Source organism: Pelophylax lessonae, assembly GCF_965119305.1.
Source record: "Pelophylax lessonae genome assembly, chromosome: 13".
In the NCBI taxonomy this organism is placed as follows: domain Eukaryota; kingdom Metazoa; phylum Chordata; class Amphibia; order Anura; family Ranidae; genus Pelophylax; species Pelophylax lessonae.
The window spans coordinates 192254474-192542831 of NC_138780.1; the positions used below are offsets into that span (position 1 = coordinate 192254474).

The 288358-nt window shown below is 44.9% G+C and overlaps 2 protein-coding genes across 3 annotated transcripts; both read right to left on the reverse strand.

The window, feature by feature from the left end:
• Positions 1-30213: 30213 nt before the first annotated feature.
• TC2N (tandem C2 domains, nuclear) lies at positions 30214-166670 on the reverse strand. 2 transcript variants are annotated; one of them, XM_082275442.1, is made up of 13 exons: positions 166559-166670; positions 148335-148382; positions 114823-114941; positions 105490-105720; positions 96803-96973; positions 78620-78699; positions 76313-76388; positions 73647-73747; positions 58880-58996; positions 48476-48667; positions 43832-43946; positions 40725-40924; positions 30214-30402 (listed from the first exon to the last, which is right to left on the reverse strand). In XM_082275442.1, exons 3-13 carry the CDS (start codon positions 114881-114883, stop codon positions 30289-30291), a joined length of 1458 nt encoding a protein of 485 aa, XP_082131568.1. In that variant the 5' UTR covers positions 114884-114941; positions 148335-148382; positions 166559-166670; the 3' UTR covers positions 30214-30288. The 2 variants fall into 2 exon arrangements, with proteins under 2 accessions (XP_082131568.1, XP_082131569.1); XM_082275443.1 differs by lacking the exon at positions 148335-148382 and having other exon boundaries at positions 166559-166664.
• Positions 166671-202078: 35408 nt separating this feature from the next.
• Positions 202079-280615, reverse strand: FBLN5 (fibulin 5). The gene is made up of 11 exons (XM_082275444.1): positions 280294-280615; positions 262844-262898; positions 255810-255861; positions 247394-247633; positions 231992-232114; positions 222333-222449; positions 221085-221204; positions 220749-220871; positions 216159-216285; positions 213919-214114; positions 202079-202316 (listed from the first exon to the last, which is right to left on the reverse strand). Exons 1-11 carry the CDS (start codon positions 280305-280307, stop codon positions 202155-202157), a joined length of 1329 nt encoding a protein of 442 aa, XP_082131570.1. The 5' UTR covers positions 280308-280615; the 3' UTR covers positions 202079-202154.
• Between the last annotated feature and the right edge of the window lie 7743 nt (positions 280616-288358).

The window sequence follows — 288358 nt, forward strand, 5'->3', positions numbered from 1 at the left end:
TTAGGGAGATTCCTCTACCTACGTTGTCCCAGAAGGTGGCCTTCTTGGTGGCTATTACTTCTGCTCGCAGGGTGTCAGAACTGGCCGCATTATCTTGTCGTTCACCATATCTGGTGGTTCATAGAGATAAGGTGGTTCTTCGTCCGAATCCATCCTTCCTACCAAAAGTGGTTTCAGAATTTCATCTGAATGAAGAAATTGTGTTACCTTCCCTGTGTCCTAAGCCCAGTCATCCTCGGGAGTTTGCTTTACACTCCTTGGATGTGGTCCGGGCGATCAGGGTATACTTGAAAACGACAGACTCGTTTCGCAAGACGGATTCACTTTTTGTGATCCCGGATGGACCCAAAAAGGGGTTGCCTGCATCTGCCGCGACCATTTCCAGATGGATCAGACAGACGGTAGTACAGGCTTATTCTATTAAGGGTCGGGAGCCCCCGTTCCCTGTTAAGGCGCACTCCACTCGGGCGCTTAGTGCGTCATGGGCCTTTCGCCATCAGGCGTCAGTGGTCCAGGTGTGCAAGGCGGCTACCTGGTCGTCGGTGCATACCTTTACAAAACATTATAAAGTTGATGTAATGGCATCGTCTGATGCCTCGTTTGGCCGCAAGGTTTTGCAGACCGCAATTTGAGGAGACCAGTGGTCTAACTTGAGGGTTTTTTCCGTTGGAAATTTTTCTTTTAGTCTCATTCTTTGTTTATAATGAGCCTTTAAAACTTCTAGTTTGGCACCGGTTGGGCCTTCTAGATTGGATTTGATTTTGTCAATCCCACCCCTCATTTGTGGCACTGCTTCTGGATGTCCCAGCTCTTGAGAATCAAGAAGACTACGTCTGTCAATGAGCGATAGAGAAAAATGGATTTTTGTAAGATCTTACCGTAAAATCCTTTTCTCTTAAGCTCATTGACAGACGTAGTACCCGCCCCTCTATCATTGAGTTGGGTTTGGTTAAATTCTCTGTTACTGCTTTAGAACAGAACTGATTCCCTGTAGCAGAGAGAGGGAGGATATCCCCTCAGGGACTGCCCCTAAGGTGGAGCCAGAACGTTTTGTCTTTCTGCCTAGTCCTACTCCTGCGGAGACAACATAACCCAGCTCTTGAGAATCAAGAAGACTACGTCTGTCAATGAGCTTAAGAGAAAAGGATTTTACGGTAAGATCTTACAAAAATCCATTTTTGCTCTTCTTCCTACTTGAATGACCCTGCTGTTGGGGGGGTAGAAGAAAAGTAGCAGGGCTTAGAACTGTGTATCGTACAGGGTACAAGGTTGAGAAATGCATATAGCACAGGGCTCAGGAATGCATGTTACATCAGGCTCAGGAGTGTGTATCGCACAGGGTGCAGGGCTCCGGGCTGTGTGTCGCGCAGGGCTCCGGGCTGTGTGTCGCGCAGGGCTCCGGGCTGTGTGTCGTGCAGGGCTCTGGGCTGTGTGTCGCGCAGGGCTCCGGGCTGTGTGTTGCGCAGGGCTCTGGGCTGTGTGTCGCGCAGGGCTCTGGGCTGTGTGTCGCGCAGGGCTCTGGGCTGTGTGTCGCGCAGGGCTCCGGGCTGTGTGTCGCGCAGGGTTCAAGTCTCAGAAATGTGTGTATTGCACAGGGTGCAGGGCTCGGGAGCACATCTCTCACAGGGCTCAGGAATGCATATTATGCAGGCCTGCAGGACTCAGAAGTGGGCATCGCACAGGGTGCAGGACTCAGGAGTGCGTACCATGCTGGGCTCAGGAATGTGTAGAGGTGTGTTTTGTGCAGGGCACAGTGGTGTGCATCACACAGGGCACAGGACTGGGTAACACACAGATCAGTGTACAACCCCCTTTCAAATAGAGAGTTCACCTCGAATCTCCTCAGCACAGAGCTCTTACCCCAATTTTACCACAACCAGCAAATTCCCCTTCCTAATACAAAGCAGCAGAGAGAAGGGTTGCTATGAGGCGCTATCAGCTATTTACCTAGCCATCAGTAGTCCTCAGGGCAGGAGGAACCGCTGCGGGCTTATTGAATGTCATGCAGAACAAAGCCTTTTCAACATTTGCTCCAGCTTGCCCTTTTTAAAGCCATTTCAGAAAAGGCAGCCGCTATATTTCTAACATGACTGCTACACTTTGAAGTGTATGTACTGTATAGTCAAAACTTTTTTTTTTTTTTCTATTTTTGTGTATGGAAGGGTTAAAATCCCTGCCAATCAATGTTTTCGCTTCTTTCCTTTCTCTACCATATGCTAATTTTCCCATCCTTCCTGTCCAAGAGAAGCAATTAGAAGTTAGAGGAAATTTCCCAAAGGGAAGAGAATTTCCCTCTTTTAACAATTGTCCCCGAAACAGCCGTGCCCATTGGAAGATTTCACTATTCCTTTTGTTCTGGAGACAACACTTTCTCTTCACTTTCTCTGCAACAATGGTTATCCAGTGTAAATCTCCACCATGGGGACACAGACAGAAATAAAAGCTTCACAGAGGGTCTAACTCTTCCTTACTCTGTCCAAAACTATAACAAAATAAAGTTTTTGTCTAGGGAGATTCATTTTTAAGTTCCAGCAGCTCATTGTGCGGTGTTCTTTCCAGTAGGCATGCATGCGGTGTTTACTTGCAGTGTTGACATTGCCAGGGAAGTGCCCTCAGGCAAACCTTGCTGTTGTCTCATTCAGTCACACTGAGCCCAGCGGGATCAAGGCTGGTGCTTTAAAGGCCATTGGAAGCCCATGGTCGGAATCCTGGCATAAAGTCACCTGGTATTCGTTACAGTGCAGGTAACCAAACTCCGCTGGCATTCAGCGACATGACGTCACAGAGCAGGAACTCCTGGGTACAGAAACTGGCTTCTGACAGCGCCAGGAAAAGTTGGGGAGGAATCTACGTCTTGCCAGCTGCACAGTGCTACCTAAGGTTTCTTTGTTACTTTTATATATATATATATATATATATATATATATATATATAATAGGATCGACCGATTGTCGGCAAAGCCGATATATTGAGGGCCAATATGCACTTTCCCCGATATATCGGAATTGGCCCCTGAGGTTACCGATCTTTCGGGAAAGTGCTGTACCGGAGTGATGTCTGCAGCTAGAGGCATCACCCCGGTACCGGCGTCCAAAGCCGACGGTCGGCTGTCTTGTAATGACAACCGATGCAGCTGAGAAGCTACTCGGCTGTCATTACAAGGAGCCGGAGGGGACAAACCTGGAAGTGATGTCATGACTGGCGCCAGATTTAAAAAAATGACCGCATTCAATGGGTGATGGGAGATCTGTAGACCGTCCTGCCGTCACCAGGAAGACCCAAGGAACCAAGCAGGGAACACCTGAGAGACACACTACTACAGTTTATGGATGGATTTATTGATGGATGATCTGCCTATGGGAATTTAAAGTGGCGATACCTGTATAGAAGACACCTGGGAGCCAGTAATCTTGCTGATTGATAGGAGATCAAATATTTTTTTTCACTCCTTAAAATGCATATCAATTTATAACTTTACAACGCTAAACAAGCGTTTTTCTGAACTTTTTTGTTCTGTCTCTCACTGGTAAAATAAACCTACCATTAAAATTATAGAATGATCATTTCTTTGTCAGTGGTCAAACGTACAAAATCAGCAGGAGTTCATATACTTTCTTCCCTCACTGTATAAATGAGGACTAAAGTGGGCTAACCAAAGTGGAAACCTGGATGTACTTTAGGAGACCTGTGCAGCATATCACAGCAGATAAGCAGAGGCGTAACTAGATTTCTCAGGGCCCCGGTGCAAGAAATCATGAAGGCCCCCCCCCCCCCGAAAAAGCATGTTTTTGACCCTTTTTTTTTTATTTTTTATTTTTTTGCAATATAACAAAGTAAAACATTTCGGTTTCTGGTGAGGGGTGAGGGATCAGGGCAGTAATGGTGGTGAGGGGTGTGGGATCAGGGGCGGTAATGGTGGTGAGGGGTGTGAGATCAGGGGCGGTAATGGTGGTGAGGGGTGTGGGATCAGGGGCGGTAATGGTGGTGAGGGGTGTGGGATCAGGGGCGGTAATGGTGGTGAGGGGTGTGGGATCAGGGGCAGTAATGGTGGTGAGGGGTGTGGGATCAGGGGCGGTAATGGTGGTGAGGGGTGTGGGATCAGGGGCGGTAATGGTGGTGAGGGGTGTGGGATCAGGGGCGGTAATGGTGGTGAGGGGTGTGGGATCAGGGGCGGTAATGGTGGGGAGGGGTGTGGGATCAGGGGCAGTAATGGTGGTGGGGAGGGGTGTGGGATCAGGGGCAGTAATGGTGGTGGGGAGGGGTGTGGGATCAGGGGCAGTAATGGTGGTGGGGAGGGGTGTGGGATCAGGGGCAGTAATGGTGGTGGGGAGGGGTGTGGGATCAGGGGCAGTAATGGTGGTGGTGAGGGGTGTGGGATCAGGGGCAGTAATGGTGGTGGTGAGGGGTGTGGGATCAGGGGCAGTAATGGTGGTGAGGGGTGTGGGATCAGGGGCAGTAATGGTGGTGAGGGGTGTGGGATCAGGGGCGGTAATGGTGGTGAGGAGTGTGGGATCAGGGGCGGTAATGGTGGTGAGGGGTGTGAGATCAGGGGCGGTAATGGTGGTGAGGGGTGTGAGATCAGGGGCGGTAATGGTGGTGAGGGGTGTGGGATCAGGGGCAGTAATGGTGGTGGGGAGGGGTGTGGGATCAGGGGTGGTGAGGGGTGTGGGATCAGGGGCGGTAATGGTGGTGAGGGGTGTGGGATCAGGGGCGGTAATGGTGGTGAGGGGTGTGGGATCAGGGGCGGCGGTGGTGGGGAGGGGGAGTGAGATTAGTGGCGGCGATGGTGAGGGGGGTGGGTGGATGGTGGGGTGGGATCAATGGCGGTGATGAGAGGGGGTGATGGATTGGAGGGGGGTGGGATCAATGGCAGTGGTGAAGGGGTGATGGTGGAGAGGGATCAGTGGGAGCGATGGTGGGGGGGGGGGGTGAAGGAGGGGTTGGATGTGGTGTCACCACTACCTCTGTCTTACTGATCCCATCCCCCTACCACCGCAGATCTCATCCCTACACCCCCAAAAGTTCTGTTGTAGAGGATGAGATCTGTTCTGTGCCAGGCATGGGATGGGATCATTAAGAGGCAGCATTCCAGTAAGCCAGCAAGGGTGGAGTTTGGGAAGGAAGGCAAGTTGAAGTTCACTTACTTTTAGCAGTCAGTCGAGTCAAGACGATTTCCCCCTCACTCAGGCTCAGGCAACTCCAGCCAGGCAGACACAGCATGGAGTCTCTTCACACTCGTCTGGCAGAGGGGAGAACTCCTCCTCCCCCTGCACTCTATTGGTGTCAGCTGGTCAGCTGACTTTCAGTGACTGACCACCCCTGCTGCCTCACTGCATCAGCCCTCTCTCGGATTGGAGGATCGGCAGGGCTGAGGGCGGTGCAGGCAGCACAGCAGCAGAATGCAGGTACTCGTAGATTGCTTTACACTGACTGCACACATGTCATGCCTGTACCTCTCCTCCCTGCCCCCCCCCCCCGCACAACGATCGGGGAAGGCGGCATCCAGCCTAGTTTCTCACTCACTCAGCTCAGCCACCACTAGCGTACTGTCATCAGGCGGACGGACGGGCCCCCTCACGCCGCGGCCGCTGTAAGAAAACGGGGCTGGCGGGCCCCCCCTCAGGTAGCGGAACTCCAGGGCCCGGTCGCAACCGCGACCGCTGCGACCCTGATAGTTCCGCTACTGCAGATAAGCGAACTGACGCGTTTCAAGGGATGTATCCTCGCCCTCGGAGCTCAAGTCCATAGCATATATTAGTGATCGACCGATATCGTTTTTTTATTGCCGATACCGATATTTTGGTCATCACGTTTCAGCCGATATTTTCGTACATTTAAAAAAAATTATATTTATTTATTTATTTTTTACTTTACAGGTACTCTTGTGGAGGGATCTGGGGGTCTAAAAGACCCCAAACCCCTCCTCTGCACTTAAAAGCATTCAAAACGCCAAGTTTGGCTGTTTTGAATGCTGTAAGTTTTTTTTTTCAATCTGGCGCTGAGTACCCGGAACTTCCAGAAGTGATGTCATGACATCACTTCCGAGTTTTGGCATGGAGACTCGATCACAGCCGAATGCGGCTTTGATCGGGTCTTCGGCGGCCGTGCAGGCTGGTTGCCCGGGTCTCCCGGTGGGATGGGAGACCCGGGCGAGCCGCAGAAGACGGCGGAAGGTGGATGGGAGGGGGACTTCTCAGCCGCATCGGTTTTTATTACAAGACAGCCGACGATCGGCTATGGACGCCGGTACCGGGTGATGCCTCTAGCTGCAGGCATCACTCCGGTACAAGCACTTTCCCGAAATATCGGTAACCTCTGGGGCCGATCAGGGCCAGATTAACATAGGGGCTATTGGAGCTGCAGCTCCAGGCCCCTACCTTAATATAGGCCCCGGGTTGGCCATATTCACTGTTACCGCTCTTCTGTCACTTGTAAACACAGAAGTCTGGCTTCTATGCTCGCTTCCCCAGGCAGCTCCCTCAGAACCTCCCCACACAGCACGAAGGCCGGACAAGGAGGGACAGTTGCCGAGGCATGGATGTGTTTATGGGCTTCAGAGACAGCATCCCATGTTGAATTAGGCATGCATGGCTGCACCCTTCCTTCTCTGGGTGCATGCCAAGGCACGGCCCTTAAGGCCCTTCAAAATCCTCAGCACCAAGCCCATGATGCTCTTAATCCGGCCCTGGGGCCGATCACATATATTGGGGAAAGCGCATATAGGCCCTCGATATATCGGCTTTGCCGATAATCGGTCGATCCCTAGCATATCTAAAAACAAGGACCACAGTTGTTGGGCTAAACAAAGTGGAAATCTGGATGCACTATATGAGACCTTGGCAGCATATCACAGCGAATGGAGGATGGGTGAATGATTGATAGGTCTGCCCCCTATATTGGCAGATTGTGTTTCATTCATAGAAGCTGTAGTAACAGCTTATTGGAATGAAGCAGCTAGACAGAACGGGTGGGCATATGTTGAGAGCATGTCACAGCCCCTTAACCCTTTTTAACACCCACCTACCGGAAAATTACAGGGGCATTGGTGGGAGGCATCAGAGAAAGAAGATTGTCAAAAGGAGCACGCCGAAACACAGGGGATACTGAAGGCAAGTAATGTCCCTTGTGCTGATTTTTTTATTTTAAAGGAAATCTACTGTCACAGCATACACTCTCTCATTTTATAACATCGGCATTGTAATAATACAAACAATAGTTATTTTTGACAATCCAATATAAGCTTCTTAAAAAAAAAAAAAAAAAAAACTCCTTTAATGTTGTGAGTGCTGCCTGTCTGCTGACCATCTCTTTCCACAACTTTCTTGGTTCCCTGCTTCTCCTCTGCTGTTACTTTCCAATTCTAAGGACTACATATCCCACAGTACCTTGCTGCCTGCATGCAGTGATTCTGCCTCCTGAAACTCCTCCTCTCAGCTCCGCTGTAGTTTAGGAGGCATGCTCTGTGAAATGTGTGTCTACCTGATGGGCATTGCAAATACGTGTCACAGAATTCAAGGGAAGTTAATGTGTGTGGATCTGTGCAAGTAAGTATACAAAAGTCAAGATCATTCATAGGAGTACACAAGAAATCATAGAATTACAATGTGGAAAAAAATAGAATGATTTTACATTTTGACCATAGATACACTTAACCTCTTCCAGCCTGCCCTGGCGTCCCCTTTAAAACTTCCTAACGCCCAGGAGGGCAGGAAGGATTGGCAATGGTTTGACAGCTGTGATTGGCTGTCGCAGTGATCACATGGAAATAAGCTGGTCTTGCTGACTACCAATGTTTTTATTTGAGACCAAGAGCCCTTTTTGCAAGCTCTGTCTTTGTGCTGGGAGCGTGTGGACATTAACAACTTCCCGACCACACTATAGCCGAATGACTGCTGCAGCATGATCGACCAGTTTTAAGAGGGTGTCCTATGATGTCCTCCCGTGATTCTGCCCACTGCGCACCTGCTGCAACGCGCTCTGTGATCGCTGTGTCCTTAGGACACAGCTGATCACAGATCAGGGTAAAGGGCCAATCACAGCAGCTCTTTACCATGTGATCATCTGTGTCCAATCACAATGTAAACGCAAGCTGGTTTTCAGCCTTTTCTTTCCTTACGCTGACAAAGTGAGGAGAGGAGAGCTGGTAACCGGCTTGGTTGAAAGGCACATCTACACTGATAATCAGGGCACTGATTATCAGTGCCCATCAGTGCTGCCAATCAGTGCCCATTAGTGCAATTATATTACCTGTTTGCTAAATTTATAACAAAATATGAAAAACTTTTTTTTTTTTCAAAATTTTCTGTCTTTTTTTTCATTTATTTAGAAAAAAATAAATAACCCAGTGGTGATTTAATACCACCAAAAGAAAGCTCTGTGTTTAAAAAAAATTATAATTTCATACGAGCACAGTGTAGCATGACCGCGCAATTGTCATTCAAAATGCGACAGCGATGAAAGCTGAAAATTGGCCTGGGCAGGAAGGGGGTATAAGTGCACAGTAGGCAAGTGGTAAAGCCCAGATTTTTTGCCACCGCAGTTATGGGTTACTGCGACATAAAGGGGTTAAATGAGTGCAGCAGCATTTTATATATCTTTGCAGTTTCTTCAAACCGTTTTTTTATCCTGTTTACTGAACAATAATGCAAGTGTAAAAAAAGTGATGGCTTCTAGAATAAGGAACACAAAGGCTCTCATACACAACACCCCTTATTTTGCGGTTAAATTATTTTTCCCGTCCGTAATAGTTTGGCAAATTGTTAAAGCTCAGAGCCAGGTAATGATTAACCACTTTACCCCCGCTCACTGTGCCTCTACTGCGGCACAGTGGCTCGTTCCCGTCCAGCGACTCTTTCCCTTGTGGGCGGCACGCGCGCCGCCGGAGGCTCGCTCCCGCTGTATTCAGTCACAGCGGGAGTCGGGCCAGGGGAGGAGCGGCGGTGATCACCGCCGCTCTTCCCAGATCGTCGGGGAATCGAGTCTGGAGATCCGCCCGCTTGTGTAAACAAAGCGGGCGGATCTCCTAAGTGACAGACAGGGTCAGATTGCAGGGTTCAGCATAGCTGAACATGCTACCTGTCCCTGTGTCACTCAGTCACCTCCCCCCACACATGTCAGTAAGCACCAGGCATACATTAACCCCTCCCTCTCCAATAAAATTAACCCCTTCCCTGCCAGTGTCATTTTTACAGTAACAGTGCATATTTATAGCACTGATTACTGTAGAAATGTCACTGGTACCCCCAAAAGTGTCAAAAATGTCAGTCAAGGGTCCGATCTGTCTGCCACAATGTCGCAGTCCCGCAAAAAAAATCGCAGATCGCCGCCATTACTCGTTAAAAAAATAAAACACCAAAAATGACAGAAATCTTTCCCTTAGTTAGTGAACGCAATAACTTTTGCGCAAACCAATCAAAATACGCTTATTGTGATTTTTTTTTTACCAAACATAGGTAGCAGAAAACAAATTGGCCAAAAATTAAAAAAAATTTTGATTTTTACATTTTTGGGGGGGGGGGGAAATTTCATATAAAAAAATTTGAAAAATATTGTTATTTTTTCAAAATTTACGCTATTTTTTTGTTTATAGCGCAAAAAGTCAAAATCGCACAGGTGATCAAATACCACCAAAAGAAAGCTCTGTTTGTGGGAAAAAAAGGACGTAAATTTAGTTTGGGTACGGCGTCGCATGACCGCGCAATTGTCAGTTAAAGTCGCACAGTGCCGAATCGCAAAAAGTGGCCTGGTCGTAAGACAGCAAAATCCTCCGGTGGTAAAGTGGTTAATTTCTAATATACAACATGTGTACATCTTACATTTCTCATCCTAATGTATGTTCGAGATTTACTTGGGTCGGTCTTAGGAGACCCGTGAGCATTAACAATATCTGCATTTCGCTCTTTGGCGTGTTGATGTAGTTTAAAATGTATCTTCAAATATTTTCATTTATTCATATGTTGATTTTGTATGTGGTTGCCGTACTATTTGAGGAGAATTCATACTTTCATTCCTTCGGTCGCTTTGTGCATGTACATGCGTAACACTTTCTGCAAAGGAAGAAACCTTTTTCCATAAAAAATTGGAACATCTTTTTGGGAGGGTCTATTACATTTTTTATAACTTTATCCCTAATGGTAGGAGCCCTCCTATACACAAATTTCGGATGATCTGGTAGCACACCTTGGAGTTGATTGTCTGCCTTTAAAATATGCCAGTGATTTGTATAATTTCTTTCTATCTGTCTGTACTGTACTGTATGTTATAATCTAGGATCATGGGAATACGATTCACTTGTGATTTTTTTTTTTTTTTTAGCTCTTTATCCTTCATTAATGTTGATCTATTGATCTATCTATTTTTTCCATTTCTTTGGTCGTTTTACCCATCAGTTCTCGATTGTACCCTTTACTGATGAATCTGTGTCCAGTATCTTCTGCCTGTTCACATAATCGTTTACCTGTGTGCTGTTCCGTCTACCTCTCATGATTTGTCCCTTAGGTATATTACAGAGCCAATTTTTGTGGTGGCAACACTCTAGGGCAGGGGTGTCAAACTCAGTTTATTCGAGGGCCGCACCAGCAATATGATTGCCCTCAAAAGGGCCGATTGTATCTGTAAGACTAGATGTCCAGAGCATCCCCTACCCTTACATAAGACGTCAGGAGCCTCTCCACCATCAGAAGTGGAGTCCCCCACCCTCCCTTACATTACAGTGCACCACCTTTAACTTGTGCTCCTACTGGGAAGAAGCTAGAGGCAGTGTTGGAAATCAGAAAGTACAGGGTCTGGAGGAGAGCTTCTGCAGCTGCAGGAGAGGTGCAAGGGCCACATGAAATGGCCCGGAGGGCCGGATTCGGCCCGCAGGCTTTGTGTTTGACACATGTGCTCTAAGGGTAGATAACTTTTACGGTCTACAATTTTGAAATGTGCTTTTGTGACCAATATTTGGTTATCTTGTATAATTTCCAACTCTGAGTATGTCATCATTTTCTTACTCCTCTTCCATGTGGTTTGGATGCTCCGATCATTCTGATTTAACCCTTCTAGGAAATCAATAAGCTTAGTCTAATTTCCTTTTCACAATAAAATGATATCAACAATACATCAAAATGATATCATCAATAAAACTGCAATTCCATAGGGGTATTGGTGTAAACCGACTCTTCCTTCCATTGGGCCATAAAGAGACCCGCAACACTGGGTGCAAATTTGGCTCCCATAGCTACTCCAGTCTTCTGTTGGTAATAGGTTTGTTGGTACCAAAATAGCTTTTCTTCAGACAAAAATCAAGACATTTGACAATGTATTTAGAAATGTATTTACCTAGAAAAATGGTGATGTGTACAGTATCTGACAAAAGTGAGTACACCCCTCACATTTTTGTAAATATTTTATTCTATCTTTTCATGTGACAACACTGAAGAAATGACACTTTGCTACAATGTAAAGTAGTGAGTGTACAGCTTGTATAACAGCATAAAGTTACAATTGTTATAATTGGTAACAATACAGTATTAGAAAAAGGGGGTCTGTTCTCAGTATCTGTTCTTCCCTAACTCAGTGCAACTTCTTAGGGTCCTTTCACATGGGGCGGACCGTTTTTTGATCCGCTTCAGCACTTTTTTTTATTTATTTTTTTACAGACACGGAAGACACTTGTGTCATCTGGTCTGTATGTCCGTTTATCATCCCATCCATTTGCGGATGATAAACGGAGATAATGTATGTCAATGGGATTGCGGATGTCAGCGGATGACACCGATGACATCTGTTTTTGCGTCCGTTCCGTTTTTTTTAAACGGAATTAAAATAGGGTTCTCTTCCGTTCAAAAAAACTGAACTGATCGGAGAGGATGCAAATCCGATGTCAGCGGATGGTCGCGCGCTGACATCCGCAATCCCATTGACATGTATTATGTCCGTGTTTCATCCGCAAAAAAATGGGATGAAATACGGACATACGGAGCGCCCGTGTGAAAGGACCCTTACTGTTTACATTGAGGAAAACACTCTGCAACTGTTTATATTCTGTACACATGGACACTATAAATGAAATAAAGTTTTCTCTAGCGCTCATTGACAGACGTAGTCCTCGGTGATACACCACCTTCGGGTTATGTTGCCTCCACAGGAGCAGGACTAGACAGGAAATTAAAAAGCTCTGGCCACACCCCAGGGGCAGTCCCAGAGGGTATATCCTCTCTCTCTCTGCCTCAGCAAATCAGTTATTTTCTGTCTAGTTAGGAGTAAGGACCTAGACACCTTGCTGGGATCTTAGGTCCTGGCAAGAATTTTTTCCTAAAGGATTTTTTTAGACAGCTTTTTTCTCCAGTGTTCCTGTGAGATCTTCAAGCAAGAAAGCTGAACTGGGCGACGGGCTGGATGTTGAGATCCGGTGGTCACCCCAGTTCAGCCTACGAGCACGTGCAGGCCATAGCTCCGCGCTGGGTCGGCCGCGACAAAGTCCCATTAAAGGACTGTCCACGCGAGTTAAACGTCTCGCTGAAACGCCAAAGACCATGAGTCACGGCGTCCGTATCGGTCGACAGCCCTCCCGCCCCGGTGGAGAGGGGTACTGTCAGGAGTTGGTGCCCGCCTGGTTCCGGTATGGTGAGTAGTATGTTCCCCCCTTCCCCCTGACGGGTTTTGTGGTGAACGCGGGCCCCTCTCTGTATGGTAAGATAGAGTCCCTTTCTATCCTACAACATGACACAGATCCTCCTACTTTGAGTGTGATTTTATGTGTGCAAAAAGCCAGGAGGCTTGGTTTGGGAGCTAACAATCTAATTGTATACATGTTTTAAAGATGTAATCTGTGGCATTCTGGGAATCTTATGGGTTAAGAATAAGCTACCTACCAGTCAGAAGCCACGGACATGTAGACTGCCTTCCTAATCAGATCTCCAGCTATTAGCAGGCCTCCCGAACGGCCATGCGGTCCGCCAGGGCCGGTACCGCCAACCACGCCATATCCCCATGCAGTGAGAGTGTTGTGTGCCCTGCAGCACACCGCTATTCAGTACGGGCCGCCGCCATTTTTTTTGCTGGATCGCACGAGCCGCCATTTTGGCGTAGCCTCGTGTCTCCAGCGTGGGGGCGGCCATGTTTGAGGTGATCCAAACACCTCGTGGAGCTTGGGGGAGGCGCCGGAAGGCGTACAGAGGGGCGGAGCCGCCTCCTTTCTTCCTGGGCAGCCAGCCAAAAGACTTCCTGTTTGTTAAGACAGCGCTGTAACCTGTTGCAGTTAAACTCTGAGCATCAAGTGGTGAGCCTGGGGGTCTATCTCTCTCTCTCTCGATCGATAGGGATCCCTAGCAGGTAACACTAAGGGGCTTTTGTGGCGCTGGGGGTCGAAAAAAAAAAAAAAAAAGAAAAGTTTTATTTTTGAATTATATTATCCAGGAAGTAACTGGAGTTATCATGGACCCTGCCACACATATTCCCCCACCTGTTTCCCTCGAGGGGGCCACGGGACCCGCCGGTGCACAGAGTATAGAGTCATTTACAGCAATTTTGGAGTCTATGGTGGCTCGGGTGGAGGCGGCCTGTCAGGGACGGGGGTCAAGGAAGCGACCCCCGCCTACCCCTATACCATCTGACACCTCTGACTCAGATTCAGAGGTGGTCACGGCAGTTGCAGGTTCCTCTGCAAGGGCTGTTATCCCAGGTAAAGCCCCCTCAGACAGTGAGGAGGACGCTTCTTCTCCTGCTATTATTCAGGAAGAAGCATTGGTGGACGCACTAGTTGTGGCAGTGCAGGAAACCTTAAAACTTGAGGCTTTACCGGCAGAGGCAACTGAAACAGAGATTCCTTTTGGTACTAATAAGCCCATCAAGACGATGAAGGCTTTTCCTGTACCTAAATGTTTCGGTAATCAGATTAAAGGAGAATGGGAGCATTCTAAACGTACCTTTACTATTTCCAAGCGTATTGCTAGACGCTATCCGTTTGAGGAATCCATCATTAAGAAATGGACGGTACCACCAGTCGTGGATCCGCCTATTTCCAGGCTGAATAAAGCCACGGTTATTCCAGTGGAGGACACTTCGTCCTTTAAGGATCCGGTGGATCGAAAGATGGAAGCAGAGTCTCGCACCATCTTCTCTCTGATAGGGTCAGCTTTTAGACCAGTAATTGTTATTGGTCTAGTTTCCCAGACACTTACGGAATGGGCGAAAATGGTACGCCAAGATCTTAGGGGAAAAGATATTCCCCAGGAGACATCTGATTTGATGGAACAGATTATACAAGGGCTACAGTTTATCTGTGACGCAGCCTTGGACACTACTCCCTTATTAGGGCATGCATCTAAGACAGCGGTGATCCTCAGACGTGTGCTATGGTTAAAATGCTGGTCAGCTGACCTAGGTTCCAAGAAGACCTTGACAAATCTCCCCTTTCAGGGGAATCGTCTATTTGGGGCCAACCTAGATGAAATCATTAAGGATGCCACTGGGGGCAAGAGCACTTTTTTGCCACAGGCTGCTAAAGCTAAGGGACCTCGCAACAAGCGAGGACCTTTCTTTACCGCCCATAAAGGGCGCCCGGCTGGTACTAGCGGGAAAGGTAGGACTACTCCAGGAGGGTTCAAGAAGGGCTGGTCGGACAAGCAAAGGACCAACCCAGCCAAACCCGAAGCAAAGGAGTACACAGCCTGAAGGTGCGCCCCCACCCGGTTTCAGGGTGGGGGGACGTTTTCACCGGTATTCAGGACATTAGATCGAGCATCAACCACTACTACCGGTGCGATTCTTCCCTTCCAACATTTAAGTACTACAGGAAGCGGTAATTACCGTTCCCTGAATAGATCTTTTCCTTTACCTTTTCCTAAGATTAGTCCCGATACCTCACAGGAATCGGATCTGGTTGACCAGATAGGCCAAGTAGCCTCTAGTCGGGTGACTTCGGTCCCTGAGGTTCAACCAGAAAAGATCACCTTTCCTGATAACTATCAGGTATCTGATAAATATGTGGGAACAGAAAACGACCAGACTTTCTCGGATGGTCGGGGCCAGATACCTCTAGGGACGCCTGGTTCAGATCCAATCAGCGCCAGTGGTCCTAGAAATTCTAGGCTGGCCTCCTCAAGCCGGCCTGGCCGACTTGGACATGTTAGTCGTAGACGTTCCGTGGGAACTTCGTCTCAGGGAGTGTCTGTGGTCTCAAGGACCAATTTACCATCATGCTTTACAGTCGCTGGGTTTAATGGCCTGGCCATTGAGACCCAAGTACTGAAGGACAGAGGTTTGTCAGCTTCAGTCATTCCTACCCTTATTAAAGCAAGGAAAGTGACTTCCAGCAAAGTCTATTATCACACATGGAAAACTTATATTGCGTGGTGCGAATCTTTAGGATTTCCTCCACGTACCTATTCGGTGTCTCGAATATTGGCCTTTTTGCAACAGGGGGTTGAGCAGAAGCTAGCCTTGAGCACCATCAAGGGTCAAGTTTCAGCATTAGCAATCTTCTTTCAGAAGCCTTTAGCTACCAAATCCTTGGTGCGGAATTTCATCCAGGGGGTGCGGCACCTGGCTCCTCCAGTCCGCGCGCCCTTACCGCCTTGGGATCTTAATTTGGTTTTGTCGGTTCTACAGAAACCTCCCTTTGAAAACATCAGGGAGATTCCCTTGCTTACTTTATCCCAGAAGGTGGCCTTCTTGGTGGCTATTACTTCTGCTCGCAGGGTGTCAGAACTGGCTGCATTATCATGCCAGTCCCCATACCTAGTGATTCATAGGGATAAGGTAGTACTTCATCCTAAGCCATCTTTTCTTCCCAAGGTGGTTTCAGATTTTCATCTGAATGAAGATATTGTACTACCTTCCTTGTGTCCTCAGCCCAAGCATCATCGGGAACATGCGTTGCATTCCTTGGATGTGGTTCGGGCAATCAGGGTATACCTGAAAGCTACGGAATCATTCCGTAAGACGGATTCACTTTTTGTGATCACGGATGGCCCCAGAAAGGGTTTGCCTGCATCTGCCGCGACCATTGCCAAATGGATTAGACAAACGGTGGTACAGGCTTATTCTATTAAGGGTCAGAGTCCTCCGTTCCCTGTTAGGGCGCACTCCACTCGAGCGCTCAGTACTTCCTGGGCCTTTCGCCATCAGGCGTCAGTGGTCCAGGTATGTAAGGCGGCCACCTGGTCGTCAGTACATACCTTTACAAAATTCTATAAAATTGATGTGACGGCATCGGCGGATGCCTCATTTGGCCGCAAGGTTTTGCAGGCCGCAATTTGAGGAGACCGGTGGTCTACCTCGAGGGTTTTTTTCTGTTTGAAAAAAAAAAAAAAAAAAAATTGTTTTCTCTTTTTTTGTTGAGTCTCATCATTAAGGATGAGCATTGTAAACTTCTAGTTGGCACCGGTTGGGCCTTCTAGATTGGGATTTGATTTCCATTTTCCCACCCCTCAGTTGTGATACTGCTCTGGGACGTCCCGAAGGTGGTGTATCACCGAGGACTACGTCTGTCAATGAGCGCTAGAGAAAAATGGATTTTTGTAAAATCTTACCGTAAAATCCTTTTCTCTTAGCTCATTGACAGACGTAGTCCCCGCCCCTCTGTTTTTTTGAGTTGGGTTAAAATCTCTAAAGACTGCTTTTTCACATAACTGATTTGCTGAGGCAGAGAGAGAGAGGATATACCCTCTGGGACTGCCCCTGGGGTGTGGCCAGAGCTTTTTAATTTCCTGTCTAGTCCTGCTCCTGTGGAGGCAACATAACCCGAAGGTGGTGTATCACCGAGGACTACGTCTGTCAATGAGCTAAGAGAAAAGGATTTTACGGTAAGATTTTACAAAAATCCATTTATAACCCTCCCTTACTCTATTGAAAGTAGGAAAAAAAAAAGTTTTGCCCAGAGTTCTACTTTAAGCCCAGAAAAGGGCAAAACGCATCTGAGGAGTTCTGTACAGGTGGAGAACAGGAGCTGAAGTCATTTTTTACTCGCATTCAAGCAACAGGGAGTCGATGTCTATGTGCAGACAGTAACCATTTTGTTGAGGTCTACTGGACCCTGACAAGCCTATCCTGTCTGTCTTGCACTAGTTTGTCCCTATGCTGATCCGACTGATACTAATTTCGGGGGCATTTGAGCGGTACTATTTCCATTATTCTGGGCTACATATGGAGCCTTTTATCATTTAGAGTTACTGTGATGTCTCTTCAGTGTATGAGCAGTGGAGTGCGGTGCTCATGGCCCAGGTTACTATAACCTTGCTCTTATATTGTTTCTGTGTAAGGCACAGCTAGTACAGACCTGCCGGTGATCTGTGCCAGCAAAGTCCACGTAATTTCAGACATGACATAAAAGGAACATTCACACCCAAGCTTGCCATGGAAAAATAGTGTGCATCCAGGGCATCGCTTTTATTTCTAAAGAGGCTTACTTGCCTATAAAAACACCCATGAGTGTTTTTTTGGGGGTTATGAGGGACAGAGTAGACTGAATAAACAGTTCTATTTTAGGTGTCCGTACAAAAAGGAGGTAATGTTTGTTTTAAAGGTCAACATCCACCAAGTTGAATTCCTATTGGGTAGACTTAGTCTTTACTGCGGCTGGGGCCATGATAAATAAAATCTGGTGCAACTATGTGATGCTGTACCTTTTTTAAAGAGGACTTAAACCTAAAAATGCAGGTATTCGCTTAGCTTCATTGACAAGGGAAAAAATAAGCAGTGCAATGTTGTTTAAAAAAAAAAAAGAAAAAAAAAAAGCATACCTTGCAAGGTGCACTACGAAAATTTTGCTGAAAACCAACACAGTAGTGCGAGTGTGCCAAATTATATACAATCCATGTACTAATACAAAATTATATTTGCATTAACATATTGTATAGTCCATATTCCATAAGACATAAATAATCAAGAAAAGTCCCATACACCAACATTATCTTTATAGTGTGCTTGTGCAACTACCAAGATGACTTTAATAATATAAATCAAGTCCTCCTTGTGCTCATGCCAGTAAGCGACTAACCATCCAGTGCACCAAAAAGTTATGGTAAGTTAACACCCCCTTTACACCATGAACTTACCAGAAATATATGACCCCGCAATTTAGGGTCCGATATTGCTTTAATAGACCATCTCTGTCCCGATATTCCACCGGCTCTGGCCCCCTAGCTCCACTCCAAGTGTCTCATCCCCAGATGGATCAGTTATATGTTTAAAAAGGAACTCATTGTGTTTCATCTTTATTACTTTATAAAATCCCTTTGACACATTAAACTCCCCCCCGCTTAAATGTACACTTTCACATCAACGTGTGCCCACCGAGTACTCAGGGTTCCCAGCAGTGTGGTTGTGATTAAGAACAAAAATGCTGCTGTTCGGATAGCACAACCTGGCAGTGACGTCACTGGATGGGAGGTCAGCGTCCTCGTTCCGCCTCAACGTGTTTCACCCAATTGGGCGTCCTTAGGAAGCTGAGAATATTCATTGATTACTTTATTAGGTTCAGGCTTCCTCTGGTCTCACTTCAGCTGCAATAGTACAATCACCGAGCCAAAGAAAGGAGCAGGATCTTTGTGCAGGATCTGGCAGGGATCCTGCATGAGGAGCCAGTCACTACCTCTTCCTCTACATAGAAAAACATGCTCCAATGGAAGGAGTGCCAGGCCAAATGATAGGAGTCCAAATTTACTAGCCAGTGGCTTTCAAGCCCTACTGTGAATGTAGCGCACCCCCTAAGGAGGCACAAGTAGAATGGGATTGTCACCCTACGGCCAAGCACACTGAATTTCCACAGGCACACTTGAGTCAGGAAACAGTCCAGCACTTTGGTTTTTTGGATTATATTGAGAGATTAGAACTTGAATGGGGATAGGGGTATTATGGGATGACCACTTGACTTTAAAAAACTCTTCAGGGACAACACTTCCTATATACAGCTATACACAGTCTCTATGTACACTCCTCTTCTTCCTCCAGTACTCGCTTGCAAAAACAGACTCAGCTGGGACACTTTTTTTGTGAAATTGGCAAAGCACTCCGCCAGATCAAAGCAAAAGCCCTTTACAGGCAGGGACCCTGGCCTCTTTGGTTGTGTAGCAAAGTCCAGTGCCCAGCTTACATTCTTGTGGCTATTGATACCAGCAGCACCTCTTCAGGCACTGCCAGCCCGCCTGGCTGCAGCTTCCCCTTTTTCTCGCCCTCCTGGCTACTTCTCCACAGTCCTCCCATACTGCTCACTCACCAGCCCACTCAGCTGACTCCTCAGGAGATCTCCTGGATGTGCTTACTTGCTCCTGCTGTCCTCTCCTTGCTCCCGTGCCTCCAGGAAGGATTTCCTCCATGTGTTGTAGAGGATCCCCCCAGCACCTGAGCCACAGGTCACCCCCCCCCCCCTTCCAAACTAGGGGGCACCCTTAAGGGCCACCCACAGCCTCCTCAGCACTCAATCTCCATCTTCCACCCAACTGCCCCTGCTGGCATGACTCATGAGTATTTAAGAGGTGCCAGCCCACTTTGCTGGGGATTGGATTGGGGCCCTCATCAATACTCCAAGCAGCTCCTCCTAGACTCCACACTTCTGGAAGCTTCTCCAAGGTTCCAGAGAGCAGGGGAAGTTACCAGAGGTGCTGCTTCCTGAGTCATCCAGCCTCCCTGAGTCATCCAGCCCTGACCCAGATTCAACCCAGCTAGGCCAATTTACCTACTCTAACAACTATATACACTAGCACCTAGCTAGAGCGTGCTACATAAGGCCATTCAAAGTTCTGATTTTAATCAAAGCCCTGATAAATTGGTTGATGCAAATTGCTACCCAATAGAACATGGGTAGCACAAAATAAATATACAAGGATTTTAATCCTTCCTTTGGACCAATTATAATTTATACACTTTAACCACTTTATGCCCAGCCCTATAATTCATTTAACTCAGTCTTTAAGCCAGGGAGGGGGGGCAGAAAGTACTGCTCGAGCATGTGACTATTGTGAATGGCTGTCACGGTGGTCGCATGATCAGGAGCTGTCTCTAAAAGTGCGCTCCCCGTGCTGGGAGCACTCAGTGACCAGGACAGCAACCTTGGCCATCCATGGGCCCATATTTTGCAGTGTGTGTGTTAAAGCCCACCATCTTTAGTGCGACGTATAGTGCTATGTGGGTGGCAAGAGGTTAAGGAGCATGGGGGGGGGGGAGTGCAAATGGCTATACATGATCTTCAGGTTTAAGTCTGTTAGGGCATGGATCCCTCTGCATGGGCAAAGCACAGGTTCACTTTACGAAAGGAGTTATAGAGTAATCTTTATATGTAAGCTGGCTCTTTGTGTGCAGATTAGAGCGAGTTGTGATGGGTGCTGTATAGATTTTCTTTTGGAATTAAATTGTATGGAAAGCCAAAACTTTTTTTTTTTTTTTGATAGCGATTGCTTTTCGGGTAAAAAGAAAAAAAACTCCTTGGTTTGCAATCAAAATGGTGTCCTTCCATGGGGCTTCTGCTGTACAGAGGATGGCATCCACACACAGCACACTAGATATGTTCCTGCAGGCTCATGCTTCTATAATCAGTCCCTTTTAACAGCTGAGTAAATCTCTCACACGTATACCAGGAAGCAGTCAGCGTTTAATGCAGGATATTATATCATCAGTGTTATTCCAGTCAGTCGAGGACAGTCCTGCCAACACAAACATAAGTGGTAAGAATGCAAGTGAAAGCTGAAATTAGGAAGGGTGTCAGCTTGTGTTGCCACCATGTTTCTGCATGTCACCTGCAGTTCTGTATTCCTGTTGGCCTCTTTTACCCATACTGCCTTCATGTAGCTGTGGAGTTATTTCTAAAATTGAAGGGTATCTACAGTGCTTAGTATAAATAAGTACACCCCTTTTTAAAAGTAAGGTTTTAATCAATATCTCAACACAAGAACAATTTCCAAAATTTGGACAAAACTTTTTTTTTTATAGAACATTTGTTTTGCTCAATACATGAAAGTAAGGTTAATAATATAACTTGGATGTCAAAGTCTTCAGTTTTACTTAAATTGGTTGACGCAAAAATGAATACACCCCACAATAAAAACTACTCCATCTAGTATTTTGTATGACCTACATGATTTGCAAGGATACCGCCAAGTCTTCTAGGCATGGAATGAACAAGTTGGCGACATATTGCAACATCAATCTTTTTCCATTCTTCAAAAACGACCTCTTTTAGTCCCGGTTCACATACAGTGCATTGCAAAAGTATTCGGCCCCCTTGAACTTTTCCACCTTTTGCCACATTTTGCAAAATCCGGCTTTAAACTTCTCCACAACAGTATCTCGAACCTGTCTGGTGTGTTCCTTGTTCTTCATGATGCTCTCTGTGCTTTAAACGGACCTCTGAGACTATCACAGTGCAGGTGCATTTATACGGAGACTTGATTACACACAGGTGGATTCTATTTATCATCATTAGTCATTTAGGTCAACAATGGATCATTCAGAGATCCTCACTGAACTTCTGGAGAGAGTTTGCTGCACTGAAAGTAAAGGGGCTGAATAATTTTGCACGCCCAATTTTTCAGTTTTTTATTTGTTAAAGTTTGAAATATCCAATAAATTTTGTTCCACTTCATGATTGTGTCCCACTTGTTGATTCTTCAAAAAAAATTAGTTTTATATCTTTATGTTTAAAGCCTGAAATGTGTCAAAAGGTCAAAAAGTTCAAGGGGACCGAATACTTTCGCAATGCACTGTATATGCGATGCAGGAACCCTGAGAATCCATTGCAAATTCCCGCATCGCATTCAACTCGCAGGCAGTTCACACTTCCATATGCAAATCGCCGGAGGTGTCAATACAAAGTTAACGACGCCCCCAGATCAGTTTGCATATCGCAATGCGAACTGTCAGTTCGGACATGAATCGGATCACATAGGTGTGAACATCTATGCGATCTGATTCTGGTGCGGACCCAAAAAATGGTCCTGTGCGAGTTGAGTCCGAATTGCACAGACATCGCATGTGATTTGCAGAGCAGTGCGCTCCGAATCACATGCGATGTCTGTCATTGCATATATGTGAACCGGCTCTTAGAGCCAGGGTGCTTGATGGAGAGTGATGCTCATCTCTTCAGAATTCCCCATAGGTGTTCCCAGATTGGGTTCAGTTCAGGAGACATACTTGGCCACTGAACCACTTTCACCAGATTCTTCTTCAAAAATGTAACCGTGGCCTTAGACCTGTGTTTTTGATAATTGTCATGTTGGAAAAGTGCGCAATGACCAAGGGCACGGAGTGATGGTAGTGTCTGGTGCAATCACAGACATCGCATGTGATTGGCTACGCGTTGCTGTGCACATCACATGCGCGATGTCTGTGCAATGAAAATTCAGCCATACCGTTTAAATGGCTAAATTTTCAACGCATTCGGACCAAAACAGTGCTGGACCCTTTTTTTTAGTCCACACTGGTGCACACCCATGCGATCTGATTCCGATTTCAAAGTTCGTACTTCAATCTGCAAACCAATTTGGTGGTGTCATTAACTTTACATTGACACCCGCAGCGGTTTGCAGATGTCAGTGTGAATTGCCTGCGTGTGAGAAGCGATGCGGGAACCCGCACTGGAATCGCACTGGTTCCCACATAGCACAAGTTTTAACCAGAGCCTTAAAGTAGGAACTTGAAAATCGCGATAAAGAAAATGTCACACTTCAGTCTGCACAAAGGATAACTCAGGTTAATGTTTATTGAAATGCTTTGTATTGACATTGTTAATAAATAGGTAAATACAGATGCTATATCCTGTATCCTTATTTCTGGAGGAAATAAAATAAAATTTTTACTATATTTTAGCAAATACTACTAAATGTTATTACATACTTTTCCATTTAATTTCTGTAGCTTTTTCCTATAACTGCCTATTTTCTTTATAAAGGTGATTAAAGCGGAGTTCCACCCGTTTTTGTGTTTATTAAAAGACAGCAGCTATAAAAAGTGTATCTGCTGACTTCAATAAACACACACTCACCTGTCCCACGATCCAGCGATGCGGCCAGTGGGAAGCTTAGTCCTCTCCCTCTTCTCCCTGCGGCGCTGGCATCTCTATTGTGGGTACCCGGCTGTGACAGCTTGGGGCTTTACAGCTGGGTGCTCAATGCGCATGCGCGAGACGCGCTGCATGTCCTGAGCGGACGGGCAATCTTCTGGGACCTGTGACATGTCCAAGAAGATTGCAGGGAGGGAGAGGGAGAGGAGAGGTGGCCCGAGCGGATGTGGGTGTGGGTACCTGGTAAATCTAGGTACCTGCTTCCCCTCCCCAAAAAAATGACATGCCATCTGTGGCATGTCAGGGGGTCAGGAGGCCTTAAAGCGGAAGTTCCATTTTTGGGCGGAACTTTACTTTAATATTCTAGATAACCCAATGACCTGAAGTTGGTGGAAATAGTAACCCAGTCAGTGGATATATCAAATCACCTGTATCATGTGTCATGAGCGCCACTGGATTATTTTCTGTGTTATACATTTTTAAAGTGTATGTCTGGGTAAAAATCGAAATATATTCAGCACATCTCTGCACTACATTAAAGTGGTTGTAAACCTCAAACATAATACAGTATCTCACAAAAGTGAGTACACCCCTCACATTTTTGTAAATATTTTATTCTATCTTTTCATGTGACAACACTGAAGAAATGACCCTTTGCTACAATGTAAAGTAGTGAGTGTACAGCTTGTATAACAGTGTAAATTTACTGTCCTCTCAAAATAACTCAACACACAGCCATTAATGTCTAAACTGCTGGCAACAAAAGTAAGTACACCCCAAGCTGTAGAGCCGGTTCACACCAAGACGACTCAGTCGCCCGTGCAGCACGACTTAATCGCGGGTTGCAAACGACTTCTCATAATAGAAGTTAATGCAAGTCGCTCCGACTTCACCCAGAAGTAGTGCAGGAACCTTTTTCTAAGTCGGAGCGACTTGAGTCGCTTTGATTAGAACGGTTCAATTGCACAGAATGGAGCGCTACTTGTCAGGCGCCCAAGTCGTCTGACAAGTCGGAGTAGTGTGAACCGGCTCGTACACTCACTACTTTACATTGTAGCAAAGTGTAATTTCCTCAGTGTTGTCACATGAAAAGATAGAATAAAATATTTACAAAAATGTGAGGGGTGTACTCACTTTTGTGAGATACTGTATATGAGCAAAGTCTATAGTGTGTGCTTGTCTCAATCCAGAGCACTAAGTGTAATTTCTGTCTGCTGTTTCCTTCCTCTGCTATCAGAGTCACTTCTGATAAGTCTTCCTGACACCAAGAGGAAAAAAAGGCGATGGGATCTCCATCACACAGCCTGTGATTGACAGCCTCAGCTCTGTTGCTTTATGAAAGGGGGGGGGGTGTTCTTTGAGGGATGCATTGTTGCTGGAGGGGTCTATTGTTGGCTTCAGGGGATCTAATTTACTAATTTTCATGCTATTAAACAAGAACATATTCCTCCCCTCCAATCTGCTCTCAATGAGCTCTGCGAGTGTGATTTCAGCGCTCTGCCCCCTGATTTCTGAAAGCTCAGACAAGCTGTATAAATTCTGGAGTTTGAATAGCTGTAGAGAAGAGAACTGCAGATAAACAGGTTCAACCTATGTAGGAGGATTTGTTTCATCTTTGTGTATCACCTGAGGCCGGTCACTTCACTGGGAATATGGAAGGGTTTACAACCACTTTAAAGCCCAACCCCGTGCAAATAAAAAAAAAAAAAAAAAACAAGCATTTGCCTGGAGTTGGGCCTTAACATGTCCTCCATGGTTTCTCTTTTAAAAACAATGTAAATACAAAAAAAAAAAAAAAAAAATGTTTTGTTGATCTGTCCGAAATCCAGTGCATTCCTAAATTCTAGTTTAAAGTGCAAGTTCACCTTTACAGAAAACCTGTAAGGTGAACTTAACACTGGACCCCCTTTCTCGTCACACCCCCCCCCCCCCAAGTCTACACTGGACCCCTAGTCCCGCTGTGAGACATCAAGTCGCCACTTTACCGGTCTGAGGATTTGAAATCCTTGCAGCTTTCTTCTCTCTCAGTGCTGACAGGGTGGGCTAGGTGGTTCCGATTGGTCAGCCGCGTCCATATGACAACACTGACCAATTAGAATGCCTCCTATCCATACATGCAGAGAGCTACGTTTAGGAGATTAAGCCGTGGGCATTTCAAATCCCTGAAAGCGGCAACCCGATGTCTCATAGAGGGGGATCGTGAGACTCAGCAGGGCCAGGGTGGTGGGGGGGGGGGGGGGTGAGAAAGGGGGTCCAGTGTTAACCTTGAAGTTTTTCTGTAAAGGTGAACTTACCCTTTAAGCTGAAAATCGCTGCCTCTGCTGCACTGAAATGCCCAAGCAGTGCTGTAAGCCTTGCCTGAGTTCTTCCCTGCTGTACTACAGAACACCTCAGCCTCTCTCCATCTCCATAAGGCCCCTTTCACACTGATACGTGTTTGCTGCGCTTTTACTCTGCTAAAAGCGCAACAAAAATATTTCCCCATAAATCCTATGGAACTCTTCACACCAGTGCGCCGCGGGGGCGGTGCCTAAAAAGTCCTGCATGCTGCGTCTTTGGTGCCTTGTTTAACAACTTCAGCTCCGGAAGGTTTAACCCCCCTTCTTAACCAGGCCATGTTTTACGATCCGGCACTGCGTTGTTTTAACTGACAGTTGCGCGGTCGTGCGATGCTGTACCCAAATAAAATTAATGTTTTTTTTTTTTTCACAAATGGAGCTTCATTTTGGTGGTATTCGATCACCTCTGCCGATTTTTTTTTTTTTTTTTTTTGCAGTATAAACAAAAAAAGAACCACAGTTTTGAAAAAAAAACTATTTTTTACTTTCTGCTATAAAAACACATCCAATAAATTTTTTTTTCTAAAAATCACATTTTTTCATCAATTGAGGCCAATATGTATTCTGCTGATCCCCCGCTGAGCAGGCGGATGACGGGTCCGTCTCCACAGAGACAGACCTGTCAGAGTCCCACTCTCCTCTATGAGGAGATGGGATGAAAACTGACCGCCTGTCTGTTTTCATCCTATCCGATCCTCCAGACGGATGGAAAATATGGTCACCCTCCATCTGTATTTGGCGGACAGGATTGGATAGCAGCAGGTGTCAGCGGGCATGTCACTGCTGACATACGCCGCTCTATAGGGGTGAATGGAGAGTCCGATCAGGTCCTCCTAAAAAAAAAATGACAGACGGACCTAAAAGCAAAAGCCCATGTGAAACTCTATCCAAAATAGTTCTAAAACAATGACAAAAAAAAAAAAAAAAAAAGTAGGCCTTTAGGCTCGGTTCGAAGCCACATATGTTGGTGACGTAACGCGTAGAGGTTGAACCTGGCGGTGGGAGTTTTCACTGGATCACGTGAGAAGCTGGATTTATTATATGCTTGTTTTTTACCTAATAGATGTGAGTGCATTTTATGAAGTGGGTTCTGTGCGGTGTGTTGAGCTTAATAACACAGGTACTACACTATTGGAGGCTTTTTTTTACTGTTTTTTGCCGATGACCTAGGTGTGAGCGGTGTGGAGCCATCTTGGAGAGGGAATTCCATTGTTCCTAAAGGAACCTGAACACCAGAGTTTGGCCCATCAGATTGATTTGCTCAAGGCTTAAACTTTAAAAGCAAAACGGCAACTGTTTTTTATTCTAAAAAAAAAAAAAAAGATTTACATAAATACTAATCACTGTAAACACCCCTGTCAGTGGTAAATGGTTTGTCTCATTCCTGTATGTAATACATTTGCAGGAGACCCTGAAAAACAGACTTACTGACTGGATCACCAGATGAAAGTAGAAGAAAGCCTAAAAAAGAAAACTAATGCAGACATCACATCAAAGAATAGGTAAGCTGCAATAAAATAAATAAATGTTTGCTTTTGGGTTTAATACTGCTTTAATTATACAGGTATTGGAATGATATCTAACCTGCAGAAGGAAAAGGGTAGTACTGTGCATATGACGGCATGATATAAACACACTAATGTTACAGGGCATGGGAAAGGGTGCTGTGCATTTACCATACCTGGGGCCAATCAGAGGTTATCTGACGGATGTGATAACCACTTGCCGACCAGCCACCGTAGTTATACATCTATATATATATATATATATATATATATATATATATATATATATATATATATATATATATATGTGCGGCAGGTGGGCTTCGTTACGCAAAATGACGTACCTGTGCGTCGTTTCATGTTGCCATTAGTGGGGGCGCACACGCCAATTGACTAGAGTGGGAGACAATCAGCGGGTTCGGCGGACTCGATTTCCGCTGGGCACCCGCGGTCGCTCGCCCTGGAGACAGAACTGTGACCCTGTGTGGGGTATAGGGTGCATGTGATTTCAGCTTGGGGGGTGGACAGCCTCTACATCTCCTCCAGCCCTGTGAGCACCTCCAGCGGCCGTGATTTGCTAAGTCTCGGGACCCCGTGGGTATAGGGTGGAAGCGATGTCAGCTTGGGGGGTGGACAGCCTCTACATCTCCTCCAGCTCTGTGAGCACCTCCAGTGGCCGTGATTTGTTAGGTTCTGAGACCCCGTGGGTATAGAGCGCAAGTGATGTCAGCTTGGGGGGCTCACCGCCTCTACATCTCCTCCAGCACTTTTAAGCACCTCTAGCAGCCATGATTTGCTATCATCAGCAGGATGTCAGTGATGAACACAGGGATCCTGTAATCCTCCTATTTAGGAACACAGGTCTCTGTGTTCATTCAGTGAGCCCATCCCCCACACAGTTAGAAAGCATCCCCTAGGCACACATTTTACCCTTTGATCACCCGTGGTGCTAACCACTTCCCTGACAGTGTCATTAGTACAGTAACCGTGCATATTTTTAGCACTGATTACTGTAGTAATGTCATTGGTCCCCCCAAATGTGTCAAAAATGTCAGTTAGGGGTTCCGATCTGTCCGCCGCAATGTCACAGTCCCGCTAAAGATTGCTGATCACTGCCATTACTAGTAAAAAAAAAAAAAAGAAAAATCTTTCCCCTAGCTTGTAGATAACTTAGATATGTGATACCGTTTGCGCAAATCAATCAATATACGCTTATTGGGATTATTTTTTACCAAAAATATGTCAGAATACATATTGGTCTAAATTGATGAGAACATTTTTTATTTTTTGGGAATGCTTTATGGCAGAAAGTAAAAAAATATTGTAACACCAATTGAAAGATCCAGTAGGGGAACGTTCCTCATTGAAAGATCCAGTAGGGGAACGTTCCTCTTTGAAAGAGCGTTCCTCATTGAAAGATCCAGTAGGAGAACGTTCCTCTTTGAAAGATCCAATAGGGGGAACGTTCCTCTGACCATCTCCTCTCCTGTCAGAATTGGTTGTTGCCTCCACTGGTTTTAACAGGGAATCCTTCCAACACCCAGTAATGCAGGAGCAGTGTGTGCGGCCAGCGGAGGAGGTGGCTGGAGGAACCTACACTTACCGGGCATTTTATTAGGTACACCTGTTCAATTGCTTGGTAACCCAAATTGCCAATTAGCCAATCACATGGCAGCAAATCGATGCATTTAGGCATGTAGATGCGGTGAAGACGACTTGCTTAAGTTGAAACCGAGCATCAGAATGGGGAAGAAAGGGGATTTAAGTGACTTTGAGCATGGCATGGTTGTTGGTGCCAGACGGGCTGGTCTGAGTGTTTCTGGGATTTTCACACACAACCATCTCTCGGGTTTGCTGAGAATGGTGGGAAAAAGAGAAAATATCCAGTGAGCGGCAGTTGTGTGGAGGTAAATGCCTTGTTGAGGTCAGAGGAAAATGGGCAAACTGGTTCCAGATGATAGAAAGGCAACAGTAACTCAAATAATAATACCATCTCTGAGAGCACAACAGATTAAACCTTGATGCAGATGGGTTACAGCCGCAGAAGGCCACACCTTTGGGTGCCACTCCTGTCCGCTAAGAACAGGAGACTGAAGCTACAATCCGCACAGGATCACCAAAATTGGACAATAGAAGATTAGAAAATTGTTGCCTGGTCTGATGGGTCTCAATTTCCGCTGCGACATTCAGGTGGTAGGGTCAGAATTTGGCGTAAACCACATGAAAGCATGGATCCATCCTGCCTTGTATCACCGGTTTAGGGTGGTGGTGGGGTAATGGTGTTTCTTGGCACACTTTGGGCCCCTTAGTACCAAAATTGAGCATCGTTTAAACACCACGGCCTACCTGAGTATTGTTGCTGACCATGTCCATCCCTTTATGACTACAGAGTGCCCATCTTCTGATGGCTCCTTCCAGCAGGATAATGCACCATGTCACAAAGCTCCAGCGCAGTTCTGAAGGTAAAAGAGGGTTCAACTTGGTACTAGCAAGGTGTACCTAATAAAGTGGCCAGTGAGTTTATATCACTGGAAGTTTTCATGAGAGCTGTAAGGCTTCGTTTACAATGGTGTAGCACTCTGAAGTGCATTCCACGTTAGGATCGCTCTTCAATGAGCATTTGAAAGGCAGTGAGGAGGCATTCTATTGCCTCCTTACTGCCTGCTTTAACACCCTAAATGCCAGACATCTGCTTTGAAACCCGGTGCATTGCGGCACTTGAATGCGCCACAGTAGTGTCCACTCAAGTCGACTGGGTATAATGCTGCAAAGCACTGTGACCCAGGGGCAGACTGACAACTCATGGGGCCCCCGGGCAAAAGGGGATCATGGTGCCCCTTGTCCCCGTACATGTGTCCCAGGCCCACACTCAAGCAGCTTATCAGTGCCCATCAAATGCTGCCTTATTAGTGTGACCGCGGTTTCTCTCGTAGGCCTTTCCAGCTAAAAAAAAAAAAGGGGAAGTGGTTAAGGGGCAGCAAAAAAGCATCTCTACTGCAGGGTTTTTAAAACCACCCCCCCCCCCTTTCCCCAACCGCTTGTATGAACGAACCCTGAAGGTGTTTTTGATTTTGTAGCCTGTCTCTGCTTGCTCGAAACCAAAAAATATAGATATCATTTTGTAGGGAGTTTTCTTTTATAGGTCAATGAACTGAAATAAAAATAAAAAAAAAGTGAAATGAAGAATTTACACTAAATTGCCCATTTACAAAACATCTTGTTGCAAGTTGAGATAATCCACAACCTTGACTTGCCGCTGTCTTGACATAAATCCATAGGAAAAGGCGCATTCAATGTGTCCCAGACCAAGATGAATAATCCCTCTGCAAAAACATCTGACACAGTGGGGTCCACACTGGCACTCCTATATCCAGTCTGACACCTGGCCTGGGGGGGCCGTGGCCTTTATTTACAGTCCCTGGAGGGGCAAGCGGTCCATTACAAAAGTCATGACTTGTCCCATTCCCTAAGTTGAGAAGTTGAGTTTATGCCATATAGTGACCACCTTCTCTGGGTGGCTGATTGTGTCATTCCATTGATTTGCCGCTTCACTGCTGTTACTGTCACTGCTGATCCACACCTGAGGAGACAAAGAATTGGTTAGGATATCAACTCTCCAATATAGGCCACTGATGTCATCAGTACATCACTTAGAATGCTGCATAGATATCAATACAGACAGTCTCTGGGTTACAAACAAGATAGGGTCTGTAGGTTTGTTCTTTAAGTTGAATTTGTATGTAAGTCAGAACAGGTACAAAATTTAAGTGTAGCTCTAGCCAAAAAAATAATTTTCAAGTTTTTTTTTGGATAGCATAGGGAAGGGTCAACACCCCTGTAACATCAGAACGTGTGCCTCATGCGGCCTCTGTGATGTGGAGCGTAGGAGGCTGCAGCCATGACAGTTCTGTGTGTAACTGATTTTAGTGTTCAGTTACACAGAGATCACATAGAGTGCAACCATCCCCACACAGTACACAAACACCATCTGTCCCTGTCCAAGTGTCCCATAAACATCTGTACCAGTGCACAAAATATCTGTTAGTGTACCAGTATCCCATCAACATCTGTCAGTGTACCAGTGTCCCATCAACATCTGTCACAGTGTACCAGTGTCCCATCAACATCTGTCACAGTGTACCAGTGTCCCGTCAACATCTGTCACAGTGTACAAGTGTCCCGTCAACATCTGTCACAGTGTACCAGTGTCCAATCAACATTAGTCAGTGGACCAGTGTCCCATCAACATTTGTCACAGTGTACCAGTGTCCAATCAACATTAGTCAGTGTACCAGTGTCCCGTCAACATCTGTCACAGTGTACCAGCGTCCCGTAAACATCTGTCACAGTGTACCAGCGTCCCGTCAACATCTGTCTCAGTGTACCAGCGTCCCGTCAACATCTTTTACAGTGTACCAGTGTCCCGTCAACATCTGTCTCAGTGTACCAGTGTCCCGTCAACATCTGTCACAGTGTACCAGTGTCCCATCAACATTCAACATCTGTCAGTGTACCAATGCACAATGTACCAGTGTCCCATCAACATCTGTCAGTGTATCAGTGCACAAAAACATCTGTCATAGTGTACCAGTGTCCCACCAATAAATAAATACAATTTTTAAAGCGCCCCCATGCAAAGCCGAACCCAACCAATGGCTGGTAATGAGGGCTTGATCAGAGTATATTTCAGAAAGAAGGTTGCAAGGAAGTGCAGATGGATAAGTATACTTTGCTGGATGGATGGTCTATGAAGAAGCACCATCACTTTGCCCTGATTGAGCAAGTGCTGCACCTTAATGTACCTCTAGTTGGGCAGATTCGTGGATCAGGTGGGAGTGGAGACCAAGCCAAGTACTCCTTTTATCGCAGATGCCTCTTATTGTCTCTTTGCAATTACTGATGTGCATGATCAAATAAAATACATGCAATATCCCATGCAGATATGACATATTTCAGGTATAGATGTTTAAAGTGTCATTAAACCCACATAATAAAAAAACAATAAATGGTGTATTAAGGGCTGTTCATAATCACTCAGTAGCTATGAGATTCATTTTTTGTATTCTGTAAAAAACCTTGTCTATCCTACTGCTCTCTACTTCCCGTTTTGTTCATTTCCCCAATTCAGCCAGGGATTTTGCAGCTGTGGCAGCAGCTCTGCACCTACTCAGTGAGTTTCTATGCTTAGCATTTCCTGCCTAAAACATCTGAGCAGCCCATGTAACTAGAGAGTCACACGTGGGCGTATACACAGTGGTAAATGACAGCCCACTCCCTCCCTCTTCCTCCTCCATGCCCACTAACCAGCTAAACACAATGGGGGTGGGATAATACATGTAGATTAATGGGGGCTTCACTTCCCTGTTCTAAAGCAAAGGCTGAACGGGTGTGACACAGCCTGCGACTGGCAGAAATCACCCACACTATTATTTCCACAAAATAATAAATATTTGATTTTACATAATTACATAGTAGTTGTGGTTGAATAAAGACAAAAGTCCATCCAGTTCAACCTGTACAGGTGTGTGTGTGTGTGTCAGTGGCCTGATCATTTCCCATAACCCTGAATGTTATGATCTGTGAGATGCACGTCCAAGAGTCTTTTAAAAGTAGCCATACTCCCCGCAGCTACCACCAATTGTGGAAGAGAGTTCCACATTCTCACCGCCCTTACAGTGAGGAACCCCTTACGCAGCATAAGATTAAACCGCCTCTCCTCTAATCTCATTGTGTGGCCATGTGTCCTCTTGCACTCCTTGAGACTAAATAGTTTTTTTTTCCTATGCTGGGATCACCATTGTGGTATTTGCAAATCGCTATCAAATATTTCAAATATATATATATATGTATGCATGCCAATTTAAAACAGTTTGATTTTATTTATTTTTACTCTGTATTCCAAAGGCTATTTTTTTTTTCTTTTTGTTGACCATGTGACTAGCAGCAGAGGACTAGAAGCTCCTCCTTCCTATGTTTCCCTGCAGACAGGCTGGTAGAGGTGGGTCATGTGACAGCTGGATATCAATTAGAAAAAAAGGTACTTAGATGTGCAGCCTGGGAATTAGTCAAGTCAAGTCTGCTGAAGTAAGTATTATGCTATAGAAATCTTTCTCTTTGAGTTCATACTACAATCTTGCTGACAGCCCTTCAATCGAAGGAGAGGAAAGGAGCCATATCTGCATACTTTGACTGAGGATCAGTGGCGGCTGGTGCATTGGGGGCGCATGGGTGCCGCCCCCCCTATCCATGCGTCCGGCCCCCTAGTCTTACACGCAGGGCGTTGGACGCATGGATTCAAATGGGTTTTTTTTTTTTTTTTGAAGCGTGTGATTAGAGCCAGAGGCTCTAAAAGGCTTCAAAAAAGGGTGGGTACGGGGCGCAGAGCACTGCGCCCTGAGCCCACCCAGTTGTGTGACAGCAGCGAATAAATATTCGCTATTATCACACGGATCCTCCTCCCAGCCAATCAGGAAGCGGGTCCTGAGACCAGTTTCCCAATTAGCCGAAAGGAGAGGCCATGCTATTGGCCAAGGAGGAGGAGGGAGGAGATGCAGGGGAAGCCACCGCCGCCTGCTCTCCACTTCAGTCCAGGGTGAGTGAACCGGCAACGGGGGGAGTGGTATGCTGTGCGGGCGAGCTGGTGTGGTGGGGGAGTATGGTGTGGTCCGTCTGCTGCCCCCCCGCCCCATGGAGCACCAGCCGCCACTGCTGAGGATATATTCTATGCCTGATTGAATCATACTGTTGGTGAGTGGGGATTTCAGGAGGGGAGCACGGAGTGTCACCTTGGATTTTACTAGAAGAATTCATCCAAACTGGCACAGGAAGTTGAAGAATCTGAATGACGGTGTCACCTTTGGGCTATTTAGTATGGTGGGCGGGGGGGAAGGATGTATAAATAATTTGAGTGATAAAAATAATGATCGTGCAACAGTCCCCATATCTATTTCAGCTAGTTTTGCTGTTTTTGGTTGTAAGCTTGGCCTAACTTCTACTTGGAGATTTTTGCCTCCCAAGATGAGCTCACATGTGCAGTTCCCAAGTTATAGTATATAATTAATAAACAGCAGGATGTAGGTGGAATTCCTAAATGATGGGCTCATAAAGGGGTTCTCCGCAGATGTTTACACCACAGGCGCACCTGCATGTCTCCCTCCATCCTGTGTCAATGAACTTCCCCTGAATTCTGCAGAGAATCTGGCTGCCTCTCAAGACAAGGGGAGAGAGCGTAAGCACACCAGCCTTGTCTGCTGTATTGAATTCGTTACACAGAGGACCCAGTGTTTGGGATGCTGAAAAGCAGCTCTGTTACAAAGCCCAAAACACAAGATTACCCCTCTCATATTGTCTTCTCCTCGTCTCTGTATTCCAAATTACAAACTGTCCTTCACTGGATCCAGTCCCAGAGACTCAAGTTACACTAATATGTGAATTCCCAGCAGCAGATGTATATCAATAATCTGCCTTGAGTAAGCCAATCTAGAGAGGATTTTCTGTAGAGGCTAAAAGCTGGTACAAGTTTTTGACCAACACATAACAAGGAGCTTTGTACATATGGAGGTGGTCAGTTTGATAGCCCATCTTCCAGCAAATTTTGAAGTACGCCCCCCGAAACATGTTGACTTGTTATCTTCTATCAAAAAGAAATTCTTTTCAGACTTCAAAACCATCAGTATGGTGCTTTGTTTAGCTGTACATTCAGGTCCCAATTTTCCCTTGTCTAGCCCACAAACAAAATGAGAGAATCTTCCTCCATCCACAGTGTGAAAGGGCTGTGCCTTGTCATGGTGTCCAGTAAAGGTATATGTCACACAGGGTTAGTAATGATGCAGGTTGAGGGGCTCCAGGATGTCTATTCAGAGTGGAGTAAAATGGTTTTGCAGTTTTCTCCAGGATTGGTAACTGTTGGATCGGGTTTCTGGAGTCCTGAGGCTTTGAAGTCTTGGACGGGATGAAGCATGTAACCCTGTGTCCACATCACACATCTATCAACAAATACATATTTTCAGACTTCCAAACCTTGTCATGGTGTCTGTAAAGGTATATGACACACAGGGCTATCACTGATGTAGGTTGAGGGGCTCTAGGAGGCCTATTCGGAGTGAAGAAAATTGGTTTTGCACTTTTCTCCAGGATTGATAACTCCTGTGTAGCAAGGTTTCCAGGCCTGTGGCCTGATGTGGGTCTGCCATTAGTACCAGAATCCTCTCCAGCCCATGTGAGCTGTGACCCTGGGTGTGACAACTGAAGTAGCGACAAGTCCGGCATCTTTGTTTGTCGTTTTATTGAAATAAAGGGGAAGGGAATAAGTGGGATACTCCTTGAGGCTTAAACTAGTTACAATTGGGACTTTTCTCCAAAAATGCCCGTTGGCGCTTCCTTGACGCCAGCCGGCGCCAGCCAATGCTCACTGACTCTGAGAACCCTCTGTATAACAAAAGAAGACTTAAATCCCCGACATATAGTCCAGTAGATCCAAGACTGAGAACTGTAGAACTCCTGACACTGTTGTACTGTGAAAGTCACTGAATACTTTCCCCCGCCTGGCACAGCTTGAGGTAGTATATTGCAGAACTCTGTGTAACTGTAACTGTCACACTCTGTACACTTCAGGGCCCAGACAGCCGGTGCCCCCATTTTGACCTTGAACTCTTAAGGGTCCACCAACTATGTACCCCTTTGCAACTTCAAGGTCATCAACCTAGGTACCCTCTTTAACAGCTAGCTGACACTGGATCCCAGAACCTCTCTCGGAGTGGTCCCCTCTGACTCTAGGCAGACCCCCAGGGGCAATCCGCGGTACTCAAGACCTGTGTAGGCTTTCCTGGGACTGGACCCCTCTCTCTCTCTCTCCGCAGGTTCTCGGCACACCGGATCCCCTCAGCTCAACTCAGCACTTTCTGGACTCTCAGGCGACACCCTGAGACATCCGCCTCCCTCAGACAAGAGGAGAGACAGACGCACTCTTCTTTCTGGGACTCTGCTCCCGCCAAAGACACCATGCAATGCACTTCCCCCCAAACTTATACCAACTCCCAGAATCCTTTGCAGCCTAATCTGCCTTCCGGGGTAGTTACAAGCTGGGATGTGTCCCCTGATTTGGCTTTTTTTTTTTTTTTAGCTTTGAAATAAAAGTGGGCCAAAAGCCCTGAAATGTACTTTTCTGGCTAGACTGGAATTGTTGAAAAGCACTACCTTTGAGTGAAACCCCTACAATGGGCACAGCTAGCTCGACTTCCGGCTATGATATTTAAACAGCCACGGCAGCCCCCGAACCAGATGCAATTACTGTGTAGGCTGCAGAGGCTCAGGTGATAGGTACCCCATAGGGAAGGCATGGCATACACAGTAGTTGGGTTTCCAGGAAATCTTTTGTCAAACACGTTCCAGTGTACAGTCAAGTCAAAGCAGCAGCTCAGACTGGCAGCAACACTCGCCAAAGGTAACCGTACTCACAGGGAGCTATGCAAAGAACGGTATCACCTGTGGCCTACCACTAGTAGCAGAAAAAAGGTTCCCCCAGTAGCTCTAGCTACAGTCCCTATTCCATAGCTCCCAACTGTCCCTGATTTCGAGGGACTGTCCCTGATTTGGAACAATGTCCCTCTTTTCTCCTCATTTGTCCATCATTTTGATCTGATCTACAATATCTCACTAAAGTGAGTACACCCCTCACATTTTTGTAAATATTTTATATCTTTTCATGTGACAACACTGAAGAAATGACACTTTGCTACAATGTAAAGTAGTGAGTGTACAGCTTGTATAACAGTGTAAATTTGCTGTCCCCTCAAAATAACTCAACACACAGTTATTAATGTCTAAACCGCTGGCAACAAAAGTGAGTACACCCCTAAGTGACAATGTCCAAATTGGACCCAAAGTGTCAATATTTTGTGTGGCCACCATTGTTTTCTAGCACTGCCTTAACCCTCTTGGGCATGGAGTTCACCAGAGCTTCACAGGTTGCCACTGGAGTCCTCTTCCATTCCTCCATGACGACATCACGTAAATGGCAGGTGTTAAAGACCTTGCGCTTCCTTCACCTTCCCTTTGAGGATGCCCCACAGATACTCGATAGGGTTAAGGTCTGGAGACATGCTTGGCCAGTCCATCACCTTTACCTTCAGCTTCTTTAGAAAAGCAGTGGTCGTCTTGGAAGTGTGTTTGGGGTCGTTATCATGTTGGAATACTGCCCTGCAGCCCAGTCTTCAAAGGGAGGGGGATCATGCTCTGCTTCAGTATGTCACAGTACATGTTGGCATTCATGGTTCCCTCAATGAACTGTAGTTCCCCAGTGCCGGCAGCACTCATGCAGCCCCAGACCATGACACTCCCACCACCATGCTTGACTGTAGGCAAGACACACTTATCTTTGTACTCCTCACCTGGTTTCACATACACTTGACACCATCTGAACCAAATAAGTTTATCTTGGTCTCATCAGACCACAGGACATGGTTCCAGTAATCCATGTCCTTAGTCTGCTTGTCTTCAGCAAACTGTTTGAGGGTTTTTTTGTGCATCATTTTTAGAAGAGGTTTCCTTCTGGGATGACAGCCATGCAGAACGTTTCGATGCAGTGTGCGGTGTATGGTCTGAGCACTGACAGGCTGACCCCCCCCCCCCACCCCATCAACCTCTGCAGAAATGCTAGCAGCACTCATACATCTATTTCCCAAAGACAACCTCTGGATATGACGCTGAGTACGTGCAGCCAACTTCTTTGGTCGACCATGGCGAGGCCTGTTCTGAGTGGAACTTGTCCTGGTAAACCACTGTATGGTCTTGGCCACCGTGCTGTAGCTCAGTTTCAGGGTCTTGGCAATCTTCTTATAGCCTAGGCCATCTTTATGTAGAGCAACAATTCTTTTTTTCAGATCCTCAGAGAGTTCTTTGCCATGAGGTGCCACGTTGAACTTCCAGTGACCAGTATGAAAGAGTAAGAGCGATCACACCAAATTTAACACATCTGCTCCCCATTCACACATGAGATCTTGTAACTAACGAGTCACATGACACCGGGGAGGGAAAATGGCTATTTGGGCCAAATTTGGACATTTTCACTTAGGGGTGTACTCACTTTTGTTGCCATCGGTTTAGAAATTAATGGCTGTGTGTTGAAGTATTTTGAGGGAGTACCACATCCAATTGGTGAGTCAGCAAGTACGTTTATTCCTCAGATTGAGTGTTTTTTCACCCAGTATACGCTCTTTTTGATATATCCTGTCACCACCTTCAGGAGAAACAGGACAGGAGGTGTAAGGGAAAGCCCTCCCGTCAGCTCGGCCTCAACCAGGTACATTACAATTATAAAAGATCAGAGAGAAAAAAAAAACACGTAAGAAGAGAAATTGACAGAAAAGAAAGTGTAAAAAAAAACAAAACCAGCAGAAGCCAGTCTAGTGAATCACTAGTTTTCAAATTAGCTATCAATTTGGTTTTCAATTTTGAATTGTGTAAACTTTCTGGACTCCTAAACCCAAATTTCTGTAGATTTCAAAACTGAACACCAGTTGCCACATAATCTATATATACGTTGTTGCTTGCACAGAGTCACTTCCACTCAGTATCCTTCGCATTCCCTTACAATGCCTCAGTTTCTCCCCATGTGAGATCCTGTTTCATGTTATTGTCAGCAGTGTAAACTAATCCTCACTGTTACACCGATCATTTAACCTTAAGGTGTATTTAAGTAGCACAATGAATGAATGGGTTACATTTAAGAGAGTGAAAGCTGCATCTGCCCCTTCTGTAATGTATACAAGTGACATTTCCTTCTGGAAAATCCTTTCTTTTTTTAAGGAGAAATGTAAAATAATCGTCCTGGTTCGATAGCTGAGCGCTTTGTGCATACCCCATCAAAGAAAGTTTTGTTGCTGGAGAGGAACGAGAGTAAATGACTTTTCTTTTTCTACTAAATGCAAAGCAAATAACCACCTTGCCAGAATTTATGACGCACATGGGTTATTTTTTGCTAGTAGGATTACTCAACTAAAATCAATGGGCATCGCCTGTGATTAATCACTGCCAATCAAAATGCATTCGGTTGTATGTGGTTTCAAATGATTGCACAAAAATTTGGAGCATTGCGCTGCTTTTAGTAATTAAATAAATCTGCTCTCGTATCTGTACACCCCCTATGGAGCAGAACAATTTTTAAATTCCTGTTGCTATTACTTAAAGTGGAGCTCCAGCCCCCCCCCCCAGCAAAAAAATTAGGTCAGCACCTACAAATACTGTAGCTGCTGACGTTTTATTAAGACCCTTACCTGTCCAGGGATCCCACGATGTCGGCACCGCAGCCGATTTTTTAATCGCTACTCGGGTGCTGCCGCCGTCATTCCTTGTAAGGGAAACTGGCAGTGAAACCTTGCTGCTTCATAGCCAGTTTCCTACTGCACTGCGCTTTGGGAATGGCCTGGTGGCGGCAGAAGGAGGAAGGGGGCCGAACTTCCGGGAGTGGAGATGGTACCTGTCAAAAACAGGTGCCCACTCCCTTCCGTAAGGTACCTAATGTGACAGCGGAGGGGGGGAGGAAGCAAACAAGTGGAGCTTCCTCTTTTGGGTGCAGCTGCGCTTTAAAATAGAATTCTAGCTTTACCCTAACTAGTCTTTAAAATATCTCATCCCCCCTCCTAACACCTACGCTGTCTAACCTGTGTAAAATAAAAAATGTATACAGTAAAACCTTGGATTGAGAGTAACTTGGTTTGAGAGCGTTTTGCAAGACGAGCACAATTTTTTATTAATTTTGATTTGATAAACAAGCAATGTCTTGATATATGAGTAGCGTCACAACTGAGTATAAAAGAGAAGAGAGGCGCCTCTAAGTGTAGCAATATGGTTACATTTATTGAAGGCACAACATTTAGCCACTCACATGGTTGATGATTAAAACAGGCACATCTAAGTATGCAGACATCCAGGGTAAAGCTGTCCACATAGACCATCGCCTGCTTCGCCATTGACATCATCCCTTCCACACTGCGCTCCACGCCTCGCTTTCAGATTGCTCTACTGCAGGGTAGTCTTCCAGGTCATGACTGCAGACTGACAGCAATGAGAGCCATCGGTGCAGAGGACGGTCTATGTGGACAGCTTTACCCCGGATGCCTGCTTTCTTAGGTGTGCCTATTTTTTTCATTAACCATGTGAGTTGCTAAATGTTGAACCTTCATTAAATGTAACCATATTGCTACACTTAGAAGGCGCCTCTCTTCTCTTTTATAGACGGTATTTTGCTTCTAATCCCCTTGTGGAGGCGCCATTTGTGGATGGACATTTTATGGTTACACAACCAGTCACATTGCTATCATCTTTTTATATGGACTATAAACTGAAGGAATAAATGGTTGTGGAACAAATCATCTGAGTTTCCATTATTTCTTATGGGGAAATTTGCTTTAATATGAGTGCTTTGGATTACAAGCATTTTCAGAATGATTTATACTTGCAATCCAAGGTTTTACTGTATACTTGCCTATTTTCAGCCTGCTCTGGTCATATGATCCCATATGAGCGGCTGCAGGGGAGAGGAGAAGGCACTCAACAATGGCTGGGAATACTTGGTTTCGGCAATGTTACCAATAGGATTCCATGCCCCAGCCATTGTTGGTGCTCCCTTCTCTCCCCTCCAGCCACTGCTTACTGACACGGGGGAGCCAGATCACATGACTGAATCTTTGGACGCAGGCAGTCTGCTAATCGCGTGAACCCCCGCTGGAGTTCTTACATATAATCTCAGGCAGGGTGCATTCCCAAGTTTCAATGCACCCTTAGATATTTATCTGGTCAGCTGATGATGAACAATCCTCCATAGACTTCCCTCCAGCTTTATCTGCAGGACATATAACCATTCCAATTCTCTATGAAATGCAATGTTGATAAATTGCCCATTACCTGGCCAATGAAATGTTTCCTTCTGACGGAACTCCGGCTGTACAGTTTGATAAGAAAGTTAATTCCTTCTTCTTTCTGCGTCAATGGGAACAGCATGGTCTCCCCCCAGTTCACCTGTCCATTCGATTGCTTTAATGATCGCGTTTTCTTCTTGTACAGGAGCCCCTCTATACTGAACATTTCAGCCTTGACGTAGAAACCTGAAGGAACAGCAGATAAAGCAGTGGAGGTTACCAGTGTGTGCTGGAGGGCTCCCCTTTCTGCTACTATAACTTTTATCCTAGGCTTAAATTCCCTGTGTGTTGTGTCATTAGTGTTACTGTGTCACTAGTGTTAGTGTAGTGGCAAAAACTACCTTCTGGTTAAGATGACTCCAGACCTAAATGTAGTGAAAATAAATTATAGTTTCCACCTAACAGGAACCTGTGGTCAGCCAATGTAGAATCAAATATTTACATATTCTTAACAAGCACTAAGGCTAAGTTCACACTTGTTCTTTCTCTGAAAAGTGATCCTCAGTGGATAACAGCCACTTGTGTTGAACAGAAATTTTCACTGGACATATGCAGCATGGCATCTTTGACTTGAATGGACAAGTTTAACAAACTTGCTGCCTGTCAATTTGGAACTGACCCTACGATTAAGCCGCGTTCAGGCTGAAGCTGATCTTGATTCTCATGGTATGGTGGCTGGTTGAGAGAGTGGCCTCTTCCTCATTTGCTGTATGTATTGTTCTCGAGGGACATTTTGGAAGCCTGCACCCCTCTTCTTGTGGATCTTGGGAATGGAATTGCCAGACTGGAGTGGCCTTCAAGGTCTAGTCTACGGTCGCAAGCAGTAAGACTTAAATACTAGGCTAAAATTCCCTGTGTGTTGTGTCGTTAGTGTTACTTTGTCACTAGTGTTAGTGAAGTGGCAAAAACGACCTTCCAGTTAAGATGACTCATTATCTAAATCTAGTAAAAATAAATTATAGTTTCCACCTAACAGGAACCTGTGGTCAGGCAGTGTAGAATCAATTATTTACATATTCTTAACAAGCAGTAAGGCTAAGTTCACACTTGCTCTTTCTCTGAAAAGTGATCCACAGTGGATAACAGCCAATGTTGAACAGCAATTTTCACTGGACATATGCAGCATGGCATCTTTGACTTGAATGGACAAGTTTAACAGACAGTGCTGCCTGTCAATTTGGAACTGACCCTACCATTAAGCTCTGGTGGGCAGGGCGAAATGTGTCAGGGGGGGCATGACCTTTTGGCAGATCCATGTAGGCTGAAGCATATTCTCATGGTAAGGTGGCCGGTTGGGAGAGCGGCCGTTTCCTCATTTGATGTATGTATCATTCTCAAGGGGCATTTTGGTAGCCTGCACCCCTCTTCTTGTGGATCTTGGGAATGGAATTGCCAGACCGGAGTGGCGTTCAAGGTCTAGTCTAAGGTCGCAAGCAGTAAGACTAAGACTTTCTCTGAAAAGTGATCCACAGTGGATAACAGCCACTTGTGTTAAACAGCAATTTTCACCTGGCTTAAGCAGCATGGCATCTTTGACTTGCATGAACAAGTTTGACAGGCAGTGCTGCCTGTCAGCTCGGAATTGACCCTACGATTAGGCCCCTGTGGGCTGGGCTAAATGTGTCGGGGGGAGTGGCATTTTGGCAGACACATGCAGGCTGAAGCCGATCTTGATTGGCTGGTTGGGAGAGCGGGGTCTTCCTAATTTGATGTATGTATTGCTCTGGATGGGCATTTTTGGTAGCCTGCACCCCTCTTCTTGTGGATCTTGGGAATAGAATTCCTGAACTGGAGTGGCGTTCAAAGTCTAGTTCAAGGTCACAAGCAGTAAGACTAAGTTCACACTTGTTTTCTCTGAAAACTGATACATGATGGATAACGGCCGCTTGTGTTGAACAGCAATTTTATCCAGACTAATGCAGCATGGCATCTTTGACTTGAATGGGCAAGTTTGATCGGCAGTGCTGCCAGTCAACTCCTAATTCCCCATTAAATTTGCTGCAACACAAAGCACTGCAGCTATGGCATGTGACTAGCCCCCCTGGCTGTATGGTGTGCTTTGGGTGGTTGGGGTGCAGTGCATCTTCCTGTTTTTACCAGCCCCCCAGACGCCTGTGTGAAAGGGGTCTGAATGAATGTTAAAACAAGCCCTCACTGACCTCTCTAGCTGCAGGTTGTGCGGAACAATTCATCATGTGGTCAAGTCTGAACAGTCTGCTCCCCCCTTTTCCTGTATGCCTGCTCTTTGTTTACAATAAATATTAAAAGCCAGGCAACCAAGTCAGGGCTGGGAAGAGGAAGTGAAAATGTTTCTGGTGTAATTTTAAGGACCTGCAGCTATAAAGATAAAGTTATTTTTGTTCACCTACCAAACATTTCCTAAATGATGTAGCTGATCCAATGTATCAAACAATGAATAAAAGGGTCTCTAAATTTTCTAAACAAAGGGCCAATTTATAGTCCTTCAGACTTTTGGGGGGTCCGGGCTGTTGCTATTGGGAGAGGAAAAGGTCCCAACATCAGTGGCCCCATCTTTGGTGTCAGTGGGATGAATTGTGCCCTATCATTGGTGTCTTTGGGCCCAATTGTTGGTGTCTTTGGGAGGAAGTATGCACCATCATTGGTATCATTAAAGGAAACGTAATCCCTCAGTGGGGGGGTTCTCATTGTTGGTATTAGTGGATGAAATGGTCCCCCAAGGGCTGGATAAAAGCAAGGGAAGGGCCCCATCTGGCCCCTGGGCCGCATTCTGGAGACCACTGGTTTAGTATATATGTAAGCGGTTTGAGGTAGTTTAGCATGGGAACCAAACATTATTTGCAGGATTCAGGCTATGACTAGCTGTTCAATAGGAATGGAGAAACATACCACACCAACATCTGACAGACTCCAGACAGTGGATGTTCTCCTCTATCCTAGATCCATGTGAATCCAGTCCAGCTAACTTCATAAAGAGCTCATTGACTTTAAATTTAAAAAGTGTGTGTGTGTGTGTGTGTGTGTGTGTGTGTGTGTGTGTGTGTGTGTGTGTGTGTGTGTGGGGTTCAAAGGATAGAGATTGGAGAAAACAGAGGATGTGTAAAACGTACGTACTTATAGACAGCGGTGTTAGTGAGCTGGGCAGGTTCTGAGCTTTGAGAATTTGGAGCTGGATGCGATTGTTTATGGCCTGGAAACATGTCCCAACCTGGAGCTCTGCATGGCAAGACTGTGGAGAGAACAACCGTACAGGGAATTAAATTATGACAATTCTCAACTGCAATAACAGTGCAATTAATATGCAAACTAGGAGCTTTCTGTTACCTGTCTACCTTTTAAGAGTCTTCACCCAACCCACCAAATACATTGTATTGTCTGAGAGCACCATTCAACACAGGGGAATAAGGAAAGGTTACATTGCATTGTTGGTGCACAGCTATGGTAGACCTGTTCATCTCGGTCTACGAGGGTAGCCAACCATGGCACTCCAGCAGTTGTGGAACTACAAGTTCTATAAGACATTGCAAGACCAACAAACACAGGCTTGACACCCAGAAGCAGAGGCATGATGGCATTTGTAGTTTCACCATAGCTGGATTGCTAAGGTTGCCTATCTTGTATGCTGAGAAGCAGTGGCAACACGGCAACTCTCCACAAGAGCTGCAGTTTTGGAGTTGCTCTGACCCAGCCATCTAGCCATTACAATTCGATCCTTGTCAAAGTCCCTCAAATTCTTAAGCTTGCCCAGACCTTGTGCAGATCATATGCAATATCTGTGCGATGCAAATTCAGCCATACAAACTATATCGCTGAATTTTCATCGCATTCGGACCAAACTCGTGCAGGATCCTTTTTTTGTCCACACCGGAATCCGATCGCATGGCTGTTCACACCCATGCGATCCGATTCTGCAGATCGTGCTGCGTTTTGCAAACTGATTGCGAGGTGTCCTTAACTTGATATACACCCCGCAATCAGTTTGCATGCACAGGTTGTGATTTTGATGCAGTAAGAATATGCACCGCAACTTGCACTGTTCCACAGACACACAGCTCGGAAGCGTGTAGAAACGGTGTGCCTCCATAGCAAATAACTTGCTATGAGGGGACATCCGACGAAGAGGAGGAGCCAGAAGCACCACCAAGGGACCAGAGAAGAGGAGGATTGGGCCGCTCTGTGCAATACAACTGCACAGAGCAGGTGAATATAACCGGTTTGTTTTAATTACAATTTTTTGGGAATATATTGTAATCCAATTATATATTGTTCTGCGTTAAGTTTATTCTATATCTGTATAGGGGATAGCAATATCTGTATATGGACAATGGTCAGACTTTTGAGAAAAATATTTTCATGCAGGCAAATGTTACAAAGTTTCCAATGTGTACAGTATGCTATGGTTTTGGAATCGTAGCCCCGAGATTGGCTCCACAGCTGCTGTGTTTACATTTACTAAGTGCGGGAGATAAGGTGAGTGTCTGTAAAAGGTCATACAGAACAATAAAAAGAGCAAACAATTATATATCCATTAGCTTAGTTATGTTATTGTAAAATTCCAGCATGGAACTGCGTGTTCCCTGAAGTGCCATAAAAGACGCAGAGTCGTGCAAACACCTGCCACGTCTAAAACTTCACATCTACCCTGAGAATAAAACTGTGTACACACAGCCCCAAAACTTCAAAGATTCCTCTTCTGGAAGATGGAATGTCTTCTACTGACGTCACTCCATAGAGACGGAGAGTAGTAATATGTTCCAGGTATATCACACCTGAAAGGATAAACACGGATCCTTCACAGATGTCTATAGATCGGCATATGTTTCAGGAATGCATCAGCGAGACTTTCATAGGAAAGTGCTTAGACACATTCCAGTGAAAGTCCTCCTGTCCTTGCCGTAAACTAAACTAGCAATTATGGGCAACTGTTTTTAAGCCCCCGTTTACATCGGTGTGAATTGACAGGTCAAGTCGCATGTCAAATTGCAACCTATTGCCGGCAATGGCACCGTCCCAATCGGTGGGACATCTATTTTGTGGCACCGCACCAATTTCCAGTCTTCTAGTTTTTGCACTACTTTTGGCGACTTCAATAGACAAATGTGCATAAACCCACACAGATGTCTTTCAAGTCGCCCCCAAAGTCTGACTAACATGTGGCTTTGAAATCGTGCGAGTTCAAATGAAGTTGCACGATTTTGAAGGCCTGTTTATTGTGAACGAGGGCTTAACCTAACCTCCGGCCTTTCCTTCAATCTTGCACAGTTGTACCGGCTCCTCTCCTGTACTGAAATGGCTTACTCTGATTTCACTGCACACAGTGAGCTTCTCACAATGTGTATTAGAAGCTGCGGCAAGACCCATCTTATTTGCTGGCAGGAGAACCCACAGCACCATCTAGCCCCCCCCCCCTCCCACCACCAGCCTATTTATCCCTGGCCCACCCTTTTCAGCATAAACATAAATTGCTGGCGCAAAGGTAAAACCAAATTGTGAACTGTATGAAAAAGAGTAAAAAAAAAATACAATAAAATCCATGAATAGTCCAAAGAGTCAATTGGTTAGGCTGTAGATAGTCAATACATAATCCACACCAGGGCTAAACATCTCCTCCGGGGTGAAGCCAATTCAAGGATACGTATAAGAAGAAAGAAACAGAGCGCCTCTGAGTGAAATATTAAATAAGTAATGTCCAAATAGTACAAAATAGCATGGCATGGTGTCCCTGGAAGGAGATGGACAAGTTCCGGATCAGTGGCCCGCACAGCTGAGATCCGGAACTTGTCCATCTCATTCCAGAGACACCACGCCGAAGAAAGGCTCTCCATGACACAGCTTGGACGCCTGGTTCTCTCCGCTGCTGAAGCACTCTCGTTACTTACCACATACCACCCTGCATCTATTTTTTGCCCCTTTGCTTCATTCTGCCCAGGGCAACTTTCCATCCTGCCCACCCCCTTGTCCTGATCCTGCTTTTCATTCATTGTTTTTCAGTTTTTTTAATCTCAGCATCTCATGTGGGTGTTCCCTAGGGTGGTCTGCATGTACAGCACCCAGCTGGTCCCTCCCACCAGCCATTATCTCCATGCATTTATTTTAGACTAGCACAGAGTCCCAGTGACCAGTGACAACATCATTGGGTATGAAAGAAGGTATGTAATGAAAACAGGTTTTATTTAAAAATGTAATGTCATGCTAATGGGGGGTGGGGGGGGGAGACAAGGGAAGACAAAATATAAGCAGATTAAAGGATAAGTTCACCTCTCGTACATGCACAAAACTGACCTCTGACTAAGCCCCATGGGCAGGACGAAACGTGTCAGAGAAGGGCATGGCCTGGGGTTAGGCAGGCTGAAGATGAATCTTACCCTTTCTTCATTATAATCTTTCTGGAGTGGAGCCTCCTATTTGTCTGTTTTGTGTAAGCCAGCCAGAGCCGGAATGAAAAGCCGACACCCATATGCTGTGGGCTCCGCCCCCACACAGCTGAGTCATTCCTTCACAGGAATCTGTGATTTCAAAAACTACAAGTCCTGTCTTCCACTGTGGCAGATGGCTTGTAGTTCTCAATCAACTACCAGAGCGCTGGCCGGAGCCCTGGTAGTTCACTGACAGTAACTATCTGCCCGTATGGAGATACAAGCAGAGAGCTCTCAGCACTGTCTGCAGGAGCCTGACTATGCACCAGCAATCCACTGATCTAAAAAAATATAAAAATAATAAATGCACAATTTTGTTACCTGCAAAATCCTGTGTACTTAGCCTTTAAACGTCAAGTGTTACTAAACCCAGGAGCCTGCATTCGCTCACTAGATCTGGTCTACCACAGTACAAAGAACATGGAAATGGAATTATTTTAGTAAATATAAACTGCTAAATACCTTTTCTCATCAGCGATATATAGCAGTCTTGTTACTTATATCAGTGTCTGGCCGAACACTGGTTAAAGCCTCATCCCCCAAGACTGTTCTCTTAGGCTGCATGACCCCTGACCCTCTGTCTGGACAGTGCTGATTGACCCTTTGCTGATCACATGCACACTACCAAGAGGAAAAAAAAAAGCTCTCTAGCAATACACACCAAACTGAGCATGTGCAGAATGCCCCCAAGACTCTGTACTATCAGGAGATGGATTGGGGGCCGTGGAAGGGGATGATCAGAGAAGACAGGATCAAACAGCCTTTTTACACAGTGCAGAGGATAACCCCTTAGGTTCCACAGCGAGTATAACAAGCATGCTTTACTGCATATACACACTGATTTTACTGTTGTGGGTTTAGTAACCCTTTTAGCTTTAACACTATAGGCACATTTACCGCTTGAGCATTCATTTCAGTGGCCAGGATAAATTAAGATTCTGGCCAATGGAATGAACGAACGCCCAAATGATTGATGCGCATGAATGCGTTTGAAAAACAGGGCCTTAGGCACCTTTTTTAGGCTGTCAGGCGAAAAAGGTGTTCAGAGAAGCCGGGCGTCCAATGTGCATGAGGCCTAAAGCAGATCTCAATCCTTGTAAACGCCATCATTATGTATGCTGTTCACTGAACAGGCACGTTCCTGAGGATCCCTTTTTATTCCTCTATCCATCATGGTAGAAATATTTCATAGAAAAAGTTTGCTAAATAAAACAGTTTGTGATTTCATGCCATCTTCCCCACGCTTTTATAAAACCTTCAAACCGATATTTTTTTAGAAAAGTCATTGGAGATAACAGAATGATGACCCAGCCTAGACTGGCGCTGTCTACGTTTTGCTCACCGACACTTTGGAAGAAGGGACAACATCCAGCCAGTGGTCAGTCTCCTTCTCGCTGAGGTCCCGCAGCGATATCGAACACTTGCTGATCGTTCTCTTTCGTGGCGTCAAGCTGAGGACTTTGAAGACCAGCCTCACTTTCTGTAAGGTTTGTAACTTAATGGCGAACACAAATGTCTCCATGAACTCCATGTCCTGCTAGAAAAGATAGTAAATTCATGCAAAGAAAAAAAATTGTTGGCTAAATCAATTTGGTGTTAAGCCCCATTTGGCAGTTGTGGCATTTACTATATATAGTTGGCTAGTGTGAACTCCTGGCTGCTTATTCTCATTAAACCCAATTGAACTGTATGTCAGAGAAAAAAAATATTCTGTACATCTTTGCAATACATTTCCTCATGCTGTATCCCTAGGGTTGCAAGTACAGAATACTGGCTGATTAGCAAGAAATTCAATTAATTCCTTTAAGTGCTGACAACACAGTGCCTTTTCTACAATGAAATGCCAAGCAGCATTGTCATCCCTGTCTACTAAATTACCTATTTCATCTATACCTGTCCCTCATAAAAATATTTAAAAAAAAAGGCTCTGCATTGACTCCCAAGAGCCTGCCCACACACACTTTAAAAGCACCTACTAAACCCTAAAACAAGCACCTTACCAAAAGACTGCCCATGCAGGTAAGGGGTGTAACGGAGTATATCCGTTCTAAGTCTCCCAACTCCCAAGTAAATAAGTGATCAGAGCCCTTGGTTACCCAGACATCAGCCAAGACTTGATGAAGGGTACAACAGGAATGACTGTTTATTGAACAAACTCATTCAGAATATATACCCCACCAGGACAGGTGAGCCTGATTACATTATCATATGCAGACTAAGTTATATACAGAAACTTAATTAAACTGAGCTAATTAACTAGCCATCTGGACAGAAACAATAGGTGAATGGGACTCCACATCTAGACCATGTAATATTTAGCATGCTAATTAACTCAGCACTGCAACAAGGCAACAAAGTACATTACACATTATCCTAAGTATAAAAACAGAACACCTTATTAAACAGACAATAGAAGGAGACCCCATTAGCAGACTGTCCGTCTCCTACTTTGAAGTACATGAAATCCACATCTAAGCAATGCTTTGAGCTTTGATTATTTGGAGGTCACAGACTTCATGGCAACGGTCTACAATAGCAAAGCTCATACAATGTTCTATCATTCTTATATATTGTAATTAATGTATCATAGATTTCTCGAGGGATATTGCGGATAAATATTACTGTCCCATTTGATGTAATCCAAACAATATTCTCAGTGTCCATTAGGTAGCTGTCCATCATGTTCTCAGTCACCCTGTGCCTCTAATACACATGTAAAACATTGACAAAAATGGCGCTGCAAGCTTGTGGTCCGCGCCAAACAAATCAGGCCATCCATCCGATATCTTCCCCCCCCTAGGAATAGACAGACCTGTAACCAGACCCACGACGGGCCTGCAACAAGTCGGTTGGACCCCCTGAGTCTACAGTCCAAGTCCTTTGGGGTCCAATGTGACTAGACAAGTGGGTAGCCACATGTAGGTTTGGCACTCAGTGACAGAGTTTCGTCACAAGGGGTGTTACTGAAATTCTCACAGGGGCAGGTGCTGGGAGGCCAGTTCCTATAGAGGTGATGTGGGCACTCCCCCTAGAACTACAACTCCCAAGAGCCCTTTCCCTTTAAAGGCACCATTCACCTTTTACCAAAAAACTGCCTAAGCAGGTAAGGGGTGCCTGTAGATAGAAATTAACTGTTCAGCTTTGACCAAAGTTAAATAAGGCCCTTGCTATAGGTGCAGGCTGTTTTATGTACCTCCTGAAGCCTGACTGAAAAATTCCCAGTGATGGCATCATCCTGTTTTGCCTTGTTGCTAGGATGTTGTTAAGACACTCCCAGCTGTTACTGTTTACATTCACTCTTTATCTGAATCAAACCCCCTTACATGTGCTTTCTCTCCCCTGATGAATTAGCTCTGAACTCAGTGTTTGAGATCTCTCTACTGTGACGTGGAGGTGACCAGTAAGAGCTAGGAGTCTCCTAGCAACGTCCTAGCTACAAGGCAGGATGGGATGATGCCATCTGTAGGAATTTTTCAGCCAGGCTTCAGGAGTTGCATAGGTTGCAACCTTACTTTCTTCAGTGGAGAATGCATAATGTAGAATATAACAAAAAAAAGAAAAAATTGGGACTGTAGCTGCAATATATTAATTTTGTATAAGGGGGCAGAGACTCAACCTGCTGCCTATAAATTTCACGGAAAATGATATACCGTAAGAAGTCAATAGGTCTGTAGGATTTTTTTAGCCAGGCTTCAGGAGTTACATAGGTTGCAACCTTACTTTCTTCAGTGGAGGACGCATAATGTAGAATATTAAAAAAATTTGGGACTGTAGCTGTAATATATTAATTTTGTCTAAGGGGGCAGAGACTCAACCTGCTACCCATAAATCCCACGAAAAATGATATACCATAAGAAGTATTCTGCCCACATGTGCTCATCCGCAACTGACTGGAGCCATGCATTACTGCACATCGCTATGCTTAAAGCAACAGCTGATGAGAGATCACAACCAATGTTTTTTCATGGTTTTTGTGTATAATTGCTGCTAATTACAAAAAAACATTAATTGGTCACGTGTCTAGGTACTGGAGAGGTGTCAGGTTTAGCTTCTTACATGAAAATGTGAATTGCTATAGCTGCTATTTATATTATGCAGAGCAACTGGTTCTCTAAATATACATCTTGGGGTTTGAGAGCCTTAAGGTCAACTTTTGCATGGAATCAGTTTGTCACTGTTGAGTTTGGAGTGCTCTTCAAATCAGTGCGCCCCTGGAGCAGTCACAGTCACTTAATTCTGTTAGGGATGGAGTGAGATCACCAGGTCATGTTTGATGTGATAGTGTGTCAATAATGAGGTTGAAGTAGCAGTGATGACATCATTACATCAGGTGTGTAATAATGTATTCAGTAATAAAGTAAGTGCTCTTATAATTCAGACTTGTTGGGACAAATTGAAAAATTCCACGAAGGGTAATTTTAGGATCCAGTCCAGGTGCAAAGCTTGGAGGTTACATCTCTGCACACTTCAACTAACATTTGCAACAGAAATGAAAAAATAAACTACTCGCGCCAAAAAAATGTGAAAGCGTGAAATATTTTTAAAATTATTAATAATATGTGTTAAGGGGCAGCTGCTGTGGACAAAGAGCTAGAAGGATAATAAGAATAGCATGCCTAATGCACGCTTCCAACAGCGCTTGCAGAACAACTAATTGGTAAAATAACAGTGTGTATGTATATATATATATATATATATATATATATATATAATTCCTAGAGGACACAAAATGTTAATCCCCATGCATATCCATATGCCAAATCAACATAGCAAACATTGCCTGTGTCCCCAACGATCGGCGGGTCCCGGCAGACAGAGTCCATCGAACCCACTGATTGGCTCCGGCTGTGTCTAATCACACAGGATTGGGTTGCCAGCGGCGCGTGTATGCGCCTAGATTTGGAAGTGCAGGATTATGTGCAGTAAAGCCGCCTTGCCGTTGTATATGTACAGTATACAGTCAGCAAACGGTTAAGGTGACTCACCCTCTCTGTTTGTCCTGTTTTCCATTTAGTTTTAAAAGTGAAAGTAAAAGAAAATCTCACTTTTTTTTTTTCTCCTCAGAAAAGTAATAGAGGGGAAATCTTCCAATGGGGACACTAGTTCTGGTGTCCCCAAGGAATTCCCTTAATTTTCAGGAATTTCCTCTCACTTTCTGTTTGGCTATGGGACAGGAAATAAAGGGAAATCTCTGCAATGGGACACAGATGGCGAAATAAAATTTGACAGGGGTTATAACCAATGTTCCCTCTAATTTTTTACTGTGCTGAGCAAATAAAAAAAATTTCTGAGCGCAAACCTTTAGATTAAGCAATGGGGGGGACGTCAATGCAGAGTGACCAGCTTGCCCCAATCAACTGCAGAGTGCCACAGCATTGCCCCCAATAAACTGCAGAGTGCCACAGCAATGCCCCCAATAAATTGCAGAGTGCCACAGCAATGCCCCCAATAAACTGCAGAGTGCCACAGCATTGCCCCCAATAAACTGCAGAGTGCCACAGCATTGCCCCCAATAAACTGCAGAGTGCCACAGCAATGCCCCCAATAAACTGCAGAGTGCCACAGCAATGCTCCCAATAAACTGCAGAGTGCCACAGCATTGCCCCCAATAAACTGCAGAGTGCCACAGCAATGCCCCCAATAAATTGCAGAGTGTCACAGCAATGCCCCCAATAAATTGCAGAGTGTCACAGCAATGCCCCCAATAAACTGCAGAGTGCCACAGCAATGCCCCCAATAAACTGCAGAGTGCCACAGCATTGCCCCCAATAAACTGCAGAGTGCCACAGCAATGCCCCCAATAAACTGCAGAGTGCCACAGCATTGCCCCCAATAAACTGCAGAGTGCCACAGCAATGCCCCCAATAAATTGCAGAGTGCCACAGCAATGCCCCCAATAAACTGCAGAGTGCCACAGCAATGCCCCCAATAAACTGCAGAGTGCCACAGCAATACCCCCAATAAATTGCAGAGTGTCACAGCAATGCCCCCAATAAACTGCAGAGTGCCACAGCATTGCCCCCAATAAACTGCAGAGTGCCACAGCAATGCCCCCAATAAACTGCAGAGTGCCACAGCATTGCCCCCAATAAACTGCAGAGTGCCACAGCAATGCCCCCAATAAACTGCAGAGTGCCACAGCATTGCCCCCAATAAACTGCAGAGTGCCACAGCAATGCCCCCAATAAACTGCAGAGTGCCACAGCAATGCCCCCAATAAACTGCAGAGTGCCACAGCATTGCCCCCAATAAACTGCAGAGTGCCACAGCAATGCCCCCAATAAATTGCAGAGTGTCACAGCAATGCCCCCAATAAACTGCAAAGTGCCACAGCATTGCCCCCAATAAACTGCAGAGTGCCACAGCAATGCCCCCAATAAAATGCAGAGTGCCACAGCAATGCCCCCAATAAACTGCAGATTGCCACAGCAATGCCCCCAATAAACTGCAGAGTGCCACAGCAATGCCCCCAATAAACTGCAGATTGCCACAGCAATGCCCCCAATAAACTGCAGAGTGCCACAGCAATGCCCCCAATAAACTGCAGAGTGCCACAGCAATGCCCCCAATAAACTGCAGAGTGCCACAGCATTGCCCCCAATAAACTGCAGAGTGCCACAGCAATGCCCCCAATAAACTGCAGAGTGCCACAGCAATGCCCCCAATAAACTGCAGAGTGCCACAGCATTGCCCCCAATAAACTGCAGAGTGCCACAGCAATGCCCCCAATAAATTGCAGAGTGCCACAGCAATGCCCCCAATAAACTGCAGAGTGCCACAGCAATGCCCCCAATAAACTGCAGAGTGCCACAGCAATGCCCCCAATAAATTGCAGAGTGTCACAGCAATGCCCCCAATAAACTGCAGAGTGCCACAGCATTGCCCCCAATAAACTGCAGAGTGCCACAGCAATGCCCCCAATAAACTGCAGAGTGCCACAGCATTGCCCCCAATAAACTGCAGAGTGCCACAGCAATGCCCCCAATAAATTGCAGAGTGTCACAGCAATGCCCCCAATAAACTGCAAAGTGCCACAGCATTGCCCCCAATAAACTGCAGAGTGCCACAGCAATGCCCCCAATAAAATGCAGAGTGCCACAGCAATGCCCCCAATAAACTGCAGATTGCCACAGCAATGCCCCCAATAAACTGCAGAGTGCCACAGCAATGCCCCCAATAAACTGCAGATTGCCACAGCAATGCCCCCAATAAACTGCAGAGTGCCACAGCAATGCCCCCAATAAACTGCAGAGTGCCACAGCAATGCCCCCAATAAACTGCAGAGTGCCACAGCATTGCCCCCAATAAACTGCAGAGTGCCACAGCAATGCCCCCAATAAACTGCAGAGTGCCACAGCAATGCCCCCAATAAACTGCAGAGTGCCACAGCATTGCCCCCAATAAACTGCAGAGTGCCACAGCAATGCCCCCAATAAATTGCAGAGTGCCACAGCAATGCCCCCAATAAACTGCAGAGTGCCACAGCATTGCCCCCAATAAACTGCAGGGTGCCACAGCAATGCCCCCAATAAACTGCAGAGTGCCACAGCATTGCCCCCAATAAACTGCAGAATGCCACAGCAATGCCCCCAATAAACTGCAGAGTGCCACAGCATTGCCCCCAATAAACTGCAGAGTGCCACAGCAATGCCCCCAATAAACTGCAGAGTGCCACAGCAATGCCCCCAATAAACTGCAGAGTGCCACAGCATTGCCCCCAATAAACTGCAGAGTGCCACAGCAATGCCCCCAATAAATTGCAGAGTGTCACAGCAATGCCCCCAATAAACTGCAAAGTGCCACAGCATTGCCCCCAATAAACTGCAGAGTGCCACAGCAATGCCCCCAATAAAATGCAGAGTGCCACAGCAATGCCCCCAATAAACTGCAGATTGCCACAGCAATGCCCCCAATAAACTGCAGAGTGCCACAGCAATGCCCCCAATAAACTGCAGATTGCCACAGCAATGCCCCCAATAAACTGCAGAGTGCCACAGCAATGCCCCCAATAAACTGCAGAGTGCCACAGCAATGCCCCCAATAAATTGCAGAGTGTCGCAGCAATGCCCCCAATAAACTGCAGAGTGCCGCAGCAATGCCCCCAATACATTGCAGAGTGCCACAGCAATGCCCCCAATAAACTGCAGAGTGCCACAGCAATGCCCCCAATAAACTGCAGAGTGCCACAGCAATGCCCCCAATAAATTGCAGAGTGCCACAGCAATGCCCCCAATCAACTGCAGAGTGCCACAGCAATGCCCCCAATAAATTGCAGAGTGCCACAGCATTGCCCCCAATAAACTGCAGAGTGCCACAGCAATGCCCCCAATAAACTGCAGAGTGCCACAGCATTGCCCCCAATAAACTGCAGAGTGCCACAGCAATGCCCCCAATAAATTGCAGAGTGTCGCAGCAATGCCCCCAATAAACTGCAGAGTGCCGCAGCAATGCCCCCAATACATTGCAGAGTGCCACAGCAATGCCCCCAATAAACTGCAGAGTGCCACAGCAATGCCCCCAATAAACTGCAGAGTGCCACAGCAATACCCCCAATAAATTGCAGAGTGTCACAGCAATGCCCCCAATAAACTGCAGAGTGCCACAGCAATGCCCCCAATAAATTGCAGAGTGCCACAGCATTGCCCCCAATAAACTGCAGAGTGCCACAGCAATGCCCCCAATAAATTGCAGAGTGTCACAGCAATGCCCCCAATAAACTGCAGAGTGCCACAGCATTGCCCCCAATAAACTGCAGAGTGCCACAGCAATGCCCCCAATAAACTGCAGAGTGCCACAGCATTGCCCCCAATAAACTGTAGAGTGCCACAGCAATGCCCCCAATAAACTGCAGAGTGCCACAGCATTGCCCCCAATAAACTGCAGAGTGTCACAGCAATGCCCCCAATAAACTGCAGAGTGCCACAGCAATGCCCCCAATAAATTGCAGAGTGTCACAGCAATGCCCCCAATAAACTGCAGAGTGCCACAGCAATGCCCCCAATAAACTGCAGAGTGCCACAGCAATGCCCCCAATACATTGCAGAGTGCCACAGCAATGCCCCCAATAAACTGCAGAGTGCCACAGCAATGCCCCCAATAAATTGCAGAGTGCCCACAGCATTGCCCCCAATAAATTGCAGAGTGCCACAGCATTGCCCCCAATAAACTGCAGAGTGCCACAGCAATGCCCCCAATAAAATGCAGAGTGCCACAGCAATGCCCCCAATAAACTGCAGAGTGCCACAGCAATGCCCCCAATAAACTGCAGAGTGCCGCAGCAATGCCCCCAATAAATTGCAGAGTGCCACAGCAATGCCCCCAATAAACTGCAGAGTGCCATAGCAATGCCCCCAATAAACTGCAGAGTGCCACAGCAATGCCCCCAATCAACTGCAGAGTGCCACAGCAATGCCCCCAATCAACTGCAGAGTGCCACAGCAATGCCCCCAATAAACTGCAGAGTGCCACAGCATTGCCCCCAATAAACTGCAGAGTGCCACAGCATTGCCCCCAATAAACTGCAGAGTGCCACAGCAATGCCCCCAATCAACTGCAGAGTGCCACAGCATTGCCCCCAATAAACTGCAGAGTGCCACAGCATTGCCCCCAATCAACTGCAGAGTGCCACAGCAATGCCCCCAATCAACTGCAGAGTGCCACAGCATTGCCCCCAATAAATTGCAGAGTGCCACAGAAATGCCCCCAATAAACTGCAGAGTGCCACAGCAATGCCCCCAATAAATGCAGAGATGCCAGCTTCTCTCCTGCGTTAACATGCTGGTGGAGCAGGAAGTCGGCATTGCGGCTCGGGTAAGGGATGTGCTGCATTCTGAGCAAATGAACAGCTTCTGACCTCCTGAGTGGATCTTCTGGTGTTTGACCAGCCGTGGCGTGGCCCCCCCGCGACCCTGTGCACTTACCTCACGGACGGTCACGGTACTCTGTCTTCAGTCCCCGGCTTCCAGCTTCCCGCGTCTCCATCCTCCCGAGTCCCGGCGCCTCCTCCTCGGCCAATGGCATGAAGTTGGCCTTTCAGCCAATCAGGAAGCGGGAGGACCCGCTCCCTGATTGGCCAGGAGGAGGATCCGTATGACAATAGCGAATTTTCATTCGCTATTGTCACACGATGGGCGTGCTCTCGGGGCGCATGCTCTGCTCCCTGGCCACCCTGTCTGCGGCTGCGCCGTCTAACTAGGTGCTTGCGCGGGACGTAATTTCCACTGCGCGTCCGCGCACGCGCGCACCTTAAAGGGAACACTGGTTATAACCCTCTCTTGCGCTATCCAAAATTTGCCTATAGTTCTACTTTAGATTACAGTTATCATTTTTGTTTCGTTGTTTTCGTTATGTTAGAATGATTCTTTTTTCGGAATTTGTTTTGTATATTTGGAATTTTTTATTGAATATTTGGAATTAGTTTTTTTATATTTGGAATTTGTTTTGTATATTTAGAATTTGTTTCGTATATTCAGGATTTGTTTTGTATATTTGGAATTTGTTTCGTATATTCAAAATTTGTTTCGTATATTCAAAATTTGTTTCGTATATTTGGAGTTTTTGTATATTTGGAGTTTTTGTATATTTGGAGTTTGTTTTGGAGGTTGTTTTGTATATTTGGAGTTTGTTTTGTATATTTGGAGTTTGTTTTGTATATTTGGAGTTTGTTTCGTATTTTCAAAATTTGTTTAGTATATTTGGAATTTTTCGTATGTTTGTAATTTGTTTCATATATTCGAAATTTGTTTTTTATATTTGGAATTTGTTCCGTCTATTCGGATTCGTTTATATTATTATTTATTTATTGTTCCAAATATATTTATTGTTCCAAATTGATTTTTATTTTTGAAAGCTATGTCGGAAGATTGGCTATATTTAGTTTTAAAATGTTGTTGCTTTGGGAGATTACTTATGCACGCTGTTTGGGTTGGATGGAGGTGGATCCTTTAAAATCTCCAAAATATAACGAAACAAATGTAACAAAATGAATTTCGGATTCATTTGTAATGTTATGTTTTGGAGATTCTAATGGATCCACCTTCATCCAACCCAAACACAATGGAGAAGAATTATCACCCCCTTTTACTGTTATACCTTACAGTATTTATTGTAATATTTCTCCATTTCCTATGTAGTGATTTTGTTTATAATAATGAAAAATGTTGATGCAACATAAAAACAAAATGGATGCGAATCAATTCAGATCCTTCGTTATGTTACGTTATTTCTGATGCTTTAAACATTAACAATAGGACCAAACTATTGCATCCTGCCATCGGAATAAAACAAATAAATATTAATTAATTTGTTGTTTTGTTATAATTTATTCGGTTTATTTTAAATTTGAATAAATTATATCACTATTGTGATTCGAATACAACCAAATCTCTGAATAAGGAAAAATTTTGTCCGAAATCCAGTTCATAATGAAACAAATCACACATGTCTACTGACCACTATGGCTGATACTTTTGCATTATATTCCATAGTCCACCATTGTTGGGAACATGGAGCTTATTCAGCTCTTGCAGGGAGACGAAGCTGCTGAAATATTGCAGCTTCTCCTTTTGCTTTCCTTCCTATTATCCCTTGTTGCAATCATAGGTCAGCCTCCTAGAAGCAGCCATGGTAAACGGACCTGATCACAGATAAATAGATCTAATTACACAAGCAATTATCCTGCATGTCAGCAGTAAGTAAATCCTTAAACGTGGCCAGTTCCTAATGACACCCTTCACTGTGTACTCACCAGAGCGGCTTCCTTCGCAGAGGATTTGAAGTGGACGGCTTTAGGGAGGGTAATGGTGCCTTTAATGAAGATATTAGGAGAATCCCCGCAGCTTGCCGGCCAATACAGGTCTTTCAGCTAAAAAAAAAAAAAAAGGGACAGAAAGAGTTGGCTTCAATCTTCCAACATGTAAACTGACCAGATTTTGCATCTCAAAGTAATCACATATTTGACTATATGAAATCCCCATGAGAGTGAATTAAAGCAGTATTACCCACAACTAGGGTCAGGGCCGCTGATAGGGGGGGGACCACAAATCCTCCTGCAGGGGGCACGGGCACACAGGGGGGCCCAACAGCACTGGGAATCGGTGCGGTCGGTCGGGCTCAGGGGCCATTATAGAAGAAAGCCCTGTGTGGCTCTCTGCAGCAGCTGAAATCCAGTAACTCCTCCTCCTGCCAGCTTTCGGCTGCTGCGGGGAGAGAAACAGACACAGGGCATCGTTCCTGTATTTGCTTCTCCAACACCAGTCCCCCTCCCTGTGTGCCCCCCTTTCACTGTGCTGCACCATTCCTGCAGTGCTGCAGGCTTCCCAGTTCTGTTAAAAAAAAATAACAGATTGTAAAAAAAATAATAATATTTAAACATTGTAATAAATAAAAAAAAAACGTTTTTCAAAATGTTTAAAAAAATTGTAAAATAAAATAATTGTAAACATTTTTGAACATTTTTTAAAAAAATATATAATTTTTCTCTTTTAAAATGTAAAAAACAGTTAAAATATGGCTAATTCACACAGGTCCTCTGTTACGTTTGTGTCCACTAATTATGATTTTAGTGTATTTTTAGTGAAAATATTGCCTTGATGTAATGGGGGGGCTAGGTAGGCTGTAATTCAATGGGATATTCGCGCTCAAGCGAATAGCAACTAAAAAGTGAATGGTCAGTTAGCAGCCAGCATAAATTTCGTTGATGACAATACATAAAAAGCATGAAAAATCCACATGCAGTGCTTAACTAAAGCGAGGTGTATAAAGTAGTAATCGACCGATATGGTTTTTTTAGTGCCGATACCGATATTTCGGTCATCGGATATCGGTATTGGCTGATTTCAGACGATATTTTCGGACATTTAAAAAAAAATGTTTTTTTTATTTTTCACAGGTACTCTGGTGGAGGGATCTGGTGGTCTAAAAGACCCCAAACCCCTCCTCTGCACTTAAAAGCATTCAAAACGCCAATTTAGGCTGTTTTGAATGCTCGCATTTTTTTTAATTTGCTGTCGAGTACCCAGAAGCGGTCATGACATCACTTCCGGGTTTTTTACATGGAGACCCGATGAGAGCCGAATGTAGCTTTGTTCAGGTCTTCTCTTCGGCGGCCGTGCAGTTAGGATGCCCGGCTCTCCCGGTGGCCGCAGAGGGCGGTGGGACGTTCCCTTCCCGCTTCTTGTAATGACAGCCGAGCGGTTTCTCAGCCACATCGGTTGTCATTACAAGACATCCGACCGTCGGCTATGGACGCCGGTATCGGGGTGATGACTCTGGCTGCAGGCATCACTCCGGTACAAACACTTTCCCGAAATGTCGGTAATATCGGTAACCTCAGGGGCCGATTCCGATATATCGGGGAAAGTGCATATTGGCCCCCGATATATCGGCATTGCCTAGTATAAAGTCCCAAATCTAGAGAAGAAATTCCTCCACCAACCTCAGTGTGAAAAGAGGCACACCACACTACCGTGAGGTAATAACTCCTTGGTAGGAAAAACATAGGCAGAATGTCATGGGTCTCCCAATAGTCAACACCAGAAGGACGATACAACACTCTAGCCGGCCAGTGAATGAACCACACTGGATCAGAGGTAGGAAAGGAACGGATCCAGGATAGATGACCGTTACCAATCCTCCATTTGATTGAATTCATCAATCACAAGGAACATAACCACATAATAAATGGAAAGCTCATACGTTTATTAAAAATGTACTTACGTCGACAATAAAAAGGAGCATAAACGATAACCAATGCCACAGCTCTAGCATGCTTGTGTCTCATAGAAACCGGCTGATGCGTTTCAGCCAATAGGCCTTCGTCAAGAGTTCCTTCACGGGACTTTCTAGTCTTATCATCCTCTGTATTCAGCTTTTACTTTCCCATCTGGGCTTCATTAATATTATTATTATTTTTACTTGCCATGTCTCAATATATTTATTTCCTCATATATATATTCTTTTTATGTTTCTACTATCTCTGATGGAGCTCTTTCGAGATCATACGCCATTTATATTTACTTCACCTTGCACTTTTTACGTGCATACACTCCTTTACCTGTCTACCTAAGACTTGGCGTTTGCTCAGCCATTTATGCATCTACGTTTTTCCACACTCTATACTTTTTTTCATTATTTCATACATTTTTTTCATCTGTCTCTTTTCAGTTCTTGCAATTCTTTGTGCCCTGCCTGTCTGCATTCCACGTGCCCCCTCAGCTCCGGGGAGAGATGTGCACTTCCGGCTATACCCCGCAATTTATACAAGCACACTAGTAGATCTGAGCTGCATTGTAAGTTGACTAGGTTTGATGTTTCTCTCTCTTCCTTTTCAATATTACACATATTTTTGGTATTTTTGTACTTTATTACACATATATATCTTTCACAGATATACTACATTATTTGACCCTGATGAAGTGGATCAGTACCCACAGAAACGCGTCGGGCTTACTTTGATGCTATTTAGTGATATGTATTGACTACTATACCATACCACTGCCTGTGCATATGTGCGAATCTTCATCTACACATTCCAGCTCATATCTACAATGCATTTTATCTAACAACTTTCTTTTGATTTCTGTTACATGCAATGTTTTTATTATTGTAATAAATATTATTCATTATGCTATTGGCAGGTTTATGCGTCTTATTTAAAGTCTCAACCTCCCCCCTTGTTACTTATGATGACGTCAATTCCGATTTCTGAGGTTAAAAAGGTGTGCTTGTGTCAGTAGGCCCATTGACTGAAATGCATCAGGCAGTTCCTACGAGGCATTGGTTATCGTTTTTGCTCCTTTTTATTGTTAACATTGTAAGTACATTTTTAATAAACGTCTTTTGATCAAACATACTTCACTATGAGCTTCCCATTTGTTATGTGGTTATACTCCTTGTGATCGGTAAATTCAATCGAGTGGAGGATTGGTAACAGTGGCGGCTGGTGCTCAAAATTTTTTTTTTGGGGGGGGGGGGCACAAACAGGAAAATGTAATAGGCATTGCTTTGCGGCAAAAAACGCTGTAAAAAAATTGCGTGACTTTGAGGTCACAAAAGTGTGAAAGGGGCCTTCAGTAATTAAGGTATAGTGTGCCCCCTTTCAATGCACAGAGACCAGTGTGCCCCCTTTCAATGCACAGAGACCAGTGTGCCCCCTTTCAATTCACAGAGACCAGCGTGCCCCCTTTCAATGTACACAGACCAGCGTACATGCCCCCTTCAATGCACAGAGACCAGCGTACATGCCCCCTTCAATGCACAGAGACCACCGTGCCCCCTTCAATGCACAGAGACCAGCATACATGACCCCTTCAATGCACAGAGACCAGCGTACATACCCCCTTCAATGCACAGTGACCAGCGTACATGCCCCCTTCAATGCACAGAGACCACCGTGCCCCCTTCAATGCACAGAGACCAGCATACATGCCCCCTTCAATGCACAGAGACCAGTGTACATGCCCCCTTCAATGCACAGTGACCAGCGTACATGCCCCCTTCAATGCACAGAGACCAGCGTACATGCCCCCTTCAATGCACAGAGACCACCGTGCCCCCTTCAATACACAGAGACCAGCATACATGCCCCCTTCAATGCTCATTGACCAGCGTACATGCCCCCTTCAATGCACAAAGACCAGCGTACATGCCCCCTTCAATGCACAGTGACCAGCGTACATGCCCCCTTCTATGCACAGTGACCAGGGTACATGCCCCCTCATTTTACTCGATATATGATATATAAAGCCCCCCGATGTGCCCCCACACTGATCGGTTACCTCTGTCGGGCTTCATCTTCTCGGTGTGTCCGGTAGAAGAAGCAGTGGCGGCGGGTCTCATGGGCTCCGGTGTCTGATCGGCCGATCAGTCAGGATGAGCCCCCACACGAAGTCCTGCCTCCTCATGGGCCCTCCTCCTGTCCTCAGCTGCCTCCGGTCTATTTATAGAGGAAGGCCGCTCTGTCCATGGTGAAGGTGAGTCACCCGGATCTGCCATAGACACACACAGCTGATGCCGGTCCTCCCTCCCCCTCCCCGGTCACAGCTGACTCTCAATCAGCGGCGGCTCGCGGCTTCTCCGGCGTCTCCTCCCCAGCCAATGGCATGGGGTTTGCTTTTCGGCCAATCAGGAAGCGCGTATCGGACACGCTTCCTGATTGGCCAGGAGGAGGATCCGTGTGACAATAGCGAATTTTCATTTGCTATTGTCACACAATGGGTGGGCTAAGGACGCACTGCTCTGCGCCCCGGGTCCACCCTTTTCTTCAGCCTATTAGAGCCTCTGGCTCTAATCAGGTGATGCAAAAAAAAAAAAATCCCCATTGGACTCCATGCGTCCGGTGCCCCTGCATGTAGATTAGGGGGCCGGACGCATGGATAGGGGGGCGGCGCCCCTGCGCCCCCAACGCACTGGCCGCCACTGATTGCTAACGGTTATCTATCCTGGATCCGCTCCTTTCCTACCTCTGATCCAGTGTGGTTCATTCATACACTGGCCGGCTAGAGTGTTAAATCGTCCTTCTGGTGTTGACTATTGAGAGACCCATGACATGATTATATTTGCATTGTATTGTTGATCATTCAGTAAATTATACTTCTGGACTCTATCACCTTCGGTATGGCGCCCTTGCTACGTTTTACATATTTGAAGAAGCTTACGGAGACTGCAGTGCTGGAATAAAAGGAAGGTTAGAGAGCATACATATTGCCCTGAACAAAGTTTTGATAGCATCTTCTATAGAACAGAATAATGAAAAAAGGATTTTTTTTTCCATGGCCAACAGACCCTTTGCATTCCTCCAGATTTTTTATTTATTTTTTTCATCTTAAAGCAGTATTAGGCTCCTTTTACACTTGTACGATTCCAAAGTTGCGCCAACTTAGGAGTGCAACTTTAACTGCTTATGGACCGCCCCGCGCAGATATACTGCCGGTGTTCCGTGAAAAAACCATGCCCGTGAGAAAACCATACCCTCGTCACTTCCGGTGCACCTACGGAGGGTATGGATTTCTCACAGTAGTGTGTGTAATGTTACACTTTTTTTGTTGAAAATGTAATCTTTATTTTGAATAAAAGATATACAAAAAACAATACTTTTGTCGGGGTACATTCTCCCCTGTACTGCGACGCAGCGCATAAATACACTACATTACAATACATTTCCGGTCATACTAATAAATACATTCAATCACATACATTCATTCTGCGGTATGATGCCTGATGTGTTGTGCGGAGTAAGGATACCCCGTGCCATCACATCATGCATGACGCCGCAATACCCCTAAAGCATGAAACTGAAAAATACGTTGTCTATACGTTGCATTCCTTAAACGATATCAAATAATAAACATTTCAAAAAAACAACAGGTGTGATGGGGGGTGGGAGAGAGGGGTAAGGGGAGGGGAATGAAATCACAGGCCCGAAGCTTTATTGAATGGACAAAGACACACAAGGGAGAGTGGGGGAAGGGGAAATCTTCAGACCTCCTCTTCCTCCATGAGATCCATCAGGTTATAGTCTCTGAGCAGACTGTGAACCAGTCTGCGACAGTCCTCAATGGACATCCTCTCCCGCTGGTGGATAAGGCGCTTTCTGGCGCACCATAAAGCGTCCTTAAAGCAACACAACACCCGCCAGGCGTTGTCAATGTCCTCCTGGGAAAAAGTTCCATGAAAAAGTCCATTCAGCACAGCAAAATGTGTGATGGCAGTCTGTGGAACAAAGTCTCTCAGTTCAGGTTCCAAGGCCCTCAACAGGCTCTGTGCAAATGAGCACTCCCAGAAAACGTGAAAAGACGTTTCCTCATGGATGATACAAAAGGGGCAGTGCCTGTATCTGCACAAGTTTCTGGCATGCATAAATGTCCTGAGTGGCAAACCCCCCTGGACAGCCATCCACACCAGATCTTTATGCCTGTTGGTGAGTCCCTTTGAAGAAACATTCCTCCAGACCACTTTGCAAGTGGCTGAAGGGAGGCCTGGAACCGTCTCAGCAATGTCCGATGCTCTGATCAACTTGTAGATAGTTTTTGGCTTCCACAAGTCGGGCTTAACTCCATGCAGCCCCAGCTCCTTGATGAACTTGAAAGTGTCCAAGTAGTACCAAGGAGTGTCCCAGTTGTAGGGGATGGAGCTGTCCCATTTGTCCCATCCAAGGGACCTCCAGAGAGGCAGGAGGAAAAAACGGGACATGGAGTTGCCTCCAGAGTCCGAAGTTTTGTCAATCAAAGTTCTGCGGATGCAGTTGCAGGCAAAGAACACCCCCAGTAACGTTGCGATGTCGGGCACGCCCTTACCGCCCTTGAGGGGTTCCTTGAACATGACTGCTCGCTTCACTCTGTCCATCTTGGAGCCCCAGATGAAGTGGAACACCGCCCTGGTGATGGCCTTGCAGGTGTTGACCCGGGGGGGCCAGGCCTGGGCGAGGTACTGCAACACAGGGAGGATCTCGCTGCGGAGTACCAGTGTTTTCCCTTCGATGGTGAGTTCTCTGAGGCTCCATAGTCCAAACTTTTGTCTCATCTTGGACAGTCTCTCCTCCCAAGACTTCAGGGCTGCGCCCTCAGCTCCAAACCAAACTCCAAGAATTTTGATGAAGTCCGCCTTGATGCTGAAAGGGATTGATGCAGAAGAAGGCAGGAACCACTTTCCGAAGAGCATGATCTCTGACTTCCCTCAGTTGACTTTTGCCCCTGAAGCTTTGTGTAATGTTACACTTGCCGCGGTTACATTAAAACAGCTCCTCTGCAACATGAGTCATCTCCGCTCCTACCAGTCTCACTTCCCTGATCTCGGCTAATATAAAAGCGGATCACGGAGCCGAGATCTCCGTCATTTACATTTCATACACCCGCCGCTGCTTTTATATTTATTAGCCGACATCAGGAAAGTGACAGGGATTGGAGCGGAGAAGACTCATTTTGCAGCTGACCTGTTTTATGTAACCGCCGCAAGTGTAACATTACTTACACTACCGTGATAATTTCATTCCCTCCGAGCATGCGCACTTGTCAACTTCTCTGCTGTTCAATGATGTTTACGGGGCTCTGAGCATGCGCACTCCGACGCTGCTCAGCTGTTTTGGACAGGAAGGGACGAGGGTATGGAATTCTAACGAGGTATGGTTTTCGAACGTTACACCGGCGACCCGCTCCCGCTGTGATTTGACACTGATCACCACCATTACTAGTAAATAAAAATTTAAAAAATAAAATTCCATAAATCTGTTCAATAGTTTGAAGATGTAATTCGATTTTTTACATTTTTTATTGATTATATTTTATAGCAAAAAGTAAAAAAATGTTTTTTTTTTTTTTCTTTTTTCAAAATTATCGGTCTTTTTTTTTTTATTTATAGCACAAAAATTAAAAAACTCAGTGGTGATCAAATACCACCAAAAGAAAGCTCTATTTGTGGGGAAAAAGGACATCAATTTTATTTGGGTACAGCGCAGCACAACTGGGAAATTGTCAGTTAAAATAACGCAGTGCCGTTTCGCAAAAAATGGCCTGGTCATGAAGGGGGTAAATCTTCCCAGGGCTGAAGTGGTTGATGCAATTTTGGATGGGTGCAGCTTGGATACGATTTTGGCTTTGGCCAGTGATAATGAACAACTCTTGCATTGTATAACATTCAGGTACGACTTTCAAGCAACATTTGAAGATTAACATTGAAGTCTACGGCCCTCAGGTTGCATGGAAGTCGGACCAAAGTAGTGTTTGAACTACTCTGAAGTTGCTGCAACTTCAAGTCGCACATATATGAACATTTATCATTGGAAAACAACTTGTCATGCGACATTGATGTTCCAAATTGCATGACAAGGTGCACAAGTGTGAATGAAGCATAAAATCCAAAAGCAAACGTTCTATTACATTATATTTCAGCTTGCCATTTATTAGATGTGATGGCCGCATTTGTTTTCTTTTTCTCCTATTTTTTAGTGATCTGGCCAGTAAGTATGTTGAATTTCAAAAGAACAAGCTCTCCAGCAGAATGTATCAGTTGAAGGGATGAGACAAGCCATTTACCACTGACAGGGGCAGGGCCGCTGATAGGGGGGACCACCAGTCCTCTTGTAGGGGGCCTGAGCACACAGGGGGGCCCACACAGGGAGGGGGGATTAGTGATAGACTACATTTATAGACATCTTCCTCTAGCAACTGAAAGCTGATCTGTTCCCCTCTCCCTGCTGCCAGCTTTTATCTGCTAAGAAAGAGAGTTGAGCCTCACTAATCCCTCTCCCTGAGTGCCCCCCCCCCCTCCCTCCCTCCCAGCCCTGGCTCTAATCTTAGCTCTGCTCCTGAGTTTATCTCTGTAACTTTGTTTCTCTCCCTGCAGTTCTTCCTATACTCTTTGTCCCACCCTGTATAGTTTTTTTCATCTCTCTCCCTCTTTGCTATGTCTTCCTGACAGTCACAGCTTATCAGATGCATTCCCATAGGATGAAGAATTTACTGTTACCAGGGCTGCTGAAAAGGGGGGACCACCGGTCCTCTTGTAGGGGGCCTAAGCACACAGGGGGCCCACACAGGGAGGGAGATTGGTGATGAACGACATTTACAGAAATCTTCCTCCAGCAGCTGAAAGCTGATCTCTTTCCCTCTCCCTGCTGCCAGCTTATATCTGCTGAGAAAGACAGTTGTCCCTCACTCGGCGAAGTGAGCCGGAAATTCAGTCCCTTCCTCCTTCCCCCCAGCCCATTGAGAGAGCGCAGTTCGATTTGTGCATGCGCAGTAGGAAATCGTCTGTGAAGCAGCATAGCAAGATGGCGGCAGCAGGACTGGAGAGCTGATTCAAGAATCAGCCCAGGTGAGGACACCGCTGGGTGACCTAATAGTAAAAGTCAGCAGCTACAGTATTTGTAGCTGCTGACCTTTAACTTTTTTTTTTTTTGGGGGGGGGGGGGGGGTGGTGGGCATTAGGGACTTCTCTTTTGAATAAATTCTATGCATTAGGGTAAAAAACGTTCTGGGTGCAGCCCAGTACTTACCTAAGCTCTATCGCGATCCAGCGATGTACATGAGAGCAGTGGCTCTCCCCGGCTCACACAGTAGCAGCTCACACAATCACGCCCACTGTGACATTGAGGAGAGAGCGGGGGGTGGGGGCAAGCTGTGCTCGGTTTGTGAATGGACACACACAGCGTGGCTTGGGAGTGAGCATGCTTGAGTGCCCTCATAGCAAAAGGCCTGCTATTGGTTGCACTCAGCAGCAAGGAGGAGCCAGAACCACCTGCAGGGGGACATAAAAAGTAGAGGATTGGGGTTGCACTATGCAAAATCATTAAACAGAGCAGGTAAGTATAACATGTTTGTTTTTATTGTTAACTCTTTCCTTTAGAATCACTTAAAGTGAAGCAGGCACACTATCCTATTTCAAGTGAACCAGGCTTGCCAGATGGGTGTAGTAGTGTATATCTCTGCCAGCCGCCGTGTACGGGAGAACTCTGGAGACAAGCCAGTTGCTTCTTGTTCTTAGGGGACCAAACAAACATCCAGATCAGTCATATGATTCCAGGCAGTAAGCGCTTGCTCGCTGATTCTGCGTCATTCGGTGTATTCGGTGACACTGTCATATTTTCCTCTGTGCCAAAAAAGCTTTCAGTAATCACAAACCTATCCAAGAAGTTTTAGGTGAACCGACGCCAGTACACCGAGGATTTTTCTGTCTGTTGCACAGTGAAGGTAACCCAGACCTGTCTTGTCAATTCTATTATTCATCAATCATGTTAAGGCAAGCTATGATGTTGTAGAGTAAGTTTGGCATTTTCTAAGAGCTCAGTCCATTGTGTTCATTTTAGGGCTCCATCTTGCATATGACCATCTCCAGCATATCACCAGCAATGACTTTAAAAACCAACCGCTTAATATTGAGTAGGTCCCTCTTTTACCACCAAAACAGTCCTGGCCCAGAGGAGGACTGCGCAGGGGGGCAATTGCCCCCTGGGCCTCTCTAATGCCCCATAAAAAGGCTTCACTACTTCTGCCACAGACATGCCTAAAGGATTCCTGGTGAAGAGAAGTAAAAAGACCCCACTGCTGACCTACTGAGTGCGGGATGAAGACAAGGACAGAGCACAGACCTTCCCCCAGCATGCATTATGTAAAGTAAATTGTGTCTGAGCAGAGGCCAATTTAATGCCCCACTGGAGACTCTCCTCCGCCGGCCAGCCCCAACCAAGCTGTCCCAGCTCCCCCCAACAGCCCCCTGCTGGCCAGGTCGGAAACCCAGATTCAGCCGGTGAGTGGAGAATACTTGGAGCGGAGCTTCAGCCTAGAATGGGGGTCAGGAGGAGGACAGGAAGAGTGGGAGTGGGGCCGCTCCACCATGGGCCTCTGGTTTGTACTTGCCCCCTGGGCGGAAAGTTGCCAGTCTGCCCCTGTCCTGACCCATCGTGGCATGGACTCCACTAGACCTCAGAAGGTATGCTGTGGTCTCTGGCACCAAGATGTCAGTAGCAGATCCTTTAAGTCCTGTTAAGTTGTGGGGTGGGGCCTCCATGGAGTGTACTGGTTTTTCCAGCATATCCCACAGATGCTCGATTGGATTGGGATCTGGGGAATTTGGAGGTCAAGTCAAAACCTTGTTGTGTTCCTCAAGCCATTCTTGAACCCTTTTTGCTGTGTGGCAGGGCACATTATCCTGCTGAAAGAGGCCACTGCCCTCAGGGAATACCGTTTTCATTAAAGTGTTTACTTGGTCAGCACCAATGTTTAGGTAGGTGGTACGTGTCAAGTAACATCCACATGAACGATAGGAGCCAAGGCTTCCCAGTAGAACATTTCCCAAAGCATCACACTGCCTCCGCCGGATTGCCTTCTTCCCATACTGCATCCTGGTGCCATCTCTTCCCCAGGTAAGTGACGCATACACACCCGGCCATCCACATGATGTTAAAGAAAACCTCCTCCATCAGACCAGGTCACCGTCTTCCATTGCTCTGTGCTCCAGTTCTGATGCTCAAGTGCCCATTGTAGGTGTTTTGGCGGTGGACACGGGTCAGCATGGGCACCCTGACCCATCTGCAGCTACACAGCCCCATACACAACAAACTGTGATGCTGATTTTTTCTGCTTTCAACACATCAACTTCAAAGACAATCGGTTTACTTGCTGCCTTATTATCCCACTCACTTTCAGATGCCAATATAATGAGAAAATGTTTTTCACTTAACCGGTCAGTGATCATAAAGTTACGACTGTGGTGAAGTGGTGTACTTACCTGTCCATACGTCCCTAACAGGTAGCAGAATCTCCTTCAGATCTTCACAACACGAGACAGTGATCAATGTGCAGGAAATCCTTCTCTTATTCTGGACCGGAAGGTTTGACCCTCTTAAAGACCAGGCCATTTTTTGCGATACGGCACTGCGTTACTTTAACTGACAATTGCGCGGCCGTGCGACGCTGTACCCAAATAAAATTGATATTCTTTTTATCTCACAAATAGAGCTTTCTTTTGGTGGTATTTTATCACCTGTGCAATTTTTTTTTTTTTTTTCTGAGCTATAAACAAAAACAGAGCGACAATTCTGGAAAAACACAATATTTTTATTTTCTGCTATACTGTAAAACATTCCCAAAAAAAAAAATTAAAAATCAGATGTTTTCATCATTTTAGGCCAATATGGATTCTGCTACATACTGTATTTTTGGTAATAAAAAATCCCAATAAGTGTATATTGATTGGTTTGCGCAAAAGTTATTTTTGTAATTTCTGTCATTATTTACTTTTATTTTTTTACTAGTAATGGCAGCGATCATCAATTTTTACCGGGACTGCGACATTGCGGCAGACAGATCGGACACCTAACTGACACTGGGGGGACCAGTGACATTACTACAGTAATCAGTGCTAAAAAATATGCACTGTCACTGTAATAATGACACTGGCAGAGAAGGTTAACACCAGGGGGTGATCAAAGGGTTAAATGTGTCTCTAGAGGTGCTTTCTAACTGTGTGGGGGATGGGTTTGCTGAATGAACACAGAGACCTGTTTACCTAAATAGGAGGAGCACATGATCCCTGTGTCCTTTACTGACAGAACAGCCGTTCTGTCTCCACGGGGAGCAATTGTGGGTGCCTGGCAGACATTGCAGCCGCCTGACCCGCTGATTGGGTCCCACTAGCGGTCCCGCAAAACGATGTACGTCATTTCGTGGGATAGAGCCGACCTGCCGCAGTATAAGTACGGCGGCTGGTCGGCAAGCGGTTAAAATATGATGCCATACCTAGGACTGCGTTAAGCCAGGGGCATAGAACAGACAAAACATGATGGGGAAGGGCACACAAATAAATAAATAAATATATTTACCCACGGGCCTTGTGTTTGCCCACTGCCAGTAGGGCAGTGGATGGTGTCAGTAGGGGAGGGGGGGGGGGGTTATATTTTTTACATAATTTTTTTCTATAAGGTTTACAATTTTTTTTAGGAGCCCCGTTGGGTGGCTTTGGTGAACTATCAAGGGCCTAAATCACTTTTGAGACAGAGAAAGGGACTGAGGACAGAGCTTCCCCATCATGCTTTCTCTGCAGCCTCAGCTGCACTGGACAGTGAAGGAATGGGAAGTGCTCTGTGCTAAGCAGCATCGTTTACTATGCTTCATTTAAAAATGAACACAGGAGGGATCGGTACAGAACACTTGCTGTAATCTTTTAGAAAAGAAAAGGGGCTGGTAAATTAAATATTTACCCCTACCCCCGCTCTCAATCCTAAAACAACCCCTACAGCAGCCAAGTGGAGAGGAGGGAAGCTGACAGCACTGCAGGGGGGAGACGGGGTGCCAGGAAGCAAGGGGAATCGGTACTCCACAGAATGATTAGGGAGTGCCACACCCAGCACATCCTGTGCTCACACCTATGAGATATAGATAGATATATACAGTATATACACACACTATATACTATATGGTGTGTGTGTGTATATATATATATAATGATTCTATGTCATCTGTAATCATTTCATTACTGTGGCCACAGGTTGTGAGCTTGCTGATCCTCCACCTCCTGACACATGCCTGAACTCTTTGGGCTGTGTAACCCATCTATCCCCAGTGCCTAAAACCTTGGGTGCAAATTTTAACTTGTGTCCTAAAGCTGAAGCTTGGGTATGGCCGCTTTTACACACAGTAGTTACATTGGTCCATCTTGGTATGTGCCATGGGATCCCTGTGGAAACTGCAAATCACTGTAGTAAGGACTGCTACTACAGCAATTGCTGCCAGCTTACAGGTCCCGTGTCTGATTGGACGTCATCACCTTGCCTCCCCACCTCGTCCAATCAGAGAACACATTTCATTTCCTGAAAAAATGAAATGTTTTCCCTGTATGGCACCCATGCGCCCTCCCATACACCCCCCCTTGCCACTCGACCCCCTGCAGCAGGCCGCTCAATATGAGACTCGGAAGTAAGTGGAAATCACTGCAGTAGCGGTGTTACTACAGTGATTTCCAGCTGCCCTGGATGGATCAATGTGACTGTAAGGCTCCATGTACACGGGACTTTGTTAAAAGTCCCTTTGAATGCTGGAATTTTTAGGACGTTTGAAACATCCGTTCGGTCGCGTTTGTACCTGCGTTTAGCGGGCGTTTAGCGGCGTTTGTGGGCGTTTGCGTTTAGAAGCGTTCCTAGAGGTCAAAAAAATTATTCCCCTTTAAAATGGAAAAACGCGAACGCTAAACGCGGGTCATCGTGTTCAGACGCGTTCGGACGCGTTTGTGCGTTTGAAACGCCGGGAAACACAGGTTCGAACGCAAATAATTGCGTTCTAAAAAAAGTCCCTGAACGCAACTGCCTGCAAATGACTGTAAAGCCCCGTACACACGTACCGATCGTCGTCATACAAACGTTCGTCTTTTCTCCCCGGGATGTCGATGTCTGTTGAAAAGTGCAAAGACAGCACAAGAATGTTGTCCGCCGACTTCAGCTGACTGCAGAAGTGATGTCATGTAATGGTTAACTTTCCCTGTGTTTTTTCTTTTCTGAGCATGCCCAGTCTTGCAAATCTGCGGTCTGTCGGCAGAATTCTGTACTGACTGGCGAACAATCGTCCGTTCTGGTGTCGGCATACAAAAATTTTCATGTTTGCAAGAAAGACTCTTGTCCGCAGAATGTGCGCAGACAGCTGTCGGAGGCACCATACTAACAAGCGTACAATCAGCAGATCTTTTGTCCGCCGACGTTTGTATGACGACGATCCGTACGTGTGTACGGGGCTTTAACGACCTGGTGTACATGGACAGATAAGATAACATGGAGCTGCGTTCAGGGGCTTCGGAAAAAAACGCCCAAATGCTCCTAAACGTCCATTTCCAGCGTCCCGTGTACATGGACCCTAAAAATTGTCATGCCTAAACTTCAGCTTTAAATTTTAGCTGGTGTGCAGGAGATAATGGGTATTTAATACAAATACAAAGATTGCAGGTGATTTCATATGTCACAGTTTCAAAAATAAAAATTATTTGATTTTTTCCTGCAAACCTCTCACAGCAAAATTCCAGCACTACATTCTTACTTGTAATACGGTGATCCAGATTTGTTCCACGTCAGTGACGTATCGCAGTCTGAAATTCAGCCTTCCAAATTCCCGTTCATCTCCAGACAGTGTTATTGTATCTGCAGCAAAAAAAATCTGTTCATATAGATTGAGAATAGGAAAGGGGGGGGGGGGGGTGTTGGGACTTTAAATGAGACATATCACCCACAGCTTGGAAAATTATATAGACATAATTGTTGATATGGACATAAGGCATGACATATTGCAATTTGTACATACGAAGATGTTGTTTTTTTCATATATATATATATATATATACACACACACACACAAAGATAACCTAAAAGCAATTCATGTATTTACACCTAGATCATACTGAGTACATTATTGTAACCGGTAATGTAAGCGGATAATAATGTATGGTCAAGTATAGCATAACAGCCAGTAGAAAAAAAAAAGTATAAATAATAGACTATATTAAAAGCATGGCTGCATCCAATAAGCTCGATGCGTTTCGTGGATGAGTTCCACTTCCTCAGGAGCGGATGCAGACCATATATAGCAGTTACAGGTAAAAACATGTGGTACTACAAACACAGGGCTGCTAGGAACGTCTGTCCCAGGAGCTGAGGTGATGGAAACCCATGGAGAGCCGGGTGCAGAAACACACCCCCAGGGGAAAGGAGGTTTCCATATTGAAACCAATAATGGTGCAGAAAAGTACATCCGAATATACCTTATGTTCCCACATGAAACCATGCACCAGAGTGCAATGTGCGGTGTGCCCAAATGTGCAATGAGAAACACCTAAAACCAAGGGGGGCTCCTAAAATAGCCCAGCATGACCATGGGCTCCTCCCATCGTCAGGCTAGGCATAGTAAGTAAGGAATTGCATCCCCGCCAGAGCGGAAAACCGCTACTGACGTCCGGGTGCCTCCCTAGTGAACCAGCCAAAATGGGGAGTCCATCGGCGCCTGCTGTGATGTCAGGCGCACAGTGCGGGGTGTGGCGCTGATGCACGTCGGGTAACATACCCCCCCCCCCCCGATTCCTCAAGCCAAGGCAAGGAAGAAGGGGAGGGCGCCCGGTGTGCATCGCAGCTCCCAGGATAACTGCCAACCAGCTTGCACTTTGAGTGACAATTGCGCGGTTGCTACACTGTACCCATATGACATTTTTAATCATTTTTTTCAGACAAATTGAGCTTTCTATTGGTGGTATTTGATCACTACTGGGTTTTTTAGTTTTTTGCTAAGTGAAAAAAGACTGCAAATTTTGAAAAAAAAAAAAAAAAACTTTCATAATTTGTTATAAAATTTTACAAACAGGAAATTTTCTCTTTCACTGATGAGGCTGCACTGAGTACTATAGTTTTGAGGGGGCGTCCTCGTCCATAGACATACCACCAAAAGAAAGCTTTATTAGGCTCAAAAAAATGATAAACATTTCATAGTATACAGTACAGTGTAGCATGACCGTGCAATTGTCATTCAAAGTGTAACAGCGCTGAAAGCTGAAAATTGGCCTGGGTAGGAAGGGCGTAAAAGTGCCCCATAGGCAAGTGGTTAAAAAAGAAAAATGACTTTGTCACTAAGGTTTCACAATAACTGGAATTTTTTAAACCATATATTGTGTTGGTTGGATCTCCTATGGCCCTCGTGACCAGCCTGCAGCCCGAGGGCCGAATGCGGCCCTTTGGTATGGGATGTGCAGTCCTCGGACCTCGGCACAGTCTGTAGTGGGAACATTAATTAGGGTAATAGCATTGACCTCTACTAGCCTCATGTAACATGTTCCCAGTTTCATATTGTCATCTGAAGCATATCCCCAGCCAACAGTAACCCAGCCCTCACATAACCCCCCCCCCCACAGCCGTGTCCTCTGCCCCTCTCACATCACTTCCCTCACCACAGCAGTGCCCTCTGCCCCTCTCACATCACCTCCCCACAGCAGTGTCCTCTGCCCCTCTTACATCACCCCCCCCCCCCACAGCAGTATCCTCTGCCCCTTTTACATCACCCTCCCCCCCTGCCAGCAGTGTCCTCTTCCCCTCTCACATCACCCCCCAAAGTTGTGTCCTCTGCCCTCCTCAGTAGTGTTCTCTGCCCCTTCACATCACTCTCTCCTTTACATTACTCCCCTCAACAGCAGTGCCCCTGCCCCCTACAGCTGTGCTCTCTGCCCCTTTAAATCATGCCCCCCCCCAAAGTAGGGCTCTCTGTCCCTTCACATCACCCCCCCTCCCACAATAGTTTTCTGCCCCCCCCCCTTTACATCCCCTCCACACACAGTAGTGTCCCCTACCCCTTTACATCACCCCCCCACAATAGTTCTTTCTGCCCCCCCCCCCCCCAAAGTAGTCCTTTCTGCCCCCTGAGTCCAGATGGGACAGTGACTCTGTCCGGATCCGGACCACGGTCCACCATTTAGTTATGCCTGCTCTATTAGGTCTGCAGTGTCTGACAGTCCTCTCCAGCATTACATATATTGAACATTATGTGCGGCCCTTAGGTGATCACAGGGGCCACATTTGAGGCCTCCTTTAGCTCATAAGTGACAACCACTGCGTTACGGGATGATACATTTCTAGGCGGTGCACATCAGTTTCAGGGAGGCATCCTAGTATATTTATTTCTTTAGCGACAGGCCAAATTGTGGAAATCCAGCAGATTTCTGGTCTTACCGAGACTGCGATTACTCCCTTGTGAATCTTTCCTGGAGGAATTGCTGCTGCGGATGCTGGAAACAGAATCGTATCTCTGAAAAATAACATAACCTCTATTAATGGGTGACAACGGCAACACATACACAGCAACTATTTAAACCAGAGTATGTATTATATACATACAGTATCTCACAAAAGTAAGTACACACCTCACATTTTTGTAAAATATTTTATTCTATCTTTTCATGTGACAACACTGAAGAAATGACACGTTGCTACAATGTAAAGTAGTGAGTGTACAGCTTGTATAACAGTGTAAATTTGCTGTCCCGTTCTTTTTTTGGGCGTCAGGTGTCCCACGATTCTGTTTGCGCGGTTTTACCGCGATTCGTCGGACGACAATCGCAGCAAAATTGCGCCGTGTTTTGGTGCCATTGCAAGTCACGGGAATCCCTCGAGCATCCTGCGACTTGCAATGGTTCCGAATCACGGGCAGAATCGCGGCGATTCTGCCCGCGATCTGAAACGCCTATATGTGAACGGAGCCTAAAGGCACCCCCCTGTGCTCCTTCATCCAAAGCGTGATGAGACAAACCATTTACTACTGGCAGGGGTGCTTACAATGATCAGCTTTTATTTATTTAGGCAAAACTTTTATCCCACAAGGAAAAACTTCTGTAACTGCTTATAAAGTATTTGCTTGAGTTTGGCTGCAATTTGTTAGTCTATTTAAACCTGCTACTACATCTAACACTCCCCGACCCCCCCCCCCCAGACTGACCATGCAGCTGTCCAAAGGTGCCCCCTATGCTCCTTCCTCCAGTGGGGACACTCTAATCAGGGCCGCTGATGGAGGGAACACCAGTCCTCCTGTAGGGGGACCGGGCACACAGGGGAGCTCCGACAGCACGGTGAATTGATGTGGTCGGGCGGAGGGGCAATTACAGAAGGAAGCCCTGTGCGGCTCTCTACAGGCAGCAGCTGAAAGTCCGTTTCTCCCCCCTCCTACCAGCTTTCAGCTGCTGCAGGGACGGACACAGGGCATCCTTCTTACAATTGCTTCTCTGACACCAGTCCTCCCTCTCCCTATTCTGCCTGCCTCTGATTCCCCCCCCCCCTCCCCGTGTGCCCCCTTTCACTGTGCTTTAGGCTTCCCTGTCCTGTAAAAAAAAAAAAAAAATTGTAAAAAAATTAAACATTGTAATTTAATATTTTTAAAAAATTGTAAAATAAAAAAATTGGAAACACTAACATTTAAAAAAAAAATGAAATTCAGTTTTTTTTTTTTTAAATGTAAAAAATTATTAAAAATGGCTAATTCACACAGGTTCTTTGTTATGTTTGTGTCTGCTAATAATGATTTTAGTGTATTTTTAGTGGAAATATTGTCTTGACATATTTTTTTTGGGGAGGGGCCCTGTCAGGTAGGCTGTATGGGGTCCCGTGATTTCTAACAGCAGCCCTGACTCTAAGGGTCCTTTCACACATACGGTCCGTCAAAGGATGGATAAAAAACGAACATCAATGCATCTCATCATGTAAAAACTGATGACAACGGATGATCATTCATTAACATCCGTTTTCATCCGCTTCCGTCAATGTCCGTTTTTTAGAACGGATGAATGCCCTATTTTTCATCCGTCAAAAAAACAGATTGGACGAAAAGCGGATGTAAACGGACAAACGGTCCATTTTTCATCCGTTTTTGCATTGGTAGTGGATGTAAAAAGAAAAAAAAAACGGATGAAAAACTGATTCATTTTGACGTGACTGAACTGATGAACTGAACGGACCGATGAACTCATCGATCCGCCGATCCCCCGCTGAGCAGGAGGTTGACCGCTGTTCTCCGCGTTGTGTGCAGAGACACAGCCGTCAGTTCCCCATGCATCTCTATGGGGGAAATCGGATGGGAACGGACCGTTGGTCCATTCTCATCCGATCCGATCCGCTGGACGGATGGAAAATAGGGTTTCCATCCATCCAGATTTGACTCGGACATGTAGTCGCTAACATCCGATGCCCCATAGGGATGCATGGGAGGACCATTCAGATCCGCCAAAAAACGGACAGGCAGATCTGAACGGCCCGCCTGTGTGAAAGAGCCCTAATGCAGCCACCACATCTGATTGGTCAGCTGCAATATATTACATTTTTGGTTTTGGGTTACTGCTTTGACCTATACCCCTAACATACAAAACCTGTGTGATTAGTGTTGGCAAGCCTGCTCTGCACATCTTTCAATCCAGTATTGTATTCCATAGAAACTTCTAGTTATTACATCTCCAGTTATTACAGTCTATAATTTGTCTACTTTTCCAGTACCTGAATAAGGCTGCTCAGATCATACAGGGAAGTGCTGAGACCCGAAGAATCAGTCGTTTTGATGTTCCTCAAGTCACAGACTGAAACAGACCCAGAGATTAAAGGATTTAGTTACAATGAGTTATTCCAAGCAGATATAGAGAAGACTTCGAGACTAAAGGGCTGGCAATCCGTGAGTGGACAATAATGCTGTATTGTTTTATAGCTTCACACACAGTTTAGACAAACATAAAATTAACTGTATGTCTGCAACAGATTTTCATTTGGGTTTTTACAAAGAATTTTCATAGATAATTATTTCTTTAAAGCCCCTTTCAGACTTGTGCGACTTGTCCTGCGATTTGGGACTTCAAAGTCGCATGACAAGTCATACTCCATGATTTCCAATGAGTACCGTTCCATACTTGCCAAATCGGTCGTCTCCAAAGTGACAAGGGAACCCCTGTACTGAATGACGTGCTGGTGTCAGCAACTATATGGCTAGGCTGACACATTTCGAGGGAGGACCCCTCTACCTCAAGCCAAAAAGTGCTACTGAGTATACTTGGAGTATCCCACTCATCCCTTCTCCCATACAATTTAAATAAAACCACAAAAACAACAACCCCTAGACTGATCTTTGACTGAGCCAAGAACTTAAAGTGTTACGTTTCTGCAAACAGTTGCTACAGGTAACCCAGGGTAATCCCTAAAGTGTAATATCCAGCAGTCCTCTAGGGGGCAGTGCTACAGTAGTAATGTCACTGACCCCCCCCAAAAGTGTCAAAAATGCCAGGTAAGTGAACTGTCCACCACAATGTCGCAGTCCCGCTAAAAATCGCTGATCGCCACCATTACTAGTAAAAGAAATAAATAAAAATGACATAACTAATAACATTTTGATTTTTACATTTTTTTTTATTGGTAATGTTATATAGCACAGTGGTCCTCCACTCCTGTCCTCGGGGCCCACTAACAGACCAGATTTTAAGTATTACCTTGGGGAGATGCAGACTAGAATACTGCAATCACTGAGCAGCAAATGAGATCACCCACAACAGGGTGACACATAGGCCAGCATCCAGATTCCAGCCACCCACCCCACAACAGGATGCCAGCAGCCAGCCACCCACCCCACAACAGGGTTCCAGCAAGCCAGCCACCCACAACAGGGTGACACCAAGCCAGCCACCCACCACAGTGTTCCAGCAAGCCAGCCACCCACAACAGGCCAGGGTGAGTGACACCAAGCCAGCCACCCACCACAGTGTTCCAGCAAGCCAGCCACCCACAACAGGGTGACACAAAGCCAGCCACCCACCAGTGTTCCAGCAAGCCATCCACCCACCAGTGTTCAAGCAAGCCAGCCACCCACCACAGTGTTCCAGCAAGCCAGCCACCCACCACAGTGTTCCAGCAAGCCAGCCACCCACAACAGGGAGACACCAAGCCAGCCACCCACCACAGTGTTCAAGCAAGCCAGCCTCCCACAACAGGGTGACACCAAGCCAGCCTCCCACCACAGTATTCCAGCAAGCCAGCCACCCACAACAGGGTGACACCAAGCCAGCCACCCACAACAGGGTGCCAGCAAGCCACCCACACTGCCAGGCGTCAGCCACCGACCCACAACAGGGTGCCAGCAAGCCACCCACACTGCCAAGCGTCAGCCACCGACCCACAACAGGGTGACAGCAGCCAGCCACCCCACAACAGGGTGCCAGCAAGCCACCCACACTGCCAGGTGTCAGCCACGGCCCACAACCGGGTGCCAGCAAGCCATCCACACTGCCAGGCGTCAGCCACTGACCCACAACAGGGTGCCAGCCACCCACACTGCCAGGCGTCAGTCACCGATCCACAACAGGGTGCCAGCAAGCCACCCACAGCAGAGCAGGGTGCCAGCAGCCAGCCAGCCATTTTTTTTAACCTTATTGTGTCTTTCAAATTTCAATGGAGATGGATGAAGACAGAAAAAGTAAAAGTGTGTTCTGGGACTATTTCTCATCTCAACCATCTCCAGGAAAAGCAGCAGTGTGCAACACATGCACAACCAATATAAGCATGGGATCAGTAACTACAAAAAACAAAAATACGTCAAATCTTTGGGCCTATCTAAGAGTTCATTATATTGAATTATATCATGCAGCACAGAAAAAAACAAAATTAATATCAATGTGATTTTGAAATACCTCCTCCACTATCCCAGGCAACAACAACAGATATGTTTCTGTAAAATAACAGATGTCACTGTCTAGATTCAGATGGAAGATCTCAACTGCTGGACAGAGTAATCACAGAAATGATGGTCACTAATAACCAGCCATTTACAATGTTGTGTGACTCAGGATTTAAGCAGTTGATGTCCATCTTTGAGCCAAGGTACACACTGAAGAGTGAGAAGTATTATCGAACCGAAATGCTGGGAAAGATTCACCAAAAGGTCGTCGAGAAAGTAAAGGCTATGCTGCAACCAGAGAATGCTAGCAACTCACTCTCATTCACGACTGACTGCTGGTCAGGACAAACAGTCACTAGTGATTCTTACATGCCACTTCATTGACAGCAGATAGACAAAAAGGCAATTGGTGTTGACTACAAAAGTGATGCAAGGATCCCGCACTGGGGAGTACAGTAGAGAAATGTTTCTAGGCATGCTTGAAGAATGGGGAATCACCAAAGACCAAGTGATGCTTGTGCTCCTTCGAGACAGCAGAGCAAACATGCGGAAAGGAATGAGGCTTGCTGATATGTCAGACCTCCGTTTCATGGCACACAACACCCTCCAACTTTCAAATGAAGGTCTGTCAAGCCAAAGAGCTTTGATTGCTATATGTTTTAAGAAGCATGAAGAGATTAAAAATGTTGTGCTGGCAAGTCTTTTGAATCCTTGATACAAGAACCATGCTTTCCCTTCTGATGATGTATTGGCCAAAGCAAAACAATGGCTGACAGAAGATATTCAACGGGAGGTGCAGGAGGTTCCTGCCGAAAACAAAACAGCATTTTTATAATCTGAAAGAGCAGCATGCTGCAAAAACAGAAAAATGTCCAAAAAGACAACGAACAGAAGATAATCTTCTTCATCGTGGTCGAAGTGATCATGACATTTTCAGTGTTTTATTTGGATCTGCAATAAAATAATGAGCCTGGATGATGAACTTCATCTCTATTTGAAGGAACCAGTAATTGACAGAAGAAGTGGTGATCCTCTTCAGTGGTGGAAAGAAAATGAGGCATGCTACAAAATACTTGCTTCCCATGCTAGAAGATACCTGTCTCTCTCTGCTCCTCTGTCCTCCTCTCCTCCTGTACCGAGTGAGCATGTTAATGAAGTGGCAGCATTATATGAAAAAAGCCATTTAACAGGTGAACATGATGAACATGCTGAAATGTTCTGCTTTCTGCAGTATAACATTGTTCTACTTTAACTGCGAGTATTGAAAAGTCTAGTTGTAGTATCCAGTGTCCACTCCAATCCACTGTCTAGCTTTTGTCTAGCTTTCTCTCTAGCAGTTTACAGTGAGTGCACTACTATCATTGCAGTGAGTGCACTACTTCAGCAGTAGTCCACTGACTCCAGTCCAACCCACTGTCTAGCTTTTGTCTATCTTTTTTATAGCAGTTTTGCATTGACTGCAGTATCATTGCAGTGAGTGCACTACTGCAGCAGTAGTCCACTGACTCCAGTCCAATCCACTGTCTAGCTTTTGTCTAGCTTTCTCTCTAGCAGTTTTGCACTGACTGCAGTATCATTGCAGTGAGTGCACTACTTCAGCAGTAGTCCACTGACTCCAGTCCAACCCACTGTCTAGCTTTTGTCTATCTTTTTTATAGCAGTTTTGCACTGACTGCAGTATCATTGCAGTGAGTACACTACTGCAGCAGTAGTCCACTGACTCCAGTCCAATCCACTGTCTAGCTGTTTGTCTAGCTTTTTTTCTAGCAGTTTTGCACTGACTGCCCTGCAGTAGTTATTTAAAATTATTGCAGTGAGTGAGTGCACTACTGCAGCAGTTTATGCATCATCCACAATCAGATGATGTGAAACTGATGTCCCTGCAAGTGCAGTTTTCCTATCAGTTTTCATGCAGTTAAGGTGTGAAGAGCGAGCCCTTAATGTTAAAAATGTTAATAAATAAAGATTTAACATATTCAGTAACAGATTTGTGTTGAAATTTGTGTTTATTTTGCAAAACTTTCAATGTACAAAATATCGGCCGATACCGATATATGCGATGGCCAAAATATCGGTATTGGTATCTGCAACGAAAAACTGATATCTGTCGATCACTAGTTATAACCCTTGTCTGTTTCTTTTTTTTTTTTTTTTTTTTGCTTTTTTCCCCCCATCTGTGTCCCAATTTTGGAGATTTCCCTTCACTTCCTGTCCCATCGCCAAACAGGAAGTGAGAAGAAATGCCTGCAAATTAGGTGAATCCTTTGGGGACCCCCCAGGTCACCAGAACTTGTGTCCCAATTGGAAGATTTCCCCTCTAGTACTTTTCTGGGGACAACCCAAAATGTGGGACTTTTTTTTTTTTTGTTTGTTTACTTTCACTTTTGGAGATAATGGTGAACAGGACAAATGGGGAGGGTGAATCCCCTCACGGGGACACAGACAGCAATAAAACCTGACAGGGTTGCTAATTCCTCTCCCCTCTATCCAAAAGTCTTGCCTTTAGTTATACTTTAATGCCAGAAATAACTTATTGTATATTTTTTTTTCCTCCAGGAGTATACAGTATGAGTTTGAAAATTCTATGGAAATGCTTAACCACTTCACCTCCAGCAGATTTACCCCCCTTCACGACCAGGCCAGTTTGTGCGATTCAGTACTGCGTTACTTTAACTGACAACTGCGCGGTTGTGCAGTGCTGTACCCAAATAAAATTGATGTCCTTTTTTTTCTCACAAATAGCTTTCTTCTGGTGGTGTTTGATCACCTCTGCGATTTTTATTTTTTGCGCTATAAACAAAGAACAACTTTTACTCTGCTCTAAAACATATCCAATAAAAAAATTTAAAAAAACAAACTTCATCAATTTAGGCCAATATCTATTCTACAACTTATTTTTGGTAAATAAATTCTAATAAGCATATATTGTTTGCTTGGTTTGCACAGAAGTTATAGAATCTACAAACTATGGGATATGTTTATTTTTTACTATAATGGCCACGATCACTGACTTATATCAAGACTGCGATACTGTGGCAGAAAAATCGGACACCTGACACTTTTTTGGGAACCACTAATACAGTGATCAGTGCTAACAATATGCACTGTCACTGTACTAATGACACTGGCTGGGAAGGGGCTAACATCAGGGACGATTAAGGGGTTTAAATGTGTGCCTAGCTAATATTTCAGTGTAGTGGGGGAGGTGCTTTTATTAGTGTAAGGCATGGATCGGTGTTTCTGCTATACAGAAACACAGGATCCATGTCTTCTGTACTGACAGAACAGCCTTGTTTACATAGGCAGACTGGCACTCTGTCAGTGTACTGAATGATCAGCGGGTGCCGGTGGACCTTGGGACTGCGGGACCCACTGATCAGTTCCCGCTGTGTAAAATCACAGCGTCAGCGAGCTGCTGGGGGCGCCCACTCACGCCCAAAAAACCCGGAAGTGCAGAATCACGTATATTTACACGTGATTCTGCGCAGTGCGGCCGACCTGTAGCAATAAATCTGCTATGGGGCGGTTGGAAAGTGGTAAAAAATGCGTCACAATTTAACTAAGGCCATTCGATTTTAGTCAACTAAAGTGCACTGATTTCGATTTTGTTTTAGTTCTAGTCGTATTGTAGTCATCTGGATTGTTTTTGCTTTAGTTGTATTTTAGTCCACTAAAATAGTGTTCATTTCGTCGATGAAATTAACACTGTTGGTGAGGCAGCAAATCTACCCTCAGCAGTATCATACTAGAGCCAATTTAGATAGGAGCCAATTAACTTATGTAGCACCCTCCTAGGTAGGTGCTAGTGAGAGAGTATAGTTTGAGCTTTGTCTGCTTACCAGAAGAGTTGCAGGTAAATCTATATTGTTCTCTGCCTACCAAAGAGCAGGATCTGTTAGTGAGGTCTGCTCATTGTGCTCAGGATGCAATTCATTCTTTCTAGAGAGTGTTTCACACTGGTCCAATAGGGAGGCATGTTGGACAGTGGGAGAAAACCTGATGAATGGGTGAATGGGATTTGATACAGTCCTGATGATTGGCAGAGGGAAAAGTGCCTCAGTGCATGTTGGGATACTGTATAAAAGCCAGGAGCACATGTGCTCCGGGTCTTTCGTCTGGATAGCGGAGTCCCAGAGGGAGGGGGCGGCTGCCTCCTCCTCGGAAGAGGTGCCATGTGGCCAGAGGGGGTCGTCCTGAGGGCCTGAAGAGTAGCAGCGAGGAACTGAATTCAGAGGTCCAGAGGAGCTAACTGAGAGGGGAGACACTGGAGGATCTGTCTCTGCAGTACAGTGAGTACAGAAACTCATGTCAAGGTGCCTGACCTGAGGAGGGCCATCCCTGCTCCTAGGATAGTCAGTGGACGGATGTCAGTGGAAAGAAGATACCAGTGAGAGTGTCCTGAAGATAAGTTATCGTTCAGCAAGTCTTGTCAGAGACTCAATGAGAGCAAGAGACTTAACCCCATCTACATGTGTGGCTGTGTGGATTAGTAGCCTGGCTGTTCATAATTGCTAAGAAAGACCTGAAGATAGAAGTCCTAAACCAATGTGAATAGTTCAGTTGGAGTATCCCACGATTCCCTTCCCCTATCCCAAGCACAAATAAACAACCAAAAAACCAACACCCCTAGACTGTTCATTTGAGTGACAAGCCATCAGGAGCAAGGAGGAATCCAGAGACTTTATCCAGGTAACCGTGTGCTGGTGATCAGGGGAGTCCTTCAAGACACTATTCAGCAGGTCCTGCAGGGTCAGTGCTACACTTACCAGCATGTTTTTGGAGTGTAGGAGGAAACTGGAGTGCCTGGAGGAACCCCATTCATACATGTCTAATTAATGCAGATAATGTCCCGACCAGGACTTGAATTCTAGTGCTACAAGACAGAAATGCTAACTACTAAAAATCCATGGTGCTGCCCTTCATTTAACCGGTTGCCGACTGCGCACAGTATATTTACTGCGGCAGTCAGCCCCGGCCAGGCAGAGTGACGTAGATCTATGTCACTCGCATGTCACTGGTATTGGAGCCAATAGCGGGCGAGCGCGCGCCCGCCTCGGCTCGTTCAGGGAGGTGTGCGGGCGTGTGACCGGCGGACCCGATGTCCGCCGGTCACTCGCCGATCGTCGGTACAGCGGGAGAAAGGCAGAGCGGCTTATGTAAACAAGCCGCCTGTCATTCTCCCCTGTGTAAAAATGAAGATCAGACGGTTCTACTATGTAGAACCGTTGATCTTTGTTTTTACACCAATAGCCATGTCCCACTACAGTTAGAAGCACGCCGCTAGGACACACTTAACCCCTCCCTGTCCAATACATTTAACCCCTTCCCTGCCAGTGTCATTTTTGCAGTAACAGTGCATATATATAGCACTGATTACTGCAGTAATGTCACTGGTACCACCAAAAGTGTCAAAAATGTCAGTCAAGGGTCCGATCTGTCCGCCGCAATGTCGCAGTACTGCAAAAAAAATCGCAGATCGCCGCCATTACTCGTTAAAAAAAAAACACCAAAAATGACAAAAATCTTTCCCTTTGTTAGTAAACGCGATAACTTTTGCGCAAACCAATCAAAATACGCTTTTTGCGATTTTTTTTTTTTTTTATCAAACATATGTAGCATAAAACAATTTGGCCGAAAATGTTAAAAATGTTTGATTTTTACATTTTTTTGGGGGGGAGTTTCATATAAAAAAAAGTGAAAAATATTGTTATTTTTGCAAAAATTCCATTTATTTTTTTGTTTATAGCGCATGATCAAAAAATCGCACAGGTGATCAAATACCACCAAAAGAAAGCTCTGTTTGTGGGGAAAAAAAGAACATCAAATTTGTTTAGGTACAGCGTCGCACGACCGCGCAATTGTCCGTTAAAGTCACACAGTAAAAAATCGCAAAAAAAACCCTGGTCAGGAAGGGGGTAAAATCTTCCGGGGCTTAAGTGGTTAAGTAACATAAATTCTCTAATTTTATTTTAATTTTTTTCCCATGAAAATGTACTGTCTTGCTTGTTTATTAGATTGTAGCACTTTCCTGCAATCTCTCAATAGAAGAAGTTAAATTATTGCAGAAGCCAGTGTGTTGTCATTCCTCAAGTCTATCACCACAGTCTGAATGTGCAGCAGCATTCATAGTTCCCTGTATGTTGTTCAAACAGTGTCATGATTAATGTCCTAATCATCAGAGGAAAGTCCTAAGTCATTGTTTGCTGTAGATTGCGGTGTAGACAATGTATCAGAGAAACAGGAAGACAAAAAGTCATAATGTAGTTATAAAGTGAGAGGTTTGTGATCATTAAAGTGACCCTGTCCAGCAAGCATGTAGCAAGCCGAATACTTCCCTCCCCTGTGTTCCCCAATGAACTACGCTCTGTTGCTGAGAAATTGTCCCCCGAAGACCGATGGAAAACAAATCGACTAGGAATGATGGAGTGAACACTAGGGATGATCGAACGGTTCGGGTCCACCATCGGTTCGGCCCGAACATTGGGTGTTCGAGGTTCGGCCGAATTTAGAACTTTTTGCCCAAAAAGTTCGGAATTCGGCAACCAGAACCGCCCAAAATGCAATGCTTCAGGAAATGGGCTTTAAAAGCCCGTGATTGGACCAGAACCATTAGCAAAAGCCAATTGAGGGGGCAGAAGAATGCTAGGAATGTGATTGGAGTGACTAGGGGGTCCCTAGACCAATCATTAGTGAATACGCCCCCCAGTATATAAGATCGCCCCCGCCATATTCCCAGCATTGTTATACTGGACATGGAAGAGAGTGGAAGCAGTTCTGTTAATTTTACTTTAAAAGTGTCATTTAGCTATTTTTAGTGTGAGGAAAGGGATATCTAGTGTAGTTAGAGTGCTCCTTTACACTTAAGTTAGCTTCAAAAATTTAGTTTCTGTAGGGAAAGTGTTAAGTGTCAGGGGACCGTAGTGTAGTGTAGGGTTAACTGACAGTGACTGCTATGGAAGGGTGACAAAACCCTTCCATAGCAGGGTGACCGCTATAGAGAAATGATCATTTCTCTGCTTCGGGACAGGAATGTGGCTTCTCACCAGCAAGCATTTTTTAATGCTGCAGGGGCTGCCACTGCCAGTGCTTTTTTGAGGACATGTTTGATGTCAGACATGACATCTGAATATGTGTATAGGGGGTATATATAGACATATATGTCTGAATATATACCCCTAGACATATATAGGTGTGATAGTAGCAGAAATAAATGCTTGCGCTAATGAAATCATTTACAGTAATATATTTCTGCTACTATCACACCTATATATGTCTAGGGGTATATATTCAGACATATATGCCTATATATACCCCCTATACACATGTTCAGATGTTTTGCCTGCCTCAAAAGAACCCCAAAAAATGCCAAAAAAACGCTAGTGTCAAAAAAAAAAATGCCCAGGTGTGTTTTTGCTGGCATTTTTTGGGGGGTTTTGGAGGCAGGCAAAACATCAGAACTTGTGCACAGTACCACTATACACAAGTTCAGATGTTTTGCCTGCCTCAAAAGAACCCCAAAAAATGCCAAAAAAAAGCTAGCGTCAAAAAAAAAATGCCCAGGTGTGTTTTTGCTGGCATTTTTTGGGGGGTTTTGGAGGCAGGCAAAACATCAGAACTTGTGCACAGTACCACTATACACAAGTTCAGATGTTTTGCCTGCCTCAAAAGAACCCCAAAAAATGCCAAAAAAAACGCTAGCGTCAAAAAAAAAATGCCCAGGTGTGTTTTTGCTGGCATTTTTTGGGGGGTTTTGGAGGCAGGCAAAACATCAGAACTTGTGCACAGTACCACTATACACAAGTTCAGATGTTTTTCCTGACTGCAAAGAACCCAAAAAAATGCCTGCTATTAAACCGGCAAGGTGTTACAGCAGAGAAGCCATATTCCTGTGCTTAAAGTTTTCTAATACAAACGATCTTTTTTTTTATGGTTCTGGACATGCTACAGAGCTGAAACTTCACAGGTACACCTTTTAGACCCCCCAGACACAAAATCACACAAAAAAAAGTTCTTAAAAATTGTCATTTTTGATAAAAAAGCCAATTATTGAAAAATTAAAAAAAAAAAAAAAAAAAAAAAAAAGAGATTTTTTGATTTTTACTTTGGATTTAGTATCTGGGGGGTCTAAAAAGTGTACATGTGAAGTTTCAGCTCTGTAGCATGTCCAGAACCCCCCAAAAATTAGCATTTTCTTATAATTTTTATTAGAACAGGAATACGGCTTCTCTACGGCGCTTTTTCTTGCATTTATCGGGCATTTTTGGAGGCAGGCATGACTTTTTTTGGATTTAGTGTCTGGGGGGTCTAAAAAGTGTACCTGTGAAGTTTCAGCTCTGTAGCATGTCCAGAACCAGAAAAAAAGATAATTTTTCAGTAGAGCAGGGATGGTGGGACCCCTCTTTTACACTTATATGATCTTTTTTTGGGGTTCTGGACATGCTACAGAGCTGAAACTTCACAGGTACACCTTTTAGACCCCCCAGACACAAAATCACACAAAAAAAAGTTCTTAAAAATTGTCATTTTTGATAAAAAAGCCAATTATTGAAAAATTAAAAAAAAAAAAAAAAAAGAGATTTTTTGATTTTTACTTTGGATTTAGTATCTGGGGGGTCTAAAAGGTGTGCATGTGAAGTTTCAGGTCTGTAGCATGTCCAGAACCAGAAAAAAAAGATCGTTTGTATTAGAAAACTTTAAGCACAGGAATATGGCTTCTCTGCTGTAACACCTTGCCGGTTTAATAGCAGGCATTTTTTTGGGTTCTTTGCAGTCAGGAAAAACATCTGAACTTGTGTATAGTGGTACTGTGCACAAGTTCTGATGTTTTGCCTGCCTCCAAAATCCCCAAAAAATGCCAGCAAAAACACACCTGGGCATTTTTTTTTTGACGCTAGCGTTTTTTTTGGCATTTTTTGGGGTTCTTTTGAGGCAGGCAAAACATCTGAACATGTGTATAGGGTGTATATATAGGCATATATGTCTGAATATATACCCCGAGACATATATAGGTGTGATAGTAGCAGAAATATATTACTGTAAATGATTTCATTAGCGCAAGCATTTATTTCTGCTACTATCACACCTATATATGTCTAGGGGTATATATTCAGACATATATGTCTATATATCCCCCCTATACACATGTTCAGATGTTTTGCCTGCCTCAAAAGAACCCCAAAAAATGCCAAAAAAAAACGCTAGCGTCAAAAAAAAAAATGCCCAGGTGTGTTTTTGCTGGCATTTTTTGGGGAATTTTGGAGGCAGGCAAAACATCAGAACTTGTGCACAGTACTACTATACACAAGTTCAGATGTTTTTCCTGACTGCAAAGAACCCAAAAAAATGCCTGCTATTAAACCGGCAAGGTGTTACAGCAGAGAAGCCATATTCCTGTGCTTAAAGTTTTCTAATACAAACGATCTTTTTTTTTCTGGTTCTGGACATGCTACAGACCTGAAACTTCACATGCACACCTTTTAGACCCCCCAGATACTAAATCCAAAGTAAAAATCAAAAAATCTCTTTTTTTTTTTTTTTTTTTTTTTTTTTTTTTTTAATTTTTCAATAATTGGCTTTTTTATCAAAAATGACAATTTTTAAGAACTTTTTTTGTGTGATTTTGTGTCTGGGGGGTCTAAAAGGTGTACCTGTGAAGTTTCAGCTCTGTAGCATGTCCAGAACCCCAAAAAAAGATCATATAAGTGTAAAAGAGGGGTCCCACCATCCCTGCTCTACTGAAAAATTATCTTTTTTTCTGGTTCTGGACATGCTACAGAGCTGAAACTTCACAGGTACACTTTTTAGACCCCCCAGACACTAAATCCAAAAAAAGTCATGCCTGCCTCCAAAAATGCCCGATAAATGCAAGAAAAAGCGCCGTAGAGAAGCCGTATTCCTGTTCTAATAAAAATTATAAGAAAATGCTAATTTTTGGGGGGTTCTGGACATGCTACAGACCTGAAACTTCACATGCACACCTTTTAGACCCCCCCAGATACTAAATCCAAAGTAAAAATCAAAAAATCTCTTTTTTTTTTTTTTTTTAATTTTTCAATAATTGGCTTTTTTATCAAAAATGACAATTTTTAAGAACTTTTTTTGTGTGATTTTGTGTCTGGGGGGGTCTAAAAGGTGTACCTGTGAAGTTTCAGCTCTGTAGCATGTCCAGAACCAGAAAAAAAGATCATATAGGTGTTAAAGTTAAAGGAGGCTCCCGAACCACATCCCTGTTCTACTGAAAAATTATCTTTTTTTTTTCATGGTTCTGGACATGCTACAGAGCTGAAACTTCACATGCACACCTTTTAGACCCCCCAGATACTAAATCCAAAGTAAAAATCAAAAAAATCTCTTTTTTTTTTTTTTTAAATTTTTCAATAATTGGCTTTTTTTATCAAAAATGACAATTTTTAAGAACTTTTTTTTGTGTGATTAATAGTCCCTGGGGCATGACCCAGAACCCTAGGCACTTTTTAGGGGCATTTATTGGGTTTTAGGGCTTAAAAATGGTGTTTTTTGATTACAGAAGTTCGGGTCCCATTGATTTCAATGGGGTTCTGAAATCCGAACCGAACTTTCGTGAAGTTCGGGTGTTCTGGTCGAACCGAACTTTTCAAAAGTTCGATCATCCCTAGTGAACACATCAAAGGGATTGAATCTGCAAACAATAGATTAGCGATAGAATCTTTCCAGTCAATTTACACCTCATTTAGTTCAGATTTGATCAAACTGATCAGCTAGAGCAGAAAATGATTGCTCTGCATCGACCAGCAGCGCTGATATACACTATATTGTCAAATATTGTGGGCGTGTTCTAACGCAATTTGGCGCGCACGTGGACACCACGCCGCACATGCATAAAAGGGCATATTCTGCAAGGAACTGTATTGGGACACCTGCCTTTACACGCACATGAACTTTAATGGCATCCCAGTCTTAGTCCGTAGGGTTCAATATTGATGTAGCCCACGCTTTTCAGCTATACCAGCTTCAACTCTTCTGGGAAGGCTGTCCACAAGGTTTAGGAGTGTATCTATGGGAATGTTTGACCGTTCTTCTAGAAGCGCATTTGTGAGGAAAGGCACTGTTGTTGGACGAGAAGGCCTGGCTCGCAGTCTCCCCTCTAATTCATCCCAAAGGTGTTCTACTGGGTTGATGTCAGTCAAGTTCTTCCACCCCAAACTCGCTCATCCATGTCTTTATGGACCTCGCTTTGTGCACTGGTGCGCAGTCATGTTGGAACAGGAAGGGGCCATCCCCAAACTGTTCACACAAAGTTGGGAGCATGAAATTGTTCAAAATGTCTTGGTATGCTGACGCCTTAGGAGTTCCTTCATTGAAACTAAGGGGCCAAGCCCAATCCCTGAAAAACAACCCCACACTATAATCCCCCTTCTACCAAATAATTTGGGCCAGTGCACAAAGCAAGGTCCATACAGACATGGATGAGCGAGTTTGAGGTGGAGGAACTTGACTGGCCTGACCTCAACCCGATAGAACACCTTTGGGATGAATTTGAACGGAGACTGCAAGTCAGGCCTTCTTGCCTCGGATGAAAGAATGGCCGAGAGTTTGACACAACTGAGTGGATAACCTCATCATCATAATACAGTGTGTTGCATTTAGGAAAAAATCCATGCATTATACTATATTCAGTGGTTATGCTTTGAAAATGCACTGAAAATGTAATATGCTTTTGAATTCATCCGCTTTCACGCACATGTCCATGGTGTCACATTTGCAAGCAGGAAATGAAGAATAAAAGTGGAAACCCACACCATTAAAAAACAAACATTTTACAAAACTCATATGAGGTTCACAACCCACTGGTGTCAATGGGCAATAAGAGCAATGTATAAAGTGTACGTCAGTCAAAATTCATCTTTCCTTAATCTGAAATTGAAGAGCTGAACTCTAATACCTACAGGAGAGTAGATAAGGGGGGAGATATGGGGTCCAAATCCCACCCAAAGTGTCTGGCACTGTAGCCAGCACTGACACTGGGTGCTCACCCAAAGTGCTGGAGACGTACTGGTATGAGGTAACATCTGGACTAGAAGGAGCTTTACTGGTGGGGGTGTTGTACCAGAGGGAGCTGTACTGGAGGGGATGACCTGTACTAGAGTTGTACTGGTAGGAGGGGGAGAGATCTGTACTAGGGAGAGCTCTACTGGTGAGGGTAGATCTGTACTATAGGTAGCTATACTGGAGAAGGGGGGGGATCTGCAATAGGGGGGTGCTGTACTGGTGGGCAGGGCCTTCGTATTTGAGGGAGCTGCACTGGTGAGGGGGGGGGGGTATCTGTACAATAGGAAGCTGTTCTAGAATGAGCTACACGGGTGGGGGAGGGGGGATCTGTACTAGAGGGGGTTGTACTGGTGGGGGCTTGGGGCAGATCTGTACTAGGGGAAGATCTGTACTATGGGGAACTGTATGGTAATGGGGGAAGGAGATATGTACTAGAGGGAGTTGTAATAGTGAGGGGGAGACCTGTACTATGGGAAGCTGTATGGGGTGGGGGGGATCTGTACTAGAGGGAGCTGTACTGGTGGGTGGGGGGGATCGGCAATAGGGGGTGCTGTACTGGTGGGCTGAGGATATGTATTGGAGGGAGCTGTACTGGGTGGGGGGGGGGTATGTGTACTATAGAAAGCTGTACTGGAGCAAGCTACACTGGTTGGGGGGGGGGGGGATCTGTACTAGAAAGGGTTGTACTGGTGGGCATGGGGGCAGATCTGTACTAGGGGAAGATCTGTACTATGGGGAACTGTATGGTAATGGGGGAAGGAGATATGTACTAGAGGGAGTTGTAATAGTGAGGGGGAGACCTGTACTATGGGAAGCTGTATGGGGTGGGGGGGGATCTGTACTGGTGGGGGGGGGTATCGGCAATAGGGGGTGCTGTACTGGTGGGCTGAGAATATGTATTGGAGGGAGCTGTACTGGGTAGGGGAGGGGGGGTATGTGTACGATAGAAAGCTGTACTGGAGCAAGCTAAACTGGTGGGGGGGGGATCTGTACTAGAGAGGGTTGTACTGGTGGGCATGGGGGCAGATCTGTATTACCAGCTCTCCTGGTGGGGGGAAGATGTGTACTATGGGGAGCTGCATTGTAATGGGGGAAGGGGATCTGTACTAGAGGGATTTGTACTGTTGAGGGGAGATCTGTACTATGGGGGGCTGTATTTTGGTGGAGATCAGTAATAAGGGGTGTTGTACTGATGGGGGGGGGGGAGTCTGTACCAGAGGGAAGTGTACTGTACTGTGGGGAGACTCTGTACTGGTGGAAGACCTTTGGCTTGGGGAGGGAAGAAAACATTTTTGTTGTATGCTGCACTCACCACTTAAATGCAGTCAGGTCCATAAATATTGGGACATCGACACAATTCTAATCTTTTTGGCTCTATACACCACCACAATGGATTTGAAATAAAACAAACAAGATGTGCTTTAACTGCAGACTTTCAGCTTTATTTGATGGCATTTACAGCCAAATAAGGTGAACAGTGTAGGAATTACAACAGTTTGTATATGTGCCTCCCACTTTTTAAGGAACCAAAAGTAATGGGACAGATTAACAATCATAAATCAAACTTTCACTTTTTAATACTTGGTTGCAAATCCTTTGCAGTCAATTACAGCCTGAAGTCTGGAATGCATAGACATCACAAGACGCTGGGTTTCATCCCTGGTGATGCTCTGCCAGGCCTCTACTGCAACTGTCTTCAGTTCCTGCTTGTTCTTGGGGCATTTTCCCTTCAGTTTTGTCTTCAGCAAGTGAAATGCATGCTCAATCGGATTCTGGTCAGGTGATTGACTTGGCCATTGCATAACATTCCACTTCTTTCCCTTAAAAAACTGTTTGGTTGCTTTTGCAGTATGCTTCGGGTCATTGTCCATCTGCACTGTGAAGCGCCGTCCAATGAGTTCTGAAGCATTTGGCTGAATATGAGCAGATAAAATTGCCCGAAACACTTCAGAATTCATTCTGCTGCTTTTGTCAGCACTGCATACAAAAAACACAAAAAAAGGGCGCACCGACCTAGCGCATTATCCTCAATAATGGCTTTATTGTTGTAACATAAAAAATGGCTACTCACAAACGCAGATGAAATCAATCATATCGGACTCAGAAAGTAGTCCATATGAATGTCCATTGTCCTATTAGGATGACCACTGATGCGTTTTGAGGCATGCGCCTCTTCCTCAGAGCCTCAGAGCTTTTGTCAGCAGTCACATCATCAATAAATACAAGAGAACCAGTTCCATTGGCAGCCATACATGCCCACACCATGACACTACCACCACCATGCTTCACTGATGAGGTGGTATGCTTTGGATCATGAGCAGTTCCTTTCATTCTCCATACTGTTCTCTTCCCATCACTCTGGTACAAGTTAATCTTGGTCTCATCTGTCCATAGGATGTTGGTCCATAGATGTTGTTTGGCAAACTCTAATCTGGCCTTCCTGTTTTTGAGGCTCACCAATGGTTTACATCTTGTGGTGAACCCTCTGTATTCACTCTGGTGAAGTCTTCTCTTGATTGTTGACTTTGACACACATACACCTACCTCCTGGAGAGTGTTCTTGATCTGGCCAACTGTTGTGAAGGGTGTTTTCTTCACCAGGGAAAGAATTCTTTGGTCATCCACCACAGTTGTTTTCCGTGGTCTTCGGGGTCTTTTGGTGTTACTGAGCTCACCGGTGCATTCTTTCTTTTTAAGGATGTTGAGAACACTTGATTTGGCCACACCTAATGTTTTTGCCATCTCTCTGATGGGTTTGTTTGTTTTTTTCAGCCTAATGATAGCTTGCTTCACTGATAGTGACAGCTCTTTGGATCTCATATTGAGAGTTGACAGCAACAGATTCCAAATGCAAATAGTACACTTGAAATGAACTCTGGACCTTTTATCTGCTCTTTGTAAATGATGAGGGAATAACACACACCTGGCCTTGGAACAGCTGAGCAGCCAATTGTCCCATTACTTTTGGTCCCTTAAAAAGTGGGAGGCACATATACAAACTGTTGTAATTCCTACGTTCACCCGATTTGGATGTAAATACCCTCAAATTAAAGCTGAAAGTCTGCAGTTAAAGCACATCTTGTTTGTTTCATTGCAAATCCATTGTGGTGGTGTATAGAGCCAAAAAGATTAGAATTGCGTTGATGTCCCGATATTAATGGACCTGACTGTATTTTACTTAAGCTGCCCAAACCTGGATACCAACTTCAGAGGTGGGAAAGATATTCACCTTTTAGTTTAAACATTTGGACACAAAATTTGTTACTGCTCTAATTTCAAATTCAAATTCAAATTTTCAAAATTCAAAGTAAAAAACAGTTTTGCATTTAGACACCCACACGCACAAAACTAATAAGCAAAATAAAATTCCAATAACAAATGTTTTCATCCAGATTATGTTTCTGGGTTTAGAGAATAAAAACATATATATCATTAAAAGACTGCTAGTACCTTTTTTGTTTAAAGGTAGCGTTTGCAGATAAGCAACAAAATTATATACAGCAGGGGTCCCCAAACTATGGCCCATGGGCCACATGTGGCCCGCTGAAGGATTTTATCTGGCCCGCAGCTAAGAGGCACTGATGAGGACCCTGACCTAAGGGGTACTTTCACGTAAGGAAGGTCTCCGTAAGGAAGGTGGGGATTTTTTTCAGTCTGCAAATATTTGTAAAATATTCAATGCAACCCTGGTACTAAAATGATGACGTCACTGCCGAAAATGCGCGCGGGAGTTTACTTTCCGGCAAGGATCTCAGGGGGACCTTCAGAGCTCCTTGCCGGAAAGTGAACTCCCGCTCGCATCGCGGCTCCAACCACTCACAGCACCGGAGCCGCCAAACCCGGAAGAGGGAAGATGTCAGGTGCCTCAGCGGTATCCGGGCAACCGTGTTGGGATGATGCATACTAGCTCATTATGCCTTTGTCCTGCAGGGTTTTTTTTTTTTTTTGAGGATACAACCGCTTTAAGTGGTTTAAAAAGCCACCCCCCAGGTTTTTACCTGAGCCATACATTCTTGCTGCATCTGGGCTTATTGTTCCTCGTCTGCTCAGATCGGGTGAGATGGGCGTCTGGACGAAGCCCGGATTGTAGACGATGTCATAGTTCGATCCATACTGATAAGCTGCAGACAACTCCGTCTTCCTGTCTGTGAATGTGGCCCTTGCAGATCCTGAGTGACAGAAAGTAAAGGCATCAAATATGTGAGTCACAAGATGAGGAATTACTGCTGACATTACAGAGGATCAGCATGAGATAAAAGCCGTCACCAACCAACCTCTTTAACGTAAAAGCCTGTCAGACCTATTGTCCTGTCCATCTTATAATGTTATTATAGGTAATATTTTCCCTTTCTATAAATAAACGTGTAGCGCTAACAATGAATTGTGACATAAATCAGTGATCATAAACAATGTACATAATAGTGAAATAAAACAATAAAAAGTCCATGTAGTAGTCCTTAAATGAAAAGGAATCCCCCCCCCAAAAAACTGTGTAAATGAAGAGTAACCACAAGTCCCATGCAGATATAACCCATTTTTTTTTTTTTTTTAAGCCCGTGGTGTGTGAAACACACTCAAAAGCTACACCCGGTGCATAAAAAAGTGCACACACGCAAAACGTGGGAAACACAAAAAGTGCACAAGGCGTACACATAGCCCTCCTACGAAAAGGAAGGGCCCTAACCCTGATCCCCCGGGGCGCAAGGCTCCTGACAGGGACTGAGGTACTCACTTGGTCCTGCCTGGCCCAAAACCAGGCAGACCCCGTTCTCTGGGAGGACTGCCGAAACAGCCCACTCCAAGTACTAGGCGGGGCTTCCCCGAAGGGAGACCCCATTAGAAAGGGCGAACTAAGCCAGAAGGCCATATCCACCCCCTCCCAAGACTTTCAGGGCATGCCCGAGGACCTATGCCATACTTGTCGTGCCGTGATAAAGTATACCGCCACATAAAAAAGGACAAAACGTGAACACACAGCACAAAAAAAGAGAAAAGAACGCAGATGTAAGCCGTACTTCTCTCACAGCAAACAGGAAGAAATCAACCGTGGGATAAAATACACCAAATGGCAGCTTACCAGAACACAATGGCCACCCAAACTAATGGAGAGGCCGAATAGCGCTTAACAAAGGGTTAACAGGAACGCCAGGTGTCAGTCATCCAGATGTCATGGTAAGGATGCATTCATGAGAAGGTACATAGCGTGATACCGTTTTAAAAAACTGCAATAAAGTTTATTAAAAAGGTGTACTCACATGGTAAAGGAGAAAACAGGCATATCCATAAATAAAACCGCTATAGCAGTAAGAGCGGCGGCGTCCCTGCACTCACAGAAGAAAAAAAGCCGGCTTCAGGGGGTGTGGTAACGTCACGTCTGGCAATGCCCGGCGCGTTTCGTCATAGGGTTGACATCGTCTGGGGCGTGGGGTTTTTTTAATATTTTCCCTTTCACCATATAATGACTCGGGTGTCGGTTTGACGATGACTGAGCCCAAAAAATGTAAAGGGTAACTCCACTTTTGTGGCGGAAAAAATAGCAAAAAAAAAAAAAAAGTGTATACAAGTATACCTCAGCCTTTTTTCAGTCAAGGCACCCTTAAAAATTTTGGACAGTCTAGAGCAGGGGTGTCAAAGTCAATTACATTGTGGGCCGCATCAGGAATATTGAATGAATAGTAAAGCCTACAGCGCAACTCCCAACCCCCGACAATCATTAAAAAGTGCTATAATGCAGGAAATTGGTATAAATGTGTAAATAGAAAGATATGTACAACCTAACAGAAATAACTCTAGAGTTAAAACATATAATGGGAAATATTAATACCACACAAGTGGCCAAATATATACTTGTGCATAAAAAAGTTCATAAAGCATGTGGCCAGTGAAAACACATCAGTGCTACAATGAAAATAAAAAGTGCAAATTAAATCCATGTATAAATAAATAATTAGACATGTGACCAGTGAAATTCATTAGTGGTCCACTAGCCACATGCTTTATGAACTTTTTTTATGCACAAGTATATATTTGGCCACTTGTGTGGTATTAAAGCGGTAGTATACTCCGCTATTTAACTTTTACCTACAGGTAAGCCTATAATAAGGCCTATAATAATGCTTACCTGTAGGTAAAATTAATATCTCCTAAACCTGCACGGTTTAGGAGATATTCACCCTGCATGCAGCCGCTGACACCAGCGGCGCATGCGCTCTGAAGGTCCGGCGTATCTTGCCGGCCCTTTAGAGCTCCTTGCCGGAAAGTGAACTCCCGCGCGCATGTGCGGGAGTGACGTCGTCCCTGCTCCGGCGGCTCACAGCGCCGGAGCAGCTCAACTCTGAAAAGACACCAAGGGAAGATGTCAGCTGCCTCAGCAGCGTCCGGGCGACCGTGTCGGGGCTTCGTTCTAAGGTATTTCATAATGTGCTAGTATGCAATGCATACTAGCACATTATGCCATTGTCCTGCAGGGTTTGTTTGTTTGTTTTTTGTTTTTTTGGGATACAACTGCTTTTAATAGTTCACATTGGTTCATAAGTGGTTAACCTACCAGCACAACTTGTGGTGTGGGGGAGGAATCCAGAGTATTTCAAAGCCCACGCATGAACAGGGAGAACATGCAAACTCCATGCAGATACTGTCCTGACCAGGATTTGAACCGGGAACCCCAGTGCTGCAAGGCAGAAGTGTTAACCACTAAAGCCCCGTACACACGCACAGATCGTCGTCATACAAACGTCGGCGGACGAAAGATCTGCCGATTGTACGCGTGTTAGTATGGTGCCTCCGACAGCTGTCTGCACACAATCCGCGGACAAGAGTCTTTCTTGCAAGCATGAAAATTTTTGTCTGCGGACACCAGAACGGACGATTGTTCGCCTGTCAGTACAGAAATCAGCCGACAGACCGCAGATTTGCAAGACTGGGCATGCTCAGAAAATAAAAAACACAGGGAAAGTTAACCATTACATGACATCACTTCTGCAGTCAGCTGAAGTCTGCGGACAAAATTCTTGTGCTGTCCTTGTGCTGTCTTTGCACTTTTCAACAGACACCGACATCCCGGGGAGAAAAGACGAACATTTGTATGACGACGATCTGTGCGTGTGTACGGGGCTTAAGCCTATGTGCTGCTCACATTCTACGCGCCTTGCTGTTCCATATTTTTACGGTTGCAGTTCCTATGTGGATTAGTAGATTTGTAGAGTCTGCTTTCAGCTGTTATTTGTATGTTAGATGTCAGAAGGCTCCTTGCCTCCATAGAAAGCTGGAGCCTGAACTTCTGGCTGATGGATGGCCGTGCAAGCACCACCTGGCTCAACAAAAGTCAATTAAAAAAATGGACTGAGCTGGGTTGAAAATGAGGTTAACACTGACTGTAAAGGCCCGTACACACGTAGCGATTGTCGGCCGTAAATATTCGGCCAACATCCGATTGGCCGATCGTCGGCTTGTTAGTATGATGCTTCCGACAACCGACTGCGACTTTTCGGCCGAACAGAATCTGGTGTGCATGCTTTAAAATTTTTGTTGGCCAACACCAGAACGGCCGATTGTTCGTCAGTCAGTACAGAATTCAGCCGACAAACAGCAGATGAGCAAGACTGGGCATGCTCAGAGAAGAAAAAACACACGGAAAATTAACCATCACATGACATCACTTCTGCAGTCGGCTGTTGTTGGCCGACAAAATTCGTGTGCAGTCTTTAGCACTTTTCAACCGACAGGACAGCACCGGACAAAAGACGGCCGATCGTTCGGCCGACAATCGCTACGTGTGTACAGGGCTTATCCTATCGGCGCCATTGCACTTAGGTGGCACTCCCGGCTGAATGTATTAGCCAGCGGTGGAGATTCCGCTTGGATGGGGGAGCTGAATGCAATTGTCGCGACAGAATATCGAGCTTCTTTCTGGCCAAACTGCTGAGATGATGAATGATCATACCTGCTGAGATGGGAAATTTACAACCTAATGATGGTGCCAGTGTGAGTGGACTGGTAAACTTGCAATCAATAAGTTACAAACTCTTTCAGATTTAAAGTGGTTGTAAACCTCAGACATGAAGTATGAACAAAGCATATCCCTCTATAGCAGGGATATTCAAATTACGGCCCTCCAGCTTTTGCAGAACTACATGTCCCATGAGGCATTGTAAAACTCCGACATTCACAAACATGACAAGCCATGATGGGAATTGTAAATCCTGAACACCTGGAGGGCCATAGTTTGAAGACCCCTGCCCTATAGTGTCTTCTTGTCTCAGTCCAGAGCACTAAGTGCCATTTCTGTCTGTTGCCTCCTTCATTTGCTATCACTTTCGACAGGTTTTCAACCCACCAAGAGAAAAAAAGGTGACAGTTGAGGGAGCTCCAACACACAGCCTGTGATTGACAGCCCCAGCTCTGTTCCTGTGTGCTGTGTGGGGGTGCCCCGCCCAATCCCACCCCGCCCCATCCCGTCCTGTCCTGTCCCTCCCCTCCAATTAGCCCTCACTGAGCTCTGCAGAGTGTAATTTCAGCTCTCCATTCCCTGCATTCTGAAATCTCAGACAAGCTCTATAAATTCTGTATTTGAATGTATGTAGAGGAGAGACGGCTGCAGATAAACAGGTATAACTTATGTAGGAGGATTTGTTTAATCTCTGTGCATCACCTGAGTAAGTAAGGGTTTTCAACTACTTTAACGACCAGCCGCCGTAGTTTTACTGCGGCAGGTCGGCTCTGTCTTGCGAAACGACGTACAAGTACGTCGCTTCGCGGGACTGCAAGTGGGGATGCGCGTGCCGCCTGGCCACGGGGGGGGGGGGGGCAATCAGCAGGTCCAGTGGCCGCGATCGCTCCCTGTGGAGACAGAACGGCAGTCTGCCGTTGAAAACATAGCAGACCGCTGTTCTGTCAGTAATAAACACAGGGATCATGTGGTCCTCTTATTTAGGAACACAGGTCTCTATGGTAATGCAGCAAGCCCATCCCCCCCACAGGAGACAGCACCCCCTAAGGGACACATTTAACCCTTTGATCGCCCCTGGTGTTAACCCCTTCCCTGCCAGTGTCATTAGTACAGTAACAGTGCATATTTTTAGCACTGATTACTGTAGTAATGTCACTGGTCCCCCCCCCCCAAATGTGTAAAAAATGTCACTTAGGGGTCCGATCTGTCCACTGCAATGTCGCAGTCCTGCTAAAAATCGCTGATCGCCGCCATTACTAGTAAAAAATAAATAAAAATGACATAAATCTTTCCCCTAGTTTGTAGACGCGATTACTTTTGCTCAAACCAATCAAAATGCGCTTATTGCGATTTTTTTTGTTTATAGCGCAAAAAATAAAAATCGCAGAGGTGATCAAATACCACCAAAAGAAAGCTCTGTTTGTGGGAAAAAAAAGAACATACATTTTATATGGGTACAGTGTCGCACGATTGTGCAGTTGTCAGTTAAAGTAGCGCAGTGCCGAATCACAAACAATGGCCTGGTCATTAAGGGGGTAAAACTTTCCGGTACAGAAGTGGTTACAGTGCGACCTCTCCTTTATCTGTAGACTAGAGAGCTGTCTGATCCGCTCTGTACAGGGAAACTGTGGGCATGCTGCCTCAATGTGACGGTGACAGCTAGTTTGGTAGATTTAAATGTGGACATTAGAATGCCTAGCTCCCTCGCTACCCAAGTCTGGGACGTGTCAATCGATCACATATCAGCGTGCGCGTTTGTGAAAGTGCGCAAAATCACAAGCTTTCCCAACATGTACAAGCAAGGGCTTATTCAGCGCTATAATCCGTAAGAATAAGAAATAAGCAGCTGAACACCGGTATTGGTCAATACTAACAAATCCAAAATAGGCAAAAAATATAAAAAATGGTGCAGCGCTAAAATGTTAAAACCAATAGACAAGAGCAATGTCCATGTTATTCAATAGATCTGAGAATGTTCATGATATCCAAAGCCAGGAATGAGGTAAAGGTGACCCGTGTTGAGAAGTAGAACAAATCACCAAACATGCGTGATTCCACCACCACAGTTAATGCCAGCCTCTCACCTCCATACACTGACCACAAGGGCCGTTGCGCTTTGACATAGACTCTGGTGAACTCCTCCTGTCCCAATCTTACAATCATGGATACTTCAGCACCTCAGCAGATTGGTAATATGAATCCACATGAAAGGATAACAAGGACATCTAGTGCTCAATCCTAGATGTGGTGGCTGCTTTACTTTTCTTTTTTCAATCTTTTTCCTTTTTCACCTGGGGATCTTGCCACCAGTAACATATTTCCTGGCTTAAGGTGCCTCTACTCTGGCTGGAGGAACAAAGGAGCCACCCCTGGACAGCATTGACTATAGATCATGGAGCCGATGAACAGAAACATGCCCTTCAGCGGACGTGTAGCGGCGGCATTAATGGCACTTTCACGCTCGCAACTGCTAACGTGTACATATTTGCAGATGCTAAAATGCATGGTGCCACATGAGTTTGGAAAAGGATCAGGAAATTCTTTCCCCGCGTTTCTCAGGAGTAGGGAAGCCCAGTGAAATAAATGGAAGACCTACACGTAACGTGTAGCAAACGTGCAGAAATGTGTGCACTCCATCACTCCTGCATTTTGTGAGGAGAGCCTTACTTGGGATTCTTCAATGATGGAGAAACTTTAGGAAAAGTACCAGTCCCATTTTAGTGATTGCATCGCTAGCAAGGTGTTGCCAGCGGCAGACACACCTGTGTGACATAGTCCTTGAACCCTTCCTGCCCAACCTGGCGTCCCTTTAACAGTTCAGAACAAGAGATCAGAATCATGTAACCACTGTCACAATTATTACATGATCGACGGGCCGGCCCTGCCGGACTCACAGCTGTCTTTGACAGCTCAGTCTTTGTGATGACAGCACGCATTAAAAAATGTTCCCCTTCCTGTGACGCATTTGAGTGACATGCGAGCGTTAAATGGTAAAAGAAGCAGAAAAAGGAAATGGGACTTTAAAGGGAAACAAAAATCTCCATGGGGTTATGAGTGGCTACCTTTAAAGTCCCATTTCCTTTTTCTGCTTCTTTTACCATTTTGCATTAGGATGTGGAGCCACAATTAAAGCGGTAGTATCCCGCTTTTTTACACTTTTACCTACAGGTAAGCTTATAATAAGGCTTACCTGTAGGTACAATTAATATCTCCTAAACCGGCACGGTTTAGGAGATATTTGCAGTGCATGCAGCTGCTCCCGCGAGCGGCGCATGCGCTCTGGAGGTCCGGAGGGACCTTCAGTTTTGCTTGCCGGGAGCTTGCCGGAAAATCACTCCCGTGCGCATGCGTGGGAGTGACGTCATCGCGGCTCCGGCCAATCACAACGCCGGAGCCGCCGAACCCGGAAGAGACGGCGAGGGATCATGGTAGCGCCCGCAGCGATGTCCGGGGGTCCGTGTCGGGCTTCGTTCTAAGGTAAGTAATACATAATGAGCTAGTATGCGATGCATACTAGCTCATTATGCCTTTGTCTTGCAGGTTTTTTTTTTTGCGTTTTTGGGTTTACAACCGCTTTAACTAAGTCTTGTCTCATATTCTTTGGAATGCGAGCGTTAAACCCCACGCTTTTGCTGTAGCACATGTGTTAAGCAACGGGTCTTCAAACTATGGCTCACCAGTTGTTCAGGAACTACAATTCCCATCATGCATAGTCATGTCTGTGAATGTCAGAGTTTTACAATGCCTCATGGGATGTGTAGTTCCGCAACAGCTGGAGTGCCGTAGTTTGAGGATCCCTGAGTTAAGCGGTTGAAAAGGGGTTAAAGTGATTGTAAAGGATCACCTTGTAAAACGAGCCATTCAGTTTAAAATAGAAATGAAAGGCAAAACATTTGTGTATAGATATAAAAAAAAGTTTTATAATTACATTTCCCCCCCCCCTTTTTTTTTTAATCCCTTCTGCACCGGAAGATTTTCCCCCTTAACCGCTTAAAGACCGGAAGCATTTGCCCCCTTAATGACCAGGCCCTATTTTGCAATATGGGTTATGCGTTTTTTTAACAGACAATTGCGCGGTCGTGCGACGCTGTACCTAAATAAAATGAATGTCCTTTTTTCCCACAAATGGAGCTTTCTTTTGACGGTATTTGATCACCTGTGCAATTTTTATTTTTTGCGCTATAAACAAAGAGCGACAATTCGCGCAGCCGAGCCAGCCTGCTGCAGTATATCTACGGCGGGCGGTCGGCAAGCGGTTAAAGTGATCACATTCCCTCTGTTCTCAGCTGCATAAGAGCTGGGGGGAGGAGAAGCAGCAGCACACTGAGCTTCCCAGTAAATGGCTGTGCAGAGGGGGTTTGTCAGGAGAAGTCTGACCATTGGAGGAGAATACACTGAGTTAACAGCATAGCTTGAGAACTGACCACGGTGTGCTCTCCTGCTTAATGTGGTCAGTTTTTAATAGGAAAGTAAGGGGACTAGGAAAACCACCAGGGATTTCACATAAAGGAAGCAATACATAGAGAACAGGATACTTTCTGATACAAGTACACGGTACAGCAGGCACACATCAGGAATATGAAGTGTTGGGGTAACAAACGCTTTAAAGAGTTCGGACACACGGCTTTCAAGAGACAACAGGCCTCTGTGTACAGAGGCATCTTCACTGGAAGTAGCAGAGATGTATAGTTGTTTGGAGAAGCGTTAGTCCCTTTATTGCACAGAACGCAAACTTGCCTTTCAGTCCTTCCATGTTGGTGGGGCTGGTAAGGTTTCTTGGCTGAACATACGTCGGTGCGAATGTTGGAACGACAAATGGAATGGCTCTTCCGTCTGTGGGCAGCTTGGAAAGCAGATAATCCTCTGTGCAGCCCACTTGCTGCTTCGTTGATACAGCTGACATTGGAGGGTGATCCACAATGTGCGATCCTTTCCTGGGGGCCTCTACACATCCTGAGTCTGGCAAGGCTGGAAAGAGCAGAACACATATTAAAAAAAGACCTGTACATCTATGTTACCATTGGATTTATCAAAAAAAAAAAAAAAATACATACTTTCATTTAAACATGTTTTCAATAGTCACTAAAGATATGTAGCACCCTCCTAGGTAGGTGCTAGTGAGGGAGTATAGTTTTTGGATCTGTCTGCCTATCAGAGGAGCAGCAGGGAAATCTATATTGCTTACTGCCTACCAGAGAGCAGGATCTGTGAATGAGGTCTGCTCAGTGTGCTCAGTGTGCGATTCATTGTGTCTAGAGAGTCACTGGTCCAATAGGGAGGCATGTTGGACAGTGGGAGGAAACCTGACCAATGGATGCATAGGCTTTGATACAGTCCTGGTGATTGGCAGAGACAGGCTGTCTCGGTGCATTCTGGGATACTGTGTAAAAGCCAGGAGCACATGTGCTGTGGGGTCTTTGGCTGGTGAGCAGAGTCCCCGGAGGGAGGGTGGCGGCTGCCTCCTCCTCTATAGCAGTGGCACATGGCATCAGGAGGTCGTCCTGAGGGCCAGAGGAATGGAGCTGGACCCAGAGGTCCAGGAAAGCTGACTGAGGGGGAGACACTGGAGACCCTAGAAAAACAGTATTGTGAGTACAGGGGATCGTGTCAAGGGGCCTGACCTGAGGGGGACCACCCAGAGTAGGATAGTCAGTGGACGGGTGTCAGTGGTCGAGAGAGAGGATACTAGGAGAGTGTCCTGTAGATAACATTAATTCATCAAGTCACCTGGAAAAAGACTTAGCCCTAAATCCACCTAAGTGGCAAGGTGGAACAACAGCCTAGCTGTATCAACAGATAGATGTCCTCCAAACCTTGTGCATATTTAATCTGGAGTATCCCACTATTCCCTTCTCCCATCCCTAATTTATAAAATAAAACACAAAACGACTACATACCTCTGGACTACTTATTGACTGATCCAAAAAGTAAAGTGATAGACTGTGAATGTCAAGTTTCTAACGGTAACCCAGTGTGAAAATCCAGCAGTCCTCAAGGGGGCAGTGCTACAGATATAAACCCACTTTTTGTGCATCAAATGCATTTGGAAACCCAGATATCACCTTGTGAAAGTAGAAGTGATATCAATATACTGTACATAGCCTGTGCAGAGCTGTTGGAGGGGCCAAACCAGCTCCACCCACTACAGAAAACTGCAAGAGGGGTCAGGGATGAGACCAGTTACTGCTCAAAAAAATTAAAGGAACACTTTTTATTCCGAGTATAGAGCATCAAGTTAATTAAACTCCTGGGATATTGACCTGGTCAGTTAGGTAGCAGAGGGGGTTGTTAATCAGTTTCAGCTGCTTTGGTGGTAATGAAATTAACAGGTACACTAGATGAGACAACCTCCAAAACAGAAATAGTTTTACAGATGGAGGGGAGGCACTGACATTTTTTTCCCTACTCATCTTTTCTGACTGTTTTTCACTAGTTTTGCATTTGGCAAGGATCAGTGTCACTACTGGTAGTAAGAGGCGATACCTGGACCCTTTAGAGGTTGCACAGGCAGTCCAACTCCTCCAGGATGAAACATCAATAAGTGCCATTGCCAGAAGGTTTGCTGTGTCTCCCAGCACAGTCTCAAGAGCATGGAGGAGTTTCCAGGAGACAGGCAGTTACACTAGGAGAGCTGGACAGGGCTGTAGAAGGTCCTTAACCCATCAGCAGGACCGGTATCTGCTCCTTTGTGCGAGGAGGAACAGGATGAGCACTGCCAGAGCCCTACAAAATGACCTCCAGCAGGACACTGGTGTGAATGTCTCTGACCAAACAATCAGAAACAGACTTCATGAGGGTGGCCTGAGGGCCTGACGTCCTCTAGTGGGTCCTGTGCTCACTGTCCGGCACCGTATAGCTCAAGTGGCATTTGCCATTGAACACCAAAATTGGTAGGTCCACCAATGGCGCCCTGTGCTTTTCACAGATCAGAGCAGGTTCACCCTGAGTACATGTGACAGATGTGAAAGAGTCTGGAGAAGCCGTGGAGAACGTTATACTGCCTGTAACATCACTTAGCATGATCAGTTTGGTGGTGGGTCTGTGATGGCCTGTGGAGGCATATCCATGGTGGGATGCACAGACCTCTACAGGCTAGACAAGGACACCCTGACTGCCATTAGGTATCGAGATGAAATTCTTGGACCCATTGTCAGACCCTACGCTGGTGCAGTGGGTCCTGGGTTCCTCCTGGTGCATTACAATGCCCGGCCTCATGTGGCGAGAGTATGCTGACAGTTCCTGGAGGATGAAGGAATTGATACCATTGAATGCCCCCCACGCCCGCCTGACCTAAATCCAATAGAACACCTCTGGGACTTTATGTTTCGGTTCATCCGACGCCACCCAGTTGCACCTCTGTACAGGAGCTCAGTAATGCCCTGGTCCAGGTCTGGGAGGAAATATCCATCCTTCGTCTCATTAGGAGCATGCCCTAACATTGTCAGGCATGCATACAAGCACGTGGGGGCCATAAAAACTACTGAGGACCATTCTGAGTTGCTGCAATGAAATTTCAGCAAAATGGACGAGCCTGCTGCATAATTTTTTTCACGTAGATTTTTGGGGTGTCTTTGAATTCAGCCCTCTGTAGGGTGATAATTTTAATTTCTAATCGAATGATGTGGCATCCTTTCCTTCCTAACACATTACCCAGTCCATACCAGTATTGATCCTAACATATTACCCAGTACATACCAGTATAGATCCTAACACATTACCCTGTTCATACCAGTATAGATCCTAACACATTACCCAGTCCATACCAGTATAGATCCCAACACATTACCCAGTCCATATCAGTATAGATCCTAACACATTACCAGTACATACCAGTATAGATCCTAACACATTACCCAGTCCATATAAGTATAGATCCTAACACATTACCAGTACATACCAGTATAGATCCTAACACATTACCCAGTCCATATAAGTATAGATCCTAACACATTACACAGTCCATACCAGTATAGATCCTAACACATTACACAGTCCATACCAGTATAGATCCTAACACATTACCCAGTCCATACCAGTATAGATCCTAACACATTACCAGTCCATACCAGTATAGATCCTAACACATTACACAGTCCATACCAGTATAGATCCTAACACATTACCCAGTCCATACCAGTATAGATCCTAACACATTACCAGTCCATACTAGTATAGATCCAAATACATTACCCAGTCCATATCAGTATAGATATGAGATTTTTCCACATTGAGATCTGATGTGTTTTCAAAGTGTTCCTTTAATTTTTGTTGAGCTATATATATATATATATATATATATATATATATATATAATCTGCTTCCTGCTGCCAATGGTTCCCAAGGAAGCAGGGGTTGCTGGCAACCACATAGATCCGATAAGCCCCTCTCTGCAAACCCCCACAACCAGGGTTGTGGAGAAGAGGACCTTGTATGGAAGAATAGGTCAGGCCTTTAATTGTCAGGAGCTACGACAGGAAAGATTACTTTCACCTGTTTCAAAAAATGAGTAAGTAGTCTCCTCTCTGTCCCCACCTTTTATTCAATTGCTGCAAGCCATGGCCCATGGGATTACTGTGCATGAACCCAAAGATAGCTCCCTCTCTGCCCCGAACCCCCTACTATACTGATGGGACTCCAGACTGGCACAGGAGGCCATTCTCTAACCCCCTATCAGCAGCCCTGCTCGTATTGCAGTCCCTATTCCTGATTAGTGTCGTTATGGTGGTTTTCTTGCATACAGGTGACTATAAAGGGTTACATTTTAGCAGGAAGACTGATGACAGCAGCAGATCATAGCGGAGGAGGACGGATGAGACACAGCTAGGCGGTGCAGCGAGGTGATAATATGTGTGTACTCTTATGTACTCCTTTAGTAAATAGCTGTGCAAACCTGGACTCTCCCAGTAAGCCACATTTGTACAGTCGGAGACAACGTCACCAGTGTTACCGGTACAATGTCACTAATGACATTTCAGTAAGTCCTCAGCTGGCAGAGAGACCAGGCTGGGTTTCCTGCAGAGAATTACATACCAGCGATGTTGATTAACCAATAGGACACCAGAGGATCCTCCCCAAATTTCTAAGATCGAAAAAGGGATGTTTTTTGGAGCCAAAATATTATTATTTTTTTTTTCTTTAGAAAAGACAAATCCTGACCTCACTTGGCTTTCTACTTTCATCAGTTCAGAGAGTACAGACGGACCATAATTTTGTATTTTTGCAAAAGACACGTTTCCATAAACCTGATCTCTTTTACTTGCCAAAATTTTTAAGTATGAGCAAAACTCCAGCCAAAACTGTAATTGTATCTTTTGAATAGAGCTGGGAGGGTTTCAGATTTCTGATTTTTTTTTTTTTTCAGAAGGTTTGCAGGTGTTGCAGACAATAGGTTTTCATATATAGGAATGGGCAGGGAAGCCAGTACATACAGTGCCTTGCGAAAGTATTCGCCCCCCTTGAACTTTGCGACCTTTTGCCACATTTCAGGCTTCAAACATAAAGATATAAAACTGTAATTTTTTGTGAAGAATCAACAACAAGTGGGACACAATCATGAAGTGGAACAAAATTTATTGGATATTTCAAACTTTGTTAACAAAAAAACTGAAAAATTGTGCATGCAAAATTATTCAGCCCCTTTACTTTCAGTGCAGCAAACTCTCTCCAGAAGTTCAGTGAGGATCTCTGAATGATCCAATGTTGACCTAAATGACTAATGATAATAAATAGAATCCACCTGTGTGTAATCAAGTCTCCGTATAAATGCACCTGCACTGTGATAGTCTCAGAGGTCCGTTTAAAGCGCAGAGAGCATCATGAAGAACAAGGAACACACCAGGCAGGTCTGAGTTGTGCAGGTTGTGGAGAAGTTTAAAGCCGGATTTGGATACAAAAAGATTTCCCAAGCTTTAAACATCCCAAGGAGCACTGTGCAAGCGATAATATTGAAATGGAAGGAGTATCAGACCACTGCAAATCTACGAAGACCTGGCCATCCCTCTAAACTTTCAGCTCATACAAGGAGAAGACTGATCAGAGATGCAGCCAAGAGGCCCATGATCACTCTGGATGAACTGCAGAGATCTACAGCTGAGGTGGGAGACTCTGTCCATGGGACAACAATCAGTCGTATACTGCACAAATCTGGCCTTTATGGAAGAGTGGCAAGAAGAAAGCCATTTCTTAAAGATATCCATAAAAAGTGTTGTTTAAAGTTTGCCACAAGCCACCTGGGAGACACACCAAACATGTGGAAGAAGGTGCTCTGGTCAGATGAAACCAAAATCTAACTTTTTGGCAACAATACAAAACGTTATGTTTGGCGTAAAAGCAACACAGCTCATCAACCTGAACACACCATCCCCACTGTCAAACATGGTGGTGGCAGCATCATGGTTTGGGCCTGCTTTTCTTCAGCAGGGACAGGGAAGATGGTTAAAATTGATGGGAAGATGGATGGAGCCAAATACAGGACCATTCTGGAAGAAAACCTGATGAAGTCTGCAAAAGACCTGAGACTGGGACGGAGATTTGTCTTCCAACAAGACAATGATGCAAAACATAAAGCAAAATCTACAATGGAATGGTTCAAGTCAAAGTCTAGACCTGAATCCAATCGAGAATCTGTGGAAAGTACTGAAAACTGCTGTTCACAAACGCTCTCCATCCAACCTCACTGAGCTCGAGCTGTTTTGCAAGGAGGAATGGGCAAAAATGTCAGTCTCTCGATGTGCAAAACTGATAGATACATACCCCAAGTGACTTACAGCTGTAATCGCAGCAAAGGGTGGTGCTACAAAGTATTAACTTAAGGGGGCTGAATAATTTTGCACGCCCAATTTTTCAGTTTTTTATTTGTTAAAGTTTAAAATATCCAATAAATTTCGTTCCACTTCATGATCGTGTCCTACTTGTTGTTGATTCTTCACCAAAAAATACAGTTTTATATCTTTATGTTTGAAGCCTGAAATGTGGCAAAAGGTCGAAAAGTTCAAGGGGGCCGAATACTTTCGCAAAGCACTGTAAGGTTGGCTGTTATGTCTCTTGACTGAGGAAGTCAAAGCAAACGAGGAGTGAGATCATGGCTGAGAACTAGGATGGCTTGTAATGTGTCCTGTCTTCAAGAAGCTTTACTGGTATTATTATAGAGGGGGGAGGAGGGATAGCTAGAGGATGGGTCAGGAAAGAAAGTAAAGAGAGAAGAGAAAAAAAGGGGTGGGGGGAAATAAGGGGGACAAGTAGGTAGGGCTGCATCTTGGTGTGTAAGGGGGGTTTTGCGATTAACTGGATGTTGGCGCCAGGGCTAGTCCAAGACATTGTGCTGCCTGTGTCTGACAATGAATGCTGCCCCCCAACCCCCTCAAAAAAAATTAAAAACCACGCCTCCACATCCATTATTTTATATAAAATTTATAAAATATTATATGTATACTGTTATCTTCCATAACTCCTCACCGGACCAGTCCACCAAACACCCACTGTCTGTCCTCAGTCCTCCTGTCATTCCTGTGTCTGCCGCAGCCACCGCCCCCCTAGAGGATCCAGCCTGCCCTGAGTATGATGGAGTGCGCCGATGTCTGATGTCATTGCGCACGCCACGATCACGAGTGGGACGTTCCCCCGGAAGAGACTCTAAGCCTCATACTCATCAGTTTGCACTACGGGCGGCGGTATAAGATGGGGAAATGCTGTCCGTAACGCGCCGAAAACTGATGACACACAAACCTGCTGGAAAGATAATATTGAGAACCAATTTGCTGCCCCTCTCTAAGTGCTGCCTGGGTCCAATGGACCCAGCGGGACCCATGGTAGGGCCAACAGAACAAGTCCCTGCCCCGCTCGTCTCCTTGCTAGAACAGTGACCCTCCTGCTGAGGTTGTACCCTCACTCAAATTGTGCCGCACTCCACACCAGAGGCCTTACCACACTACTTTCCTGGCTGTTGACCTTTATATCTCTCAAGAGAAGGAATGTCCACACATTAAAAGAGTTACTGCACTTTACTGGTGGTATTTGGGAAATGGCACAACAGTAACATTAACCTGTACCTAGGGTCACTTGACAGCACATAGTCCATCACATTGAGTGCACGGTTTGCAGTAGTCATATGTGAAAGTATCGTTCAGCACGTTAAAGCGGCCATCTCCCCCTAACAGTTTCTCCCTCCATATGGGGTCATTAGTACTCACTGGAATAGGAACACTGTGGTCACCTACTTCAGGGATACACTTCTCCCAGGGGGATAGCCTCACTCAGGGAACTTTTGGCCTGGCATATACAGCTTTTGGCAACCCGCCCCCACCTCTATAAGGGTCAGAGAGTCCATAGCCCTCTCTTTTGGGTGCAGGTCTTCTTTTACCAAGCCCCCTGCCCTGGGCCTCCAGTTGCTGACTACATCCACAAAAGTGTGGGGTGTTTGGCTCCCAAGCCCCAACTGCACTTGGGCTCCTCCCAACCTGGCTTATATCTGGGTCCTGACTCACCTATGACCAGGGTAGCCATCAGAAATTTTGGGGCCCCTTACACAGCTTTAGGCCTGGGCCCCTCTGGGCCTGAAAACAAACATACCGCAGGGCCCACCCTCTAGCCGTCCCACCAAATCTGCCCACTGGCCATCCCACCGAGTCCTTCAGTGCACCCACTTCTATTTTACCACCCTTACAACTTAATGAATGAAAATGAATCCAATCCATCAAAGAGACATCCCTCATATATTCAGCAAAGAGACATCCCAATCCAGCTAAAAGACAACCTCATATATTCAGCAAAGAGACATTCTAATCCAACAAAGAGATGGCCTCATATATTCAGCAAAGAGACATCTCAATCCAACAAAGAGATGGCCTCATATATTCAGTAAACAGACATCCCAATCCAGTAAAGAGACAGCCTCATATATTCAACAAAGGCACATCCAATCCAGCAAAGAGACAGCCTCATATTTTCAGCAAGGAGACCAGTAAAGAGACATCCCTTCAGCTGCATTGGCTTACTCTGCAGCCGCCATGCTTTAGCAATTGCTCGTTACTTGGTTGGGGCCTGGGCCCCTTGGAACCCCTGGGCCCCCTACATGTGTATGGGCTGTCCCCCCCTGATGGCTGCCCTGCCTATGACATCACTGCAGGAGGGTTCCAACTATAAGGGGCCTAGCACCTAAAGACACTACCTTCTGTAACTAGACACTATTTTGAAATAGAGCCAGCTAGTGGCAGACTAGCTAACTGCACCTGCCTACAGTTGTTTTTTTTTATAGGGTATGTACTTAGTTAAGCTTGAAATTAGTCTTAAAAATGATCCAGGAGACCCAGGTAGTTTAGAAAATGTGTAGCTGGTCATTGTTTCGAGCTACTAGTTGTTCCATTCTCATAATGTTGTTAACGTGTCGACCTTCACTCTATTTCCATTTTCTTAATTTCCTTTCAGGAATATCGCAAATAATTTTTTTTTTTGTGGGGAGCAGAACTGGTGCTTAAGCCCTTCTCTCCTAGGCAATAACAATGTCCCCAGCTGCCTGAAGCCTCCTGAGATAGTCACATCACCCATCCAAGAAGGCTTTTGGGGGAAATCTTGACATCACATCATTAGGTGCTGTCAAGTAGAAGTACAGCCAAAGCTCGCTTGGCTGTACTTCTGTGGATCACAGGATTGCAGTGCATTCTGAACTCGTGTGACCCGTTTTCAGTAGACAGCGGGTTGAAGCCCGCTGGCGGCTGATGTCACACCAGGCATGGGAAAGATTGCAACCATTTGGTCGGGATCCACCCACATAACTGGACCGGGTGTAGCGAGCCACTGAAAGCCTGAGCTGGCCGCTCCTTCCTCTTCACAGCCCAACACTTCAGTGAGCGTGGAGGAAGGGGAGGAGGCAGTGCAGAGAGCCAATGACTGACAATCACCAGCTCTCTGCTCACAGGGGTGTTTGATCGTTCGGTTCTCAGTGTTAGAGCCTGCAGGGGACAGATGCAGAATCCACATAGGTAAAAAAAAAGCCATTCCCATATTGCCAGCATAATAAAGCAAGAAATCAGAACAGTCCCATAGTGATACTTTGTAATTATTTGTCACACTCACCTTTCTTCTGTTCACTTTGAAAACACCCTTTGCAGCAACTTTTTATAAATTCTGCCGCCATCCTAGGCGTAGCTGACTGTCATTCGCAGATCAGAGGCCGGATGCCCCGTCAATCAGTCCTAATGAACAGAGGGCAGACACTTTTTATAGTATTAGGCAGTTTAGAGAACAGCATTAACAAAAGATCTTGTAAAAATATTTGGCATTTCAACAAAGACAAACAAAGTAAAGAGGAGGAGCTATGCAAATGAGCCGCAGGATTCTATCACATTTGGCTCTGTGTTGTAAGCGATAAGGAAACAAAAAATAAGGATCGAAGAATGAATCATGAGATACTACAAATACTTGTCTTATCAGAGAGGGATTGCAAAAGACTGGAAGATTTAGATATTGCCACATAGGATTGGAATCACGTCAAGAGAAACGAAAGGACAGGAAACGGGCTTCCCATAGGATAGATAGAGAGGATAAATTTCCCCAACAACAAAAACGTGATCGGGGGTCTTCCTCATTCCATCCAAAACAAAAAACAAAAAAAGAAATACACTTTAACCACCTCAATACTGGGCACTTTCACCCCATTCCTTCCCAGAGCAATTTTTAGCTTTCAGTGCTCTCGCACTTTGAATGACAATTGAATTGTCATGCTACACTGTACCCAAATTTAAATTTTATCATTTTTTGTTTACACATACAGAGCTTTCTTTTGGTGGTATTGTTTCACCACTGTTTTTTTTTGTTTTTTTTTTTGCGATATTATGTGCCTACCCGAAAGTAAGCCCCCACCCCGAAAATAAGACCTAGTCTGATTATCGGCGGGGGGGGGGGGGGTGCAATATAAGCCCTACCCCAAAAATAAGCCCTAGTTGAAATCCTTGTAAAATCATGTTATCTGTGCTGTAAAATTATTATATAATGTCCAGTCCTCCTCCCGGCTGTATGTAACATGCTAATACCTTATTTATAGCGCAGCTGGGCGCACGTGTGACCCGCTGGAGCTCTCCTCCTCCTCCCGGCTGGCGTCAATGGCCCCTCCCCCTTGGTGCTCGGAGCAGGGCTGACGTCAGCGGGGATCTCGGTATCTCCCCCTGCAGTGCTCGGAGCAGGTCTGACGTCAACGGGGATCCCGGCATCTCCCTCGGCAGTGCTCGGAGCGGGAAAGAAGCGCTCCGGCGGGTCATGTGAGTGCCCAGCAACGCTGTAAATCAGGTATTTTCTATAAAATTACATAAAGACACTCACTGGACTTTATATAATCCATTTACAGAGCAGATTAAATGATTTTGCAAGGACTTTACCTAGAGTTTATTTTGAAGGTTACAGGGATGTTGACTCCTTTGCTGACGGAGGGAGAGAAGACAGGGGACAAATAAGACATCCCCCGAAAATAAGCCCTAATGCATTTTTTGTACCTAAAATTAATATAGGACCCAGGCTTATTTTCGGGGAAACACGATAAGTGAAAAAAGAGCGAAAATTAAAAAAAAAAAAGAAAAAATGTCTACTTTCTGTTTCAAAAGAAATCCAATAAAATCTAATTTCATCATAAATTTAGACCAGAATGTATAATTCTCTCTACGCCAGTTTACGCCAGTTCAGGTGGCAGCACTATAAGGCTTAGGGCCTTGGTCGGCTAAGACCTGAGGACAGGGGTAGAGGCTTCTCCCACCCAAATCTCATTGAAGCCTCCGAGTCTCCAGACTCTAATCTGAGTAAAAAAAAGTTTTCTCCACTCGGAAATTCTATTCTGGAGCCCTTCACATATGTGAGACCCCTGTGCTGTCTTGAATCCCACTAATACAGTGGCAGGGCAAACAATCAGTTCAGGAGGCATGGAAAAAGTATGGTCATTTACCAGGTCCAGGTCAATTCTCGTGTAAGGCAGAAACATGGTTGGCAAAGGCATAGTCGCTAAAAAGACCAGGTCATACACAGAAATAGCGGAAACTGGAAAAATATCTTCACATCATAGTAGATAAACAGTCCGGGTCATACACAGAAATAGCAGATATTGAAAACTGGAAAAATGTCTTTACTTCACTAATAGTGTAGTGAAGTGTGATAAATCCGATAGCACTTTCCATATGTGTAACCTTGTGGCCCTGTCGCATTCCTTGGAAAGTTTTACACCATATTTGGCCTGTTTACCGGGAAGATATTGCTTGTTGCCAAGTCTTCTGGTGAAGTGGATTAGCAAATCATCTACACAAATATTTATATTGGGGGTAAACCTTTGCTTGAAGCTGGAGCAAAAAAAATTGATTAGAGCCCGAATTTTGAATAATTTATCATAATCGGGATGATTTAGATGGAGACACTGGGCATTGTTGTTGAAATGTAAAAATCTCATTATCCTTACGTAATGGGTTCTGGGCATCAAAGAGGAGTAGACTGACATATGATGGATATGTTGGGCAGACCAGTAGGAATGGAGTTCATTTTTTTTTTTTTTTTGTCAGCCCCATGTTGAGGGATAGTCCAAGAAAAAATTTTAATTCTTTCACGGTGAGGGGTTTCCGAACAAACGGGCGGGCATAGGAAGAATCAGGATTGCTGGCAATATGTTGGCTGGCGTACAGGTTACACTGCTCCATGATGTAGTTCAGCAGATCATCCGTGAAAAATAAATGAAAATAATAAAGTGGGGTTACATTTTCTGATTGTATCTGAGGGTCTGGCTGTGCTGTAAAAGGGGGAATTACAGGTTCTGCAGAAGTATCGGGCAGCCATGTAGGGTATAATAATACATCCGGGAGGCTACTATGGGCCCTGCCTTGTGGCATCTGGCCTATCATGTAGGAATGTTGCCCTGCTTGTGCTTGCCACTGCACAAGACTTGCAGAACTGCTGGTGGATGCCTGCCTATAATCTTTGACTGCTGCGCTGCTGGTGGATACTGCAAGATTTATTGTGCTGCAGGTGGATACCTCAGCATTTGTTGCACTGCAGGTGGATTACTTTAGGATTTGTTGCGCTGCTGGTGGATGCCTGCGCCTGCTTAAATCTCCTGAGCCTTTTTGTAAGGATTCTGTCCTCCCTCAGTTTCCATTTCAGAGCCACTGCTTTCTACTGAGCTCATACTCGCTATCCGAGTCTGACGGAAAGAGTTCCCTGATACTCTCGTCCAACACTTGTTGATGTCACTGGGCTTCCATAGGTGTGTTACACTAAAACTGTGCAAAATAAATAAAATGTGCAAAAAAAACAAAAAAAAAAGCTGTGTGTGAATAGGGCCAAGATCCTTATTCTCCAGAATTCATACATACACGTCTACTACTTAAAGTGGAGTTCCACCCAACAGTGAAACTTCCACTTTCAGTGCCACTGACCCCCTGACATGTCTCATTTGGCTTGTCATTTTTTTGGGGGAGGGGGGGGTTACCTAGATTTGACAGATACCCGCTCCCACTGCCGCTCAGGCCACCTAGGCGGCTCGTGCAGAAGTTATCCTCTCCCCCTCCCTCTCTGCAATCTTCTGGGACATGATAAAGGAAAAGGAATTGGCAGCACTCCAGGTTGAGTCAAAATCCAGATTTATTGACTGGACATCCAAATATGACAATCGTGACATACCTTACCTTGTCACGATTGTCATATTTGGATGTCCAGTCAATAAATCTGGATTTTGACTCAACCTGGAGTGCTGCCAATTCCTTTTCCTTTATCAAGTTTTCACGGAGGCGAGCCGGGGCATACACCGGTGTGAGTCATCAGGCAATCACACCACCTTGAGCAGTGAGTTCCTGTCTCTTCAATCTTCTGGGACACATCAGAGGTCCTAGAAGATTGCCCGGCCACTAAGGAAGCGCAGCGCGACTCAAGCATGCGCAGTGTACACCCGGCTGAGAAGCCCCAAGCTGTCACAGCCGGGTGCCCACACCTGTGATGCCGGCGCCGCGGGGAGAAGAGGGAGAGAACTGAGGCCTCATCGCTTGATCTTGGGACAGGTGAGAGTGAGTTTATTAAAAGTCAGCAGATACACTTTTTGTAGCTGCTGACTTTTAATAAACAATAATGGCTGGAAGTCCGCTTTCATAGGCCTATAATCTTTTTTTAATAAGCGATATTCTGCCTCCTTGTAATGTCCTTTGTGAGCTCCCAAACTTTTTCTTTTCTCCATCAATTCTGTTTGTTTGGAAAACTACTATGCACACTACAAGTGCCATAGTCCATGGTTCATCTTGGGACTGAGCAAGACAGGGAGGCTATGTTCCTACATACAGTGGGACCATAGAGAACGAACGTAGCCACCCTCTAAGAGAGTCAGATGGCAGCTTCAAAGAAAAAAAAGGGAGAGTTTGGAGATGTGGAGCAGGCTGAGAGCAATAGGGGGGACATTTTCTGAGTTGTAGTGAGGCTGCATTAATCTGTGTGAATGAGCCCTAACTCATATTAAAACCACTTGCCAACCCCATAACCTAGTTATTTGGCAGCAGAGTGGTTCTCCTGCGTCGGATCACGTAACTAGTACGTGGTCCGGAACTTCCGGGTAGGGGCGCCCACCTGCTGATTGGCGAGGAGGAAGATGGGACAGAACTCTGCCTATGTAAAAAAAAAAGGCAGAGCTCTGTCCTGTCAGTGGGGATGTGCTGAATTTTGTTTCCCTGCAAAGCACATCCCTTAGTAAAATCACCACATAGTACACAAAAAAACAATGGTTAGGCACATATTTAACCCTTTGACTGCCTGAGATGTTTAACCCTTTCCATAGTTAGTCAGGTTTAAAAAAGACACAAGTTCATCTAGCTCAACCAATAAAAAATGAAACACAATCATACAATCCCATATACACAATCCTATACCCGCAGTTGATCCAGAGGAACTGGAAAAACCGCAGTAAAGCATGATCCAATTTGCACCAATGGGGGAAAAGATTCCTTCCTGATCCCCCAAGAGGCAATCTTAAATCTGCATATTTTTAGCACTGATCACTGTATTAGTGTCACTGGTTTCACAAAGTGTCAAAAGTGTCAGATTATCCGCCGCAATATCACAGTCTCGCTATAAGTCACTGATTGCCACTATTACCATTATAAAAATTAAATAAGTATTCCAGTATATATACCATAGTTTGTAAACGCTATGACATTTGTGTAAACCAATTAGTATACCCTTATTGGGATTTTACTTTACCAAAACCACGTAGCAGAACACTTAATGGCCTGAATTGATAAATAAATTTGTTTTAATTTTTTTATTGGATATGTTTTATAGCAGAAAGTATTAAATATTATTTGTTTTTCAAATTTTCGGTCTTTTTTAATTTATAAACCCAAAAAAAAAAAAAAAAAACACTAAAAGAAAGCGCTATTTGTGGGAAAAAAAATATTATAAATCTTATTTGGGTACAGAGTTGCATGTTCATGCAATTGTCAGTTAAAGCGTAACTCCACTTTTGTTGAGAAAAAAACACTCCCCTCTGGGTGATCTCTGTACATTGCAGGGATTATACCAAACATTGTTGCAGATTCCTAACTTTTGTTATTCTGAAGATATCATTGTTTGTTCCTCTGTGCTGAGTGGGTCTAATGGGAGTGGTTTCATAATTATCTATCAGCTGTGACAGCTGCAGGGCTCTAATGAGGAAATCTGCTGGGCCTGCATCCCTTTAGACGTGTTCCTATTGGGAGGATCTCACCAAAAATGACATTTTTGTTGCAGGGGATGCCAGAAATCTGACTTTTATCTTTCTGCAGACTTCTGGGAAAATTGGTGAGCCAATCACACAAGCAGGAAATGATGTTTCTGGGGGTGTGGTCAGTATACATTCGGTGTACAGAACACCTCCAGGAGGCCATCTTGCATTGCATTTTCAGAAAATTGCAACGGCTGAAGATGGAAAAGGAAAGGTCATTTTTATAACATTCAATTACAATATGATTTGTATCGCAATTGTATACGCTATATTATTTTTTCTTTATTTGCTATTTTTTTTCCCCCCAAGTGGAGTTACCCTTTAAAGTAGCACAGTGCCTTATAGCAAAAAACAGCCTGATCATGAAGGGGGTAAATCTTCCGGAGGTGAAGGGGTTAATACACGTGTTAATGCAAGGCATCGGGACGCCAAGGTCTGAATGAGCCCTCAGGATGCACAACTGACAAGCTTACTGTTCATCGAATGCATACAAGAAAGGAACAGTGTAATCTCTGCCTGCGCAATGACTGAGGATGACACAGTTAAGTAAACTTTCTAACCACTGGCTTACATGGCAAACCACCAAACCTCAGAGAGGAAGTACTTCTCCAGATTCCTGTCCATCACTGATGGGAGGGTTAATGGAGCCACAAAAGTGTCAACACACACAAATCTGGTCTTTAATAACAAATACGGCCAATTCTGATGTCGGAAACCAGGACAAGAAATCTCTGATCCTGTTTACTGCACTATTGTTACAATGTTGTACCGTTATGCGCAGGTTTTTTTCTCAGAATAGGTGCAGGTGTTCTATCAGAATTGCGCTACCTATCAGATTATGCAACCGGAAGTGACATACGGACTAGAACAACTTACTGCGCATGCGCCATGCATTCCAACACGGCCGCTATGCGTTCCAACAGGTTTCCTAATTTGACAGAACACGAAGCAGAGGCGGACATCTTCTTACACCCACGCAAGTCTTTAATTTTCTTCATTTATTTTAGCAGGAAACTCACCTTATATAGTGAATCACAGTATCACATTTTTATTATTATTATTGTATTCTAGTAAGTATAGCGAGAAACCTGCAGACAGAAGGTGGCAACGGCCATCTTGGGTACACCCCGCACTGCTCAGCGACAAATTGATTACATAGTGAAATAGACTATTTCACTCGATTGAGGTGAAATAGTCTATTTCAATATATAAGGTGATTTTACTGCTAAAATAAATGTAAAATTCAAGACGTGGGTGTAAGAAGATGTCTGCCTCTGCTTCGTGTTTTTTCACATTAGGAGACCTTTTGGAACGCTTAGCAGCCATGTTGGAACGCATAGTGCATGACCAGTAAGTTGCTTTCGTCCGAACGTTACTTCCGGTTGCAGAATCTGATAGGTAGCGGTATTCTGATAGAACACAGGAACTCCCCACCTTTTGAGTCACCCCTTGTCTATGCCCCCTACCCACCTCCATGCACTGTCCCTTGGTTCCACCCCTTACCCACTTCCCAGTACCAACTCTTTAAGAGAATGCAGAACAAAGTATACTTTTGCTAAGTACTTTTGCTAAATCCATCCGATAATCTGGACGTGTTGCTAAGTAATTTGTATGGAATGTGTTAATGATAACAAGAAAAGACGTAAAATAGATCCTCAGCAGCCAGCAACAGTAGATCCCCCACACAACAATAGACCCCCCCTTCCCAGCATCAATGGATGCATCCCAGCAACCATAGATCCTCAGCAGCAGCAACAGATCTTCCAGCAACCAGCATCAATTGATCCTCCAGCAGCCAGCAACAATAGACCCCCCTCACTTAACAGTAGATCCCTCACAGCAACAACTGGGCCCCCAGCAACAATAGACCCTCATGCAAAACAAGATTCCCACCAGTCACACTAGATCCCCCAGCAGCCATCATCAATAGACCCTCCAGCACACCCCAGCACCCCTACCGTTACATACAGTCAGTGCTGAAGGTGCCGGAACTGCGTTCCCGCTGGAAAAAAGCCCTGGTTATGTGTATGCAGACTCTTGGTTCTGTTTCAAATGCTGCTTTATGCATTGACATACCACCAAAAACTTAAGGCCTGTTCACACAATAAGAAAATCGGAAAGTAAAATTTTGTCCGACGAACGGATCGTTAGTATAGTGCTTTCAACAGCCGATTCCGAATTTTCGTACGACAAAACTGGATGTGCAGGCTATAAAACGTTTACCGTACGTGAAAACGTCTCATTTTGGTTTATTAATTTACAGTTTTCGTCCAAAAAAAAATCATAAGAGCAAGACTAGACATGCTCGGAAATGAAAGAACACATACAAAACAATTCAACACATGACATCACTTCTGAAGTTGAATTCTGTCGGACGAGAATGAAATGAAATGAAAGTCACCTCTTCACTTTCCAAATAAGACCAGCATGCAACAAAAAATGGACGAAAATCCATCCGATAATCTGGACGTGTGTACGAGGCTTTAGTGGGGGAGATTTACTCAAACTGGAGAGTGCAAAATCTGGTGCAGCTCTGCATGGTAACTCGGGGCTTAAAAAATTTGCTTTGCTAGGAGCCCGTTTTTTTTTTTTAACTAACAAATCTTATGGGTGGAACATGTAACATGTTCCCCAAGGTGAACTTCTCCTCTAACCCTTTCACAGCCAGTCGCTTTTGCGTTTTTTTTGCACAGGTTAAAAATTTTAGGTCTGAAGATTACATAAAACCCCCAAACATTATATATTTTCTGAAAGCAGACTTCCTAGAGAATAAAATAGTGGAAGTACCAATTTTTTATGTCACACGATATTACTGCATAGGTCTAGAAAACACAAAATTTCAGTACAAAACACATTAAAAGGTAATTTTTGGGGGCACAAAAACGCAATAAATTACCAAAATTTTAAAGCCAGGGTTGCATTGAGTAAATAGATACCCAAAATGTCAAGCCTTAAACATGTCAGTACATGGCAAAAAGTCCCCTATGTGATGATTTTTTTTTTGGTGACAGGTTCTCTTTAACCACTTTAATACAGGGCACTTCCCTCCCTTCCTGCCCAGGCCAATTTTCCCCTTTTAGCGCTGTTGCATTTTGAATCACAATTGCGCGGTCGTGCAACACTGTACCTACACCAAATTTATATCATTTTCCCCCCCACAAATAGAGCTTTCTTTTGGTGGTATTTGATCACCTGTGGGTTTTTTCCTTTTTGCTAAACAAATAAAAAAAGACCAAAAAGTTTGAAAAAAAAAAAAAGTTTTTTTGTTTGTTATACAATTTTGTAAATAAATAGGTTTTTCCTGCACTGATGAGCACTGATGAGACTGCACTGACAGGCACTGATGAGGTGGCACTGATGGGGTGGCACTGATGGGGTGGCACTGATAGGCGGCACTGATAGGCACTGATATGTGGCACTGATAGGTAGCACAGATATGCAGCATTGGTGGGCACTGATAGGCGGCACTGCTGGGCACTGATAGGCGGCATTGATGGACACTGATAGGTGGCACTGACGGGCACTGATAGGTGGCACTGACGGGCACTAATGGGCACTGATAGGCGGCACTGGTGGGCACTGATGGGCACAGATGGGCGGCACTGATCGGCACTGACGGGCGGCACTGATGGGCACTAATGGGCACTGATAGGCGGCACTGGTGGGCAATAATGGGCACTGGTGGGCGACACTAAAGGATGGCAATGATGGGCACTTGTGGGCAGCACTGATAGGGAGGATACTGGTGGGCAGCACTGATGGGGAGGGCAATGGGGGGCTCCCTGAGCCCTGATTGCCATCCCTGGTGGCCATAGTGGGCATCCCTGGGGTCATAGTGGGCATCCCTGGGGTCATAGTGGGCATCCCTGGTGGATCTAGTGGCATCCCCCCCGAGGGTCTGCACTGGTAATCAATGATTTGATTACCAGTGCTGACCCCCCCCCCTGTCAGGGGAGCCGCCGATCGGCGCTCCTTTACTCGTGCCTGTCAGGCACGAACTAAGGAAAGCCGATCAACGGCTGTTCCTGTTTACGATGTGACCAGCCGTGATTGGACACGGCTGATCACATGGTAAAGAGCTATGTCAGTAGTCTCTTTACCGAGATCGGAGATGCAGGGTGTCAGACTGACACCTCGCATCACCGATCGTCGCTCTGCGCGCCCCCGGGGAGTGCCCAGAGCTGTGTTATCCTGCCGCCGTCATATGACGTCCGGTCAGGATAACACAACCACATTCCCACCGTCATTTGCCTATAGGGCGGGCGGGAAGTGGTTAATGAGACATGCAGGGTCTAAAAGACCCTGCATGTCTTCCCTGAGCTCCACTGAATGTAATGCACATCGCACTGCATTACATTCTTTCCCGGCCTCTGATGGCGGCGAAACTGTCAACGGAGACCCGGAAGTGACGTCCCATCACTTCCGGGTCAACAATTAGAAGGGGACCCTGCTGACAATGTCCCATAGGACGTAACACGTACGGGAGGAAGAGCCACGACTTGTGACGTCACGCGCTGCTTTTCGAATGAGCCGATCCGGGGTTCAGCTCTGTGTACTATTATGCTAGAAACAAGAAGAATTTCTTGTAAGTGTTTTACTTTATGAATGATCTTTTATAATAAACTAAGAGCATTTAGATTTTTTTTTTTTTGTTTCAGTGTGTTTATTAGAAAAATTTTCATTAGGTTACAACAATGCCAACTTATAAGCAACAGAAATACAAACAAGAAATGTAACTGAGGCGAATAATGGCCAAAATCAATCTCCTTCAAGAAAGAAAAAGTACAATGAAGGGTTATTGACCATTAAAGTAGAATATACATTTAGATTTTTTTTATCTTTCATTTTGATTGGGCTGGATGTGAGCACCGGGACCATTGGGATCATTTGCACCCTTCAGTACTCCTCCCCTGATGGTTGGAACAAGTGATTATTGACTTTCCTGTTGGTTCAGGGGGTCAATTTGTTTGAGGTGAGCCAGCAATCTGTGTGCTGGTGGTGGGCTCATTTGCCTAGGGTGCTGATTGTGTTGATAATTTCTCATGTGGAATCTACTGCAATCTATGGACATATTTTAGTCATTTTTCAATGGGCTTTGGACTGCTTGGAAAGAAATATGCTAATGCCCAGGGGAGGACTGGGCCAGGGAGCAGGGAGGCAATTGCCCCCTGGGCCACTCTGATGCCCCGTAAAAAGGCTACACTGCTTCTGCCACAGACATGTCTAAAGGATTCCTGGTGAAGAGAAGTAAAAAGTCACTGCCACTGACCTACTGAGTGCGGGATAAAGACCAGGACCGAGAGCAGGCCTCCCCCCCCCCAGCATGCATGGTGTAAACTGTGTCTGAGTAGAGGCAAGTTTCATGCCCCACTGGAGATTCTGCTCCCCCGGTCAGCCCCAACCAAGCTGTCCCAGTTCCCCCCAACCGCCCCCTGCTGGCCAGGCTGGGAACCTGGGTTCAGCCAGTAAGTATAGAGTATCAGGAGCAGGGCTTCAGCTTGGAATGGGGATCAGGAGGAGGACGGGAACAGGGAGAGTGGGAGGGGGCCGGGTCGCTGCATCATGGGCCTCTAGTTTGTACTTGCCCCCTGGGCGACAATTTTGAAAAAAAAACAATATTTTTCACATTCTGATGTATAACATTCCCCAAAAAATTTTTATAAATCAAAATTTTTTAACATTTTGGGCCAATTTCTTTTCTGCTACATAATTTTGGTAGAAAAAAATCACAATAAGCGTATTTTGATTGGTTTGCGCAAAAGTTATTGCGTTTACTAACTAAGAGAAAGATTTGTCGTTTTTATTGTTTATTTTTTTTTTACTAGTAATGTCGGCGATCTGCGATTTTTTTTTTTAGCGGGACTGCGACATTGCGGCGGACAGATCAGACCCCTAACTGACATTTTTGTCACTTTTGGGGGGACCATTGACATTACTACAGTAATCAGTGCTATAAATATGCACTGTTACTGTAATAATGACACTGGCAGGGAAGGGGTTAACACTGTTGGTGATCAAGGGGTTAAATGTGTGCCTCATGCTTACTGACGTGTTTGGGGGGAGGGGATTGTGTGACACAGACACAGATCGCAGGTTCAGCTATGCTGAATCTTGTGATCTGTCCCTGCCTGTCACAGAGGAAATCCGTCCGCTTTGTTTACACAAGCGGGCGGATTTCCTCACTCTGTCCCACACGATCGGGGAAGAGCGGCGGTGATCACCGCCTCTCCTCCCCTGGCCCAACTCCTGCTGTGTCTGCCGCCGCCGAGAGAGGGAGGAGTCCAGCGACGTAGGTCTACGTTGCTGGAACCAGCCGAGCCGATTTGCTGCAGTAGCAGCAACGTGAGCGGTCGGCAAGTGGTTAATTCAAGGAATTTATTTAACCACTTGCCGTCTTTTTGATAAAAAATAAACATAGAATCCCCAAACATTATATATTTTCTAAAAATAGAGGCCCTGGAGAATAAAATGCCGTTGGTGCAATTGTGTATTTGTGCATTAATTTATCAAGCTCAAAGTTTTAGGGAAAAATACACTTAAATGAATTTTAGTGCACACAAACACAATATAATAACAGTTGTTTGGTAAAATAAAAATAGGATGATGTTGCACTAAATAAATAATTATCAAACCTGTCAAAATTTAAAATTTTGCATGCTGGTGACAAACTTGCGGTATCTAAAAATAACATTAGGCAACGCTTTAAAAGCCTTTACATATTACCAGTTTAGAGTTAAACGTGAGCTCCGGCACTAAAAGTATTGCTTTCACTCTGACATTCGTGGCAATACTCTCATGTATGATGCAATCGCTGTTTACTTATGTGTGTAACACCTACATGTGCGTTTGCATGTGTGTGTAAGCACAAAGGTATGGGGGTGCTTTCATTTTTCTTTTAAATGTTATTATTTATTTTACTTTACACTTATTATGTTTTACCATTTTTTTTTAAACTTTATTGCTATCACAAGGGATGAACAATATCTCTTGTTATAGCTTGGGCAGTGACAGATGCTCTTTACATAGTTACATAGTAGTTGAGGTTGAATAAAGACATCATTCCATCCAGATCAACCTGTATAGGTGTGGGTGTGTGTGTCAGTGGCCTGCTCATTTACCATAACCCTGAATGTTGTTGATCTGTGAGATGTACGTCCAAGAGTCTTTTAAAAGTAGCCATACTCCCCGCAGCTACCACCATTTGTGGAAGAAAGTTCCACATTCTCACCGCCCTTATTGAGGGATTAGGGGTCTATTAGACCCCTGATCCCTCCTTAGCCCTCCAAGGCAGCCGATCAAGCACAGATTGGTTGGATTTGCTGCCTCCCTGGCCAGTACCGGCCACATAAACAAAGAACCAAAACTGGAACTAATGAAATCCTTGTTACCTCTGGCTTTATATGTCACAGAGGAGGGGAAGGAATAGATGTTCCTCCTCCTTTCTGCTCAGCCAACCCGACCTCTTTCAGTGGTCCAGGGTACCCCGATGAGATGGGGGTAGAACCCTGTAAAAGTGATTAGGTGGTGCTAGGTGTAGGCCATTTACGTACCCCATGAAGCCTGAATGAAAAACTCCCAGTAATGGCAGCAACCTGTCCTGCCTTGTTGCTAGGATGTTGCTAAGACACCCCAGCTGTTCTCACCCCCCCCCCCCCACCATCACAAGAGCAAGCTCTGTCTCTGATTCAAACCCCCTCACAAGCTGTTTCCCTGACACATTACCTCTGAGCTCAGCATTTTAAAGCTCTCTCCTGTGATGGTGAACAGTAACAGCTACAAGACAGGATGGAACAGGGCCGGGACAAGGGGTGGGCAGGAGGGGGAGTTGCCCTGGGCACAATGGTTTATTGCAGGAATGCGCCTTGACCCTAAGGGAAGGGGGGGGTGGTTTGGCATCCTTGCCCTTGGCGCTGGATGACCTTGACCCGGCACAGGGATGGAAGGATGCCATCTCTGGGAGTTTTCAGGCCAGGTTTTGGGAAGTATGTAAATGGCCTACACCTATATGTAGACCATTTACATACCTTTCAAAGCCTGGCGCACGTGAGGGGGTTTGAATCAAAGAAAGAGCTCGCTCCTGTGATTTTGGGGGTGAGCAGTAACAGATGGGAGTGTCTTAGCAATGTCCTAGCAACAAGGCAGAATGGGATGATGCCATCTCTGGGAGTTTTCCAACCAGGTTTTGGGAGGTATGTAAATGACCTACACCTACATGTAGGCTATTTACATACCTCCCAAAGCCTGGCATGTGTAAGGGGGTTTGATTTAAAGAAAGAGCACGCTCCTGTGATGGTGGGGTGAGCAGTAACAGATGGGACTGTCTTTGCAACAAGGTAGGATGGGATGTTGCCACCTCTGGGAATTATTCAGTCAGGCTTCAGGAGTTACATAAATGGCTTACGCCTATAGCAAAGTCATTATTCAGCCTTGGTCAAATCTGAACAGGTTGTTTTTATCTACAGACACCCCTTACCTGCATGTACAGCTTTTTTGGTAAACTATGCCTTTAATCCATAAACCTTAACCCGACCTGTATCTGTCACCTCACCTGACCATATTCTTAATCCTTTCCCTTGCCAAAAAAAGAAAAAAAACAACGTCATCGTATATCTGTGACAGACAATGCTGAAACACCTCTGCCAAAATATCTGCACAGAACACGGCTAAGTCATCAATCATGGCAACTGTGAACATCACAGATGTAACAATGTTGCTGATTTCACATATTTGTTTTCTTTGTTTCTTTTCATGTTTCCTTTTTGTCTCATCTTTTCCTGTTTTGTCTCTTGTGTGCAAATTAACGGGAAAACCTGGAATTTTCCAATGCGCTATAGGAAAAGATGTAGCTAACGATCACAGCTGCTATGGAGGATAACAGGATGCTCAGCATGCAAGAAAGAGGACCTGTCCTCAAAGTGTCATCCAACTGGCCAAATAATTGTTTATCCTGACATCAGTGGTGAGGGAATAAAGACAAAGTGGACGAGGTTAAGCTCCCCCCCTCCCAGCTGTGTAATCATTCACTGAGCCTGTAATAACATGTGGAACATACAAGGAATTAAACCTGGGTGCATGTTGTTGAGGCCGAACTTTCGTTGAATAAAGTTGCCAAAATAAAATGTAAATGTATCAAAACCCAAAATAACAAAATATTTAAAGCTGGGCTACTCTCCTGGACTGAAATTGCTTAGTCTGATTTCACTGCACACTGTGAGTTTCTTACAATGTGCAGTCAAATCAGACTAAGCAATTTCAGTGGCTGGAGGATGTCCAGCATCATCTGACAGTCCTTAATCCGTCCCTTTAATTAATTGGCTATCATAGTTACATAGTTTGTGAGGTTGAAAAAATACATCAGTCCACCCAGTTCAACCTATGATGTGTGTGTGTTTGCTGTTAACCGTACATTGTATACCCCTGTATGTTGTGGTCTTTAAGGTGTCTAATAGTTTTTTGAAACTATCGATGCTCCCTGCTGATACGACTGCTTGTGGAAGAGAAAGTGCATTACTTTACATTTTTCAACATTAAACCTCATCTGCCATGTAGTTGCCCACCCCATTATTTTGTTCAGGTCTGCTTGTAAGGTTTCCACATCCTGCATAGAAGATATTGGCATGCTTAGTTTAGTATCATCCGCAAATACTGAGATTGTACTAGATATCCCCTCCTCTAGATAATTTATGAATAAATTAAACAGGATTGGTCCCAGGACAGAACCTTGGGGGACCCCACTTTCCACACCCACCCAATCTGAGTACTCCCCATTAATCATCACCCTCTGGACTCTCCCCTGGAGCCAGTTCTCTATCCAGGTACTCACCCTATGGTCCATACCTACGCACCTCAGTTTGTACAGTAAGCGTTTGTGGGGAACGGTGTCAAAGGCCTTTGCAAAGTCCAGATACACCACATCCACCGGCTTACCTTTATCTAGGTGGCAGCTCACTTCATCGTAGAAGGTTAATAGATTGGTTGGCGGCAAGAATGATTTTTCATGAATCCATGCTGATTACTACTAATACAGTTTTCATTACTAAAGTCTTGTATGTGGTCCCTTAACATCCCCCTCCAAAATCTTGCAGACTACAGATGTTAGGCTGATGTTAGGATATATCTCGGCCCTTTTTTAAATATTGGTACCATGTTGGCTTTTTTCCAATCAGCTGGCACCATACCCGTCTGTAGACCATTGTTAAAGATCAAGAATAATGGTATCAGTATCAGTTCTTTCAATCACATGTGGGTGTTACCTAAGTGGCCTGCAAGCAAATGTAGTCTGCCTACAGCTTACCCCTCCAGACTGACATCCACCATGCAAGGCATTTTGTTGTTTGCATTACTCCTACCAAGGGCCAGTCCACTGCTTGTATCTGGGACTGAGGTGTCTTGAAAGGAATACTGATGTAATGTTTTCAGAAAGCTATGCACACCACCATGCTGGCCCCTCCCACCAGCCATGATATGCCTCCATTGCATAGAGAAGCAAAGGGATGCAGTGATGAGATCACTGCGTCTAAAATAAGGTGTGTAATGAAAATAGGTTTAATATAAAAATGTAATTTGCCACCAAAACTTTCTGCACTGCACCTTTTAGGGCTGGGCCTTTTGCCTAAAGTCCGGGGCAATTTTTGTTACCGGGCTCACGGCCTAGCCAGTACACTATTGCATGGCCACCTATTTATTTTTTTTCTAAACTGTTTCTCATTCTTTCACTTTTGTGTGTGTGTTTCTTTTTTTCATCACTAGGATGAAGGGTGTGAGTCCTCGGGCTTGCCCTGACATCTAGGGGGAGGATGTGTGGCTCTCAGGCTCATTTCTCCTCTGATCCTGGGGGGTGGTCTCTCTTTGGGAGAGCCCCTGGACTTAGTACTCGGGGGTTGGCTTTGGCTGACCACAAGGAAAAAGGTTCACCAGGCCTTCTGGTTAGGGGGACCATGTCGTACCCTTTGTCCCTGTCAGGAGCCAAGCGCCCCGGGGATCAGGGAGAGGTCCTACACCTTCGAGGGGTGGACAAAGCACACCCTTAAGTGCACTTTTTAGTGTGTGGTCACAAGCATGTTTTGTATTCACTTACCGATTTTTCTGTTTTAGTTTTTCTGCACCACCACGGATTTAAAAAAAAAAATGAAAAATGTATTTGAATATTGATGAAGATGGGAAAGAGGGAACTGGAGTGAGATTTGGTTATTTCACTACTGTGCTGCACACTGTTCTCCTTGCTGGAGGCTTTGGTATGAGGAAGCAAAGCCCTGCCTCTACCAAGATGGAAGCCTCTACACGGGGCTCCTATTACGCAGGTTCAGTTCCAGCTGCTATAGGGCCAGTGCTACCACTATCACTAGGCATACTTGGCACAACTATGGGCAGTTGTTGCTGGATCCAAAAATCCCCCCCACCCCCAGAGAGTCCTGACCAAGTACTCAGTCAGCGTCAGCAACAGTGCAGATTGTGCGGCAATCAGAGATGTCTCTGAATGTACATTGACTCACAGCATCTACCGCCACCTGCTGTTCTCTGAGCTAGGGTTTGCTTGCTAGGACCCCCCATGTCCTAGCAACCAATCGCTTGCTTACCTCTTCCCCAGGTTCCAACATTCAGAGAAAGAGGAAGTTCCTCCTCCAAACCTATCTGGTCGCAGTGCCCAGCCTTCCAGCTTCCACCTGTCCTGTAGCCATTAGTTAACTGCTGCTGTGAGAAGGAACGGATCCTGATGTAGGCTGGGGTCTTCACAATACTCCCACTACCCCAACTCTTCTCTTACACCTCTCCACTCTCATTACCCCACTCTGCTCTTCCCTTCTAACTTTGGGGACCCTATTGAAAGGAAATGGGCTCTAGGAACCCCGATGCAAGGTTGATTTAGGGACCCTGATGTAAGGGGGTTTTAGGGGCCCTGATGTCGGGGGGGGGGGGGTCTGTAGGCCCTGATGTAAGAGGGGGCTACTTTGAGGATTCCTATGTAAGGGGGAACTCTGGGGTCCATGAGTTAAGGGGGGACTCTAGGGAACCTGATGTAAGAGGGAACTTTGGGGATCCTAATGAATGTGGTGGTCTCTGATGTAAGGGCAAACTCTGGAGACCCTGATGTAAGTTGGGGAGGACTTTGAGGACCCAAATATAAGGGGGGGGTGACTTTGGGGACACTAATGTAAGGGGTAAACTCTGATGTAAGGGGTTCAGGCCCAGGCCTAAAGCTGTGTAAGGGGGCCCCAAAATTTCTCATGGCTGCCCTGTTTCCCACACTCTGCGCCAGCGTTCCACATACCGCTGCAGGATTTGATGTTAGCTGGAGACTAAGCCATCTCCTGCAGCCTGCAGCCAATCTGTGAAGAAGAGGTATTGAGACAGGTGCCGCACAAGCCGTGCTCCACGCAACATCACTTCCTCTCAGCTCCCTAGTCAGTCTCCACACAGAGCTAATGTTCGCATGGTGGTGAGAAAGCATCCCTGCACAGGCTGCAACCTTTTTTTTTTTTTTTTTTTTTTTTTTTAGGTGGGTGGTTATGCAGGTAGCTGGTCTTGCCCAGGGCACAAAATAGTCCAACACCGGCCCTGGGTTGCTACTGGAAACTAACCACTGGGGAGGGAGCCAGAGCATCGACTTCTTAGCCACCGGAAGACCTGTTGCCTTTACCAGTTGCCACTGCCTGACAACTGGTTGTGTTGTGTCTTGAATTAGTGCTTGGTTACCTATAGCGACTACACTGTGCCTCTTTCTTGACTTGCCAAGTAAACCTTTCATAGCAGAAGAGCTTCATACCCCACATGTGCCTCACTGACCCAAGTTTTTTTAATTCGCCTGAAGCAACATGCACCTCTTGAATAACTTCAGACTAGACTCAGAACAGTTTACTGTAGAGATTCATAGTACTGTACAGTCAAACCTGAACAGTAATATCATAATGTCCCTAACTATCCCTAGGTGGCTGCCCAGGCAAACCTCAAAGGTAGTAGTCCATATTGGCATTCTCAAGGTCTTGGCTGCTCTCGGGAACCCCGGTGTCTTTGAAGGATTGCAAGGCGCAGCAGTCCTTCCCAACGGCAATGTCCTTTCCAATGTGGCCCATCCAAACTGCCAAAAAAGAGCCTCAAACCTTTCCTTACCACATAATTATACCACAGGTGAGTAGGCTGGATCCAAAAAGCCCAGGAACTGTAGCACACATATTAACTCTTTCTCCCCTCAACCTGGGCCAGCCACTAACTAAGGAATGCACTTGTAGGGAACCTACCTACACGGACACTACCTTAAATGTTATCACCACTCAATGCACTGTCCAACTGCAGCAGATTTCACCCTCATAGTTTTACAGGCTGCCGGCAATGCACCTTGTGCCTTCCACCCACACCTAAATACCAGAGTCTTATGCATTGGGGCTAAACGCCCAGTGTGCATGGGGCCTTACCAAGTAATTAAGCAAGGATAAAGATGACAGTGCTGGAGTACGCTTCTTCAAGAAAAAATCAGCTATGGCAGCTCCCATATGTCAATTCTGATTGGTCCCCTTCAAGGGTAAGGAGTATTTCTGATGCAATACGGAACATATCAGTGAGGGAAAATTTCACCGCGCTCACACATGGCTCCTTAATATCAAATATAATCCTTGCCAAGGTATACAGCCTTATCTCCAGCAACGTTAAACCCCTCATGGAAAAACTCTCTGCACTTAAATCAGCAAAAATTCCAAAATAAAACCCTGAGATAAGAGACCGAGATAACCTGTTCTTAGAAAAGGATCTGGTTATATAACGGAGAACCTGCACAACCGCTCAACTAGCCAAATGTCTGGATGGAAACGCAAATTATTCTTCGTTTTTTTTTTTTTTTTTTGGACTTATGCACACAGGCAGTAGAAAATACTGAAATGTACGCAAGATCTTGCACAAAAAACGGTCCAGAGGGCAAACATATGACGATGTCAATATAGCTTTGGGTTGTGATGCATTCTGAATAACTGAAGGCCAAGGTCAATCAATGCCGCTGCTGCTCATTTAGGGCTGGGGAAAGATGTAAACATTCTCATGGAAACTAGGCAGCGGCAGCACATATGGTCACAGTGGTGGGCTACCAACAGCCTCCTAATATGCCCTTAATATCTATTTACATGTTACCAGTGTAAATGTTTGCACAAATGTTTAATACGTTCAACATCAGACCAACTACATACACGATTTTCAATTTTTTTTTTGCAACTCAAAGCTATAAGGGAATACTAACCACCACAGCTGTGTGCATGGGCCCTATAGCTCAGCATTTCTCAACTGTTTTTAGTTGCAGGACCCTTTAAAAATTTCGAGGCACCCCAGTCCAAAATGTATAAAATGTAAATTTTACTACTTAAGGGGAAACCTGAGTCTGGGATGACACATGCACGACCTTGATGAAATGAACTTCACATTTGGAGGTTCTGCCATCACATTAGAGGTTTTGCCATCACATCAGAGGTTCTACCATGTGATGGGAGGACCTCTGATGTGATAGGGGGACCTCTGATGTTTTGGGGGAAACTCTGATGTGATGGCAGGACCTCTGATCAGAAGTCCTCCTTTACATCAGACAACTTTCCATCACATGAGAGGGCCCCCTCCACATTAGAGGTTTTCCCATCACAGAGGTCCTCCAAATATATCCGAGGTTCCCCTCATCACATCAGAGGTTCCCCCATCACATCACAGGTTCTCCCCACACATCAGAGGTTTTACCATCACATCAGAGGTTCCACTATCACATCAGAGGTTCCCCAATCACACCAGAGGTTCCACCATCACATCAGATGACCCTCTCACATTAGAGGTTCCCCCATCACATCAGAGGTCCTCCCTATACACAAGTCCTCCCATCGCAGACCCCAAAATCACACAAACCACTTTTTAAATCAGAGCCCTACCTTTTGGCTCCAGCAGGGCGGGAGATGAGGAGGGTTTGGAGGAAGCGGACATCCATGTTCTTTTGACTGCTGGGGGACAGCTCTGCGTGCCGCCTGCCCTGAAACAGAGTCATGGATTGCCATGTGTGGGTGAACTAGACGCCATCACCATAGCAACGGTTAATGTGTGTCGTGGCTCTGTATTGACACTGGTTGTTATGGTGCTGGCAGTCGGTCTGTCCAGACCAGCTCCTCGGGTCTTCACAAAAGTGTTAGCCCCGGTGCTAGCTTTGCTATGCCAACAAGGGATCGCGGTACTGGGCTACTTGGGCAATCTCCTTCTGAGAGCGGAGTCTCCTTCTGCTCTGGTGGAAAACCTGGAGATCACAGTACGAACTCTGCCGGAGTTTGGTTGGATTCTGGATTTTCAGAAGTCTGCCCTGGTTCCTTCCACAAAGCTGCACTATCTGGGCCTGACTCTGGACTCGGCCTTAGCCAGCGTGCTCCTTCCTCTGGACAAACTCCAGAAATTTCAGGCTGCAAATCGTCTCCTGCTGTCCAACAGATGGTCATCCCTCCGGACTTGGATGCGGGTGCTGGGCCTGATGGTGTCTACCTTCGAGTTTGTTCCGTTTGCACAGTTCCATACGAGGTCCCTGCGAAGGGAGATTCTGACCAAATGGGAAAAGACTCCGCAGTCTCTGGACAATCAGATCCGGCTGATTTGGGGAACGAAGGAGTCCCTGATATGGTGGCTTCGTTCTCCGGCTCTTCAGCTGGGCAAATCCATTCTACCTTTGTATTGGACAGTGGTCACCACGGATGCCAACCTGTCCGGTAGGGAGGTGTCCTCGGCAAGCATTCTGCTCAGGGGATCTGGATGCTGGAAGAGTCCAGTCTACCAGTCTGGACTATTGAACTTATAGTCTTCAGGGTTATCCAGTGGACATTCAATCAGACAGTGCCACGGCCATGGCTTATGTCAATCACCAAAGGGGTACAAGAAGTGTCCAGGTGGCTCTGGAGGTAGCTGACATTCTGAGGTGGGCAGAACAGTTCGTTCCAGCCCTCTCCGCCGTACACATTCCCGGGGTGGAAAACTGGCAGGCGGATTACCTCAGAGTTGGACCAAGGGAAATGGTCCCTTCATCCAGAGGTGTTTCATGAGTTGTGTCTCTGGTGGGGCACCCCCAAGGTGGATCTGTTGGCGACTCGGCTCAAAAGAAAGATGCAGCGGTTTGTGGCTCGGTCAAGGGATCCTCTGGCGGCTGCCACAGATGCGCTGGTGGCCCCGTGGGGTCAGCATCGTCTGATTTACGCCTTCTCTCCTCTCAAACTTCTGCCAATACTTCTACGCAGGATCGAGGCAGAAGGGATTCTGGTCATCTTAGTGGCTCCGAACTTGCCTCGCCGGGCTTGGTACGCTGATCTAGTGCGGCTGGTCGCCGATGTTCCATGGAAGCGACCTCAGGGTCGGCCTCAGTAGTTCCTCTCAGGGAGGACCTACTGTCCCAATTACCAATCTTCCATCCTGCTTTAGTCGCTGGCTTTGACGGCTTGGCTGTTGAACGCCAGGTGCTGTGAGATAGTTTATCTGAGTCAGTTATTCCTACACTGTTAAAAGCTAGGAAATCTACTTCTAGGAGGATCTACCATTGTATCTGGAAGACGTACATGGCATGGTGTGAGTCTCATGGGGTTCATCCTCACTCATTCTCAGTGGCTCAGATCTTGACCTTCCTTCAATGGGGGGTTGAACAGAAATTGTGCTTGAGTACCATCAAGGGCCAGGTGTCAGCTTTGGCGGTCTTCTTCCAATGACCTTTGGCCACACACTCCCTGGTGCGTACCTTTCTTCAGGGTGTCCGACATTTGGTTCCTCCAGTGCAGACTCAGTTACCGCCTTGGGCCCTCAATTTGGTGCTTTCGGTCCTCCAGAAGCCCCCCTTTGAGAACCTTTGGGAAATTCCCTTGCTTAAGCTGTCCCAGAGGTGGCCTTTTTGGTGACTATCACCTCTGTGCGCAGGGTGTCAGAACTGGCGGCGTTATCCTGTCGTTCACCTTACCTGGTGATTCACTCCTCTCTGCCCATCAGCAATTGCTATGTCAGTCCCAGGTCCGTGGATGGGAGTGCAGCGCCTGGGAAACATGGAGGGGATGAATGCAGGAGAAAGGGACCAACTGTTGCCATATAAAAGCTTCCATCTGACGGCTTGTCAGATTTAGACAGATTGACCATCTGCTGTGGCATTGGTCAGTAGCAATGAAAGGGTTAAGCCACCTCCTAATACTTGGGTTTTAGTTATATTACCGTATATACTTGAGCATAAGCTGACTTTTCCAGCATGTTTTTTTTTATGCTGAAAAAGCCCCCCTCGGCTTATACTGGAGTCACGGTCTCACCTACCTTTTAAAAATGGCGCCAACACGTCATCGCGCATGCGCCGTCTGCCCGGGAATAGCCGAATGTGTAAGGGCTTTCCCAAACATTGGCGGCGCATGTGCGGTGACGTGTTGGTGCCAGGCAGCGCTATTTTTAAATGTAAGGCGTCTCACCGCTAGGTGAGACTCCTCCGCAGCCCCTGCATTTCCTCATGCAGTGCTGCGGGTATGGTACAGGACATTCTCCTGTACCATGTCCGCAGCACTGCATCTCCTGTGCCATGCCTGTACCATCACCTGTGCCATGCCTGTACCATGCCTGTACCATCTCCTGTACCATCTCTTGTGCCATGCCTGTACCATCTCCTGTGCCATGCCCGAACCATCACCTGTGCCATGCCCGAACCATCACCTGTGCCATGCCCGAACCATCTCCTGTATCATCTCCTGTACCATGGCCACAGCCCTGCATCTCCTGTACCATGCCCGCAGCCCCTGTTTTGGGTCTCGTGGTGGTCCAGTTGGGTCCAGTAGCTGCTGCATTTCCAACCCTAGGCTTATACTCGAGTCAATACGTTTTCCTATTTTTTTGTGGTAAAATTAGGTGCCTAGGCTTTTATTCGGGTTGGCTTATACTCGAGTATATAGGATATACAGTATATTTAACCTTTCTGATCCACCTATGGCTATTAGGCAAATTTTCTATTGAGTTTATAGCATATTGTAAAGAATGCAGTGAAAGGAACAAGACTCTGAGGTGGGTGGGGGGCGGTTACAGAGCCATTCATTTTGGTCCCAGAACCAAAGTCTATTGGCCACCTAAAGAAAACACTTTCGGACTGACTTGTCCATGGTTACCTGCTGAGGCTAAAGACTATCTTGTGCTATAGGGACACTCCGCATCCACAAACTGAGCTATAGACAGTCAGTCAACTGTCACGTAGATCTAAACCCTAAGGCTTCAGTCACGCCGGCCTCCTGCATTTAGATCATTTAGGAGCAAACCTTCTGGGAAGGATAGACCAATTTAATTGTTCTCAGGTTAAGGCAGCCAGAAAATTTCCCCCTTATTAGGTTAAGTTCTCCTGCATTTAAAGTACTTTCCTTTACACTAATTTTCCACGCATTTTATGTGCATTTGAACGTGTTCAGAGTATCCAATCTGCCCCCCAGACACACAATTCTATTTTCTCTAAACACAGGCAAACTGAATGCCCCCAAATGCAGGTAAATGCCCAATGTGAATGAGGAACTCGTGCAACACACAAAAAAGATGGATTCCATTCGCAGATGCTCAGTGGCACCAATAAATGTTAATGTACTAAATTTTGATGAAAGCAACAAATTAGTGAAAAAAGTGATATTTAGGCCCCTTTCACACTTGTACGACCTGAAAGTCGCACGACTTTGATGGGACTTTGCCACGCAACTTTGCCACGTGATTTTGATGCAACTTCAATCCGACTTGAAGCAATGCCTGTGTAATCTTGAGTTCTATGGACCTCAAGTCGCATCAAAGTTGGAACAAAGTAGTGCAGGGACTACTTTGAAGTCGCTCGGACTTGAAGTCACACAGATATGAATGGTACCCATTGGAAATCATGGGGTACGACTTTTCATGCCACTTTGCAGTAACAAGCTGCAGGACAAGTCCCACAAGTGTGAAAAGGGCCCAAAGGCATCTTTTTTTTTTTTTAAATAATAACAAACATGTTCTACTTCCCTGCTCTGTGTAATTGTTTTGCATAGAGCAGCCCGAATCCTTCTCTTTTTGGGTCCCCCGCTGGCACTCCTGACCCCTCCCTCCTGTTGAGTGCCCCCAGAACAAGCAGCTTGCAATGGGGGCACCCAAGCAGGCGAGCTCCTAAGCTGCTGCTCTGCGGGTCCATTCAGACAGGGAGATGCAGCTCGTCCCTGCCCCCTCTTTCTCCTCATTGGCTGCCTGGCTGTAATTGACAGCACTTGGCTCCCGCTGCTGTCTCAGCCAATGAGGAGGGAGAGTCCCAAAGGTCTGATGCTCTCGTGCACATTGCTGGATCGAGAGGGAGCTCAGGAAAGTATTGGGGGGGGGGGGGACTGCTGTGCACAGCCTGTTTTTTTTTTTACCTAAAAAACTTTCAGGCTGGGTTCACACACATGCAAATTCGATTTGGGTTTTCCCCGCATCCAATTCGCATGACAGGCGAGTGTGACCGGCTCTCAATGAAGCCGGTTCACACAGGTCCGGGGTGGACGCGTTTAAAAAGGGTCTGGTGCGTCTTTTAGGTGTGAATTCAGGCAAAAATTCAGACCTGATTCACACCTGAACCGATGAACAGGGACGCACCGGACCCCAGGCACGAACCCATGGCCGTACATGTGTGAACCCGCTCTCAGCCTTTAGAACCGCTTTAATTTTTATTCATTTGTTTGATTCGGATGACAGAATTACATAGTTTGGCTCTTTTGCTAATGTATGGAGCATCCGAAATAACGTAACAACATTGATTCAGATCCATTTGATTTTATTCTAGTGAGCGCAGCGTGAATATTCAAATAAGATTATTTTTATATTGGGGTTGAACTTGAGAGACCATTCATTTTATGTGTATGCGTCGTGCGAGCCGCCCAACAAACAAAGTCAGTTGGGAATGGATGAATGAATTCAACGTAGCCACTTGCTGACCTCCCGACGCAGATATACGGCGGCAGGCTGGCTCGGCTGCATGCCCCCATTAGCCAGCGGGGAAGCTGATTCACGGGGCCTGGCGGACGTGATTGCCCCTGGGCACCAGCGGTAGCTCCCCGTGGAGAGAGAACGGCAGTCTGCTGTTGTAAATACAGCAGACTGTTCTCTCAAGAATCAGCACAGAGCTCCTGTGTTCCTCCTATTTAGCATCACAGGTCTTTGTGTTGATATTACAAGCCCACCCCCCTCACAGTTAGAAAACACCCCCTAGGCTCACAATTAACTCTTTGATCACCCCTAGGTTAACCCCTCACCTGTCAGTGTCATTATTACAGTAACAGTGCATATTTTTTAGCACTGATCACTATAATAATGTCACTGGTCCCCCCAAAAGTGTAAAAAATGTCAGGGGTCCGATCTGTCTGCTGCAATGTCGCAGGCCCGCTAAAAATCGCAGATCGACCCAATTAGTAGTAAAAAAATATTTAAAAATATTTAAATAAAAATGACATAAATCTTTCGCCTAGTTTGTAGATGCGATAAAATGCAATATCCCTTATTGGGATTTTTTGTTACAAAAAATATGTAGCAGAATAAAAATTGGCCTAAAAGGATGAAACGTTTTGATTTTTAAATTTTCAATTTTTTTTTTTGGGGAATGTTATATAGCAGAATGTGAAAAATATTGTTTTTTTTTCCCCAGAACTGTTGCTTTTTTTTTGTTTATAGCGCAAAAAATAAAAATCGCACAAGTGATCAAATACCACCAAAATAAAGCTCTGTTTGTGAGGAAAAAGGGACATCAATTTTATTTAGGTACAGCTTCCCACGACCGCACAAATGTCCGGTAAAGTAACGCAGTGCAGAATCGCAAAAAATGGCCTGGTCATTAAAGCGGCTGTAAACACCTAAAAAAAAAAAAAAAAAAAACCTGCAAGACAAAGGCATAATGAGCTAGTATGCATCGCATACTAGCTCATTATGTATTACATACCTTAGAACGAAGCCCCGACACGGACCCCCGGACACCGCTGTGGGAGCTGACATGATCCCTCGGCGTCTCTTCTGGGTTCGGCGGCTTCGGCGCTGTGATTGGCCGGAGCCGCGATGACGTCACTCCCGCGCATGCGCGTGGGAGTCATTTTCTGCCAAGCTCCCAGCATGGAAAGCTGAAGGTCCGCCGGACCTTCAGAGCGCATGCGCCGCTCGTGTGAGCGGTTGCATGCAGTGTAAATATCTCCTAAACCGTGCCGGTTTAGGAGATATTAATTGTACCTACAGGTAAGCCTTATTATAGGCTTACCTGTAGTTAAAAGTGTCAAAAAGCGGTATACTACTGCTTTAAGGGGGAAAATCCTTTGGATCCAGAAGTGGTTTCAAAAAAATGTATGGGGTTTTATTTATTTATTTTTGATTCATACTTACCTAGGTGGATGCTGCATCTGTCCCCCAGTGCCTCTACACTGAGAACCGAGCGATGAAACACCACCGATCACTCGGTTCCCCTGTGCAGAGAGCTGCTGACTGTCAGTCGCCGGCTCTCTGCCCTGCCCCCTCCTTGCTCACTAAAGTGCTGGGCTGTGGAGGGGGCGGGAGCGGCCAGCTCAGGCTCTCAGTGGCTTGCTGAGAGGCTGAGCCAGATGCCGGTCCAGCCTGGACTGACTCTTTGACGCCAGCAGAGAGCGGACTTCAGCCTGCTCTCTGCTGCAAACGGGTCAGGGGAGTGCAAAATGAACTGCACTCCTGTGATCCATAGGAGAAGTACAGCCAAAAAACGGGCTTTGGCTGTACTTCTCCATTAAGCAATCTGTGATGGCACGGTCTCTTCTCCTCCAGGGAAGCATGTGACAACACAAGAGAATGATTGGGAGACAGAAAAGTATCTGAATGAAGACCATCATGGCAGGATCACCGGGGATTACTTTAATGAAAGTTGAAGATTAGAAAAGATTGGAAATGCCATTAACATTTCAGAGCTTATTAGAGGTTTAGTGATTGGGTCTAGTTTTACTTTAACCACTTAAGGACCGGGCCTATTTCTGACACTTGTTGTTTACAAGCTAAAATCTGTTTTTTTTTTTGCTAGAAAACTACTTAGAACCCCCAAACATTATATATATATTATTTTTTTTTTTTTTTAAAGGAGACCCTAGAGAATAAAATGGAGATGGTTGCAATATTTTTTATCACATCGTATTTGCGCAGCGGTCTTCCAAACGCAATTTTTTTAAAAAAAAAAATGTACTTTCTCAAATTAAAAAATAAGAAAACAGTAAAGTTAGCCCAAATTTTTTCTATAATGTGAAAGATAATGTTATGCCGAGTAAATAGATACCCAACATGTCATGCTTTAAAACTGCGGACGCTCGTGGAATGGTGACAAACTACGATACTTAAAAATCCCCATAGGCTACAATTTAAAAATTTCTACAGGTTACCAGCTTAGAGTTCCAGAGGAGGTCTAGGGCTTAAATTATTGCTCTCACTCTAACGATCGTGGTGATACCTCACATGTGTGGTTTGAACACCGTTTACATATGTGGGCGGGACTTGTGTATGCGTTCGCTTCTGCGCACGAGCTAACGTGGACAGGGCGCTCTACTTTTTTTTTTTTTCTATTTATTTTATTTATTATTTTTTATTTTTACACAGTTTTGTAAAAAAAAAATGTTTGATCATTTTTATTCCTATTACAAGTAATGTAAACATCCCTTGTAATAGAAATAAGCATGACAGGACCTCTTTAATGTGAGATCTGGGGTCAAAAAGACCTCACACCTCACATCTACACTAAAAAAGAAAAAGAAAAAAAGTCATTTGTTTTAATGCTGAAAAAAAATTGGCTCTTTAAATAGGTTGCTAGTAGACGACATTTGACATCGCTCCGGTCCTCCAGGACCATGGAGTCGAGGATTGTTCTTCCCACTTCCGGCGGGTCCGGTAAGCAGGGGAAACGACCGGGAAGCGGCGGGAGGGGGGGGGGGAACCTCTTCCGCTGCACCATAAGGGTGCTGCTGGGACCACCCTTTCCTGAAAGAGGACCGCCCGCCGTTTCGAAAAATTGTGGGGTTATGGCAGCTGTCTGCTGCCATAACCCCGGTATTTAGCATCAAAGTACCAACGTAAATCGACGGCGGGCGGTCGGTAAGTGGTTAATGAATCTGGCTTCTCACAAGAGACCTTTTCACTAAGTAATGTCCTGGCTCCTAAGCAGAGCCGGGAGAAGGGGTGGGCAGGAGGTGCAGCGGTGCGCAATGGTTTTTTGTAGGGATGTGGGCGCCTTGACCCTAACACTAAAGAGGGGGGTGCACTGTGTGCAGGTAGGGGGCGAGCGTGTGCCGCTGGCGGCACGCTACCGCCCCCCCCTCATCAGCGGGGACCCCGTTTGCCCCCTGACACCAGCGTTCGCTCCCCACTGAGAGAGAAGAACGGTCAGCTGTTGTAAACACAGCCGACCGTTCTTCTCCCTGGACATAAATCTTTTGCTTAGTAGACACGATAATTTTTGCGCAAACCAATCAAAACACGCTTATTGCGATTTTTTTTTTTTTTTTACCTAATATATGTAGCAGAAAATAAATTGGCCTAAAATGTTAAAAAAAATTAGATTTTTTTTTGGGAATGTTATATAGCAGAAAGTGAAAAATATATATTTTTTTTTTTCAGAATTGTCGCTGTTTTTTTATTTATAGTGCAAAAAATAAAAATTGCACAGGTGATCAAATACCACCAAAAGAAAGCTCTATTTGTGGGAAAAAAAGGACGTCAATTTTATTTGGGTACAGCGTCGCACAACCACGCAATTGTCCATTAAAATAACGCAGTGTCGAATCACAAAATATGGCCTGGTCATAAGGGGGAAAATCCTTTCCGGTCCAGAAGTGGTTAAGCTTTTTTTTCTTCTATTTTCATCTGTCGATCCAGCCAGTAAGTCTGTTCCATTTCAAAAAGAACAAGCTCTCCAGCAAAACATATAAGTTACAGGGATGGGACAAACCATTTACCACTGAAAGGGGTGCCTACAATAGTCGGCTTTTCTTTTTATATGTAAAACCTTTATCCCAAAAGGAAACAAAACTGTTTGCTGCAACTTTCGATAAAGTTTGAGCTGGAGTTTGACCTCTATTTGTTAGTGAATGTAAATCTGCTAGCACATCTATCACTCCCCTTCCCCCCTCCAGACTGACAACACTGCTGCCCTCCTGTGCTCCTTCATCCAGAGTGGGGACGCTCTAATACAGAAGGTTACTGGCCAGATCACCCGGTGAAAAGTAAAAAAAAAACAAAACAAATGCAGCCACCACATCTAATGATTGCTAAGCTGCAATATGTGATTAGAGACAGCACGAATTTGGCAGCTGATTTCAGCCAATGATTTTGGCTGAAGTCAGCTGATTGGCTGTGGCCAATCAAACACAGAGTTCTGTGTTTACAAAAACACAGAACTGTCTTTACTATGAACAATGATCTGGCTGTTTCTGGGAGAAAAACCATCCAGATAGTTAAGTAAAAGCAGCACATATTACACATAGCTAGTCCCGGTTCACACTATAGCGATGACAGACATCGCATGTGATTCGGAGCGCACTGCTCTGAAAATGACATGCGATGTCTGTGTGATGCGAATTCAGCTGTACAGATTGTATGGCCGAATTCGCATCGCATTCAGACACAACACGCACAGGACCCTTTTTTGGGTCCGCAGCAGAATCAGATCACATGGTGGTTCACACCTATGCGATCCGATTCATGTCCGAACTGACAGTGCGCACTGTGATATGAGAACTGATCTTGGGGTGTCGTTAACTTTGTATTGACAACCCCAGCGATTTGCATATGGCAGTGTGTACTGCCTGCGATATGAATGCGATGCGGGAACCCACAGTGGATTCGCAGGGTTCCTGCATCGCATATGTGTGAACCGGCACTTAATCCTCTTGATGTTAAGCCCTTCCCAGCAAGTGTCATTAGTACAGTGACAGTGTATATTTTTAGGACTGATCACTGTATTAGTGTCACTGGTCCCCAAAAAGTGTCATTTAGGTTAGTGTCAGAATGTCCGCCGTAATATCACAGTCGCTGATCGCCGCTATTACTAGTAATAAATAAATAAAAATATCCCCTAGTTTGTAGACGCGATAACTTTTGAGCAAACCAATCAATATACGCTTATTGGGATTTTTTTTTTTTTTTTTTTACCAAAAATATGTAGCAGAATATATATTGACCTAAATTTATGAAGAAAGTTAATTTTTTTTACATTTTATATTGGATATGTCTTATACCAGAAAGTAAAAAATGAAAACCGCAGAGGTGATCAAATACCACCAAAAGAAATCTCTACTCATGGGGAAAAAAGGACATACATTTTATTTATGTACAGCGTCGCACGACCGCGCAATTGTCAAATAGAATAATGCAGTGCCGTATCGCAAAAAATGGTTTGGTTACAAAGGGGGGGGGGGTAAATATTCCAAAGATTAAGTGGTTAAAGTGACACTAAATAATACCCTTATTTTCCAAAAAATAATCCATACACATCCACTACTTAATGGCGCTGTATTCTACTTTTCATTAATCTGTTTCTTACTTTGTTTTGTCAGCTGCTGCATTTTTTGCAAAGGGGTCAGGGACTTTTTTTCCATGCAAAACTGTGCTTTTTTGGTTCAATAGACTTCAATGGAGAAGCTGGAGAAAAGCATGTAGTGCAACTGCATAGGTGTGAACCGAGCCTAATGCTGGCCATACACGTATAGATTTTTGGACGAGAATATTCGTGGAACATCCGTACGCACATTCTGTGAACATTCGTTGAACAGACGAATGTCGTTCGAAAATTGTCTTTTGCTTTAAACATTTAATTTTAAAATGAATGTAATTTCTGAACGATTACCACATACACTGCCCGAAAATCCGTTGATCGAGAAAAGTTTTCCCTTCTGCCCCTATGAATTTTCCCGTCGCTGCAGTCGAAAAGGGACATCGATTTAACCCCACTAACGATTAGAAAATCAAACGAATTTTCTTGAAACGAAAATTTCTGGATGAAAATCTATACGTGTATGGCCAGCATAAGTGTCACTTTAACCTCCATAAGTGGCACATGTAGAACAGTATTAGCAGATATCAGAAATGAGAATTGGAAAATTACCTGGGTGACGGGTTCACTTGATGTGAAGGGGGCAGAGGACACTGCATCGGGGGGTGATGTGAAGGAGGCAGAGGACACTACAGTGTGGGGGTACAGAATGCTACTGTGGGGCGAAGGGGGCAGAGGACACTGCTATGGGGAGGAGGGGAGCAGGGGATACTACTGTAAGGGGAGGGGGGCAGAGGACACTCCGTGTGGGGGGGTGATGTGAAGGGGGCAGAGGACACTGCGTTGGGTGGTACAGGACACTAATGTGGGGGGGGGGGGGAGAGGTCACTACAGTGGGGGTGGATTGATGTGAAGGGGCAGAGCACACAGCATTGGAGGGGTACAGAACACTACTATGGGGGGAGGGGCAGAGGGCACTACAGTGGGGGGCGGGTGATGTAAAGGGGGCAGAGGACACAGCATTGGGGGGTACAGAACACTACTATGGGGGGAAGGGGGGCAGAGGACACCACAGCAGAGGGGTCATGTGGAGGGGTACAGAACACTACTATGGGGGGAGGGGGGCAGAGGGCACTACAGTGGGGAGCGGGTGATGTGAAGGGGGCAGAGGACACAACATTGGGGGGTACAGAACACTACTATGGGGGGAGGGGGGCAGAGGACACCACAGCAGAGGGGTCATGTGGAGGGGTACAGAAAACTACTCCGGGGGGAGGGGGCAGAGGACATTACTGTGGGGGGTGGGTGATATAAAGGGGGCAGAGGACACAGCATTGGAGGGGTGCAGAAAACTACAATGAGGAGAGGGGGCAGAGGATATTACAGAGGGGGTGGTTATTTGAAGGGGGCAGAGGAAACAGCATTGGGGGTTACAGAACACTTCTTCTGTGGATGAATAGGGCAGAGGACACCACAGCGGGGGGGGGGGTGATTTAAAGGGGGAAGAGGACACAGCATTGGGGGGTACAGGACACTAATATGGGGGGCAGGGTGCAGAGGACACCACAGTGGGGGGGGGGGGGTGATGTGAAGGGGGCAGTGGACACAGCATTGGGAGTACAGAACACTACTATGGGGGGAGGGGGGGCAGAGCACACTACAGTGGAGGGGGGTTTAATTTTGGCTTTGCATTTTTTAATCTGCCCAACAACAATGTCTGGAGAAGAGACGATTGAGAGGGGATATGATATCAATGTACAAATACTGTACTGGCGACCCTAGCATAAGGAACAAACTATTCAGAGAAAAAGAATACAATAAGACACGCGGCCACTCACTAAAACTAGAGGAAAGGCGGTTTAACCTTAAAATACGTAAGGGGTTCTTTACTGTCAGAGCAGTAAGGATGTGGAGCAGGGGGCATCAATAGTGTCAAAAAACTATTAGATGGGCACCTTAAAGACCACAACATACAGGGGTATACAATGTACAAGATACAGGGGTATACAATGTACAAGATACGGGGGTATACAATGTACAACATAGAGGGGTATACAATGTACAACATACAGGGGTATACAATGTACAACATACAGGGGTATACAATGTACAACATACAGGGGTATACAATGTACGGTTAACAGCAAACACACATCATAGGTTGAACTGGATGGACTGATGTATTTTTTCAACCTCACTAACTATGTAAAAAATTGGCCATAAAAATGCAAATCGCTGCAAAATCGCCATAAAATCGCGTGTGCAAAAAACACAAAATGCACCACAAAAAGCACTGCAGAAATGGATCAAAAGCAAGCTGCATAGGTGTGAACCGTCCCCAAGTGTCACTTTAACTTCCACAGGTGGCACATGTAGAAGAGTATTAGCAGATATCAGGAATGAGAATTGGGAAATTACCTGGGTGACGGGTTCACTTGTCCCGACGTCGTACATAGGAGTCCATCTCTGCAATAAATGTGAGGTCAGGGTTAGACTGACGCTGGAAGGATTGTTCCTCTAATGCTGGAGACTTTTCTGCATCTGACGTGACGACTTTGTGCAGCCAGGTGACTGGATGTGACTGCCCTCCCACTGACACTCTATTCCACCCTAATCTCAGGGCAGCCTGCTCATTGGTCAACAAGAATGACAATGAGGACAGGCTTCCATGTATCCTCTGCTACCGTCCCTAGATCCTGAACTGCCGAAGGTCCACAGACTGAATGCAGCTAGTCCAGGGACTGCTAGACGGACAGAAGCCACATTGGGGTGTATTTACTAAAGGCAAATAGACTGTGCAATTTGGAAGTACACTCGCTCCAGAGCTTAGTAACTTCGCTTAGCAAAAAAAACAAATCACACGCAAGGAAAATTTTTAAAAAACAGCATTTTTGCTTGCACATGATTGGATAATGGCAGTCAGCAGAGGTCCCCCCTCATTTACTCTGGATCAAGTGTACATGCAAAGTGCACTATTCCAAAGTCTAGTTGCCTTTAGTAGATCAACACCAATGTATCAAATCACAAACATTGATCAATTTAGATGCATTCTGTATTGATTTTATTTAAGGCTATGTTCACATGTTAGCGCAGCGGACCGCGGCAGAATCACCACGATGATTTGCAATGGCACCCCAAACGCTGTGCGATGTTGCCGCGATTTCCGCCTGCCGATTCGCTGTAACATCGCGCAAACAAAATCGCGGGTCGCATGACGCCCCAAAGAAGCTCTTGTACCTTTTTTGGGCGTCATGCGACCCGCGATTTTACCGCGATTCAGCAGGCGGAAATCGCGGCAACATCGCACAGCGTTTGGGGTGCCATTGCAAATCAACGGCAACGCACAGGTGTCCCGCGATTTGCAATGATTTCCGGATCGCGGGCAGAATCGCGGTGATTCTGCTGCGGTCCGCTACGCTAACATGTGAACGTAGCCTTACTGTTATCTATGAGCCTGGGTTCACACTGATGCGGTGCGGGACACAGCATGCATTTCCCACAGGAATCGCAGCACATTCAGGTGTAATTACATGCGGTATCTCTGAGGTGCGATTTGAGCCATGGATTTGTATGCACTACATTCGCACCAAACTCGTGCAGGACCCTTTTTTTTGTCTGCACCAGAATCGGATTGCATGCTTGTTGACACCAATGCGATCAGATCCTGTAAATTGCACTGCATTTTGCAAACCGATTACAGGCTGTCCTTAACTTAACCACTTGCCGACCGCCCCACATAGATTTACTGCGGCAGGGCGGCTCGGCTGCGCATAATCGCGTAGATCTACGTGACTATGTGCACACGGCGCGCCCCGACGGAGCCGCGCTCCCACTGTGATTAGACACAGCGGGAGCCAGACTGCGGGAGGAGCGGGCTCGATCGCAGCCGGTCTTCTGCGATCTTCGGCTAGAATGACAGAAGAGCCACCTGCCTATGTAAACAAAGCAGGCGGCTCTTCTGTCAGAGAGGCAGGGAAAGATCGTGTGATTTAGCTAAGCTGAATCACTGATCTCTCCCTGCCTCTGTCCAACCTATCCCCCCCACACACAGTTAGTAAGAACAATAGGGAATGCATTTAACCCCTTGATCACCCCCAGTGTTAACCCCTTCCCTGCCAGTGTCATTCATACAGTAACAGTGCATATCATTTAGCACTGATTACTGTATTATTGTCACTGGTCCCAAAAAAATGTCAGTTAGGGGTCCGATCTGTCCGCCGCAATGTCGCAGTCCCGATTAACCGCTTGCCGACCGCCGCATGACGATTTACGTCGGCAGTCAGCCCCTCACAGGCAAAGCGGCGTAGGCTCCCGCGCGGTCACGTACCCCCGGCGCGTGTGCCCGCCGGGCACTCGCGATCTTCCGTTACACTGGAAGAAAGGCAGGCGGCTAATGTAAACAAAGCCGCCTGTCATTCTTCCCTGTGTAAAAATGGAGATCAAACGGTTCTGCTATGTAGGACTGTTGATCTCTGTTCTTACACTAGTAGCCACAGCCAATCACAGTTAGAAACACGCCCCTAGGGACACACTTAACCCCTCCCTCTCCAATAAAGTTAACTCCTTCACTGCCAGTGTCATTTTTACAGTAACAGTGCATATGTATAGCACTGATTACTGCAGTAATGTCACTGGTAACCCCAAAAGTGTCAAAAATGTCAGTCAAGGGTCCGATCTGTCCGCCGCAATGCCGCAGTCCCGCAAAAAAAAAATCGCAGATCGCCGCCATTACTAGTTAAAAAAAAACAACGAAAATGACAAAAATCTTTCCCTTAGTAAACGGAATAACTTTTGCGCAAACCAATCAAAATACGCTTTTTGCGATTTTTTTTTTACCAAACATAGGTAGCATAAAACAAATTGGCCTAAAATGTAAAAAAATTTAGATTTTTACATCTTTTTGGGGGGGGGGGGGGGAATTTCATATAAAAAAATGTGAAAAATATTGTAATTTTTGAAAAATTTACGCTCTTTTTTTGTTTATAGCGCATGATCAAAAAATTGCACAGGTGATCAAATACCACCAAAAGAAAGCTCTGTTTGTGGGAAAAAAAGGACGTCAAATTTGTTTAGGTACAGCGTCGCACGACCGCGCAATTTTCCGTTAAAATCACGCAGTGCCGAATCGCAAAATAGGCCCTGGTCAGGAAAGGGGTAAAGTGGTTAAAAATCGCTGATTGCCGCCATTACTAGTAAAAATGAATAAATAAAAAGTCCATAAATCTATCCCGTAGTTTGTAAACGCTATAACTTTTTTATGCTTTCTGGGATTTTTTTTTACCAAAAATATGTAGCAGAGTACAAATTGGCCTAAAATGATAAAAAATGTAGATTTTTTTTTGCATTTTTTTTTATTGGGAATGTTTTTTAGCAGAAAGTAAAAAAAATATGGTGTTTTTTTTTTTTTTTTTCCAAAATTGTCGCTCCTTTTTTGTTTACAGTGCAAAATCTAAAAACTGCACAGGTGACCAAATACGACCAAAAGAAAGCTCTGTTTGTGGAAAAAAATGACATCAATTGTATTTGGTTACGGCGTCGCACGACTGCGCAATTGTCAGCAACTAAGTGCCGAATCGCAAAAAATGGCCTGGTCATTAAGGGGGTAAAACCTTTCCGGAGCTGAAGTGGTTAACATACACTCCGCGATTGGTACGCATGAACGGGTTGCAAATTTTAATGCGGTGCGAAATTTGCAGCGAATTTGCTCCGCATCTTGTGTGAACTCGGGCTGAAGAGAGAACTCTGGTGTAATTTATTGAGTACTAAAGTTATTATAAAATACAAATGTACATAGTTACAAAGGAGTTCTGTAAATACAAACAAAGCCTTCAACCCCTTAACAGCCCTTTAACCCCTTAATGACGAGGGTCCAAACGCCTGAAACCAGTTTAGCAACTTTCACGTCTTGTTAAAACTGCACATATCATCACAATTACTTTGTTTCTCCTTGGGAATTATAATGTGTTTTTTTGTTTGTTTTTAGATATGTAAAACATTAAAAATAATTGATACTCGGTAAAATCCAGCAATACATTGTCTCACCCTGTTCTGCACATGCTCAGTTACTCTCCATTTTTAGGCACTGTCGAGTTTGTAGAGACCGATCTGCTGACAGCCTTAAAGCGGAATTAAACCCTCCTATCCTTTACAGCAATTGCCACGGTGCTGCACATGTGATCAGTTACGACACCAGCCATTTGATGGTTTGACAGTTTGGTTGAGGACACAAGCAAATGTGACAGTTAGCAATCCCAGCATTCCTGGAATGTAACTGTTTTAAAACCGTTAAATCGATGGGATTAGCTCCACTTTAAAGCGGAGTGCCACCCAAAAGTGGAACTTCCGCTCATTTGCGTCCTCCCCCTCTCTGGTGCCACATTTGGCACCTTTCAGGGGGGAGGGGGGAATGGGTACCTGTTTTTGACAGGTACCCTTCCCCACTTCCGGAAGACGGCACTGCGGCGCTGTCCACAAGAAGTTTGGCCCCCTCCTCCTTCCCCCGCCGCCGAGCCAATCCGAATGCGCAGCACGCTTCGCGCATGCGCATTAAGGACCTGCCCATGAAGCCGCAAGGCTTCACTGCCGGGTTCCCTCACCAGCAATGGCAGTGGCAGCACCCGACAGCCTATGGAAACATTATGTGAAGTCGTTGCAAGCCGCGCCGAAGTCTCGGTGCATGGAAGACGGCATCAGTCGCCCGAAGTCGGGTCGGATCAGTGTGAACCGACACTCAGTAAATGGGTAAATAGAAGGAGTTGATACATGGATTTGCAGAGGGAACTGACAGTGAAGGGTAGAAGAAGCAAAGTTATATAGGTCAGGAAGCAGCTTGGAGGAGAGGAGTGGGAAGCCCAGCTACATAAAGCACACAAAACCCCCGTACACACGCACAGATTGTTGGCTGAAATTGTTGGCCAACATCCGATCTGCCGATTGTAGGCTTGTTAGTATGATGCTTCCGACAACCAACTGCGAATTTTCGGCCGAAAAAAATCTGGTGTGCATGCTATAAAATTTTTGTTGGCCAAAAAAGAACGGCCGATTGTTCGTCAGTCAGTACAGATTTCGGCAGATAAAAATCAGATGAGCAAGACTGGGCATGCTCAGAGAAGAAAAAACACACTGAAAGTCAACCAGAACATGACATCACTTCTGAAGTTGGTTTTTGTTGGCCAACAAAAGTCCAGTGCAAGTCTAGAGCACATTTCAACCAACAAACAACACTGGACAAAAGTTGGCCGATCAGTTGGCCAACAATCTGTGCATGTATACGGGGCTTAAACTGCATTAGGACAAGACAACAGGCAGCTATGGAACCAGTGTAACAGTAAATTCTTCACCCCATGGGAATGCAGCTGATCAGCTGTGACTGTGTCCGGAAGACAGAGCAAAGGGGGAGAATGATGAAAAAAATATATACAGGCTGGGAGGAAGTATAGGAAGAACTGCAGGGAGAGAAACAAAGTTACAGAGATAAACTCATGAGCAGAGCTAACATTAGGCCCACATGGGGGGGTTAGTGAGGGACCACTGTCTCTTTCTTAGCAGATAAAAGTTGGCAGCAGGGAGTGGGGGGAGAGATCAGCTTACAGCTGCTGGTGGTAGATTTCTGTAAATGTCGTTCATAACTATTACCCCTCCCTGTGTGCTCGGGCCCCCTATCAGCGGCCCTGGTGAATAGTTTGTTCCTTGTTAAAGAAAATGTATTTTTTATCAAGTTGCTATGGGTAAAGTTCAGTTTTAAGGGCAGCTTCAGGCTCCATGTACACTGGCGCTTTTTATAAGCTTTAAAAATGCTATAGAAAGAATTCTGGATGAAAGATGCTGATAATAGCGTTTTTGTGCCGGCTTGTATTTTAGTAACGTTTAAAAAGCTTTTAGGAGCATTAGCGTTTTAAAAGCATTTTTACAGAACATGAAGGGAAACAAATGCTTGGAAAAAGCAGTTAGGAGTGTTTTTTTAGTAGCTTTTAGGGTTTTTTTTTTTTTTCTGCTGGGAAAACGCCCCCAAAAACTCTACAAAAAATGTTTTTCTTCTGCTCCTAAATGCTGACGCTTGAAAAATGCTTTTAGCATAAGTGCCGGTTCACACATATGCGATGCAGGAACCCTGCGAATGCACTGCGGGTTCCCCTACCACATTCAAATCGCAGGCAGTTCACACTGCCATATGCAAATCGCTGGGGGTGTCAATACAAAGTTAACAACACCCCCAGATCAGTTTGCATGTCGCAGTGTGTCAAGACCATACAGCGGTTTAACAGGACAGGTTCCACTCAGAACAGGCCTCGCCATGGTTGACCAAAGAAGTTGAGTGCACGTGCTCAGCGTCATATTCAGAGGTTGTCTTTGGGAAATAGACGTATGAGTGCTGCAAGCATTGCTGCAGAGGTTGAAGGGGTGGGGGTCAGCCTGTCAGTGCTCAGACCATACGCCGCACACTGCATCAAATTGGTCTGCATGGCTGTCATCCCAGAAGGAAGCCTCTTCTAAAGATGATGCACAAGAAAACTCGCAAACAGTTTGCTGAAGACAAGCAGACTAAGGACATGGATTACTGGAACCATGTCCTGTGCTCTGATGAGACCAAGATAAACTTATTTGGTTCAGATGGTGTCAATCGTGTGTGGCGGCAACCAGGTGAGGAGTACAAAGACAAGTGTGTCTTGCCTACAGTCAAGCATGGTGGTGGGAGTGTCATGGTCTGGGCTGCATGAGTGCTGCCGGCACTGGGGAGCTACAGATCATTGAGGGAACCATGAATGCCAACATGTACTGTGACATACTGAAGCAGAGCATGATCCCCTCCCTTCGGAGACTGGGCCGCAGGGAAGTATTCCAATAAGGACCCCAAACACACTTCCAAGATGACCACTGCTTTGCTAAAGAAGCTGAGGGTAAAGGTGATGGACTGGCCAAGAATGTCTCCAGACCTAAACCCTATTGAGCATCTGTGGGGCATTCTCAAACAGAAGGTGGAGGAGCGCAAGGTCTCTAACATCCACCAGCTCTGTGATTTCATCATGGAGGAGTAGAAGAGGACTCCAGTGCCAACCTGTGAAGCTCTGGTGAACTCCATGCCCAAGAGGGTTAAGGCAGTGCTGGAAAACAATGGTGGCCACACAAAAATTTGACACTTTGGGCCCAATTTGGACATTTTTACTTAGGGGTGTACTCACTTTTGTTGCCAACAGTTTAGACTTTAATGGCCGTGTGTTGAGTTATTTTGAGGGGACAGTAAATTTACACTGTTATACAAGCTGTACACTCACTACTTTACATTGTAGCAAAGTGTCATTTCTTCAGTGTTGTCACATGAAAAGATAGAATAAAATATTGACAAAAATCTGAGGGGTGTACTCACTGTTGTGAGATACTGTGTGTGTGTGTGTGTGTGTATATATATATATATATATATATATATATATATATATATATATTGCTGTGATTTACTCTCATGGCACAAATCAAATGTACATATTTGCCAGCACACCACGTCAATTACGTCCAATTCTTTATTGAAGTATGATCACAGAAGACACAGTACAACATTTCAGAGATGCACAGGAACCCTTTGTCAGGCATGTGGGGACTCTCACAGCAGACACCTGAACAGGAGCCTGTCCTACTGGCTGCCAATCAGAACCAAGAGCTGTCGAGGACCGTCCAGTGGGTCAATGTGGCAGTAAATTCAGCATACAAATGACCCCCCCCCCACCTTTGCATCTTTCTGAAAACAATTCCTAAAAGAACAATCAAAGCCACTTTAGGACAACAGTGTACAGAGTTACATTTTAGGTGAGGGGGGCTTTTATATCCCTTAAAAGAGGTCACACAGTGACTTACCCCAACAGTTAATATTCCTGATATGTGCCTGCTGCACCATGTACTTGTATGAGAAAGTCTCCTGTTCTCTTTGTATTGCTTCCTTTGTGTGAAATCCCTGGAGTTCCTGCCATTCTCTCTGCTTTCCTATTAAAAGCTGACCACATTAGGCAGGAGAGCACACTGTGGTCAGTGCTGGGAACTCAGTGTACTCTCCTCCAATCAATGATCAGACTTGTCCCCCCCCCCCCCCCTTCACAGCCATTCACTCGGAAGTGAGCTCAGTGCACTCAGTGTGCTGCTTCTTCTCCTTCCCCAGCTCTTATACAGCTTAGAACAGAGGGAATGTAATCCCTTTAAAAAAAAAAAGGGAAAAAGGGTATTTATAATGTTTGTTTGTTTTTTTGTTTTTATATCTATACACAAATGTTTTGCCTTTCATTTCTATTTTAAACGGAAGGGATTGTTTTACAAGGTGATTGTTTACAATCAGTTTAATGGTTGTCACTGTGAGTGCCCGTTCACATACGAGCGACGCTACTTCGGGTGGCGACCTCCGAGGTCGCGGTGCGAGCAGCGCGCCGCGACCTCGGAGCGGCCGCCACGGACTTCATAACATTGAAGTCTATGGCGGTCGCCTCCTGGTCGCCCCAAAGAAGCTCCGGACCCTTTTTCTAAGTCGGAGCGACTTGTGTCGCTCCTATTAGAACGGGTCCGCAGCTTCCCTATGGGAGACGACCTACAGCGACCTGTGAGGCGACCAGGTCGCCTCACAGGTCGCCTCAGTGTGAACCGGGACTCACTGTCCCAAATTTTGTTTCTTACCACAATCAAAATACATACCCAATGGGGCCGCAGACGGTTAAAAAAAAAACGAAGAAAAAACCGACAGACGTTCTAACACTTCACTATTCTGTCCTAAACTTTAAAGAAAAGTTTGGCTGAAGTTCTACTTTAATTATCTTCTTTTTTTTGTTGTGTGTGTGTGTAGGTAGGATAACATTGGCAGGAACATTACACCATATTAAAGTTCCTTCAAGGACAAGTACTGATGTGAATTGTTCAATGTTCTTGCTAAATCACTGCACAGGAATCAGCAGGGAGAAAGCAAATGATAGGAAAAGTCCATTGATAAAGATTTTGTCAGGTTCCCTTAACCACTTCTGTACCGGAAGGATTTGCTCCTAATTACCAGGCCATTTTTTTTGCGATTCGGCACTGCGTTACTTTAACTGACAATTGTGCGGTTGTGCAACGCTGTACCCAAATAAAATTGATGTCCTGTTTTTCCACACAAACAGAGCTTTCTTTTGGTGGTATTTGATCATCTGTGCGATTTTTATTTTTTGCGCTATAAACATAGGTGTGCACAGCCTATTGCATTAGGGTGTGCACCTCAAAGCTCAAACACATACATGAGTATATATACTGATGGTGTCAGTAGAGCAGTGGTGGGTGGCAATAGGGCAGAGATTGGTGTCAGGACAGTGGATGGGGTCAGTAGTTTTAATTTTTTTTTTATATTTTCAAATTGTATTATTTTTTATAACAATTGTAGGAGCCGTTAGGGGGCTTTGCTGAAATATCAGGGGTTTAAACGGGGGGAATCTGCGCCACACAGGGTGATTAGGGTGTGCCCAGGCACACCTGGCACACCCTGTGCGCATGCCTATGGCTGTAAAAGAGCGACAATTCTGAAAAAAAAAAAAAACAATATTTTTTACTTACTGCTATTTAACATTCCCCCTCCCAAAAAAAAAAAAATTCAAAATCAAAATTTTGTAACATTTTAGGCTAGTTTGATTTCTGCTACATATTTTTGGTAAAAAAAAATCGCAATAAGCGAGTTTTGATTGGTTTGCACAAAAGTTATCATGTCTACTAAGTACGAGAAAAATTTATGTCATTTTTAATGTTTTTTTTTTTACTAGTAATGGCGGCGATCTGCGATTTTGTAGCGGGACTGCGACATTGCAGCGGACAGATTAGACCCCTGACATTTTTTATACTTTTGGGGGGACCAGTGACATTACTACAGTAATCAGTGCTAAAAATATGCACTGTTACTGTAATAATGACACTGGCAGGGAAGGGGTTAACACAGTGGGTGATCGAGGGGTTAAATGTGAGCCTAGGGGAGTTATTCTATCTGTATGGGGGCAGGGCTTATGGAATGACCAGAGAGACATGTGATCCTATATTGAAGGATCACAGGCACTCTGTGATCATTCCAGAGAGAAGAACGGTCAGATGTGTTTACAACAGCTGCTCGTCCTTCTCTCTCAGCGGGGAGCGATCGTGGGTGCCAGGCGGCAATCTGAGCCACCTGCCCCGTATATTGGAGTCCCCGCTGCCGAGTGGGGGTGGGAACCGCACGCTCGCCCCCTAGCTGCAGGCACGCGACCGACGTACCCCTACGTCGGTTCGCGCAGAAGGGACAGCCTGCCGCAGTATTACTGCGGCAGGCGGTCCGGAAGCAGTTAAAGTTGATGTTTAATTTGCTCTGGTTTCCCTCTCCTCCATCATCAACATTCTAATAAAATGAAAATCTTTCCTTTTTCATTACATACTTTATTATAGACCCAGGAATGTAATCAGTGGGTCTCTGTGATTCCCTACACAATGCAGGCATGATGGGAGGGACCAGCTGGGTGCTTTACATAGCTTCCTGAAAACATCACAGCCCCCTTCCTCAGTACTCCTTTTTAAAACTTTTGTTACCCCAAAAATAAAAATAAAGACCCTGCTCCTTTGAAGCATGTTACACAGTGCTTGTTCTGTGTCATTTGACCCCTATATCACCTGCAATACCTGGCTGATCCTGCCCTTCCTCCTGTAAACTGACCACGGTGTATCATGGCTGCTGAGCCCTAACATGGTGGTCAGTTTACATGCCTCCATCATTCGCAGCTCTCCTGTCATCCTCTGTCCCCTCCCCTTCCCTCCCTGCTTTCTGCTCCTGTGTCAGGTGCCCGCCCCCTCCCCTCCTGCTGCTGAAAAACCTTTTAATTTTTGATGTACAGTAATCTTCTTTTCTTCCTATTGATAGGTGCTCCTGTCACTGTGTATTAAAAATTAATTGCCAGCTATACCTGATTTTAGAGCGCCGCTCGGCTGTCACGTGACCTGGCGGCTCTCTCCTCCTCTTCTCCCCCCCTCCCCACTGATGTCAGTGGGGGAATCTCGGCCCCGCCCGCTGCAGCTTCCAGACGGAGCGAGGCAGCGGGTCACGTGAGCGCTGGTTGGCGCTCAGAAAACTGGTATAAACCTCATATTTTTTATAAATCACAGACAGGAGAACCTAGCATAAGGAGACACAGAGGATTATATAAAGTTAGCAGAGTGGGTTAACAACAACTTTAAGAGCCCTTTAGGCTAGGTTCACACTGGTGAGATTACAGACATTGCATGTGCATTGCACCTCTTTCCTGTGCACATCACATGCGATGTCTGTGCAGTGCGATTTCAGCCATACATTTTGTATGACTGAAATCGCATTTAACATTCAAACTAAAATGGCACCAGACCCTTTTTTTCCCCCTGCACCTGAATCCCATGCGATGCGATTCTTACAATCACATTGCGTTTTGTAATCTGTTTCGGGGTGCCATTAAAATAACATTGACGCCGCCGCAGATCGCATGGATGCCGTGCCAATGCAATGCAGGAAACACACAGCATTCACTGCGTTTCCCACATCGGATACGTGTGAACCGAGCCTCAGTCCTGATTCAAGCAGTGGGCTGGCTCTTGGGAAGAGTTATGCAATATGCAAATATCAAAATGCCTTGATGGGTGTGTTAGTTCGGAGTAGCGGGGTCTTCCCAGGCTGACTACGTTCGCATGCCAACCATCCTTGGTAACGTCCACATATGTTGCACGTTCTTTTCTTTAAAACAAAGTTTCTCCTTGTACCCTTTTGTAATCCTGAGAATCATGTGACTTTACATCACCGCTGTCCTGTACTATGAGCCCACTAGTAGGAAAGAGTCTTCCTGTTGTAAATTTCAGCCTCCACTGTGTCCCAGCACCAGCAATGGGACTATGTTTCCCAGCATGCCTCTCCCTAACACTTAAGCACATAGGTATATGTATATTAATCCAAATCCAATGAATGAAAGTAGGGGGGGGGGGGGGGGCAAGGGCAGTCATGCTGGGGAGGAAAGAACTTGATGATGTTGGATGTTCTCCAGCCAGGAAATGAGTCGGGCGTTATCTGACTTGCTGCAGCTTCTAATGCACATTGTGAAAAGCTCACAGTGTGCAGTACAAATAGGGTGTCCAGGAGAGGAGCCGGTACAACTGTGCAAGACTGAAGGGAAAGTTGAAGGTCAGCTTCAAGGAACAGACACAAAGCCAAGGGAAATCTGAGCACGCCAATGTTCTGTCTTTGGACCATTACTGCTTAAAATAGAACTCCAGCCAAGCAGCTAAACACACAGCTGAATTGTGTACATGTGAAAAGTTTTACCTGCCAAATAACTTGCTATTCTGTTTTGCCACTTTTGTGTGTGACACACCCCATCCGCCCTGCGCTGCCAGAGAACCATCTCTCTACACCGCTCTCCGCATCCTCTACCCAGCTTATTAGATCTGTAATAAGCGTTGTGGCATTGATAACGTCCTTGCTGTGCTCTCCTTACCTCCCAATCCAGCCCCCAATGCCTGAATCATGTTTGGATGACTCCATGGTAATACAATCGAGCCCCTGGTGACCAACCTGTGACCTGAAAGCCGCATGTGGCTCTTTGGTATATGATGTGGGGACATTGATTACAGTAATAGCATTGATCTCTACTAGCCTCATGTAACATGTTCCCAGTTTGGTTTTGTGTTCTGCAGCAAATCCCTCACTCTCTGCCCCTCATTTCCTCATTAGATCTGTAGTTTCTGACAGTCCTCTCCAGCATTACAAAAATTGTAAATGTAAAATGCAAGCTTGACTTGAAGGCAGGGCCTACAGTATTGTCCATATCCCTGGTAACCAACCTGCGGCCCGAGGGCCACACATCATATACCAAAGAGCCACAGGATTGGCACCAGACATCATCCAGAAAATTGTAACTTGAGCCTAAGGGCCTACAGTATTGTCTAAGAACCTGGTGCCTAACCTGTGGCCTGAGGGCTGCACATCGTAAGCCAAAGTGCCACATATGGCCCTCGGGCTGCAGGTTGGGCACCAGACATCATCCAGAAAATTGTAACTTGAGCCTAAGGGCCTACAGTATTGTCTAAGAACCTGGTGCCCAACCTGTGGCCTGAGGGCTGCACATCATATGCCAAAGTGCCACATATGGCCCTCGGGCTGCAGGTTGGGTACCAGACATCATCCAGAGAATCGTAACATGAGACTAAAGCCTCGTACACACGTGTCGAAAATCGGCAGGGAATTTTCGTCCGACGACCGATCCGCTGATTTTCGGCTTGTTAGTATGATGCTTCCGACAACCGACTCCGACTGTTCGGCTGAAAAAGATCTGGTGTGCAGGCTATAAAATTTATGTCCACCGTCAAAACACGGCCGATTTTCGTGTAGCCAGTACAGATTTCGACAGGGAAAAATCTTATGAGCAAGACTGGGCATGCTCAGAGAAGAAAGAACACAAAGAAAACAAACCAACACATGACATCACTTCTGAAGTAGAATTTTGTCTGGCAAGAAAATTTGTGTGCAGTCTAGGCACATTCCAACCAACAAAACACCACCCTGGACAAAAGACGGACGACCGGTCGGCCGATAATCGTTGCGTGTGTACTAGGCTTTAGGGCCTACAGTATTGTATAAGGCCCTGGTGCCCAATCTGCGGCCAGAGGGCCACACATCATATGCCAAAGTACCACATATGGCCTTCAGGCCGCAGGTTGGGCACCAGACATCATCCAGAGAATTGTATTGTGAGCCAAAGGTGTCTACAGTATTGTCTATGTTCCTGGTGCCCAACTTGCGGCCTGAGGGCCACACATCATATGCCAAAAGTCCACAAGTTGGGCACCAGACATCATCCAGAAAATTGTAACTTCAGCCTAAGGACCTACAGTATTGTCTAAGTCCCTTTTGCCCAACTGTCGGCCTGAGGGCCACACATCATATGCCAAAAGGCAACAGGTTGGACACCAGACATAATCCAGAGAATTGGAACGTGAGCCTAAGGGCCTACAGTATTTCAGTCGCCGGTGCCTAACCTGCAGGCCCGAGGCCTGCATGTGGCCCTTTGGTATCATGTGTGGCCCTCGAACCTCAGCAGTCTGTAGTGGGAACATTGATTAGGGTAATAGCATTCATATCTCTCTAGCCTCATGTAACATGTTCCCAGTTTGGTATTGTGTTCTGCAATGTATCTCCATCCAAACATGTATCCCATCCACACTCTCTGACCTCTCATTTCCTCTATTAGGTCTGCAGTCTCTGACAGTCCTCTCCAGCATTACATATATTGAACATTTGGTGATGCCAGGCGCCACAGCTGAGGCCCCGCTTTAGCTCATAAGTTGGAAACCACTGGTCTGTGTGGTTCTTGTATGGGTTAATTCCTGGTAACCGTGGACAGTGGCTTATCAGCCTGTGGTTGCATCACTTCCCGTTAGTGGGTACATAGAGGAGAGGAAGTTGTTCCCGGGGGCTCCTTCCATGGAAGGTAGGATGAAGCCCACACATGTAACAATGTAGGTGGTCCTAAGCAAAGAGAATCATCCAAACTTTGGGGACCCGAGCATGGAAATAGGAGAAATAGAATAGCCAGTCACATTGAAAATGATAAAGGTATGAGCACCAATGCCACATCTGAAGCCACAGTTTGTTACCATAAGAGGGTGTGTCATAGTTTGATGAAGAAGGAGTCTTGTAACAACCATTAGGTTCATAACAAACATTAACTACTGAAGTGTTTGAGATCTTTTTATGTAAATGCTAAAATGACGACTCAGTAAACGAATTCTGTTTACTCAACAATGCCTGGTCTGATCATTATATTAATGAAACAAATGGGTGCTTCTACAGTGAATGCTAACAGGGAATAGATAGTTGAAAAAGAAGGAAGAGCAACCAGTTCAGGAGAGGGATTGGTGGTAGCCGGTGACTGAGGTTCTGTCGGAGGGTTGGATATATGTTCTCGGTCTGCCCTTCTCGGCAGTAAGGTCCCTATCTTAGGGCCCACTGTAGAACAGAGCTTCCCAGGGACTGGACCTGGACCAAAAATATGCAGGTGTTTGGTGGCTTCCCTCAATGCCTTTGGGCGGAAGTAAGCACAGTGAATAGAGTATGTTAGGACTGGTGGAGCTGGGAGGCACTGTGGGGACACTGTTGGATGTTGGGGGTGCTATGGGGGGCTGGAGATTCTGCAGAAAACTGGGGGTGGTGCAATATATGTTGTTTGGGGGGCACTGTGGTTGCTGAAGGCTCTTAGAGGCGTTTAAGCATACTGTAGGGGGTTGCAGGGCAGTGCGGGCAAATATGGGAGGTCAGGGGCACCATGGGAGCTGTGGGGGGCATGGTGGTAGTTCAGGGGATCTGCAGTTAGCTGGAGGCCCAAGATGTGAGAGGCTGAGGCCTGGTGGTTGAGTACCACTGCCCTAGGTAATGAACAAAGGGGTATGGGAGTGAAAAAGTGTATATACAATTTTTTAAAAGACCTTCTATTACAGCCATGGGCAGTACAAGTGATTAGCACTTCTGCCTTGTAGCATTAGGGTTGTCGGTTTGAATCCGAGCCACGGCACTACCAGCCTGGAGTTTGCATGTTCTCCCTGTGCCTATGTTGGTTTCCTCCGGGTACTCTGGTTTCCTCCCACACTCCAAAGACATACTGGGAGGTTAATTGGCTCCTGTCTAAAATGGCCCTAGTATGTGTATGTATGAATGTAAGTTCGGGTCTTTTCACACTGGCTTTCTGCCTGGGGGACTCTGTTTTGCTCAGCGGGGATCGATCTGCCCATCCTCGCTGAACAGGCAGATGATAGCTCACTGTGCAGAGACAGACCTGTCAGATCCCCGGCTCTCCTCTATGGGAGATCAAATGAAAACGAACCGCCTGTCCGTTTTCATCCGATCTGATCCGATCCGATCCTCCAGACGGATGGAAAATAGGGTTTCCATCTGTCTGGATTTTACGGACAGGATCGGATCAGAGAGCAGCAGGTGTCAGCGGACATGTCTCTGCTGACATCCGCTGCCCCATAGAGGTGCATGGAGCTCCCTTTCACACAGGCGGACCTGATCAGAAAGTCCATGTGAAAGGGGCCTTAGGTACCTTAGATTGTAAGCTCCTTGAGGGCAGGGACTGATGTGACTGTATAATATATATGAAACCTACTGTGTAAATTGTCGGTGTTCTATAAGTACCTGTCCTAAATAAATAAACCCTTCAAATGCAATCCTCTGCATGCATCACTGTGAGGTTTTTCATAATTAAATCGTTAGACATAATGAGCGTGTAAAGGAAACTCTCCCATCCATATTAACAAAGTGGTTTCCAATGGCTGCAGGGGATCTGGATAGTGCAATGACGTCTGAACAGAAGTTCCTCCACTGGTTAAACAGAACTGGAAACCAGTGAGCTGGCTGGGCATTTATGCCAAAACTTTGTGTAAACAAAACACACATGCAAATGTCACCTACTGTTTCCTTTGAGGGCAAACCTGTACTGAAGCTTCTGTTACTGCCTTCCTATTATAGATTTTGATACACTTTTACTCCACCCCCATGTCCCTGTCATTTCTTTGGCTGACCCCTTCACTGATAGTGAGCCTGTGGTCAGAAAAATCTGATTTGTGAACCTGTACGGCCACAGTAGTACAGGAACCACAATGGCCCCTGCACCTGAAGGGCCGTAAGGATTTTCCTTCTACTAGCTACACATAAAATGATTGCAGGCAGGAAGAATGTCATCATAACTCGTATAAATAACGGTTACTTGCCACCTGTCATGGGTTTTTAGTTTGTGTAGATTTGCATTCAGGAAAAAAATGATATTGTACCACATTACCCAAAAATAAACAAATGGGTTACAAAAATCTGTAGTTTTCTCCCTTCATATATAAGTAACCGCTGACCGCAATCAGCTTTTTTCTTTTGCTATCTCTAAGAGTGCATTCTTCCCACTTATTACATATGTAATATGTCACCCTTATCCCACTGACCACCAATGTAAGGACATTCTTCCCACTGGCCACCAATGTAAAGGGCATTCTTCCCACTGATCACCAATGTAAGGGGCATTCTTCTCACTGACCCCCAATGTAAAGGGCATTCTTCCCACTGATCACCAATGTAAGGACATTCTTCCCACTGGCCACCAATGTAAAGGGCATTCTTCCCACTGACCACCAATGTAAGGGCATTCTTCTCACTGACCATCAAAGTAAGAGACATTCTTCCCATTGGCCACCAATGTAAGGGGCATTCTTCCCACTGACCACCAATGTAAGGAGCATTCTTCCCATTGGCCACCAATGCAAATGACATTCTTCCCACTGAACACCAATGTAAGGAGCATTCTTCCCACTGACCGCCAATGTAAGGAGCATTCTTCCCACTGACCACCAATGTAAGGGGCATTCTTCTCACTGACCATCAATGTAAGGAACATTCTTCCCACTGACCACCAATGTAAGGGCATTCTTCCCACTGACCACCAATGTAAGGGCATTCTTCTCACTGACCATCAAAGTAAGAGACATTCTTCCCATTGGCCACCAATGTAAGGGGCATTCTTCCCACTGACCACCAATGTAAGGAGCATTCTTCCCACTGACCACCAATGTAAGGGCATTCTTCTCACTGACCACCAAAGTAGGAGACATTCTTCCCATTGGCCACCAATGTAAGGAGCATTCTTCCCGCTGACCACCAATGTAAGGAACATTCTTCCCACTGACCCCCAATGTAAGGGGCATTCTTCCCACTGACCACCAATGTAAGGAGCATTCTTCCCACTGATCACCAATGTAAGGGGCATTCTTGCCACTGGCCACCAATGTAAGGGACATTCTTCCCACTGGCCACCAATGTAAGGGGCATTCTTCCCACTGACCACCAATGTAACGGCATTCTTCTCACTGACCACCAAAGTAGGAGACATTCTTCCCATTGTCCACCAATGTAAGGAGCATTCTTCCAATTGGCCACCAATGTAAGGGACATTCTTCCCACTGACATTCCTCTCCTGTAGTGTGTCTATATTCCCTGACCATCACCTGTAGTATGTCTGCAGTCGCTGACCATCTCATATAGTATGTCTGCAGTCTCTGACCATCTCATGTAGTATGTCTGCAGTCTCTGACAATCTCCTGTAGAGTGTCTGCAGTCTCTGACCATCTCCTGTAGTATCTATGCAGTCTCTGACCATCTCCTGTAGTGTGTCTGCAGTCTCTGACCATCTCCTGTAGTGTGTCTGCAGTCTCTGACCATCTCCTGTAGAGTGTCTGCAATCTGACAATCTCCTGTAGCATGCCTGCAGTCTCTGACCGTCGCCTGTAGTATGTCTCTGAGCTATTTTCAATTTGCTGACAGGTGCAAACACAGTTATCGCTCAGGAAGATTTTTTATAAATTACTGAAAATGACTGTGGAGGGGGGATGATAGAAAAGCAAAGTACCATCCATGAGCTGCAGTCATTCCCCAGGGGTTGTGTTGGATCCCAGCTGTCAGTCTCAGACATGTATAATTTTTGGGGAGGTCTCTAGATGGCTTTTACCTGCCTACCTGTGCAAGTACCACTGCTGTACCTGTACATAGAATACACTAGCACAGTATAAATGCATGATCTTCTGCTGCTAATATAGAATATAACACTGAAATCTGCAGCACAGAGGGCACCTACCTGCCATAGCAAGCACAAGGGAATCCCAGAGCCTCACCAGTTGGACCCAGCTGTGACAGCAGCTAGTCCAGGGTGTGGGTTACCTGGAGCTGTAGCTGGGTGTCACCTCTGCACACTCCCAAACACACCAAGGGCTGTACAGCAGCAGCAGGTGGAGGAGGAGGAGGAGGAGGAAGGGGTGGCACTGCCAGGCTTGGCTACCTGTGCCAGCCTGGATTAGAGTCATGGTGCCAGCTGAGTGATACAAGGGCTCTGTGTGAGGATCTGATGTGACTATTATGAGAACAATGCATGGACTGTTGCATTTAATATCCTAATGCCCAACCTGCAAACTGGGGGCCACATGTGGCCCTTTTTGTGCCTCTGCATACAGTAGTCTGTATTTTCGTTTACCCACTAAAGAAAAAATATTATTTTGACTCCATTCTTTTTTTTTTGGTTTTCTTTCTCTTCTCTTACCGTCTCCTGTACCATGTCTGCAGTCTCTGATCATCTCCTGTAGTATGCCTGCAGTCTCTGACCATCTCCTGTACCATGTCTGCAGTCTCTGATCATCTCCTGTAGTATGCCTGCAGTCTCTGACCATCTCCTGTACCATGTCTGCAGTCTCTGACCATCTCTTGTAGTATGTCTGCAGTCTCTTACCATCTCCTGTAGCATGTCTGCAGTCTCTGATCATCTCCTGTAAGCCCCGTACCGATCGTCGGCCGAACGATCGGCCGTCTTTTGTCCAGGGCTGTCTTGTCTGTTGAAAACTGCAAAAGACTGCACACGAATTTTGTCGGCCAACAGCAGCCGACTGCAGAAGTGATGTCATGTGATGGTTAACTTTCCGTGTCTTTTTTCTTTTCTGAGCATGCCCAGTCTTGCAAATCTGCTGATTGTCGGCCGAATTCTGTACTGACTGACGCACAATCGGCCGTTCTGTTGTTGGCCTACAAAAATTTTAATGCCTGCAGGACAGATTCTGTTCTGCCGAAAATGCGCTGTCGGCTGTCGGAAGCATCATACTAACAAGCCGACAATTGGCCGATCGTTCGGCGGCCGAATATTTACGGCCGACAATAGCTAGGTGTGTATGGGGCTTTAGTCTGTCTGCAGTCTCTGATCATCTCCTGTAGTATGTCTGCAGTCTCTGACCATCTCCTTTAAGCCCTGTACACACGTACCGATCGTCGGCCGAACGATCGGCCGTCTTTTGTCCAGGGCTGTCGTGTCTGTTGAAAACTGCAAAAGACTGCACACTAATTTTGTCGGCCAACAACAGCCGACTGCAGAAGTGATGTCATGTGATGGTTAACTTTCCTTGTCTTTTTTCTTTTCTGAGCCTGCCCAGTTTTGCAAATCTGCTGTCTGTCGGCCGAAATCTGTACTGACTGGCGAACAATCGGCCGTTCTGGTGTTGGCCAACAAAAATTTTAATGCCTGCACGACAGATTCTTTTCGGCCGAAAGTGCGCTGTCGGCTGTCGGAAGCATCATACTAACAAGCCTACAATCAGCCGATCGGTCGTCGGCCGAATATTTACGGCTGACAATCGGTACGTGTCAGAGGCGTAACTAGAACCTTCAGGGCCCTGATGCAAGAAACCATGAAGGGCCCCCCAGACCCCTGGCCGGGGCCCTTACCTTCAAGCCCAGGGCTCTTCCCACTAATCCTGGGGCTCTTTACACTCGTTGCATGGCCTTTTATTACGGTCCCGCAGCAGGTTCTGCAGTGGGCCCCCTTCCTGCAATCTTGTGGGCCCCCTTCCTGCAATCTTGGGGCCTCCCCACAGTGGTGCAATGCCAGGGTCCGGTCGCAAGTGTGACCTTTGCGATCCTGGAAGTTCACCCACTGGTTTGCTACCGGGCCCCCTGGAGCATGGGGCCCGGTAGCGATTGCAACCCCTGCAACCCCTGTAGTTACGTCCCTGGTACGTGTGTACGGAGCTTTAGTCTGTCTGCAGTCTCTGATCATCTCCTGTAGCATGTCTGCAGTCCTTGACCATCTCCTGTAGCATGTCTGCAGTCCCTGACCATCTCCTGTAGTGTGTCTGCAGTCTCTGATCATCTCCTGTAGTATATCTGCAGTCTCTGACCATCTCCTGTAGTATGTCTGCAGTCTCTGATCATCTCCTATAGTATGTCTGCAGTTTCTGACCATCTCCTGTAGCATGTCTGCAGTCTCTGACCATCTCCTGTACTATATCTGCAGTCTCTGACCATCTCCTGTAGTATGTCTGCAGTCTCTGATCATCTCCTATAGTATGTCTGCAGTTTCTGACCATCTCCTGTAGCATGTCTGCAGTCTCTGACCATCTCCTGTACTATATCTGCAGTCTCTGACCATCTCCTGTAGTATGTCTGCAGTCTCTGATCATCTCCTATAGTATGTCTGCAGTTTCTGACCATCTCCTGTAGCATGTCTGCAGTCTCTGACCATCTCCTGTATCATGTGTCTGAAGTCTCTGACCATCTCCTGTAGTACAGTCAGGTCCGTAAATATTGGGACATTAACACAATTATAATCTTTTTGGCTCTATACACCACCACAATGGATTTGAAATGAAACAAACAAGATGTGCTTTAACTGCAGACTTTCAGCTTTAATTTTACTAAAACTGGGGCACACAGAATCTGGTGCAGCTGTGCATAGTAACCGTTCAGTTAAGCTTTGGCAATAAAACCTGGAAGCTGATTGGTTTCTATGCAGAGCTGCACCAGATTCTGTGTGCACCCGCTTTAGTAAATCTCCTCCTTCCTGTTCTGGGGTCACAATGGTGCTCCTCCATAGGTGCAGTACAGTGAGTAAGAATTGTCACCCTAGAACTGGAAGAGTGTAAAGCCCCGTACACACGTACCGATCGTCGTCATACAAACGTTCGTCTTTTCTCCCCGGGATGTCGATGTCTGTTGAAAAGTGCAAAGACAGCTCAAGAATTTTGTCCGCCGACTTCAGCTGACTGCAGAAGTGATGTCATGTAATGGTTAACTTTCCCTGTGTTTTTTCTTTTCTGAGCATGCCCAGTCTTGCAAATCTGCGGTCTGTCGGCTGATTTCTGTACTGACTGGCGAACAATTGTCCGTTCTGGTGTCGGCATACAAAAATTTTTATGTTTGCAAGAAAGACTCTTGTCCGCAGAATGTGCGCAGACAGCTGTCGGAGGCACCATACTAACAAGCGTACAATCGGCAGATCTTTCGTCCGCCGACGTTTGTATGACGACGATCGGTACGTGTGTACGGGCCTTTACTGGTAAGATCATCAGGTGAAAAAAAAAGTCTGAAAAAAGAAAACGAATACAGCCACCACATCTAATGATTGGTAAACTGCAATATATTACATTTTTGTTTTGGGGTTTATTACCGCTTTAAGATGCTTAGGGGGGAATCTACTAAAACTGGAGCACACAGAATCTGGTACAGCTGTGCATAGTAACCAATCAGCTTTTAACTTCCATGTGTTCAATTATTGTGGTTCTTAAGGCAGAAGGTTTTTTTTTCATCTTAATGTACTCTATGCATTAAAATAAAATACCTTCTGTGTGCAACAGCCCCCCTTATACTTACCTGAGCCCCCCCCCCTCGATCCAGCAATGTTGCACAGGAGACTTGGCTGTCTGGGACTATCTTTCCTCATTGGCTGGGACAGCAGTGGGCACCATTGGCTGTCAACCAAAGACCGTGAGCCAATGAGGAGAGAGGGGGTAGAATGGACACACACCAGTGGCTCAAGTGCCCCCATAGCAAGCTGTGGGGGCACTCTGCAGGGGGGGGGGAGGGGCCAGGAGCACCGGTGAGGGACCTGAGAAAAGGATTGGGGCTGCTCTGTGCAAAACCAACTACACAGAGCAGGTGAGTATGATATGTTTGTTATTTTTAAACGAAAAAAAAAAGAAAATCAACACTTCAACTGCTTGCTGACCGCTCTATAGCACATTTCCTGCTACAGGGTGGCCGCTCTGTGCAGGATCATATACCGGAATGCAGTGCAGGATAGATATATATATATATGTGATCCTGCACTTCTGGGTATTTGGCACGAGTGCGCACCGCCGGAAGCTGTGATTTTTTACAGAAGGAGCTGATCAGTGGGTCCCACTGACCCGATATCCACCGACACTCGCTGATCATTCGGTACACAGGCGGAACGCCGGTCTGCCTATGTAAGCAGGGCAGATTGCAGTTCTGTCAATACAGAAGGCATTGATCCTGTGTTTCTGTAAAGCAGGAACACCGATCCATCTTACCCTAGTAAAAACACCTCCCTACTACACTAAATCACCGGCTAGGCACACAGTTAACCCTTTGATCGCCCCTGATGATAACCCCTTCCCAGCCAATATCATTAGTACAGTGTAAGGGCTAAGTTGCGCTAACGGGTACTAAATCCACAGATAAATGTCAGATGAAGCACACTAATGATAGTCCACAGTAATGACAAGTCCGTATCCAAAATGAAAAAGGCACAGTCCAAAAATGAATAATTCCAGTGGTGGATGGTTAAACCAACATTCAAATCTCCTTACCGGAAAGCAGAATGGAGTTCGCCCAAAAACTCTAGTCGGATTTAAAACCTCAGCCTTCAGTCAATATGATCAGAAGTCCTCACATCCACAGGTGATGGTCATATGTAAAGATAAATAGACAATCCATAGTGTAATACTGTTGAATGCTATTTCATCACCCAGAGGAGTGCACACCGTCACCAGATGGTTAATAGTAGAAAACACCAGTGACCTTAAGTCCCAAATGCTTACCAGATAGTAAAGGTAATGATTGGAAATGGAAGTGCCACACAGAGCCCTCTCCCGACACCACTGCCTCTTACCAGATATAAATTAGTGAGAGCCACACAAACTGTCATCCAATCCCCGGAGCCAGTAGCTCTAGTGGTCCTTCCAAATTATGTCAGGTTCTCCCAGAAACATGGGTTAAACCACTCTCTCCAGAAGCCAATCAGAAAATGAAACAGATATCAGCGAGGATATAGGCAGGCCGCCGGCCGGTCGGCTCCTCCGCCCGTCCTATTCAACACTCGTTCCCACAAGCAGGTGACGTCAGCACGCCGCGACCGACGCACGTTTCATCAAATGTGACGTTTTCAAGGTTCATTAGTACAGTGACAGTACATATTTTTATCACTGATCACTGTATTAGTGTCACTGGTCCCCAAAAAAAGTGTCAGGTGTCTGATTTGTCCGCCTGCAGCCCTGCTAGAAATCGCTGACGGCCACCATTACTAGTAAAAAATAAATAAAAAAAAAAAAGTTCCATAAATCCATCCCATAGTTTGTAGATGTGATAACGTTTGCGCAAACCAATCATAATACGCCTATTGGGATTTCTTTACCAAAAATATGTCGCGGAATATATATTGGCCTAAATTTACTTATATTTTATCATCTTTTTTTATGTCATTTATTGTATATTTTATGGACTTTATATAACATACATTTTTTTCTAGCGCTGCACTTTATTATTATTTTCACTTGTATTTCACCAACATTTTGTCAGTTGTTTGTGCTAGCAGCTTAAATATATTTTGTATAGTTAGTGCAGTATATCATCCCCCCCCCCCTTTTTTTTGAAGAAATTTGATTATTTATGTTTTTTATTGGATGTGTTTTAGAACCAAAAGTAGAATTTTTGTTTCTTCAAAATTGTCAGTCGTTTTTTGTTTATAGCGCAAGTATATATATATATATATAAAATATAAATAAAGACTGCAGGGATGAACAATTACCACCAAAAGAAAGCTCTATTTGTGGGACAAAGAGGACATCCTTTTTTTTTTTTTGGTGTCGCACGAACACGCAATTGTCAAATAAAATAAAGCTGTGCCATATTGCAAAAAAAATGGCCTGGTAAGGAAGGGGGGTAAATCTTCCTGAGGTCAAGTGCTCAAAGGGTAACTCCACTTTTGTGGGGGGAAAAAAAAATGGCAAATAAAGAAAAAACAGATACAAATAGCATATACAATTGCGACACAAATTTTATTGTAATTGAATGTTATTAAAAATTCCCTTTCCTTTTCAATCTGCAGCCGTTGTAATTTTCTGGAAATGTAATACAATATGGCCCCCTGGAGGTGTTTTGTACACAGAATTTATACTGACCACACCCCCAGAAACATCATTTCCTGCTTGTGTGATTGGCTCACCAATTTTCCCAGAAGTCTGCACTAAGATAAAAGTCAGATTTCTGGCATCCCCTGCAACAAAAATGTCATTTTTGGTGAGATACTCCCAATAGGAACACGTCTAAAAGGATGCAGGCCCAGCAGATCTCCTCATTAGAGTCCTGCAGCTGCCACAGCTGATAGATAATTATGAAACCACTCCGATTAGACCCACTCAAACAATGATTTCTTCAGAATAACAAAAGGTAGAAATCTGCAACAAAGTTTTTTTAAATCCTTGCAATGTACAGAGATCACCCAGAGGGGAATGTTTCTTTTCTCAACAAAAGTGAAGTTACGCTTTAATATCACTTTGGCAGTAAAACTTGGAAGCTGATTGGTTACTTTACACAACTGACCTAAAATTCTGTGCACACCAATTTTAGTAAATCTCCTCCTTCCTGTCCTGAGGTCACAATGTTGCTCCTCCATAGGTGCAGTACAGTGAGTAAGAATTGACAGCCTAGAACTGGAAGAGTGTTACTGGTAAGATCACCAGGTGAAAAAAGAAAAAAAAAAAAAACAGAAGAAAACAAATAGCGGGGCGCTGAGGTCAGTATCAAATTAAAAACACTTTATTAAAATAAGCAGCACACTTAAGCTGGATACACACTATACAACTTTTGTTGGTAGATTTCCTTTAGATTTACCTTCAACTATGTAGTGCAAGGGCCTGCCTGATTGCATACAAACTGAAACTGTTTAGGTCTGACCTCATATTATACAATTTTGGTAAATCTAAAGGAAAAAAATCTAAAGAAAATTGTATAGTGTGTATCCAGCTTTAGGCTGGCCATATATGTTCAATTTTCTGCTAGATTTAACAAAAACCACATAATATGAGGTCAAAACTAAACAACACTTTCAATTGTATCCAATTAGGCAGGCCTTTGTACTACATAGTTGAAGGTAAATCTAAAGAAAATTGTATAATGTATGGCCAGCCTTACATAGAAGTTAGCATGAAACAGCATGGATAGGGAACACCTGAGACCAAGCAGCTGTAATCAGAGTGAGGCTGTAGACATCACTGAACAAAACAGAGACTAATGCCCCATACACACATGCAGATTATCTGCAGACTTTTGTCTGCAGACTTACCTTTTCTATGTAGTGCAAGGGCCTGCCGGATTGCATACAAATTGAAAGTGTTTAGGTTTGACCTCATATTATATGGTTTTGGTAAGTCTGCAGACAAAAGTCTGCAGATAATCTGCACATGTGTATGGGGCATGAGGATGACAGGCAGCCAGTCAGCTCCAAGTATGGGTATTGGCAGCAGCATTCTAGGCTGCACACAAGGATGACAGCTGTCAAAATGCCAGGTGGATGTCGGGAGAGGGGATGCGCATGACGCGTTTCTAGGGTCTTTGCCCTCTTCTGCAAATGCATGGACAGTGAAAAGAAAGTGATGGACTTATAAAGCCAGAATGGCAGAAAGGGGAGGGACATAGGAGGGGAAGGAGGGAGAAAGCTGAGTTGCTGCATAGAGCTAGAAGCGTGGGAGGGGGAGGAAAATGGGAGGGGAGAGAAAATCACAGAAGACATAGCTGAGCCATTAAAGCGGAGTTCCGGCCTCGGGGGTCAATTTGAGCTAAAAATACCCCCGGGACAGTCAGGGTTAGTACATTCCACAATGGATAGCCTCTGAACTGTCCCGGGTCGCACTTAACTGTAAGAAGAAATACTTACCTTGAAAATTTCTTCTCCAGCACTGCCATCTCAGGTGTGGGCAGCTGAAGCCACAGCATCCCTCTTCGTGTCCTCTTCGTGGCGTAGGAGTCCCACAATGCACTGCACCGGCCCCGCTCGTCACTTCTGGTGCACCGCGGCATCCCTGCACAGCTGCACCGGAAGTGATGAGCGGGGCCGGTGCAGGCGCATTGATTCCTGGGAGCGATGACGTTCAGATCCCAGGAACAGGGCCGCTGATAGGGCAGTACAACCAGCCCTGTTGTACCGGGCCCGGGCTCTATCAGTCCAGCAGGGGGGCCCGGGCAGCTTTACAGTTGTTTCTCCTAAATAAATAAAAAGTTTTTTTATAAACCATACCTTCTTCAATTTGTTTGTTTTTTTGTTGAGGGTAATTTCCTGGGCCCCTAGGGTTAACATTAGGGGCCCAGGAGATGTCAGCACTGAGAAGAGGAGGGACTTCTTTTCCTTTTTCGGGGCGCAGGCAGACAAGCTTATGTGCTGCCATATAGTTCCGGTCACGGCCATCCACTGCCTAGGTTTTCACTGGCGGAGTGATATTTTTCTACACTGCTCCCTCAGTAAGTTCCACGGACAGAGGAAGAGACTGATGTGAGGTGGGCTGGAGGCTGAGAGGGCACTGCAGGCTTAATCCGATGGCTGGGGGAGGTGCACAGCCTCACACACTGACACTGACTACCAAGGAAGGAAGGTACACTCCCCGACTCTCCACTGTGTGCTTACCATCATTATGACGATCAGATCACAGCAGCTGCTCTGTCACAGTGTCACATTGCTGTTGGGTGCTGATTTTGTTAACTTTATGGCTGTACTGTGTTGCAGATTGTAAGACAGTACAGCCATAACAGAATCAGCAACCAACAGTGACACTGTGACAGAGGAACAGAGCAGCTGCTGTGCTCTGATCATTAGAATGATGGTAATCATAACCATGAGATGCTTGCTTACATCTCTGTTTGGAGGGCAGTAAATGGCTGAGCTGTGTTTTTAAGACCTCCAACAACTCCCCATAAGAATTATTTGCCCAAGCTTTCCACTTAGATCCACCAGTCAATTTTTTTGTGCAGACCTCTATGTAGGTCTACAGAAATCCACATACACCACACAGTGGATAGGGGTGGACTGGTGATGGCTCTATGAATGGACAGATATAAATGGAAATGTGTCCATTTACATCAGGCTATGTTTAATCTGTCATGTTTAGGTTTGGAAAAATAGATAAGGACTGCTGTCTGTTTACATCCACCTAAATCTGGATATGTCCAGTTTCCGAAAAAAAAAAATGGAAAAGGAGTTCACCCTTGTCTATTTTTCCAGACCTAAACATGACAGATTAAACATAGCCTGATGTAAATGGACACATTTCCATTTATATCTGTCCATTCATAGAGCCATCACCAGTCCACCCCTATCCACTGTGTGGTATACGTGGGCATAGACTGAACTAGCACAGAGGTTTTAACACTGCCATCTATGCCGAGAAGCTCCAGTTCAGCAGGGAATCCACTCATGGATCCCTTGCTAAGCAGATGTTTCAAAGAGCCTTTATGCTGGAAAGGTAGCGGGATGGAAAGTACATATGTCACAACTGCAAAGCTTTTTGCACAGCAAAAATTGTCCCCATTGGACCACCCACCATGTTGCCTACTGGCCACGATCCTATTCAACTGTTATCAGGATTTTGAAGTGGTTAACAGGTGCTGAAGAGGTGATACAATGCCTCCTCCCACCAGCCAAATGCTCTCTGAAGAGAGATCTGAATGCAGATCACTCTTCAAAGAGCAATGCTAGTGTGAAATAGCTCATAAAGATTTTAAATAATTATAATTGCATGCTTCAGCTGATTTAAAGGCATCATAGATGTACTTTAAGGCTTCAAGGATAAGTTCACCTTTTAAAAAAAATAATAAATGCACATTTTTTTGCAGTTAAAAAAATGTGCATTTATTTTTTTTTCTTTTGGAGCCTGTAAAGCATTGCACCAGCAATCAGCAGATCCCTGGTGCCATGTAGGTCTTCTTCAGATCGTCAGTATATCTGTGTGCCTGTACATCCCGTATGGGCTTGCAGATACACTGACAGGAAAAAATCAAAGAAATACCACGGTGCTCCACAGCACCATTGTAGTTCTTTGAGAACTACAATGGCGGGGGGAGAGGCGGCTGCAGGATTTGGAACATGTTACATGTTCCACACAAAATCGGGTGGTTAGGGTCAACCTATGCTTTAAAGAAAATCTACAGTATGCCTTAAAGTCATCGGCAGCATTCTCATTAAAAAGGGATGATCTCAGGTGTCTTTGAACACTAGTCTAATCAAATTTATAACAGGCAGGAGAAAAATAAATATCACTTGAGGACCAAGGCTGCATTTTGTTGAGGTGGGTGGGGTCAGGGTGGGGCCCGCTGAGGTGGGCGGGGTCGGGGTGGGGCCCGCTGAGGTGGGCGGGTCGGGGGGCCCGCTTAGGTAGGCTGTACGGGGCCCCGTGATTTCTAACAGCGGCCCTGCCCAGGAATCATCGCAAACCGTAAGTGACGGTGCGGGCCGCGGCCGCAGAGGGAGGAAGTGGAAGGAAGGTGAGTATATTTTCTTCTATAATAAGGTAAGTGACCAAAAAAAAAAAATCGCCAGTATCCATTTCTTTTTCAGGTTCCCCTTAGCAAGCGGATGGCCCAAAATCGATTTTATCGATTTTGAGGCCGGAACTCCGCTTTAACCCTTGGCTTGCAGACTGCCAGTATCGGGAAATATAATGTTACTACTGGAAACAGGGAGTAAAACAAGAAAATTAAATAAAATAGCTGCACTGTAAATAAAAGGATCAAGTATAAAGGCCTCATGCACACTGGATGTTATCAAAACATCAGTAGAAATCTGTAGAAGTTTTTCATCTTTTTTGCAGTAGCGTTTTGTAGCTTTTTTCAGCTGTAGCGTTTTTTATTTGGCTTTTTTTAGCAAAATGATACTCCCACAAAATCTTATGGCTCAAAAACGTTGATAAATGTAGAATAGCCACTTTTTTCAGTGTTTTTAAGCTTTTTTCGGAGTTAGAGCGTTTTTAAAACTGAAAAACGCCTCTTAAAACCCACTAGTTCTGGGGGTTTTTTTCCAGCCAGAAAATGCCCCTGCCAAAAACAGCCTGTGTGTGCAGTGCATGGACACATAGGGCAACGTGCTGGAAAGTTTACTGGCTGCAGAAAAAAAGTCTGACGCCAAAAACAGCCGCTGTAAAAACGTTCTGTGTGTATGAGGCCTTACTTTACAATATTACCATTACTAGAGATATATTAATATATGAATAAAAATGGCTATATATTGGTAATAAAGATGTATATAAGACAAATATATATGTAGCACCCTCCTAGGTAGGTGCTAGTGAGAGAGTATAGTTTTTGGCTCTGTCTGCCTATCAGAGGAGCAGCAGGCAAATCTATATTGCTCTCTGCCTACTAGAGAGCAGGATCTGTTAGTGAGGTCTGCTCATGGTGCTCAGTGTGTGATTCATTGGGTCTAGAGGGTGTTTCACACTGGTCCAATAGGGAGGCATTTTAGACAGTGGGAGGAAACCTCACAAATGGATGCATAGGGTTTTGTACAGTCTTGGTGATTGGCAGAGGGCAGGTGGCCTTGGTGCATTCTGGGATACTGTATAAAAGCCAGGAACACATGTGCTGCAGGGTCTTTGGCTGGAGAGCGGAGTCCCGGAGGGAGGGTGGCGGCTGCCTCCTCCTCTGTAGCAGTGGCCCGTGGCCTCAGGTGGTCGTCCTGAGGGCCAGAGGGACGGAGTTGAACCCAGAGGTCCAGGAGAGCTGACTGGAGGGGGAGACACTGGAGACCCTAGAAAAACAGTATCGTGCGTACAGGGGCTCGTGTCAAGGGACCTGACCTGAGTGGGGCCACCCCACGTGTAGGATAGTCAGTGGATGGGTGTTGGCAGTCAAGAAAGAGGACACTGAGGAGAGTGTCCTGAAGATAACCTTAGTTCATCAAGTCATCTTAGGAAAGAGACTTAAAGCTAAATTCACCTCAGTGGCAAGGTGGATCAACAGTCTGGCTGTACCAAGAGATAGAAGTCCTTCAGTATTGTGCATAGTTAAAGCGGAGTTTCGGCCACCAAAAAAAAATTTCAATGAAAATTCTCCCGGGACAGTCAGGGATAGTACATTCCACAATGGATAGCCTCTGATCTGTCCCGGGTCGCACTTACCTTTTAGAGGAAATACTTACCTTGAAAATTTCTTCTCCAGCGCTGCCATCTCAGGTGTGGGCAGCTGAAGTCAGCGCGATCCTCTTCTGCATCCTCTTCCGTCCTCTTCGGTCCCATGATGCACTGCGCCGGCCCCGCCGTCACTTCCGGGGCTGCAGCGTCATCCCTGCACAGCTTCTTGGCATGCCCAGGAAGCTGTTTAGCAAGGTATGACGCGCCTGCACCGAAACTGACGTCGGGGCCGGTGCCGGCGCATTGATTCCTGGGAGCGATGACGTTCCTTCGCTCCAGGAATTATTGCAAAGCGAAAGTGACGGCGCGGGCCGCGGCCGCCGAGGGAGTAAGTGGAAGAGAGGTGAGTATATTTTTCTGCAATTACAAGGTAAGTAAAAAATAAAAAAATTGTAACTATCCATCTCCTTTTTAGGTGACCTAGAAGCAAGCGGATGGCCCAAAATCGACTTTGGGGCCGGAACTCCGCTTTAACTCAGAGTATCCCACTATCCCACTATTCCCTTCTCCCATCCCTAATTTATCAATAAAACCCCAAAACAGCTACATACCCTGGACTGATTATTGGACGAGCCAAGGAGGAAAGAGAGAGACTGCATGTCAAGTTGCTAATGGTAACTCAGGGGGACTAGTAAGTATGAAATCTGGCAGTCCTCCAGAGGGCAGTGCTACATAGAGTAAGAAAAAATAAATCATCAAAAAGCCTGAAAAAAGAAAAGGAATGCAGCCACCACATTCTAAGGAGCAGTGGGCTGCGATACATTATATTTTGTTCTTGGGTTTAGATACATTGTATTATAAATGATTATACTTACCTCTAATCTGTCTCCTTGTGTCTCACGTTGTTTCTGAGAAGTGATTATTTATACGGAAACCTGTGTCATGTGACCGCGAGGCAGGACTGCGTTCTTAGACAGATGGGGAGTGAGGCTGGCGATCCAACTTATCCTAACACTTTGATGCGGCGCTGGTTTATTTATATAATTTACTCGTAGGGTTTTTCTGTTTCTAGTTTATTGGTCATAGAACAGGTGTGTGTTACTGTGTCCATTGTCAGATATGAAGGAGGAAGTATTTGGCAGATGAGAGTACAAAGCAGACAAAAGGAGCGGGACAATGGACCCCAGGGACGGCCTTTGTCCCCCTCCATCATAAATAACCCCTCTCGGGTATCACACGGACCTGGGAGCTTGTCTCCTATTACAGAAATATTCCGCAATATCCTCATTTCTTGTCCAGAATTTTATAATCACATTTAGCAGAAACAAAACGCGACTTATTTATCGCAAAGATCTCAGGTATACTTTGTCTCTTTCTTTTGTCAGCGCTTACATGCGGCACCCTCCCCAGCGCGGTTTTCATGACTATAATAATGTAGACAAATGACAACTGTAATAATGTTTTCGAAAAGAAATGTCACATGACCTGCCAAGACATTTTTTCATCCTAGGTCTCACGCACATGGCTGTTTTCCCACACCCAGGTTCAACAGCTGCGTGCGCTTGTACGGGTAAACGCCATTGCAAAGAAGCATTGGCGGTTACAGGAGTACGGCTACGGCTACGTCTAGCCATCCTGCAAACGGCACCCGTGGCTCCAACACGCATGGTTAAAGTGGATGTAAGCCTCAGACATGGAATATAAACAAAGCTTATCCCTCTATAGCAGGGATCCTCAAACTACGGCCCTCCAGCTCTTGTGGAACTACACATCCCATGAGGCATTGTAAAACTCTGACATTCACAGATATGACTAGGTATGATGGGAATTGTAGTTCCTTAACAACTGGAGGGCCATAGTTTTAAGACCCCTGTTTTATAGTGTTTACTTGTCTTTATCCAGAGCACTAAGTTAGGGTGACAAGACGTCCCTGGTTTCCAGGGACAGTCCCCGGTCCAGGTCTGTCCCTGGTTTTGTACCCGGATTCAGGGTCAGATGAAGGTAGACAGGGCATCCCATTCTGGCTGAGAAACAGCTTGGTGGCTCAGATGCAGACGCCCCCTGCTGGACGATCTCACTCCCAGTCCTGCTGCTGTTCAGTGGAGGAGAGGCAGAGCCAGAAATTTAATGTGTGGAGGGCTGAGAACGGGAGATGAGCAGATGGGGGGGTCTGTTTGTACACAGGTGAGGGCAATGGGGGAGCAGGGGTCAGAGCTGATGCAGCGGCATGGAGAGATGGAGAGTTTAGCTGTTGTGGGGGAAGGGCTAAGAGGTGGCTGCAGAGATAATCTGTGAGAAAAGGGTGCAGAGGTGAGCTATGGATGTGGGGGCAGAAGTGTCCTCTGTGCATATCAAATCTCTGAACCCTGTACTTTATGCCTAACTCCTCCTGTGTATTATGCAGTACTGTGCTCAGCGCTTTGTGTATTATGTAGTCCTGGACCCAGTGCTCTGTGTTTTAAGCAGTCCTATACTCAGCGCTCTGTGTATTATGTAGTCCTGTGCCCAGCGCTCTGTGCATTATGCAGTCCTGTACCCAGCCCTCTGTGTATTATGTAGTCCTGTGCCCAGTGCTCTGTGTATTATGTAGTCCTGTGCCCCATGCTCTGTGTATTATGCAGTCCTGTGCCCAGCGCTCTGTGTATTATGTAGTCCTGTGCCCAGTGCTCTGTGTATTATGCAGTCCTGTGCCCAGCGCTCTGTGTATTATGTAGTCCTGTGCCCAGTGCTCTGTGTATTATGCAGTCCTGTGCATTATGTAGTCCTGTGCCCAGTGCTCTGTGTATTATGCAGTCCTGTGCCCAGCGCTCTGTGTATTATGTAGTCCTGTGCCCAGTGCTCTGTGTATTATGTAGTCCTGGGCCCAGTGCTCTGTGTTTTAAGCAGTCCTATACTCAGTGCTCTGTGTATTATGTAGTCCTGTGCCCAGCGCTCTGTGCATTATGCAGTCCTGTACCCAGCCCTCTGTGTATTATGTAGTCCTGTGCCCAGTGCTCTGTGTATTATGCAGTCCTGTGCCCAGTGCTCTGTGTGTTATGTAGTCATGTGCCAAGTGCTCTGTGTATTATGCAGTCCTGTGCCCAGCGCTCTGTGTATTATACAGTCCTGTGCCCAGCGCTCTGTGTATTATACAGTCCTGTGCCCAGCGCTCTGTGTATTTACAAATACAAGGGTTTTCCTCCTCTTAGTTGGAATTTTAAAGGCAATTGGTACAACACAATGTAAAAAAATTTAGACATTTATTGAAATTGTTATTAAAAATTCACATAAATCACACAATGTATCAAAAGAAGTAAAACATATATATATATATATATATATATATATATATATATATGTTGCTAGCAACACCAATATTGCAGTACATAAGATCATAAGATAAGACATATGCTTGAACCAGGTGATTGGAGGGGACTCAATACACCTCCATAAGGAGTAAATATCCATAGGGAGGAAGTGGTCAACGCGTTTCTTCGAATGTTTTGAATGAACTTGTAGTTCAATTCTTCTTCAGGGAAGTATTGTTGTCCCATTTCTGTGAAAAAAATGTAACATTTATTTTCATCAAATATAGCCTCAACTGTGGATCTCCCCAAGTAAACACATACACACAGTTAGGTGGTCACTAACCGTACAATGGAGGTATCCATAGCGCAGACCCATCCAGAGTTCAGTCACATAGTACATCAATTCCCGAATTTTTAAATGCTAGACATTTCTGCCAAATTGGGGGATATAGGAGGGACTCAGCCCACCAGAGAGAGTAATACCACATCCCAGTAGGACCGCAGGGTGGAGACTGTGTATTATGCAATCCTGTGCCCAGTGCTCTGTGTATTATGTAGTCCTGTACCCAGCACTCTGTGCATAATGCAGTCCTGTTGTACCCAGCGCTCTGTGTATTATGCAAACCTGTGCCCAGTGCTCTGTGTATTATGCAAACCTGTGCCCAGCGCTCTGTGTATTATGCAGTCCTCTGTCCAGTGCTTTGTGTATTATGCAGTCCTGTGCCCAGTGCTCTGTGTATTATGCAGTCCTGTGCCCAGTGCTCTGTGTATTATGCAGTCCTGTGCCCAGTGCTTTGTGTATTATGCAGTCCTGTGCCCAGTGCTTTGTGTATTATGCAGTCCTCTGTCCAGTGCTCTGTGTATTATGCAGTCCTGTGCCCAGTGCTTTGTGTATTATGCAGTCCTGTGCCCAGTGCTCTGTGTATTATGCAGTCCTGTACCCAGCGCTCTGTGTATTATGCAGTCCTCTGTCCAGTGCTCTGTGTATTATGCAGTCCTTTGCCCAGTGCTTTGTGTATTATGCAGTCCTGTGCCCAGTGCTCTGTGTATTATGCAGTCCTGTACCCAGCGCTCTGTGTATTATGCAGTCCTCTGTCCAGTGCTCTGTGTATTATGCAGTCCTGTGCCCAGTGCTTTGTGTATTATGCAGTCCTGTGCCCAGTGCTCTGTGTATTATGCAGTCCTGTACCCAGCGCTCTGTGTATTATGCAGTCCTCTGTCCAGTGCTCTGTGTATTATGCAGTCCTGTGCCCAGTGCTCTGTGTATTATGCAGTCCTGTGCCCAGTGCTCTGTGTATTATGCAGTCCTGTACCCAGCGCTCTGTGTATTATGCAGTCCTGTACCCAGCGCTTTGTGTATTATGCAGTCCTGTGCCCAGTGCTCTGTGTATTATGCAGTCCTGTGCCCAGTGCTCTGTGTATTATGCAGTCCTGTACCCAGCGCTCTGTGTATTATGCAGTCCTGTACCCAGCGCTTTGTGTATTATGCAGTCCTGTACCCAGCGCTCTGTGTATTATGCAGTCCTCTGTCCAGTGCTCTGTGTATTATGCAGTCCTGTGCCCAGTGCTCTGTGTATTATGCAGTCCTGTGCCCAGTGCTCTGTGTATTATGCAATCCTGTACCCAGCGCTCTGTGTATTATGCAGTCCTCTGTCCAGTGCTCTGTGTATTATGCAGTCCTGTGCCCAACGCTCTGTGTATTATGCAGTCCTGTGCCCAGTGCTCTGTGTATTATGCAGTCCTGTACCCAGCGCTCTGTGTATTATGCAGTCCTCTGTCCAGTGCTCTGTGTATTATGCAGTCCTGTGCCCAGTGCTCTGTGTATTATGCAGTCCTGTGCCCAGTGCTCTGTGTATTATGCAATCCTGTACCCAGCGCTCTGTGTATTATGCAGTCCTCTGTCCAGTGCTCTGTGTATTATGCAGTCCTGTGCCCAACGCTCTGTGTATTATGCAGTCCTGTGCCATTTGCCAATAAAAAAAAAATATGTCCCCAAATTTCATTTTAAAAATCTGGTCACCTTACACTAAGTGTCATTTCTGTCCTTCCTTTGCTATCAGCATGAGTCAATTCTGACAAGTTTTTCTGACAGCAAGAGATAAAAAGGTGACAGGGGAGGGAGCTCCACCACACAGCCAAAATTGATGTCCTTTTTTTTCCCACAAATAGAGCTTTATTTTGGTGGTATTTGATTACCTCTGCGGTTTTTGTTTTTTGCGCTATAAACAAAAGAATAGTGACAATTTTGATTAAAAAAAAAACTATATTTTGCACTTTCTGCTATATTACATTCCCAATAAAAAAAAAAAAAAATCTAATTTTTTCATCATTTTAGGCCAATTTGTATTCTGCCAAATATTTTTTGTAAAAAAAAATCCTAATAAGCGTATTTTGATTGGTTTGTGCAAAAGTTATCGCGTCTACAAACTAGGAGAAAGATTTATGTAATTTTTATTTATTTATTTTTTAATAGTAATGGCGGTGATCAGCAATTTTTTGCGGGACTGCGACATTGCGATGGACAGATCGAACCCCTAACTGACATTTTTAACACTTTTGGGGGGACCAGTGACATTACTACAGTAGGGAGGTGGAGTCGCATCCTTTTGACGTCACCCGCTGCTGCTGTCTCGAGCGTGTGTGGCTGGCTGCCGCTGTGCAGAGCCCACATCGCTGATGCTGTGTATCGCTACATGCCGATGTGCCTGTTTTATGCTGCCTAACTGTAAGTGCATTCGTATCTATTAAAGTCTGAAACTGTTTACAGTCTACACTTAGAAGTCCGGCTTTTCTTTTTTGCATACATCCCACGGAGCTGCTGTGAACTTCTGCTTGGGACATTTGATATATGTTCTCTGCCTGGTCCATACCTCCGTAAGTGCTACATGCTTGTAAACCTGGAGCCCGCTGATTGATTTGGACGTATACTGCGCTGTTTGGCCTTCTGGTAACACAGGGGTCAAAATTTGAGGTGAGGGCATACATGTGCTGTCTGGTGGAGGGGGATCACAGTTTGGAGTTGCTGTCTCCTACATCTCTTTTCAACACCAAGTGGATCTAAGGACTCTTCTGCAGTTTTTCTTTGGGACTTCTTTCCTTTACTCATATAATATATTGTATGTGTTATTAAGAGGATTTGCGCTGCACCATTTTGTTTGAATATTACAGCAGTAATCAGTGCTAAAAATTTGTACTGTTACTGTAATAATGACACTGGCAGGGAAGAGGTTAACCCAGGGGCGATCAAAGGGTAAATGTATGCCTAAGGGGTGTTTTCTAACTGTGGGGGGATGGGGTTATGGAATCATCACAGGGACCTGTGTTCCTAAACAGGAGGATCACAGGAGCTCTGTGATGATTACTGAAAGAATAACGGTCTGCTGTGTTTACAACAGCAGACCGCCATTCTCTCTCCATGGGGAGCAATCGTGGCCGCCGTCCCCGCGCCTCAGCTACCCCGCTAACGATTGGGCGTGCGCGCCCCCAGGATCGCTACCGCAAACCACCGTACGGATACCGCGATTCGCGGAAACCTGCCCCTGTATATAGGCGGCGGCTGGTCGGAAAGTGGTTAACTGCTTGCCGACCGCCGCAAGTAGATTTATTGCGGCGGTCAGCCCCTGCCAGGCAGAGTGACGTTAATTAACGTCACTAGCCTGGGAGGGTCTGGGGAGCGAGCGCGCGCCCGCGGAGGCGCGCTCCCGCGCGGTCACGCACCCCCCCGCGCGTGTGACCAGCGGACCCGATGTCCGCCGGCCACTCGGCGATCGTCGGGGGAAGAGGGAGAATGTCAGGCAGCTTGTGTAAACAAGCTGCCTGTCATTCTCCTCGCTGTAAAGACACTGATTGCACGGATCTAGTATGTAGATCCGTTGATCAGTGTCCTTACAGCTAGAGCCACAGCCAATCACAGTAAGAATCACGCCCCTAGGGACACACACAGCCCCTCCCTCCCAAATAAAGTTAACCCCTTCACTGCCAGTGTATTTTTACAGTAACAGTGCATATGTATAGCACTGATTACTGTAGTAATGTCACTGGTAACCCCAAAAGTGTCAAAAATGTCAGTCAAGGGTCCGATCTGTCCGCCGCAATGTCGCAGTACCGCAAAAAAAATCGCAGATCGCCGCCATTACGCGTTAAAAAAAAAAACAACAAAAATGACAAAAATCTTTCCCTTTGTTAGTAAACGCGATAACTTTTGCGCAAACCAATCAAAATACGCTTTTTGCGATTTTTTTTACCAAACATAGGTAGGATAAAACAAATTGGCCAAAAATGTTAAAAAATTTTGATTTTTACATTTTTTTTTTGGGGAATTTCATATAAAAAAATGTGAAAAATATTGTTATTTTTGCAAAATTGTCGCTCTTTTTTTGTTTATAGCGCGTGATCAAAAAATCGCACAGGTGATCAAATACCACCAAAAGAAAGCTCTGTTTGTGGGAAAAAAAGGACGTCAAATTCGTTTAGGTACAGCGTCGCACGACCGCGCAATTGTCCGTTAAAGTCACGCAGTGCCGAATCGCAAAATACCCCCTGGTCTTTTAGCAGGAAAATCCTCCGGGGCTTAAGTGGTTAAAGGAGAATTATACAAAAAAAAGTTTTACCACTACTATTCCTGTATACTGGCTTTTGCAATTTACAAATGCAGCAATTTAGAAATTGGATGAAAAGTTTAGCACTGAGAAACACAATTTGAAAGATAAATATATTTAGATCAGACCAAAATGAGGGACAAATGAGGAGGAAAAAGGGACTTTGTTCCAAATAAGGGACAGTCTGGAGCTTTGTACCTGCACATGCCCAGAATGTCCTTCATTCTCTGCCAGGATCTGCAGAGTGCTTTGCCAGGCTGGCTTTCACTTTTTTATGAAATAAAACCGGATTGAATTTTCGTTAAGTGACATACAACAAACTCGTTTACGAGACATGGGAGGGAGGGAACTCCCTACATATAAAAACCCTTAAAGTGAAACTAAAAACACGCTGTTTAATTTACATTCTCCCTTTTGTTTCTGTATGTGGATTTGAATGTGTGTAATTATTTTAATAAAAACTCTAAGTACCTTTTTCCTAATTGATATACAGATGTCACATGACCCAGCTCTCTCCCAGTCTGTCTGCAAGGAAACATAAGCAGGAGGAGCTTCTAGTCGCTGCTGGTCACATGTGCAACATAAAAAAAAAAAGCCTTTGGATTACTGAAATAATAAATAATATCAATAAACAATCTTAGAAAAAATATACTTAGTTCCACTCTAAACTACAAAATGTGGTATCTATCCCAAAATCATACATGAAAAAAATCAATCCCAAATGGGATTAGCAATCAGGGAAAGGGACATTGCGATACCAAGGAGGTATAATGGAAAGTGTAGATGCAAAAGTATGTAAAAATTATCTTTTTATTATATCAGAGTAAAAAAATCAATATGCTATATAGTAGCATCACAGAATCATTGATACAAAAACATTATTATTTCAACAAACATTAAAAGTGCACAAGGTTACAGATAGTACAAAAAAATCACTCATGTACAGCAAGACATATGGACACCAAAACCCCTACGCGTTTCAACCTTAGTACCAAAAAATCACTTATGTACAGCAACACATGTGGGCTCCAAAACCCCTACGCGTTTCGACTGAAGGTCTTCTTCTGGGGATATATTATAACCATATCTGTATATATAATGAAACAGGTAGATAATATACATGAAAATGACAACAATGATTAAACAAAAAAGGAAGACACAAAGGTCCACACAAAAACATTTATCTCCATTATATATTTGTATACAGATGAAACTTACATCAGAGTGAAGTACAAAAGGAAGGAAGTCTTTTTATTAAAAAAATCTATTATGACTGTGACTGGATGATCTGCGGGGTAGACAACCAAACGCTGAGGCCCAAGCCAGAACCCACAAGAAACTAATGCATAGATGAACAGTATAGTCCTAATAGCGATATATAAAGCATAATAAAACTCGTTTATGAGACAGTGGAGGAGGGGGGGGGGGGGACTCCCAACATATAAAAACCCTTAAAGTGACACTAAAAACACGCTTTTAATTTACATTCTGCCTTCTGTTTCTGTATGTGGATTTTAATGTGTGTAATTATTTTAATAAAAACCCTCAGTAACTTTTTCCTAATTGATATACAGCTGTCACATGACCCAGCTCTCTCCCAGTCTGTCTGCAGGGAAACATAAGCAGGAGGAGCTTCTAGTCCTCTGCTGCTGGTCGCATGTTCAACATAAAAAAAAAAAACCTTTGGATTATTGCCAAAAAAAAAAAAAGATTTGATTTCAAATATATATTTTATGCCAAATTAAGATAGTTTTTTGATATTCTTTTTTTTTTTCAATAACATGGTGTAGGCAGTATTTCTGCCAGTCACAGGCTGTGTCACTCCCCTCCAACCTGTGCCTTAGAGTAAGAGGGAGGTGAAGCCTCCATCGATCTACATGTAACATCCCACCCCCATTTTGTTTAGCTGGTTAGTGAGCATGGAGGAGGAAGGAGGGAGTTGGCTGTCATTTACCACTGTGTATACACCCACATGTGTGACTCTATAGTCACATGGGCTGCTCAGATGTGATGAGGAGGAAATGCTCAGCATAGAAACTCGCTGAAAACTGAGCATGTGCAGAGTTGCAACAACAGCTGCAAAATCCCTAGCTGGATTGAGGGCATGGACAGAAGGGGGAGATAGAGAGCAGTAGGATCAACCAGGATTTTTGCACAATGCAGAAAAGGAATCTCATCGTGACTGAGTGAGTATGAACAGTATGTATTACACCATTTATTGATCGATTTGTATGATGTGGGTTTAGTGAGAGATTACAATGGTGGTTGCATAAGCAGAAACTGAAAGTGTACGGTCACATGAGGATCTCTCTGCGACTGAGCCAACCATTGATACTAAGTGGGGTATCGATGAGAGTTCTCAGGTCGGTGTAGTGATGAGATGGAAAACACAAGATGGGGAAAACAGAGGTGGGAGAGAGGAGGGGATACAGGATGGTGAGGGGAAGACATACAAGAAAAAACCATGAGAAGGGGAGGGAGGGAGTGGTACAGGAGATCTCGTTGGGCCTGACCGACCTCTATGCCAGGCCGGCACTGTGTAGTCAATTACAGCGAGAGAAGGGATGACTTCAGGCTTTGGTGTCAACATAGGCACTCATGTAACTTCTCCTTCCAGCAAACCTCATGATGTTCTGCCCACATTCACCTCCTTCGTGTGGCTCCCTGGGTGTATTCACTTCTGTGGCCGGCCACACCCTCTCCCCAAAGCTGCCTTATAGTGCTGGCACTGGCTCTGGGCAACCATCTAAAAAAAAAAACACTTATACACAGTGGCGGTCCGTCTATACAGGGCCCAGGGGCGCCGCCCCTCTAATCCATTCGCCCAGCCATTAATATACATTCAGGGCACCAGACACATTTTTATGGGTTTTGTTGAAGCACATGATTAGAGCCTGAGGTTCTAATTGGCAGAAAAAAAGGATGGGCTCGGGGCACAGAGCACTGCGCCCTTAGCCTTAGCCCACCCAGTTGTGTGACAATAGCGAATTAATGCGCTATTGTCTTCCTGATTCTCCTCCTGGCCAATCAGGAAGCGGGTCTTGAGACCCAATTGGCCAGGGAGTCTTGGGGGGGTGGGGGGTTTGCCACCTTCCTGTCCATCTTCCGCAGGGGAGGGGGGCTGGCAATGGTCTCCACCCCCCAAAATACAGTATGAGCATCAGCTGTCACTGTAAAAAGAGGACCTCTGATGTGAAAGGAGGGACTATGATGGGACCTCTTATGGGAAGTGGGGCTTCTAATATAGGATTTCCAAAAATAACAAAAAAAGAAGGAGCTTGCTGCCCAATTATAGGTAGGCGGCACTGGAGCAATTGGTCACTAAATGGTTAAAATGTACAATATAGTACTTAATATACTATCAAATACTATGTTGTACATGTATAACCATTTGGTGACCAATTGTTCATAATTGGTTACCAAGCGCCTTCTTTTTTGTTATTTTTGCTAATTTTAGTGGTGTTGATACACCTTAAAGGGGCAGCTGGTTGGCTTTGCAGTGTTTACTGTTTAGTATATCCTGTGCTATTATTCAGGGCAGCGCCCCCCCTGGCGGTTTTATATAGTAAATTTCTTAAATGAAGTTGTGTGCATCATCTCAGGTTTAGGTTTCCTAAAGATAAGTAACATTTATGTTTTCTACATTTTAGGCTGGGTTGACTTAAGATTTTGCATACTTTTTAACCACTTTACCACCGGAGGATTTTCCTGCTTTACTTCCAGGCCACTTTTTGCAACTTGGCACTGTGTGATTTTAACTGACAATTGCGCGGTCATGCATCGCCGTAACCAAACGAAATTAAGTCTTTTTTTTCCCACAAATAGAGCTTTCTTTTGGTGGTATTTGATCACCTCTGCGCTTTTCATTTTTTGCGATATTAATAAAAAAAAAAAGTGACAATTTTGAAAAAAATAACAATATTTTTCTACTTTGACAGTTAAAACATAGCCAATATATTAAATGTTTGTCATATATTTAGGCCAAAATGTATTTAGCTACATGTCTTTGACAAAGAAATTCTCAATAAGCGTATTTTTAACCGCTTTAAGACCGGAAGATTTTACCCCATTCCTGACCAGGCCATATTTTGCGATTCGGCACTGCATTATTTTAGCGGACAATTGCGCGGTCGTGCAACGCTGTACCCAAATGAAATTGATGTCCTTTTTTTCCCACAAACAGAGCTTTCTTTTGGTGGTATTTCATCACCTGTGCGATTTTTACTTTTTGCGCTATAAACAAAAAACAATTTTGAAAAAATAACAATATTTTTCACATTTTTTTATATGAAATTCTCCAAAAAAAATTGTAAAAATCTAAATTTTTTAACATTTAAGGCCAATTTGTTTTCTGCTACATATTTTTGGTAAAAAAAAATTGCAATAAGCGTATTTTGATTGGTTTGCGCAAAAGTTATTGCGTTTACTAACTACGGGAAAGATTTATGTAATTTTTATTGTTTTTTTTTTTTTAACTAGTAATGGCGGCGATCTGCGATCTTTTTTTTTGCGGGACTGCGACATTGCGGCAGACAGATCGGACCCCTGACTGACATTTTTGACACTTTTGGGGGTACCAGTGACATTACTGCAGTAATCAGTGCTATACATATGCACTGTTACTGTAATAATGACACTGGCAAGGAAGGAGTTAACTTTATTCGTGATCAAGGGGTTAAGTGTGTCCCTAGGGGCGTGATTCTGTCAAGGGGCGTGGCTTGTGATGTAACCACAGAGACATAAGATCCTACATAGCAGGATCGTATGATCTCTGCAGTTACACCAGGGAGAATGACAGACGGCTTTGTTTACATCAGCCGCCTGCCTTTCTCCCTCTCCAGCGGGAGATCGCGAGTGGCCGGCGGACATCGGAGCCACCGGTCACTCGCGTGGGGATGTCAGGGAACGAGCGGGGGCGGGAGAGCGCCTCCGGCGGTGAGCGCTCGCCCCCTAGAGGCTCGTGGGCGAGCGACGTACCGATATGTCGCTTTGCCCAGTAGGGGCTGACCGCCGCAGTACACATTCGTGCGGCGGTCGGAAAGTGGTTAAAGGGTGCTGCAAAAAAAAAAAAAAGTTGAGAAATGCTGCTCTAATGTACTGAGAGATGAAGATTTAGTCATTAGCAGGGGTTTCCTAATACCTGTAAAGTTATTTCAAGGCTTCCTCTATGTTGAAGAGGTTGATAGAGTTAAAGTTTCAGTTTATGGGGCTAATGCTGGTGAGTAGACGCCTTCAGGCTTTGAAGCTATGGAGGCTGAAGCTGTAGATGTGTGAAGGCGGTGCGGAGTCTCTCCCAGGTCAGCGGTGACACACAGCTCCACCCAGACAAGGATTAGGGAGATGACTGCAGAAGAATTATTGGATTTGGAATACAATTATCAGATAGATCATTTGGAATAGAGAACAGCACAGGCTGCACTTCATAGATTATAAATATAAAATTAGTACAGCGCAATCTTCTTATTCAAAATAGTGATCTATGTGCACAAAACTCGCTACACATGTGGAGGCAAAAACATACAGTATCTCACAAAAGTGAGTACACCCCTCACAATTTTGTAAATATTTTATTCTATCTTTTCATGTGACAACACTGAAGAAATGACACTTTGCTACAATGTAAAGTAGTGAGTGTACAGCTTGTATAACAGTGTAAATTTACTGTCCCCTCAAAATAACTCAACACACAGCCATTGCCACAATGTCTAAACCGCTGGCAACAAAAGTGAGTACACCCCTAAATGACAGTGTCCAAATTGGGCCCAAAGTGTCAATATTTTTTGTGGTCACCATTATTTTCCAGCACTGCCTTAACCCTCTTGGGCATGGAGTTCATTGGCAACCTGTGAAGCTCATGATGACATCACAGAGCTGATGGATGTTAGAGACCTTGCGCTCCTCCGCCTTCTGTTTCAGGATGTCCCACAGATGCTCAATAGGGTTTAGGTCTGGAGACATGCTTGGCCAGTCCATCACCTTTACCTTCAGCTTCTTTAGCAAGGCAGTGGTGCCGCGCCAGACCAGTATAGTGCTGCTCAATGTGAGTGAACATATTTTTATAGTGTGGTATAATAAATGTGTTTTTACAGAGAGCACTAAATTCTTTGCTTTTGGTTTTATATGGCTGATTATCATGCAAACACCTAAATAAAGAAAGAGTGGGATCCTGATAGATCCAGGGACATCCATCCATCCACACTAACCTTTATTATCACTAAGGGGGAACAGCGTACTTTGACTCCCTGGTAAAACAGGAGTCAAACCTGGAGGTGAGCAGCTAGTGATTACCGGTGGTGTATTTTATTTTTGGAGCACCTGTTCTTTTGATTACTACACACAGAGGTGGCAAGATTATTTGTTTGTTTGGGATTGATCGATTGTTACTTGAGAATCTTATTGTCTTTTGGACCTTTTTTGATGCCAGTTTATTTTCTGACAGACACACTGCTATATGAAAATTTGTTTTTTTTTTTTATTTCATTTGGGGCGTGTTGTGATTTAGCTACATTTTGACACAGTTAGTACATGTTTATACATATGCCTCCACATGTGTAGCAAATTTTGTGCACATAGATCACTATTTTGAATAAGATGATTGTGCTGTACTAATTTTATATTGTTGTGAGTGAGGTGAAAACACTTGTTGAGTACTGGCAGCTATCAAATCACAAATTTTCACTTAATTTTATTTAAATGTATTTAATTGCGCTGATTTAAATATGTAATTTTTGATTATTCATGAACTTCATAGATTGCTCTGTGATTGTAGCACTGTATATAGAAGAGAGAACTCCCTGCCATTCGTGCATCCCAGCATGCTAACTGTTTAGGATACACGCTGCTTCAGCAAACAAAATGTCACCCACTTAGGGTGTCCATCTACTTTAAATTGCATCCAGAGATGAGCAGAGTAAAGCATGAACTCTCACTTTCACTTACTAAGCCACTCAGGCAAAATTAGCGTGAAATAAAATTTACTTTTTTAAGCCCATTTAGCCCTTACATACCACCTTAAACACTTCCCGCGAATTGACATACCTGTACGTCCGCTCAGAGAAGTGGTTGATATGCAGCTGCAGCCATCACCCCGGTACCATTCTATAGAGCCGGCGGTCGGGAGCCACTCAGCCGTTATCCCAGCGAACGGAAGGAGACGTCACCCCCCCCCCCCCCCCCGCGCGGATCTTCCGCGGATCTGCCCGGGTCTCCCGTCCCAGCGGGAGACCCAAGCAACTAGCCGGCACATCTGCTGGCTGGTTGAAGTCCCAAACAAAGTTGGATTCAGCTTTTATAAGGTCTCCGATGTATTAACCCGGAAGCGGCATCATAACACCACTTTCGGTTTACTTGGCGGCTAACAGCGCCGAATTTAAAAAACTGTCAGTATTCAAAAATGCCGATTTCGGCGTTTTGAATACTTTGAAGTGCAGTGGAGGAGTCTGGGGTCTTTTAGACCCCCGATCCCTCCATAAAAAGTACCTGTCACTGCCTATTGCTGTCACCAGGGATGTTCACATTTCTTGTGACAGCAATAAAAATGATCAGATTTTTTTTTTTTTTTTTTTTAAGCAGTCCTTAAAATAAAAAATTAAATAAAATAGGAAAAAAAAAAATTTAAATCGCCCCCTTTGTCGTGAGCTCGCACACAAAATAAAACAAATATGTAAGTTGCGCCTGCAAATGTAAACTGTGTTGAAACCACACATGTGAGGAGGTATCGCTGCGATCACCAGAGCGAGATAATTCTAAAAAAATGTCCTACGCTGTAACTCTAAACTGGTAACTGTTAAAATTTTTTAAAGCCTCGCCTATGGAGATTTTTAAGTACCATATTTTGTCGCCATTCCATGAGTGTGCACAATTTTAAACAGTAAAATTTTAGGTATCCATTTACTTGCTGTGACATCACCTTTCACAATATACAAAAAAAATTGGGCTAACTTAACTGTTTCATCTATTTAAATGCAGTAAGTGGGCAAACTTGCAAAATCTGTGGGGGGGGGGGGGGAATCGATAATAATTTTCCCCACTGTATTGTCAACTATTACAATGACAAAGTCATCTTTCCTTTACCTAGTGTCCCCTGATTTTGGACAGTCCATAGACTTAAGCTGGATACACACTAGACAATATTCTTTTGATTTTTTCCTTTAGATTTACCAAAACTATATAATATAAGGTCAAACCTAAACACTTTAAATTTGTATGCAATCAGGCAGACCCATGCACTACATAGTTGAAGGTAAATCTAAAGTATATCTAACAACAAAAGTTGTATAGTGTGTATTAGGGATCGACCGATTATCGGCAAAGCCGATATATCGAGGGCCGATATGCACTTTCCCCGATATATCGGAATCGGCCCCGGAGGTTACCGATATTGCTGATATTTCGGAAAGTGCTGTACCAGAGTGATGCCTGCAGCTAGAGGCATCACCCTGGTACCAGCGTCCATAGCCGACGGTCGGCTGTCTTGTAATGACAACCGATGCGGCTGAGAAGCCGCTCGGCTGTCATTTCAAGGAGCGGGAGGGGATGACCCCCCCGCCTCCAGCAGCTCGCCTGGGTCTCTCGTCCCACCGGGAGACCCGGGCAACCAGCCTGCACGGCCGCCGAAGACCCGATCAAAGCCGCATTGGGCTCTGATCGGGTCTCCATGTAAAAACCCGGAAGTGATGTCATGACATCACTTCCGGGTACTCAGCGCCAGATTAAAAAAAATGAAAGCATTCAAAACAGCCAAACTTGAATGCTTTTAAGTGCAGAGGAGGGGTTTGGGGTCCCCCAGATCCCTCCACAAGAGTACCTGTCAAGTAAAAAAAAAAAAAAAACTTTTTTAAATGTACGAAAATATCGGCCGACCAAAATATCGGTATCGGCAATGAAAAAACGATATCGGTCTATCACTAGTGTGTATCCAGCTTTAGAAAGGCTGAAATACAAAAGATCAGGACAAATAAATTAGATATGATCATCTCCAAGTTGTTTTTCTCCCAAATTAATCAAGGCCTTTTTTTTTTTTTTTTTACTTTTATTGTAATTAAGCCTTTCCATCTCTTTCTGGTTGATATCTTTTTTTTTGTCGAGCTGCGGGGAGACGGTCCCATGTCTGTCCGAATAGATTATTTGTTCATTTGAGGATCTTGAAGCTTTTGTCACATCACCCACTAAATAAAGACAAGATAAAGCCGGTAACAGTCTTGTTTTAATCTGGTCACATCTTGTCCCATTGTTCCTGTGCCTCCCCTCTGTTACTTCCATCATTCCTGCACTCTGATATATAGTAACCAGCGGCCGCTCCCAGATACCTCCAGCCAGGAATGTATGGAAGGGGCTGTTGGTGACACTTTTCTCCATGGCTGCTCAGTACACATCCGGCCATCTCTGGAACCCCCCACAGCTCAATCCCTTTGCTTTTTAAATTAAAGTTTTGATTATTTGCACTGAAGACAGGCAATCCTTTTACAATCACTTTTTTTTTTACTCTGTATAATATTTGTTTCTGCTCTGAAAAGACCTAGAGATAGAAGAATACCTAACAAAGCAAAGATTTCTTCTACTGTCTTCTTCCCATCAATGTCTTATGTAAGAACTCCAGGACAACATACTAAAAGGGGAGCTGGGAACTTTTAGGCTCGGTTCACATTGGTGCGATGCAGGAACCCTACGAATCCACTGCGGGTTCCCGCATCGCACCCAACTCGCAGGCAGTTCACACTGCCATATGCGAACTGCTGGGAGTGTCAATACAAAGTTAATCACACCCCCAGATTAGTTCGCATATCGCAGTGCAAACTGTCAATTTGGACAGGAATCTGATCGAATGGGTGTGAACACCAATGCGATCCGATTGTGGTGCGGATCAAAAAAAGGGTCCTACACGACTTTGGTCAGAATGCGATGCAAATTCAGCCATACAAGCTGATTAATTTTTTCACTTTGATTTCAGGGTGTCTTTAAGTTCAGCCCTCTGTAGGGTGATAATTTTCATTTCCATCAAACGATGTGGCATCCTTTCCTTCCTAACACATTACCCAGTCCATACCAGTATTGATCCTAACACATTACCCAGTCCATACCAGTATAGATCCTAACACATTACCCAGTCCATACCAGTATAGATCCTTACACATTACCCAGTCCATACCAGTATAGATCCTAACACATTACCCAGTCCATACCAGTAGAGATCCTAACACATTACCCAGTCCATACCAGTATAGATCCTAACACATTACCCAGTCCATACCAGTAAAGATCCTAACACATTACCCAGTCCATACCAGTATAGATCCTAACACATTACCCAGTCCATACCAGTATAGATCCATAATAAAATTCCAGAATAAAATTTTCCCCATTGAGATTTGATGTGTTTTCAAAGTGTTCCTTTCATTTTTTTGAGCAGTGATAAAGATCACAGATAACAATTGATTAAGAACAATGAAAAATCACCATACAATAATCAAGGTACAGTTTTCTAAGCTCATGAGGGAACCCACATGGTGGGGGCACCCAAGCAGGGGCGTGTGGAATCAGTAGGGCAGAAATTGGAGTCTGCCTGTCAGTTTTACACACAATCCCTGTGGCTGCAGCCACTGGATTGTGTGTGAAACCCCTGCTGTCAGGTCCGTATGTAGTATGAACCTGGCAGCGAAAGGGTTAGGCCCCTTTCACACAGGCGGACCGTTCAGATCCGCCTGTCCGTTTTTTGGCGGATCTGAACGGTCCCCCCATGCATCTCTATGGGGGATCGGATGTCAGCGGAGACATGTCCTCTGACACCCGATCCGATCCATCAAATCTGGATGGATGGAAACCCTATTTTCCATCCGTCCACCAATGGTCCGTTCCCATCTGATTTACCCCATAGAGATGCATGGGGAACTGACAGCTGTGTCTCCGCACACAGCGCGGAGACACAGCTGTCATCCTGCTGCTCAGCGGGGGATCGGCGGCTCGATCCCCCGCTGAGAAAAACGGAATCTGTCCGACGGACGGATAGTGTGAAAGGGGCCTTAGGGTTAAAAAAGACGAGTGACCCTCTAGGAAGGGTTTCTGTAGGCACGTGCCTAATGTACCTAGTGGAAAATCTGGCCCTGGAGCAATTACATTTGCAGAGTGCACAGTCTAGATGTCTGCAGTAAATCCACTCCTGTGTGTGGCCCCTTGGTGATGTCAGTGGCCCCATTTAAGGCCCCCAATAAGTTGGCAATCCCTGTACAAATGTGTAGCCATCTTAAAGCGGTTGTATCCTCATGAAAAAAACAAAAAAAAAACAAACCCTGCAGGACAAAGGCATAATGAGCTAGTATGCATCGCATACTAGCTCATTATGAAATACTTACCTTAGAACGAAGCCCCAACACGGTCGTCTGGACAACGCTGAGGGCGCTGTCATTTTCCTCCGCGTCTCTTTCTGGAGTTTCACTTTCCGGCAAGGAGCTCTGAAGGTCCGCCTTATTATAGGCCTTATTTTAGGCTTACCTGTAGGCAGTGGTGGGATTCAGCCGGTTCACACCGGTTCTATGGAACCGGTTGCAAACATTCTGCAAGTTTGCAGAACCAGCTGAATCCCTCTAAGCTGGCGGCCAGGGAGCAGCAGAGCAGTGCGCCCCGAGGCCAAGCCCGCCCATTCTGTGACAATAGCGAATGAAAATTCGCTATTGTCACATGGATCCTCCTCCTGGCCAATCAGGGAGCGGGTCCTCCTGCTTCCTGATTGGCCGAAAGGCAAACGCTGTGCCATTGGCCGAGGAGGCGGGAGGACTGAGGAAACGCGGGGAGTCGGCGACCGAAGAGAAGCTGCTGTGATGACCGTCCGTGAGGAAAGTAAAGGGGTCTCGCGGGGGAAACGCTGGCACTCTGCAATGATTGCAGGCAATGCTGTGGCACTCTGCAATGATCATTGGGGGCAATGCTGTGGCGCTCTGCAATGGTTGGGGGCAATGCTGTGGGCACTCTGCAATTATTGGGGGCAATGCTGTGTGCACTCTGCAATGATTGGGGGCAATGCTGTGGCACTCTGCAATGGTTGGGGGCAATGCTGTGGGCACTCTGCAATGATTGGGGGCAATGCTGTGGGCACTCTGCAATGATTGGGGGCAATGCTGTGGGCACTCTACAATGATTGGGGGAAATGCTGTGGGCACTCTGCAATGATTGGGGGAAATGCTGTGGGCACTCTGCACTGATTGCGGGCACAACTGTGGCACTCTGCAATGGCTGGGGGCAATGCTGTGGGCACTCTGCAATGATTGGGGGCAATGCTGTGGGCACTCTGCAATGATTGCGGGCAATACTGTGGCACTCTGCAATGATTGGGGGCAATGCTGTGGGCACTCTGCAATGATTGGGGGCAATGCTGTGGGCACTCTGAAATGGTTGGGGGCAATGCTGTGGGCACTCTGCAATGATTGGGGGCAATGCTGTGGGCACTCTGCAATGATTGGGGGCAATGCTGTGGGCACTCTGCAATGATTGGGGGCAATGCTGTGGGCACTCTGTAATGATTGGGGGCAATACTGTGGGCACTCTGCAATGATTGCGGGCAATACTGTGGGCACTCTGCAATGATTGCGGGCAATACTGTGGCACTCTGCAATGATTGGGGGCAATGCTGTGGGCACTCTGCAATGATTGGGGGCAATGCTGTGGGCACTCTGCAATGATTGGGGGCAATGCTGTGGCCACTGTGCATTGAAAGGGGGGCACGCTGGTCTCTCTGCATTGAAAGGGGGGCACGCTGCGCTGGTCACTGTGCATTGAAAGGGGGGCACGCAGCGCTGGTCACTGTGCATTGAAAGGGGGCACGCTGGTCTCTCTGCATTGAAAGGAGGCACGCTGGTCTCTCTGCGTTGAAAGGGGGAACGCTGGTCTCTCTGCATTAAAAGGGGGCACGCTGGTCTCTCTGCATTAAAAGGGGGCACGCTGGTCTCTCTGCATTAAAAGGGGGAACGCTGGTCATTCTGCTGGGAAAGTCGGAACTGGTTACTAAGATTTTTGAATCCCACCACTGCCTGTAGGTAAAAGTCAAATAGCGGAGTATACTACCACTTTAAGAGGGGATAACCTCTCATGTTGGAGAGATTTCCTTTTTTCCTGCTATGTCTCTTTGACAGGAAGTGATGGGTCCTAAACATGTAATTTTTTTTTTTTTACTTTTGACCTGTTAAGCTAGAAAAATGGACTACTGTAACACAAACGTATTTCCAAAACATTTTATTTTCCGAAAGTTTTCACCAAAAAAAAAGCAATCTTTAAACTTTTAAATTTCAATTTTGAAAGGAAAAACAAAAACATTCAAAAAAGTATATTGCTTAAATAAGACCCCTTTCCTGGTGCAAAAGAATTCACAGGGACTGGAGAGGCAATGATCTATATATATATATATTTTTTGGTATATATTATACAACTCACAGTATGGATCAGGTAAGTAAAGACATTCTGAAATCTTGGAATTGGAAAATGACAACACTGCACCAATATAGGTTGGTTCTAATAATCAGTGTTTTTTATTTTTTTATTTTTAAAGGTGGAATTTATTTAGCAGGTTAGATACAGGTTCTAGTTATTTAAAGTCCTTTTTAAAAAAATAAAAAAAATGTATTTAGGTTCATCACTCTTTAACCACTTCAATACCGGGCACTTTCACCCCCTTCCTGCCCAGGCCAATTTTCAGCGCTGTCACACTTTGAATGATAATTGCGCGGTCATGCAACGCTGTACCCATATGGAATTTTTATCGCTTTTTTGGGACAGATCAAGCTTTTTTTTTGGTGGTTTGTCTATGGAGGCCCTCCCAGAACTATAGTAATGCACTTCAGCCATCTTTTAGCTATGGCACGGTACTAAAGAGGTTAAAGTGATTGTTAATACGAAATCCTATGTGCTACCACTTTTACCAAAAAAAGTTAAACGGTCAAAGGATAATGATTAAAAGCAGCTGCTCAAGGCTTACAATGTGGTCCCACATACATATATGAAATTTTAACAAATTTGATGTGGCACTTAAAACCCTTTTAAGCCAAGCGCCACATCAAAATTTTTAAAATTGGGATAAAGTGATTGTTAGCCTAATTTTTTTTTAAATAACAAACATGTTAAAAACTATTTACTTGCTCTATGCAATGGTTTTGCAAAGAGAAGCCATGATTCTCTCTTCTTGGGTCCCCCATCTGCGCTCCTGGCTCCCCCCCCCCCCATGGGGCGTGTCCCCATAGCAAGGCGCTTGCAATACCTGCACTCGTGGGGGCTCAATTTTGAGGTTTCCATTGACAAACACAGCACGGCTTCGCCCTGCTCTCTACTCATTGGCTGTGATTGATGGCTTTGACAGCTGCCTCCCTATCCTGTGAGGAGAGAGAGAGAGAAGAGAACCGCTGCTCTTGAGGTGCTTTTCCACTTCTTACCGCAATATCGGTAACATCCAGGGCAGATTCTGATATATCGGGGAAAGTGCATATCGGCCCCCAATATATATCGGCTTTGCCGATAATCGGCCGATCCCTACTATGTACCTATCTCCTGCGCTCTGTGAAAAGACCTTCTGCCCAGCCTAGGCCACACACATGCGGCTACCAGAGACTTTACAATTGGCTTCTCCTGGATGCTCCAGCCTTGCAGCCCCTTCAAGACCAGGTTAGTCTGGAACCACTGCAAACAAAAAACAAACACAAGGGGGCACCGGCCTAGCGCATTATCCTCCAAAAAAAAAGGCTTTATTAAATGAAATGATAAAATACTTACAAACGAGTACTTGGTAAAAGCATATCTCAATGATAAGTTGCCATCAGCGTCAGAAACGGAAGGGCTCAGAGCCTGAGGAAGAGGCTTAGCCTAGAAACGCGTAAGCCATTTCCAGCCATCAAAGGCGTTTCAAATTCCGTTTCGGACGCTGGCGGCAACTTATCATTGAGATATGCTTTTACCAAGAACTCGTTTGTGAGTATTTTATCATTTCATTTAATAAAGGCATTTATGGAGGATAATGCGATAGGCCGATGCGCCCTTGTGTTTGTTTTTTGTTTGCAGTTTTATGGCTGAGTAGGAAGAGCCTGAAGGATTCAGAGATACTATTTTCTCATCAGACCTGCCTCCCCCCCATTGATTGACAGCAGGCAGATCCATACCCCATAGACGGCCTGCTATTTGCTATTGGCTTTAGGATCTGCCTACTGTCAACCACAAGTAGTGGACCTCATGTCAGACCCCGTTCACACTAGGTCGCATGACAAGTCGCCTGCCATAGATTAGCACAGGACCCGTTCTAATAGGAGCGACACAATTGGAATTGCGCTATTGGAATCTGACTCATTTGCCGGTAAAGCTACTCGAAACTGGTGGCAGGGTTTTTTTTTTTTTAATCTGGGGCTATACCAATAAAAAAAGCATTGAAAGTACTTTATTAAAATTCTGTATTTTGAAAAGCCTAGTTTCTCCTTGCAAACCTCCCAGACCAAATCTGATTGAAATCCATAGACATTTTTAGGTCTCTAATGCTGTGAAACACAGTGCTCGTGGTAGTCAGAGACCATGTGATTTGGGCTGCCTAGGCTTTAGGTCACATGAGGGAGCTTGGATTTTTTTTTTTTATCCTGTGGTGTCCTCTAGGTACCGTATGTAACTCCTCAAGACTGAGCACCAGGAAAGGGGTCATCACATTGAAAAGACCTGGCTCAGAACGGTTGCGGAGACACAAATATCCTCAAGCGGATAATGGAGCTGCCTCGGAAGTTGACCACGGTGTTCACAGAGACCATCTCCAGGTCCAACACCAGATCACGTGGCCCTTTGATTGGTCGCGTCAACACCAGAGTGGCACTGATGGGGCCTGTTTGCTGTAAAAAAAAATAATAAACAAAAATTAAAATATTTATATATACTTTGCTATTTCGTCAGTTTATATGATACCAATCAGGATAACAGTCCAAAATCAAGATTACAGATACCTGGAATCCCCCAGACAGAGCCAAAGTATCTTGTTGAAGGCTAAATCCCTCAAACAAACTCCAAACTTCTACACCTCTCACAATTGTCTAAATGTTACTTAAAACTTACGAAAGGGGTACACAAATAGCCCCCTTAATCACTTCAGCCCTGGAAGGTTATACCCCCTTCATGACCAGGCCAATTTTTTCCAATTCGGCACTGTGTTGTTTTAACTGACAATTGCACGGTCATGTGACGCTGTACCCAAAAAAAATTGTCATTTTTTTTCCCACAAATAGAGATTTCTTTTGATGGTATTTGATCACCTCTGCCGTTTTTTTTTTTTCTTTTTCTTTTTTTTTTTTTGAGCTATAAACAAAACAATTTGGAAAAAAAACAATATTTTTTACATTCTGCTATAAAACATTCTCAATTAAAAAAAATTTAAAAAATCTAATTTCTTTATCAGTTTAGGCCAATTTTTACTCTGCTACATAATTTTGGTAAAAAAAAAAAATCCCAAAAAGCGTATATTAATTGGTTTGCGCAAAAGTTATAACGTTTTCAAACTATGGGATAGCTTTATGGACTTTTTTTATTATTATTATTGTTTTTATTAGTAATGGCGGCGATCAGCGATTTGTAGCGGGACTGCAACATTGCGGCAGACAAATCTGACACTAAGTGAGAGTTTTTGGGGACCAGTGACACCAATACAGTGATCAGTGCTAAATAATATGCACACTTACCTTGTAAATGACAATGGCAGGGAAGAAGTTAACATCAGGGGGCGATCAATGGGTTAAGTGTGCTCCTAGGGAGTGTTTTCTAACTGTGGGGGGAGTGGACTGACTGCAGTAAGAGAGAGATCGGTGTTCCTGACTGACGGAACAGCCGTCTGCCTTGTTTACATAGGCAGATGGTTGTTCTGTCAGTCTCCTTGACAATCACCGGAGGCCAGCGGCGATCACTGCTGGCGACGATTGCGGCCGCCGGTCCCGGGTACTGGCTTGCGTGCCCCCTAGAGCCTTAAAGCAAAATCACGTACATATAAGTGATTTTGCGCTTAAGGGCCACCCTGCAGCAGTATATGTACAGTGGGCGGTCCTTAAAGCAGTAGTAAAGTCCGCTATTTACCTACAGGTAAGCCTATAATAAGACCTATAATAAGTCTTACCTGTAGGTACAATTAATATCTCCTAAACCTGCACGGTTTAGGAGATATTCGCCCTGCATGCAGCCGCTGATGGCAGCGGCGCATGCGCTCTGAAGGTCCGGCGGACCTTCAGAGCTCCTCGCCGGACCTTGCCTGAAAGTGAAACTCCTGCGCGCATGCGGAGTGACGTAATCGCGGGTCCAGCCACTCACGGCGCCAGAGCCGAAGAACCAGGAAGAGACGCCGAGGCAACATGACGGCACCCTAAGCGCTGTCCAGGCAACCGTGTCGGGGCTTCATTTTAAGGTAAGTATTTCATAATGAGCTAGTATGCTCATTATGTTTCTACCAGGATGAGGAAAATGAAACGATGGTGGACATTTCAGCAAGACAATGATTCCAAACTGAAAACAATTGGGAGTCTCTTGACTTTCTAAGAAAGAAAATTAAGCTGCTAGAATGGCCCAGCCAATCTTCGGACTTGAATCCAATGGAAAATCTATGGAAATTAATAAAGATCAGAGTTCATAGAAGAGGCCCACGGGAAACCTTCAAGATTTGAAGACTGTGTGGAAAAATGGGCCAAAATCACACCTGAGCAACGCATGCAAGTAAAGTAGTTTCTACATACAGGAGGAGTCTTGAAGCTGAAAAATATAAATAATAAATATATAATTTAAATAAAAAAATATGTAATGTTTGGGGTTCCAAGTAGTTTTCTAGCAAAAATAAATGATTTTAGCTTGTAAACACCAAGTGTCAAAAATAGGCCTGGTCTTAGTCCCGGTTCACATTTGTGCGATTCGGGAACGCTGCAAATATACAGCGTGTTCCCGCATCGCATCCGCACCCCTGGCAGTTCACACTGCCATATGCGATACGCTGGGGGTGTCAATTAAAAGTTAACGACACCCCCAGATCAGATCGCATATCGCAGTGCGATCTGAAAGTTTGCACAGAATCGGAATAGTGTGAACCACCATGCGATCCGATTCTGCTGCGGACCAAAAAAAGGGTCCTGTGTGAGTTAAGTGCGAATTCAGCCATACAAACTGTATGGCTGAATTTGCACCACACAGGAGATCGCATGTGATTTTAGGAGCAGTGCGCTCCAAATTACATGCGATCTCTGTGATCGCACAAATGTGAACCGACACTTAAAGTGGTTAAGTTTGTATTTGAGCTGGGGGTGGGGAACAAAGATTTTTGCTGGGAGGGGAGATTGGAACAGGGAATTGGTGGAATATGTGTATTATTGTTTGGGGAGAATTTTGGCTTGAAGATGGAATTTATGCTTGTTTTATCTATGATGTAATGTTTGTGTCCACTAATAATGATTTTCATTTATTTTTTTTGTGAAAATATTGTTTTGACATTTTCGCATGGGGGGGGGGGGGCGTCAGGTAGGCTGTACGGGGCCCCTTGATTTCTAACAGCTGCCATGGGCATGGACGCAACTAGACCTCTGAAGGTATGCTGTGGTATCTGGCACCAAGCTGTCAAGTAGAAGATTCTTTAAGCCTTCTAAGTTACCAGATGAGCCCCCAGGACTTATTTTTCCAGCATATCCCACAGATGCTTATTTGAATTGGGATCTGGCGCCCAGTCACACCTCAAACGTATTGCACTCCTCGAACCATTCTTGAATACATCAGACCAGGACACCACCTTCCATTGCTCCGTGCTCCAGTTCTGATGCTCAAGCGCCCATTGAAGGTACTTTTGGCTGTGGACACGGGATAGCATGGTACCCTGACCGGTCTATGGCTACGCTGCCCCATACACATCAAACTGCGATGCTCTGTGTGTTCTGACACCTTTCTATCAGAACAAGCATTAACTTTTTTTCATAAATTTTCCTTGGACCATGTTTGGTCGGTCCTGACCACTGCAGACCAGGAACATCTCACAAGAATGGCAGTTTTGGAGTTGCTCTGATCAATTTGGTCCTCGTCAGAGTCCCTCCAATCCTTACACTTGCCCATTTTTGTTTTCTGCTTTCAACACATCAACTTCAGAGACAAGATATGTTCACTTGCTGCCTAATATATCCCACCCACTTTTGTAACGAGATAATGTTATTCACTTTAAAGCGGAGTTCCAGCCATTTGACTCACCTGTCCAACGGTCCAGCGATGCGGCCGCCCGAAGCCTCGATCCTCTCCCTCGGTGCCGGCATCACTGCTGTGGGCACCCGGCTGTGACAGTTTGCGGCTTCACAGCCGGGTACCCACTGCGCATGCGCGAGCCGCGCTGCGTGCCGTGATTGGCCGCCAATCTTCTGGGACCTCTGACATGTCCCAGAAGATTGCAGGGAGGGAGGGGGAGAGGAGAACTTCCGCTCAGGGCGCCGCGGCGCTCCGAGCGGAAGTGGGAGCGGGTACCTGTCAAAACTAGGTACCCGCTCCGCCCCCAAAAAAATGACATGCCAAATGTGGCATGTCAGGGGGGTAGGACCACCTAAAGCGGAAGTTCCACTTTTGGGTGGAACTCCGCTTTAAGTGTCGGTGGTCATAATGTTATGGCTGATGGGTGTATACTGTATTACTGTATATCTGACAGAGGTGTATGAATCAGAAACCTGGCTGGAAAGAATTAAAAATACCCTGGCAGATAAAAACCTTCACATTTACACCTATTAGCCATAACATTATGACCACTGACAACTAGCGGGAATATCTCGTTACAATGGCATCTGAAAATTGGCAGGATAAATTCGGCAGCAAGTGAACATGAAGTTGCTTCTACAATGGTCACATGAACATCAGAACTGTACTACAGAGCAATGGAAGAAGGTGGCCTGGTCTGATGTGGATGGCTAGGTGCGTCACTTACCTGAGATGGCACCAGAATGCGGTATAAGAAGGCAAGCCGGCAGACACAGTGTGATGCTTTGGGCAATGTTCTGCTGGGAAACCTTGGGTCCTGCCAGTGCCGGGACAAGGCTATCCAGCACCCAGGGCAAAGATGCTGAACTGCGCCTCCTCCTTCCCTTATAGTTAGGGTCAAGGCGCCCAAATCTCTGCAATAAACCATTCCGTCCCTCCTGCCCACCCCCTTGTCCGGCCATGGGTCCTGCCAATCATGTGATTGCTACTTTGGTGTCCATGCCTCAATGAGTCAGGGCTAGCAAAAGGGGGCCATACTCAATATTAGGTGGGAGGTCATAATGTTATGGGTGATGGGTGTATGTGTTTAGCTGCTTGGAGTTCCGCTTTAAATTCAGAAGAAAAAAAAAAAAAAAGAACAGCAACTGCACATTGCTATAGTAAAATTATGACATGTTGAAGTTTATGGATTAGTGTTAATTTTTTTTTTTTTTTTAACTAAGAAAATTAACAAAACACAAAGTTTGCCCAAGGCCTCCATACTCTTGTACACAACTCAATATATCATACTGTGTATACACAAAAGTCGCTATATATACACACAGTACAGGATGTCAAGGAGGTTTATCGCCCACACGCTGCGGCTATCACGCTGTGAACTGTTGCCGTCCAAACAGCATTTATTTACTGATCTATAAAAGCGATCTCTGCCCGTCACGCACTGTGTGCTCACACTAATATAGTAAACTCTCAGTGTATGGAAAATCCATTACTTATAAGGACAGTTTACAGGAAAGAATGCTGATAATAAAGGAGGTCGTGGTAGATGTTCTCCTTTAACCAGTTTGGGAAATGTATATTCAGGGCGCCATTTGTACCACAATATAATGAGCAGCAGCGAACGCATTTTCATGTATTGAGGCGCACAGCACTAGGCAGCCCATTTAAAATGAATGATTTGTACGCAATTTAATTTACATAAATAAAAAAATGTTTGCATTTGTTCACATAATGTAATAATCATGAAAACTTCTGCAATACCCTTAAACCTTGTGAAATCCCTATATATATATATATATATATATATATATATATATATATATATATATATATATATATATATATATATATATAGATATATATATATATATAGAGAGAGAGAGAGAGAGAGAGAGAGAGAGAGAGAGAGAGAGAGAGGGTGCTGCTCACATACATTTGCCTTCCCGCAGGTAAATGAGATGCTTATGCAAGAAAGAGGAGGGGATTTAACCCCATAGAGAAAGAATGGGCTTTTAATTGGTAACTCCCAAAGGGTATTCAATTGCAACATAAAAGTCTTTTTAAAATGTACAAAAATATATTTATTCAACATTCAATATCACACACACAGCCACATTACATCAAGGGCCACATAGAGCCCCTAAGAAGTTGCAAATAAAAAAAAAAAAAAAAAGACAATAGGGTACAATGGATATCTGTAAAAAATGTGCCAACATGTTTCACGGTGTAAATATTCCGCTTCTTCAGAGCTTTTGTTGTCCGCATATACTTCATAGATGTTTAGTGTGTGTAGATAGATAGATAGATAGATAGATAGATAGATAGATAGATAGATAGATAGATAGATAGATAGATAGATAGATAGATAGATAGATAGATAGATAGATAGACAGATAGACAGATAGACAGATAGACAGACAGATAGACAGATAGACAGATAGACAGATAGATAGATAGATAGATAGATAGATAGATAGATAGATAGATAGATAGATAGATAGATAAAACAAAGAGGGAAAATAGACATATGTATAAAGAAATCTAAAATGAACGTGCTTATCTATTACAAGTCCAATACATATGGGGGACAAAAAACTACAAAAAAGACCTCCAAATGTTGGATATGTTCCAGTTAGGAGGGAGACCAAGAAATTTGTGCATCAAAAACATATCCGACATTTGGAGGTCTTTTTTGGGAGGCATTTAATACCAACCCCCCCCCACACGCACACACACACACACACACACACACACACACACACACACACACACACACTAGACATCTGTATATGCGGACAACAAAAGCCCTGAAGAAGCAGAATATTTACACCGCGAAACACGTTGGCACATTTTGTACTGATATGCGTTATACCCTATTGATGTATTTTTTTATTTGCAAAGTCTTGGGGGCTCTATGTGACTCTTGATGTAATGTAGCTGTGTTTGTGATATTGGATGTTTAATAAATATATTTTTGTACATTTTAATAGGAGGTTTGGGTTGCAAATGCATACCCTTTAGGCGTCACCAATTAAAAGTCCATCCTTTCTCTACGGGGTTAAATCCCCTCCTTCGTGCACAAAATAATATATAGGGCTGGTTTCTCTCAAATCATCTGACTCTCATTTTTATAGCATAACGATGTAAAATTCTAAATGAGATGCTTGTTGGTACAGCTACACAAAAATACTATGTGATCAGATACTATTAGTGTGAAATACCCTGTGTGTTGAATAAACACATATACAGTTGTGTTCAAAATTATTCAACCCCCACTGAAATTGATTGTTTTGGCCAGTTTGACATTGATTTTGATCATTCAGTCATCCTGCTTACAATTAAATCAAAGAGGCACGTGTAGGTCAGACAAATATAACATAACATTTATAATGAAATAACCACAAATGTCTTTTCTGTGCTCACATCATTATCAGTTTTATTCAACCCCCAAGTGACATTCAATCTTAGTACTTAGTACAACATCCTTTTACAGTTATAACAGCTTTTAAACGTGAAGTATAGCATGACACAAGTGTCTTGCAGCGATCTACGGGTATCTTCGCCCATTCGTCATGGGCAAAAGCCTCCAGTTCAGTCACATTCTTAGGCTTGTGCACTGCAACTGCATTCTTTAAGTCCCACCAGAGGTTCTCAATCGGATTTAAGTCTGGTGACTGTGATGGCCACTCCAAAATGTTCCAGCCTTTAATCTGCAACCATGCTCTAGTGGACTTGGAGGTATGCTTGGGATCATTGTCCTGTTGAAAGGTCCAATGTCTCCCAAGCCTCAGGTTTGTGACGGACTGCATCACATTGTCATCCAATATCTCCTGGTACTGAAGAGAATTCATGGTACCTTGCACACGCTGAAGCTTCCCTGTACCTGCAGAAGCAAAACAGCCCCAAAGCATGATTGACCCCCCGCCATGCTTCACAGTAGGCAAGGTGTTCTTTTCTTAATAGGCCTCCTCCAAACATAGCGTTGATCCATGGGCCCAAACAGTTCTAATTTTGTTTCATCAGTCCACAGAACACTATCCCAAAACTTCTGTGGTTTGTCCACATGACTTTTGGCATACTGCAGTCGACTCTTCTTATTCTTTGGAGACAGCAAGGGGGTGCGCCTGGGAGTTCTGGCATGGAGGCCTTCATTACGCAGTGTGCGCCGTATTGTCTGAGCAGAAACTTCAGTACCCACATCTGACAAATCTTTTCTCAGTTCCTCAGCAGTCACACAGGGACTTTTCTCCACTCTACGCTTCAGGTAGCGCACAGCAGTCGAAGTCAGCATCTTCTTTCTGCCACGACCAGGTAGCGTTTCAACAGTGCCCTTTGCCTTGAATTTGCGAATGATGCTTCCTATGGTGTCTCTTGGTATGTTTAACATCTTTGCAATCTTCTTATAGCCATTGCCCTTCCTGTGAAGAGTAATCACCTCTTCTCTTGTCTTCCTGGACCATTCTCTTGACTTCACCATGTTTGTAACCACACCAGTAAATGTCTAGAAGGAGCTGAGTATCACAGTCATTTTAAAGCTGCCTAATTGGTGCTTATTAGGCTTTATTGCTGCTCCCTGACATCCACAGGTGTTTTCAATACCTGATTGAAAACACTTCAATGAACCTCTGTTCTTCAGAGTGGTAGTCTTTAAGGGGTTGAATAATTGTGTCAATGAAGAATTCACAAAATAAACATTTACTACTGTATTACAAAACCAACTGATGTCATTTTAGTTGCATATGGTTCTTTAAGAAGTCCTTGTAGGATTTCATTCTGAATACAATTACAAATGTACACTAAATTCCCTAAAACCCTTTACAGCATTGGGGGGTTGAATAATTTTGAACACAACTGTACAAACTTCACATCAAATATAAAGTGAACATTAATATAAATTGGCAATCCGCATCCTCATTTAAATAACCAAATCTTCCATAATGTGAAATAAGTCCATAAAGACTATAAACGACAATCTTATTGAAATCTAGTCCCAAAGTGAAGTATTCACATCAAAAGTCACAGGGATAGTGACGTAACGTGTGGGAGGAACCGGGTGACCCTTAAGCTGCCGAGTGTTGGATCACGGCTGTACATTAAGTTTTAAAGGCACATTTACTTTGACTAAATGTAAGTGCAATTATTTTAATAAATCTGGCATTTTATGACATAGTACTCAATGGGAACCCACCCTGCGTTCTTTTAGGTGACTGGGAGTAGAGGAATAGAGGCTAAGGGTCTCTTAACCACTTAAGCCCCGGAAGATTTTACCCCCTTCCTGACCAGGGTTTTTTTTGCGATTTTTTACTGCGTGACTTTAACGGACAATTGCGCGGTCGTGCGACGCTGTACCTAAACGAATTTCACATCCTTTTTTTCCCACAAACAGAGCTTTCTTTTGGTGGTATTTGATCACTTGTGCGATTTTTTGATCATGCGCTATAAACAAAAAAAGAGCGTAATTTTTGCAAAAATAACAATATTTTTCACTTTTTTTTATATGAAATCCCCACCAAAAAAAATGTAAAAATCAAAATTTTTCAACATTTTCGGCCAAATTGTTTTATGCTACATATGTTTGGTAAAAAAATCGCAAAAAGCGTATTTTGATTGGTTTGCGCAAATGTTATCGCGTTTACTAACAAAGGGAAAGATTTTTGTCATTTTTGGTGTTTTTTTTTTTTTAACGAGTAATGGCGGCGATCTGCGATTTTTTTTGCGGGACTGCGACATTGCGGCGGACAGATCGGACCCTTGACTGACATTTTTGACACTTTTGGGGGTACCAGTGACATTACTGCAGTAATCAGTGCTATATATATGCACTGTTACTGCAAAAATGACACTGGCAGGGAAGGGGTTAACTGTATTGGACAGGGAGGGGTTAAGTGTGTCCTAGGGGCGTGTTTCTAACTGTAGTGGGACAATGCTATTGGTGTAAAAACAAAGATCAACGGTTCTACATAGTAGAACCGTCTGATCTTCATTTTTACACAGGGGAGAATGACAGGCGGCTTGTTTACATAAGCCGCTCTGCCTTTCTCCCGCTGTACCGGCGTTTTTAACCTTAAGGTGGCAGCACGCACTTTAATAGTAATTCTGTCATATACCAATTGTGGGTGGTGGGTCATGTTGGGGGTGTATTTTTCTATGTATAGAGTGTAAAAGAATTGTATTATGATGATGTCCAGTGGTGGGTCATGTTGGAGGTGTAGTGTTCTATATATAGAGTGTAATAGAATTGTACTATGATCATGTCCTGTGGTCGGTCATGTTGGGGGTATAGTATTCTATGTACAGTGCCTTGAAAAGGTATTCATACCCCTTGAAATTTTCCACATTTTGTCATGTTACAACCAAAAACGTAAATGTATTTTATTGGGATTTTATGTGATCGACCGACACAAAGTGGCACATAATTTGTGAAGTGGAAGGAAAATGATAAATGGTTTTAAAATTTTTACAAATAAATTTTGAAAAGTGTGGCTGCATTTGTACAGTATTCAGCCCCCTTTTACTCTGATACCCCTAACTAAAATCTAGTGGAACCAATTGCCTTCCAAAGTCACCTAATTAGTAAATAGAGTCCACCTGTGAGTAATTTAATCTCAGTATAAATACAGCTGTTCTGTGAAGCCCTCAGAGGTTTGTTAGAGAACCTTAGTGAACAGCATCATGAAGGCCAAGGAACACACCAGACAGGTCAGGGATAAAGTTGTGGAGAAGTGTAAAGCAGGGTTAGGTTATAAAAAAATATCCCAAGCTTTGAACATCTCACGGAGCGCTGTTCAATCCATCATCCGAAAATGGAAAAAGTATGGCACAACTGCAACCCTACCAAGTCATGGCCGTCCACCTAAACTGACAGACCGGGCAAGGATAGCATTCATGAGAGAAGCAGCCAAGATGCCCATGGTAACTGGAGGAGCTGCAGGGATGCACAGCTCAGGTGGGAGAATCTGTCCACAGGACAACTATTAGTCGTGCGCTCCACGAATCTGGCCTTCGTGAAAGAATGGCAAGAAGAAAGCCATTGTTGAAAGAAAGCCATAAGAAGTTCCATTTGCAGTTTGCGAGAAGCCATGTGGGGGATACAGCAAACATGTGGAAGAAGGTGCTCTGTTCAGATGAGACCAAAATTGAACTTTCTTTATTGTACATCACGGGACACAGAGCAGCCATAATAATTACTATCTGGGTTATACGCCACCTATAGGTGAATGGACACTGGCACCCAAAAAGACAGGAAGTCCTCCGCTATATAACCCCTCTCATACAGGAAGTACCTCAGTTTTTTCGCCAGTGTCTTTAAAGGTGATGGTCATAGTTGGAGAAGCTCTCCATATTTATAAAGAGGAAGAAAAAAAGATTATGCTACAATCCCTGTTAAGATCTCTGGACCCAAGGGGATTGGCAATCAGCTGCATCCGAAAGTGGAAGACTAAAAGGATGGTACCTGAGACTTGGTAAAGGGAAACAAGGTATTGCCTGTAATGCAACCTCTTGGGTGCTGGACCCTGGGATCCGGACCCTTGGTTAGACTAACTACAAAGGCGTTCCGGCACGGTGCCCTACAGGTCCAAGGAAGTGGCCCAAAAAACTAGGGGGACCCGTTCCTTGAAGGTCGACAAGTGACAGAACCTGCTGTGATGGGTGAAGATTGGATTCTAGTTATGGGCAGGAGCGCTACCTGGTCTTTAGTACATACGTTCACTAGAATCTATCAGGTGGATGTTAGGACATGGGAGGATTCTGCATTTGGCCGCAGTGTGCTGTGGGCAGCTATGTAGATCTTTTTGGTCTGATGGCGGTTTTCTCGTATTTAGTGTCGCCCCCCTCAGGTGCATTGCTTTGGGACATCCCAGATAGTAATTATTATGGTTGCTCTGTGTCCCATGATGTACGATAAAGAAAAGCTTTTATTTCTTGGAGTACATCACAGAACACAGAGGTCCCTCCCCTCTTGCCTGGGATGTTTATTGCTTGGCTACAAAACTGAGTGTAATAGAATTGTATTATGATGGTGTCCAGTGGTGGGTCATGTTAGAGGTGGATGGTTCTATGTATAGAATGTAATAGATTTGTATTTTTATCATGTTCATTGGTTAGTCATGTTGAAGGTGTAGTGTCCTATGCATACAGTGTAATAGAATTGTAATATGACCATATCCAGTGGTGGGTCATGTCGAGGATGTGATATGTTTGGAGACTTTAGGTGTTTTCATGTGTAATCTTCTGCTCTTCTCTTACCCTCATGTAGAATTCTCTCCCCTCATTTCCAGATTTGATCTGAAAGATGTAGTAGACTCCAGGGTAGCGGCTGGTGGCTTGCATCTGGAAGATATCTAAAGGAACCCGGCTGTTGGAGAAGATGTCCATGTGTCTGTGGACAATAGTGAATGGCTGGTCCCGGCAGGTAGGGTTCTCTACAGGACACATACAGCGACTAGGATCAAGAAAGACAAGTTAAAGGAATGCTGTGATGCAGATGGCATAGTCGTTCAGTGCATATGTGGCCCTATAGTACTTGAGCTATTCCAGGCAACAAGTGAAACCAGTCAATAAGCTACTAAGACTACATTCAGACAGCCCAATATCCACAGAGGTTTTGCTGCATTTGGAGATGGCAAATTGCCGCTTCTGGGGGCAGCAACACTTTATGTGCTATTTATCCAATTACCTGCAGAAACCCTGACCCTGGATGCACACTGGCTGTGTCCAGGATCAGTCAGAGGTTATATTCACATGCAGCAGGTTGGATGGGGTTTAGTACATGAGTCAACTATTGCCAAATGTACTAAAATCCCAAAGTCGGTTTAGTTAACCTGAGTTTTCTGTAATCTCTGCAGCTCTTCACAAGGTCACTGGGAATGTATTTCCTAGGGCCTGCACTTTATATCTTTCTTTCTTACCAATTGCATTCACACTTACTAGGTAGCAGAAGCCAGCTCTGGGAAAATTCTCTGAAGGCGCCTTTTACAGCTGTTGTGAAAGAAGTTAACCTAAATGACCCCGGAGACTACTCTAACTAACCAATTTTTTTCCCCATTTCTCAGTTTGCATTGTAAAAAAGGCACCATAAATGCAAAAACTAACAAGATAAAACAATGGGTGTAATACAAAAAAAAAAGAAATAAAAAAAACAGAAAATTATTCCACTTTAAGGGATAGCTTCTTCTCCAAACCCTGCTAATAATAATAATGGATTATGCCTGGTATAGAGTGGTAAAAATGATCAAAATTATCAATTTTAAAAAATTTTCATACACCACCCTGCAGCTTTCCCACTATCCGGTGCAATATACAGAAAGATGATAGATCAAATAAACAAAAAACGGATGAGCGCTAGGTGTCATTAATTATGCATCACACAAATATCACACAATATCAAACAAAATAAACTACAGAAAAAAATATCCCTATAGTGCCACCATGTTAAAGTGCAAGGTTATAAAAGTCCATTAGTGTCCAAAATTGAATCATCAGCATGTTTGATTATCCTATAAAGCGTGCTCCACACTCCTCATGCAGGTATAAAGTGCTTAGTGAACCAGTGTGCCTCTGTATCTCCACACCACAGCCCCCTCTAGGGCTATAATTCATCAAATCCTTAGACCCAGGTTTTTAGTGGGTCTAAGAGCATGTTTTAATTCCCAATCTGGGATAGCGATGTGGCTGGCTCCCTTTTGGTCCCTTTAATGTCTCTCCAACTCAGAGATAGAAAGCCAAACACAAGATCATCGTGATCATCGTGCAACCCCTTTATTTAATAAAAACTCCAACAAAGAATACATTAGTTCCACTTCCATGTGTAGGTGCCCAAGCCAGTGTTCTGTCGAATAGTGCAAATCGTCGGATAATGCCTCTGACGATCTGCGCATGCGCAGTACGTAACATCACTCCAACTGATCAGCTGGCATGACCTCAACATGCGCAGATCGTTGGAGGCATTATGCGACGATCAGCAAAGACAGAACACCGGCTTCGCCACCGGGGCACGCGGCACCGTCCTACCACCCCCCAAGCCTGCCAAGCATGACCCCAACATGACCTCACCCCCCCTCCACACAGCCCGGCCATTTCACACCTTTTATCTGCCACTCTCCGCACTACAGACGGCCTCCCGTGAACGCGCGTATGGATCAGCCTAGGCAGGGAAATCCCCAATGACAAAAACACCCCCAATGTGGGGCCCGGCTTCCTGCACAGGGCACCCCCCGCCTGGTTCTCTATGCTTCTTGTCTCAGAGCACAAGAAGGTGGCCATAAGGCACCCCGACCATCGGGGGGACTACAAATCCCATCCTAGGGGGGGGCTGGGACCTGTAGTCCTACAACACCTGGAGAGTCAGCTGGGGAGTACGAAGTGATTTATAGTATACAGAGAGGGGCAACATTCCGTGCACAGGAGGTGACCATGTATATTATAAGGAAATCTTACTCTACAGTCATAACGTTTTATAAACGTCCTCCATATTTGCCTGTACTCACTTATCATTGATCTGAATATACGGCTCCTCACATCGCACAGGATCTAAACACTTGTAGGTTCCAGGAATGTTGAAGCACGTCTGCTGAGCAGTGCAGGTGTTATTCCGCGTGTCACATTCATCGACATCTGGAAAACCGCAATTTGGAGATCACGTGACAAGAGTGAATATTATTTTTACGATATTAAACCCAAAAGCAAACATTTATTATATTGCAGCTTACCAATTCTTAGATTTGATGGCTGCATTTGTTTTATTTTTTATGCTTTCTTGCCTTTATTCTTATGTGGTGATCCAGCCAGTAAGTCTGTTGTTTTTCAATAGAACACGCTCTCCCACAGATGTATCAGTTACACGTATGATGCAAACCATTCACCAATGACAGGGGTGCTTGCCAGTGGCAGGTGGTGAATGAAAATTTGGGGGGGGCAAAACCAACCCCCCCCCCCTCTCGCGGGACAGCAGTCTAGTCTGCCACCCCCTCCTGGGATGGACGGCTGGCTACCTAGCAAGACAGCCAGCATCCTTACCTCCTCCTTGCCCGAGCGGCTGAGTCTCCTCCGGCTGTACGTCTCCTCCCTCTTCCTGGCCAATGGCAGGTAAAATCGCTTCTCTTTTTTAGCCAATCAGGAAAGGGGTCTCAGGACCCGCTTCCTGATTGGCTGGGAGGAAAATCAGTGTGATTCATTCGCTATTGTCACACAACTAGGTGGGCTCAGGGGGCAGTGCTCTACGCCCCAAGCCCACCCTTTTTTGAAGCCAATTAGAGCCTCTGGCTCTAATCACATGCTTCCTATTGGAATCCATGCATCCCCCGCCCTGCATGTATATTAGGGGACCGGAGGCATGGATGGGGGGCTGCACCCCTGCGCATCCAATGGACGGGCCTCCACTGGTGCCTGCAATGATCAGCTTTTATCTATGTAAAACCGTTATTCGAAAAGGGAAAAAAGTGTTTGCTGTAACTGCTTATAGTGTGAGCTGTAGTTTGGCTTCAATGTGTTAGTGTATCTAAATCTGCTAATATATCTAACACTTCTATACCCCCCCCCCCAGACTGACAATGCTACTGTCCAAAGGTGCCCCCTGTGCTCCTTCATCCAGAGTGGGGGCCCCCTCTAATAAAAGGTGGTGTGTTACTGGCCAGATCACCAGGTGAAAACAGAGAAAGGTGGGGGGGGGGAGCCTAAAAAGGAAAATGAATGCAGCCTCCACATCTAATGATTGATAAGCTGCAATATATTACATTTTTGGTTTTGGGTTTAATACCGCTTTAATGTTTATTGAGAAAATAACATGTTAACAGATTTCACTGAAATATAATAATGTAGTTCAGCAGAGGGAGTCTCACAGCACAATATGTAGACCCAATCTTGATGGGCAGGGTTCAAAACTTTGATAATACAAAGTCAAGCTTTCCAGCCTACCAAATATACAAAACAGACTTATCTTTGTATGTCATAGGGGACCCTGCAGTGCTATAGAAAACGGATTTATACTGGGCACAAATCTGTAATACTATCCCATATTGCGACAAAGTCATTAATGCAAAGACATAAACAGGAAGTGGGCAAAGGAATAGTCAAACTCCATTGGCTAGCAAGAGTAAAAATCTATACATGTTGGAATTAGCGGCCATTTACACCATTTTATAAGCAAAGGAAGCCCATCAAGGTGTCCAGTCTAGCTCATATCCAATGGGGCAATGCAACATCCGGCAATATAAAAGGTTTTTCTAAATAGCAGTAAGGCTACTTTCACACTGATCTACTGCAAAAATGCAGCAATAACGCATATGCATTTTTTAACCGCATTTGCAGGTGCATTTTTTTTTTAACCACTTCCAGCTCGAGCCAATTCAGGCATTCCTCTCCTAATCATCTTTTTTTTTTTGCTAGAAAATTACCTAGATTTGCTAGAAATAAGAACCCCCAAACATCCTATATATTTTTTTTTAAAGGAGACCCTAAAATGGTGGTCATTGCAATTTTTTATGTCACATGGTATTTGCGCAGCAATTTTTTTCAAACGTAATCTTTTTGGGAAAAAAAACACTTTGATAAATTAAAAAAAAAAAAACAAATAAACATACATGGCACAGCAATCCAAAGAAACCTTTTTTTTTTTTTTTGCAAAGGGATCACATCATATCAGGATAAGTGCAACATTTCGGATTCACGCAGGACCCCTTCGTCAGGCATCATTACATGCCTGACGAAGGGGTCCTGCGTGACACTGAAACGTTGCACTTATCCTCATGTGACGTGATCCCTTTGCAATAAAAGGTTTCTTTGGACTGCTGTGCAAGATCCATAGTGTGCTGGCGAACATGTATGTTTATCTGTGATAGATCCAGTGTCCAGCTGGTGATCGCTGCAACACCCATAACAGATGTGCCTATACCCAGGAAGGTGTGCAATGGGAATATGAACTATTATAAATTAAAAAAAAAAAACACAATAATTACCCCAATTTTTTTGTATAATGTAAAAGATGATGTTACGCTGAGTAAATAGATACCCAATATGTCACGCTTTAAAATTGCGCACACATTTTTACAGGTTACCAGTTTAGAGTTACTGAGGAGGTCTTGTGCTAGAATTATTGCTCACGCTCGAACGTTTGCGGCGATACCTCATGCGTGGTTTAAAAGTCGTTTACATATGCAGGTGCGACCTACGTATGCATTCGCTTCTGCATGCGAGCACGAGGGGATAGGGACACTTTAAAAAAATATGTATATATATTTTTTTACACGGTTCCTCTAATTTTTCATTTTTTGATCACTTTTATTCTTATTACAAGGAATATATAACATCCTCTGTAATAGGAATAGGGCATGACAGGTCCTCTTTACAGAGAGATCTGGGGTCTTTAAGTCCCCACATCTCTCCTCTATGCTGGAAAGCCTGAAATCCCCCCCCCAAAAAAAAAAAAAAATAATTCCCAGGCTTTCCAGCTAAAAAAAACATTTATGTTTACATCTGCAGGCACCAGAAGTGATGTCATGATGTCGCTTTCAGCCTCCGAGGGTCATAGAGATGGTCGGGGAGAGCAAATTCATTCTCCAGCTACTCGATCGCACAGGAGAGACCGGAGAAGTACCAGAGGGTGGCCGGGGGGGGGTTCAAGATGACTTTTCCATGTGAGGGAATCAATGGTTGAAAAAAAAAGATATCTGGATGATGCCTAAAGCTGCAGGCATCATTCAGATAGATCCACTTCAACCTAAGGACGTCATATGACATCTACCTAAGGTTAAAGAACATGTGACTTAATAAACGCAGCAAAAATGCATTGCATGTGCATTTTTTAAATGCATTTTTGCCACGTTTTCAATTGATTTCAAAAGGGGAGGTGCATTTTTGGTGTGATTTTTTTTTTTAATAGACCAAGCATGCACCAAAAATACGTCAAGCAGGATTTTTTTTACACCGCAACAGACCAGTTTGAAGACTTACATAGAATTTACAGGGAAGCATTTTTCTTCAGCCTTTCTTGTGCTTTTTTGAACGCAAAAGCGCTTCAAAAACTGCTCAATGAGAAAGCAGCCTAGTATTTGGGATCACTCGTTATTCCAGACAGAGATTGTTGAACATTGTGGAAAATCTCTATGAAGTCAAGTTTATCCTTCAATCTTCCAAAGGAGCAGAAGAAAAGGACGGTGTTTAATCGCATATCTGTCACCTCTGTTCTCTGGGGAAGTCACTCTCCAGCCATCCCTAGATAGCAGCTGTGAAAACTCAAACTGGAAATCACACTTTTGAAGGCAAAGTCAAAAATTGACATACTCTTTCTGGATACAATGGCGTTATCTTTCCTTTTTAAACTGAGTGGAAAAGGTCAGCCAATGGGAAAAATAACAATTACAGCCAATGGGAAAAGGACAGACGAAGGATGCTAAAGTAAGAAAAAGTAAAGTGAATATTTACAGCTGCTATCTAGGAATTGATAGAGAACTGTCACATTAGAGGAAGCAATAAAAGGCCTTCACCAGCCTCCAGTGCTGGGACAAGGTTATCTAGAGCCCAGGGCAAACATCCCAAACTGCCCCCCCCCCCCTCTAAAATGTATGATCCTTATGTGTCAGTAAAAATCTCCCCACAAAAACACTGGGCACTAATCTCCACGCTTACCCCAAGAATAAAATTCCCCCTCCCCCCAATACAAATCCACCCCCCTGCTGAAATCCCCTCTCCCAGCATAAATCTTTGCACCCCCCCCCCCCAAATAACCCAGCTCAAATGACCACCCCCTCCAAAAAAAAAAAAAAACAATTCACCCCTCCTAGCACAAATCCTCTACCCCTAATATTTCCCCTCCTAGTATACATCTTTTCCCTCAAACTTCCTATTCCCCCCTCCTAGCACAAATTCCCCCCTAAATGACAACTCTGACCACACCGTCCCCCCCCCTTTACCTCCAATACCACAGTGCCCAGGGCAGTCGCCCTCCTGCTAATCCCTTGTTCTGGCCCTGTCAGCCTCCTTGCCCAGGTACTGTTACATGGGATAGCAGGAGGAATGGTAGCATATGTAATATTAATTTTACTTGTTGTGACTCCTTGTCATCTGTGGCTCCGGTAACTCACCCTGACATGTCCGGCTGTCATCAAGCAGCAGATAGCCGCTCGGACAGCTGCAGTAGTAGGATCCAGGCTCATTGACACACTCGTGCTGACACAGGAACTCTGAAACGCTGCATTCATCCATATCTGGAATAAAGAGAAGGGATCTCATCAACAATCACAGCCAATGTTCAGATCCAATAGACAGAAAGATCACACTGTGAATGTAGATCTACATGTAAGCACAAAGGCCTTTTGCCAGCATTATGGCTACCTTACATCCACCGCATTGCATAAGAATATTGTACGGTGTATGGGAGGCAGTCCACTCAGGAGTTTGTATTAGTTGAACAGATTTACCAGTGCAGTTGATGCCGTCTTCATCCAGTTCGTAGCCCGGTTCACAACGACACAAATACGAACCGTACGTGTTTGTACAGCTTTGGACACATGGATTCTGTGTGGTACATTCATCAACGTCTGGATGAACAAAGATAAAAAGGAAGGTATCAAAAAGAATTAATTGATTAAAAAAAATTGTTAGCATTGGCTTCTTGGAAAATGAAACCTCTACATTCCTTAGAAATCAATGACATCAACAATAGCATAACACTTGAGAGCGGTGAAATCACTGAGAGTGCAGCCTATCCATTCAGTAGAGAGCAGTGACATCATCATAGACTGCAACCTATCAAGTCACTAGAGACCGATGACATCACTGAGAATGCAGCCTATCCATTCACTAGAGAGCGGTGACATCACTGAGAATGCAGCCTATCCATTCACTAGAGAGCAGTGACATCACTAAGAATGCAGCCTATCCATTTAGTAGAGTGCAACCTATCCAGTCACTAGAGACCGGTGACATCACTGAGAATGCAGCCTATCCATTCACTAGAGAGCGATGACATCACTGAGAATGCAGCCTATCCATTCACTAGAGAGCGATGACATCACTGAGAATGCAGCCTATCCATTCACTAGAGAGCAGTGACATCACTAAGAGTGCAGCGTATCCAATCACTAGAGATTGGTGACATCACAAAGAATGCAGCCTATCCATTCAGTAGAGAGCAGTGACATCACTGAGAGTGCAGCCTATCCATTCACTGGAGAGCGGTGACATCACTGAGAATACAGCCTATCCATTCACTAGAGAACGGCGACATCACTGAGAATGCAGCCTATCCATTCACTAGAGAGCGGTGACATCACTGAGAATGCAGCCTATCCATTCACTGGAGAGCGGTGACATCACTGAGAATGCAGCCTATCCATTCACTAGAGAGCGGTGACATCACTGAGAATGCAGCCTATCCATTCACTAGAGAACGGCGACATCACTGAGAATGCAGCCTATCCATTCACTAGAGAGCGGTGACATCCCTGAGAATGCAGCCTATCCATTCACTAGAGAGCGGTGACATCACTGAGAATGCAGCCTATCCATTCACTAGAGACCGGTGACATCACTGAGAATACAGCCTGTCTATTCACTAGAGACCGGTGACATCACTGCAGTTTGTCCATTAGGGAACAGTAATACTGAATTTCTCACGTGTTGCTCATTGTAGTTCCCCATCTGGTTTGTATTAATGTTCCACATACCTTGGCACGATCTTCCATCTGAGTTCAGCAAAAATCCTGGATTACACGTGCAGGAGTAAGAACCAGGCACATTGGCACAGAGTTGCTGGCAGTACCCGTAGCGGCATTCATCAATGTCTAAAAATAAAAAGAACTTTATTTAGAAAGGTGAATGTCCCCAGTGGAGACACAGACAGCAATAACTTAAGAACCCGTACTATAACCTCACTATATCAAAACTGAAACAAAAGTTTGTCTTTCCATTGATGGGTGTCAGCAGCAATTTAGATGACAGTTGTTTGAGCTTTTTAGAGCATCACTACTTCCTATACTGCTCCATCTAAACCAGGATATCACTCTGCCTTCCTTTTTTCCGAATCCTCAGATCACAGAAGAGAAATTATTACATTCACTTGACGTAGAACGCGCATTTAAGGTCTATTTGAAAATGTCAGCATTCATTTGGAGCACTGATTCTTTTTGTGTCCTGCCAGAAGGGCCTAAGGGAGGCCAGGCAGTGACAAGTTTGACTATTTCCAAGTGGATTCACTGGGTCATTGTTCAGGCGTATTGTTTAAAGGGTTGGGTACCACCCTTTAGATTAAAGGCACACTCTACCAGGAGGGTAAGTGCTTCATCGGCAGTGCATCATCAAGTGTCTATGGCTCAGATTTGCAAGGCTGCTACTTGGTCTTTAGTACATACATTCACTAGGTTCTATCAGGTAGATGTTAGAGCTCGAGAGGGGGCTGAATTTGGATATAACACGCTAACACAGCAGCAGCATAGATCCTTTTTTTTGTTGAATGGTGGTCTTTAGATTATTGTGTTCCCTCCCCTCAAGGGCGTTGCTTTAGGACATCCCAGCTAGTCATTATTATGACCTGCTCTGTGTCCCGTAATGTACCATAAAGAACCATTTTTCCTATAACTTACCTGTAAAATCCTTTTCTTGGAGTAGATCATCGGACACAGAGCAGGCCATAATAATGACTATCTGGGTTATACGCCACCTATAGGTGAATGGACACTGGCAAACCAATAGAAATTAAGTTCCCCCTACATAACTCCTCCCACACAGAAAGAACCTCCTTTTTTTGTAGCAAGCAATGAAGATACCAGAAAAGAGGGGACAGACCTCTGTGTCCCATGATGTACTCCAAGAAAAGGATTTTACAGGTAAGTTGTAGGAAAAATAAAATTTTCTTTATCGTACATTATGGGACACAGATCAGGCCATAATGATGACTATCTGGGATGTCCTAAAGCAATGCCCTTGAGGGGAGGGAACACAGTAATTTAAAGACTGCCCTCAGACAAAAAAAAAAAGGATCTATGCTGCTGCTTGTAGCATGCTATATCCAAATTCAGCCCCCTCTCGAGCTCTAGCATCCACCTGGTAGAACCTAGTGAATGTATGCACTGAAGACCAAGTAGTCTTTAGAGGTCCCTCCCCTCTTTTCTGGTATCTTCATTGCTTGCTACAAAAACTGAGGTTCTTCCTGTGTGGGAGGGGTTATATAGGGGGAACTTCCTGTCTATTGCTTTGCCAGTGTCCATTCACCTATAGGTGGCGTATAACCCAGATAGTCATCAATGTGGCCTGCTCTGTATCCTCCAAGAAAAGGTTTTATAGGTAATTTGTATGGAATATCCAATGTTTTAGTTATTTGTGTACTTATTTTACATTTATTTATTTACTATTTTAAATTTTTTTTTTTTGAGCAGAAAATCCCGCAAAAATGCGTAAATGTGCACATAAAAACGCACAAATCGCATATTCCATTTATTTCTATTGCAATAAAAACAGCGCTAATCTGCCCAATTTGAGCTACAAAAAAAACTCCAGGACTTTTTTGAGCTACAGGCAACCTGGAGTGGAAATGCAAACCAACTCTATAGAGCAGTGATGGCAAACCTTGGCCCCCCAGATGTTTTGAAACTACATTTCCCATGATGCTCAGCTACACTGCAGAGTGCATGAGCATACTGGGAATTAGTTCCAAAACATTTGGAGTGCCAAGGTTTGCCATCACTGCTATAGAGAATAACTGATCATTTTTTCTCTTCCAGTGTTTTAGAGCTTTGAGCTACAAAACGCTGAGGTGTGAATGGGGCCTAAACCCTGCAGACAGAAGTGGCTGTTTGGTTGTATGAACAAACCAACCGTCACATGCATATCCAATCACTAACAACCATTCTCTCTAATTCTTGACTTGATTTCCTCTCTATGGTATGCTCTTGGAAATCATTTTTAGGGAATATGCGATTGATTTTTTTTTTTTTCCCTATGAGTTTTGTTAGCCAAAGTCATCTGCTGCAAGTCATTCATACACCATAAACATACAGAGGCTGAAATGCCATTGATGTATTGTACAACCTCTGTATTGGAAAATGGGAATTTCGTGTCTGTGCCTAATTGCCAAATTACAGAAGATAGTTTCCGTGCAATCACATTTTATGACGCTATACACTTCATTTATTGCTGGGAAATTGCAGAAAATTACACAATTGTAAAACAAAAAGAATTCGATAAATTGCTAGAGAAGGAGCAAACTCTGAGATGTGTACATTGAGTGATGTCACTCTGCCCACAAAAAAAAGTGAACAAATAATATTTATATAAGACATTATGACATTTTTTGTCATATTGGCATATTTAAATAAGATCATATTTTTCTCTTGGTATTTTTTTAATGCACAACGTTTACAACCAAACATTCTGCGTGTGACCATCTCTGCTGGATAACACTGGGCTACATTCACCGAATCACAGCCAATCAGTGACAAATGCTTTTATCTGTAGAACACTGAAAATCTGATTGCGGATTGGCCCCCCCTGCCCTACCTCCATAGAAAGAAGAGCTCCCACTAGTGGTTACTCTACAAATCTCTATATTTATGTAGTTTCAATAGTTATTATTATTATTATTATACAGGATTTATATAGCGCCAACAGTTTGCGCAGCGCTTTACAATGTGAAGGAAGACAATACAGTTACAATACAGTTCAAAACAGGAGGAACTAGAGGGCCCTGCTCGTTAGAGCTTACAGGTTTTTTCATAACATAGAAAAATTACAACAAATCATTCAGTAATAATGAGTAATTAGGGAGGATAATAAGGAGAAACGTAGTGGCAGATATAAACACTATTATCCTAAATGAGGTAGTGGCAACACAGTTGCATATATATTTAAAGCATCAACCCCATCCCCGGAAGCCCCAATGGGAACAAACTGCCTCTCAGGGAGAGGGTGCAGCGCCTTCACAGATTATTGGTATTGGTATTAGTTAAATTGTGCATTACAAAGAAAATTACAGACTAGTGGTAATAACCGACATTTCTATACAAGAATTATTGCAGAGGGTAATGATAAAAAACGAAACGTCACGTAAGAAAAATAATACCTTTTAGTATAAGCGCCGGTTCACATACACGCGACGCTACTTCCCGGGGCGACCTCCGAGATCGCGGTGCGAGCAGCGCGTCGCGACCTCGGAGCGGCCGCCACGGACTTCATAACATTGAAGTCTATGGCGGTCGCCTCCTGGTCGCCCCAAAGAAGCTCCGGACCCTTTTTCTAGGTCGGAGCGACTTATGTCGCTCCTATTAGAACGGGTCCGCAGCTTCCCTATGGGAGGCGACCTGCGGCGACCTGTGAGGCGACCAGGTCGCCTCACAGGTCGCCCTAGTGTGAACCGGGGCTAAAGGTTCACAGCGGTGAGCATATAGATGAGGCGTTCCTCACGCCCCTGGATACCCTCTGTGTCGCAGGGGAGGGATTCGTGCCCACTCTCGGTAGTAATCGGTTAGAAGGGAATTTCCAACCAGTGTAAGAAACCCAAACAATGATTGAGCCCAAAGGCCCACTATTCCTAGGTCCACCAAAGACACAAAAGGCCAAGTTTTGTCATTACAAGACAGCCGACCGTCGGCTATGGATGCCGGTACCGAGGTGATGCCTTTAGCTGCAGGCATCACTCCGGTACAAGCACTTTCCGAAATATCGGCAATATCGGTAACCTCTGGGGACGATTACGAAAGTGCATATCGGCCCTCGATAATCGGCTTTGCAAGCATTCTAAACAACTTTTAATTGTTTAATAGTGTTATCTGCTCTTGGCTTTTGGCTGGCAGGGAATAGCTCCCTCTAGTGTGAAAACTAAAAAACAGCATGTTGTAACAATCGATGAACTTAATCATGCAATAATTGCTGCTCGCTTTTCAGGGAATAAAGCGTGGTGCCACCCCTGACTATGATGCCACCCCTGACTATCCTCGCCAATTTGCATACCCCTTAGCTCTTCCAGTTTTCATGAGCCACTTGTGGATTTAATTTGCATCTGACATTTCCCCTGGATTATTGTGCTGTATTCCTCCATATTGGTGTTCCCTTTTTTTTAACTGGTGGACACCACTGCTACAAGCCTTCTGGGATTAAACCTGGAACCCAGATGTGTTAGAGTTTCGTCCATTCAGAACGCAGCAGTCAGCAGGTAACAATGAAAACTTCTACAGATATGAGCCACATTTTAGATCTGCTAGCAACCTTTTTTGGAAGTAACAGTCACTTTATATACAGAATATATTTTTTCACATTAGTTCAGCATGATCAGTAATGTGTCATTAGAAGGCTCAGTTCACACTGGGACCTAGCCTTATACTCATAAAAATCATTACATGCATTTATATGCGTTTAGAAATATCCAATAAATACACACAAACACATATAATTGCAGGTTTGTCAATGCCAGTGTTAGGCTCGGTTCACACTGGGGCGGCTTCAAAGTCGCCCGACTCTGAAGCCGCCCCGTACTGCGCGACTTCAGCGCGGCTTGCAAACTATTTCTTTAATAGAAGTCAATGCAAGCCGCTCCGAAGTCGCCCCGCAAGTATTGCAGGAACCTTTTTTCTAAGTCAGAGCGACCCGCTAGGTTAACCCCTTCCCTGCCAGTGTCATTATTACAGTAACAGTGCATATTTTTAGCACTGATTATTGTAGTAATGTCACTGGACCCCCCAAAAGTGTCAAAAATGTCAGTTAGGGGTCCGATCTGTCCGCCACAATGTCGCAGTCCCGCTAAAAATCTCAGATCGCCGCCATTACAAGTAAAAAAAAAAAATAATAATAATTTATTTGGATCCAGCAGAGACTTTTGGGGTTTCACGTGTTTCCAAAGGAATGTGCGAAGACGCATGCAGCTATAGAAATATCCAATCTGGTTGTCTGTGCGCGTGAGGAGAAACTCGCCACCTGCGCAGATGTGCTTCAGGTCCATCTTGAAGGCTGGGCAGAACCCTTCTGCACATGTGCCAGACTTTCAAAAATGCCGGCGCCAGTTGGTGGGGGTGGGGGGGGCGGGGGGAGGGCAGCATTATGGAGACTGAGTGGCATTTTTAAAAAGGAAGCCAAATGATAGCCTAGGACAGTGATGGCGAACCTTGGCACCCCAGATGTTATGGAACTACATTTCCCATGATGCTCATGCACTCTGCAGTGTAGTTGAGCATCATGGGAAATGTAGTTCCAAAACATCTGGGGTGCCAAGGTTCGCCATCACTGGCCTAGGAACTGTTTCCTGGATTAAATACTATTGCTAGGAGTTCTTGCTTTGGACGTTTGGATGAATGAGGTCCAATATCTGGCGCGGATGTTTTTACACTCTGGCACATGCAGTGATTTTTGCACAGCTGGGTGCGTGGTGTATTAAATTACACTGAGGCATTATATTATCCAACTGCTGTAACAGTATTACTGCGTGTTATAATACATTGGATCCAGCTGTACAAGTACAATGTGATAATTCGAATCAGCCTCCTTTATAATAATACAAAACACTCTAAGACAGGAGGGAGTTCAATCACAAATCACACAGGACAGAACAGCGATAGGTTTATAAGTAATTTACTCACCATGGGGAGAATTAACGAAGAGTGGTGCAAGCACAAACTAAACATAAAAATGGAGCACAGGCTGCTCCTAATTAAGGCTGGCCATACGTTATACAATTTTCCCTTAGCTTTACCAAAACCATATATTATGAGGTCAGACCTAAACACTTTCAATTTGAATGCAATCAGGCAGACCCTCGCACTACATAGTTGAAGGTAAATCTAAAAGAAAACTGAATAGGAAAATTGTATAATGTATGGCCAGCTTAAAGGGATTATAAAGGCAGAAGGTTTTTTATCTTAATGCATCTATCTATGCATTAAGATAAAAAAAAAAAACTTCTGTGTGCAACAGCCCCCCAATACTTACCTGAGCCCCATCTTGATCCAGCTATGTTGCAGGAGTTTCTCAGTTGTCTGGGTCTCCCCCCCCCCCCTCATTGGCTAAGACAGCAGCACGGCGCGATTTGCTCCCGGCTGCTTTCAATCAAAGTCAGTCAGCCAATCAGGAGAGATAGGGGGCAGGGCAGGGTCGCAGCTCCGTGTCTGAATGGACACAGCTGTGACTCGGCTTGGGTGCCCCATAGCAAGCTGCTGGCTGTGGGGGCACGTAACAGGAGGGAGAGGCAAGGAGCACCGAAGAGGGACCCGAGAATAGGCGGATCCAGGCCACTCTGTGCAATACCAACTGCACAGAGCAGGTGAGTATAGCATGTTTGTTTGTTCTTAAAACAAAATAAAAATAATCACTATAATTATCATTATAAAAAATAATAATAATAATAAAATTAACATTAACAAAAGGAGCAATCAGTTAAGACCGGCTCAGACTTCCGCGCGACTTCGAAGCCGACATCCCAGCGTGGCTCAGGCACGACTTGCATATGACTTCTTTAACAGAAGTCGATGCAAGTCATGCAGAAGTAGGACCAAAAGTAGTGCAGAAACCTTTTACTAACTCAGAGCGACTCAAGTCGCTCCTATTAGAGTGCTTTCATTGTACCTAATAGGGTGCGACTTGTGATGCAACATGTACTCTCAAAGTTGGAGCGCATGTCGCACCAGTGTGAACCGGGCCTTATCTAGGAGCAATCGGTTTCCGGTTCTGCCCTGTCTGGCAACTCAGAGAACAGAGCTGGAGCTGCAAGCTTTGATCTCTCTGCCATCACCGCCTTCCCCACTTGGCTCAGAGCAGGAGTAGGGGGAGAAGGGTTGGAAATCATGTAGGCTCTGCTCGTGTAGCGTAATCACTGTATGAGCAGAGAGAGAGAGATGCGGGGCATCTGCCTTCAGCTAACATCCCATACAACAGGTAATACCTGTCAGGAATCTGCGGCAGTTTTCTATATGGAAAACTGCCACATTTCCTCTGTTAAAGCAGAGTTCCAACTATTTTTGTGTTTATTAAAAGTCAGCAAAGTGTAGCTGCTGAATATGAGGGGAATATCGTAACAAAAGAATAAATAAATATAATACATCAGGCAGTGGGCTTGTACGGAGATAATAACGTAAAAGCATAGTAATATAGCAGTAATTATTGTACATCAGTACATTGGAGCCCACTACCTACAAAAAGGTACAAAACTGGGGGGACGGTTAAAAAACCGTCCCCCCAGTTTTGTACCTTTTTGTAGGTAGTGGGCTCCAATGTACTGATGTACAATAATTACTGCTATATTACTATGCTTTTACGTTATTATCTCCGTACAAGCCCACTGCCTGATGTATTATATTTATTTATTCTTTTGTTACGATATTCCCCTCATATTCAACATGAATAGGGATGGAGGTATCTAACCCCCATTAGGTAGAGCCTCATTTAAAGTCCCACTTTCTGAACCTCGGTTCAATTCTCTTGTTTAAAGTGTAGCTGCTGACTTTTAATAAACACACACTCACCTGTCTCACGATCCAGCGATGCGGCAGCCCGAAGCCTCGATCTTCTCCCTCTCCTCTCTGAGGCGCCGGCATCACTAGTGTGGGCACCTGGCTGTGGAAGCCGGGTGTGCACTGCGCATGTGCGAGTCACGCTGTGCATTGTGAATGGCTGGGGCAATCTTCTGGGACCTCTGAACTGAAGCTGAAGTAGTTAATGTAGTGCATACCATTCTTTATGGCTTCCTGTGCCTTTATAATGATGCAGGAATCTTAGTTAATTTCAAGGAATGTGCCAAAAGTACTTTTTTGCTACCCCCTCCCCTACCCCTTGCAGTCATTGGAACATCCAAAGCCCATCTAAAGCCACAGATGGATCTGTCTGATCCGTCTATGGCCGTTCCTGTTTGTGAGATGTTGATCTAACAATCAACTTCTCAAAAACGGGCTTGTTGAAAATGTTTCCTTCGATCAGCTGTATTCTGACAGCAGAGGGTTCTCCCCTGTCAAAATTCAATAACACAGCGGGGAAGATTCCTCCATCCATCTCATTTGTATGGATTGGGCAATCCGTACAGTTTTTTTTAAATCAGTCCTGGTGGCCGCCAATCAGTTTTGATCGTTTAATTTCTTCCCACCCAGCATCGGTGTCCCTTTACGTGGGTCTTATGCCCAGATGGAAGGGATGGACTTCCCAATCATGTGACTACTGTAAATGGCTGTCATAGTAGTCACATGATAAGCAGCCTATCCCGCCGGCTCCCAATCATAACTAGAGACAGAGAGTTGTCTATCACAGCTCGGTGACTGTGCTGGAAGCACACACTCAGAACAGAAACCTCAGAGAAACATGGGCTGCCTGCATGCAGCTCCAGCCACATAAAGAATGAATGAGTCCTTATATTATGCCTTCCTAAGATCATCAGCTCCATCTAGTGGCAAAAATACAGTATATTTTTCTGAAACCCCTCAATTTATTCTCTTTCCCTAACTTTTGTCCTTTTTTTTTTTTAAACCATTTTAAATTTGTGTTTATTTTTGTAGCGTTGAAAACAAACAACTGGAGGAAGGGGGGGCACTTTGGCATGCTTGGGTGTCAGGGGACCTTTCCTGGCACTGCTCTCAAGTCTATGCAGGGGCGTAACTACAAAAGGATGCAGGGGTTGCAATTGCAACCGGGGCCTGTGCGCCTCCCCTGTACACCTGGATAGGAGGGGCGGCGGGGGCACCATGTAGAGAAATCATTGCCCTCCTTTTTCCTCCTGTAGCTGCAGGAGGAAAATTGAGGAGATTGGTTCCTCTGTATGCTGCCCCCTCCACTCCTCCTATCCAGTTCACTTGTGTTCTGCTGCCTCTGGGCCCCTGTGTGCTCCCTTGGTCACCCACCACTGTGCTGCCCCCCCCCACCCCACACTGTGCTCCCTCCCCTCTCCTGCCGGCTGCTGCAGGGGATGTGTCACAATAGAGAACCAGGAAGGGGTCAGTAAATATGTAATTTACCAGCTCCATCCTTTTCTGAATGGACAGAGTCATAGTCAGTGACATTGTAAAAAAATAAAATAAAATGATAAAAAATAATACAATTTAAATATCAAAAAATAAAAACTACTGACACCAGTGGGTGAACTTCCAGGATCACAAAGGTCACACTTGTAACCAGGCCCTGGCATTCCACCACCGTGGGAGGCCCCAAGATGGCAGGAAGGGGGCCCACTGCAAAACTTGGAAAGGGTCCCACTACGGGACTGTAAAAAAAGGGCCCCAGGATCAGTGGGAAGAGCCCCAGGCTTGAAGGAAAGGGCCCCGGCCGACCAGGGCCCTGAAGGTTCTAGTTACGCCTCGGAGTCTATGGAAGCTCTGATCTCATCCATACATGCAAAACAGAAAAATAAAAGGATAAAAAGGCTCACCCAAGCACTGTCCTTCGAGGAGCCAGTACCCCTCCGTACAGGAACATGTATATCCTCCCTCTGTGTTTATACACACCTGGGTGGGGTTACAGTGATGGGATTCACTTGCACACTCATCAATATCTGCAAAGAAAAAGAGTAAAAACTGTTAGACAACCCAGATCACCCAATCAGAAGCCAGGGACTGGGAGAGCGGACAATGGCCACATATTAGAACTTGTATTGCTGGTCCTCGGGAAAACGACACACCCAGATATATATGTGATACAAATAAGAAACTCCCAGAGGAGTTGGTTGCTAATCTGCACATATAGAACATGTACTGTTGCATTAAGTACCACCGCACTGTCCCGATCGGTGAGACGCCAACTTTTGGGCGCCGCACTGATTTCCAAAAGTAGTTCCTGCACTACTTTTGGTGACTTCAGGGCGATTTCAATAGAGATCTGTGCATGAACCCGCACAGATGTCTTTCAAATTGCCCCCCCGAACGTACACCCTCAGAGTGAACCAGAGCTAAAACCTGGAAGCTGATTGGTTACAATGCAAACCTGCTCCAGATTTTGCACCATGCAGTTTCACTAAAGAACCCCCCACAGTGTCACCTTATGTACAGATTACTGATCCAGCACTGCTTCCTCCTCCTCTATTAGACAAGGCACACACTGTCACCTTATATACAGATTACTGATCCAGCACAGCTTCCTCCTCTACTATCTGACAAGGCACACACTGTCACCTCATATACAGATTACTGATCCAGCACTGCTTCCTCCTCCACTATCAGAGAAGACACACACCGTCACCTTATATACAGATTACTGATCCAGCACTGCTTCCTCCTCCTCTATTAGACAAGGCACACACTGTCACCTTATATACAGATTACTGATCCAGCACAGCTTCCTCCTCTACTATCTGACAAGGCACACACTGTCACCTTATATACAGATTACTGATCCAGCACCAATTCCTCCTCCACTATCAGAGAAGACACACACTGTCACCTTATATACAGATTACTGACCCAGCACTGCTTCCTCCTCCACTATCAGAGAAGACACACACTGTCACCTTATATACAGATTACTGACCCAGCACTGCTTCCTACTCCACTATCAGAGAAGACACACACTGTCACCTTATATACAGATTACTGACCCAGCACTGCTTCCTCCTCCACTATCAGAGAAGACACACACTGTCACCTTATATACAGATTACTGATCCAGCACTGCTTCCTCCTCCACTATCTAACAAGGCACACACTGTTACCTCATATACAGATTACTGATCCAGCACCGCTTCCTCCTCCACTATCAGAGAAGACACACACCGACACCTTATATACAGATTACTGATCCAGCACTGCTTCCACCTCAACTTTTAGACAAGACACACACTATCACCTTTTACACAACTTACTGACGCAGCACTGCTTCCTTTTTTACTATCTGACAAGGCACACAGTGCACCTTATTTACAGATTAATTACCCCGCACTCCTTCCTCCTTGTCGATCTGTCAAGGCACAGACTGCAACTTTATGTACACAGCTCAAAAAAATTAAAGAACACTTTTTAATCAGAGTATAGCATCAAGTCAAGAAAACTCATGGGATATTAATCTCATCAGTTAAGTAGCAGAGGGGGTTCTTAATCAGTTTCAGCTGTTTTGGTGTTAATGAAATTAACATGAATAATTTTACAGGTGGAGGCCACTGAAATTTTTTTTCCCTTATCTTTTCTGAGTGTTTTTCACTAGTTTTGCATTTGGCTAGTGTCAGTGTCACAACTGGGAGCATACCTGGACCCTATAGAGGTTGCACAGGCAGTCCAACGCCTCCAGGATGGCACATCAATACGTGCCATTGATAGAAGGTTTGCTGTGTCTCCCAGCACAGTCTCAAGAGCATGGAGGAGATTCCAGGAGACAGGCAGTTACTCTAGGAGAGCTGGACAGGGCTGTAGAAGGTCCTTAACCCATCAGCAGGACCGGTATCTGCTCCTTTTTGCAAGGAGGAACAGGATGAGCACTGCCAGAGCCCTACAAAATGACCTCCAGCAGACCACTGGTGTGAATGTCTGACCAAACAAAATAGACTTCATGAGAGTGGCCTGAGGGTCCAACATTCTTTAATGGGCTCTGTGCTCACTGCCCGGCACCATGGAGCTTGATTGGCATTTGCCATTGAAAACCAGAATTGGCAGGCTCGCCGCTGGCGCCCTGTGCTTTTTATAGATGAGAGCAGGTTCACCCTGAGCACATGTGACAGATGTGAAAGGGTCTGGAGAAGCTTTGAAGAATGTTATGCTGCCTGAAACATCATGCAACATGACCGGTTTTGGTGGTGGGTCAAGGATTGTCTGGGGAGGCATATCCATGGAGGGACGCACAGACCTCTACAGGCTAGACAATGGCACCCTGACTGCCACATTAGGTATCGGGATGAAATCCTTGTACCCATTGTCAGACCCTATGCTGGTGCTGTGGTCCTGGGTTCCTCCTGGTGCATGACAATTCCCGGCCTCATGTGGTGAGAGTATGCAGCCAGTTCCTGGAGGATGAAGGAATTGATACCATTGAATGGCCCCCACGCTCGCCTGACCAAAATCCAATAGAACACCTCTGGGACATTATGTTTCAGTCCATCCGACTCCGCCAGGTTGCACCTCAGTCTGTTCAGGAGCTCAGTGATGACCTGGTCCAGATCTTGGAGGAAATACCCCAGGACACCATCCGTCGTCTCATTAGGAGCATGCCCCGACGTTGTCAGGCATGCATACAAGCCTGGGGGCCATACAAACTGCTGAGTACCATTATGAGTTGCTGCAATGAAATTTCAGCAAAATAACCATGCCTGCTGCATCATTTTTGCACTTTGATTTTCAGGATGCCTTTGAATTCAGCCCTCTGTAGGGTGATAATTTTCATTTCCATCAAAAGATGTGGCATCCTTTTGTTCCTAACACATTACCCAGTCCATACCAGTATAGATCGTAACACATTACCCAGTCCATACCAGTATAGATCGTAACACATTACCCAGTCCATACCAGTATAGATCCTAACACATTACCCAGTCCATATCAGTATAGATCCTAACACATTACCCAGTCCATATCAGTATAGATCGTAACACATTACCCAGTCCATACCAGTATAGATCCTAACACATTACCCAGTCCATATCAGTATAGATCCTAACACATTACCCAGTCCATACCAGTATAGATCCTAACACATTACCCAGTTCATACCAGTATAGATCCTAACACCTTACCCAGTCCATACCAGTATAGATCCTAACACATTACCCAGTCCATACCAGTATAGATCCTAACACATTACCCAGTCCATACCAGTATTAGATATCCAGAATGAGACTTTTCCCCATTGAGATCTGATGTGTTTTCAAAGTGTTTCTTATATTTTTTGAGCAGTGTATCGGATACATACTGATCCAGCATTGATTCTTCCTCCATATGTAGCAAGACAACACTATCACCTTACATGCAGCTTATTTTTCCAGCACTGCTTCCTCCTCAACTATCTGAAAAGGAACACACTTTCACCTTCTATACAGATTACTGATCCATCACTGCTTCCTCTGCCGCTATTAAACAAGATGCACACTTGCACTTCATATTAGTACAATATTCAGGTTACAAACTACCTAAATTAACCAATAACTGACAAGAGTCTAAGACACTATAGAATGGTCTTCATGTCCCCTGCCATGGCCATCTTGATGCTCAGTGTTCTTCCCCAGATGTTAAATGTTAATTCTGGAGCAAAAAAAGTCATTACACCACACTGGAGATGATATACACGTACTAAGTGCCTGCATTCCTCTAATCCCCGCCAATTCATGTAGCAAGAGCGAGATGCACTTCTCAGGCAATCATAAATCAGATCTGAACATTTAGGCTCGCTGGACCCAACACATTCTGAAAATATCCTGGCGCAACTCCCTATGCAATATCCCTAGTGACCGCGTCCTGCAGAGAGCCATGTAATTGTTTCCCAAGGAGTGGATAGCTACATTGTCCATTAACACAGAGGAACCCTTAAAATAACTTTCTGGTCTCAGAGAACCCCTGCTAATAATTACTATATCTGCAACTCATGATACATTGGTGTGATGGTCGGTGGAAAGAATTCTCTCATTTTTTTTTTTTTTTTTTTTTTCTTTTCATTGAAATTTTAAACATAGTACAAACATGACACGTGTAAAGTGACAACAAAAAAAGAAATAAAAAGTAAGAAAAAACATAAAAGTCTCATAAAACACCACAAGTGGCCAGCATGGCCCTGACTAACATTAGAGGACTTTTTCTGGAGAAACTCACATAAAGAATTATTTTCTTTTCATAATAGAATTATACAGTGGGAAAAATATTTATTTGATCCCCTGCAGATTTTGTAAGTTTGTCCACTTACAAAAAAAATAAGGGTCTATCATTTTTTTTCATAAGGTGTATTTTAACCACTTAAGCCCCGGAGGATTTGGCTGCTCAAAGACCAGGCACTATTTTAGGATTCGGCACTGCGTGACTTTAACGGACAATTGCACGGTCGTGCGACGCTTTTACCACATTAAATTGTCGTCCTTTTTCCCCACAAATAGGAGCTTTCTTTTGGTGGTATTTGATCACCTGTGCAATTTTTATTTTTTGCGTTATAAACAAAAAAAGAAGAGCGACAATTTTGAAAAAATAACAATATTTTTAAAATTATTTTATATGAAATTCTCAAAAAAAAAAATTTAAAAATCTAAATTTTTTAACATTTTAGGCCAATTTGTTTTCTGCTACATATTTTTGGTAAAAAAAAAAAAAAATCGCAATAAGCGTATTTTCATTGGTTTGCGCAAAAGTTATTCCGTTTACTAACTACGGGAAAGATTTATGTCATTTTTATTGTTTGTTTTTTTTTTTAACTAGTAATGTCGGCGATCTGCGATTTTTTTAGCGGGACTGCGACATTGCGGCGGACAGATCGGACCCCTGACTGACATTTTTGGAGTACCAGTGACATTACTACAGTAATCAGTGCTATAAATATGCACTGTTACTGTAAAAATGACACTGGCAGGGAAGGGGTTAACTTTATTGGTGATCATTGAGTTAAATGTATCCCTATGGGCGTGATTCTAACTGTGGGGGGCGTGGCTTGTGATGTAACCACAGAGACATACGATCCTACATAGCAGGATCGCATAGCCTCTGTGCTTACATCAGGGAGAATGACAGACGGCTGTGTTTACATCAGCCGTCCGTTCTTCTCCCTCTCCTGTGGAAGATCGCGAGTTGCCAGCGGACTTCGGAGCCGCCGGTCACACGCGCGGGGAAGGCAGGGATCGAGCGGGGGCGGGAGGGCGCCTCCGGCGGCGCGCGCTCGCCCCCTACAGGCTCCTGGGTGAGAGATGTAGGTATATGTCGCTTTGCCCAGGAGCGGCTGACTGCTGCAGGAAATAGTCGTGCGGCGGTCGGCAAGTGGTTAAATGATAGAGACAGAATATCAACCAAAAATCCAGAAAAAACACATGATACAAATATTATAAATTGAGTTGCAGTTCAGTGAGTAAAATAAGTATTTGATCCCCTACCAACCAACAATAATTCTGGCTCCCACAGGCTATATTTAGTATGTGCTCATGTGGTACACAGATTCATCCTGTTAATTAAAGAAGGTGCTCCAGTCCTAACAACAACTCGTTATGTGTATAAAAGACACCTGTCCACAGAATCTTTCTTCCATTCAAAACTCACCATCATGGGCAAGACCTGTCAAAGGACACCAGGGACAAGAGCTGTCAAAGGACACCAGGGACAAGATTGTAGACCTGCACAAGGCTGGAATGGGCTACAAGACCATCAGCAAGAAGCTTGGTCAGAAAGAGACAACTGTTGGAGCGATTATTCGCAAATGGAAGAAATACAAAATAACCATCTATCGCCCTCAGTCTGGAGCTCCATGTAAGATTTTGCCTCATTGAGTAAGGATGATCATGAGAAAAGTAAGGGATCAGCCCAGAACTACACGGAAGGAGCTTGTGAATGATCCAAAGGCAGTTAGGACCATAGTCACCAAACAAACCATTGGTAACACAATACGCCGTCTGTAGTGCTCGCAAAGTCCCCTTCCCCAAGAAGGCACATGTACAGGCCCATCTAAAGTTTGCCAATAAACATCTAAATGATTCAGAGGAGGACTTGGAGAAAGTGCTATGGTCAGAGGAGACCAAAATTGAGCTCTTTGGCATTAACTTGACTCGTTGTGTTTGGAGGAATAAAAATGCTGACTATGACCCTAAGAACACCATCGCTACAGTCAAGCACGGAGGTGGAAACATTATACTTTGGGGCCATTTCTCTGCTAAATGTACAGGCCACATTGAGGGGTCAATGGACGGGGCCATGTATTCTAAAATCTTGGATGAGAACCTTCTTCCCTCAGCCAGAACACTGAAGATGGGTTATGGATGCATCTTCCAGCATGACAATGACCCAAAACATAACATCAAGGCAACAAAGGAGTGGCTCAAGAAGAAGCACATTAAGGCCATGGAGTGGACTAGCCAGTCTCCAGACCTTAATCTTATAGAAAATTTATGGAGGGAGCTGAAACTCGAGTTGCCAAGCAACAGCCAAGAAAGCTTAAGGCTTTAGAAAAGATCTGTAAAGAAGAGTGGACCAAAATCCCTGGTAACCAACTACAAGAAACATCTTGCTTTCCAACAAGGGTTTCTCCAACAAGTACTAAGTCATGTTTTGCTTGGGGATCAAATATTTATTTTACTCACTGAATTGCAACTCAAATTATAACATTTGTATTGTATTTTTTTGGATATTTGGTTGATATTCTGTCTCTATCATTTAAAAAAAAAAAAAACCTATGATAAAAAAAAAAATATAGACCCTTCATTTCTTTGTAAATGGTGAAACTTAAAAGATCTTCAGGGGATCAAAAAATTATTATTTTCCCCACTGTATGCAACAAACTATGGCATTCAGATATACAAATCAACTCGTCACAAACAAATCCCACATGTAATGCTGACTGATACCGATCCCCAATCAAATTATAAACCTGAAGAACTACATGCAGTTTTATGGTATTGATAAACAATTGAACCGCATATTCAAAGAGAGACAGCCCTGACTTTGATGCAGTAGATTTCATCATTCATCCAGCCTCCCCGCACTTGGTCAAATTTTGCCGATACCCCTTTACTGGCATATGTAGCCTTATAAAAAGGTAGGGCTTTGTTTATTAGAGCATTCCAGGCCATGATGGCTGGGGCATTCGATTTTTTTCCAAGAAAGAATAATGCTTTTTCTGGCATAATCTCCACAGTAGGGATTATATTTAATGTTGTGAAAGAATTAAAACATTGTACTACATTGAGCCAGAATTTTATTTCTGCACAATCCCAAAATACATGGATGGATTCTCTATGGGAGGAATTACATTGCCAACAACTAGGTGACTGGGAAGGAAATATTTTAGCCAATCTAGCAGGAGTTAAAGTGATAATAAAGTCTTGTTTTTTTGTGTAAAAATAACAAACATGTTATACTTACGTGCTCTGTGTAATGGTTTTGCAAAGAACAGCCCAGATCCTCGTCTTTTCGGGTCCCTGGCTGGAGCTCCTGGCCCCTTCCTCCTGACTAGTGCCCCCCAGAGCAAGCAGCTTGATGGCACCCAAGTCAAGCTGCAGCTCCTTGTGTATACTGAAACACAGAGCTGTGGCTAGGCCCTGCCCCCTCTCTCCTCATTGGCTCACTGATTTGATTGACTGCAGTGGAAGCCAATGGCGCTCCGCTGCGGTCTCAGCCAACGAGGAGGGAGGGTCCCGGGCAGCCGAGTCTCTCCTGCAACATCGCTGGATAGAGATGGGCTCAGGTAAGTATTAGAGGGGGGCTGCTGCCCACAGAAGGTTTTTAATCTAAATGCATAAAATGCATTAAAATAAAAAACCTTCTGCCTTTAAATAGATTATGTGCAAGAATTTTTATTGGAGAAGGTCTCTTGCAGACACCAGTTTAGTGAATGAGGAGTCCCAAATATCATCCCAGTCATCCCCATCCATGCTAGGAAAATTAGCCAAACATGCATTACGACAGGATAGAAGAAGCCTGGCAGGATCTACAAACAGTTGCTTATATATGGATGATCTCTCCATTTTAAGGGTGTCATCCCTTAGTAAGGCCCCTAGGTTCCCCACAGGCACTACTAAACTTGAGGAGCCAAACTAGTCTGAAAGGCCTGTTTGGACTACAGGTAGCGGAAGAGGTTAGTGTTAGGTAATCCAAATTGAGCTTTTAGGGCGTCAAATGCAAGCAATGTTCCATTCCGCACCACAGATCCTACCATTTTCACTCCATACTTGGTCCAAATAATGGAACCTGGATAGGCGTAGAATTGATGTAACTGACGATTTTTCCATAAGGCCATATAGGGAGAAATTGCGGAAAGAATGCTCTTTACGGAAGAATTACTCCCTTACAGATAGCTAAAAAGATCAATGTGTGAGCAGGAACTTATCCGAGAGGCAGAAATTGCTCATTACCCAAGAAACCCCTAGCAACCTCTGGAGGAACCCTGAAATCCTGGTCTATGGGATATCCACCAATAACTGTAGCAGACGGAGGCTAAACTGCATTAGGGCTCTTTCACACGGCCGCTCCGTGTGAAAGCTCCGCTGCGGTCCTTTTTTTTTTTTCACGGAGCGGATGACATTTCTGTCATCCGCTCCGTAATGCCCGCATATCATCCCATCCGTTTGCGGATGATATGCGGACATAATGTAAGTCTATGGGGATTGCGGATTCCGATTTTCCTTCCTTTCCATTTTTTGAACGGAGGAAAAATAGGGTTCTGTTCCATTCCAAAAAACGGAACAGAACTGAAAGGACGAAAATCGGATGTCAGCGGATGGTATTCCGCTGACATCCGCAATGCCATAGACTTACATTATGTCCGCAAATCATCCGCAAAAAAATAGGATGATTTGCGGACATACGGAGCGCCCGTGTGAAAGGGCCCTTAAAGAGAACCGGCCAGAATGTACACCCCTCACATTTTGTAAATATTTTATTATATCTTCTCATGTGACAACACTGAAGAAATGACACTTTGCTACAATGTAAAGTAGTGCGTGTACAGCTTGTATAACAGTGTAAATTTTCTGTCCCCTCAAAATAACTTAACACACAGCCATTAATGACTAAACTGCTGGCAACAAAAGAGTACACCCCCTATGTGAAAATGTCCAAATTGGGCCCAAAGTGTCAATATTTTTGTTGCCACCATTATTTTCCAGCACTGCCTTAACTCTCCTGGGCATTGAGTTCGCCAGAGCTTCACAGGTTGCCACTGAAGTCCTCTTCCACTCCTCCATGATGACATCACGGAGCTGGTGGATGTTAGAGATCTTGCTCTCCTCCACCTTCTGTTTTAGTATGCCCCACAGATGCTCAATAGGGTTTAGGTCTGGAGACATGCTTGGCCAGTCCATCACCTTTACCCTCAGCTTCTTTAGCAAGGCAGTGGTCGTCTCGGAGGTGTGTTTGGGGTTGTTATTTTGGAATACTGCCCTGCCACCCAGTCTCCAAAGGGAGGGGGAACATGCTCTGCTTCAGTATGTCACAGTACAGGTTGGAGTGCATGGTTCCCTCAATGAACTGTGGCTCCCCAGTGTCGGCAGCACTCATGCAGACCCAGACCATGAAAACTCCCATCACCATGCTTGACTGTAAGCAAGACACACTTGTCTTTGTACTCCTCAACTGGTTGCCGCTACACACGCTTGACACCATCTGAACCAAAAAGGTTTATCTTGGTCTCATCAGACCACAGGACATGTTTCCAGTAATCCATGTCCTTAGTCTGCTTGTCTTCAGCAAACTGTTTTGCGGGCTTTCATGTGCATCATCTTTAGAATAGGCTTCCTTCTAGGACAACAGCCATGCAGACCAATTTGATGCAGTGTGCGGCATATGGTCTGAGCACTGACAGGCTGACCCCCCCACCCCTTCAACCTCTGTAGCAATGCTGGCAGCACTCATGCATCCATTTTCCAAAGACAACCTCTGGAGAGGACGCTGAGCGCGTGCACTCAACTTCTGTGGTCGACCATTGCAAGGCCTGTTCTGAGTGGAACCTGTCCTGTTAAAATGCTGTATGGTCTTGGCCACCGTGCTGCAGCTCAGTTTCAGGGTCTTGGCAATCTTCTTATAGCCTAGGCCATCTTTATGTAGAGCAAGAATTCTTTTTTTTTTTTCAGATCTTTGGAGAGTTCTTTGCCATGAGGTGCCATGTTGAACTTCCAGTGACCAGTATGAGAGAGTGAGAGCGACAACACCAAATTTAACACACCTGCTCCCCATTCACACCTTAGACCTTGTAACACTAACGAGTCACATGACACCGGGGAGGGAAACTGGCTGATTGGGCCCAATTTGAACATTGTTACTTAGGGGTGTACTCACTTTTGTTGCCAGCGGTTTAGACATTAATTGCTGTGCATTGAGTTATTTTGAGGGGACAGCAAATTTACACTGTTATACAAGCTGTACACTCACTACTTTACATTGTAGCAAAGTGTCACTTCTTCAGTGTTGTCCCATGAAAGTATATAATAAAATATTTACAAAAATGTGAGGGGTGTACTCACTTTTGTGAGATACTGTAAATGTGGGAGCTGCTGCTGTTGACCTTTTATGTTAATTGTTTTCTGACCAAACCTGTCTAATTGTACGGTTGTGGTAAGGACTTTGCAGTGTAAGCTCATCTAAGGAGGGCCCAACATGTGGTGCCCATTTCTTACTCTACATCTGATCCTGTCTGAAGTCAGTTGTTACCCTTCAGTGACAGAATGGGTCCAGGTAACTCCTGACACAAACTGTCATGAGGCTTTTAAATTTTTCTACAACTTGTTGGGTTAATCGTCATACTTTGGACATTCTGTAAGCTTATGGCGCGCTGACACAAGCTGAGCTAATTAGCTTTAACAAGTTTAAATTTTCCACATTCATACGAAGACTTCTCCGCTACAAAGTGACATGGCAAGCCGAAATTCATATATTTGAATTATGCTAATTGTATACTATAGTAACAGGGAAAGTGGCACTGAGAGCCAAAACAACCAACCACAGGGCTCTTTTGTGGAACACGGCATTCCAGAAATACAGTAAATCATTCAGGAAATGCTGGGGAGACCTGGGGGGTATCCTATCAATGTCTGTCTGAGGTTTGTTCCACTACCACTGAGTCTATGGGTGGCCAGCTGGTTGTAGACAGATGTTTCAATAAGGACTTGTTTACACTGGCATTGTCCTCTGAAGAGCAATCTATGGTAGATCATGTTTCAGAGGGCATTTGACAAGTTTGTTAAGGAGTTCTGTCCCTTGTTTTAACCCCTAAAAACTTGCACCACCACTCTGCAATCATGTGCATTGGGTTCAGTTAAATGTGTCACATTCAGCAAGTGTTACAACCTACAATAAACGACAGGTGGAGAATTCTTGCCGCCTGTGTACACCCCTGTCTATCTCCTTTGCAGCTTAAATAAGAACTGCAGTTACCCATAATGTTGGCCCCATACCCCCCCCCCCCCCCCCCCTCTGGCACCACCATCTTTAAAAATTTGGTGGGTGTGCAGATGTGCCAAAGGGACCTGGCAAAGATGTTTGGCACATTTTCACAACACAGGTATGAGGCATGGTCTCTCGGGTTGTCTGCGCATCTGCAAACCCCCCCACCCCCTGTGTGTGTGCAAATGTGTCAAACATCTTTGCCAGGTCCCTTTGGCACATCTGCACAGAAAACCACTCCATCAGAACGACTGGGAAGTGCAACATCACTTCTCTGCCTTTTGGCTAAGATGAAGTGTAGAATCTGTTCCCATCAGTGTCCAGTAGAGGTGCTACACTGCTTTTCAGCCTTTTGGTAGGAATGGCTGGCTGTATGTTCTTTCAGCTGGTATGAATGGGGCTCTGAAGGTTGGAATGGCTGGAACAGAAACCAGGGCATCCACCGGATATGGGGCACAAGAATAATTTCCCCAGAAGACTGGCGGGGCCCAGTACCTCCTCATTAAAATTGGTCTATTGGGTCTGGCTATGGGCTGGGAAGGCAGTGGTGTCAGTGCCCCCTGTGAGTTGGTCACTCCGGGGTGCTGTTAGTATCACATGGGCTTGGGAAACCCACTGTGAGAATGAGCACAAGGCCACGTCACCAAATGCTTTTTTTTTTTTTTTTTTTTTTGTACAGCGTCTCTTTGGATTAGGCCTTTTGGCTAAGTCAGAGGCAGTTTTTTCTACCAGGCCTCAGGGCCTAACCAATGCACCTACACTGGCACTATTTATTTCATTTATTTTTCCCACTGTTTTCTCACTTGCACTCTCCTTTCCCAGTCAAAGCCTGTTTCAAAGAAATGCGTTGGGCGGAGCCATATTTGTGACATCATTCCGCACGAGCTGGCTGGTGCTGACCACCGCAGTATGTTTTACTAATGCGTAAACAACGCTGATTTGAATCTTAATTCACAAGTGTATTCTGCTTTTTTAAACATGTTACACTATGAAGTTTCCCTCTCATATATGCACATGGGGAGTATTTACCAACTGACTGCCTTACTTACTTGCTTGACTCTATGCAACTATCCTTATAAATGCCAGTGGAACAGACATCTTCCTCAGATTGGCTGCGAAGTTGGTTTGGATAAATTAAGGACAAAATTCGTGCTTAATCACGAATTGTTCGTGTGAAACGCGTCAACTGTTCCTGTTAGTTATGTCTGGTACTGACCAATAAAGAAGTCTTCATCATTGGACCATGTTGCAGTGTGCCACCATTCTTTCTTTTGCCGGTTATAATCTCTGGTGGCGAGCCTGGGTGTGCACCTGGGGAGGTCAATCTAATACTTATTGCCGTTTATATTGTTTGTGTTTGGATTGTTCAGCAGAGAGCGCTCTGAAGTCCGCTCTCTGCTGACGTCACAGATGTCAGTCCAGGCACCGCATCATTGCGACAAAGAAGTCTGGATCCGCCAAGTGCCTGGACCGACACCCGGCTCACACTCTCAGCGAGCCACTGAGAGCCTGAGCCGGCCGCTCCACCCCTCCACATAAAAACAAATGCATGAAAGCGCTCGGGTATATCCATTTTTTTATTTATATCCAACAAAAGATCTTTGGATGAGGAAATAAAAATTATCAGTTCAAGATTAAAAAATATAAATATATATATATATATATTAATTGGAAGTCCATATAAACTAAAGTCCAGTGATGTAATGGGCAATATCACCTACACCGGGCTGCTGTTCTCAGAAGTGAGGAAAACTCTGGGAGGAATATAAGAAACACAGAAAAGCCCTCTAAGTGTGGACTGATTTAATGAAGCATTAAAAATTATAGTAACAACTCACAAGAGCCAAAAAATAGTCAGGCTTGTAACAAGGCTCAAACGATACTCCTCCTGGTGATGCCGTCCATCCACTCAAGGTATGCGTCCAGGATAATCAGTCCGTTACAGGAAGAAAAATGCCGGCCAACTCCTGTGAACTTCCGGGTCCCAGGCAAAGCCGTGATGGGAGGCTTGTTACAAGCCTGACTATCTTTTGGCTCTTGTGAGTTGTTACTATAATTTTTAAGGCTTCATTAAATCAGTCTACACTTAGAGCGCTTTTCTGTGCTCCACCCCTCCACAGCTCATCGCTACAATGAGCGAGGAGGGGGCAGAGCGAAGAGCGGTGACTGACAGTTAGCAGCTCTCTGCTTGGGTCGCTGTCAGAACGGAGTGATCAGCGGTGTTCAATCGCTCAGTTCTCAGTGCAAAGGTGCCAGGGAAGAGATGCTTCTTCCATCTAGGTAAGTATTAACCTCTTAATGACAGCCAACCGCAGTTATACTGCGGCAGGCAGCCGCTCCTGCGCGAACCGCCGTAGGTATACGTCGGTCGCGTGCCTGCAGCTAGGGGGCGAGCGCGCGCCACCCGATCCGATTGCCGCCTGACACCCGCGATCGCTCCCCGCTGAGAGAGAAGAACGGTCAGCTGTTGTAAATGCAGCTGACCGTTCTTCTCCCTGGAATGATCACAGAGCTCCTGTGATTCTTCTATATAGGATCACAGGTCTGTATAATCATTTCACAAGCCATGCCCCTCCACACAGTTAGAAACACGCTAGGTACACATTTAACCCCTTGATCACCCACAGTGTTAACCCCTTTCCTGCAGTGTCATTATTACAGTAACAGTGCATATTTTTAGCACTGATTTATAGTAACGTTACTGGTCCCCCCCAAAAGTGTCAAAAATGTCAGTCAGGGGTCCGATCTGTCCACCGCAATGTCCCAGTCCCGCAAAAAATTGCAGATCGCCGCCATTACTAGTAAAAAAAAAAAACAATAAAAATTACATAAGTCTTTCCCGTAGTTAGTAGACGCGATAACTTTTGCGCAAACCAATCCAAATACGCTTATTGTGCTTTTTTTTTTACCAAAAATATGTAGCAGAAAACAAATTGGCCTAAAATGTTAAATTTTGATTTTTACATTTTTTTGGGAATGTTATTTAGCAGAATGTGAAAAATATTGTCTTTTTTTGTTTATAGCGCAACACATAAAAAAAAAAAAAAAAAAAAAAAAAAAAAATCGCACAGGTGATCAAATACCACCCAAAGAAAGCTCTATTTGTGGGGAAAAGGGACATCAATTTTATTTAGGTACAGTGTTGCATGACCGCGCAATTGTCCGTTAAAGTAACGCAGTGCCGAATCACAAAATATGGCATGGTCATTAAGGGGGAAAATCCTTCCAGTCCAGAAGTAGTTAATCTAAAGAAAAACACAAACCTATACTTCTCTTTTAATAGAAAACTGAAAATGACTTCTCCACACTGATGCTCTCCCTGATCAGTCACTGAAAGTTTCTCCGGAGCGAGATCTGGGAGAACATTAGTGTTAGAAACACAAGTGCTGCAAAGGACTTTTTTAAGAAGAGAATTTTGTTTTTCCAAGGATCTATCAATATACAACAAACTGAGCCTGTGCAGTGTGCCTCCTAGGGCTCTGTTCTATCAGGAGATGAATTGGGGACAATGGAAGAAGGGGAGGATCAGAGAAGACAAAATCAAACAGCCTTTTTTACACAATGTACAGGATTAACCCCTTAGGTTCCACAGTGAGTAGAACAAGCATGCTTTACTGCATATACAGACTGATTTTATTGTTGTGGGTTTAGTAACACTTTAAGTCAAAAAGATTACTAAATTGACTTTATCCCAGATCTCTGCAATCCCTTGCAGCCACATCCAACACATGGACATTGGCAGATTCTGCACTTATATCCTATATCCTTTACTGAAATCAAAGGTAATAAGAGTATCTTACCGACACATTGGCTGTTTTCATCCATCTGGTAGCCGAAGCGACATATAAGGGGTCGGGCTTGTGACGGGAAGTTGGGAGCAGAGAGAGGAGGAGCCAGTGGTGAGACAGCAGGGAGGTAAGGGGTGCGGTAGGGTGCTCTGAACGTGCTGGACCGGGGGATGCAGAGATAGCCGCCATTCTGATTGACACAGACCATGTCTCCGCGGCAAGCATCGGGGATGCTCCGACATTCATCTATGTCTATAATGGTAAAAATACAGGTTTTTGGAACAAGAGAAGTTGTACTGTGCAGAGTCCATACATACAGAATAAGAACAGATACTGAGAATTACACCGACATACAGGACAAGAGGAGTTGTACTATGCAAAATCCATACATAAAGATAGTGATGAGCCAAACACCCCCCCTGTTCGGTTCGCACCAGAACATCTCGAACAGGGGAAATGTTCTAGCGAATATACGAACATGAAAAATCAAAAGTCATCATTTTAAAGGCTTAAATGTAAGTGACTATTAATCTTCCGCTGGCCAGGGAACACACAGCCTCTCACTTGCAAGCCGATATTCTACCAGCTATGCCACCAAGGCAGCTGAGTAACCTTAGACTCTCTCTGCCTAAAAATTCTTTATCTGAGTTTGACAGCTCTTTGATAGGGCTTTGACATCACCAGTGCACCATAATCCACTGCTCAGGTACAGTGAATAAATTACTGACGTCACTTCCGAAGGGGCGGGGACAATTGATAGGTTTTAATTAAAACCCATAATTAATATTAATCACCCGCTGGCCTGGGAATTCAAACTCACAGCCTCTCGTTTACAAGCCCGGGGATTAAAACTCACAGCCTCTCGTTTACAAGCCCGTTATTCTACCAGCTACGCCACCAAACCAGCTGATAAACCTTGGACTCTTTCTGGCTAACTTCTATCTGAGTGCGACAGCTCTTTTATAGGGCTCTGATGTCACCAGCGCCCCATAATCCATTGCTTAGGTGCAGTGAATAAAATTACTGATGTCAGTAATTTATTTACTGCACCTGAGCAATGGATTATGGGGCGCTGGTGACGCCAGCGCCCTAAAAAAGAACTGTCAAACTCAGATATAAGTTAGTTAGCCAGAGAGAGTCCATGGTTAATCAACTGGCTTGGTGGCATAGTTGGTAGGATAATGGGCTTGTAAACAAGAGGCTGTGAGTTTGAATCCCCAGGTCAGCGGGTGATTAATAGTCATTGTGGATTTTAATTAAAACCTATTAATTTTTCCCGCCCCTTCTGAAGTGACGTCAGTAATTTATTCACTGCACCTGAGCAGTGGATTATGGGGTGCTGGTGAGGTCAGAGCCCTATAAAAGAGCTGTTAACTTAGATAGAGAATTGTTAGGCAGAGAGAGTCTTAGGTTACTCAGCTGCCTCGGTGGCTAGCTGGTAGAATAACAGGCTTGCAAGTGAGAGGCTGTGGGTTAGAATCCCTGGCCAGCGAATGATTAATATTAAATTATGGATATTAAATAAAACCTATTAAATTAATTATGGATGCGGGGGCTCGAAGTTCCCACGAAGAAGCCCATTTGTTCGCCATTCGGCGAATGTGCGAACAGAGTTTGGGTCGAACACGAAGCTCATCACTACACACAGAATAAGAACAGATACTGGGAATTACACCCGACATACAGGACAAGTGAAGTGGTACTGTGTAGAGTCCATACATACAGAATAAGAACAGATACTGAGAATTACACCCGCCATACAGGACAAGAGAAATAGTACTGTGCAGAGTCCATACATACAGAATAAGAACAGATACTGAGAATTACTCCCAGCATACAGGACAAGTGAAGTGGTACTGTGCAGAATCCATACATACAGAATAAAAACAGATAGAGAATTACACCCAACATACAGGACAAGAGAAGTAGTACTGTGCAGAGTCCATACATACAGAATAAAAACAAATACTGAGAAATACACCCAGCATACAGAACAAGAGAAGTGGTACTGTGCAGAGCCCACACATACAGAATAATAACAGATACTGAGAATTACACCCGGCATAAAGGACAAGAGAATTGGTACTGTGCAGAGCCCATACATACAGAATACAAACAGATACTGAGAATTACACCCAGCATACAGGACAAGAGAAGTGGTACTGTGCAGAGTCCATACATACAGAATAAGAACAGATACTGAGAATTACCCCAGCATGTAGGGGGGGGGGGGGTTCTGAAGGTTACTCTTATATAAGGGGGGGGGGACCATGATGCAAGGGAAGCCCTTTCTCTGTTCTAAACCATTTAATGCCGATTTAAAAAAAGTAAAATGTATTAATTTATTTAAATGTTATGCAATAATTTATAAAACTGATTTTTGTGGCTCACAAATACTGAAACATTGTAGTACTGAAACATTTGGAGACTCTAGTAAAGTGTATGGCCAGCTCAGAGAAGGCCCTACCTCCTCCTAGTTGACCTCCTAGGACAGTGAAGGCAAACCTTGGCACCCCAGATGTTTTGGAACTACATTTCCCATGATGCTCATACACTCTGCATTGTAGTTGAGCATCATGGGAAATGTAGTTCCAAAACATCTGGGGTGCCAAAGTTTGCCATCACTGTCCTAGGACCTATTATAGCAAGATGCAAAAATGTATCTTCAGATCCTGGGCCAGACCTCACCCATCACACCACATGAAGTGGTACTGGCTGTGACCACCAGAGGGCAGACCTGTCAGCATAAATGGCTTTGTAACAGGTTAAAAAATCTCCCTCTGGGCCCCCGGCTCTTCTGCCGGGCACCATAGGACTTGTATGTTCTGCTTTCATGCCCAAATCTGGGAGGAGTCTCGAATCTCTGGAGGGACCCGATATATGAGTAAACCTCACAGAAATTTCTTATATTTTCAAGAAACGGCAAAAGGAAACACACAGCAGTGTATTGTCCTGATAACACAGAACAATGAAGTGAAACATTCACATAAAAGCCGGCAGAGTTCTGGCAGCCTGATATCCGCCTGGGAACTCGGCACAAACCCAGGGAGTGTCACATTTCAGAATATCGCAATCAATTCAGTTTTGGAAACAGTTTAACAACTCAATTCAAGTGAACAAAAGGCATTGTTTTCTCTGTGTGCACTAAGGATGGTATTCAACTGCAACCTGTAGCAATCAGTTAGAGTTTATTAGGGCAATCAGAATTAATTAAAATAGACTTCCAGCCTTCCCTTAAAGCGGTTGTAAACTTAAAAAAAAAATAAATACAAAAAATAAAAAACCTGCAAGACAAAGGCATAATGAGCTAGTATGCATCGCATACTAGCTGATTATGAATTACTTACCTTAGAACGAAGCCCCGACACGGACCCCCGGACACTGCTGCGGGCTCTGACATGATCCCTCGGCGTCTCTTCCGGGATTGGCCGGATCCGCGATGACATCACTCCCGCGCATGCTCTGGCTAGCTCCCGGCAAGGAAAGCTGAAGGTCTGCCGGAACCTTCAGAGCGCATGCGCCGCTCGCGTGAGCGGCTGCATGCAGTGCAAATATTCCCTAAACCATGCCAGTTTAGGAGATATTAATTGTAGCTACAGGTAAGCCTTATTATAGGCTTACCTGTAGGTAAAAGTCACAAAAAGCGGTATACTACCGCTTTAAGTCTTGCACAGTTGTACCGGCTCCTTTCCTATCCTAAAACTGCTTTATTTCACTGCACACTGTAAGCGTCTCACAATGTGCATTCGAAGCTGCAGCAAGTCAAAACAGACCTCACCTAATTTCCTGGCTGGATTACGTCCAGCATCATCTAGCCCTCCCTCCCCCAAGCCTGACTGTCCCTGGCCAGCCCCTTTCAAATCACTGGATATCCGTTGTTTTAACCAGGTTTTCTCAGCATTACATGTGGGCATTACCTGCTGTAGTCTGCATGCAAATGCAGTCCGCCTAGGAGCTCCTCCCAAGGGCCAGCCCACTGCTTGCATCAAGGCTGTGGGCTCTTGAGAGGAGTACTGAGACAGGGTGCTGCAATATTTTCAGGAAGCTATGTACAGCACCCTGGGGACTTCTTCCACCAGCCATAATCTGCCTCCATTGCATAGAGAAGCATCAGATTAAACTTCAGCTTTGGGTCTAGTATGGGGAGGGGGCAGTATGAATTACCCTCTCCTGAAGCACACCTGGTTACAATCCCTCAATGTGGGGGGTACGTTGCCTGGGGGTACAGAACCCCCGCCAAAAGAAAAAAATCCTGTTTACCGATGAACACATTGGTCTCATCACTGACTAGCATTGATTATCTCCCAGGGGTGGGGTCTCTTGGGTGACATCATTGACCAACTACGGTCCTATGCCTATATTTGGTCAGTGGTGTCATGTTATGCCCTCCCCTTTTGTGCACATTGTTAGGAATTCCCAGCCAGTAAATGAATAGGGTGTTGTCACTGGTGTGAAGGACACAGTAAATGCCAGCACCCACCGCTTCCTTAGCAACCACTGACACATAAGAAGCTGCTATATGGAAAGAATAAATCCCAAACGGGATTAGCAATCGGGGAGAGGGATGTTGCGATACCAGAGAAATATAATGGGAAATGTTGATGCAAAAATGTATAAAAATTATCTTTTATTAGTTCAAAGTAAAAAATCTGTATGTTGAACTAATAAAATATAAATTTTTATACATTTTTGCATCAACATTTCCCATTATATTTCTCTGGTATCGCAACATCCCTCTCCCTGATTGCTAATCCCGTTTGGGATTTATTCTCTCCATATGACAGCTTCTTATGTGTCAATGGTTGCTAAGGAACCAGTGGGTGCTGGCATTTACCGTGTCCTTAACACCAGTGACAACACCCTATTAATTTACTGGCTGGGAATTCCTTGCTAATCCCATTTGGGATTTATTCTCTCCATATACAATTTTTGGGATAGATACCACATTTTGTAATGTAGAGTAGACCTGAGCATTTTTTCTTAAGAATCTGTCATAGATAGCAGCAGCAGAAATACTGATACTATAGATGATATTCAGCTCCTGCCAAATGGACTAACAGTCTGGTGTTCATACAATTGCCTGAACAGCCGAAGTTCGGTCTAGATCACAGGTGTCAAACACAAGGCCCGCAGGCCAAATTCAGCCCTCCAGGCCATTTCATGTGGCCCTTGCACCTCTCCTGCAGCTGCTGCATCTCCCTTTTTTCTGTCCCCACCTTGTCTCAGCAGACGGACAGAACTCCTTTGCCAGATCCTGTCCTTCCCCCTGCAGCAGCAGAGAGGACCCACCCCCCCCCCCCAACTCAGCAGTTGGCAGCAGACCCCAACACAGCAGTTGGCAGCAGAGAGGAGGACACAACTCCTCCTACAGATCCTGCATCTCTCTGTGGAGCCTCAGCACCCCCTCCTCTCCACCTCCACTGGTCTCAGCATTCAGCAGACTCTGGCAGCTGACTCCAGCCCTCTTCCAGACTCGGCAGTTGCTGCTTCCCAGCTCTGCATCCAGCTTCTTCCCAGCAGCAGTACGTGGTAAAGGGGATGCACTGTGAGGTCTTCTAATAGTGGTGGGCTACAGATAGAACCATAATGCTGATGCGACCCGGGATTAAATTGACTTTAACACCCCTGGTCTAGATCTTGAGCTCATCCTTAGTCACTGCCAGTGGCGTAGCGTGGGGGGTGCTGGGGGGGCCAGCCGCACAGGGCGCAAAATCTGGGGGGGGGGGGAATCGCATGGTGTGCCAGTGTCACTCTCCCCCCGCCAACATGTCACCGCGCATGCGCCGCCACCTGGAATAGCCGAACGTATACTAGCTTTCCCGAGCGGCGGCAGGCGCATGCGTAATGACGTGTTGGCGCCCGGCGGCGCCATTTTTAAATCTAAGGCACCTCACGAACAGGTAAGTGAACTCCTCCACAGTAGGACAGAGGATGATGTAGGGGGAGTCAGTGTAGGTGTCAGTGTAGAGGAGGGTCAGTGTAGGTGTCAGTGTGGGGGGGGCAGTGTAGGGGGTTCAGTGTAGGGTTCAGTGTTGGGGGGGTCAGTGTAGGGGTCAGTGTCAGTGTGGGGGGGGGGGTCAGTGTAGGAGGGGTCAGTGTAGGAGGGTTCAGTGTAGAAGGGTTCAGTGTAGAAGGGGTCAGTGTAGGGGGGGTCAGTGTAGGTGTCAATGAAGGGGGGTTAGTGTAGGTGTCAATGAAGTGGTCAGTGTAAGTGTCAATGAAGGGGGGTTAGTGTATGTGTCATTGTAGGGGGGTCAGTGTAGAGGTCAATGAATGGGGGTCAGTGTAGGTGTCAGTGAAGGGGTTAGTGTAGGTGTCAATGTGGGGGGGGGTCAGTGTAGGTGTCAGTGAAAAGGTCAGTGTAGGGGGGACAGTGTAGGTGTCAGAGTAGGGGGGTCAGTGTAGGGGGGGGGGTCAGTGTAGGTGTCAATGAAGGGGGGTCAGTGTAGGTGTCAATGAAGGGGGGGTCAGTGTAGGTGTCAGTGTAGGTGTCAATGAAGGGGGGGGGGTCAGTGAAGGGGAGTCAGTGTAGGTGTCAATGTGGGGGGGGATCAGTGTAGGTGTCAGTGAAGTGGTCATTGTAGGGGGGTCAGTGTAGGTGTCAATGTGGGGGGGTCAGTGTAGGGGTGTCAGTGTAAGGGTTCAGTGAAGGGGTGTCAGTGTAGGGGGGTCAATGTAGGTGTCAATGTGGGGGGGGGTCAGTGTAGGTGTCAGCGAAGGGGTCAATGTGGGGGGGGGTCAGTGTAGGAGTCAATGTGTTGGGGGGGTCAGTGAAGGGGTCAGTGTAGGTGTCAGTGTAGGGGGGGGTCAGTTTAGGTGTCAGTGTAGGGGGGGGTCAGTGTAGAGGGGTCAGTGTAAGTGTCAGTGTAGGAGTGTCAGTGTAGAAGGGTCAGTGTAGAAGGGTCAGTGTAGAAGGGTCAGTGTAGAAGGGTCAGTGTAGAAGGGTCAGTGTAGGGGGGCCAGTCTAGGGGTCAATGTAGAGGTCAGTGAAGGTGTCGGTGTAGGGGTCAGTGTAGGTGTCAATGTGGGGGGGTCAGTGTAGTGGGGTCAGTGGAGGGGGTCAGTGTAGGTGTAAATGTAGGGGGGTCAGTGTAAGGGTTCAGTGAAGGGGTGTCAGTGTAGGGGGGTCAATGTAGGGGGGGGCAGTGTAGGTGTCAATGTGGGGGGGGGGTCAGTGTAGGTGTCAGCGAAGGGGTCAATGTAGGGGGGGGGGTCAGTGTAGGAGTCAATGTGTGGGGGGGTCAGTGAAGGGGTCAGTGTAGGGGGGTCGGTTTAGGTGTCAGTGTAGGGGGAGTCAGTGTAGAGGGGTCAGTGTAGGGGGGGCCAGTCTAGGGGTCAATGTAGAGGTCAGTGAAGGTGTCGGTGTAGGGGTCAGTGTAGGTGTTAGTGAAGGAGGGGCAGGGAAGAAGGGTCACTGTAGGGGGGCCAGTGTAGGGGGGTCAGTGTAGGGGGTTCAGTGAAGGGGGATCAGTTAAGGAGGGGTCGGGATAAAGGGTCAATGAAGGGGGGGGCAGTGTAGGTGTCAATGTAGGGGGGTCAGTGTAGGTGTCAGTGTAGGTGTCAATGAAGGGGTCAGTGTAGGGGGTTCAGTCTAGGGGGTTCAGTGAAGGGGGATCAATGAAGGAGGGGGTCGAAATAAAGGGTCAATGAAGGGGGGGCCAGTGTAGGTGTCAATGTAGGGGGGTCAGTGTAGGTGTCAGTGTAAGGGTCAGTGTAGGTGTCAATGAAGGGGTCAGTGTAGGTGTCAATGAAGGGGTCAGTGTAGGGGGGGGGGGTCAGTGAAGGTGTCAAGAAATGAGGTAGGTCATTGTTGTGATCAGGTTGGTTAGTGCAGGAATAAGGTAGGTCAGTGTAGGAATAAGATAGGTCAGTGTAGGTGTCTGTGTAGTGGTCACGTAGGTCTGTGTAGTGGTCAGGTAAGTCTGTGTAGTGGTCAGGTAAGTCTGTGTAGTGGTCAGGTAGGTCTGTGTAGGTGTCAGTATAGTAATCAGGTAGGTCAGTGTAGGTGTCAGTGTAGTGGTCAGGTAGGTCTGTGTAGTGGTCAGGTAGGTCTGTGTAGGTGTCAGTATAGTAATCAGGTAGGTCAGTGTAGGTGTCAGTGTAGTGGTCTGTGTAGTGGGCGCAAATTACTAACCTTGCCCCGGGCGCTGACAACCCAAGCTACGCCACTGGTCACTGCTACTCCTACAAGCTAGCGCCTGGGTTTGCAAAGACATTTGGTGCACACAAAGTAGTATTATCCCTTCTGGTTATTGAGGAACTTACATAAAGGTTTTTTGTGCCCAGAGTTTGGCTTTACCTAAAAGTTGAATGTGATTGGGTAAGTAGGTGTGAATTTTAATGACAGGTCCACTTTAAAATTTTAGCTGTTCATAAATTTAATAACAATATCTTCATAAATTGTCAGAACTTTAACAGATGCTCTTACCTAAACATTCACCGGTCGCTCTGTCTATCTGGAAGCCATTTGAGCACTGTTCCTATAAAGAAATAATAATAAAAGATTTATGAACAGGAGCCGAGCCATGCACCGAATATACCGAGGGAGCAAACTTGGATTTTATTTTTATGTTTGGTTACATTCTTATGTGCTGAAATAATTCTTCTGACAAATATCTGTGTACTTGTCAAACGTTGGACGCCCTCTTTATCTGAAGAGAATCTACAATCTTTTATAAAGTTGTTTACTCAAAACAAATATGATTAATGGGGAACTTTACAGAGAGGGTAGAGTGTCACTGGTGACCTCCCCCAGGAAATTTGGAAAGATTATGGAGTTTAGTGCAAAGTTTGCAGGGTCACTCATCAGCAACTTAATGAACAATTTTAGAAATCCTTCCAAAACACACAAGCATTTTATAGGTTTTCATCCCTTTAGACGTGTTCCTATCAGGAGTATCTCACCGAAAATGACATCGTTGTTGCAGGGGATGCCAGAAATCTGACTCATCTTAGTGCAGACTTCTGGGAAAATTGGTGAGCCAATCACACAAGCAGGAAATTATGTTTCTGGGGTGTGGTCAGTAAACATTCTGTGTACAGGCGGCCATATTGCATTTTCAGAAAAGTACAATAGCTGCAGATTGAAAATGAAAGTTTATTTTTAATAACATTCAATTACAATATGATTTGTGATGCTATATTGATTTTCTTTATTTGCTATTTTTTTCCCCCCACGAAAATGAAGTTACCCTAAGTCCATATATTTGGACACAGGCACAATTTTAGTTTTTTTCAGGTATTTACCAAAACAATTTCAAGCTTTAGTTATATAGAGGATATGGGCTGAAAGTACACACTCTCAGGTTTAATTTGAGGGTATGTACATCCAAATCAGAGGAAGGGTTTAGGAATTATAGCTCTTAAGAATGGCCATTCCCCCTTTTTCAGGGGACCAAAAGTAATTGGACAGTTGAATCAAAAGCGGTTTCATGGCCAGGTGTGGGCTATTCCTTTGTTATCTCTTCACCAATTAAGCAGGTAAAAGGTCTGGAATTGTATTCTAAGTGTGGGATTTGCATTTGGAGTTGCTGTCAACCTACATCATGCATTCAATGGAGTTGTCCATGCAAGTGAAACAGGCCATTGTAAGGCTTCAAAAACTAAACAAATCCATCAGAGAGATAGCAGCAACATTAGGAGTGGCCAAATCAACAGTTTGGTACATTCTGAGGAAAGAAGAACACACTGGTGAGCTCAGCAACATAAAAAGGCCTGGCCATCCATGGAAGATAACAGTAGTGGATGATCGCAAGATCCTCTCTATGGTAAAGAAAAACCCAATCACAACATCCAGACAAGTGAAGGACACTCTCCAGGAGGTCGGCGTATCATTGTCAAAGGCTACAATCAAGAGAAGACTTCACGAGAGCAAATAGAGAGGGTTCACCACGAGGTGCAAACCATTCATAAAGCCTGAAGAATAGAACAGCCAGATTAGACTTTGCCAAAAAACATCTAAAGAAGCCAGACCAGATCTGGAAAAGCATTCTTTGGACGGATGAAACTAAGATTAATCTGTACCAGAATGACGGGAAGAGAAAAGTGTGGAGAAGGCTTGGAACAGCTCATGGGTCTCAGTGTGCAGGAGCTTCCTGTAATAAAGACCATTCACTGCTAGTCTCTCTCCTTGTGCAGGGTGACTGGTTTTGTCTCTGCCCCCTACTGCTGGGTCCCTCCTACCACTCTGTTCTCTGCACAGGCTATGTACAGCATGATACTTTGCTAGACAGCAGCAGCAGCAAGAAATGTACCAATTTAAGTGGTTGCAGCACATTGGTACGAGGTTCAAGAGGTTAAAGTGTGGGGTTCAGTGGGTTAAAGCAGGTGAGGGTGTGATAAAATGCCTCCTCACTGCTGGTCAAATGTTCTCTCTAGAGTGATCCAAATGTGGATTGCTTTTTAGAGACAAAAGCACATGCGAACAAGCCCTAAGGAATGAAATATGTATACAGAAATATGTATACAGTATCTCACAAAAGTGAGTACACCCCTCACATTTTTGTAAATATTTTATTCTATCTTTTCATGTGACAACACTGAAGAAATGACACTTTGCTACAATGTAAAGTAGTGAGTGTACAGCTTGTATAACAGTGTAAATTTGCTGTCCCCTCAAAATAACTCACTTTTGTTGCCAGCGGTTTAGACATTAATGGCTGTGTGTTGAGTTATTTTGAGGGGACAGCAAATTTCCACTGTTATACAAGCTGTACACTCACTACTTTACATTGTAGCAAAGTGTCATTTCTTCAGTGTTGTCACATGAAAAGTTAGAATAAAATATTTACAAAAATGTGAGGGGTGTACTCACTTTTGTGAGATACTGTATATTAGAAGACATCTCAGAGTTCCATTATCAGTCCATACAGAAATTCCAGATGCTTACACATACACAATAAATAGGAAATAGACAAATAATACAATTTCCACCATCTGGTTTCCCCGCCTCCTCCCATCGCAGATTCTGCCAAGTCTCATTTACCTCCAGTATCTCATCATTCTTATCTCCACTGTAACACTTGAACTGAGAATTAATTTCTTTTATATCAAGAATTTGCATGAGTTACAATGTTGTTTCCTATAGCCACTGCATGAGCTCACTATAAACAGCGCTGTGGAAGATGTTGGCGCTATATTAGTAATAATAATAAAAAAAAAACAAAAAAAAAAAAACAACAATCTTTTAGAAAACTCCAGTCCTTGTGTGCAGCATTCCAGTGTCAGGACGTCTTTCCCAGAACAACCGACCAACAGAATCTCTGCTCGGCCAGCTGTGCTCCTTGGCCGCAGCGCGGCGGTTTGGGATTTGTCATCAGATTACTCGCTGCTCAGATAATCACAGACCGAAATGTGCATTTTGCAACACAAATCATAGCAGAGTTCCAGCAGTGACTTCCCCTGTGTGTGGATCCATTTATCTAGTGGAGGGTGGAAAACTACAAGTGGCCCGCAAACAGCGACCTGAGTGATCAAACATTAATTTCAAAAGTCATTTTCAGTCTTAAAATAATCTCTGGTGATCCTTGTTCAGACACTTCCTGCTATAGGATGACAACACTCTGTCCTTGCCTCCTGATTGCGTGCCTGCGAGAAACCCGTTAATGAATGCTGTGCAGCCGTCACTGGAATTCATGTAGATACCTGCGAAGAGGCTGCAGGAGATTAGCAGCACTGCGTTGCAATAAAGTATCAAAGATGAAAATCAAATGCTAATTGTTTCTCATGTACAGTTCTTTAGCAAACTAAATGCTATTCAATTAGGGGTTAACATCTACTTTAAAGATGCTTTTAAAGAACAATAAATGCTTGTGTGCAGCGGTTGCCAACCAGTGGTCTGTGGACCAAGAGAAAATGTTGGTGGTCCCCAGGGGTTCTGCCGCAAATGAACATTGTGGTGGATGTATACCACCCAATATTGTTTCCAGTGTTGTTCTCAATGCGCGCTGACAGTCCATACCATCGCATTGCTACCCAATGCCTCCTCTGTAGTTCTGGCTCCTGTGAACTCAGAGGGAGGTGCTGGGAGTAGTGCAGAGAGCAGGCGGTGAAGGAGGGGACTTCCAATGGCAGTCCTGATCACAGACTGTGGAGCTCAAGCAAATGGCTGGATAAGGAGGTGAGTTCAAATAATAAGTAAGGCACCAGTGTGATGCAGAGGGCAGAGAGCCAGAGTATTGTGTGTATAGGGCAGCGGGGGGGAGGGGGGGGGGAGAGCCAGAGCAATGTGTGTATAAGACAGCATTGTGATGTGATCCAGGGGGGAGGGGGGAAAGAGCCAGAGCAATGTGTGTATAGGAAAGCAGTGTGATCCAGGGGGAGGGGGGCAAAGAGACAGAGCTTTGTGCGTATAAGGCAGCAGTGTGATCCAAGTGGGAGGGGGGGGCAAAGAGCCAGAGCATTGTGCGTATAAGGCAGCAGTGTGATCCAGGGGGAGCTGAGAGCCAGAGCATTGTGTGTATAAGGCAGCAGTGTGATGTGGGGGGAGGGGGGCAGAAAGCCAGAACATTGTCTGTATAAGACATGTAAAATTCATGTTAGTGGTCTGCAGGATTCAAAATTGTGAGTTTATGGTCTGTGAGTCAATGCGACCACCAACGGTGCCGGATTTGTTAGAATAGTCTCACAATCTTCACATTCTGTCCCCTGCTGCTGTGTCCAGGGCCATGTCTGGGGATCCCAGCATGAACCTTATTTAAGTTACTTGCAGAGTTCAAGTAACAAATGGACAGTCCCTACATCTTTAGCGGTGGTGTCTGCGCAAGACCAACCTGTAAAGTGGCCAATATGGGCGGTCCCTGCATATTTAGAAGTGGGGTCTGAGCAGGACCAGCCTACAAAGTGGGCATTGTAAACTAGGTGGATGAAATGGAATTGTGGGTGGCAATTGGGGAACACATTGTTGGTAAGTATGCATTTGGTGGCCTTCCCTGGTGCCTGCACTTTGCGGTTAGCAGCTTTCGATGTGTATTATTAGTATGACCTGCCGGGGTTACCTCTGCGACTAGTAAAATATCCATCTCTAAGAATTTCAGTATAACACATCTGCTTTTATTATTTGGCATATCTGCTGTATACATTTGGAATGCAAACACTTGCACAGTCATTACCGATTCCAGATACTCTCCTACCCCAATCCTGCCCTCACAGGCTTACGATCTATTATTAATAGATAAATGCAAAACCAGCATTTATTTGTGCGGAGCTGTACTAAAATATTAACATACAGCCAGGTTAGTGTAATGTTCTGGTACCTTTGGGTACCCTAATTACTCTTTCATAAGTGTATGCGCCCCACCATTCTCTTTTGGTAAGGTGCGCATACACCTTTAAGACTGATGCTGTCATCACTGAGCGCCGGACTGGATGGCTATTTAGATCGCCGGCTCTCACTCACATGTGTTCGTTCAAACTGCTTTGTGCCTTGATGCTAACCTGTCTAGAAGCTCTCATGCTTGCAAGCATACCTCGCTGTCGGAACCACGCTGCGCTGATCCCTGTATCCCGCTACCGGATCATCCGCTCTTGCCGAACCTCTCCTCTGCTACATTGCTATTAGTGAGAAGTACCCCACAGGGGAAACCTCTATAACCTTTATACTAAAGCTTACACTATCTAGCTCTGCATACTAAGGACTATTACTACATCTGCATTATCTAAGATTGCTAGCTCTTGAGCCTACTACCACCTGTTCTTGCACTGGGTTGATCTCTCTTGTATGTCCACCTGCTACTCTGTCATCTGCTACCATACATGATTGCTAAACCTATCTGCATCCCATCTGCTACTATCTTACTTTCAAGAACATTTCCTTTCAAGTGTCTGTCATCTACCATCTCTACCCAACCTGTCTCTTCAGCCTATCATCACTGTGTTACTATATACATAAGTCACTCTAGGAAACATCTTATTGAGTGTGTGTATTTACTTGCTGAATTGAGATCATCCACACATGATGAGTCATTGAGAGTTGGGATTGGTGTCTCAGCGTTTCTCTACATGACTACTGAAGTGGAATATTTCTGCAGCTGAAAATCCACATCATACGTAAAACGCAGGAGCGTTACAGTTAGCAGCCAGGGGTTCATAAATAAAGAGGGATTGAAGGAGAAAGGAAATAATAGCTGCATTCACTGGGGAAAATGCTACTTCACGCTCCCTCCAGTACTGTGCACATGTGATCTGTGATACAGGGGAGTATCAGAATTCCAGCTGGTTGATTCTTTCCTTTTCAAAGCAGCAATTGATTCTGGAAATGCATCTACCTTTAACCACTTAAGCCCCGGAAGATTTTACCCCCTTCCTGACCAGGGCCTATTTTGCGATTCGGCACTGCGTGAATTTAACGGACAATTGCGCGGTCGTGCGACGCTGTACCTAAGCAAATTTGACATGCTTTTTTCCCCACAAACAGAGCTTTCTTTTGGTGGTATTTGATCACCTGTGCGATTTTTTGATCATGCGCTATAAACAAAAAAAGGGCGTCAATTTTGCAAAAATAACAATATTTTTCACATTTTTTATATGAAATTCCCAAAAAAAATGTAAAAATCAAAATTTTTAACATTTTCGGCCAATTTGTTTTATGCTACATATGTTTGGTAAAAAAAAAAAAATCGCATAAAGCGTAATTTGATTGGTTTGCACAAAAGTTATCGCGTTTACTAAGGTAAAGATTTTTGTAATTTTTGTTGTTTTTTTTTTTTTTTAACGAGTAATGGCGGCGATCTGCGATTTTTTTTTGCAGGACTGCGACATTGCGGCGGACAGATCGGACCCTTGACTGACATTTTTGGCACTTTTGGGGTTACCAGTGACATTACTACAGTAATCAGTGCTATACATATGCACTGTTACTGTAAAAATGACACTGGCAGTGAAGGAGTTAACTGTATTGGAGAGGGAGGGGTTAAGTGTGTCCTAGGGGCATGTTTCTAACTGTGATTGGCTGTGGCTACTAGTGTAAGAACAGAGATCAACGGTCCTACATAGTAGAACCGTCTGATCTCCATTCTTACACAGGGAAGAATGACAGGCGGCTTTGTTTACATTAGCCGCCTGCCTTTCTTCCGGTGTAACGGACGATCGGGAGTGCCCGGCGGACCACACGCGTGGGGGGGGGGTCCGTGACCGTGCGGGAGCGTGCCTCCGGCGGCGCGCGCTCGCTCCCTGGAGCCTCACAGGCTAGTAACTTAGTACTACGTCGCTTTGCCTGTGAGGGGCTGACCGCCGCAGTAAATAGTCATGCAGGGGTCGGCAAGCGGTTAAAGGTATTTATAGCGCCATCACTGACAAATCTCATGTAGAGAATACCCGGATATTATGCCATGCAGGTCCTTATTGTCCTTTGCAATGCTTTGCAGAAAAATATCAGGAACAGAGGCCGAAATTTGAACTATTTTAACTATTTCTTTTTTTAGGACAAAATGATTTTCTGAAGTAAATAAAGTGCTGAGTACTTACCTGGGTATGTACAGGGTCTGTGAGGGAGAGGGAGAGTGTGAATAGGGCAACGAGTCTGCAAAAAAAAAAAACACAGAAATCAGTTTTAGTGACCTCAAAAGATCCTTATAATAACACAAATGAATAGCTCTGATAATCTGCTCATTGATTGGTTAAAAACCCAAATTAAAAAGGCAATGCAAGGTTGTTTTGCACGCCCCAGCTCTGTAACATGAGACCTAACTGGAATTATTTAATGAGCCCACAAATTATAGTGCTGATAAAATGATGTAATCTCTTTGTAGTAAATGGATAGGCTGCGTTATCAGTGATGTCACTGCTCTCTAGCAAATGGGTAGGCTGCATTCTCAGTGATGTCACCAGTCTCTAGTGAATGGATAGGCTGCATTCTCAGTGATGTCACCGGTCTCTAGTGAATGGATAGGCTGCATTCTCAGTGATGTCACCGGTCTCTAGTGAATGGATAGGCTGTATTCTCAGTGATGTCACCGGTCTCTAGTGAATGGATAGGCTGCATTCTCAGTGATGTCACCGGTCTCTAGTGAATGGATAGGCTGTATTCTCAGTGATGTCACCGGTCTCTAGTGAATGGATAGGCTGCATTCTCAGTGATGTCACCGGTCTCTAGTGAATGGATAGGCTGCATTCTCAGTGATGTCACTGCTCTCTAGTGAATGGATAGGCTGCATTTTTAGCGATGTCACCGGTCTCTAGTGAATGGATAAGCTGCATTCTCAGTGATGTCACCGTTCTCTCTAGTGAATGGATAGGCTGCATTCTCAGTGATGTCTTCGCTCTCTAGTGAATGGATAGGCTGCATTTTTAGCGATGTCACCGGTCTCTAGCGAATGGATAGGCTGCATTCTCAGTGATGTCTCCAGCCTCTAGTGAATGGATAGGCTGCATTCTCAGCAATGTCACCAGCTCTAGTAATTGCATAGGCTGCATTCTCAGCGATGTCAATAGTCTCTAATGAATGGATAGGAGGCTTTCTAAGTGATGTCACCGGTCTCTAGTGATCAGATAGACTGCATTCTCAGTGATGTCACCGGTCTCTAGTGAATGGATAGGCTGCATTCTCAGTGATGTCACCGGTCTCTAGTGAATGGATAGGCTGCATTCTCAGTGATGTCACCGGTCTCTAGTGAATGGATGGGCTGCATTCTCAGTGATGTCACTGGTCTATAGTGAATAGATAGGCTTCATTCTCAGTGATGTCACCGGTCTCTAGTGATCAGATAGACTGCATTCTCAGTGATGTCACCGGTCTCTAGTGAATGGATAGGCTGCATTCTCAGTGATGTCACCATTCTATAGTGAATGGGTAGGCTGCATTCTCAGTGATGTCACCAGTCTCTTGCGAATTGATAGGCTGCATTCTCAGTGATGTCAGCGGTTTCTAGTGAATGGATAGGCTGCATTCTCAGTGGTGTCACCGCTCTCTAGTGAATGGATAGGCTGCATTTTTAGCGTTGTCACCGGCCTCTAGTAAATGCATAGGCTGCATTCTCAGCGATGTCCCCACCCTCTAGTGGATGGATAGGCTGCATTCTCAGTGATGTCACCGCTCTCTAGTAAATGGATAGGCTGTATTCTCAGTGATGACACCGGTCTCTAGTGAATGGATAGGCTGCATTCTCAGTGGTGTCACCGCTTTCTAGTAAATGGATAGGGTGCATTCTCAGTGATGTCACCGGTCTCTAGTGAATGGATAGGCTGCATTCTCAGTGATGTCACCTGTCTCTAGTAAATGGATAGGCTGCATTCTCAGTGGTGTCACTGCCCTCTAGTGAATGGATAGGCTGCATTCTTAGTGGTGTCACCGGTCTCTAGTGATTGGATAGGCTGCATTCTCAGTGATGTCACCACTCTCTAGTGAATGGATAGGCTGCATTCTCAGTGGTGTCACCGGTCTCTAGTGAATGGATAGGCTGCATTCTCAGTGATGTCACCACTCTCTGGTGAATGGATAGGCTGCATTCTCAGTGATGTCAATGGTCTGTAGTAAATGGATAGGTTATACTCTCTAGGGAATACATAAGTTCAATTCTTTGGAAAATATAAAAATATTTCAGTCATTCATGGTATAAACAAGTTTCTTTTGATTTGCCCGGTCTGATAGCTTGCAGACTTTATATTAAGCCTCATCAACATTGAGGCCAAGAAAAAGACAAGTATTTAAATTTTTTGTTTTGACGTATTCAAGGTGATGAAAAAAATGCGCCGAGGCAATGAAAGAATGTTCCGTGAGCCTGAGATAAATGTGTCTTTAGGAGGGTTGTTAAGATTAAAAAACAAAAAACATTTTCTCTTGTTCTATGGAATCCAAAGAAATGTGTATTTTAACCCTTCTCCCGCTCTATCTGGCGATCAGAAGACGTCTCCGTGGGCCGTGCCGGGGACCTGGGGCCAGAAAAGTGCAGTGTGGATTGTTCTGCCAGTTCAGGCTTAATGAAACATTATTCTTGGCGCTCTGCGCCGGGGTCTCTGGGAAAGGAACGGTCTGCCGTAATGATTCATTAATTTGTGGAAAAACCTCAGGAAAAATAACGTACTGATTTCCCTTTCAATTAATTTCACATATTAGTCCTCCCCGCCCACCTATAGGTGAGCCCTCTCTAATGTGTTTAGCAGCCTAAAAGGAACACTTAATGCAAGCAGGATCAGTGTGCACTGTGCAGGGACAAAATCTACCTATTGAGAGCCTTTCATTTCCACTTCGGTATTCATTTTAAATGACTTAGCCATATGCTAAATTCCTAGAGCTGACAGTGAATGGATAGGCAGCATTCTCAGTGATGTCACTGGTCTCTAATGAATGGATAGGCTGCATTCTCAGTGATGTCACCAGTTTCTTGTGAATGGATAGGCTGAATTCTCATTTATGTCACCAGCCTCCAGTGAATGGATAGGCTGCATTCTCAGTGATGCCACTGCTCTCTAATGAATATATAGGCTGCATTCCCAGTGATGTCACTGGTCTCTAGTGAATGGATAGGCTGCATTCTCAGTGATGTCACCAGTCTCTAGTGAATGGATAGGCTGCATTCTCAGTGATGTCACCACTCTCTAGTGAATGGATAGGCTGCATTCTCAGTGATGTCACCAGTCTCTAGTGAATGGATAGGCTGCATTCTCAGTGATGTCACCGCTCTCTAGTGAATGGATAGGCTGCATTCTCAGTGATGTCACCGGTCTCTAGTGAATGGATAGGCTGCATTCTCAGTGATGCCCCCAGTCTTTAGTGAATGGATAGGAGGCTTTCTCAGTGATGTCACCGGTCTCTAGTGAATGGATAGGAGGCTTTCTCAGTGATGTCACTGGTCTCTAGTGAATGAATAGGCTGCATTGTCAGTGATGTCACTGGTCTCTAGTGAATGGATAGGTTGCATTCTCAGTGATGTCACTGCTCTCTAGTGAATGGATAGGCTGCATTCTCAGTGATGTCACCGCTCTCTAGTGAATGGATAGGCTGCATTCTCAGTGATGTCTCCGGTCTCTAGTGAATGGATAGGCTGCATTCTCAGTGATGTCACCGGTCTCTAGTAAATGGATAGGCTGCACTTTCAGTGATGTCACCTGTTTCTAGTGAATCGCTAGTCTGCATTCTCAGTGATGTCACTGGTCTCTAGTGAATGGATAGGCTGCATTCTCAGTGATGTCACTGGTCTCTAGTAAATTGATAGGCTGCATTCTCAGTGATGTCACTGGTCTCTAGTAAATGGATAGGCTGCATTCTCAGTGATGTCACCAGTCTCTTGTGAATGGATAGGCTGAATTCTCTGTGATGTCCCCACTCTCTAGTGAATGGAAACGGGAACATTCTGCTGGGACAAAGCCTCCCTATCAAGTGTCTGTAATTTACATTCTGGTATTGATAGATTTAGTATTTGCTAAATTTCAAGAACTGATGGTATTAGCTGCTTGAAAATACAACCAATAAGCCCCCCAGTTCCTGCGCAGCGCTGTCAGCAGTGATTTTCTACATTCAAGCCGAAGGCTGTGTATGGCTCGGAGGTTCAATCAGTCCTAGTAGTAGGGAGTTTAGTATGTCTATATCCTAATCACACGTCTGCCCTCGTATATACATATCATTGCAAGCTATACACAGAAAAATATCATCACTCACTGATCGTCCGGGTTCAATAAACTAGATGAAGAAAGTTTATGTTCGTCTTTGAAGGAGAGCGACATTATCCAAACATTTCATCTCACTGATGATAATTTGGACAGTTCAGAGCTCAGATCTGCACAATGACAAAGCAGTGACCCCTGACACGATCGTGATCAGATATTTACTGGGTGTGCGGAGAAGATCGTTCACTGCACACTGCGCCTCTCACTCCATTTGTTGTCAGCACACTTTGGCTCTTATGAGGTTTTGTCTCTACAAATATTCCAGAAATTATCTCATATTTAATGTGGATATGAAGTCAATGACTAAAATCTCATGGAAGCTTTAACATGCTGAAGTTTACATTTTGCATTCCCTGGTTCTTGGTCACCTCCCTGACTAAGGCCCTTCTCCCCCGAACCCTTAGTTTGGCCGGGTGGTCCACTCTAGCAAGAGTCCTGGTGGTTCTAAACTTCTCCCATTTACAGGTGATGGAGGCCACTGTGCTCATTGGGACCTTCAATGCTGCAGACATTTTTATGTTCCCTTCCCCAGATCTGTGCCTCCATACAATCCTGTCTCGGAGGTCTACAGACAACTCCTTGGACTTCATGGCTTGGTTTTAGTTCTAAAAAGCCCTGTTGACTGTGGGATCTTGTATAGACAGGTGCGTGTTTTTCCAAATCATGTCCAATCAACTGAGTTTACCACAGGAGGACTCCAATCAAGTTGTAGAAATAGCTCAGGGATGATCAGTGGAATCAGGATGCACCTGAGCTCAATTTTGAGTGTCATAGCAAAGGTTGTGATACTTATGTACATGGGAATTTTTCCACTTTTTATTTTTAATAAATCTGCAAAGATGTCACATAGTTAGTGAGGTTGAAAAAAGACATCAGTCCATCCAGTTCAACCTATGATGTGTGTGTGTGATGTTAACCGTACATTGTATACCCCTGTATGTTGTGGTCTTTAACCACTTGCCGACCGCCGCACGACTATCTACGTCGGCGGTCAGCCCCTCACAGGCAAAGTGACGTAGGGCTACGTCACTAGCTTGTGAGGGTCTAGGGAGCGAGCGCGCGCCCCCGGAGGCGCGCTCCCGCTCCCGAGTGGTCACGGACCCCCCCGCGCGTGTGACCGGCGGACCCGATGTCCGCCGGCCACTCTGCGATCGGCGGGGGAGAGGGAGAAAGTCAGGCAGCTTGTGTAAACAAGCTGCCTGTCATTCTCCTCGCTGTATGAGAGCTGATCACATGGATCTACTATGTAGATCCGTTGATCACTCTGCATACAGCTGAAGCCCCAGCCAATCACAGTTAGAATCACGCCCCTAGGGACACACACAGCCCCTCCCTCTCAAATAAAGTTAACCCCTTCACTACCAGTGTATTTTTACAGTAACAGTGCATATGTATAGCACTGATTACTGTAGAAATGTCACTGGTAACCCCAAAAGTGTCAGAAATGTCAGTCAAGGGTCCGATCTGTCCGCCGCAATGTCGCAGTACCGCAAAAAAAATCGCAGATCGCCGCCATTACGCGTTAAAAAAAAAAACAACAAAAATGACAAAAATCTTTCCCTTAGTTAGTAAACGCAATAACTTTTGCGCAAACCAATCAAAATACGCTTTTTGCGATTTTTTTTACCAAACATAGGTAGCATAAAACAAATTGGCCGAAAATTTTAAAAAATTTTGATTTTTACATTTTTTTTTGGGGGAATTTCATATAAAAAAAAGGGAAAAATATTGCTATTTTTGCAAAATGGACGCTCTTTTTTTGTTTATAGCGCGTGATCAAAAAATCGCACAGGTGATCAAATACCGCCAAAAGAAAGCTCTGTTTGTGGGAAAAAAAGGACGCCAAATTCGTTTAGGTACAGCGTCGCACGACCGCGCAATTCTCCGTTAAAGTCACGCAGTGCCGAATCGCAAAATACCCCCTGGTCGGAATGGGGGTAAAATCTTCCGGGGCTTAAGTGGTTAAGGTGCCCATCTAATAGTTTTTTTAAACTATCGATGCTCCCTGCTGATACCACCGCTTGTGGAATAGAATTCCACATCCCCACTGCTCTGACAGTAAAGAACCCCCTACGTATTTTAAGGTTAAACACTTTTTCCTCTAGTTTTAGTGAGTGGCCACGTGTCTTATTGTATCTCCTTTCTCTGAATAGTTTGTTCCTTATGCTCGGGTCACCAGTACAGTATTTGTACATTGATATCATATCCCCCCTCAATCGTCTCTTCTCCAGAGAGAATAAGTTCAGTGCTTGTAGTCTTTCCTCATAGCTGATGTCCTCCATTCCCCTAATTATTTTTGTTGCCCTTCTCTGGACTCTCTCCAATTCCAGCACATCCTTCCTGAGGACCGGTGCCCAGAACTGGACAGCATACTCCAGATGTGGCCGGACCAGAGTCTTGTAGAGCGGGAGAATAATCTCTTTATTTCTGGAGTGAATCCCCTTTTTTATACATGCCAGTATTTTGTTGGCTTTGCTTGCAGCGGCTTAGCATTGCATGCCACTGCCAAGCCGGTCGTTCACCAGTACCCCCAGGTCCTTTTCCAGCTTAGATTCACCCAGAGGTTCTCCCCCTAGTGAGTAGCTTGCGTTTGTGTTTCTGACGCCCAAGTGCATTACTTTACATTTTTCAACATTAAACCTCATCTGCCATGTAGTTGCCCACCCCGTTATTTTGTTCAGGTCCGCTTGTAAGGTTTCCACATCCTGCATAGAAGATATTGGCAAGCTTAGTTTAGTATCATCCGCAAATACTGAGATTGTACTAGATATCCCCTCCTCAAACAAACTTCTTTTACGTTGTCATTATGGAGTATTGTTTGTAGAATGTTGAGAAAAATAATGAATGTAATCCATTTTGGAATGAGGCTGTATCAAAAAATGTGGAAAGAGTGAAGCGCTGTGAATACTTCCCGGATTCACTGTTTATTGTATCAGAGACTTTACAGTTTCAAGCATCCCTGCTCTTCATCAAGCTGTCAGTCAGAAGAGCAAGGATGCTTGCAACTGTACAGTCACTGATACCATGTATGTGATTTCAATGGAATTCTGTTTGGAAGTAAAAGAAATTACATCCGGAGATTGTATCCTTCTTTATTGATACTTATTCACGGTGGATGAGCGGGAGCCCACCAATCATATGGTCTCCTGTTTGGACTACTAAACACAGGGAAAGTGACTCACCCTACAAATTATATGTATATATTAGTGATCGACCGATTATCGGCAATACCGATATATCGGTGGCCGATATGCACTTTCCCCGATCTATCGGAATCGGCTTTTGGAGTTACCGATATTGCCGATATTTCGGGAAAGTGCTTGTACCGGAGTGATGCCTGCAGCTAGAGGCATCACCCCGGTACCAGCGTCCATAGCCGACTGTCTTGTAATGACAACCGATGCGGCTGAGAAGCCGCACGGCTGTCATTCCAAGGAGCGGGAGGGGACGTCCCCCCCTCCCGCGGCTCACCCGGGAGACCCGGGCATCTTACCTGCAGGGCCGCCAAAGAGAAGACACCGCATTCGACTCTGACCGGGTCTCCATTTTTTTAAATTCGGCACAGAGTACCCGGAAGTGATGTCATGACATGACATCACTACCGGGTACTGGCGGCGCCGAATTAAAAAAGACTTACAGCATTCAAAACAGCCAAACTTGGCATTTTGAATGCTTTTAAATGCAGAGGAGGGGTTTAGGGTCTTTTAGACCCCGGTATCCCTCCACCACAGTACCTGTAGTCATTAAAAAAAAAAAAAAAAAATTTTAATGCCCGAAAATATCGGCCAAAATTGGCCGATACCAATATCCTATGACCAAAATATCGGTATCGGCGTTAAAAAAACGATATTGGTCGATCAATAATATTTATATATATATATATATATATATATATATATATATATATATATACACATACATATACACACACACACGTGATCCACTCCCGCGTGGGGAGCGCACATGCACCATCGGCGGCTCGCTTCTGCTGTGAATTACACACAGCGGAAGATGATCGGAGGTGCATGGTACTCGATGTCCTCCAGCACCCACCAATCATCAGGTGACAGAACAGCGATCTGCCTATGTACACAAGGCAGAGCTCCATTCTGACAGGAGGGAAGGGATGGATCCTGTGTCTCTGCAAAGCAGGGAATAAATTCCATCTCTTCCCCTAGTAAAAGCACCTAACACAGTACACAAACACTGGCTAAGCACACAGCTCCTGATGTAAACCCCTTTTCCTGCCAGTGTCATTAGTACAGTGACAGTGCATATTTTTAGCACTGATCACTGTATTAGTGTCACTGGTTCCAAAAAGTGTAAAAAGTGTCAGTTAGTGTCCGAACCCCTGCCGCAATATCGCAGTCCTGCTATAAGTCGTTGATCGCCGCCATTATCAGCAAAAAATATATAAAATAAATAAAAATATCCCATAGTTTGCAGACACTATAACTTTTGCGCAAACCACTCATTATACACAAATTGGGATTTTTAGTTAACCAAAAAATATGTAGTAGAATATATATTGGCCTAAATTTAGGAAGAAATTAAATTTTTTTAATAGATCAGTTTTTTAGCAGGAAGTAAAAAATATTAGTCAACAGTCTCTGACCATCCCCTGTAGTATACCTGCATTCTCCGATCATCTACTTGTTTTGTTTTTTGTTTTTTTTTTCCAAAATTGAAGGTCTTTTTTTTGTTTATAGTGCAAGAAAATTATCAAATACCATCAAAAGAAAGCCCTATTTGTTGGAAAACAGGACATACATTTTATTTAGGTATAGCGACACACAACCAAGCGATTGTCAGTTAAAGTAACGAAGTGCCTTATTGCAAAAAAAATGACCTGGTCATGCCTGCAGTCTCTGACCATCTCCTGTAGCATGTCTGCAGTCTCTGGCCATCTCCTGTAGAATGCCTGCAGTCTCTGGCCATCTCCTATAGCATGCCTGCAGTCTCTGACCATCTCCTGTAGCATGCCTGCAGTCTCTGACCATCTCCTGTAGCATGCCTGCAGTCTCGGACCATCTTCTGTAGCCTGCCTGCAGTCTCTGACCATCTCCTGTAGCCTGCCTGCAGTCTCTGACCATCTCCTGTAGCATGCCTGCAGTCTCTGACCATCTCCTGTAGCATGCCTGCAGTCTCTGACCATCTCCTATAGCCTGCCTGCAGTCTCTGATCATCTCCTGTAGCCTGCCTGCAGTCTCTGACCATCTCCTGTAGCCTGCCTGCAGTCTCTGACCATCTCCTGTAGCCTGCCTGCAGTCTCTGACCATCTCCTGTAGCCTGCCTGCAGTCTCTGACCATCTCCTGTAGCCTGCCTGCAATCTCTGACCATCTCCTGTAGCATGCCTGCAATCTCTGACCATCTCCTGTAGCATGCCTGCAATCTCTGACCATCCCCTGTAGTATACCTGCAGTCTATGATCGTCTGCTGTAGGATATCTGTAGTCTCCTATGATTACCTGTAGTATGTTTGCAATCTCTGACCTTCTCTTGTATTATGATTACAGTTTCCAACTATCCCTGCGTCACGTCCTCAGTCTCAGACTATCTCCTTAACCACTTGCCGACTGCCGCACGACTATATACTGTGGCAGTCAGCCTCTCCTGGGCAAAGTGATGTATGGGTACGTCACTCGCCCACGAGCCTGTAGGAGGCGCGCTCCCGCCCCCGCTCGTTCACTAACATCCCTGCGCGTGTGACCGGTGGCTCCGATGTCCGCCGGCCACTCGCGATCTCACTCAGGAGAGGGAGAAAGACAGACGGCTGATGTAAACACAGCTGTCTGTCATTCTCCCTTAGATCATCACTGAGGCTATGCGATCCTGCTATGTAGGATCGTATGTCTCTGTGATGATCTAACAAGCCACGCCCCCCTGACAGAATCACGCCCCTAGGGACACACTTAACCCCTTAATCACCAATAAAGTTAACCCCTTCCCTGCCAGTGTAATTTTTACAGTAACAGTACATATTTATAAACAGGTGGGGGGTACTGCGCTTCTGGGTTGATAGTCTATGAACTGTGCTTAATAAAAGTGCCTATCACAATAAAGGAAGGGAACTATAGCATATGTGGGTGATTTAAATAAATAAGATAAATCTGTACTCAAATAAAAAATACTTCAGTGCTAAAATAATGACACGGCACTCTATAAATATATGAATAAATAAGAAAATAGAAACCACTTAAAGTGCTGATAATGCTATAGTGACAAATAAAGTGCTCAGGTGCATATAAATAAATATATTAGACAAAAGTTAAAAGTGTCCTCAGTGCTCCACAAAAATCCAACAATCTGGGTGAAATATAGTCCAAATGGTTAGGGTAAGTGTTCAAGTGGGGGGAATTATCCACAGGTGCTGCTCCTTCACCTAACACCGTGCTTAGGGTAGTGGGGTACTTCTCCTCAACCCCTCTAAGTGTTCTAGCAGCTCACCTTAAGGTCTAAGGGTAAAGGCCTTATAGTTAATCCAGGGGGCTCCTCTCCAATCCTATATCGTGCTCCACTAGGGCCAGGTATCTGGGTTGCTGCGGGTGGGCTGGCTCCCTCTCCAGGCTCCCAGTGGTCTCAGTGGATCTCAAAACAAAGGCTCGAAATAGTGCAAGTATGTCATGGATAACGGGGTGCTCAAGCGCTGCAACTTCCTGTACACCCGGCTCGGTCGCACTGCGCATGCTCACATTATTTTAGCACTGCAGTATTTTTTATTTGAGTACAGGATTTATCTTATTTATTTAAATCACCCACATATGCTATAGTTCCCTTCCTTTATTGTGATAGTCTATGAACTGTGCTTAATAAAAGTGCCTATCAACCCAGAAGCGCAGTACCCCCCACCTGTTTATGATTTTGACACTGTATGGTTATCGGTTTTGGTACTAGCAGCATCTGGGACCTATACCAACCCTTTTAAATCGTTCTCCCCAGACAGCGCAGGACTCACCACACTACTCTCAGTACATATTTATAGCACTGATTACTATAGTAATGTCACTGGTACTCCCAAAAGTGTCAAAAATGTCAGTCAAGGGTCCGATCTGTCCACCGCAATATCGCAGTCCCACAAAAAAAAAAAAAAAAAAAAAAAATCGCAGATCACCGCCATTACTAGTTTAAAAAAAAAAAAAAAAACAATAAAAATGACATAAATCATTCCCGTAGCAATAATTTTTGCGCAAACCAATCAAAATACACTTATTGCGATTTTTTTTTTTTACCAAAAATATGTAGCATAACACAAATTGGCCTAAAATGTTAAAAATTTTCGATTTTTACATTTTTTTTTTGAGAATTTCATATAAAAAATGTGAAAAATATTATTTTTTCAAAATTGTAGCTCTTGTTTTTGTTTATAGCGCAAAAAGTAAAAATCGCACAGGTGATCAAATACCACCAAAAGAATGCTCTGTTTGTGGGAAAAAAAAGGCGTCAATTTAATTTGGGTACAGCGTCACACGGCTGCACAATTATCCGTTACAGTCACACAGTGCCGAATCGCAAAATAGGGCCTGGTCTTTGAGCAGCCAAATCCTTTGGGGCTTAAGTGGTTAAAGCTAGATACACAATACTGTATACAATTTTCTTTTGATTTTTTCTTTAAAGACTTACCAAAACCATATAATATGAGGTAAAATCTAAACACTTTCAATTTGTATGCAATCAGGCAGTCCCTTGCACTACATAGATGAAGGTAAATCTAAAGGACATCTACCAACAAAAGTTGTATAGTGTGTATCCAGCTTTAGTATGTCTGCAATGTCTGATCATCTCCTGTATCATGTCTCCAGTCTCTGATCATCTTCTGTATCATGTCTCCAGTCTCTGACCATCTTCTGTAGCATGTTCCCAGTCTCTGATCATCTCTTGTATCATGACCACAGTTTTCAACTATCCCCGTATCCTGTCCCCCAGTTTCTGACCATCACCTGTGCCATGTCTGCAAATGTTATTCTTTCCTAGAGAATAAGTGCTGAGCTAAAATCCATTAAACAGAAAAAAATATATATATTTAATATCCAAGTGTATGGTGTGTTAGTTTAGGGTTATGGTTTGCTTTAAGGGCTTCTATGGACATACAGATCACCCCTGCTAAAAAAATTGGCTGTAAAAAGGACGAAGAGATAAGTGAAATATAAAGAATGTTCAGGAAACCGGAAATATTGGGAACATTTTTTTGAGGTTTTTTTTTTAAATTTTAGATATCCAAAAGGAATTTCACTTATGGGTGAATCCCCGGAAGTTACAAAGTTACAACAACTGAAGTTCCAGCTGTGACCCTGCTGCAAAAATCTAAATCAGGGTTGTCTCACTCCTTTTATTGTAAATTTGGTTATGTATCATAAATAAAAAATTCAGCATCAGGCCTGAGACCCCCCCCCTGTGATGGCTGATAGTTGGGTGGAGCACACTGCTACAAATGCAGAGGAAAACTCCTTTAACAATCAAACAGCAGCATTTTCTACATAATCCGCAGCCACAAATAAAACCTCCCAGCTGTGGAGCGATCGTTAATCTTGGCAGGTAAAACGGATCATGGAAGAAATCAAGAATGATTTAGTCTGAGAGGTTATGAGGGTTGTGTGGTTTGGAGTATCTGCAGGGGATGATTGTATTACTAAGTAGAAATTCTCTTGAGTTACAAGTCACAGAGGAAGCGGTTTGACACAAAACAACATTTTTTTGTTTTCCACGAGCGGATTACGCAATGGGGAATGTTACTCGTAGCTGTACCCTAAACCACCACAAGGGGGAGGATATTCTCATTGGAGGCAAAGCACACAGCCAGGATGATGGGGAAGATCTGTAACCCAGGGCAACCAATAACGTTTGAAATAACTACAGAGAGGATTTGTAATTGGCTTCTGTAAGTTGCTTATTATTGCCTGCTGAGCTAATTCCATTCCAGCTAAGTCCATTCGATTTTCAGAGGAAAACCCAGTAACAAGTGCACTGAACTGGGGATGGGGGGGGGGGGGGGTGTGTATCCCAATGTACCCCTTTCCGTCTCATTGCTGTACACTACATGGTATTCCATTCAGTTTTAATTAAAAAAAATTTTGGCAACCGCAATTTTAAATAATAGATAAAACTAAACAAATGTCTACCATATCAAGAAAAACAAAAACGGATACAGCATCTCACAAAAGTGAGTACACCCCTCACATTTTTGTAAATATTTTATTCTATCTTTTCATGTGACAACACTGAAGAAATGACACTTTGCTACAATGTAAAGTAGTGAGTGTACAGCTTGTATAACAGTGTACAATTGCTGTCCCCTCAAAATAACAACACACAGCCATCAATGTCTAAACCGCTGGCAACAAAAGTGAGTACACCCCTAAGTGAAATATGTCCAAAATGGGCCCAATTAGCCATTTTCCCTCCCCGGTGTCATGTGACTCCTTAGTGTTACAAGGTCTCAGGTGTGAATGGGGAGCAGGTGTGTTAAATTTGGTGTTATCGCTCTCACTCTCTCATACTGGTCACTGGAAGTTCAACATGGCACCTCATGGCAAAGAACTCTCTGAGGATCTGAAAAAAAAAAGATTTGTTGCTCTACATAAGATGGCCTAGGCTATAGGAAGATTGCCAAGACCCTGAAATTGAGCCGCAGCACAGTGGCCAAGACCATACAGTAGTTTAACAGGACAGGTTCCACTCAGAACAGGCCTCACCATAGTCCACAAAAGAAGTTGAGTGCACGTGCTCAGCGTCATATCCAGAGGTTGTCTTTGGTAAATAAACGTATGAGTGCCCCCCCCCAGGTGGGGGGGTCAGCCTATCAGTGCTCAGACCATACGCCGCACACTGTATCAAATTGGTCTGCATGGCTGTCATCCCAGAAGGAAGCCTCTTCTAAAGATGATGCACAAGAAAGCCCACAAATAGTTTGCTGAAGACAAGCAGACTAAGGACATGGATTACTGGAACCATGTCCTGTGGTCTGATGAGACCAAGATAAACGTATTTGTTTCAGATGGTGTCAAGCGTGTGTGTCAGCAACCAGGTGAGGAGTACAAAGACAAGTGTGTCTTGCCTACAGTCAAGCATGGTGGTGGGAGTGTCATGGTCTGGGACTGCATGAGTGCTGCCATCACTGGGGAGCTACAGTTCATTGAGGGAACCATGAATGCCAACATGTACTGTGACATACTGAAGCAGAGCATGATCCCCTCCCTTCGGAGACTGGGCCACAGGGCAGTATTCCAACATGACAAAACACACCTCCAAGATGACCACTGCCTTGCTAAAGAAGCTGAGCGTAAAGGTGATGGACTGGCCAAGCATGTCTCCAGACCTAAACCCTATTGAGCATCTGTGGGGCATCCTCAAAGGGAAGGTGGAGAAGCGCAAGGTCTCTAACATCCACCAGCTCTGTGATGTCATCATGGAGGAGTGGAAGAGGACTCCAGTGGCAACCTGTGAGGCTCTGGTGAAGTCCATGCCCAAGAGGGTTAAGGCAAAATAATGGTGACCACACAAAATATTGACACTTTTGGGTCCAATTTGGACATTTTCACTTAGGGGTGTACTCACTTTTGTTGCCACTTTTGTTGTTTAGACATTAATGGCTGTGTGTTGAGTTATTTTGAGGGGACAGGAAATTTACACTGTTATACAAGCTGTACACTCACTACTTTACATTGTAACAAAGTGTCATTTCTTCAGTGTTGTCACATGAAAAGATAGAATAAAATATTTACAAAAATGTGAGGGGTGTACTCACTTTTGTGAGATACTGTATATAGAATAGGTGATTCTTAAGAATCAAAAAAAAAATGGATAGATAGAAACAAAAAACAAAAATTGATAAAAAAATAAAATAAGGAAATCTAGGTAGATGTCATAACGGTAGATGGATAAATAGGATGGATAGATCTTTTATGACAGATGGTTAGATAAATTGCTGTATGTTCGACAATGTTTGTAAAGAGTTTAGATGTTGGGCTCACAATTATTCTGTCATCACTGCGAGTCTGACTATTGGACTGAGCCTGACGTGGCCGACACAACCCACTCCAACATAGTCCAAATGGTCTCTGAAATGGATGACGATGCTTGTGAGTGCAGCACATTAATCGCTGCCTGACATGAGCTGCTCATCGCTGCCTGACATGAGCTGCTCATCGCTGCCTGACATGAGCTGCTCATCGCTGCCTGACATGAGCTGCTCATCGCTGCCTGACATGAGCTGCTCATCGCTGCCTGACATGAGCTGCTCATCGCTGCCTGACATGTGCTGCTCATCGCTGCCTGACATGTGCTGCTCATCGCTGCCTGACTTGTGCTGCTCATCGCTGCCTGACTTGTGCTGCTCATCGCTGCCTGACTTGTGCTGCTCATCGCTGCCTGACTTGTGCTGCTCATCGCTGCCTGACATGAGCTGCTCATCGCTGCCTGACATGAGCTGCTCATCGCTGCCTGACATGAGCTGCTCATCGCTGCCTGACATGAGCTGCTGAACGCTGCCTGACATGAGCTGCTCATCGCTGCCTGACATGAGCTGCTCATCGCTGCCTGACATGAGCTGCTCATCGCTGCCTGACACGAGCTGCTGAACGCTGCCTGACACGAGCTGCTGAACGCTGCCTGACACGAGCTGCTGAACGCTGCCTGACACGAGCTGCTCATCGCTGCCTGACACGAGCTGCTGAACGCTGCCTGACACGAGCTGCTGAACGCTGCCTGACATGAGCGGTTGCTTGCTGCCTGACATGATGAAATGTTGGCTTCCCTGTTTTGCTAATTTTATTCTGTCTGTCCAGCCTGCATGGACGGTCTTGAGGCACCCTTTAAAAACTATGAACGATCTTGAGGCATCCCATTCTCAAATGTAAAAACTATTCTAATAGTTTTGCATAACATAGCAACATCCACACAAGTATTAATCCCAGCGTTAGAGGTGATTTATTCTTCCACAGCAAATACACTTTTACAAACTGGTACTGACTAGTATTCCAATGTTTCTCTTCTCCCTCATTTTTTTCCACCACTCAGCTAAAGATGCCCTCAAGAAGTTTGTAATGGTGCCCAATAAAAAACCCATGGCTTTGTAAAACTAAAAGGCATCTTTATCCACACGCAGCTTGTATACCATTTTGGGGCAATTTTTAGGCATTTTGCCAAGGCCCCCCTGAAGAAACCTCAAGGCACCTTGCCTGAAAAAGACTGGTCTACACTTTTTGCCAGCTGCCTATGGAAAGCTCATGTAGACAACATTCCATGTGATCACAGTTCCCCCATGGAGTTGAGATAAATCAAATTAATTCCTCTTGTGCAACCCACAGACTTCAAGAGCCTGCACAAACAAGCAAGGTCAGAAATGCTATTTAGAAAGTGTTTTTTTTCCCCCCCTGGCCTTCCCTGCCAGAAAATTAGTAGATTTACTAAGCAAACTTCCTAATTCAAGTTTGAAGAAACCTATTCCTGTCCAGTTGCAGTGCATCCCTCCCAGTCTCAGCATTTTAGTGCGCCCAGGAGGGACAGGTGCAGCATCGAGCACTGCCAATAGAAGCTTGTTAAAGCCTACGGCAGGCTGCAGATGGACGAGGCTGATCATTCTACCGAGTATTAAGGGCTTTAGAGCCCCTATGCATTCAGGGATGAGGGTCCCTAAATGCACAGGGCCCCCCAAACGCTGCACCTGTCTCTCTCTGGTGCACTAAAAGGTTAGGAAGGACGCGCTGCATCTGGACAGCCCCAAGGTCAAGGTGCCTTAGGGGTTCAGATTTCCTGAATGTCGGTGGGCAGGTCAGTGACTTTCCTTCATTCATTGCCCCATGCAGCAAAAGCACCTCACCAACCACAATGCTATCCCTCACAGAACAACAAGGAGTCATTATAACCAAGTGAAAGAAGTGGACAGATTCAAGGCTGCAGATAACAATACCAAAAGTGAATCACATGCATGTGTTTTAAAAATCAGTGATTGGTATTTGGTGAATGTCACATTCACTGCAAAAAAAAAAAAAATCAGTTTAGGAACTTTTGATGTGCTTTGATGCTATCCAGCTGCCCCTCCCACTGCATAATTGCAATAATTTTATTTTTGTGAAATAAAAGGGATAACAAAGCGAAGATCAAGTCAGTGATGATCGAATCCTGCTGTAAAATCTACGAAGTTAACGCAAAGTTAAGGAGGAAATAAAATTAGCAAAAAAAAAAAAAGATAAATTCGCCAATGATCCAGAATGAGAAAACTGCATTGAGGCAACTGCTAGTTTATCAGAAAAACAATCCCTGAGTGTCAGCTTCATGGTCGGCCATGGAGGACATAGAAGGAGAAGCATAAATGGTACCTGAATTCCAGCATTTTGTGCTCTGGGCTCCCAGGCTGGAGGAGGAGGAGAGGCAGCCGAGGTTCAGTCTGTAGAGGAGAAGCTGGTGTCAGGAGGGAGGAGAAGCTTCCACTGGGGCTGAGCACACTGGACTGGAGGCTGTGGAGGCACCTGGTTCAGCTTAGCCTCTCGCTGGAACTCTGCATCAGACCAACTGCAAGAGGAATGCAAAATATGAGCATTTTCAGAGTATGCTAAACAATGCAAATAGGGGCCTCACAGATGGTTGTGATTAGCCAGTTCACCCACTGGCCAGACTCCTCACAACAATCTTGGGGTGACTGCCAAGCGGAGAAGGGGGGGAGCTCAACGACTTAACCCGTTAACTGCAAGTGACCCATCTCCTGTGGCTGCAGCAGCACCAGAAGTGTACGGGGAGAGGGAAGACCGAACAAAGATTAAATAGAGAACCTGCACCCTTTTTAAAGATTTTTTTTTTTTAAGCTTAAATCCAAGCAGTTATAAAAGAGAAATTAATGCACTAGTAAAATACAAAGGGTATCAGCCTCTTGTAGTCCCTTGTACAGCAGAGCTCAGATTTGGTGAGGGAGAATCAGCACAAGCTAAGGGAGATGCTTAACCTTTGGAAGTAGGTAAGAGGTGGAGGAGTTCCCAGTATCCCCCAGCAATACCCCTTATGTAAGTGTCAGGGCAAGCAATAACCATCAGTACTGCACAATGACCCCCAGCACTGGACAATAATAACCTCCAGCATCAGACAATAATAACCCTCAGCACCAAATAATGACCCTCCTGCACCATACAACAATGACCTCCAGCACCAGTCGATAAAATCAACCTCCAACACCACACAATAATGACCTTCAGAGCCAGACAAGACATTCAAAACTGGACAATAATGATCCCCAGCACTAGATAATAACTCCCAGCACCAGATAATAACAGCCCCCAGCAGCAGGTAATAATGACCCCCAGCAGCAGGTAATAATGACCCTTCAGTGCCAGATAATAACCCCCCAGCACCAGATAACTCGTAGCACCAAATAATTATGATCCCCGGCACCAGGTAATAACATCCCCCAGCACCAGATAATAATTGACCCCCCCAGCACCAGATAATAATTATCCCCAGCACCATGTAATAATAACCCCCAGCACCAGATAACTCCCACCATCGGATAATAATTATCCCAAGCACCATGTAATCATAACCCCCAGCACCAGATAATAATGACCCCCAGCACCAGATGATAATAAGCCCCCAGCACCAGATGATACCCCAACAGCACCAGATGATAAACCCTCAACACCATATAATAATAACCCGACAGCACCAGATATTAATGATCCCCAGCACCAGATAACAACAACCCCCTGCACCAGATGATAAAAAAAAAACCAGCATCAAATAATAGCCCCCTGCACCAGATGATAATAACCCTCCAGCACCATATAATAACCCACTAGCACCAGATAAGAATGATCCCCAGCACCATATAATAATAACCCGACAGCACCAGATATTGATGATCCCCAGCACCAGATAACAACAACCCCCTGCACCAGATGATTAAAAAAAAACCCCAGCATCAGATAATAATAACCCCCTGCACCAGATAAGAATGATCCCCAGCACCAGATGATAATAACCCGCCAGCACCTGATAATAAACCCCAGCACTAGATTATAACTTTCAGGCCCAGATAATAATGATCACCCCCCCTCCCCCCCCCCAGCACTAGATAATAATGACCACCCCCCCCCCCCCAACAGTACCAGACAATTATAACCCCCAGGCATTGGTTTTTAGCAGTTTTATTTACCTGAGCCCCCACCCCCACAAGGTTGCCCCTCTCCCCGAGCAGCAAGCTCTTCCTTTGACTGCCCTTGTGCACACCAGCCCAGACAAACTGCAGGAGATATAATTTTAAATTTGTAACTCAGATTCTGCAGCTGCTACTAGATATATCATTGTTGCTGGGGTGACACTTGCTGTTGGGGGGGGGGGGGGGGCGGGGTAGCACCGCTCTCAAACAATAGTAGAAAGCCAGAGAACTGGCCCTGGCTAGTAATGCAAGTGAAAAGTCACCAACTCCAGCCAAGAGCTGGCAAATACCCAGGGTACACTGATAGGAGGAGAGAGCAGAGTGACACAGAGAGAAGCTCATCAGTCTGCTGCTTCTCCTTTCACTATCCAATCACAGGCTGGGGAAGGAGAAAATCTGTAAGTGTTCCTTAAAGAGAGACTGACCTCTGGAGGATGTGCCTAAAAAAAAAAAAAAAAAAAAAATTCAGGCAGAGGGTAAAGGACTAGTCACCAATATTGCCTGTGACCTCCCTGAAGCTGATCTTTCCCCCCAATGCTGATGTAGTACCCTCCTAGGTAGGTGCTAGTGAGAGAGTATAGCTTTTGGCTCTGTCTGCTTACCAGAGGATCAGCAGGCAAATCTATATTGCTTTCTGTGTAGCAGAGAGTAGGATCTGTTAGTGAGGTCTGCTCAGTGTGCTCAGTGTGTGATTCATTGAGTCTAGAGAGTGTTTCACGCTGGTCCAATAGGGAGGCATGTTGGACAGTGGGAGGAAACCTGACCAATGGATACATAGGCTTTGATACAGTCCTGGTGATTGTAGAGACAGGCTGTCACGGTGCATTCTGGGATAATGTATAAAAGCCAGGAGCACATGTGCTATGGGGTCTTTGGCTGGAGAGCAGAGTCCCGGAGGGAGGGTAGCGGCTGCCTCCTCCTCTGTAGCAGTGGCACGTGGCATCAGGAGGTCGTTCTGAGGGCCAGAGGAACGGAGCTGAACCCAGAGGTCCAGGAAAGCTGACTGAGGGGGAGACACTGGAGACCCAAGAAAAACAGTATCGTGAGTACAGGGGATCGTGTCAAGGGGCCTGACCTGAGAGTGGCCATTGCGGAGTAAGATAGTCAGTGGATGGGTGTCAGTGGTCAAGAAAGAGGAAACTAGGAGAGTGTCCTGAAGATAACTTTAGTTCATCAAGTCATCTGAAAAGAGACTTAACCCTAAATCCACCAAGTGGCAAGGTGGATCAACAGCCTGTCTGTATCTACAGATAGATGTCCTTCAAACCTTGTGAATGGTTAGTTTGGAGTATCCCATTATTCCCTTCCCCCATCCCTATTTAAAATAAAACATCAACAAAAATAACTACAAACCCCTGGACTGATCATTGACTGAGCCAAGAAGTAAAGTGTTAAATTGTGAATGCCAGTAACCCATGGGGACCCGAAAGTGTAATATCCAGCAGTCCTCAAGGGGGCAGTGCTACACTGACTTACCATGCTTTGTTCTGTCTCTATATGGAGGCGGCCATCTTGGTAGAGGCAGGGTTTAGCCTTTGGTCAGAACCTTCAGCAAAGAGAACAGTGATCGGCATTGTGACATCTCCAAATCCATTAAGGCTGGCAGTGCCTTAGATCTCACACTGCAGATACACAAGGCTACAGAAAAGGAGTGCCTAGGCACCCTCACATACCAGGAAGTAGGTTTATATTTTAGGAGGAATTCCAGACAGAAAAGCACATCTTTTTAGGCTACTGCTTAGGTACAGCTAACATTTCCAGATGTTCCCTATAACAGGGCAAATCTTCACTTTTTGAGCTCAGATTTTACTTTAGCTGTAGTAAAGGAAAATCAGGTCTCCTGCCCTGTCAGGCAGACTTGTGCTGTATGGCAGAGCAGTGTAAATCTCAGGATTGTATGGACAGAAATACAAATCATTTATTTCAGTTATGTCGGTGATTAGCTGTTTGCCTGCAGTAAAACTTTAAAATATATACATGAAGGTGTTCACCCTAAGCCCTCAATTACATTGAATGAGGCTTTGAAATCATGCGACTTCATCTGAAATTGCACGATTTTAAAGCCGCATGTCAGTGCGAATTTAAATACATCTGTGCGACTTCATGCACAGATGTCTATGCAAGTTGGCGTTGCATCGATTTGGACATGGCCATTGCCGACAATAGGGTTCGACTTGTCAAATCACGACATGCCACTCCAATGGGAACGAGGGCTTAAGCTGAACTCCAGGATAAGTGATCCTTGTGTAGATCCATAGGTCATGTGTATTCCTCCTCGAATCTTGGTGTGCTTTGTGTATTTCTTCCAGATCTGTGCAGTAATCCAGTGTGAGACTTCCTGTAATAAAGACCTCTCACTGCTGATTTCTCTCCTTGTGCAGGGTGATTGGTCTTGTCTCCACCCCCTCCTGTAGTTTCCTTTAGTGGGTGGAGCTTGCTGAGCCCCTTCCACAGCTCTGCTCTCTGCACAGCGTATGTACAGTATGGGCACAGTGATGTTGTCACTAATACTTTTACAGAAAAAAAAGGGGGGGGTCCCTCTTTTTAGAGGTACTCCTCTTCTCTCCCCCCTTTTTCCATTATATTTGGGATGTTGGCACAAGTTTTGAATTGATCCAACCCTCACTTTGTCCTCCTAATACTTTTACAGGGGAATATCTGGGGTTGCAAAGGCATTTGGTGCACACAAAGTGAATTTGTATCTATGTGACTAATGAGGAATACACCAATCAGTCATCATTGTATGACCACCCAATATAACACATCAAGGCATGGACTCCACTAGACCTCTGAAGGTACACTGTGGTATCTGGCACCAAGCTGTCTAGAGGACGTTGGGCCCTCAGGCCACCCTCAAGAAGTCTGTTTCTGTTTGGTCAGAGACATTCACACTAGTGTGGCCTACTGGAAGATCATTTTGTAGGGCTCTGGCAGGGCTCATCCTGTTCCTCCTTGCACAAAGGAGCAGATACCGGTCCTGCTGATGGGTTAAGGACCTTCTATGGCCCTGTCCAGCTCTCCTAGAGTAACTGTCTGTCTCATGGAATCTCCTCCATTCTCTTGAGACAAGAACCTGGAACCTGGCAATGGCACGTAATGATGTGCCATCCTGGAGGAGTTGGACTGCCAGTGCAACCTCTATAGAGTCCAGGTATGACCTCATACTACCAGTAGTGACACTGACCCTAGCCAAATGCAAAACTAGTAAAAAAACAGTCAAAAAAAGGAGTAGGGAAAAAAATGTCAGTGGCCTCCACCTGTAAAACCATTCCTGTTTTGGAGGTCGTCTCATTGTTGCCCATCTAGTGCACCTGTTAATTTAATTAACACCAAAGCAGCTGAAATGGATTATCAACCCCCTCTGCTACTTAACTGACCAGATCAATATCCCAGGGGTTTAACTGACTTGATGCTATACTCTGATTAAAAAGTGTTCCTTTATTTTTATTTTTGAGCAGTGTATATTGCTAAAGGTGTTATTGACATGAAATATTCACATAACAACCCATGCATTCTTTACGTACAAAGAAACCAAAACAAATACGTTCAGAAATGAAGTTACGAAAACTGAAAATTTATTGGTACAAAATCCTTTGTTGGTAATTACAGCTTCACGACGCCTCCTATATGGAGAAACTATTCGCATGCGTTGCTCAGGTGGGATTTTGGCCCATTTTTCCACACAGTCTTCAAATCTTGAAGATTCCGTGGGCCTCTTCTATGAACTCTGATCTTTAGTTCTTTATATAAAATTTCTATTGGATTCAAGTCAAGTGATTGGCTGGGCCATTCTAGCAGCTTTATCTTCTTTCTTTGAAACCAATTGAAAGTTTCCTTTCTGTTTGGGATCATTGTCTTGCTTAAATATTCACCCTCATTTCAACTTCATCCTCTTGGTAGATGGCAGCAGATTTTTATCGACATCCATCCTTCCTTTAATGATATGAATTTTGCCAGTACAGTATGCTGAAAAACAGCCCCACACCATGATGTTCTCACCTCCAAGCTTCACTGTTGGTATTGGGATGTTTTTGGGGTGATGTGCCATGTGACCTACAAGCATGGTGTGTTTTATGGCATCCAAACAGTGACCAGACTATATTCTCCCAGTATTTCACAGGCTTGTCTAAATGTTGTGCAGCAAACTTTAAACATGCTTTTTCTTCAGCAATGGAGTGCATTACTTATTGATTTCTTGGAAACAATTGCAACTGCTAAGTCCAGGTATCTCTGAAGCTCTCCACAAGTGGCCCTTGGCTCTTAGGACAACTCTCCTGATAATTATTTTCACTCCTCTGTCAGAAATCTTGTGTGGAGCAGATGGTCGTGGCCAGTTTATAGTGAAATTATGTTCTTTGCATTTCCGGATTATGGCCCCAACAGTGCTCACTGGAGCATTCAGAAGTTTTGAAATCCTTCTGTAACCAATGCCATTAGTAAGTTTTTCAACAATAAGGTTGCGAAGGTCTTGAGAGCTTTTTGCTTTTACCCATCATGAGATGTTTCTTGTGTGACAACTTCGTAAGAGACACCTTTTTATAGGCCATCAATTGAGACTAAACCAGCAATTTGCACTGATAAGGGGCTGGATTGCTTTCTAATTTCTGATAGATTTCAGCTGGTGTCTTGGCTTTCCATTACATTTCCTGCCACTGACACAAACTAGGGCACACTATTCCTCCCATTGATACCAATGATGGGGCACTATTTCCAGCATTGTTACCAACAATGAGGCACCGTTCCTCTGACACCAACAATGGGGCACTTAGTCCTGTCACTAATGATGGGGCACTATACCTCTCACTGACACATACGAAAGGGCACATTTACACCCCCTAATACAAATCATGGGGCATTGTTTAATCCCACTGACGCCAGGACGTTTTCTTCTCTCACTGAGCACAGGAGCACTCGGGCCATTATTCCCCCCACTGTCAGCAACAGTGGGGCATAGTCCCTGCCACTGACAATGGGGTACTAGTCCTGCCACTGACCCCTACTTTGGCACACTATCCCTCCTATTGATACCCACAATGGGGCACTATTTCTCTCACTGACACCAACCGTTGGGCACTATTCCTCCCATTGACACCAATGATGGGGCACTATTCTTCCCACTAACACCAAGGATGTTGCACTTTTCCTCTCACTGACCCCCCCAAGGATGGGGCACTATTGCTCTCACTAATACCAAGGGCAGAGCACTATTCCTCCCACTGACACCAACGATGGGGAACTATTCCTCCCACTGACTCCAATGATGGGAACACTATTCCTCCCATTAATACCAACACTGGGGCACTATTTCTCCCCCTAATACCAATCATGGGGCATTATTTACTCCCACTACATAGTTACATAGTAGTTGAGGTTGAATAAAGACAATAGTCCATCCAGTTCAACCCGTGTAGGTGTGTGTGGATGTAATTATTTCCCATACCCCTGAATGTTTTGATCCTTGAGATGTATGTCCAAGAGTCTTTTAAAAGTAGCCATACTCCCCGCAGTAACTACCATTTGTGGTAGAGAATTCCGCAATCTTGTAGCCCTTACTGTAAAAAAAAAAACAACCCTGCATAGCCTAAGGTTAAATCTCTTCTCTTCTAATCGCATTGTATGGCCTCGTATCGTGCATTCATTGCGACTGAATAGTTTTTTTCTATGCTGAGATCACCGTTGAGGTATTTGTAAATTGCTATCATGTCCCCTCTCAGGCGTCTCCTTTCCAGGGAGAATAAATTAAGTGCTTGTAAGCGCTCTTTATAATTAAGGTCCTCCAATCCCCTAATCAGTTTAGTTGCTCTTCTCTGGACTCTCTCCAGCTCCTTCACATCCCTTCTGAGGATTGGCGACCAGAACTGGACAGAATACTCCAGATGTGGTCGGACCAGAGTTTTATAAAGTGGTAGGATTATAGTTTAGTCTCTGGAATACATCCCCTTCCTTATGCATGCTAATATTCTGCCGGCTTTGGCAGCTGCAGCTTGACATTGCATGCTATTGCCAAGTCAATCTTCCAATAAGACTCCCAGATCCTTCTTCATTTTTGGGTCCCCCCTCCCCCCAAAATGTATTGGGCGTTTAGGTTTTTAGTCCCCAAGTGCAATACCTTACACTTCTCCACATTAAACCTCATTTGCCATGTAGCTGTTATTTTATTCAGGTCATTCTGTAACATTTCTGCCTCACAATGTGAAGTTATTGCCCTATTTAATTTTGTGTCATCTGCAAAAACTGAG

Excerpts from the sequence above, each read along its gene's own strand:
- FBLN5 (XM_082275444.1), bottom strand. Across the intron at positions 221,205-222,332 it reads AGATGGAAGATCGTGCCAAG|ACGTTGATGAATGTACCACA; the intron begins GTATGTGGAACA and ends TTGTTCATCCAG. Across the intron at positions 216,286-220,748 it reads TGACAGCCGGACATGTCAGG|ATGTCGATGAATGTGACACG; the intron begins GTGAGTTACCGG and ends GCGGTTTTCCAG.
- TC2N (XM_082275442.1), bottom strand. The coding sequence starts at position 114,883 with ATGGCGGCAGAATTTATAAAAAGTTGCTGCAAAGGGTGTTTTCAAAGT. Across the intron at positions 76,389-78,619 it reads ATCTGAGCAGCCTTATTCAG|AGATACGATTCTGTTTCCAG; the intron begins GTACTGGAAAAG and ends GTTATTTTTCAG. Across the intron at positions 30,403-40,724 it reads GGAAACATTTCATTGGCCAG|GTGTGGATCAGCAGTGACAG; the intron begins GTAATGGGCAAT and ends TTGTCTCCTCAG.